The sequence below is a fragment of the Silurus meridionalis genome, chromosome 3, assembly GCF_014805685.1.
Source record: "Silurus meridionalis isolate SWU-2019-XX chromosome 3, ASM1480568v1, whole genome shotgun sequence".
Lineage (NCBI taxonomy): Eukaryota > Metazoa > Chordata > Actinopteri > Siluriformes > Siluridae > Silurus > Silurus meridionalis.
In genome coordinates this window covers 23,080,538-23,358,107 of record NC_060886.1, presented here as the reverse complement: position 1 = coordinate 23,358,107, position 277,570 = coordinate 23,080,538, and the positions used below count along the sequence as shown (strand labels likewise).

The window sequence follows — 277,570 nt, the reverse complement described above, 5'->3', positions numbered from 1 at the left end:
TGCGATTTTTTGGTGAGCGACGTTCGTATCCCGATATATTGTTCGTAACCAGGGGCAAAAATTTTGATGAACTGCGATTCGTAACCTGAATTATACGTATGCCGGGGCGTTCGTAACCCGAGGTTCCACTGTACTCAAAAATTATACTCTTAAAAATAAAAATAAAAGGTGGCACATTGTGAAAACTGTAAAAAAAAAAAAACGCAAACCCGTATTTTATTTACGCTAGAGTATAAAAAACATAATAAATGTTTAAACTGAGGACATATACCATTTTAAGGGGGGAAAAGGTAATTTTAATGGTAAAAAAGGCTGAAAAGGCAGGTGTTACTAAAACAAACAACTGGAGGAACATTCTGTAACTAATTAGGTTAATTAGAAACAAGTCAGTTATATGATTGGGTATAAAAAGTGTATCTTAAAGAGGAAGAGTCTCTCAAAAGTAAAGATTCACCAACCTGCAAAAACTGTGTCTACAAACTTCAGAATTTCAGAATAATGTTGCTCAACAAAATTGCAAAGACTTGGATTATCTCCTCTACAATACATAATATCATCAAAAAGATCCAGAGAATCTGGAGAATCTCTGTGGGCATAGGATAAGGGCAAAAATCAATGCTGGGCACCCATGATCAGGCAGCACTTTATTAAAAACTTTGGGCTCAGAAAAGCATCCAGAAATCACTGTCCATGACAGTTTGCCTTGTCATCCACAAAAAAAGTTAAAACATTATGATGCAAAGAAGAAGCCATATGTGAATATGATCCAGAAATGCTGCCATCTTCTCTGGGCCAAAGCTCATTTTAAATGGACTGAGGCAAAGTGGAAAACTGTTCTGTGACCAGACAAATCTAAATATTTATTTGAAATCAATTGACACTGCATCCTGCTGGCTAAAGACGAGGGGAAACATTTTGCTTGTTATCCATGCTCAGTTCAAAAGCCTGTATCTTCAATGGTGTGAGGGTGCAACTGTGAATATGGTATGAGTATCTTTCACAATTTGAAAGGCTCCATCAATGCTGAAAGGTATATACAGGTTTTAGAGCAGCACTTGCTTCCATTCAGATGAAGTCTTTTTTTAGGGAAGGATTATTTCAGCAAGATAATGCTAAATTGCTTACTGCATCTATTACAAGTGCTTGGCTTTGTAGTGAAAGAATCCTGATGCTGAATTAGCTTTTTTGCACTCCAGACTTTTCACCAATTAAATAACATTTGGTGTATCATGAAATGAAAAATATGACAAAGAAGACCCAAGACTGTTTAACAGCTGTATCAGTGTCAGGGTGCGAGCGAAACAGAAGGCGGAAGCCGGAGTACGGCTCGCTTGGGCTTTAATGCACGTGTGAGGGAGAGAGAGAGATACGAGCATACACACACACACAGACGCGCATACGCATACGCACACACACACACACAAGCACAAGCACATGGCAGTCCTACGGTTGAGAGAGATCAGGGCGATTTCGCGTCCAGGGCGGCGGTACGACGACCTTTTCGCGGCCTTGAGTGTGAGTTGAGTGCACTGGGAAGCTCCGGGGTGGAAAGGAGCTATCCTGGAGGTCCTGAAGCGAAACAGAGCTCGCCGGGAGACCTTGGCGTGGAACTGAGCTCGCTTGGAGATCTTGGAGCTGAGAGGTGCTCTCGGGGACATACTGGAGCTGAGAGGTGCTCTCAGGGACACATTGAGCGGAGCTGAGCCTCCTGGAGGTCCTGGGGCAGAGCTGCGCCTCGTGGTGGTCCTGGGGCAGAGCTGCGCCTCGTGGTGGTCCTGGGGCAGAGCTGAGCTCTCGTGGTGGTCCTGGGGCAGAGCTGCGCTCTCGTGGTGGTCCTGGGGCAGAGCTGTGCTTTCCTGGACGACCTGGAACGGAACTGAGCTCTCCTGGACGACCTGGAACGGAGCTGAGCTCTCCTGGAGGTCCTGGGGCGGAGCTACGCTCTCCTGGAGGTCCTGGGGCGGAGCTACGCTCTCCTGGAGGTCCTGGGGCGAAGCCTAGCTCTCGTGGAGGTCCTGGGACGAAGCCGAGCTCTCCTAGAGGTCCTGGGACGAAGCCGAGCTCTCTTCAGGACTCTGGGGCGGAACGGAGCTCTCTTCAGGACTCTGGAGCGGAACGGAGCTCTCTTCAGGACTCTGGAGTGGGAAAAAGTCCTCCTGGAAACCCTGGGGTGGAACCTGCTCAGAATCGAGAGGGTTGCACCACAGATACGCCGGATTCATCCCGAACATCCCCGTGAGAAGCTCAATGAAATGAGTACACGAACGGAAATCCCCTCCGAACGCGCTCCACAGCTTACTGGCAAGAGAGAGAGAGTCTCCAGACAAGAGGGAGATATGGAGCCTGATTTTAGCTGTTTCGGTGGTGTAAGAGGAGGGATAGAAGCTCATGTATTTATCCACGCTCCAAACAAAAACGCTCCACTCCGCCATATCGCCGGAAAAGCGAGCTGGGAATTCCATAAGACTCGCAGGGGGGCGTGGCGCGGCCGTGCTTGCACGTTCCCCAGCCGGCGGGGATGAATCGGCTGCGTGCTTCCGGGTGTTTCCAGAGGCGGAGCTTGACCGTCGCTTCATCGTGGCACAGCGAATCCTCCATCCGAGGTTTGGATCGCGCTGGGACCACCGCAGCAACCCGATCATTTTTATTTTTTTTTGGTAAATTATTTCCTTTTCAGGAGGTTCGTTATTCTTTCAGGGTGCGAGCGAAACAGAAGGCGGAAGCCGGAGTACAGCTCGCTTGGGCTTTAATGCATGTGTGAGGGAGAGAGAGAGATACGAGCATACACACACACACACAGACACGCATACGCGCACACACACACAAGCACAAGCACACGGCAGTCCTACGGTTGAGAGAGATAGTCCGAGTAGCGCATTGGGAGAAGCGTAGCTGACCCGAGATGCAAAGGGAGGGGAAGCGCAGCCGGTACGGGATTCTGTAGTCCGGATGAAACGGATGGGAGTCAAGTCCTGCATGAAAACCGGAACGCCAAAACATGTAGTACGGAAAGTCAAACATAAACAATAACGAACCGGGAGTGAATGTGAGTGAGGGGTTTATGTAGGAGTGGAGTGATGAGCTTCAGGTGTGCCTCGTTAAACCTGGAGCTTCAGAGAGAGTGGAGGCATGAGTGACGATGAGCTCCAGGTGTGCGTGGTTAGCCCTGGAGCTCTATGGAGAGTGGAGGCATAGAGAGCCACCAAAGGGGGCGTGGCAGGTGGATCCCTGACATTACCCCCACCCCGAATCGGAGCAAAACCCCTGGTGAAGATCGGAGCCAGGACGAAGGCCAGAGAAATGGTTCCAGCGGCGACCGGGGACGGAGAGCTGCCTGTAGCGGAGACCAGGGATGAAGGGACGTCTTCGGCGGAGCCAGGAGGCAGAGAGACAGCCCCAGCGTCGGATAGGGACCAAGCTGCGCCCTCAGCGGAGTCCCGAGGTTGAGCGACCTCCACAGCAGAGACCCGAGACCGAGTGATGCCATCGGCGGCGATCAGGGCCGGATAGATGCCCAATGGGGAGGTCTAGATCGGAGCTACGTGCGTAGCGGAGATCGGAGTACGAGTGACGCACCCGGTGGAGCCCAGAATCAGAAAAACGACCCCGGTGGTGTCCAGAGGCCGAGTGACGTCCAGGGTGGAGTTCAGAGGAGGGACGCCGCCATCGGAGGAGCCCGGAGGCGAGACGCCGCCATCGGAGGAGCCCGGAGGCGAGACGTCGCCATCGGAGGAGCCCGGAGGCGAGACGTCGCCATCGGAGGAGCCCGGAGGCGACGCCGCCATCGGAGGAGCCCGGAGGCGAGACGCCGCCATCGGAGGAGCCCGGAGGCGAGACGCCGCCATCGAGGAGCTCAGAGGCGTGACGTCGTCTTTGGAGGAGCTCAAAGGCGTGACGTCGCCCTCGGAGTCGCACGGAGGCAAGACATCGCCATCAGAGGAGCTCGGAGGCGGGACGTGCTCGAGCAGAGAGGGGCTCTCTGAGACTCTGTGGAGCGGAGAGGAGCTCTCGGAGACGCTGTGGAGCGGAGAGGAGCTCTCGGAGACGCTGTGGAGCGGAGAGGAGCTCTCGGAGACGCTGTGGAGCGGAGAGGAGCTCTCGGAGACGCTGTGGAGCGGAGAGGAGCTCTCGGAGACGCTGTGGAGCAGAGAGGAGCTCTTGGAGACGCTGTGGACCAGAGAGGAGCTCTCAGGGATGCTCTGGGGCAGAGAGAAGCTCTGCGACATGGCTTCACCGGGAGAGGAACCCAGTGACGTGGCCTCACCTCCAGAGGAACAGTGACGCCTTCTGGGTGACCGTGAAGCGAGCCGTTGCCCTCGGGGAGACCGTGAGGCGATCCGTCGCCTTCGGGGAGACCGTGAGGCGGGCTGCCGCCTGGGAGACCGTGAGGCGGGCCGTCGCCGGGGAGACCGTGAGGCGGGCCGTCGCCTTCGGGGAGACCGTGAGGCGGGCCGTCGCCTTCGGGGAGACCGTGAGGCGGGCCGTCGCCTTCAGGGAGACCGTGAGGCAGGCCGTCGCCTTCAGGGAGACCGTGAGGCAGGCCGTCGCCTTCGGGGAGACCGTGAGTCCTCTTCAGGACTCTGGAGCGGAACGGAGCTCTCTTCAGGACTCTGGAGCGGAACGGAGCTCTCTTCAGGACTCTGGAGCGGGAAAAAGTCCTCCTGGAAACCCTGGGGTGGAACCTGCTCAGAATCGAGAGGGTTGCACCACAGATACGCCGGATTCATCCCGAACATCCCCGTGAGAAGCTCAATGAAATGAGTACACGAACGGAAATCCCCTCCGAACGCGCTCCACAGCTTACTGGCAAGAGAGGGAGAGTCTCCAGACAAGAGGGAGATATGGAGCCTGATTTTAGCTGTTTCGGTGGTGTAAGAGGAGGGATAGAAGCTCATATATTTATCCACGCTCCAAACAAAAACGCTCCACGCCGCCATATCGCCGGAAAAGCGAGCCGGGAATTCCATAAGACTCGCAGGGGGGCGTGGCGCGGCCGTGCTTGCACGTTCCCGAGCCGGCGGGGATGAATCGGCTGCGTGCTTCCGGGTGTTTCCAGAGGCGGAGCTTAACCGTCGCTTCATCGTGGCACAGTGAATCCTCCATCCGAGGTTTGGATCGCGCTGGGACCACGGCAGCAACCCGATCATTTTTTTTTGTTTGTTTTTTTGTAAATTATATCCTTTTCAGGAGGTTCGTTATTCTGTCAGGGTGCGAGCGAAACAGAAGGCGGAAGCCGGAGTACAGCTCGCTTGGGCTTTAATGCACGTGTGAGGGAGAGAGAGAGATACGAGCATACACACACACAGACGCGCATACGCGCACACACACACAAGCACAAGCACACGGCAGTCCTATGGTTGAGAGAGATAGTCCGAGTAGCGCATTGGGAGAAGCGTAGCTGACCCGAGATGCACAGGAAGGGGAAGCGCAGCCGGTACGGGATTCTGTAGTCCGGATTAAACGGATGGGAGAAGTCCTGCATGAAAACCAGAACGCCAAAACATGTAGTACGGAAAGTCAAACATAAACAATAACGAACCGGGAGTGAATGTGAGTGAGGGGTTTATGTAGGAGTGGAGTGATGAGCTTCAGGTGTGCCTCGTTAAACGTGGAGCTTCAGAGAGAGTGGAGGCATGAGTGATGATGAGCTCCAGGTGTGCGTGGTTAACCCTGGAGCTCTATGGAGAGTGGAGGCATAGAGAGCCACCAAAGGGGGCGTGGCAGGTGGATCCCTGACAATCAGACATAAATGGGAGAATATTCCTCTCCCAAAACTCCAGCATCTAGTCCCCTTAGTTTATTCAGTCCCAACTTTTTTAAATGTGTTGAGGCCATACAACTCATCACTACTTCCATTTTTTATTTTAAGTTTTAAAAAAAAATGCAGCAACTCTGTATTTGAGTGAGCTTTTAATTAATTAAATTAATTTAAAAAAATCATTTTGGTGAAAGAATCAAAAGGTTTGAGTCACTGGAATGAATTAAAATGATCTCTGCTACTATATTTGTGCTTAAATCTTAGAGCATAGTTAATTTCACTAACGATTTTAACATATGCCTTATGAGTGTAATCAAAATCAAGGTAAACAACACTTTCACTTGCTGGTTTTCCAATGCATGCACATTCTGGCACATTCGAAATGCTTCAGCACAGTGAGAAGATGTTGATGTGGGAGTATTGTTATTAATTTCAGATAATTTAGCATAACATTTTACTGATTTTAGGTGACTATCTGCAGTGTGTGATAAACTGTACTTTTCAGGTACAGAGGCCTAGCTGGCTGACTTGGACTTAGATAGTGAGTGCTTAGACAAAAACATATTGTATGCATTTTAGTTGTGTAGTTTGTAAATATTTGTATAGATATTGAGTCCAAATTTTTAGAGTAAAAACATGCCACAAGGCACAATTACAGATTTCTAAAAGTGAAAATAATGGATAAAGTTTTATTTATGTTGTGTTTTGAATTTACTTTTGCTACCTGGAATACCACAACAGTAATGTCCCTTATTGCAAAAAGTGCCTTCCTATAAATGTCTTACAATATTGAGGTAATTATTTTCACCAGAACCATAGTAAATAAGAAAGAGTTTATTATCAGTGGTATAAGATTTGCTGTGTTTTCATGTATAATATGCCTAAACATGAAGTAAAATTGTTTACAACTAATAGTATCCAGGATTTGTTTGCACAATGGAACTAAAGGTACATTTTTATCACTGGCAGCTTCATACAAATCATGAAAAAAATGTGAACTGAATGTGAAATTAAGTTTGCAGGCTACTGTTCAATATCCCTAAAATTTCAGTTTCTTCAATTTACAGGTCATCATTTGCATAGCTTTTAACTGACAAAGCGAAAAGTCATGTGGCCCTGGCAGATCCATAGCTATACCCATACTGCCAGTTTCTTTTCTTCTAAACCAGGCACACAAAGAGCAACACATTGTTCATAGCTGCTTCTAGGTTACAGAGACCGAGGAGCACCCAGACAAAGAGGCATTTGGTGTGAATAGCAGGCAGTAGCTGACTAACTTGGCCTTCCAGTGTGGTGAGAGTCACCCAAGAGCCTCCCAAAACCACAAACTGGTGAATGAACATTTAATGCACTTTTTACTGCTCAACTCTTTCAGCCAAAATGCCTTTGTGCAAACTCAAGGACAGTTTAAAGACTGATTCCAATCATTTAAAAAAAAAAACAAAAAAAAAAAACAGATGAATTATATTGGGCAGCAGTAATTACCAGAAGCAGCAGACATGTCACTGGCCCACATCTACCGAAGAGTAGCCACATACTAAATTCTTTGTGCATTACCCTCTCCAAAGACCAAAATCTCTTTCATTTTTTTTCTCAACTCATTTTGTCCTCATTGTGCAGATTGTTATGTGGTCATGCTTAAATTCAGCACATTTCTTTTCAGGTCAGAAATCATAGCTGCCTGAAATAAGCATGTAACTGAGGTTTTTGATGTTTTTTCTTTTTGGTCAGCCAGCCTAAATTTCAAGTGATTTTTCTCAGCAAACACACACACGACTACACATGCATAAAAAAAAAGCAACTAAACTATTGTGCGATGAGGTGACTTACAAAATCAGAGCTGTTCTAATGTCATCTTCTCCTTGCTTTTCCTCATGTCTTTATACAAATGGGAAAAATCTGCCCTATTCTTTCCTTTAAAAACCGTCTCATTCTTTCCTAAAAGATGGTCAAGTAACATGCTCACTCTAGCTAAGTGAGCAGAGTGTGGTAAGTGGAACGTAAAAGTGGAACTTAATTCCTTATTTAGTCAGGAATGATTGAGAGAAGGCATTTCAGCCTCCAGTATTTATTTAACCACAGCCAACATAAATAGATTGTTTGTTTTGCCAGACTCTGAACTGCATGAAGGCTAACCAGAATAGATTCAAAGAACATGCTGGAAACAAATGAGTCAATGAGCCAGAGATCATAAGGTGAAAGCAATGTACCTTTGGCAAACCAAATAAATGGTACCAGCTATTTAACTTACACAATATAGACAACATTGTTATTATTTCAGACTTTTCCAGCAATATGTGGTTCTCAGTGGCGGGCCGTGCATTTGGTACCTGAGAGAGAGTCATTTCACATATGGAGGGTGAATACCATTTTACTAAAGCAAGAAACCCAGTTAAGACAACTCAACACTACCACCGCAAGTGTGCCACCTACATCATCTGTAGCAGTTCAAAATCAATATTTGTCTAATAACATGACAAAAACATTACAAATTTTAATAAAATCCAACCTACTCACCAGAGATGCAAACTCATAATTTGCACTGCTCCTCAGAGGCTGTAATTCAGTGGTAGAGGCTGTATTTACTGGTCTGGAAGCGGCAACTCTTTCACAGGCTGAGACAAGCTAGCTAGCTTCGGGGTTGGCCGACCTCTCCTCACGATCTCTAGCTTTTCTGGAAAATTTAGTTTTAAGTATGTCTCAGACCAAATCAATTTATCTTCCTTTGTAGGCATAAAAAAGTCTAACTATGACGTATTAATGTGTGCAGCGTGCTACAGACATGTTTTGCCAGTCAAACTTAGCTGTAACAGTTTCCCTCTGACTAACCAATCAAAGGACAGAAAAATGCTAATGCTTTTCTGAGTTAAAGAAACAGACCTGCTGCTAATATTCTCTATAGCCAAAGAGCCAGCAGTATTAACTTTGAAGGCCCTGGGCAGATTAGATTGGCATGACAGCACTTCCACATCCACAAACACATACTGGAAGCAGTGCAGCCAAGAGAAACCCTACAAAATGAAGAGAATAAAGTGTTAGAATTAAAAAATACAATTTCATGGAACAAATATTAGAATTTAGGTTGTAAATGTAGGTCAGTGCTTCTGATAGTGTTTAGGCCAGCAGAGAAGGCTTTGCATGCCCAGACTGGCCCGCAACTGGTGGTTCTTCTCTGACCTGTTGCAGAATGACAATGCCTCTAAGCACAAAGCCAGCTCCATGAACAAATGCTTTTAATCTGTTGGATTGGATTGAACAATCTTGAGTGGCCAGCTATTGACTTTAATCCCAACGCTATTGAACACCATTGGGATGAATTGGAATGCTGACTGCACCCCAGGCTGTTTCACATCGCCCACATCAGGACCTGACTTTATTAACACCCTCGTGGCTGAATATATACAACTTTATTGTCATTGCATAGTACAGGTACACACCAATGAAATGCAGTGTACCAGAAGTGCAAAACGTAGCAATTGTGCAAATAGACAAGTGCAAATAAATATGTAGTATATGCACAGCATGTAATGTATATATGTAAACATATGTACAATGAATAAATATAAAGGCTATAGCATATTAATGAGCAAAAATCTACACACACACACACACTAACACACACACACACTTCAAATTTTGATTTATCTGACCACAGAACAGTTTTCCATTTTGCCTCAATGAGCTTTGGCCCAGAAAAGATTGGTGTTTCCCTTTCACGAATTCAAGCTGTGTCAATAACGCTTTTTAGGAACACCACCACGTGTCCACACTCTGAATCACGTGTGAAATTTGTCCAACAGAAAGGCGCAGCGTGGGTGACGTCACAACCAGGAAACTATAAACACACACGTAGTGTGTGCTAGCTTCTGTTTGTTCAGGAAGCACTCTGTGTGTGTCTGTGTCTGCCGGCGAACTCAGGTAGTATCGGTAAGACTGTAAGTGAAAAATAAATAAATAAATAAATAAATAAATAAATAAATAAATAAATAAATAAATAAATAAATAAATATTTATATATGGAAGGCAAGCAGTCTTTCAGGATGTGTTTGTTTCTTCTTACCCCCACTTTATTACAGATGGAATGCACACAGCTTATGTAGAAGAGCGCTCTTGCTCTTCGCAGTTCTGGCCCCACTGTCGCTGAGGTGAATCAGCATAAATACAGTTGTCAACAGGTTTCAGAAGGTTTCAGCATTACCTTCCTCGCCGCTCCAATGAGCTCGCAGCCCCAGCCCAGCAGAAGCGTGCGTTGTGAAGCCCAGAAACAGAGTGTTGCCACTCAGATTCCCTCAGATAGGCGCTCTAGGCCAAAGCCCAAGGAGTTGATCAGGACCGTCATTCTCAATAAGAGGGCTTCGGCCCCGAGACCCTGACAACTCAAGAGTCTTCGTGGTGGGGCTGGGTGGGGGGATTGTATGCACCTCAGTATACGTTGCCCGTCCCTCCTCGGTGCCCTCAGGAGGTCGTTCTGGTAACCCTGCCACGTATGGTACTTCAGGGCACAGCGATCTTCAGCGAGTGTCTCCTTCAGCCTCCGCTCGGTACCGTAGCAGCTGGGGGGGGACTCGCTGCCTCTTAGGAGGTCCCTAGAATGGCTGCAGGGCACCACTCCAGCTTCTCTAGGCATACCAGATACCAGTCTCGAGAAAATGGCTCCCTTAAGAGACTATATGGCAGCCTGGAAATGCCTGTCAGACATGTCTCAGTGGGCCCTGCGCACTGTAGAGAAAGGCTACTTTTTTTAGTTCGAGTCTCGGATCTGCTTTTCAGTGTGCCCCACTCTGGTAGGTTCTGAACAGGCTCTGGTCTTGGAACAAGAAGTACACTCTCTTTTAAGAAAAGGAAGCCATCAAGATGGAAACAGAGATTCCAGGTGCTACAGCCAGTACTTCTTAGTGCCCAAGAAGGATAGGGATCATGCTAGATCTGTGTCAGTTGAACCTCACTATTGAGGCTCAGGATCAAGATGCTTACTCACAAGCAGGTCATGTCTCAAATCAGATCCGAAGACTGGTTTGTCAGGATAGATCTGAACGACAATTACTTCCACATATCCATAATTTCATCTTCCAGGAAGTTCCCAAGGTTCACTTTCAGGTAACCAAAGCTAACCTGGTAAGCCCTGGTCCCTCTGAGACTTGAGGGCATCTGCATCTTAAACTATATTGACGATTGGTTGATACTAGCTAAATATGAGCTTTTGGCTTCCCAGCATCGAGATGTAATTCTTGCCCACATGGGGTTAAGACTAAATGCCAAGAAGAGTGTGCTTTCTCCAGTACAGAGAACTGTCGTCTTTATGGCTGTCAGGATGGTCAGAGAATGACAGTCACTCTGTCAAGCATTTCCAGAGACTGCTGGGGTTAATGGCAGCAGCATCCATTGTGGTTCCACTTAGCCTCCTGCACATGAGACAGGGGTCCAGTGGTCGCTCAGAGTCCGAGGGTTTTCTCGGAGGGGCAATCAAGGTCATGCAGCAAATCCTACATGCCTTAGATGTGTGGAGAAATCCTGTGTTCCTCTCTCAGGCCCGTGCTGGGAGTTCCTGGTCGTTGCGTAATGCTTACGACATATGCAGCCCTCACAGGCTGAGGAACGGTCATGAATGGACGCTCCGCACAAGGTCTCTGTGGAAGGCCCCATCACACATGGCATATTAATCCATACAGACAACACGTCGGTGGTTAATACATTAACCACCAGGGGGTTATGCGATCTTGCCTCCTATACAAGCTGGCATGTCAGATCCTCCTGTGGGCCCAGGGGAAGCTGCTCTCCTTTAGGGCAACATATATCCTAGGCCACTTAAATAACGAAGCAGATGCCCTCTTGAGACAAGGGGAATGGCAACTCCACCCTAAGGTGGGGAAGCAAATTTGCGGGAGATTTTACAGAGCTCAGGTAAACCTGGCCCCAGCACCTCTAGGGCTGGACACCTTGGTACAGGCATGGCTTTCCCCCTGTCGTGCTGCTCCGGGAGTTCTGGAGAGAGTTTGCAAGGATGGAGTCTTGTTTCGGTGGACCCACGGTGGCCGGGCAGGCCATGTTTTGTGAACCTGGAAGCCCATTATGATCACCCTCCCTCAGAGATTCCTCTCAGGAGGGATCTTTTCTCTCAGGCAGGGGGCACAGTATGTCACCCCCGCCCAGACCTGTGAAAGCTTCAGGGGCCACAGCTCCTAGCCTCCAATCCAGAGCTCCTCCCATGAGGAGGTTGTATGCCACTAGATAGCGCCTGTTCAGTGTATGGTGCGATCAGCACCAATTGGATCCAGTTAACTGCCCGGTCGGTTCAGTGTTGGAATTCCTTCAAGAACAGTTTGCCAAAGGGTTGGCTTCATCCACCTGTTTTCTTCGCGGCTCTGGTGTGACCTAGAGTGCCTGCGTGGGACTTGGCTGTTATGTTGGAGGCTCTACCACCCCCCACCCCCCCTTTAAGCCATTGGTCGAGGCATTCTGGAGGTTCCTCATAGTCAAGACTGTGTTCCTCCTGGCCATTTCCTCTTTAAAAAGAAGCCCCCTCTCTGTGGCCCCCTCATTTCTGGAGTTCACTCCAGGTGTCCAGTGCCTAACTGTACCCTAGAACAGGGTACATCCCTAGGGTGCCCTTACAGGCTTGGTCCTCTGGAGTCCCCCTCCATAACACCTGGTACGCTGCAGGCTGGTCTACTCCACTGACCTTTGTCAGGTTTTATAACCTTGACTTAAGTGCCATTGCTTTTGCCTCTTTCCTTTAACCTAGCTGTGCTCTTACACTCTAGGCAGTGACTGGTAAGTCTGGCTGTATTGGCGCAGATCGAGTTCCTGAGAAGAAATGTTTCCATGTTATGTATAAAACCATGGTTCCCTGAGGGTACGAGATCCTGTGTCTCTAGGCCACACTGCCCGCATCCCAGCAGGGCTTCCTTCCCATTTCAGAAGCTAGTGCCGGCTTCACTCCATGTGATTTTATAGCTTCCTGGTCGTGACGTCACACCACCAGTAACGCCACATGTTCCATTGGACGGATTACACAGATGATTCAGAGCATGGACAACCCAAAGCGTTGTTGACACAGCATCTCCTTCCCTCAGGGAATCATGGTTACATATGTAACCTGGAGATGTTCTCATTTGTATAGTCCTGTCTTGCCACCATCGATGCTCGTAAGAACTTTATTTACAATCAATTTATTCTCAATCAATAAAAATGGTTTAAAAAACATGAACTTAAAAATACAATACTTGAAAACATGACTGTTTTAATCACTCAGGTCTTTGTGATAACCCATAGGCATTTTGCTCGTTCAGTTTTTGGGAATTAAAAGCAGCACCTTTTTACTGATAACAATTTAATGTCTTCCAACAGCCACCTTTTATGTGACAGGCTGCATGAATGAATACATCTGTAGGCGGCAACAGAAGGCTCCTAATACCAAAGCTGCCAGGTGCAGTTACAACTACTGTAACTGATAAGGAGGACATCAGTCATGGAGATATTTATACATGGCCATCACTAACCAACAAGTTAAAATCCAGCATACAATTATATTTCCTGTGTAATGTGTATATTTCAGGCATCTGCATCTACGTTTTGGTAAATAATAGAAATAAATACAGCCTTAAGAAATTCCAGTTTATTTTGTTTTTTTTCTAGTCCTATTACAAAATAAATTCAATAAGACATTTTAATAAGACAACACTTACATAAAATATACTATATGGACAAAAGTATTAGGACACCTGACTTTTCCAGCCATATATCTTATTTCCTTAAACTGTTACCACAGATTTAAAGGCACAATAGATTGTAGCAATAGATTGTCCCTTCGCTGGATTGACCCAAATCTGTTCCAGTATGACAATGCCCCTTTGCACAAAGCCAGCTCCATGAGGAGATGGTTTACATAGGTTGGAGTGACCTCCATTCTTTTTTCACAAGCATATCAAGTATTGCTGATGTCCTTTTACCAGGGTCCACAAAGACACACCCACAAGAAAATTATCATTATTTTGTGTCTACATTGTCATATTATGACAATATAGGAAAATGTAGACCTAAGCCCATTTTGTACAATGCTTTCTTTACATAAATAGAAAATTATTTTTTACGAATCCTTGTGAATCATTATTAAAGTGTCTTAAGGGCTGATTTGTTTTCATTGTCTCAAGCTGAGTTCACCTATAAGTCTTGTGCTATCATGGGCATGTTCCATCTTGAGGTGCACTATAGTCCTGAACCTGACATCCTCCTTCAAACATGAATAAGGTAGTCTGTGTGTCTGGGGGATACAAAATGTGGTGCAATGCAGATGAAAAATATTAGTATTTTAATGCAAATAAGCCAATTCTTCATCATATTCCTTGCCACTGTCATCTCTGGCATGTTTGTTAAGAGTCTAAATCCTAAAACCTGAGCCTTACTCATTCCAAAGTTCATGAAAGCTGCTTTGTAAAAGCATCTGTTGTTATCTGTGCCTTATCTGTGCATCTGTGCCTTTCCAGATGTGTAAGCTGCCCATGCCACACGGACTCATGCAAACCCATACCATCAGAGATGCAAGCTTCTGAACTGAGCGCTGATAACAACTTGGGTTGTCCGTGTCCTCTTTAGTCCGGAAGACATGGCGTCCCAGTTTTCCATAAAGAACTTCAAATTTTGATTCGTCTGACCACGGAACAGTTTTTCACTTTGCCACAGTCCATTTTAAATGAGCCTTGGCCCAGAGAAAATGCCTGCGCTTCTGGATCATGTTTAGATATGGCTTCTTTTTTGACCTATAGAGTTTTAGCCACCAACGGCGAATGGTATGGTGGATTGTGTTCACCGGCAATGTTTTCTGGAAGTATTCCTAAACATGTTGTGATTTCCATTACAGTAGCATTCCTGTATGTAATGCAGTTGCAAATTGGTCCTCCAGCTGTTCCTTATATGTACATTTAACTTTTCCGGCCTCTTATTGCTACCTGTCCCAACTTTTTTGGAATGTGTAGCTCTCACATGAGATTTCAAACATTATTTGGCATGGCATCACTTTTAACATTTGATATGTTATCTATATTCTACTGTAAATAAAATATAAGTTTATGAGATATGTAAATTATTGCATTCCTTTTTTATTCACAATTTGTACAGTGTCTCAACTTTTTTGGAATCAGGTTTATATATATATATATATATATATATATATATATACTGGCGATCAAAATTACAGAACAATTTATTAACAGTTGAACAATTCTGAAATAATGTCATCTTCACTGCTCAACAGTTGAAGGAGTTTTTGTCCTGTCTATACCATGCTACCAGAACACCTTTTCCACAAATTAACTAAGGCATTTAAAAAAAAAAACATTATTTTGCAGAAAACACACTGATCAAAATTAGAGAACAACAATGACTGTAGCATGGAAAAAGATTACAACTAAATTTTCTGAAGGTTACAACAGTCAGCAATTAGTAGGAAGTGTACAGGCCTCTTCTCTGAATGACTTCAGCACATCTGCGGCCACAGGACAGCACTGTCTCATCCACAGTTCGGTGACTGTAGTGGGTTTCTTGGCCATAACTTTGTCATCAAGAATTTTTCAGAGGTTCTCTATTGGGTTGAGATCAGGACTCTGGGCAGGCCATGACATTATTTCAGTGTTTTCAGTTTCAAGGAACTGCTTTACCCGTTTGGCTGTGTGACATGGAGCGTTGTCCTGCATGAACACTGCGGGCTGATTGGGTGATGAACGCATGGAAGGAACCATATGTTGTTATAGAAGGTTCTGATAAACATTTGCATTCACTTTGCCATGTAGCTGAAGAGGCCCAACTCCTGCTGCAAAAAACATGCCCCAAACCATAACACTTCCTCCTCCACTTTTCACTGACTTCTTTACACACTTTGGGTTCAGTCTTTCTTGATTTGGTCGCCGAACATAATGTTCCCCATCGGACCTAAATAAATTAAACTTGCTTTTACCACTGAAGTGAACTTTGCACCAGTTCTCCTCTGTCCACACAACATGCTCCCCAGCAAAGATTTGTCTAGCCTTTTGATTCTTTCTGCTAATGAGAGGTTTGGTCACTGCAGAGTTGGCTTTCAGTCCAAATGCTCTTAAACGTTGAGACACTGTATGACGAGACAGATTCTTACCCTGTTCAGCGCTGAACTGGTGAGCAATTCCAGCTGCAGTGTGGAAACGATTGCCCATTGAGATCCTCCGCAGTATCCTGTCCTCTCTTGTATTTGTCTTCCATGGACGACCAGCCTTCTTGGCGGACTTGAATGAGTTTGTGATGTTGTAAAGATTCAATATTCTTGAAATCACAGATTTGGAACGACCAACTTGTCTTTCTATGGCTAATAGGGTCATCCCTTTGGCCTTCATCTGGACAACCTGCTGGAGGCTTTCAGTCACTTTAGAACGGCCCACCATCTTGCAGAGTCAGTGAAACTGGAAGTTAGGCTGCCAGTTAAATAGGGGTTGACAGATAATCAAGGAAATTAGCATCAGGTACCAGATTAACACCAATAACTGGGAGGTATCTGAAAGTGTTCTCTAATTTTGATCAGTGTGTTTTCTGCAAAATAATGTTGTTTTTTTTTAATGGTGTTCTGGTAGCATGGTATAAACAGGACAAAAACTTTATATCTTATATAGTTTTCATTTTCAAGAAATTGTTCATCTGTAGTCTAAGGACAGAATGTGTTAAGAAGAAACTTTCCTTTGTTGCCAAACAGCTACTAAATTCTAGGGCCAACTGTCTTTTCCCCCAAAACAAGCATGCAATTGAACAAACAAAACATTGACACTAAACTATACATAAGGTTGGTTAAAGTTCAAATTCGAGGGGTATAAATTTAAGGTGGAAACACTGCATTAAGCAGAAGGTGGAACAGACAGCAACAAAGCTCTTGGTTATATCTGGTAAGATATACATTCATTTTAAAATGGCTATCATAATAATGCTAATAATTAATTTGTACTTGTGTAGAACTTTTAATAATAGTAATGTTATACTTTGCAAAATGTTACTTTGACTAATGAGAGAGGTGAATTTTCTCATGAAAACTTCTATTTTTCTTTTTTTTAGTGATAATAAAAATGAAGGTCATTGTCATTTGTCTGGTTGCTTTACTCTTCATCAATTACAGTAGGTTTTTAAAAACATATATTAATTTTATTTTTTAGTTCTATACTTTTGTAATATAAAGTGTTGAAATGCAGATGTCCTCCAGCTTCTCTTGTATTTGCTCTTTTTAGGTGAGGCTTTGTCATGCTTTGCATGTTTTGGAAAAAACTGTTCAGCTAGACGAGAGGAATGTGGCTCTCGTTTGTACAATCCTGTCTGTGCCACCGTCGATGCTCGTAAGAACTTTATTTACAAGCAATCTCAATTATTAAAAATGACTTAAATACATTAACTCATAAATATACATATCTCATTGTTTTAAACACTCAGGTCTTTGTGGTAACCTACTGTTTCACAAACCCTTCATAGGATCTATGAGCATTCTACTCATTCAGTTTTGGGAATTTTTTACTGATAACAGTTTTATCTGTCTTCCAACAGCCACCTTTTATGTGAAAGGCTGCATGAGTGAGTACATCTGTAGGCAGCAACAGCAGGCTCCAAATACAAAAGCTACCTGCTGCAGTTACAACTACTGCAACTGATAAGGAGGACATCAGTCATGAAGATCTCTCTACATGAAGCTAAAATCCAGCTCACAATTATATTTCCTGTGAAAAAAATACAATGTGTACGTTTCAGGCATCTGTAATAATTAATTTGTTTTGTTAAGCAATGGGAATTTGTATTTTTGTTAAATAAAACTTCCAGTTTATTTGTGTTTTTTTTTTTTTAGTCCTATTACAAAATAAATTTTATAAGACATAAAACATTTCATTGAGACATCACTAATATAAAATACACTATATTGACAAAAGTATTGGGACACCTGACTTTTCCAGCCATATGTTGTTCTTTTACCACAAATTCTTTTCATTTTTTATTGTTAAAAATGATAATAAAAATGCATTGTATAAAAATTGGTAACAAAAAAGCTGAATAGTCTAAAGTTAATCCGACATAAAATACTCTTTTCCTTCTGCCCATTTAGTACACAAGGGTACACTTTCATTTTCTGGCAGTGTCTCATAGTTATTTTGGTGTTGTATAATTAAGAGTCACTGAATGTATGAACTTCCCAGCCCAACCCAGATATCTGTAAAAGCCATACTAGCTTGTTTTGATGACATCATTAGTTCACATTTAGGCACCAAATTTAGGCAAACCTTTTGTTTTGTTTTTCACTGTTTACTTACAGGATAATTCAATGTGCCATATATAGCTTTGGTGTTTTTACCTATAATAATACCTGTTGGTGTTCTCTAAGGGAAGGCACTATTTGACATGCACATTTTTTAACGATTTGCACTTAATAAAGGACCTCCCGCTTTTTGTTTTAAAAACAAGGACAATATATTGAAGTATAAAATCATACAGTCCTGGGATAACAAACCAAAAATGAGCAAAAATGGCAAAATATTAGCTTTTAATGATCCTAAGAACATATCATTGGACAGAAAATTAAACAAATACACTTCTCGTGTGACCTCATTTGCTTGCTCGTTTTCGCTGCAGTGAACTGTTTGAGGGCGGCAACTAGAAAGAGGGAAAATCACTGATATAGTCTACCTGCACACAAAGGTAAAATCATGATACCGATTCATATGTTTTATCGGGTCCACTCCTGGTCCCTCTGTCCTTCAACCTAGCTGTGCTCTTACACAATAGGCAGGGACTGGTCAGTCTGGTGGTATTGTACTCTTGTTCCCAAAGAGTTGTTGACTCATCTTGGGTTCCTGAAAGGGAACTTTTATGTGAAAAGCTGCATGAATTAATACATCTGTAGGTAGCAACAGCAGGCTCCAAATACCAAAGCTACCAGGTGCAGTTACAGCTACTGCAACTGATAAGGAGGACATCAGTGATGGAGTTATCTCTACATGGCCATCACTAACCAAGAAGTTAAAATCCAGCATACAATTATATTTCCTGTGAATAAAATATAATGTGTACATTTCAGGCATCTGCAATAATTGATATGTTTCGGTAAAAAATAAATAAAGTCTTTGGAAATTCCAGTTTATCTGTTTTTTTTTCTAGGCTAATTAAAAAACAAATTCAATAAGATGTAAAACATTTTAATAAGATTTTAATAAAAAAATCACTTGTTTCGAATGTTTTTGGATGTAGTAGCAATAGATTGTCCCTTCACTTGATCTCAGAGACCCAAATCTGTTCCAGCATGGCAATGCCCCTTTGCACAAAGCCAGCTCCATTAAGAGATGGTTTATATGGGTTGGAGAAGAATATCTTGAGTGACCTGCTAAAGCGCTCTGACCTCAACTCGATTGAACACATTTTGGATGAATAAGAGTGCTGGCTGCACTTCCTTACCTACATCATTACCTGACTTTACCAACACCCTTCTGTTAGACACTCCAAAATCAAGTGGAATATCTTCCCAGAAGAGTGGAGGTTATACAATGGAGGTTTCAATATCTGATGATTTGGTTTCCAAGATAGTTTGTTTCTCCTCCAAATAATTAAACTAGCACAAAGTGTCATGTTAGTTATGTAGCCAGAATGGTAAGAACTTTTTGCATTCACTTTTTTTTTCAATTTTATTTGTAATACTTTTGTTACCCAATATGTTGTGCCTTATATTTTACAGATACTATTTCCATGTGGGAGAGGCTCAAACAGTCATTAGCTTATGTGATCGGTGTCCATTTGCCATTTTACGATGTTTTTAAGGTGTTTGGTTGAGAGGCGCTCTTATTGAGACAATGAACTAAAACCATGAGAAGGATCTCTGACCTTTTTAAAAGCATTGACCTTTACACATGATCACTTTACACAGATAATAGTTGTGTCCATTGCTAAGGACATTGTCTTCAACACAGAACTGAAAGCCATACAATGGCTTCCAATGGTGTTTGCCCTGTGGTACTCTGTGTGTGTGTTTGTGTGTTTGTGTGTTTGTGTGTTTGTGTGTGTGTGTGTGTGTGTGTGTGTGTGTGTGTGTGTGTGTGTGTGTCTTTGTGCGTGTGTGTGCATGTGTGTGTTTGTGTGACCAGAAACCATTTCTGACATCCATTCTATTTTCACAAGCATATCAAATATCGTTGATGTCCTTTAACCAGGACCCACAAAGACACACCCACAAGAAAAGTTATCATTATTTTGTGTCTACATTGTTATATTATGACAATATAGGACAATGTAGTCCTAAGCCTATTCTGTACAATGTTTTTTTTTTTTTTTTACATAAATAGCCAATTCCCTCTTACGAATCCTTGTGAATCATTACTAAAGTGTCTAAAGGGCTGATTTGATTTCATTGTCTCAAGCTGAGTTCACCTATAAGTCTTGTGCTATCATGGGCATGTTCCATCTTGAGGTGTACTATAGTCCTGAACCTGACATCCTCCTTCAAGCATGAATAAGGTAGTCTGTGTGTCTGGGGGATACAAAATTTGGTGCAGTGCAGACGAAAAATATTAGCACTTTAATGCAAATAAGCCAATTCTTCCACAGCCATCCTTCCTGCACACAGGAGGTTCCTGAGGTTGCTTTCGGGGCGAAGCTTACCAATATCTGTCATCTAGTTCAGCCTAGCACTCTCACCCCGTACCTTCACAAAGTGCGTGAACGCAGCACTGACCCCGCTGCGGCTTCAGGGCATCCGCATTTTGAATTAAATCGACGATTGGTTGATATTGGCTCATTCAGAGCACCAGGCAGGTCGGCATCAAGATGTCACGTCGTCTTTATGAACTGGGGTTCAGACTAAACGCCGGGTAGAGTGTACTTTCTCCAGCGCAGAGAACAACTTTTCTGGGCATGGTGTGGGACTCGGCCAGGTTGCGGGCACGGTTGTCTCCTGCCCGGATCGAAGTCATCCTCACTGCAGTCAGGAGGATAAGAGAAGGACAGCCACTCACTGTGAAGCAGTTCCAGAGGCTGCTGGGTCTCATGGTGGCAGCGTCCAGTGTAATCCCACTTGGCCTTCTCCACATGTAACCCTTCCAGTGGTGGCTCCGGGGCAGAGGGTTCTCCCCCAGAGGGAATCCGTATTGTACCATCAAGGTCTCGTGCCGTGCCCTTCGAGCCTTGGATGTGTGGAAGGACCCGACGTTTCTGTCTCAAGGCCCTGTCTTAGGGACTCCTTGTCGTCGTGTAACGCTTATGACAGATGCTTCCCTCATTGAGTGGGGAGCGGTCATGAGTGGCCACTCCGCCCAAGGTCTGTGGAGCGGCCTACGTCTCTCGTGGCACATAAATTGCCTTGAAAAGGTGGCATTGTTTTCGGGGTTAAAACACTTCATCCCAGACCTAAGGGGCCACCATGTGTTGGTCCGCACGGACAATACTGCAGTGGTCTCGTACATTAACCACCAGGTGGGCCTCAGGTCTCGCCCCTTGTACAAACTACCGCAAGAGGTTCTATTGTGGTGGAGGGACTCTCTCCACTCTGCTGGAGAGAGTTCGCTGGGAAAGAGTCCGTCTCCTCCTGGTAGCACCTCGATGACCAGGCAAGCCATGGTTTGCAGACCTGGTGTCCCTACTCGAGGGACCTCCATGGGAAATTCCTCCCAGGAGTGATCTCCTCTCGCAGGCAGGCGGAACCCTTGTTCACCCCCACCCGGAGTTGTGGAAGCTGTGGCTGTTGCCCTATGGGGGCACAGTTCATAGCAGCTGGTCTCTCTTCTGAGGTAGTAGAGTCCCTACTTCATTCCAGAGCTCCCTCCACGAGGAGGTTGTACGCCACACGGTGGCTCCAGTTCACATCATGTTGTGAGCACCATGGCTTCGTCCCAGTTAACTGCCTGATTGGTTCAGTTCTGGAGGAGGTCGTACGCCGCACGGTGGCTCTAGTTCACGTCATGGTGTGAGCACCATGGCTTCGTCCCAGTTAACTGCCTAATTGGTTCAGTTCTGGAGTTCTTACAGGAACAGTTTGCCACAGGGTTAACCCTTTAAACCCTGAAGGTTACGTGTCTGCCATCACGGCATATGTCACCCCGCCTGCAGGGCATTCACTGGGTAGGCACCCTCTGGTGAGGAGGCTGAGGCCCAGGACGCGACCCAGAGTGCCTGTCTGGGACTTGGCAGTCGTGGGCAGCTCTATCCGAGCCCCCCTTTCGAGCCCTTGGCCAAAGTGGCCCTTAGGTTCCTGTCGGTCAAGACCGCCTTCTCTTGGTGATTTCCTCCCTGAAGAGGGTCAGGAAGCTGCGGGCTCTGACCGTGGCCCCGTCCCACCTGGAATTGCTTCTGGCATGGCCAAAGTGTTTCTGTGTACGAAACCTGGGTACATACCTAAGGTCCTGTCATGTTGCGAGCACTGGACACTTGTCTTCACAGGATGAGTCCATGGAGGAAGTCGGAGCAGCTGTTCGTCTGCTGTGGCCCTAGTAGGAAGTTTCCTAGCCAATTAGCAGATGTTAAACAGGTGGGTAGTGGATGCCGCCCTTTCAGCTTACGAGTCCTCTGGTCTCCCCGCTCCGCTTGGGGTCAGGGCTCACTCCACTCAGAGTGTGGCGGCCTCTATGGCCTGGTCTGCTGGAGTATCACTCCTGGACATTTGCGACACTGCGGGCTGGTACACCCCGCTGACCTTGTTGGGTTTATGGCCTCAACCTAAGAGCCTTTCCGGGCTCCTGCGTGTAGCTGCCGAGGCCCTTACACATTGGCAGGGTCTGGTCAGTGTGGTGTGATTGGACACTCGTTCCCAAAAGCTTCTCTAGGTTACGTATGTAACCCTAGTTCCCCGAGGGAACGAGACGCTGCATCTCCATGCCACACTCCCTGCATCCCTGCTGCGCTTACCTTCTCTCTTTGCAGAAACTTATGTTGCTACCACCACATAGCCATCTTGTAGCTTCCTGGTTTACGAGACGTCGCCTGCCTATGACATCACATCTTGCCTATTGGCCAGATTTTACACGAGGTTTAAAGCGTGGACAACGCAGGGGCGTTCCCAAAGCATTTCGACACAGCATCTTGTTCCCTCGGGTTTGGTCCAAGAATAACAGCCCAAACCCAAAAGAGGGAACAGCAGATCTAGACAATATTATCAAGATTTTTTAGACCTGTAACTTCTTCTTTAAGAGGCTTCTCTGCCCTCCACTTCTTACCTGTATTAATGGCACCTGTTTGAACTTGTTATCAGTATAAAAGACACCTGTCCACAACTTCAAACAGTCAGACTCCAAACTCCACTATGGCCAAGACCAAAGAGCTGTTAAAGGACACCAGAAACTAAATTGTAGACCTGCACCAGGCTGTAAAGACTGAATCTGCAATAGGTAAGCAGCTTGGTGTGAAGAAATCAACTGTGGGAGCAATTATTAAAAAATGGAAGACATACAAGACCACTGATAATCTCCTTCAATCTGGGGCTCTGATAATCTCCTTCGATCTGGGGCTCCATGCAAGATCTCACACCGAAAATGATCACAAAACCAGTGAGCAAAAATCCCAGAACCTCACGGGGGGACCTAGTGAATGACCTGCAGAGAGCTGGGACCAAAATAAAAGTCATCAGTAACACACTACACCGACAGGGACTCAAATCCTGCAGTGCCAGATGTGTCCCCCTGCTTTGCTAGAGAGCATTTGGATGATCCAGAAGAGGACTGGGAGAATGTCATATGGTCAGATGAAACCAAAATAGAACTTTTTGGTAAAAACTCAACTTGTCGTGTTTAGAGGACAAAGAATGCTGAGTTGCATCCAAAGAACACCATACCTACTGTGAAGCATGTGGGGCTGTTTTTCTGCAAATGGACCAGGACGAGTGATCCGTGTAAAGGAAAGAATGAATGGAGCCATGTATCATGAGATTTTAAGTGAAAACCTTCTTCCATCAGCAAGGGCATTGAAGATGAAACGTGGCTGGGTCTTTCAGCATGACAATGATCCCAAACACACTGTCCGGGCAACAAGGGAGTGGCTTCGTAAGAAGCATTTCAAGATCTTGGAGTGGCTTATCCAGTCTCCAGATCTCAACCCCATAGAAAATCTTTGGAGGGAGTTGAAAATCCGTGTTGCCCAGCAACAAAACATCACTGCTCTACAGGAGATCTGCATGGAGGAATGGGCCAAACTACCAGCAGCAGTGTGTAAAAGCCTTGTGGAGACTTACAGAAAATGTTTGATCTCAACAAAGGGTCTATAACAAACTATTAAGATTAACTTTTGTTATTGACCAAAAGCTTATTTTCCACCATAATTTGCAAATAATTTTTTTTTTAATCAGACAATGTCATTTTCTGGGTTTTTTTTTTTCCTCATTCTGTCTCTCATATTTGAAGTGTACCTATGGTGAAAATTACAGGCCTCTCTCATCTTTTTAAGAACTTGCACAATATATATATATATATATATATATATATATATATATATATATATATATATATATATATATATATATATATATAATCTACACACACACAGACACAGACACACACACACACACACACACACACACACACATAAGGTTGGTTAAAGTTCAAATTCGAGGGGTATAAATTTAAGGTGGAAACACTGCATTAAGCAGAAAGTGGAACAGACAGCAACAAAGCTCTTGGTTATATCTGGTAAGATATACATTCATTTTAAAATGGCTATCATAATAATGCTAATAATTAATGTGTACTTGTGTAGAACTTTTAATAATAGTAATGTTATACTTTGCAAAATGTTACTTTGACTAATGAGAGAGGTGAATTTTCTCATGAACACTTCTATTTTTCTTTTTTTTAGTGATAATAAAAATGAAGGTCATTGTCATTTGTCTGGTTGCTTTACTCTTCATCAATTATCGTAGGTTTTAAAACCATAATAATGAATTTTATACTTTTGTAATATAAAGTGTTGAAATGCAGATGTCCTCCAGCTTCTCTTGTATTTGCTCTTTTTAGGTGAGGCTTTGTCATGCTTTGCATGTTTTGGAAAAAACTGTTCAGCTAGACGAGAGGAATGTGGCTCTCGTTTGTAGAATCCTGTCTGTGCCACCGTCGATGCTCGTAAGAACTTTATTTACAAGCAATCTCAATTATTAAAAATGACAAATACATTAACCTATCAATATACATATCTCACTGTTTTAAACACTCAGGTCTTTGTGGTAACCTACTGTTTCACAAACCCTTCATAGGATCTATGAGCATTCTACTCATTCAGTTTTGGGAATTTTTTACTGATAACAGTTTTATCTGTCTTCCAACAGCCACCTTTTATGTGAAAGGCTGCATGAGTGAGTACATCTGTAGGCAGCAACAGCAGGCTCCAAATACAAAAGCTACCTGCTGCAGTTACAACTACTGCAACTGATAAGGAGGACATCAGTCATGGAGATCTCTCTACATGAAGCTAAAATCCAGCTCACAATTATATTTCCTGTAAAACAAATACAATGTGTACATTTCAGGCAGCTGCAATAATTAATTTGTTTTGTTAAGCAATGGGAATTTGTATTTTTGTTAAATAAAACTTTTAGAAATTCCAGATTATTTGTGGGTTTTTTAGTCCTATTACAAAATACATTTCATAAGACATAAAACATTTCATTGAGACATCACTAATATAAAATACACTATATTGACAAAAGTATTGGGACACCTGATTTTTCCAGCCATATGTTGTTCTTTTACCACAAATTCTTTTCATTTTTTATTGTTAAAAATGATAATAAAAATGCATTGTATAAAAATTGGTAACAAAAAAGCTGTGTAAAGTTAAATCCGACATAAAATACTCTTTTCCTTCTGCCCATTTAGTACACAAGGGTACACTTTCATTTTCTGGCAGTGTCTCATAGTTATTTTGGTGTTGTATAATTAAGAGTCACTGAATGTATGAACTTCCCAGCCCAACCCAGATATCTGTAAAAGCCATACTAGCTTGTTTTGATGACATCATTAGTTCACATTTAGGCACCAAATTTTTTTCACTGTTTACTTACAGTATAATTCAATGTGCCATATATATCTTTGGTGTTTTTACCTATAAGGATATCTGTTGGTGTTCTCTAAGGGAAGGCACTAATTGACGCACATTATTTTAAGATTTGCATTTAATAAACAAATGGTAGTCAAAGGACCTCCCCCTTGAATTTTTGTTTTAGAAACAAGGACAATCTATTGAAGTATAAAATTATACACTCCTGGGAAAACAAAGCAAAAATGATAAAAAAAATATCAGGCTTTTAATGATCCTAACAACATATCATTTGAAAGAAAATTAAACAAATAAACTTTTCACTTCCCATGTGACCTCATTTGCTTGTTCGCTTTTGCTGCAGTGAACTGTTTGAGGGGGTCAGCTAGAAAGAGGGAAAATCACTGATATAGTCTACCTGCACACAAAGGTAAAATCATGATAACGATTCATATGTTTTTGGTTATCTGAGACACCTGATGCAGTCCATAAGGGTTTCGATATCAACCTCAAACATGTAACCAGGAAGTTCCTTTGAATATCCCAAACAATGCCAGGAAATTTGACACCGTAACCGAATTATGCTCCATAATAGGAGCCAGAATGATTGTTTCACCGGTTTCTGAACAGAATAATAAGCTTGAATAGATTATTATACCCAGGTATAAAGGAGAGATATAGGACAGATCAGACAGGCTATTTTACACAAAGTATTCTACACTGAGCAACAGGGGGAAGCTATTAAAGTTAATGCACATTTACACTGAATATAAAAATGTTTTCACATCCCTCTTAAATAGATTTTTGTTAAACTAGAAAAATCATAACCTGACAGATCCTTTTAAAATTGAAGGTGATCGAATTACCAGGATATTTAAATTAAACTTATTTAATTACTCTTTATGATTATGGTGAGCAGAAAAGCATTTGAGGCAGCTAAAATCAAACTGATTCTGATACTGATACTTGCCATTTTTTTACACACTTTGTTCTGTTCGAACTTGAAGTATATACAGTGGGGTGAAAAAGTGAAAGTGAAAAACATACTCACAGACAACACAGAAACAATAAGTAAAAAGTTCTAGTGCTTGTTGAATTACAACAATTGTGCATAGATGAGTGGACCAAAATACCTCCGCTGTAACAGACTCATTGCAAGTTATCGCAAACACTTGATAGCAGTTGTTGCTGCTAAGGGGGACCCAACCGGTTATTAGGTTTAGGGGCAAACACTTTTTCACACAGGGCCATGGAGTTTTGGATTTTGTTTTCCCTCAATAATAAAAACCTTCATTTATTAACTGCATGTTGTGTTCACTTGTGTTATCTTTTATCAATATTTAAATTAGTTTGATGATCTGAAACAATAAAGTGGGACAAACATGCAAAAAACAAGACATCAAAACATCAAAACAAGCACACCACTGTAGCTATGAAAACATTATGATTTATAATTCAACTAGCACTAGAACTTTTTACTTATTGTTTCTTCTTCATGTTGTCTGTATGTTGCTTTTAATGTATGGTACTGTATGTTATTGTCTAATGCTGGCATGTTCATTAGAGATCTAAAGCTACATCACAAGTTCTGTGACAGTCAATATACATTTATACTGTATACATTATATTTAATGTATTCAGTCATTATATTATTGTTATTATTATTATTATTATTATTATTATTATTATTATTATTATTATTATTATTATTATTGTTGTTGTTGTTGTTGCTGTTGCTGTTGTATTTCAGCCCATTTAGATAAATGTGAGACTTGGTCCAAGGCTCCAGATTAACATCCTAAACCTAAAACATGGCTTTAAAAATGAGGGAAAACAGATTTAGGATAAAGTTACAATGTGTTGTAAAAAAAAAATTTTGTTCCCAAACAGGTACCAGAATCCGGTCTCACAAACATACAAATTACTGGCTGCAGTAAGGATGGATATAGGTCAAACTGCAGGTATAAATTCAAAGAGAACCCAGAATTAAATAAAAGGTGGACCAGACAACAGGCAAAACACTTGGATAAATCTTGGTAAGATATTAATCCTAATAGATTAGAACCATTCATATTAGAATTGTTATATTATGTTAATTTTAAGATTAAAAAAAAGTGATCATAAAAATGAAGGCAATTGCCATTTGTTTGGTTGGCTTACTCTTCATCAGTTACAGTAGGTTTTTAACCCAAAATATATAGAACTTTATTCTACTTACATATATTTGTATTATGAGGTGCTGGATTGCAGATATCATGCAGCTGCTCCTGCATTTGCTCTGTTTAGGTGAGGCTTTGACATGTTATGCATGTTTTGGGAAAGGCTGTTCTGGTAGACAAGAGCTATGCGGCTCTCTTTTGCATAATCCTGTCTGCGCCATCATCGATGCCCGTAAGAGTTTATTCACATTTAATCTCATTCAGTAAAAAGTATAACTTGTAAAATATTAATGTTCTAAACACCCAGGGTCTTTGTATTAACCCTTGTTATGCATCTTCCAACAGCTACCTTTTATTTGAAAGGTTGCATTAATGGGGACATTTGTAGGCAGCAACAGCAGGCTCCAAATACCAAAGCTACCTGCTGTGGTTACGACTTCTGCAACCGTTAAGAGCGACATGATTCATGGAGATATTTTTCAAAAGATAAAATCTAGTACACAGTTTTTGGACGTATAATTTAGAATGTGTAGCATGCATTAGACATATTTGCATTGTTGATAGCAGATTTATTTTATTAAATTATTTTGAATTTGTCATTTAATTAAATAAAAGAATTAACTGCAAACTTTCAGATTTTCACGGGTTTTTTTCTAGCCCAAGACATTAATCAGGCATGTTTTCTGAAAAGGCTATAATAATGAGCATTGAGAAATTATTTTAATTAGATTTGATTTGATTTTTCAAGTATCTTGTTTTGTTTTAAAAGTAAAATACATTTTAAAGAATTTATTAAACCTGAAACTTGCCATGGAGACATTCGTTCCCATGCACAAGGTTTTTATTTCCCTCTTTTGTCTTTAAAAAAAATTACAAAATCAATTGTCTAAAGGAAAGTAAAATAATAAAATACTGTATAAAACTTTGCAATTTGATATAAATTTCTTTGCCAGGAAACCCTAGCTGGTCATGTACTCCATAATCAGAGTCTGTAAAGGGGTTTTCCCCTTTGTTGAACAGAAGAACAAGCTTGAAGATACACATAAAGTGTGGAACAGATAGGACATACCAAACAATGCTAAAGTATTTTAAATGCATATTTACGGTGGACAAAATATAGTGTACACAAAGAAGGAAAAAATAGGAATTTGGTGAAGTAAAAAAAAATATATATATATATATATATATATATATATATATATATATATATATATATATATATATATATATATATATATATCACTAATTGAATTGACCTTCTCTTTTAACGCTCTTTTTTCTGTTGTTTTAACATTTGCTGCATCACATCAACAGTGTAAAAAGATATGACATAATTTATTTTCAGAACTCCCGGCTTGGAAAATTGGCATGTTCTCATTTGGAAACGAACTATCAGCAAGTTGCGAATTATCTTAATTTGCAGGAATCCGGATCAGGACAAAATGTTCAGGAACGTTAGGAATAACATTTTAAACTATGTATTTGGTTAAATACTGTACACTATTATGTTTATAAAGTGATATAATGTCTAGATGAATACTTTGAATGCCGCGGGGGTGTATCTTAAATTTGCAGATTCTCGGAACTCCCGGGGTCTTAGAACGTAACCCCTGTGAGTTTGGGGGAACCAGCGTAATCAGGGTTTTTGTAGAACTTTTATAGCTACTATATGTCTCTTTTGTCTTAACAACAAACCTTAAAAACACTTAGTTCATGGAACTGTTTTACATTCTATTTTTGCCATCAGATTCAGTAAGTGCCAGAATGTATAAGAACTTTTCTGTCCCTGTAATGTGAATGCATTCATTTCCTGAAAAATCACTTTGAAAAAAACATATTTTAGCTCTAGCCAACATGTCACATTCGTGCTAGTACATATACAATAAAACCTCAATTCCAAAAAAGTTGGGAGACTGTGTAAATTGTAAATAAAAACAGAATAGAATGATTAGCAAATCTCACAAACCCATATTAAAACCTTTAAAAAACACCAAGGATGGTTTAAAGAATTGTTTTACATTTTGTTTTGCTATTAGTTTCAGCAAGTGCCAGAAATCGTTTGAGTCTGGTTCTTCTTAAAGCTTTTTCTTGCACATAATTTCATGAAGATTTTCCTTGCCACATTTTGCCACTGTTTTACTCATTAGGTATAAACTAATAGAAACTCATTTATACATTCTTAATTTATTATCTATTCGAAAAGCTGTATACAAATCAAATAAATATTACTCATTTACAGTGATCACACAAATTAGACTGTGTTTCTGTACTTTTATTTTCACTTTCTAGTTCCATTACTCTTTATCATAGCAAAACACATTACACAAAAAAAACAAATGAATTGTTGAATAAATAAAAACTGTGTCATATGAAATAATATACACACTACAGTTTTTACTGTAAAAGTCTAGCTTTTAGTCTTGTCTTAGCAAAGCAGGTTTACTGTACATTACTTACTGCACAAGTACTGTAAAGTGTAATAAGACATTAGACGGACCACATTTGTAATTGAAAATTAGTAAGTAAGTTATCTCTATATATCTAGTCTGAAACTGTGCTGCAAATCCCTGGCTCTAGGCTTGTATAGGTTAAATAATGGTAAATGTAGTAAATCAAATGGTTGTTACTCCTATACTTCTATAATAAGGGATAAAAGACTAAAATAAAGTTTCTCACTAGCAGCATTTAGTTAACCATAGCCGAAATAAACAGATCATCCATTTCAAATGACTGTATAGTGGGCAATTTTTTAGAAAAGTCAGTCAATTGGCCATATAAAATCCTATGTTGCAAATATTTCAACTTGGTATGAATATATTTAGCATATCAGTAAATCATGTGAACAAAACTTTTGCTTCTTATCTAATAATTTAACAATCACCATTTTTTTTATATCGAACCTGCACTTTTCTATGTTCAAGGTTAAACGTGTGTTGTTTATGTCTAAAAGGTTTATTTATAGCTAAAGAAACATCTCCAGGTCATGTATGTAACCATGTTTACCAGAGGAACGAGACACTGCATCAGAAATGCTTTGGGAAAGCCTTTGCATTGTCCACCCACTGAATCATGTATAATCAGCCCAATGGAAAGCGTGGCTTTACCGGTGGGGTGGCATTGCAACCAGTAAGCTTAAAAAGCACATGGAGTGAAACCAGTGCCAGCTTCTGAAAAGAGAAGGAAGCACTGCAGGAATGCATGAAACGTCTCGAACCATGGTTACATATGTAACCTGGAGATGTTCCCCTTTAGGAACACAAACTGCATCAGAAATGCTTTAGAAACGAAAGTCCAATCGAACCAGGCTGACCAATCCCTGCCTAGTGTGAATGGCTCAGCTAGGGCAAAGAACAGAGGGGCCAGAAGTGTCACAGAGGTCGAGGATATAGAACCTGACAAAGGTCAGCTGACTATCCCACAGTGTTGCAAATGTCCTGGAGGGAGACTCCAAAGGACAAGGCCTTAGAGGCAGCCACACTTCGAGTGGAGTGTGCTCTGACCCTGAAAAGGAGCAGGGAGACCAGAGGACTCATAAGAGGAAGAAATAGCATCCACAATCTGTCTGCTGAGCATCTGCTTATTCGCAGGGAGCCCTCTTCTCGGAGGGCCATAGCAAACAAACAGCTGCTCCAACATCCCCCACAGTTCTGTTCTGTGGACATATGCGAGCACTGGACACAGCCAGTAAAGCTTCTCCTGGTCTGGGGCCTGAAGGGAGGAGGAGAGAATGCTTAAAGTCTAATAGGTTGTGGGACAACCGAGGGTACTTTAGGAACATACCCTTATCTAGGGAAGAGGAAGGCTGCTGGCCTAGTCCTGGAGTAACTCCAGGAAAGTAGGGGCCACAGAAAAGAGCCTGAAGATCCCCTTATCTATTAAGGGAGGAGATGGCAAAGAGGAACACAGTTTTAAGAACCTCACTGTTACGTTCCCACCTTAGCTAGGCCTAGGGGAGTGTGGAACAATAACCAGTTAGATGTTACGGGCCGTTTGAACAAAAAGCAGGACCAGAGTTTAGAGTAGTTAGTGTTTAATGGTCACGTGCAGTAAGGTAAGAAACAAATCCCAAGCGTGCTTTACAGAGTCAAGAAGACTAGACTCACACTGGCAAAAGAACATGGACAGTGCCAAAGAAATGAACACAACAAAAGGGTCTACTCTAGGCTGTATTTTGGGAAGCTTAACCTAACTAACAGACAGGAACAGACTAGCTGACTACTCTAGGCTAAGCTACCAGAAAATACAGTGGGTGGCACCTGCCCTCTAACTAGGGTGTCTAAACAATAGCAAAAACCTACGTGGTGGAATGTAGGTGCGCGCACATTCTTGCCTGTTCCTAAACCAGGTGAGCTAGGATAACCAAAACAGCTAGCAAACAACACGCAAACGAAAGAACGTGATTGAAAGAACATGATTGAAAGAACGTGATTATGTGTCGGTGCCGCGGGTTCTGGAGACACTGGCTAGCTATCTCTTTACGAGTGTTGCATCATCCCTGAAGATCCCGACACTGCCCCCCAAGCCCCTATGTAACACGTCGGGACTGTAGGCTTATGCCTACTAAATTATATCAATGATTGGCACAACTAGAGCCGGAGCAACACCCTGGAGCAGCTCTAGGGGACTCCTAAGAGGCGGTAAACCCGTTGGAGCTGGCCGTGCCCTAAAGCACAGAGAGTTGCAGGGTTAACAAACCAGCTCCCTGAGGGCATCATGCCTGAAAGGGAATTGTTTTTTTGTTGCTTACACATCATATCACTGTACTACTAACTTTTAAAACTTAAAAATCTAGTTTTATCCTATTCATGCCAACAGAAAAACCCTGGTTAGTGATTTCATTACTCTTTTTTTGCCCTAAGGTCAAAAATGTCAGTAGCTTTTGTGAACAATGTCCATCTGCCATTTTACAATGTGTCTAGGTGGTGTGCTTAAGAGGCACTCCTTTTTTTAAACAATGAATTCAAAAGAAGAGAAGGACCTGTGAAGAATGCTATAACTTTTTTACTGGCCTTGACTTTCACACTTTGTTATGTGACACAGACAACAGATGTGTCCATTGCTAAGGACAATGACTTTGACAACTAAAGGCTACCAAATGAGGCAGATGCTTCTAACACCAGAAGAAAAAAAAATCTGCAAAAACATTCTGCAATTCTGTATTCTATATTCTGTATGCATTGTGGGACTGAGCCTGCTGAAATCTGTTTTGGGATATGTCAAGCTGCAGTTTTTCCCTTGTGAATTTTCCAGTTGCCTTCACATTCAGCTAAAAGAAAAAAAAAACAATGACAAATATATTGACATAAACTATTACTCAGCATTAAACCATACAAATTGCAACAAACTATTTTTTTATTTACATAAAAACAACAGTGTGACAGTTATTTCAATATCAAGAGAAACAAAGTATTTATTACAAAAAAAATATATAAGCTGTACTTTTTAGGTTTTTTTCTTGTACTATATTAGGAGCAAACCAAGCAATGTGAATACAATATACCTCTATATATATATATATATATATATATATATATATATATATATATATATATATATATACAAAGTCAAGAAAGAAAACTACTGAGACACACTTATATACTCACCATCCACTATATAAGGAACACCTGTACATCAATGCAATTATCTTGTTAGCCAATCAACTCATGACAGCACAGTGCATGGCTTTAATTGTAGCCTAAAGGTTGGTCCCAGATTGGTGATCACCTGGGATTTTCAAAGTTTGGTGCGAATAAACAAAAAACATCCTGTAGAGGATTCTGAAGCCTAAAACCCATTGCTGCTGAGAAATCAGAGGAGAATGAACAGACTGGTCTATTGTAATTTAAATTAGCATGCTTTACAACCTTTAACAAGAATATATCACTATCGTGGGTACAGAGTAAAAGAAAGTGGACAGCTGAAGATTGGAAAAAAATTACAATTTTGTTCATGATAATCTGAGATTGTTCTTTGCCTACAAGAATAAAAACCTATGCATTTTTGTTGTTGTTGTTGTTTGAGTTACTTTATCCACAAGAAGCTATCTGCCTGCCAGGAAGGCTTTTTTTTTACACCTGTTTGTGTGAAATTTGACGGAGCTCAGCAATTTCTAAAATACTCAAACCAGCCCATCTGGCACCAGCAACCATGCTGGCATAAAGCCCCTGAGATCAATTTTGAGCCCATCTCATTGTAGATGGGCTACAACAACAAAAGATCGCACTGGGTTCTATTCCTGTCAGCCAAGAACACGAATCTAAGTCAACATAGGACTCAAAAGTATCACCCAAAAGTTTATACTGTAGCTGATCTGACCTGCTTGTATGTACTTTATTTAAGGATGTACATTGTTGTGTCATGAATGAAAATATTTAAATATTTCAGCATTGTAACATGATTATTTATATAATTTATAAATATGCATTTAGCTGATACACTTGATACACTGATCAATACTTGTCCTTCTAAACTTGCAAAACTGAAGCATATTTTATATATATACACAATATTTAAGAATAGAATAGATGAATAAAATAAAATGTTCAATAAACTAAAATACAATATAATTTCAGTGAAAAGGAATTAAATAGAATTTACAGTTAAAATAGAAATGGAATTTTTAAAATAGAAACATACATAAGTAGCAGTGCTGATATTCTGGGGAGGCCGAAACTGCGTGTTTATTTATGAGTTAACCTAATAATGATCAGTGCAATTGAATTGAAGAATAAAGTATTATATTATATAATAATTTATTTTTGCATTAGATTATTGTCATTTTAGTTCAGTCCCTATCTAATACCACTTATTTAAATGGCCAAGAGATTTGTTTAAAAAATTCGGACTAATCCCACCAAAAAAAAGACTTTTGTAAAAATGTCCATGTTTAACTTAAAGCTTATGTTAAGATAAAATGTGTTTAGAAGAAATCAAACAGTTTATATTTATTATATTTAATAATAATAATAATAATAATAATAATAATAATAATAATAAAAATAATAATAATAATAATAATAATATATTATATTTATTATATTAAGAATCAGTTTATATTTTATCCAGATTGAAGGTGTTCAACATCATATTTAGATCTTTTCACTAAGAGTTCACATCCATAAATGATTATTCAAATATGTTCATTTAATACAATTGTATCTCCTCTGAGGTTTCATTTTGGAAATTATAGCAAAAAATGTTTTGAAGAATAGCCCATTAATTATGGGTCAAAGTTTCTGGGAAAAAAACTATCCAAAATGATGGCAGGTAATTTCATCCAGAGTGTGTCTAATACTCTATAGTAAGAGGGTGAAACATTGTTTTCTGTTTTGTTGGCAAGAATAATAAGCTTGAAAGCTTTATATTCAGGTATAATGGGGACAAGTGTAACAGATATAGGTTAGGTTAGATAATCTGAGCAGCAGAATGGGATGCTATAGTACCACATCATATCAGTTCCATCTTACAGTTTTTCTCAGTTGCTTTGGAGCATTTCTCGAGACATCCTTAATATTTGCAAATCAGTAAGTGCATTCTGAAAACAATGTGTACAAACAGCACAAAATATTGGATTTCTTACAAAAGCCTGTACTTTTCTCAAAATCCTTAGTTCATCTGTCAAAAGTAAATATTTGTGTCAATGAACAAATCATTCCTATCAAAATAAAAAGTTTTTTGTCATTGTTCACAAACAAGATCGGCAAATTTTAAGTCATGTTGTCAGGATGACGCTGCACAATTTCCTGATGTAAACTACGGTTTGGATCACAGGGACTGAAAATGCACAAGCCTTAATTTCTTCTGTACGGCATCTATGAATTTCAGCAGCACAAATGTATTTATTTGATTGCATATTTAATTTATATTGAGTGCAAGAGACCGGACAGGATTCACAGTTTTACTGTATGTTTCTTTGTTGTTCATCTATTTTCAGAAATTGTAATTCTGTGTTTTGCTTTGTTGCCAAATGAAGGTTTATAAGATTCACCTTTGACCTGTTTTCAGAGAACCAGTTGATCATTGGTTGATCTGATTCCGTTCACCCGCCTTCATTAGTGACATTTTAGATGAACTGATGCGAGATGTTTTGGGGGTTAAGACTATTTAGATGAAACTAGTATGGCATATTTTTATATTTTTATATTTTTATTAGAAATTAGTTTATTCGAGGCACAGCGCATGTAGGGCGTTTTGGAGACAATGTGAGGGAGGCGAGATTGAGATTGTTTGGACATGTGCAGAAGAGGGACATGGGGTAAATCAGTAGGAGAATGCTGTGGATGGAGCCACCAGGAAGGAGGAAAAGAGGAAGGCCAAGGAGTAGGTTTATGGATGTGGCGAGGGAAGACATGCAGGAAGTTGGTTTGAACGAGGCAGATGTAGAGGACAGGGGGGTATGGAGACGGATGATCCGCTGTGGCGACCCCTAATAGGAAAGTATAATATATTTTGATCAACATGACAAACAACTGATAATGTAGCAAACAGCAGACAATTGTACACAATTAATAAAATGAATGTACAAAAGCATTCACAATTGATCAAAGCAATTGTTTGACCATGTATAACCTAAAGTAGCAAAGGGATTCTTTTCAGCTGTGTAAATACAGGAATTGTTAAATACTTTTGTGTGTGATGTATCTTATGCTCTTTTTTTTGTTTCCCAGCCACCAATCAGACCTGTTTCTAGACCTTTGGAGCCCTAAAAAAACTCACTTGCCAGGAGATATTATTACAAAAGAATTATAATAATTTTGAAGATCCTTGCTTTCATATAGAGCCCACATATGTCTCTGAGAGAAAAAAATTATTAAAATGTGCTATTAAACAATATAACCAGGGTTGATTTTTTTATATAGTCTATTAGTGACAGTTATATCATCATTAAACAGATATGATTTCCATTTGGGCTAATATATAATACATATTCAGCAGTGAAACAGAAATTTAGTCATTTCCTCTTCCATCACCAATATCTGAAAGAATTACATTTTTTGATTAGCAAAACAACGTAACTTGGCTTTTCTCTCCATTTGACTGTTTAGTACAAATGGCTAAGAACTGCCCAGCTGTATTGAATTATCTGCTTGTGTCCAGAATCTGTCAAGCTTGAGTAAGTAAATATCTAATTATTTACTCTCTATTAAAGTGTTTTTCTCTTAATCATGTCTGGTATTCACAGGAAATGATGCATAGACCATGTGAATGCATAAAAATCTACTTTTATTCTATCTGATGAAAGCATTTCACTGCATATTGTAGTATGGTTGTGGATGTAACCAATATAATGTACATTTGAACCGTTTTTTTTTTTTATGCAATCAAGACCTTGTGATATTATTCTACAATGCAATCGGTCAACAAATTTTATTGTCGAGTAACTGATAAAGATTTGAGTTTTTCTGCCCAAATAAGACTTTAAATAGCATACTGTCTGTTAAAGGCTTTTTGGTATGAAGAAGGCGATGTAATTCATTATTATTATACCAGCAAACTGTAGTGGTACACAACTAAATTTAGCAAAAATAAACATTTCAATAAGACATTTAGACAAATCATCACCTTTACATGGAATTGATTAGAAAGAGGAATTTTAAAGAAATTGGAATTGGAATTTTAAAAAAGAGGCTTAATTACAATTACAAAACAAATGAACAACAAAAAAACAGCAAATTTAGAAGCATTCCTGGAAACAACAGACAATCAGAAAGTGCAATTGCAACAAGAAAAAAAACACTGACAAATTGGAATGCATAAAAATATTGTGAAACAATAGAAGGATATAAAAAATTTGAAAAGTGGAAGCTCAGTGGAGATGATGTTGGATTTCTCATTGGAAACTCATGAGTTTATATCTCAGAACTGCAACTGCTGGGCCCTTGAGCAAGGCCCTTAATCCTTAACTGCTCAGCTGTTCAAATAAGATGATTGTTAATTTGGTCTAGATTAGTGCATCTGCAAAATTCCATTATTGTACATTTTTAGTAGGCCCTGGTGTGGGATTGTGGAATGTATACTCAGACTACGAAGCAATACCTAATTACTGAAGCCAGTGCAATTGTGTGTGACATTACTGTTTGCATGACAACATTTAACAGTCATTTCAAGGTGATATTCATGATTTTGGTCACCTTCATTCAGTTATTTTAAATAAGCAGTTTATCCGATTTAGAGCATGTGATCTCATGTGTGAGACAGGAATACACAGTGAAATTGGATGGCCATCTAAGTGAGCACCATGCATACTTAAGCGTTACACGTTTGCACAATGATTCGCACCTTGGGCCTTTGGACATTTGTGACCAATCGGGTAACATTTTACCCAAAACCTCCCTAATATTCCTGGATGACCATGATAGGATGAAAGTCATTGTCTTGAACAGGAACAGGATAAAAATATAGCATATAATTGAATATAATGAAGAGTAGTATAACAGACCAATAAAATAAAGCAACAGTTGCCAGCTATATGTGAAGTGCATGTTTTTTTTAACACAATTTATTTAGTGTATTCATATTAGTTATATTTATATTAAGTGTGTAATCTTGTGTACTAGTGTAGATTTATTAATTGCTAAAGACTCAACGCACTTTTGTACGTCGCTCTGGATAAGGGCGTCTGCTAAATGCTGCAAATGTAAATGTAAATGTAAATATTACTATTGTGTTATTTTGCATAGCAACGCTAATTAAAAACTATTGCTTACTAATGTTTAGGGTTGTGATTTAATTAAAAACTACATTCTCCTCAGTGCACAGAGAGGCGAAAAGCTAAAAAGCAAAAAAAAAAAAAAGACATTATTTTTGTACAATATCAAAAAAAAACAGAAGAACTAATCAGGGATGAGAAAATTTTTATATTGCTCTTTACAAATTTAACAGTTGGTTTTTTTTTTTTTTTTTTTCATTTCCGAGACATGTTGCCATGACTGTGACTTAATGTGGTCTTCCATAAACATAGATATCATTTCTTTCATGCCCCAGTGGGTCCAAGACCATTATTATTGTACACTGTGTGTTACACTGAGTATGTTTTTACCTAAAAACAAGTCAAGTAAGTATGTTTTACCAAAAAGGGACAATGAGCACATACTGTAGATGTGGCTTTCGCATGGGGCCCCCTTGTGGTCTAAAAATTGGAAGATATCATCAGAACCAGCTTTCACATTTTAATGAGATCGTTTTGCAACCTCAGGAGAGCCTGCACACTCTAAATAGTTATATTCTGCCTCACATATAAATCCTTTTTATTGTTATATAGCACTGTGATGGTAAATCGACCTCTCCATATATTAACATTTGTTATTAAATCTATTTCACAAAACATTTTCATATACGTATACCACTCATAATTGCATGGGTTGTGGCATATACTTGTTAAATTTGGTAATGAATTGGTATTGTTTCTAGACAGTAATGGCAAAAAAAAATACAAAAAAGCAAAAATTAAAGAGTATATGCTATCTTCAGAAATACACATACTAAAAGGAAGTCTTTGTAACTGTATGGTAATATTTTTTGTGTGCAAAATAGATAAATATTCCAGATTTAAACATTTATTGTTATATGCACACTAAAACTAGTAGGTACACCAGGAAAGGTTTTTTTTAAGCAACACGTGCAATAACAGTAATTTAAAACCGTGCAATATTACCTATGTGCAATATGTTTGATAGCATTACTCTTTACTCGTGGTCTCTTTTTTCCTTATCTTACACTGTATAATGAATTTTTACCCTACCTTCCTTCTAATAAATCATTGATACTGCACCAGTAGAGTGATATAATGGTTAGGAAATACAATGTGTGACATTGCTGATTTCAATAAGTTTCTGTCTGCTGTTTGTATACAAATCTTGCACATTTAGAGCAACTGTAAGAGCTGATATAAATAAGTCACAGTGGTTTTGGAAGGTGCATGCAAAGATGCCTGCTGCAATGGGAGACAAAATATTTGCAGGAATGTTACATTTTTCCTCAGTGGTTTGGAAAGTGGTGTTTGATTATTGCCTTGTGTTAAAATGATCCCTCGGTTATATGGCTCTGACCTTTCATGATGATTCTTTAGTACATAAAAGATTTTAGCAATTTTGTGGGAAAAACTAGTAGCAGTTCGATGACTTCCAAGCAAATGTTTTTAAAGTCAGAGAAAAAAGATGGTGGCCACATGGAAAACTGTGTATCAAGAGCTAAATATAAACAAATGTATCTCATCATCAGCAGGGAAGTAGACTTTTTTGGGGTTTTGTTCGCATTGACTGTCAAGAATAATTTTTTAAATAAAAATAGCAATACTAAGGAATTTTCAGTAATTCGTGGATGTTGGTAAATCTCATATATAAAAAAGCTTCAAACACAAAACTTCCCCTTGCCCTATTCAGAATTTTACAAGCTGCATCGGGGTAAATTGTTATGACTTGGCAACTATGAAACCCTCCTGAAGACCCATTTAGAGATAGTTTGTGGAGTTGCTGGTGCAGCACAACTTGTAGAAGCACCCTTCCTCCAACCATCTGCTCTTCTGCTTGGGAAGCAGTTGATTGCTTGCCTCTCTGTCTCAATAGCAACACCCGTGTTTCCCAGTTCCATAATAATTAGAAGTGTGCTCAGTGTGGTCCATACTTTTTTAACTACTGAGGGGAACACATGGCAGTATGTATACTTGATAGAATAAGAGACTAGTGGATGGGCCGTTTGCACACCTTCTACTGGGAACAGAGTCATGTATAAGAGTTGAACTCTGCCCAACCCCCACTGCCTTGTACCCCTGCCCCCAAACACCCCCTCCCACTTACACACTAAACAAAACAAAGGTAGGAAACATACCTTTTGTCTGTTATGGCCTATAGGTAAAACAAGGCAGTGGGGATTATTTCAATAGCACATTCAAGTTATTTGTGGTAGTGTTTTAATCAGACATTTTAAAACATTTTGCAATAGAAATTAAATTAGAATTGCTGCAGTTAAATAGTTATATTATATATTATGAAATTGTATTAAAACAACAATTTGCAACAATTTGGTTATGACATTAGTTAATCACTGTTAATCACTGTAGCACATGGCATCTGTTGTTTAATTAATAAACTACCTGGACTCCAGAAAACTACTTAGTTTTTTTTGTTTCTTTCTGAGGTATCTGTATACAGCAGATGTTTTGAGAAGTAAAGTCTGTTTTCTTGTTGAAACCAGCATGAGCAGCAATAAACATACCACAAAACAGACCACACTATTTACTAGTTAGGTGTGTTTGTATGCCTCATCGTTCTTGTATAAACCTGAACAGGAACATTGAGCTAGGGAAAAGTGTTCTTACAAGGAGCCTCGTATTTTAGATTAAATTATTGTCGGTATGTAGTCAATAACCATTGGAACTTCATGCATGAAATATTAACACAAAGACTTGTTGTAAAGGGGTTGACAAGGAGATTGACTCAAGAATGTGTCAACACTATTGTGTTGGAGGAAAATCTCCTCCCCCGGAGTTCTAGTTATTTGTCAGCATGACATGCACTTTTCCTTACCTTTTATCCTTATAATATAAGTATAGGAAGAAATAGAAGAATATTGTATGACTTAAATCATAGACTCATTTCACTGTGATATATAATCAGAATACAGTATAATCATGTTCAGTCATAAAAATGAAGTTGGCTTAATGAAAATGTGTACCTGTCTTTGTTGTGAGTTAAATTTCCTGCCCAATCTCAAATACCTTCACTGTAATAACAAAAAGCAACAGATGAGCAGCTTTAGCATTTGCTTTATTTTCGCCTATCCATCCATAAAGACATACTAAACTAGCTATTCATAAAGACACTGCTCGAATCTATGAGTATTGTTAATGATATGCTCTGAACTTTTCCAAACTGCCCCAGGTAACAGATTGAGTACATTTAATGAAGCTCTACCAATGATATATAATATTAGGGTATTTTTCCTTAACTTTGTACTGTATAATGTAAAGCCAGGCCTGATATAATGATGTGTCAATATCTGTCTGAACTGGATAATTAGTGCACCAATTATCATGCTTTTAGAGGGTAAGGATTAGAGGAAGAGCTGTTTTTTTTTTTAAAAAAAAGCTTTTTTTTCTGTACCTAAAACACCACTACCACTAAGGCCACACGTTCACACGTTTTCTATTTAAGTGCAAATTATCATCAGTTGTTTCAGTGTAAATGAGCTGCTAAAAGACCATCATACAAACATCATGTGTATAAATATTCACTGATTTACCTCTGATGCATTTAATCCAGATCTAAGAAAAGATATGCACAATTTACAGTACAATAAATGTTTTTCATGATGCAATACCCTCATGAAATTGCACGACACTGAAAAATAACCCTGGAACCTGAAAAAAAGAGAAGGAAACCCCTCCCCCAGTCACTACATTCTCTGAAAAAGTGCTACTGAGGAAGGATCTCAAATATCAATGACTTCCGAACATGCTTTTCTACAGGAAGAAGGGAAGTTGTTAGAAACATTTGCAAATAGTGTGCACGTGCAACTAGTGTGTTGTAACAGCAGCCTATTGTCCGACAGCGCAGCTGAATTTTTTATTAATCTTAAGCTCTGGGCCAAAGCATTTAGCCAAAGTATTGCAGATCTTTGAGATTTAGGACCCATTTCACCTCCAAAACATATGCTCTTCACAGTCTGTTTATCAATGTAGGGAAGCCAGTAAAATTGAATGGGAAATAGTAGCTCTTTGCCTTATTGGTCAGAAGGTCAGTAATTCACATACCAGCACAGCAAAGCTGGCAGTCTTTAATTCCTTAACTGCTCAGTTAAATAAATGTAAATCACTCTGGATAAAGGTGTCTGCAAAATTCTGCAAATGTACAGTTTCATCAGGACCAACTATAATTATATAGATTATATTTAAAACCATTACAAAAATGATTGATTATAACTGATTTGTTGTGATAGAAAGTTCATCAGCCCCTCTCTACCACACAACACTGACACATGGTCATGTGAGATACCACCTCTCATTTTACGAGAAGGGCATACATCAGGACTCTTCTCTGTTCTGGCAACTAGGTTCTGAAATGAACCCTTTGATGTCCACTAAATGGCAGTCTTCCTAAAGTACATAAATAAGCACTTGTTTCGTCTTTGTTGTTTTATTACTATATTACCTCGCAAATGATTTTTTTAGTCTTCTTAGTTTTATTTGGTGACATAGTAAAGCAGTATAAGTGTATCTTTATTGATGGAGACTTTAAGGCATTATTGCACATCACTATGAATAAGGGGGACAAAGTGAGAGAGGCGAGATTGAGATGGTTTGGACATGTGCAGAGGAGGGACACGGGGTTATCGGTAGGAGAATGCTGAGGATGGAGTTGCCAGGAGCGAGGAAAAGCGGAAAGCCAAAGAGGAGGTTTATGGATGTGGTGAGGGAAGACATGCAGGTAGTTGGTGTGAAAGAGGCAGATGTAGAGGACAGAGTAGTATTGAGATGGATGATGGAGACCCCTAAAGGGAGCAGCTGAAAGAAGAAGGATAAGGGTGTCTATGAAATGCCATAAATGTAAATTGACACTGTCATCAATGAAGGACATTGATTTACTATGGAAGGATATTCCGGACAATATGCAAAAGGAATTGCCAAATTTCAAATGAAAACGCTAGGTCCATTTCCATGTCTTTCGAGTTATGACCATGTCATATTTAAATAGCAATATTACATACGTTTGTCGAGTGTGTAGCCTGCCAAAACTCAAATGGAATCGCAATTCATTTTGCATTAGAATTTTCTAATCCTTGCACTGAAAGCTGTTAATCAAGTATCAGGGGTGGGACTTTATTATTACGTCTGTTTTTATTGAACAGTGACGTCACTCACAGTCGAAAACGCCAGTAATAGACGATTTTGTGGAATGTTTTGAACAATGGAGATAGTCGGTGAAATTGTGGAGGACATTATGATGTCCGCGCGGCAAGTTGATGACAGTTCATATACTGCATGGTTTAAGGGAAATCCAGTTTTCATAAAATGTATAAGCAATTGTCTCTGTTGTACATAGCAACAGTAACTAAGGAGGGTGGGTGTTTACAATGGGTCAGCTGCTTATACGTTCATAAAAATGTTTATATGATGTTTATATTTATATATATACGTGTGACGTCATCGTGTGTCTATATATATGACGTCACAGTATAGTAGTAGAATATATATATAAAGCACCGACACTACATCACTCTGTTGACAAAGAAACGCAAATCCCTTTGCCTGAGTTTATAACCTGAAGGAAATAAAACCCAATAGGTGGAAAGTGAAGAAGAACAGGTGAGGGTTTTAGATTTTTTGGGACCCCAGAGGATGAAGGGATTGGCAGGATCGGGGAAGATAGAGAAAAGAGGGAGGAGGGAGGAGGAAGGAGGAGGAAAAGCAATTTGGGGCTCCTCTTTTGTCCGCGTTTATTTAGAGCCCCGTCGGAGCGGGGAGGAACAGCACATGGACCTAATCTGAGCGGTTTAACGAGGACTGGGCCATTCGGTTAGAAGTTGGAGGGGAAAATGTGGTAATCCTTCACACATTAGGCGAACAAAAAAACACAACGGAAAAGCGAGTGGAAGTGTTTTTGTGACGGTACGATGTCTTTACAGTCATACTGAATGGAGTCGGGTTGCTAGCTTAGCTTTGAGTCGTAGTGGCGTTGAACGAGTCCAAATCAGCAATCAGTACGATGCGTAAAAACGTCGGGGGGTTGTTTTTTTTCCCAGATCTAGAAGATGTGTGTAAGTAAAAAAGAATAATAAATAATGGAAGGATGTGCTGATAAATGTAGGTGGTTTGGAGGTGAGATTTTGCGCCAACCACGGAGACGCGCGTTCATTCTTAAGAAAGAACAATAGTGAACTCGGCGTTCAGGACGTTTGGACTTTTCTCCAAATCGCTTTCAAATTGTATCGATTTAATACCGTGTGAACTGAATGAACCCGATTTATCTAAATCGGATATGTTAAATATGTGGGGGAAGTTTAGTATTAAATGTTTGGGTATTGAGGCGTGAGGATGTGGATGAAGTGGGAGCTCAGGCGACACGTTGCACGCCACATTGATTTTGTCTCTAACGGAAGAAACGGAGTTTTTACGATTCGGTTCTTATTTCTGTGTTCATTTTCTTTCTATCGTCTCAAGAAGCCTTAAGAGACGCGGTTCTTAACACGTTTAACAAACGAAACATGGAAGTGCATCAGTAAACTGAACTTGCTTCATCTCGTCCTTGTGTTTGAGCTTCTTGTGCTTTACCTCTTTGTAAAATAATGATCTTCATGCTCCTTAGTTTTCCAGAAACTTCCAGGCTTTTCTGGGTGAGATCTTATATTGAGGACCCATGGAGGCATTTCCAAATATTTTGAGTGAATATTGAATTAAATATTTCATTTGTGCCATTTTTTTAATTGTTTTTGTTTGTTTTTGTTTGTTTTGTCACTCATGCTTGGGTTGAAGAACCCCAAGTGTCAGTCATTGTGGTTTGTTTATACAGAAGCAATTAAAACCGGATTGTGGTATGTGTGGTCTTTCGTAGACCAATTATGTCTTATAAATCCTGTTTTTTTGCTAATAAAACCGGTTTTTATAGGCTTGTGAAAGAGTGTCAAGACGTGATCTTGTGATCCACCAGGACTCGGCGGTTAAACCGGCATTTTGCTTTCGATACTTCGATGCTGTGGTTTTGGTGAAACACATCCAAATTGTGGAACCTGGTCCTCGAAGAGTTCAATCCTAAAGAGTCGTTTAGGACACAAATTCCTTGGACTTCACCTTGACTTGGTTAATATTTATTTTGATCATATAACAGTGTACAACATTTTTCATGCTACAGCAAGGGCAGTGGTCAACATTTAGTGTGTGTATATTCTTAATGCTTTACTTTAAGAAGAAAAAAAGAGAAACCCTTGTCGTCAAAGCAGGCCATTTTTGCATGTGAAAACTTTGGACTTGAAACTTAACCACTCTCCCAGATGTGTCTCACAATGCTGTCCTGTTCCTACGGTGCTCACGGACTGTAATGGCTGTCCTGCTTGGGTTCTGCAGGACTCCTGTGTGGAATGTTGGAATTGTGGATATTTGAAACAGCGCTGTGTTCATTCCCTTGAGGAATCTGGGGAATTTGGGTTTTAAAGAAAAGGCCTTGAATTCAGCTTTGTGCATATCAGTTACATGATTGAGAGCGATGGTAAAAATCTTTTTAGCTTGCGTTTTGGCTGCTGGCGAGTTGCTTCGCTTTTTCACTTAGCTCCTAAACGACGTACTTTTGGGCCTCCTGAAGATCTACCGTTTCAGCCGGGGAAGCTCTCGATCGCCACACCTCTGTAAAACACAAAAACAGCAGTGGAGGATTTTGACAAACAAAGGAGATGAATGGTATCAGAACGATGGTTCCTTATGTTTAACGCCTGTCTCCTGTTCCATGCCAGGAAATATTGTGTCCTCGTGAGTAGGGTGTAACACTGGAGAATAGAAGAAGAAACTGGTTCTGCCCTCAACAGAAATGTGGAATAACGTGGCACCAGCTGTTGGTTTTCACATGTTACAACCGGCTCATTGTGCAGTTACTGCCAAATAGATGCTCTCTGGCTCTACCATCTAGTTCAGCCTACAAATTGTTGTAATTTGCTGCCTGTGTGTGGTAGTGGTGATGGTGTTGGGCATGTGTAGTGTTACGGAGAACACTATGTGGACTACTTCTCATAAAACTTTCCATGATGCATGCTGTGCAAGTAGTAGTTCTCTAATTGCCAGCACACTGCCTGCAGTTATTGACTTTGCATTCAGGTATTTAAAATAAACACCCCGAGTTCCACATGTACACACGGACTCACACCTTTACCTGTATTTTACTGTGTGCTAAACAACCTTTAAGGCATTTTTTTTTTTTTTTGCCCAGGAGAGTAATTGGCCTGCATTGTTGTAAGTTAAGCCACGCAGTCTGTCCGACATCCACGGATTATTCTGACATGCTTTTACATGCCTTGGGAGATGAAGACATTCCGACTTCTAGAGTATTCTAAAGCCTGGCACGAGTTGAAAGCTTGCAAGTGAAGGAATACAGCTGAAGGGTATTTGCTGAAAAAAAAGGCTTAAGTATAGCTGTGTTTGTGGTGGGTGGAGAGGGTGGACTTGATGTCTGGTGTTAGTTACACAAGCAGTTCAAACAGCCCCAGTCAATGTTTGCTAAGGTTTTCAGTCGTCTAGGTCGTTCTGAATGTCGGGCACATCTTGGCTCCTGACCCCTGTGTTCTAATCTTAAAATGGTTCACCTTTTGAAAGCTTTTTGTTTGAGCTGGGAAACAGCTGGGGGAATTTGCCTTTCACATAGATTTGTTTACCAATTTCTCTCTTTGATGCTGCTGATGTATTCGCAGTTTCAGACTGGCTATTTTGGACTTGGTTTATTAAGTAGGTAATTCACACTGTTCAAAAGACACTAAAAGGGCTAATTCACACTATGGGTTTACTGTGTTTTTTTTATGTTTTACATTCAAACAATTAATGCTGGGTAAAACCTTTTAATTATATGAAAACTAAATATGAAATTATTTTCAGTTAAAAAAAAAAGGTCAGTCTGCTATCATCTTATTGCATCCCTTTTCACAGTATTGTGGTGGCTCCATCTAGTGGACTTTTATTGTCTATCATTTGATTTCATCCTTTGGCAAGTTTTGGTTCTGAAATATTAACTCACTAATAGTGCTGATTGTCAATTTCTGTTTGTTTAGCTGCTGATTGATTTAGATTTATTTTTGCAATGTTTTCAACTTTTTCTTAATGAACCAGCATCAGAATGTGTATTGATGGAGCAGTTTTGTAAGTCACGGTTATGTAATTTAATATAGTGATGAATTTTATTGTCATGTAAACTGTTTAGTGTCCCTGAAAACTGGTTTTGAAAAGAAAATGAAAAATCAGGCATCAGGTTTGTCTTTCCACCGCAATGAATGTGCCTTAATTTGTTTTTGTTTTTTCTGTATTTTTTTTTTTTTAACAGTACTGACCAGCGTACTATAGCAGCGGCATCATGAGTTGGAGTTTCTGACACGTCTTCTGGAGGAGATCTCCAACCACTCGACTTTTGTGGGCAAGCTATGGCTTACGCTGCTCATTGTGTTCCGGATTGTACTGACTGTAGTGGGTGGCGAGTCAATATACTATGATGAACAGAGTAAGTTTGTATGCAATACGCATCAACCTGGTTGTGAGAACGTGTGCTACGACGCATTTGCACCGCTCTCGCACGTAAGGTTTTGGGTTTTCCAGATCATCATGATCACCACCCCCACCATCATGTATCTTGGCTTTGCCATGCACAAGATTGCACGCATGGAGGATGATGATTACGGGTTACGGGGTCCGCGCAAGCGCATGCCTCTGGTTAATCGCGGCCCCAACCGTGACTACGAGGAGGCTGAGGACAATGGTGAGGAGGATCCCATGATCTCTGAGGTGATTGAAGTAGAAAAGGAGAAAGAAAAGGAGAAAGTTGCCAAGAAGAAGCACGACGGAAGGAGACGGATCAAGCGTGACGGCCTGATGAAGGTGTACGTGATTCAGCTTCTGTCACGTGTGGCTTTTGAGGTGTCGTTCCTGTTCGGCCAGTATGTGCTGTACGGGTTCGAGGTGGCGCCGTCATACGTGTGCACACGTAGCCCATGCCCACACACCGTGGATTGCTTTGTGTCACGTCCCACAGAAAAGACCATCTTCCTGCTCATCATGTATGCTGTCAGTGCCCTCTGTCTTCTACTCACTGTGCTGGAGATTTTGCACCTGGGATTCAGTGGCATCCGCGACGCATTCCAAAGGCGCGCACGACGCCAACATAATCATCGACTATCCATATCCAACCAGAGGACGCTGGTCTGCTCAACTCGCATTCCATCAGCACCCCCTGGCTACCACACAGCCCTGAAGAAGGATTCTGGCAAGGTCGGTACAAGAGGGGAATACAACCTCGGTGACTTGGGCCACGAGGCTCTGGGTGACGAGGCGTCCTCACGAGAGCTGGACCGCCTGCGGCGACACCTGAAGTTAGCGCAGCAGCACCTGGACCTGGCGTACCAGAGCGAGGACGGCAGTCCAGTGCGAAGCAACAGTCCCGAGTCCAACGGCACAGCCGCCGAGCAGAACCGCCTCAACTTTGAGAAACAGGAGAAGCAAGCCAGTTCCTGTGAGAAAGGTACACCTTAAAAAAAAAAAGTCAGTCAGTATCAATGTGTCCTTAAAGTAACAGTGATCTATAAAGTGAAAATGCAGCATTGGGGATAGTAGGTAAACCATCCTGTTTTTTTTTTTTTTTTTGGGTGGCTACATGTAAATGGCACTTTTTAAAAAGTATTCATGTCAACATATGTGGAAAAAAATATTCTATAAAAGAAAGTTGGCTTAATCGGGATTAGACATTAAAAACAATGAATTAAAAAAAGCTTACCATAGTTCACTCTCCATAATATTGACTGTATACAACTTTGCTGTAGACAAAAAAAACAGCATTGAAGTTATTTATCCTTAGTCTGGTATCCCATAGTTGAGCCATACATATACAATATAATGGATAATAGTTTTGTTTGTTTTGGTTGTGTGTTATTCCTCCTGTGCCATGGTCCTATTAGCTTAATTGCCAGCCCACCATCCTCCTTTCACAGCTGGATTTGGGACCATCCATGTACTTTATCCCCATTCCCACACCTGAGCACCTAATGGGGGTTAAGGGCCGTGAGATTGTACTTTGTAGTTGTAGGTATTTAAAATATAAAGTGTAAGGTTAGAATTATTGGTAAGGCACACACGTGGAGCTTACTCGCAAACCATCCCGAAATGCATCGTGTGTATACGCTTTAAAATAATCTTTTTTTAAATTCTGTCTTTTAGGGATCAGAGCCTGAGAACCGAGCCAACAGATTTCATCTGGTTTTTCCTTTTTCCTACCGAAACAACACGGAGGGAAGAGGCCATCAGGAAGTCGGACATCTTGAGTGTGTTTAGGATTTTTGTGAGACAACACGACACTGTGAGCATGCTGGTGAACAGTAAGAACAGCCTGTGCAGTATTATGGCAGGATGGAGCATCGGCCTCTGGGAATATCTCAGCAGCCACTGATACTTGAGGAGCAGCCTGCCTGGCATTCCAAAGTACCTACGGGCAAATAAAAGCGTTTTTTCTTTCCTTTCTGTAGCTGACTGAGCAGTGTTTGTGTTCTTCTGTCTGTACTAGAGAAAGATCTTTATGCTCAACACACTTCTTAAGAAGTGCCAATGGTTGCATCTCAAAAATGCCTTAATTTTCTTTTCCTTAAACTGGAGTTTACATATATTTCATTGTCATTCCAAAAAGCAATGGATGAGCCAGTGTTGAATCACATTATTCTTTTTGGATAGTTTAGGTACAACATGTAGAAAAAATTAGGTTTGGTGTTGAAGTAGTGATCTGTAATTTCTAATTGCATGTATATGTGAACCAGTGTCAGCAAGGGCTTGTTTATAGTAATAGGTAGAATTTTGTTACTCGCTTAGGTTTGTTTTTGTTAGAATATAGTTTATAGGACTTTTGTCAGATTTCCATTGAGGAAGATTGATTCTTCCTGTAGGACATACTTTAGGATATACCAAGGACCTGTTCCCCAGTGCGTTCTGGTCTTGGATCAGGTTTATAGATGCAACTTGATTTTGTTCGCTAAGGAAACACTAATTAGGCTTATATAAAGTACCTGTCAAAAGTTTTGACCCACCCAGTCCCAGAAGCATTCTTTTAACATTAAATAGTAAATATACCAAAACCGTTGGCTACCTCACATGGGAAAAAAGCAACAAAAAATAAAAGCAATGAACAAACCATATAAAGAACTTTTTCTATTTATTCAAAGTAGCCATTATAATAGCTTTGCTTAGCAGCTTCATTAGATAGCCACCTGTGCTGCCTTTTCTAAATGCTGAACAAACGAGGGGGGAAAAAGCAATGCTGGGGGAAACTCTTTCATATTAAGTTCTTTTAAGATTCATCCATGAGCATCAACATAATTATTTATATTTTATATACCAAACGCTTGATGATCATGTGAAATGGGTGTGTCCAAGCTTTTGACGGCTAATAAAGTGCATCCGGGAGATATCTAGACCATCTTCAGCCATAGAATCCAAGTGGTCTTCATCAATAGGAAATAACACTGACCTAAAGCCACAGCACTGTTCAGCTCCTGCTTTGTATTAGGCATTCAAGTGGCCTCAGTTTCCACTGCTTTAAATTCGAACATCTGTTCCATTCGTGTTTTACAAACGTGATCTTGCACAACAAACCCTGTTGCGAACTTGTTTGTTGGTTTGCGTATATGGGGCTCCACCTTCCAAATGAACTCAATATGTAGTCTGTGCTTTGACAATAATCTGTAGCAGGACACGGTGTCATCAGTGATGTGGATTTGTACATTTGGGGGAAAATGCCTCTCTGTTGCATGTTATAAACTGGAAGCCAGCGAACACCACGCTGAAATCCAGCTTTGGTGTTCGCATCTCTGCTTTGCGGTACTGGAACATTAAAGCCACATTTTGGTGCCTTTTTCTTTTAAATAAGTGATCAAAAAGATGAAAACCTGGAAAATGCTTGAATACGTGTGAACCATATTTTTTGACCTGCAAGGAAGCTTTAGATAGTTGTTTTTTCCACCTTGTGTGTGATGTGTATATGAGGATGTTACAGGATTCCTTTTTTGGATGGGGATGGCAAGGCTTCTCGGTGCCATACAAACAGTTCTGTATTATTATTATTATTATTTTTGGTCATGAATATTTTGCTTTTTGCTATTTACAATGTTTTTCAGGCCTTAAGTGGATCTATAAGGCCATTCTATGAGGTTTTTGTCTATGGTCTGAAATTTATGTTAGTAGTAAGACCTGATGCAAGTTTTTTTTATTATATATATATGATTTCTTTACATTTTTTGTGTTTTAAAACAATCACTTATGTTGCTTCCTGATATAAATAGAGTCAGACTGGTCAGAATAATGACCTGGTGCAAAAGTAAGAGCTAAGCCTGACCGGTGTTTATCTAGTTTATTTTCATGTGCTCAAACGTCACCAACTTTTTTTTTTCTTTTCGTTTTTTTTTTTTTAAACAAGCCGCCTGTTTTTTGGTAAGTTTTGTACGTCATCTCAAAGGTGTTTTTTGTACTCTCTTTTTATACCTTTTGTACCAATAGTATTTTTGTGCAAGTTAAATACTGAATAAAGCTTTTGAAATATTCAGCATCCGTGTCGGTTTATCATTGTTTAAACATACAACAGGGAATGTAGATCAGTGCTATTAAGCCTATATTTTGTTTAGGTTGAAGAGATCTTAGATTCCGGGAAAGAAAGAAACATATTTTCCATATTTATTTATTTATTTATATATATATATATATATATATATATATATATATATATATATATATATATATATATATATATATATATATATAACCACTACCACTCACTAGTAGTGATTTTTTTTTTTTTTTTTGTAATTGTATTGTATCTGAATGTTTCCAGATACAATACAAAAAAATGTGGTAATTGTATATGTATTGTATCTGGATGTGCTGAAGTTACAGTTGTAACTGCCATGATGTATGTTCTCTCAGCTGTTCAGCAGCCTTCAAGCACACATTAAGCTTTTAGTTGTGCTGTTCAGGATGTTTATCATTTAAAATGCAAACATTCTGTTTCTGATCACTTTTGACCTAATATAATAGTGTAAGTGGTACGATTGAGGTCACAAGATTGAGTGCTAGATTTGTGTTTGCGTCGTTGGATTTTGAATCCGTATGTTGTGACGTCTGAGCACCGCCAAGCTACTGCTATTGGGTGCATAACCCTTAGATTTTATAAAAGATCATCATTTAAGTCACTCTGGTTAGGGACGTCTGCCAAATTATATAAATGATGTTTACATACACCTTGTGTACTTAACTTCATTCAAGTTAATTGCTATAGCGCTTTTGGCAATGAACATTGACAAAGCAGCTTTAGAGAAAGTACAAATTATAGAACAAAATTACCTTATAGCCCTGTTTAGCATATTTAAGTCCAATAGTTTACACACATTTGATTCTTAATACTGTATGTTGTTACCTGGATGATTTTTCTTTTGTTACAGTTGATCCTGAGGTGCTTGTTTGTCCTGAGCATTTAAACTGTCCAAAATTTTTATTGTGCTGCATAATATTTTGGTTAGCCCTTTGTATATTTGAGCCCTTTGCACAATGTCTCTGATTTTAAAATTCGCACAGCTAATGCAAAAGGTGCAAACATTTCTTCATTGATTCTTAAGAAGGCCACACACTACATTAAGATCCAGGAGGGGTGTGAAACTTTGAGTGTTATTTTCTTTTCTGGAAAATGTTATGGTTATCTTTTGTAGCTTGTAAATGGCAATACTTAATAAATAAATACAAATATTCCATGACTGAATCATGCTGTCCTAGTTTAGGTAAATTGGCCAGTGACCCACTCATACATAAGTCATTTGTGAGAATATATATAGACATTTACCCTAAAAACTGATACGTACAGTACTTTGTGGACTGTAAGACCCCATACCAAAGCCTTGTTCATTAGTATAGAATACTTCCAGCTCTAACAGATTCCACTCTTCTGGGAAGGTTGTCGGAATTTGCTCATTCAGGCAAAATAGCTTTAGTGAGGTCAGGTCTATCATGTGAGGTGCAGTTGGTGTTCCAGTTGATCACAGAGGTGTCGAGGTCAAATTCTTTTACACTAACCTTGAAAAATGAGGGCACAGGGACATTGGAATGCTGAAACAGTTTTGCGCCTCATAGTCCCAGTGAAGTGAAATCATGATTTAATGAAGCCAAGAAAGGCAATGTTAAGTTCTACATCAATTTACCATTCAGTAAAAAATGACCTGTACATCTTATATTTGTGTTTGTATCAGTTCATACATGTGCTTATGTATTTGCAATTAGTTATTGATGGCACAGTTCCTCTCAATTCTTTATCAATTTTCACTTATCATTTATCAGATTATTATAATTGAACCACTGTGAGCAAAAGTCTCGGCACTCCTCCAAAAGCATTTAGCGATGAGCATTTAGCACTTGAGTCAGCATATCAGATGAAACTATGAACATAGTTCTTATCCCACTCTGTGCAAGGGGCACTCACTCAGATCATGTCTCATCATGCACATAAAATACAAGCACAAATCTTTAATCTTGTATCTTTCTTTGTTTTGATGAATTTGGGTTAAACAGGGCCTTGCACCTGATTTCCACATTCAGGAAGTTTTTTGGAAAACATTCTTATTGTTCATTGTTACTATTTTCCTTCCTATTAACATTATACAGACTGATGTATGTCAAATTCACTGTCATTTATAACATTTCGCAGGTGCCCTTATCCAGACTGACTTATAAATGTCTCATTGTTTTATTATTTAAAGGCCTCACTTAAGGGTCCAGCAGTGACAGCTTGGTTTTACTGGGATTTGATCACACAACCTTCCGATCCAAAGTCCTCTAAAGGTTGAAAGAATGTTTAAGAGGTTTATTCCCTGGAGTTGGTGTTTTATATTACAGTTAGGTAGTGTAAACTTTTCTGTTGTAAAATCTATTGGATGCAAATTACGTTCTAAAAGGAAAGATAACATTTGTGATCGGAAGTGCAAGCAGTGCTCTTGAAATGAACCTTACGTCCTACAGCTTCAGAAATTCATTAGTATCTAGATTTAACTTCATTTTCCTATTGTTCTTCCGACAAAAGCAGTTCACAATCATTTTAATAAGCTGTACATTTCCAACTAAAATGATTAGCCTTTAGTATAAACTGAGAATTTAAGTAGGAGTTTCATAAGCTTATAAATCCTTGGTCTAAAATAAAACTGGTTTTGAACTGTTTATTTTATTTTAATCTTTTTTTTTTTTTTTGCTTCACTTTTGCTTCACATTTTTACATTTCAGCTATTTCATACATTTTGTATTAAGCTTCTTTCTTGGTTACCCTTTATAACAGAGAACCTGATATCCTCTGTATAACTTAATAACCTTAGCTTTGTATCTTTATGGAGTAATATTTTAATTGAGATATATATTGCGTGAGCAAATAAAGTACTGTCTAATTAAAATGAGCACAATAAAATGTGATCAGGATTTATCTAAGTTCATAGTCTGCTTGCTGTTATCAATGCAGTAAACCGCAGTAAATCCTACCTATAATTTACTCCCCGTGCTGGGACGTGTGTATATAGGCATTTGAGACGATTTTGTTTTGAAACCATTCTGTGGTGAAGCTGAAGGACTTCACCATGAAGAGAAGTTTTCTCTTTCTTTGGCTGTTGACTTTCTATTGGAGCAGTAGTCATGAAGAACAGCTGCAGGACTTCGCGATTTTAGCAGGTCCTCTAACCAACCATTTCATAAAGGAGTTGAAAAGAAATCCTTCTGCCAGACAGATTTTGCCATCTGGAGCTTCAGGTGATGCAGATGATGTCTTTGACTGCAGAGATTATCTCCCAACACAATCCAGGGACTACTTTATGTACCTGGAGGAAAGAGGGGTGACACATTTTAAAGTTCCCCTTTCCTGGTTAAGCATCCTTCCTACTGGTGATCCCAACCAACCCCATGAAGATACAGTGACCTGCTACATGAGCCTCATGAAGCTACTGGATGAATCAGGCATCAAACCTGTGATTGAACTTCAACATTCTGTACTCCCTGAAGGTCTTAGGATCAGATATAGAGGCTGGGAGAACCCAGATGTGTGGCAACTCTTTAAGGACTATGCTGATTTTGTTTTCTCCAGGTTTGCAGATCTGGCTGACTCTTACATTACGTTTAGTCATGTACATGAGCTCAAAGAAGTGCAAATTCAACATGCTCTCCAAGTTCATTCAGATGTGTATACAATGTACCATAATATATATAAAGGTAAGTTAGAAAAATGATACCATGCATTTTCTGATGTCAGAATTGTTTTTATTCTGAAATTTCACCAATGATCGAATTACATTGAAACAGAATTATTGAAAGAAATTAAACAGGACAAAGAGCATTAAAGAATATTCCGGTTGGCTAGTATTTAATAAAAAAACGTTATTCACTTTGTGATTTAAATAATAATTTTTGTAATTAATAATCACTGGATGATAAACAGTGAAAGGCTTGATTTGCACTGTTTGCATTAAACTCCCTTAATGTAAAATATATTTTGAATTATGAATTGAAATTATAAATATGATAACAAACTATTTTCTTTCACAAAATACATCAGTTGGTTTTCAAATATTTTAAGGCAGAATTATCATAATGCTCGAACGTAACCTTTAATCTAAAAATGAGTTTGATCTCAATGTTATCTTTAGAACCCTGTACTGCGTTATCTGATAATGTGTGTAATAACAACAAGCCTAAGAGATAGATTAACCTTACTGCTTTCAGGAGTTCGTGTGTCCCTTGGAGTGAGAGAGAGTGATATCAGCAGACTTTACAGCGTAGCTCCTATGGAAATGGTAAGAATTTAAAATGTAATTTGTCAATAATCATTATGTTTAATGGATAAACATCCATCAGAACTGCATTTTTGTTTTCCATTTAGAAAAATATAGACTTCTTATCTGTGCACATGGACTTTAACTGCAAAACCACATCGAGTCTGAGAGAAGCATTAACACACATCCAGGTAAACAAATGTTTGCAAAAATTGTAAAAAGGAAAAAAAATGCTTTTTCGAATGAACAATATAGCATTACTATATTATTATATTAGGATGTAATTTTATTTTAATATATTACCAGTATCCTCTTAAAACCAGTTTAATAGCTGGTTTAGTTCATCACACTACCCCTTCTAACAAAGACTAGATGAAACACCTGATACCATCCTGTATTGAGATTTAAAACCTTCCACCAAATTCACGCAAAGACTTTGAAACGACTACTGCTGTGGATTTCACTGATCTGCAGCTCACAACTTATCCCATAAATGGACACCAGTTATGTCAAGGCTTTGCACTGAGCATCTCAAAGCTGCTGTGTCCGAACCCCTTCACTAACTGCACAGCAATGACTATAGTGAGATGACACACTCAGCTTATAGACTTAGACCTTGGCTATAAAAGCACTCAACAAGAAGCATATAAAGCTGATATGTCTCACTACATTCTATTTTCCTTCTAGGAAATGGCATTCCAATTTGAAGTTTAGCATTTTGACCTTTGACTGGTAATGAAGGTGTTTTCAAGATGCACGCACTGTACACTATTCTAGAACACCTGCAAAATGCTAATTTATGCAGTCTGTACAGTACTGTAATTAGCAAAATATGTGGCAGCACAATACATAAAGTCATGCAGAAATACTATAAGTCAATTATGCCATGGCATGGACATTTGCTACAAGATCGGCTAGTTTTAGTATTTCAGAGACAGCTGATCTAGGGTTTACACCCACAACAGTCACTACAGTTCATACAGAATGATGTGAAAAAAAGTCTTATCTATAGTCTTAATCTTATCAATGAGAGAGATTCCGTAGAGCTCAGGAGCAGTGTGGTTTTGACTAGGGCAATTGCCAGTTGCTCCTTTGTTGTTGTCTGAGAGACTTTATAATGCAATTGCATCTATACTGGCCATAAGCATCCTAGATAACCATCAAATGTGGTTATTGGATAACAATGTTTCATTGAGATGAAACCATACCTGCACTTGTGATCTGATCACCTAGGGTTTTGTGTGAACAGAGCCTGAGTCAGGTCACCTGGGAGTTCAGGATCACCAACTGAGGGGTAATCTAATCCTCAGAACTGTTATGTTTAAAGGAGAAAAGACATAGAGGAGGTTTCCTTGTTCATGAATCACCACTAGGTTTTGATGCCTAATCCCATATGTGATCTTTAAAGTTGTGCTGAGGAAATCAGTGCTGCTGTTGCCTGGTTGACTCCATAAACTTTTGTTTAGCATGAGCATGGTGGTCGTCTCTAAGCATCTTTCAGGGTCACCTGAATCTGAAATTACTTTGACAGTGTTGATATTTATGACAAAGGTGTTTCTTACTAATAACTTTATAATAACTAGTCCTAAATATGAGATATGTATTTACATTTTTGTCAAATAATTTTATAAATAATTGTTATATATGATTACCATAACTATTAAAACTTAAGTATTGTTCTGTTTTTTTTTCTGTTGTTAAATAAATGACTTTTTATGGTTCCAGGAAACCGTTGGTCGACAAAACATTCTCATATATCAGATGAACATAAAGCAATGTGCTGACAGCAGTTTTCAACCTCTCAGTAGTGTCCTTGAAGGTAATAGTCCCTGGATGTTTTATGTTATCAACATTCAAATGGCTGCCACAAGATGATTGTCCTACTTATAAATGTTTTGCGAATTATGAGGGATCAAATCACTTATCTAGCAGTTCTTTCAAGGGTCTAAGGCTTTACAACAATTATTATCTTTAATGAGGCTTGAAATAGGTGGTTTGCTGTATTATTCAAGATGATTTGCTAGCATGATATTAACATTTTATTCTTTTCCACAAATGTCAGACAACATTTCTGTAAATGTATGTGAGAGAGACCTTTGAAACAAATTTACCTTTTTCAGTTTTTAGATACCCAGAGATTCACATTGTTGGGTGTGACATTACTGACTTGTTTTTAGAGCACACTGCTATACATGCGAGGTAACTGTATACAATTTACTGTCATCTTGTCACTTTAAAACCATACAAAATGCAATGTGTATAACGAATAGTATATGTTTCTAACATGTTTTGTGTTGCTCTTATGTACCCTCAACTGTACAATTATTTTGGACAGTTTGCAGAGTGATGACCAAAAATCTGACAACAAGAAGAGAAGTAAATCTACATTTTCTTACCAAAAGGTGTGGGAGAAATTCAGAACAGAGACTACATCTGAGAGGGATCTTTTGCTGAATGACTCATTCCCAAAAGGATTCCAATGGGCAGTTTCCACTGAGTCATTCAAGGTAGAAGGTGGTTGGTCAAAAGATGGAAAAGGGAAGACTGTCTGGGACCGTTTTGGACATGATGGCCATGTCTTTAATAACCAGACTGCTGATATTGCATGTGACAGCTACCACAAGGTGGACTATGATGTGTACCTGCTTAGGGGCATGATGTTACCCAATTATCAGTTTTCTATTTCTTGGGCCCGAATTTTCCCCACTGGTCAAAAAGAAAGCTTATTAGAAAAAGGAGCCTTGTACTATGACAAGCTGATTGACACACTGCTAAATTCAGGTATAGAGCCTACAGTCACCTTACATCACTGGGACATGCCGCAATCCCTGCAGGACCAAGGGGGTTGGACAAATGAGTCAATTGTGGTGGCATTCAAAGACTTTGCTGATTTCTGCTTCTCCAGATATGGGGACCGTGTAAAGACATGGAACACTTTCAGCAGTCCCTGGGTAGTTAGCAACTTAGGGTATGGCACAGGTGAACATCCTCCATCAATCAAAGACCCAACTGTTGCTTCTTACCAGGTAGGTTTGACAATCGGTCACAACAAAAGCTGTTAAAGGAAGAGCAAGGAATATCAAGACCTGCTTGTTTTTCCTTTCAGGTGACGCACAACATGATAAAATCTCATGCAGAGGCCTGGCATGTCTACAATGATAAATACCGGATGAAACAGGGTGGAAGAGTAGGTATTGCTCTCAACTCAGATTGGGCTGAACCAAAAGATTCTGCCAGTCTTCAGGATGTAGAGGCTGCGGAGCGCTACCTGCACTTTATGCTAGGATGGTTTGCTCACCCTATCTTTGTAGACGGAGACTATTCAGCTTTGCTGAGGAATCAGATCAGTAAGAAAACAGTTGCTTGTGGTAATGAAGTGGCCAAACTCCCTGTCTTTACAGAAGCTGAGAAAACGAGAATCAAAGGTACGGCTGATTTTTTTGGGCTTAACCACCACACTTCCCGACTTGTCAGTGAAAGCAAAGGCAGTTGTCTCCCTGGACCAGATAATGTTGGGGATTTTCAGCCTCATATTGACCCGAATTGGCCTACCACAGCATCAAGCCAGATTCAGTCAGTGCCATGGGGTCTTCGCCGTTTGCTGAACTATATTGCGACCGAATACATAGCAATCACCAATGTACCTATTTACATCACTGGAAATGGAATGCCAACTGAGTACAACAAGGATTTGCTCAATGACACGCTACGTATAGACTTCCTTAAGTCATACATCAATGAGGCCTTAAAAGGTAATTATTAAGATCATTACAATACAATAATTAACAAGCATTAGTCAGAATTGAGGATTTTTTAAAATTATATAATTTTACCAAAACATTGGTCAATTTTGGTCAAATCTTTAAATATGTGAACTTGTTTTAAGCAACCTAAATTAATTTTTTGAATTTGTCATTACAGCTATCCACAATGACAGCATTGACGTGCAGAGGTTCACTGTACAGTCCCTAATAGATGGATTTGAGGGTCCTCAAGGTTATAGTCAAAGATTTGGTCTCCATTATGTTAACTTTGAGGATCCCAATAGACCCAGAACTCCAAAAGCTTCAGCTTACTATTTATCCCAGTTAATCAGAAGAAACGGGTTTATAGAAACTAGTGCAAAACCTTTTAGACAAATTACTGGTAAAGCAATTAAAAGTTCATTGCGTTCTAGCCTACCACCATCGGAAGTTCCATCCAAATCAAAAGTTGTCTGGGAGAAGTTCTCACAACAATCCAAATTTCAGAAGAATCTTTACCACTATGGGACATTTCCAGAAGGATTCCAATGGGGTGTTTCATCCTCAGCCTACCAAATTGAAGGCGCCTGGGATGCAGACTGGAAAGGGCCTAGTGTGTGGGATAATTTCACTCACCAACCTAATAACATTAAAAATAATGACAATGGTGATGTGGCTTGTGACAGCTATAATAAAATAGAGGAGGATCTGTACATGTTGAGAGCTCTGAAAGTAAAGACTTATAGATTCTCCTTATCTTGGCCTAGACTATTTCCCAGTGGTTTTAGAGATTCCTTAAACAAGATGGGAATTGACTATTACAACAAATTAATAAATGGTCTTATTGCAAATAATATCACACCGATGGTGACACTCCATCACTTTGATCTTCCACAAGCTCTTCAAGACATCAACGGCTGGGACAATGTCACTATGATTGACATATTCAATGACTTTTGTGACTTCTGTTTTGAAAGCTTTGGAGACAGAGTAAAGTTTTGGATGACCTTTAATCAACCCCATACAATTGCCTGGGTAGGCCATGGATTGGGAATTTTTCCCCCTGGTATCAAAAAACCTGCAGATGCCCCTTATAGGATAGCGCATAATCTTTTAAAAGCACATGCTAAAGCATACCACACATATGATGAGAAATACCGGAAAACACAACATGGTCAGGTGTCCATTAGTCTCAATGCTGACTGGATTGAACCTAAAGATGTAAATGTACCGCGAGAGGTGATGGCTGCTGATCGAGCCCTCCAGTTTCAGCTTGGATGGTTTGCTCATCCTATCTTCAAAAATGGAGACTATCCTGATTCCATGAAATGGCAAGTGGGTAACAAGAGTGAAATTCAAGGCTTAGCTGAATCCAGGTTGCCATCTTTCACTGACGAGGAGAAAGCGTATATTCAAGGCACCGCTGATGTCTTCTGCATTAATGCCTACACTACAAAAATGGCACATCATGTGACCGCTAAACTTTCCCCTAAATCCTATGAGTATGATCAGGACATTGCTATAGGCGATGTGTCAGACTCTCAAGTCACTGCAATGAAACAATTCAGAGCAGCAGCTTGGGGACTGAGAAGACTTCTAAACTGGATAAAGGAAGAGTATGGGGACCCAGAAATTTACATAACTGAGAATGGAGTGGCTACAGATACTGGGACAACAGTTGATGACACTGATAGAATATTTTTCCTCAAGACCTACATTGATGAAGCACTTAAAGGTGTGGTAATGCTGCAGTTTATATAATAAAGCATATTTATTACACATAATGAACATAATAGATATTCAACAAACAATTACTTTGGTTTTTAAAACCTGGCATGTTTTTGTTTATTAGCACAAAACTTGGATGGAGTCCGACTTAAAGGTTTTACAGTTTGGTCTGTAATGGATGCTTTTGAATGGCTTAATGGGTACAGTTTAGTCTTTGGACTTCACCATGTGGATTTCAAACACCCAGATAGACCAAGGACTCCAAAACGCAGTGCTCATTATTATTATCAAATAGTCAGAGACAATGGTTTTCCGCTACCGAATGAGGAAAAACCATTGTATGGTCATTTCCGTGAAGGATTTGCATGGAGTGTAGCTACTGCATCTTATCAGGTAAACTGATATCACACGGTTTTAAGATAGATAAGGCTATACTTAGTTTAAATTCAATATTTAATTTTATGTTATTAATTTTTAGATTGAGGGAGGCTGGAGAGCAGATGGAAAAGGTGTGAGTATCTGGGACACGTTTGCACATACACCTCTTAGGGTGGGAAATGATGACAATGGAGACATTGCCTGTGATAGCTACAATAAAATCACTGAGGACGTTGAAGCACTAAAAAGACTCAAGGTCAACCATTACCGTTTCTCCATATCATGGCCAAGAATTCTGCCTGACGGAACTACTAGAAAAATTAACCAGGCTGGCTTGGATTATTACCACCGACTGGTGGATGCACTTTTGGCAGTCAAAATAAAGCCTCAGGTGAATAAGACCTTAACCTATTTTTAGCTGTTGAATACTATTATTCCTGCTGTAATGTATGTATATTTGCATTTCTGGAGAAACATTAAACAAGGCATTATGGTACAAAAGATTTGCTTCACTAATTTTACATTTATCCATACCAACAGGTCACATTGTATCACTGGGACCTCCCTCAAGCTTTGCAGAATGTGGGTGGGTGGGAGAATGATACCATCGTTGAAAGGTTTAAGGATTATGCCAATGTTGTCTACAAAAGTTTAGGAGATAAAGTAAAATTTTGGATCACAATTAATGAACCCTATAATGTAGCAAATATTGGACATGGTTACGGCACTGCTGCACCAGGTATAGTATTGTTACATAGTTATATTATGAACTAAATCGAAAGCTGATTATACAAAATGTGTTTTCCACTGCTATATATATTTGCAAGTGACAATGGCAATTCTGATTTGACTGTAAGAAGAGATGCTTGTCCTATGTTTAGGTATAAGTTTTAGGCCTGGTACAGCGCCTTATATAGTGGCTCACAATCTCCTTAAGGCCCACGCTGAGGCTTGGCATCTGTACAATGACAACTACAAAGCCAAACAAGCTGGCATCGTTGGAATCACCATCAACTCTGACTGGGCAGAGCCTAGAAACCCATACAAAGAAGAGGATTATGATGCAGCCATTCGTGTTGTGGAGGTAATAACTGCAAATATTGAACTGTACTGCTAGCTTTCCACATTTATAAGCCATTTCTCATTCTTCTAATATAGTTCCAGATTGGCTGGTTTGCTCATCCTGTATTTAATGGCGATTACAGTGATGTGATGAAGAATAGAATTCGAGAGAGGAGTTTGGCCGCTGGACTACCCAAATCACGGTAAAACACATTTTAGCCAATATATATATATATATATATATATATATATATATATATATATATATATATATATATATATATATATATATATATATATATACACAGGAGTGCAGAATTATTAGGCAAGTTGTATTTTGAGGATTAATTTTATTTGAGGATTTAATTTGAACAACAACCATGTTCTCAATGAACACAAAAACTCATTAATATCAAAGCTGAATATTTTTGGAAGTAGTTTTAGTTTTAGCTATTTTAGGGGATATCTGTGTGCAGGTGACTATTACTGTGCATAATTATTAGGCAACTTAACAAAAACAAATTCATACCCATTTCAATTATTTATTTTACCAGTGAAACCAATATAACATCTCAACATTCACAAATATACATTTCTGACATTCAAAACCAAACAAAAACAAATCAGTGACCAATATAGCCACCTTTCTTTGCAAGGACACTCAAAAGCCTGCCATCCATGGATTCTGTCAGTGTTTTGATCTGTTCACCATCAACATTGCGTGCAGCAGCAACCACAGCCTCCCAGACACTGTTCAGAGAGGTGTACTGTTTTCCTCCTTGTAAATCGCACATTTGATGATGGACCACAGGTTCTCAATGGGGTTCAGATCAGGTGAACAAGGAGGCCATATCATTAGATTTTCTTCTTTTATACCCTTTCTTGCCAGCCACGCTGTGGAGTACTTGGACGTGTGTGATGGAGCATTGTCCTGCATGAAGGATGCAGACTTCTTCCTGTACCACTGCTTGAAGAAGGTGTCTTCCAGAAACTGGCAGTAGGACTGGGAGTTCAGCTTGACTCCATCCTCAACCCGAAAAGGCCCCACAAGCTCATCTTTGATGATACCAGCCCAAACCAGTACTCCACCTCCACCTTGCTGGCGTCTGAGTCGGACTGGAGCTCTCTGCCCTTTACCAATCCAGCCACGGGCCCATCCATCTGGCCCATCAAGACTCACTCTCATTTCATCAGTCCATAAAACCTTAGAAAAATCAGTCTTGAGATATTTCTTGGCCCAGTCTTGACGTTTCAGCTTGTGTGTCTTGTTCAGTGGTGGTCGACTTTCTGCCTTTCTTACCTTGGCCATGTCTCTGAGTATTGCACACCTTGTGCTTTTGGGCACCCAGTGATGTTGCAGCTCTGAAATATGGCCAAACTGGTGGCAAGTGGCATCTTGGCAGCTGCACGCTTGACTTTTCTCAGTTCACGGGCAGTTATTTTGCGCCTTGGTTTTTCCACACGCTTCTTGCGACCCTGTCGACTATTTTGAATGAAACGCTTGATTGTTCGATGATCACGCTCAGAAGCTTGGCTATTTTAAGACTGCTGCATCCCTCTGCAATATATCTCACTATTTTTGACTTTTCTGAGCCTGTCAAGTCCTTCTTTTGACCCATTTTGCCAAAGGAAAGGAAGTTGCCTAATAATTATGCACACCTGATATAGGGTGTTGATGTCATTAGACCACACCCTTCTCATTACAGAGATGCACATCACCTAATATGCTTAATTGGTAGTAGGCTTTCCAGCCTATACAGCTTGAGTAAGACAACATGCATAACGAGGATGATGTGGTCAAAATACTCATTTGCCTAATAATTCTGCACTCCTGTATATATATATATATATATATATATATATATATATATATATATATATATATATATATATATATATCACTTAACACATGATGTATCTTAACATGTTTTTATAAAGCCTTCCAGAATTTACCCCAGAAGAGGTGAAAAGGATAAAAGGCACTTATGATTACTTTGGGTTCAATCATTACACCACTGTGCTGGCTTTTAACCTGGATTACAAGAAACTTCAACACTATGATGCAGACAGGTAAGAGGACAATCATGTATGCGATTGTATGCAAATCATGTATGCGACATTATACATGGGCCTTTCCCCAAACTGTTGCTTTTTTTCTAAGAAAACTGTAAGGGACCTAATGTGTAATCACCAATAGCATGCACTTATTGGTTTTTATAAAGACAATTGACCAATTGTCAATAAAAACTTATTTCTAATAATAAAAATCTTTGCTTTACCATTTTTTCGCTTCTATTTTGACTTATTAAGGGGGGTGGGAACTATCCATGACCGTTCATGGCTGGATTCTGGATCTTCCTGGTTGAAAGTGACCCCCCCTGGATTCAGAACAATTTTGAACTTCATCAAGAAACAGTATGGAAACCCTCCTATTTACATTACTGAGAATGGAATTTCCGAAAGAGGAAACATGGACCTGAATGACATTCACCGAATCCACTACTATGAAAACTACATTAATCAGGCTCTAAAAGGTATAACTAATTATAAAAAGAATTTTGTGAATGAAAATTGTCAAATTGATGTTTATTAATTAGCTACATATTTGTTGTTTTTTATTGAACACTTTTAATCTGTTTGTATACAATGTTTTCTAAATAAATTAAGTATTTTAATATATATATATATATATATATATATATATATATATATATATATATATATATATATATATATATATATATATATATTTTTTTTATCTCTAGCTTATTTGTTGGATGGAGTAGATATACGTGGCTATACAGCCTGGACATTAATGGACAATCTGGAGTGGGCCACTGGTTTTGCTGAGAAATTTGGTTTATTTTATGTAAATCGTTCTGACCCGTCCCTACCACGTATAGCCAAGAAGTCTGCTGCACACTATGCAACCATTATCAATTGCAATGGCTTCCCAGATCCTTCAGAGGGACCACATGAATGTCAAAACCTTGAACCTGAAATTGGAGGTAATCACTAATAATGACAAAATGACCAAAAATTAACCAAAGGTTTACAGAATTCATTGAATATTTTAACATAATAACACTTTTCACTTTATTATCACAGGAACAAGCTCACCCCAAACACTTCCCCCCATTCCTGATGAGGAGGTGAGGGTGAGTTTTCTTGGTTTAAATGTATCACCCTCAGATGCTGAAGTGGCCCTGTATATCCTCCTCAGTCTAACCATTGCAGGTGTGATCACAGCTGCTCTCATGACCTACAGATTCATTAAGTCAAAAAAACACAGAAAAGACTCTATGCAGGAACACATAAACCTTGAGCAGAAATTGTGATAAAACTCTACTCTATTTCTGGGGTTGTTTCCATGGTAACTTTGGCTCAATTCCAAGTCTGGTAGAGATGGTTTATAAATGTGTATGTCCAGAACAAAAAAATGCATTGTTGGGATGTTTCTTGCCAAGTGATAAATTGTTGGATTTCTTAATATTAGAATTTTGCTGTGTTTTTATTTGTAATGTGCCTTGCTGATCTAAACTTATTTGCTTACACATAGTAAAAAAAAAACTGTTTGAAACTGTAAACTGTAGACATTTTATCATTTCTCTCTGCCTGTGGTTATTGATTTTTCTGCTTTTAGACTCATGTCATGAAGTAATAATATCGCTACTACTACTACATCTGCTATCATCATCATTCTTGAAAATGCATATTTTATTATTTTATTGTATTAATACACTAGAAGGTATGTCAGGGTTAAAGTGTAAGAAATCCCTTTTAAGCATCATGGCATTATTAGCTGTAAATGACCATCATTACTGCAACAAGATTAAAAAAATGTGTTCTTCAGAAGCAGCTCATATGCTGCCATGCTGATATTCATTCTAGGAATAAGGAAGAGGATCAAACCAGTGACCTGCTGCTTTCTCCTGCACTTACACACAAAGTTGTTCATTAAAGTTTGCTTGCAATTGTGCTTACTGTTCGATCAATGGATACTATATTTGGCTAATACATACATTAGCACTTTATCAAGAACAACCCGGTGCAACCCAGATAAGGATGGGTTCCCTCTTGAGTCTGGTTCCTCTCACGGTTTCTTCCTTATGCCATCTCGGGGAGTTTTTCCCTGCCACAGTCGCCACCGGCTCGCTCATCAGAGACAAACTTACACTTACAAAGAACATTAATTTTTTATCACCACATTATCTGTGTAAAACTGCTTTGAGACAATGTTCATCGTTAAAAGCGCTATACAAATAAAAATTTATTAAATTGAACACTATACTAATAATGCCTTTTTGGGGCATTCTGCTCACCAGAATTGTATAGAGTGGTTATCTGGGTTACTGTAGCCTTTCTATTAGCTCTGGCAGTGACTTCAGTGACCTCAGGAAGGCATTTCTGTCTGCAGAACAGAACAGTCAACTCTAGAGACTGTTGTGTGTGAGCCCATGCCTTTCTAACTTTTGAGCTGAACTGGAACACCGACTGTACCATTAAACTAGAGCCTGACCACAGTAATAATCGTTAAACTGATTGAGCAGAAAGTACATTTCCTAGTCATTAATAACAGAATATAATTAGGTATAATGCATTATGGCAGCTACTTCTCAGTACATAAATAATTAAGCATTGAAACATGTTTGTTTTTTAGTTTTATGCTTAAGACTGGATTAAAGAATAACTGCAGAATGTGAGCTTTAACTGAATGCAGTTTTGCAGCACACTGTATGTGCCTGGGTTTTGGCTGGGAATCAGATTTTATACTAATTAAAATGATCTTAATTAATTAAATTGTCATGTTTAGTACTTGGTAGAAATGTATTTGCTTGTTATGAGTAACTGAAGGTTATTGCTATGCAGGGACCTATTATGATGGAATGGCTCTGGACACGCAGGTGGGCTTGAGTTTTAAAAAGTCACTGGAAAGGAGACATACTATTTATACTCAAGATAGGAAAACCCACAGAGAAGTAATTGTAAATATTTAGAACAAGAATCAAAGCAACAAGCCTCTGGTAACTACAGACTGCTTGACTGAATGATAGACTTGATGCTCCTGTTTTAAATAATAAGAGGTAGGGGTGCCAACATTTTTAGGTTCTCTGAAGAAGCCAAGAACCAACACTTCAAATGACATATTCCAAAGCATGAGGCTGTAATGTTACGTTGATCTAAAAGTATTTTAATCCTAATCTATTCATCTTTTCTATTATTTTACCTTTGCATTTTTTTTTATTATACTTGATATTAAAGTAAGTAATCCTCTGGACAACATACATTTAGAGAGTGTGTGTGTGTGTGTGTGTGTGTGTGTGTGTGTGTGTGTGTGAGAGAGAGAGAGAGAGAGAGAGAGAGAGAGAGATTCAAAATTATATTAGTTTTTCAAATGCACAAAGTGGCATTGAGTAAAAGACAGGAGGTGAAGAGCTGAAGATGTTGAGGTTTTCGGTGGGAGTGAAGAGGATGGACAGGATTAGAAGAGAGTTTATTAAAGGGACAGCACATGTAGGACGTTTTGGAGACAAGGTGAGAAAGGCTCGACTGAGAAGGTTTGGACATGTGCAGAGGAGGGACATGGGGTATATCAGTAGGAGAATGCTGAGTATGGAGCCACCAGGAAGGAGGAAACGAAGAAGGCCAAAGAGGAGGTTTATGGATGTGGTGAAGGAAGACATGCACGTGGTTGGGGTGAAAGAAGAAGATGTACAGGACAGAGGAGTATGGAGAAGGATGATCCGCTGTGGCGACCCCTAATGGGAGACGCCAAAAGAAGAGGAAGAACTCATGGAAATCTTGTTGCTATTTATTAAATGTACACTAGGTGGCGAGATCATACCATTGTCCAGCACCTAAGACTGTCGCACTGAAAGGCAATAAATGCCACTGGTTGCTGAAGTATTGTGTGTAGCATCTAAACTGTCGGTGTTCCATGTACAAAGTGCACAAGTGGCTGCATTTTACCATGTAAAAGTACATATTTGACATCTTAATTCATTCCCAGGTTAAAATTGTAGAAAGGTATTTGTATTGCAAAGTGCAGGGACAGGAACTTGCCACAAGCCATGTGTACCGTTTAGAGGCTTTTAAAGAAATAAAATGTATTGTTTTAATTTGACAAGCTGAAAATAAGTAACTTGGAAATGTAGAAGATTTTAATATTAAAAAAAGAACCCGACTTTACCTTTCATTTTATTGCATTTAGCTAGTTTTCAAAACTTTATATTTATATTTTAAAATCAAACAACAGAAGCAACTGTCAGGTGCTTCCAAGTTTACAGTTCTCACAAATTATTATTAATTAAAACACCATTTAATTGTAATAAATTAAATTTCTTGTCATCTTGTGAATAATGTACAGTCAGTGCAGTGAGCCAAGTATGACTGGAGTAACATCTTTCAATCTACCTATGAAATCCACAAAAAAAAGGACTATTTAATGCACTTTATGTGACTGTACAGTTTATGTCTGTAATCTAAGGCATAAGATTATCTGAGTGTCTCTTTTTTCTTACAGAACCCTGGACATGATATTCACATTCATTTTACACATGTGGTTTAAATTTGCATGGATTGTAGTAATGGAGATTATTACCATACATACTCTTTTCATTTTTGTATTCAAGGCCAAGTTCTTGATTGATCACTGGCTGTTGGAAATGGACATTTCCAAGTGACGTGATAGTGACTGTTATTTTTAACTGTGACTTTTAACAAAATCTAGTCTTTCAATATTTATATCTTATACTTTGTTAATTATCTGAATCTAGCTGGTGGATGTAGCACCGATTCTGGGAACACTATGCGTGGGGAAGGAATGGCCATTGGATGGAATGATTTTATATGATTTATATCTTTATAAAAAAATGAGACCACTGGGTCAGAGCATCTTTAAAACCCCAGGTCTTGTGTAGTGTTTCCATATGTATGCAGTGGATAATACATACCAAATGTTTAGACCAGGGGTCACCAATTGGTGGACTCTGGTCCGAATCCTGACCGCTAGATGAGTCCAGCCGGACCGCAAAGCATTTTAACATAATTAAATAAATATATGCCAAATGTTATTTTCGAATAAAATCAAATTTATATAAGCACATCAAGGTCAACTCAGTAGGCCGTTTGGGTTCTACATGGCCACGGGTCTCTACAACAGTTACTATGCCCACTGTTGCTACGATCAGACGTGCGCGTGCAGTTGCGCGTGCAGTTGTGCGCGAGGTATGCGTTCATTACTTATGGTCTGTAATCTCAGTTTAGCAGAAACAAAAGCACTTTAGCTTTTTTTTTTAAGCCTTTTATTTATCTTTTATTTTTCCTTTTATTTATTCATTTATAATGTGGCCAATAAAAATATTGTCTACACTCATTTCTTTAGTGTAGCATCAATTCATGTTTTTAGGTAAATAACTGTCTGGACCTCAGCTGGAGATGAGGTTTATTTACTGGACCTTAAGCAATTTTAGTTGAAGACCCCTGGTTTAGTGCCAAACTCCAATGCCCTAATCATTGAGTCACCACCACCCTGGTGAACCAACTGGTGAAGCAGGTGCAAGATCATGAGCTTCTAATGCTCTTTGGTGTGCCTGGGAAGTAAAGGCTAAGCTGTCTGGTCTGATTCCACAGAGGAGCTACTGTAGCACAAATGACTGAAAAAGTGAATCTAGCAGACTAGAATAGAAAAGTGTTAAAACACACAGTGCATCATAGTTTGCTGTGTATGAAGCTGTGCAGCTGCAAAGTGGACAGAGTTCCCATGCTAAGCCCAGTCCACTGCATGAAACACCTACAATAGGCATGTAATCTTCACAACAGAAATGTCTCCTGGTTTGATGAATCACATTACATCATGTATGTATGTCATCATCCAGGAGAAGAGGTAGCTCAGTTGTAAGGATGTAGTTGGCACTTTCAGATCCTGAAACTTTAACTGCTCATTTGTATGACTGAGATCATTGTAAATAGCTTTGGACAAGGGTGCAAGCTGCTAACTGCCATAAAGGTACATGTAAAAAGATGGTGCACTATGGAAAGAAGGTAAGCTGGCAAGGGGAATGTGAAGCTCTGGCTATTGTTCTGCTGGGAAACTTTGGGTTTCTATCATTTTTGTGGATGTATGTTGATGCTACAGACCACCAACCTAAAAGTTATTGCAGACCAAGATATCAATGGTGTTCCCTAATGGCAGTGGCCTTGTTTCAGTAGTCTATGCCGCAATGGGGGAAAATGTTTGGGAACACATGGAGGACCTACGCAATATTGGGCAGGCGGTTTTTATGTTGTGGTTGATCATCTAAAAGTGGGCTTTATTACATGTCTAGAAAACCAGGATAAGCTTAATTAATATGTGTTGTGTTAAATGTACAGTACAACACAGCAATGGTACTGAATGTCACTGTTATTCTCTAATATTCTCACACCCTGCAATGAAGGCTGTTTGTTGCTGCTCCATCCAGCAGAGACATGCTCTTTTCTCCCTGTGAGCATGCAGTCTAAATTTAGACGATCGAAATCACATCATACTGAGCATCACGAGTATCATGAGGGACCATACAGACTGGCCCAGTAGGCTTCTGTGACGCCAATGCAGCCCTATGCTTTGCCCCATAAGAGCTGGTCAATGTATCTGGCGCATTTATAGCGCAGACTGAAACAGCACTTATGTTGCCTGGGCAGCTTTGACGTCATAGTAATCCCAACTCATATAAACAATCCCTGGGGACATTTTGTGTTTACGCTGGCTCGTGCTGTGATGCAGCTTTGGTTTAGTGTCTTATTGAAATGTCATGTACAGATGCATTACTGTGGTGCACAGTGTAGAGCATATTAGATGCATTTGAAATTTTTGAACATCTCTTCTCCTTACTATTACATGTAGTTATGGCTGGTTGTGATTTTAATTCAAAAGAATAAAATCTATTATCTATCAGTAGCCCAGCAATGAACAAGTAGGAGTGTCCAATGCATTATATCACTACATCAGTTCTGTTTCTGTAATCTGTTCTCCTTTCTTGTACAATATATGCTCAGTATTTGGGCATTTGCAAATATATCGGTAAAAAGTTATAGATATATCAGTAAAGAAAATGAAAACATAGCCAAAATGCATATAAAATGTAGTTAGTATTTTACTCTGCTAGTCACGTAGCATGACAGGGACTGAAAGAATACATGAATCTACAGTCTGGACTAAATAAAAGCTCCCAGTCTCATATCTGTGTGCCATTTAATTTATTTTTCTTATAACCATTTATGGTGCTGTTGTCTGATAGATACGCAAAAGTCCAAAATACTTGAATATGTACTTTATTTGTACAGCAAATATATTATTTAAATTAGATGAGTCAGCCAAACACAGTGAACAGGAAACTCCAAAATTAAAGTGTGTGCACAGTAATATCAAGACCAGGGGTGTCCAATCTTTTCCACAAAGGGTCGGTGTGGGTGCAGGTTTTCATCCCAACAAAGCAAGGACAGGTGGAATTTAGTGTTGAAAAATTGCATCCACATCAGCCATTTGTGGAAAAGATTGGACACCTCTGAACTAGGCAAAGAAGGAAGGTGGCTATTACAGTGGCAGTGGATTCAGATTCACACTGATTGATTTGCAAGAAAAAAATCAATACAGTCAAACACTCTCTATAACTAGACACCTACAGCTGTGTCCCAACTGAAAAGGTTACGCACGGATGATTTATATATGAAATGAACCAACGCTGAATTTGTAGTGTTTTCTCAAACATAGTCCTCCTACTTACGTCTTTTGATAGCATTTTCTTCTGGTGTTCAAAAGCACCTATGGTATGTATGGAAGCTGAATTGAAGCAACAGTAATGTTGCCTGGCAGTATCAGTAACTGATGCTTAGATGCTCAGCTTGTGGTATGTTTTCTCCATCGCTAAGAACTGGATATTTGACACACTACTTTTCCAGGAAAGAGCACAAGGTTTTCCCACTTGAAACACAAGAGCATAAAAACATTATTATGAAACAATGGTGTCTGGGGCGAGACATGGAACAAAAGCACTGAACTGGAGGGCGAAACGTTTTTAGTCCTGTAATATGAATATACTATAGAAAAATGTGAATGACTGAAGCCTAGTTGCAAAAGCAGCAAGTGGAGAGAATCTAATTTATGAATTCTGCTTCAAAACAATTTAGTTCGAACAAAAGTCAAGATGAAAAAGCTGTCTCAGTTTGTGTAGGACAGATATGGTATAACAAAAGATTATTGCATTGATGTGAAACAATCAGATTCAATCTGTACATTTGGTGCAAAAAGGTGTATTAGACCATGAAATTGCACCTTTATTGTACTTACAGTAAACACTTGTTAACAATGTGTTCAAATCCAATAATTATTCCCGTGAGAAAATGACGTCTAAAAAAGAAATCTGAAATTAAGTAACCTGTACAGTAGTATGCAAAGGTTTTGGCCTGGTATAAAGAAATACAAAATGTTTTTTTTAAATAATTGTTTGTATTTATCATTTTACAAAATGCAAAGTGAGAGAAAAGAAGAAAAATCTAAATCAAATAAATATTTGGTGTGACTACCAGCACCAATTCTTACACTTGCACACTTTGTATACTTGTACAAAGTCAGGGATATTTATAGGATCGAAGCAAAGTCAAGCGTATGATTAACCAGTTATACAAAGCTAGTGCTAAATATTATTAGTTTCATATGTAGGTTGAAACACAGCCATTAACTGAAACAGAAACAGCTGTGTAAGAGGCTTTAAAACTGGATTGTGGAAGATGTCACATACACTTTTACAAGACTGAGCACAGCAACAAAACACAAGGTAGTTATACTGCATCAGCAAGGTCTCTCCAATACAAAGATTTTAAAGCAGACTGGGATTTCAAGATATGCTGTTCAAGCTATTTTGAAGAAGTAAAAAAAATCTTGCCAGATCTGGCAAGAAGTGAAGCGACCAAAAACAATTGCCTCCGATGTGGAAACAAGGCTAAGTGACTCAGCTATGCATGAAAACATAGGAACTGCTATGCAGCAGGTGCTTTAGACTGATTAGTCAATATCTGAAATATTTGGCTGTAGAAGGAAGCAGTTTGTTTGTTGAAGGTACAATAATGAGTGTCTGCAGGCAACAGAGATGGATGGTGGAGGTTCTGTGCCAGTTTGGAGCTGCATTGCTGCAAATTGATTTTGATAGTTGGTTGGGATTAATGGTGTCTCAGTGGCAAGAAATACAGTCAAGGAGACGTCTGTGTGGCTTAAAATGTATTCAGCAGCAGGACAACGACCCCAAACATACAGCTAATGTCATTAAAAACTAACTTCAGCATAGCAAAGAACAAGGAGTCCTGGAAATAATAGTTCGGCCCCCACAAAGCCCTGATCTCATCATCAAGTCTGTCTAGGATTACATGAAGAGAGAGAAGGATTTGAGGCAGCTACATCCACAGAAGATCTGTTGTTAATTCTTCATGATGTTTGGAACATCCTATCTGTCCCATTTCTTCAAAAACTGTGTGCAAGTGTACCTATATAAATTGATGCTGTTTTGCAGGCAAAGGGTGGTCACACCAAATGTGGAGTACATTTTGTGCATTGGTAACAGTAAAGTATTAAACACAGCCATTAGGGTTGCACAAGCACCTTTAATGCTGGTCCCAAGCCCGGATAAATGTGGTATCCAGCATAAAACATGTACAAAATCAAATATGCGCATCACAAACCTAAATTTCATACCTGATTGGTCGGGGCCCAGTTACCAACGACTGTCACAGGTGTTGACAGGTTAACTGTTGGGCAAAGGAGGAGAAGGAGAGGAAGAAGACAGAGACAGTAGGGAAAGGAGAAGTGTAGGAAAGTGGACGTTATGGTGGGCATGTTAAATGTTGGTACTATGACTGTTAAAGGGAGAGGGGTAGCTGATATGATGGAGAGGAGAAAGGTAGATATGTTGTGTGTTCAGGAGACCAAGTGGAAAGGGAGTAAGGCAAGGAACAATGGGGTTTAAACTGTTCTATCATGGTGTGGATGGAAAAAAATGGTGTAGGGTGATCCTGAAGGAAAAGTACAGTAAGAGTGTAGTGAAGGTGGTGGAGAGGGTACTTAGGAAAGAAAGATTGGTGATTTGGGCAGACTTTAATGGCCATGTTGGTGAAGGGAACAGAGGTGATAAGGAGGTGATGGGTAGGTATGGCCTTAAAGAGAGGAATGTGGAAGGGCAGATGGTGGTAAATTTTGCTAGAGATGGTGGTAGAAAATTGGTTAGACCAGATGAAATACCAGTAGAAGCATGTATATGTTTAGGAGAGATGGCAGTGGAGTTTTTAACAAGATTTTGGAAGGTGAGAGGATGGCTGAGGAATGGAGAAGGAGTGTGCTGGTACCGGTTTTTAAGAAAAAGTGATGTGCAAACCTGCAGTAACTACAAGGGAATAAAGTTAAATAGTCACACCATGCAGTTATGGGAAAAAGTAGTGGAAGCCAGGTTGAGAGAAGAGGTGACTATCTGTGAGCAACAGTATGGTTTCATGAAGAGGAAGAGCACCACAGACGCATTATTTGCTTTGAGAATGTTGATGGAGAAGTATAGAGAAGGTCAGAAGGAGTTGCATTTGTATTTAAATTGTGCTTGTGTATTTAAAGAAAGCGTAAGACAGGGTGCAGAGAGAGGAGTTGTGGTACTGTATGAGGAAGTGAGGTGTGTCAGATAAGTATTTGAGGGTGGTGCAGGACATGTATGAGGACAGTGTGACAGCAGTGAAGTGTCCAGTAGGAACGACAGACTGGTATAAGGTGGGGTTGGACTGCATCAAGCATCAGCTCTGAGCCCTTTCCTGTTTGCGGTGCTGATGGACAGGTTGACGGACGAGGTCAGACAGGAGTCTCCATGGACTATGATGTTTGCGGATGATATTGTGATTTGTGGTGAGAGTAGGGAGCAGGTTGAGAAAAGCCTGGAATGTTGGCGGTATGCGCTGGAGAGAAGGGGAATGAAAATCAGTAGGAGTAAAACAGAGTACATGTGTGTGAATAAGTGGGAGGGAGGGCAGTGGAGTGGTGCGGTTGCAGGGAGAAGAGGTGGTGAAGGTGGAGGAGTTTAAGTACTTGGGTTAAACAGTGCAAAGTAATGAAGAGTGTGTTAGAGAAGTGAAGAAAAGAGTGCAGGCAGGGTGGAGTGGGTGAAGAAGAGTGGCAGGAGTGATTTGTCATAAAAGGGTATCTGCAAGAGTGAAAGGGAACGGTTATAGGACTGTGGTGAGACCTATTGAGATTAAGGCATGATTGAGATTGTTTGGACATGTGCAGAGGAAGGACATGGGGTAAATCAGTAGGAGAATGCTAAGTATGAAACCGCCAGAAAGGAGTAAAAGAGGAAGGCCAAAGAGGAGGTTTATGGATGTGGTGAGGAGAAGACATGCAGGTAGTTGGTTTGAAAGAGGCAGATGTGGAGGACAGGGGAGTATGTAGACAGATGATCTGCTCTGGTGACCCCTAATGGGAGAAGAAGAAGAAGAGGGTACAAATAAAGTATTAACACTCTTATTTTTTAAAGCATTCTAACTTTTTACACCTGCCTAAAACATTTTTTATAAATAATTTACATGTATAAATCATAAATGTGACGTTCATATATCTGTTCCTCAAGGCAAGTGTTTATGTCCATTGTTGTCACATATATAAATAACAAAAAAACAATTCTTATGAACATTTCTCACAATCTTGTTTCCTTTGTCTTTTTCATCATTAGCTGATTTGATCATCTCTTCGGCTGCCCCGAGAAGCTCAAACTCCATCATCACCCACGCCTCTTGCCATATTTGCCTTGAACACACCAACGTTCCAGATCACTATATGAATTATACATGATCTCTGATTACCACTACAACCACAACATCACTTATGCTGATTAACATTCCTGCGGGGAAAGTCTTCAGCGGCTCACTTGTGTGAATTTTAGATGGCACGCATCGCTCTTACGATCCATGCCCCTGGCCAGCGGAACCTCCCATTGATCAAGCACAAAGCTATTCACTGCAAGAACAAGACAATGGCTTGGTTTCAGAAAAAGAAAGACAGTTTGTATTCTTGGGTCATATCATTTTTATGTTTGCAGTATCATATGTTACTGAAGCTGAAAAGAAAAAAAGCCCATAAACCAAAAAAGAGGGAAATATTTGCCGTTAAATGTAATCTAATATTTGTTTTGGTCTAAAGCAGCTGGGAATATTTAGGCTTGTAAATGTTAGTTAGGGAGTTGTTGTGTCTAGTGCCCATAGCAACCACAGATGGAAGAATCTAGAATGAGGAACGTGGTGGTGTGTAAAGTTTTACAGTCTCATTAGTGGGGTGTGCTGGTAGCCTATGTTGAGGGAAAACTAGGGTTGCCCCTTTGCATACCATTAAATACAATCACCAGAGATGAATCAGCATTATGTAGTTCATGTTTTATCACCTACCACTTACACTGATGGCATTTAACCATCAGAAATAAATGTATCAAACATACTTTTGTTCCTCACTTTGATGATATCATTTTGGTGTATATCTATATCTTTAACATCCCTGCATCTATAAAGCTCTATTTTAAAGGCTAATTAAAGGTAAACCGTTTGCACAATCCCAACTAAAAAAATCCACACTAAAGATGTTAATACCCAGGCAAAAGAGAAATTTACAGTTTGGTATAATTTCTTAGCATGGTAGAAGGGATTATAATTAGATATTTTAAAGTTCTTTCAAAACTATATCGGTATAATAGCCAGGTAGCATACAATTCCTTACATATGATTTTGATATTGATTTAGAAACAATTTTACTATATTTTCTCAAGGGACGATACTATAGAAATGAAATAAATATTTTAGAGTAGACATTGTGCAGCTTGTACAGCAGTACAGATTTACTGTCCTCTAAAAAAAAACTTACGGCAATTAGTGTCAATAAAACTGCCAACGAAATTGAGTACACCCTAAGTGAACATGTCAAAACTGTGTTCAAAGTGTCAATATTTTGTGTGAGCACCATTGTTATGTAGCGCTGCCTTAATCCTCCTTGGCATGGAATTCATCAGAGCTGTACAGATTGTTGCTGGGATCCTCTTCCACTCCTCTATAATGACATCACGGAGCTGCTGGATGTTAAATACATGGTGCTTTTTTATCTTTCGCTTGAGTATCTCCCACAAATAGTACCATATTTCCCTTTACTTTTGGTCTTTGTACTTTTAAAATATATATCTTTTAACTTGGGAAAATATGGAAATGATTTAAGCTATATAAACGGATTGGTTTTTTTTTTTTTGGAATTTTTTTTTTTTACAGTAATGCTATACTACATGTACATCTTTATAGGTAATTAATACATAGACAGGTTAAATGTACTAAAGATCAGTGACAGACGGCTCTAAGACAAGGCTTTTTTATGGTATACTGTCACGCATGGACTCTGGAGCGGCGTCCCCAGCGAGGACTCAGTGGGGCTTGGAGACTGGGGATATATATCCTTGATAATCCTGAGACTATATCCTTAAGCTTGATTCATTCTACATTCGGAAAATTGTTCATAATTTAGAAGTATAAGACCATTCCTATTTCTCCCCAGGAGCTAGTAGACCACATTTTCTGAACCAACAATATATCTGCTTTCGGCAAGAAAACAGGAGGCAGGCTCTTTCTATGGTGGACGAATGTAGACACTCGAATTGCAATATTAAGTTCTCTGTGGTTTTTGCACCTACAGCATACATTCCATTGTTAATGCTAAGCTAGCACCCAAGTTACTCTACTCAGCTGAAAGCAGAACTCACATCCTGAAGCAGAAGACTTCAACCAGGCAAACCTCTGACCAGTTTATACAACATTTCCATTTTGTTATATTTCTCACAGGATCTGAAAACTTATTCCTGCTAGAGGATTAGAGAACTTAATTTTCACCATCTTGTTTTAGTTTTGATTCTCTACCGGTTGGCACTGGCATCAAATCCTGGCTACCCCGAGGTGTGGGTGTTTAGAAAATTGCTTGGGTGCAGCACAAAACTATTTATTAGGCTCCACATGCATAAAACAACAGCAATGATGTACATTTGGTTTCGTTCAGGATGACACATTTAGTGAGTGCATTCTAAATTACATACACATTTGTTTGTATCTAAATAAAACATGTTTAATCAGAATTAGCAAGACACCTTTTGTGACCTTTTCTTATGAAGTCCTATCTGCTATTTTTTATTTTTATTTTATTAGGACCTTTATTACTAAAATCACCCTAAAATCGTCATGAACACGTATTTATAATCACATGCAAGAATCATTTCTTTTATTCTTTAAAAACCCTGTACATAAATGTACTTTACTGATAAAACTCATTGCTTCTCGATAAATCCTGACTGATCCTGTGTTCTCAGAGAGAAAACAGCTATAACTCGTTGTATCCCAGTCACAAATAGTAGTGCACAATGTATTGATCGGACTCTCCAGGGGAACAATCCATTACTTACTGATACACAAGAATCTATTCACAGTAGCATTTGGGCTGATGCGGTTTGTGTCTGTGTACATAAATCAACTATTGTACTAGCTTTGATTTTGTGATTCTTTAATCAAAGTGAATTTATTGGGAACAAGAAACATTGAGCATGTTTATATATGGCTGGATATTTGCTGGAGGGGAGGAGGTTTAGGTGCGGTCGTTCTCTCGTGAGCTTCAGATGTTACATAACCACATTTATCTCGAATGCGGCAATTGCAGAGATAATGTGCAGAAATCACTACAGCCGCTCTCAGAGACTCGGTGGAACCATACAAATTGCTGATTGCGTCACCAATGTAAAATTGACACAGGCTGTGTTCCTGGTACACCACTATTAGACACTACTTCAATGAACTTCAGATGAATATAGTGCAGTACATACTGACATTCTGAGAGTTAAAAGTGCATCAGGAAAGATTAGACCTAATAAGACCTCTAGTGCATAGGTATATGATGTAAACACAACATAGGAACAATTCTTTTACTTGCCTGTACTCACCTCCCATTTTCACCTATGTACACAAAGCACACAACTAGGACCTGTGATTTTAAGTAAGATGGCTGCTGGTGGTAGCACTTTTTTCAATGTAAATTGCTTTTGTGCTCTCTGTGCTGCTGTAATATGTGAGTTTCCCCCTGGGAGGAATAACGGAAAGAAAGGTAAAAAAAAAAAATGTTGCTTATACTAAAAGTATCTGGCTGTTTACAGGACACTGTGTTTTCCAAATACTCAGACACCGGTGTGGAGTTAAGAGGTCTCTATACAATGATTATAAGAAGGTCTGTGTAACATAAGCAAGCACTCTGGCTAAAGGTTTTCCCAGCTTATTTTCTCAAACATGTAAGACAATTGTTCTGATAACATTGTTCAAAGAAATTAAATTGATGTTTACATTATTTTCGACGTTATTTATACTAATAGGAAATTGTAATAAGGGCTATTGTAAATAAAACCCCAACACATTTTATGTACGCATGTAACATTAAGGGCTTCCTCCTTTTTCATCTTCTTCTGTGTCATTACTATTAGGCCATAAAAGGAGATATAAGCAATTGTACATTTATGCAAAGCGACTTACAGCTGGGCCACGCAACTGTTTCCTCACATACACTGAAACCCAAACGTCTTAAAGCAGCATTAATAAACTATGCATGTAGTACATAAATAATTCAGCAAACACAAGTATACAATTAATTATAGATTGTTTATCCTTTTTCAGTATGATATACAGATTTATCTATCTATCTATCTATCTATCTATCTATCTATCTATCTATCTATCTATCTATCTATCTATCTATCTTTTTTCTAAGAAAAAGAATGTAATTTGAAATGTTATGAAATGTTATGAAATGCCACCTTATGTTATACAGGGCTTTAAATGTAATATAATTAGTATTCTCGTCTGTTTTGATGGCAGCAGCATGCTTTCTAAAACTGTACACTGACATTTATCAAATGTGATTATGAAAGTAGAAAAAGGCCATTGTATTTAGTAAGTGTCTGCAAAGCAAAAATCAAGTTTAAAAAATATGTAAAACAGTAAGTTTTTATTTGAGTTGTATGTACACAACACACACCGTTTATATATATCAAAATAAAAAAATACTAGAGAAAAAGACTATCAGCAGGAATTAGTGGCTCACCATGGGGCTGTGATCCGCTAATAAAACATGCGCGTATATATTTGGTGCATCAAACATTTTACGAAATGATAAATTGTAACTGGTATTTCCCTGTCATATCCCCGGCGTAAAAGTGGTTTGTTTCCTGGCACTATTCTTCCATTTATCATTATATTTTGCTGAAACTGCAGTAGGGTAAACATTAGGGTTTGTCTGTAATTGAGATTATTTGATTTACAGCAAATTGATTTTTTTTACCAGGGTGGGGAAATGGTCGAGTATCCGATTATTCCACTGAAGCTCTTGTTCAATTTTCCTGCTTTAATTTCTCACTGGAAACAAATGCAAGCAGGCAGTGGAAAAAAAGAAACTATTTATACACACCCTAGGCTTATGTTACAACATGAACATGTTTGCCTTGTTGCATTCAAATGACTGAAGCAATTAAAGGGGGAAAGTGCACATTAAGTGGGAGAAAAGCTCACTGCTGTGCACCCATTTACGCAGCTAGAGGAGACAGAACTGTGCGGCATCTTATTAATTTGCTTTGACTGTATGCTCTACTTGGTTTGAAATGATCCTTTTTTGAACAGCTTGTTTGTTTCGTTGCATTTGCTAACCTACCACCTACAGGGAAAGAGGAATATAATTAATGACAAAGTGACTTGCTGACAGTTTACATTTAATGAAGATGTGAACAATTTAAATTAAAGGGGCATTTGGCTTCACAGCCATGAACCTTTCTCAGCAGGCTTATTTCTGTATTTTCCTTCTAGCTGTCACTCAGCTTCTAGCCGGCTAACATATGATTTGTCCAATTGTGATTCTCTGACGACTGCCATGTGAACATCCACAGACACACAGCCCCGTTATCTTCTGCTGAATTGACATCCAGGTTTTCTGTCTGTCAGCACAACCTGCTGAGTTTATCTTGATTATGCACTTTACTTCAAAGCACTTAGGAAGATAAAAGTTTCTTTAGAGTGTCATTCTTGTGCAGATTTTTGATCCAAACCAGTCTTAAAAAGTTTGCAGATGGCATCAGTTAAAGCATAAAAGCATTGTTAAGTAAAGGAGTTGTGTTGTAAAAATTCTGTGCTACAATACTCAGTAGTATGTGGTATGGATTGTCCTGTACTCTTTCATTACACCTCCACCTCCTTTTCACAAATATTATAGCAATGTTTCTCAGATAAGCATATATCTATATCTATATCTATATCTATATATATCTATATATATATATATATATATATATATATATATACTGTATATGTTAAGTCTATCCATGCCTATGCAGTTAAATAGTAACTTCTGTTACTGATTCACTAAAACTGATATAAACTAATCCACTAGCAAACTGTCACTTTTATAGTAGGAGGCATTTCTCTATGGTCTTCATCATCATCATCTCAGGTTACTGTATGTCTGGCTGGAGTTTTGTACAGTTTCCCCATGTCCAATTTGGTTTCTTCTCTGATATTTAGTATCCTCTGTCCTTCATGTTTATGGGAGGATACTTGGCTATCTTAAATGGCCTCTACGTGTGAATGTGTGTGTGTGTGTGTGTGTGTGTGTGTGTGTGTGTGTGTGTGTGTGTGTGTGTGTGACAGTGTGGTGCTTTGCGACGGACTGGCATACCATCCAGGATGTATTCCGCCGTCTGCCCAGTGTTCCTGGCATAGGCTCTGAATCCACCACAACCCAGACCAGGATAAAGTGACTAGTGAAGATGGATGAATGAACTGAATTCATGAAATTACAAAACTGTTTCTGTATTAAATACATGATCGACTACAGCCTGTTATGTTTTACTGGATGTTAACAGTATGCTTTACTTTAAATATGGTAGCGTGTACACTTACATTGGCCACGCCAATATTTAGGTCTGTATGAAATTTAAAAAAGCGCTAAAGTAAATTTAAGCCAAAAAGTAATAGCTTCAGTCTTTTCCCATGGACGTAGTAAGCATCAGGTGTAAATTGGATTTAAGGTGCACTGTGGGTAATAATATAGAAAACGATCCAAGGAATACGATCTACTCAGAATTCAGACACCGTTACAAAACACTAAATAATTGGTGCTCGCAGTACATGGCTCTGACTATCCTGTGCTCTATTTCAACACAGTCTGTCTATATAAATCAAGAAACCTCTATGCAAGAAAGCGATCTTCTGTTTCTGTTATTTTGCATAAGCATGCATGAACATGGACTGTTTGTGTAAGTATATAAATGAACAGGAAATAGGTGTAGGGGATCAGCCAAGGATTACAGCACAGATTTTGGGAATAGTACACAAGAATCATGTTCAGTTAACAGTACATGTTTCTCTACCTGCAACAGGTTCTCGTAACTGACGTAAAAATAAAACGCTGAAGCATCCTAAAAGCTTGAAAAGTAATTTTTCCTGATGGTACAATATTCTTCTGAAGGTTGCGCCAGTGATCGCTAGGACCTACAGAGTGGTAAGATGAGCAGAGTGGTGAGATTGGAAGGAAACAGCCCACTCTATAGGAAATTTACCTGAAACGATGCCCGTAAAGTGCCGAAAAGGTCATCATGGAGAAGTGATCAAGAACACTTCCTCTTTTAGTTTCTTCCATTCAAATCCTGGCTCAACAAAACCTTCTCCAAACCATTAGAGTCTCAAACAATCAGTGATAGTGAGATTATTTGCAGAGCCACACTACTTTGCACATTGCACAGTATGTACACTATTCACGCATATTAATGTGCTGTATATTTAGTTTATTCTTGTATGCTGAAAGTTTTTTTATTCCTGCCCTGTGTATATTGTGTACATTTGCTTTTGTGTATTTTCTTCAGTAGATGTGTCACTCGGTGTCCAATTTAATAGAAACAGCACATTCATGTAATTAAACAGCCAATCATGTTGCAGCACTGACAATGCACATTGTTATCATGCAGATAATTCGAGATTGATACCAACAATAATACCATGGATAAAGTGAAACTGATCATTTGACAAAGTGACCTGTATCTGCATGATTTTATGCATTGTACTCCTGCCAGATGACTGATTGTTTGGATAACTGCATAAATGAGGAACGTTCCCGGACAGTCAATGTATGTCAGTCAGGGGGTTTTTTTTTTTTCGTTTTTCAAATTGTCAGCTGTTCCAATGGCAAATAAAAGTTTTTGGCTTTTCTGGAATGCATGACTGTAATATACTTTATTGCGATTTAGTTTTTTTGATCAACTATTCAATATTTGACAAATGTCCTTTGATTTCTACTGCAGATAAAACAGATTCTTAGAAATGTACTGTAATTGTAATTAAGCTTATGTAGCACATAATCGCTTTAGAATGTTTCATTTTACTATGACATTTAAAGGAAACAAGGTTTGGAAAGCTTTTATTTTTTTGGCTTTGACAATGGTGACTCACTGTGGTGCACGGTAAATTCCTCCCTTTATTCTTCCATTTGCATAGTGCTGCAGGAAGAAAGTGTATCTTTTCCGTATATGCCTAACGTCTGAGATCACTCAATGATTATCCCCTATTCAAATGATCGAAATTGCTAAAGTAAAATAGTCTTCACATTTGCTGTTATTGCAAATTTTTCTCATATATATTCTATTGACAGGAATCATATCTTTTTTTTTCAGTTTGCGCTGTTCGAGCAGTTGTTCTGTAGAGCGGTATCATCCGTAAAGACTGCATTTTACTTCAAAATGAAGGGATATATAGAATAGGCAATTGCAAAGCAACACCGCCTTATTATCTTGTATCTGCCAGCAAATTGGCTCTGGGAAGAAGCTATTACTGAGAGAAATTGCAAACTGTCCCTGGGAGTGGTGTTTATGGGAATCGGGGCAGAAAGACCCTATGTTTGGAATAACGTCTACTTATTGGACCTTGGAAGTAGAAAGAACTGCCTCTTTAATGTTTATTAGTTCTCAAAGAGGATAAATTTAGGATCAGGACATTTTGTATTTAGATGCTACTCTCCTGACTTCAAACATCAGAACCAGATACACTGTAAAAAATGTGGTTGTATTTTTTTTTCAAGCAAACCTGCCTCCGCTACCAAATCTTGCCTGAGGAACCTACTCGCTATTATTGTCCCTTAAAAAGGATATGATAGAAAATTTGTATACGATTTTATTTTGTCAACTAATATACTGTTTCTTTTCACACAGCGTGTGACTGCAGTTTGTTTGGATTCCAGTTTTTCCAATGGCACTGCACCTTTATATATTTCAACTGTGGTTCTGTTCTCACACAACCACTCATTTCGCTAAGTCGTCCACCACAACCAGCTCCCCAGTCACTGTCTTTTATGTCATATGAGGCACAATCAGCCTGACTTGCCATGCTGTAATTTAGCTGTCAGAGGAAATGTCAGCCCTCCTCCATGATTGTCACAATCCAAAAGAATCACATTTGTGTCGCTTCAAGTCAGTTTGAAGTGAAACCTTTTTTTGCTGTCCTGAGGTTCTGACAAGATTGAGTGATGAATATGTGCTGTCAGAAAAGGTAAACTGTCTTTAATTCTGCATGCATATTAAATAACCTGCTATCTTATCTTCATCTGAAGATCTCTAAAATAAGCCGATAAGCTGAAAGGCTGGTAAAATATGAAATATAAAAATGTTTAAAATCTGTTCTACTTATAGGTTTACACAAATAATTCATTACAAGCTGTACATAGGCATCATAGTTCAATCATTTATTCATTCATTCATTTCTGAAGATGCTTGCACTTGCAACATGTTGAGTAGGTCAGTCCAAATGTCTACAAACTCCAGTTCCTCCTGTGAGATATTTAAACATTCCCAAACAAATTCTTGGAAATGCCCCTGGGTCTTTGTCCTGAAAATTGAAAATTGTGCCTTATAAAGCCTCAGTAAATATCAGGGGACATCCTTGTGAGGTACAAAAGAACTTCACCTAAATGAAGGCTCAGAGACATTCCTATTTCTAAGCTCCTTGCCCTACCATGACAAACAAGCTAAGCAGCCCTATGCAAGAAGGTTATTTCTGTCACCCATACCTGTGACCTCCTTTTCAGAATTATCCGCATCTCAAAAACATGGGTCAGGATAGAAAAGTAGGCTGACTAACACTACAAACAGAGACAAGTGCACTGACTGAAACACTGCAGCCTCTGACCCATGATTATCACTCATGAGTAAAATCATGAGGCAAGTGTTTTCTGAAAAAAATTAGAATGTAGGTTCCACCCAGGTGGCTGATTCTCATCCCAACTGCTGCACATTCAGCAATGAAACATTCAAGTTCATGTCAGAGGTTCACATCTGCAACACCATCTGTAAGACAGTGATTTTAACTCTCATAACTCTCACTGCATTCATGTGTAGATCACATGAAGTGTACATACGCCATACTTCTATACCTCCCTCGACAAATTGCAAGGGACATTCAAAATGCATGAAGACCTGTTTAGGATGTTTCTACAGTCCCTCACAGAGATGAGGAGATATAAAATAAAAATAGTCAATTGTTCCACTCAACCCAGCTAAAGCCCTCTTAGCCTCTCTTGGACTGCTCTTCTAACCCAGGCATAGACTTTTCTTAGGAAGCTGAGGAGAAAATGATTCCACTATAATTGGAGCACACCCTTTGGTCCCAAAGGGACCACCATCTCAGTTTTCCAGTCCAAAGGCACTGCACCGTATTTCCATGCAACATTGGAAAGGCGTTTTAACCACACAAACTCGTGCTTGTCCAGTAGCTTCAACATCTTTGGCTGAATATTATCTACCACTGCAGTTTTACTGCCAAGGAGGTTTCTTACTGCTATGGCAACCACTATAACAGGCAGAAAGTTTGACTCTAAAGCATCAGAATTTTTTGTTATTGCCATTCGAAAGGAAGGCATGCACACAGATAAAGCAGTTCATCCACTGCTCAGGAATATCCTCAGACTTGTTTATTATAGTTTGTACAAGGTTTTGTCTCCCCCTCTCATGACAGCCATGACAGCCACAAACAGCCTTCCAGCTAAAGCTTCCTGCAGCTGCTGCTATGATTCATGACTTGAACATGGTCCATTCATGCTCAATATCCCCACCCTCACTTGGCACAAGGAATTGAAAGTTACATTCATTACTTTTAAAGCCTTTTCCAGACACTCCCAAGCAATACTCTCCAGAGTTTAACAGGTACATATGACTAAATCACTAACTGAGTCCCTAACCGTTTATATAACACCATCAGTGGTGCTGAGACCACACAATACTTCAGCATTGCCAGTTTGTGATGAGCCCAACCAAGTTACATATATAAGGTCATGTGGTCTGGTTTCAGTAGTCAGACAAAAGTACCTTTTATTGGGGTTTCTTTGTCTAGCCCATTTAATCTGTTCGCTGAGCCGTCACTATTTCAATGTCTTGATTAATAAAGGGATACATAAACACTTATTCTGTTGTGAACAGATATAAACTGCCATTAATAGTACTTTTGCTAATTTTTATGTCATGTTGTTATTAAAACATTGAGGTAAAAGTCACTGATTTTTGCTGTCATAATAGGGTCTTATTACATTATACAATTACAATAGCGTGACAACTGACTTAGCAGCTCATTTTACTTCTTCACTGCCAGATAATGGTGATGTGAAATGTGAGCTTGCTAAGGCATGTTAATTAGTACACTGAACATAAGTGTTTCAAAATCGTGCCCCCCAGTATCTCCTGAACACAGCACTTGCTGACAATGTAATCCTTAAATGATAAGCGTGACTTCAAGAATGTAACAACAACAAAGATGAGTAATGTGGTTATATAAAATTCTTACAATGACATTCTTCTACTACTTCATGGTGGTATTTGTGTAACATCCAATGGAAAAATTATGGTTAAAGGATTAATTATATTTACACTGTTCAGCACATTCTAAAGGTTTTTCTTTTTGCTTCATTGCTTCATGCATTTCTTGCCCTCGGTAGATTGATGAGTCATCCAGACTCCACACTGGGACCGAAGACACTGCTCTCATCTCTGATCCAACCTGCTCTGTACTTAAAGTGTACTTGTTTATTTCCACCATCCCTGATTCCCCCTGATGCTTTGGATTGAAAGGCAGAGCATGCACAGATGCCATGGTGGTGGATGTTAAGTAATTACATTTAACAACTGACTTCCTTCCACTGGATGCGGTTACTGGGGCTCACTGAGGAAGATTCCCACACTGCAGAGTAGCATTTTCAGGGGGGAAAAAAGATTTCTTTATTGCTCTCACAGATGCAATATTAATCCAGAACATATTGTTCTACTTGGTTGGCTGTTGGTGACCATCTTTCTTTTACAGGGCCTTAATCATATTTTATTCTCATCTGCTAAAGAGCATAAAATATATTATTTTATAAAAGTGGTCTGACTGCCAGCCACAATAAGGAAAGAAGAATTTATACATTTAATTTCAGTTCATTACAAATCTTACAGAACATTAGCACTATTAGTTTCGATTCGATTCAACTTTATTGTGCAAGGTACATGTACAGAGCCAATGTAATGCAGTTAGCATCTAACTAGAAGTGCATAAGTGGCTTATTTACAATAAATAAATAGCGGTGTAATAAATAAGGGTATGAGGTCAATATTTACTGGGGTGAGGGTGAATAACGTACAGTTGGTTGCAGTAGGTAATAATATATGTATATATAGTAATATACAATATTCTGTGCTCATGTGCTCAAACTATCCTTGTCCATATTGAGTTTGGGAAAGTGGGATGATTTTTAGAAATAGTGAATCCTAGTCTTAATTGGTACACCGGTCTTGTACAACCTTTCAGGATTCATTGGCTCAATGTGTTTATCCAGAAGAAAAGATTTCTTCATCAATTATCCTGTTTCTCTAAGCTTCTCAGTTTCTCTAAGGCTTTACAGGCCACTCTAACAGTGTATGCTTGTAAGTTAGCACTCTAAGTGTGTCACATAACTTAGATAAATGGCTGCAAAACTATACATTTTCATCTGTATATATTTTAATCTGTATAATCTATAATCTGTAATTTTTCATATATTGTACGTTCTTCAGGGCGCAACCAGTCAAAATGTAACTCATTGAGATCATATTTTCCCCAGACACATCCTCCTCCTCATATGATTTCACATTTTTCTTTGGTTGGATTCAGCCCGTGGCCATGCAAGGCACCCTTATCCCATTAAGATGCAAATGTAATTCGATGACTTAAAACAATGTTTTATATTAATATAGGAACATTTCAGTCCAGACAATATTAGATTTAAATGCATAGTGAATCCATTAGTATATGAGGGAATTTAGGGTGTACACTGTATATATTTCGAATTTATGCACCACACCAAGACTAATGATTCCAAAACTCTGCTTCCAGTTAAATCTGGAACTCTTCTGCAAGCTGATTCATTCTTTCTTCAGTAGCTTGTAAAAGCAAAATATTTTTGTAGCCTGGTGTAACTCAGGCATAACTGATGTGCATGCCATATAATATATCCCTACTATTTTGAAAGTGTTGTCTGTTGAAGACATTTGATTATTACCTCACAGTAGAAACTATTTCAGGTGGATATCAGTTTAGCCCTATTTGTTTTAGTGTAATATACAGTATATAATATAATGTCTTTACTATGATAAAACCCTTTCATCTGTAAAAGTCTGCAAAGCTGTCTGAAGAGAACATCTTTTTTTATTCTTTACTATTATTACTATGTATCTACTATTTGTTTATTAATAGGAGACAAGCACTAAAGGTGCATCGACATCCAATTGTTATTCTTTCTTTTTCTCCTCCTCCTCCTCCTTCTTCTTCTGTTAAAAAGTTGTGAAATTTGGCAGAAAGACCTTGGAGTTTGTGGCTTAACAATGACTTTGTTCACTGACACAAAAACTGGTAGACATCTTCAGAATGATTCATTTCTCCATATTTTGCCCAATTTCCATCAGATTTGGTTCACATCAACACCCTGCTGCCCATTTCTTCATCTACATCTTTTGTCCTACAGTCAGACACTCCATGATAAAAACCTTCACATCACTCTTGAATCCCTTTGCTTAAAGTTATGGCTCTGCTTTCATGGGATTGCTTACGGAACAGTTTTTAGTTTGTCTTTGAATGTGCTGCTCATACAGTCTGGGTGCATGGCTCATGAAAATGTTGCATGCAGCTTTAATAAGAAGAAGAAAAAGAAGAGTAAGAAGATGAAGAAGCCCTTTTATTATTATTATTATTATTATTATTATTATTATTATTATTATTATTATTATTGCATTTCATGCCATTTTTTGCAATCCCAGGCCATTGGAACAACTCTATTTCCCATAGTCACTCTCTTTAAACCCATATTCCACCTACAATTCTATCCATGTTCAGAAAGTTACTAATTTTCCTTAAATTACAAGCGGCACCCATAGACCTTGGAGCAGTCATGTAATTGTCTGTAATCCCCCCCTTGACCCTTATTGTGTTCTGAAAGAAATTATACGATTGAATAATTTAACTTCTCTTGGGATCACAAAGTGAATTCGGTGCAGTAATTATGCATGTCACCTTAACATTTCGCTTTTTTCCACTGTTTCCAGTTGCTCTAAGCGGTTAGAAGATTTCTCTGCCCTTGTTACATCCTTTTCACTCAAAATGAAGTCCTTGAAAAAAGTAAACACCATTTGCCTGATGTTATATATAGCCAAAAAGCTGCCCTCCTGAGAGGCCAAAAAAGAATTGTGCACCCACATTGAATATATATTTGATCTGTAGGTGGTTTGAATTTTATTTGCACCATGATGCTATAGAATAGAGAGAGAGAGAGAGAGAGAGAGAGAGAGAGAGAGAGAGAGAGAGAGAGAGAGAGAGAGAAGCAGAACACTGTGATCAAACATCTTTTGAATCAATGTTAACCTCTTTAACTGTCAGGTCCTGGCTTTCATTCATCACTGTGTAAGCTGTGTTGCTTTCCAATTAGTTTTACTGTAGTTACCAAATAGTAGAAATAACTGAAGAAACATGAAGGAGTTTAAAAAAGCAGGTATAAGAAGTGATGCATTGGGCCAGTTTCTATGATTACATTTGTATTCCTGTAAAGACACTGGCCTTCCATAGAGGTTTTCTGAACAGTAATGAGTTAAAATCTGAGACTCTTTTTGCATAATTTTTTTAATGAATATTCACAAACATCCCAATATTTTCCTCTCAAAAGTGGCATTAGCCTTGTTTGAGAAAGCCTTTGAATTATAGATAAGGAGTGTATGTTTTCTCCAGGTTATGACTGACTAAAATGTTTCAATGTTAGCATGTGTAGGAGGAGGGTGCTCGCATACTGAGAAGTGCTTCGCATGTGCACGACACAGCCGGCGTGGGCTGTGACTCATGGCTGAACAATCTAACTCTGATGAGAAAGCCAGTCTGTAATATTTCCAGGTGGAGCAATACAGCCCACACATTTTCCGTCAATCATCCAAGGTTATCCCTGACCCCACTGCTATTCCTCACCTCCTCCACATCCCCTCCACCATGTGGGCTTCTACTGTTACCACTGAGCAAGAAGTCACGAGCCACACAAGTTCTGAAAGCACTTGAACGCAACCTACTTATTGGCGGGAGAAAATTACACGTATCAACACAAAACGATACCACGGAACCAAGAAGCTACATAATACATACTGTCATTAATGAAGACCAGCAGATGGCAAAAGCTGGAAGAAACCCAGATAGGAGTCTAAAAAAAGGAACTGGTTCAGGCTAACAGTCACATTAATAGGACTTTGTTCTCTGTAATTTCCCTTGGAGCTTTGTTAAAGCTATGATGTGTTAATAAAAAAGAATTATTGAGTCAAGGGATAAGAAATACTTTATAATATCATCTTCTTGACCTAATGTGACTCACCTTGACAATCCCATAATAGTATTTCACAGTCAGGGTTGTTTCTAGGATCACTAAAGCTACTCTGAGGAGTACTGTTTGGACTAAAGTTTGTGGACACCTGACCATAAGATTTGTATGTGTTTTTTGAGCATCTCATTCCACATCATGTCTCTATTTACTGTTATAATATCCTCCAGTCTTCTGGGAAGATGTTCCACTAGATTTTGGAGTGTGCTTGTAGAGATTTGTGATCATTCAGCTACAAGGGCATTAGTAAAATCAGGTACTGATGTAGGGTGAGGAGGCCTGGGGTGCAGGCAGCGTTCCAAGGTTGACGTCAGAGCTCTATAGCATTCCACTCAAGATATTGTGCTCCAACCCATGTAAACCATATGTTCATAGAGCAGGCTTTGTGCACAGGGACATCATCATGCTGGAACAGGTTTGGTTCTACTAATCAAGTGAAAAGAAAATGTAATGGTTCAGCATCCAAAGTCATTATGTGCTTCAACTTTGTGCTAACAGTTAAGAGAAGAACCACCTGTGGCTGGTGTCCTAATACTTTTGTCCATACACTGCATATTACATTTCATCATACACAAAAAGTGTCACAAAAGTCTTCATCAGCACCATCAATTATCATAACTTCCTCCAAGAAGAGATTGATTCTAAGGTAGATTTTCCTTCATTTAAAAGAGATTGTAACTTCTATAAGAAAATGTTTCTCATAAATATATATTTTGCCTAAATTTGACTACGAAACACGTTATTGTTGTGTATTTCTGTTTTAGTTTTAGTGGATTTAGTGGATGGTTTATGTATTTCTGTTTCTGTTTTAGTGGATTATCGCTGTAATTAAATACTTTACTAAATTACCTCTGCAAGGGGAAATAACATCCATTCATCAATGTAAAAAAAAGATGGATAAATTGTTATTGGCCATGACTACACAATGTAGTTAGCTCTATAGCTATCTGTGTGCATTTACATGTGGATAAGACTGCAGTGGGAACCTTCCTCAGAAAAATGTCAATGCTATGCTAAAGTGAGCAAACACATATATAAACCGAGGAATCACTTTTGTCTTTCTAAAAGGTAACAACACTCTTTAAAAAAATGCATCTATTGTTAAGGTATATTTTGTTAATTTGCTAGTATTACATTTATGGCATTTGACAGACACCATTTACGACTTTTATAAACGAGCAGTTGAGGATTAAGGGCCTTACTCAAGGGCTCAGCCTTGGCAGCTTGGTTATGCTGGGATTTAAACTCCATCATCTTAACCACTAAGCTACCACTTCTATTAGCTGGCTACAATTAACTGAGTATCCAGTTATCTTTGCTAATGCTTGGTTGCAGGTTCTAATATCCAACATAATTGGCTACTCCACACTATACCAAATGGTAAGTGCTTTAAAAAATTTAATGAACTTCTAAAAAGTTTTAGATGAGTAATTAAACTTGCTTCTTAACCCTTACTGTGACATAAAATGAATTTTATCATTAAAAAACACTAACTTATTTCTGTTTCCGTTAGCTTGAGTAAATCTTTGGCTGGATATTTCCACTTAAATGGAGCTTTCTGACATAGGTCCATGCCTGTTCAAAATATCTGCTGAGATCAGCAGAACTATATTTAGTTACTCTTCAGCTGAGATTAAATAATAGCAGATTAAAAAAAGAAAAATGCTGCTCTTAATGTGACTAAAGGCTTCAAACGGATCAATTTAACATTAAGTTTATGTTTATCAGCTTTGAATTTTAGTGTAAAATAGTTATTTAAACCTTCACACCAACTTTTCACATTTCAATTCTTAGAAAATGTCATATGTTTATTAGCATTAATTATAGTGCATACATATTTAAATGCAATATTAATTTATATTTTATCTTCACACCAACTTTTCACAGTTTCAGTTATTTTTTTTTTCACCATTAGGAGAGTGAGAGAGTAAGAGTGTGAAAGTGTAAGCAACACAAATAGGAGAGAGGGAGTTGAAGTGTAAAATATGTTTGCCCTATGTTGTGCTAACACTCTCCAATTGATGCTTTGACAGGCTGGGGAACAAAATAATCATATTAAACAGAAGGAGAAAACAGATCTGGTAATGAAAGGGTACAGGAGTGACAGTTTAGTTATATATGTTGAATTTTAGATAGGAGGCTGAAGTTAGTGGGGTAGTTTATGCAGAAACATCTCCGATGCTGATAGACTTACCCAGCAGTAAACTGAGATTATACTGGAGCAACAAAGAGGCTCTGTTGGTTCACAAATGTGCACAAAAGGTTGTTTTATATTCTCAGAATGCTTCTGTTACAAGTAACAATCACAGAATTTAATTACACTATGTGGACAAAAGTACAGGGACACCTGACTTTTCCAGCCATAATGGCTATGGATGCGGTAATAAACATTTTTTTATTCATTTGAACTCGTGTCCCTGTTCACAAAACCAGCTCCATAAGGATATGGTTTACATGTTTTGAAGTAGAAGATCTTGAGTGGCCTTCTAACTGACTACACCCCATGCCTTCTCACCATACTTTACTAACACCCTTGTGGCTGAAAGAGCACATATCTCCAAAATCTAGTGGAACATCTTCCCACAACAGTGGAGCTGATTATAAAAGCAAATGTGGACTAATTTGGAACAGGATGTTTAAAAAGAGCATACAAATCTTATGGACAGGTATCCACAAAGAGAAGTGAACACTTGTGCTACGTTTCAAACTGCATAATTCTGTACTGTGCAAATAACCAATCAATTCAATTCAATTCAATTCAATTCATTTTTATTTGTATAGCGCTTTTAACAATGAACATTGTCTCAAAGCAGCTTTACACAGATAATGTGGTGATTAAACATAAATATGTTCTTTGTAAGTATGTTTGTCCCTGATGAGCAACTGTGGCAAGGAAAAACTCCCCGAGATGGCATAAGGAAGAAACCTTGAGAGGAACCAGACTCAAGAGGGAACCCATCCTCATCTGGGTTGCACCAAATGTCCATTTGAAGCAGATATACAATGTTGTGGGGTACAGTGATGATGATCAGAAGCAAACTGCACTCCCGAGTCAGTGCAGCAGACCGCCGACACCAACTACAGTCCAATCCGTCCTCAAAGCACCCGTTCTACTCCGGAATTAAGAGACCGTCCCGAGCTGCACAGAAGTGTGAAGATCCAAGGAGGGGAGAGGGGCAGGAACAGTGGTCACTGGAGCCTCAGGAGCATGTTTAACTCGACCGAGAGAGAGAGAGAGAGAGAGAGAGAGAGGGTGACGGGAAGAGAAGGATATGGATTATTAAGTGTAACTATTGGTGTATGAAAGTTAATGTCACTGTGCAGTTTGGACTCCGGCAAGACTCGCTATGGCAGCATAACTAAAAGGGAGAACCAGAAGGTAACACAGACATGAGGGATCTCTGGGATAAGAGACGACCCACCACACCACCGTCAACAAACCTGAGTGAACGTGTGAATGTGAGGGACGACAGCATACAAATATACCAGTTCACCAAACACTCTATATCCATGTTCCCTCCAGATCTGTGCCTTTACCTAAGAGAAATCTACTGATAAAAGGCTTGACTAAATAAATACGTTTTCAACCTCGACTTGAACACTGAGACTGTGTCTGAGTCCCGAACACTGATTGGAAGGCTGTTCCATAACTGTGGGGCTTTATAAGAGAAAGATCTGCCCCCTGCTGTAGTCTTCATTATTTGAGGAACCAACAGATAGCCAGCACCTTTTGATCTAAGTAGGCGTGGAGGATCATACTGGTACAGAAGTTCACTCAGATACTGCGGTGCGAGACCATTGAGTGCTTTATCGTCAGTAGTAATATTTTATAGTCAATGCGAGATTTGATTGGGAGCCAGTGTAGACTGATTAAAACAGGGGTGATGTGGTCATATTTCCTAGATCTAGTGAGGACCCTTGCTGCTGCATTCTGGACTAACTGAAGCTTATTGATGCACTTACTCGCACACCCAGACAGTAAAGCGTTACAGTAGTCTAATCTAGAAGTAACAAAAGCATGAACCAGTTTTTCTGCATCCTGTAACGACATCATATTTCTAATCTTAGCAATATTTCTAAGGTGAAAGAAGGCGATTCTGGTGATATTATTCACGTGAGACTCAAAGGAAAGACTCGGGTCAATAATCACACCAAGGTCTTTGACAGCCGACATGCTGAAACAGAAACACCATCCAGAGATGCTACGTAATCGGAAAGTTTACTTCTAGCTGCATGTGGTCCTAGTAAAAGTACTTCCGTCTTATCTGAGTTGAGCAGAAGAAAGTTATTAAGCATCCACTGTCTAATGTCCTTTACACACTTCTCAACATTGTTAAGCTGATCTCTCATCTGGCTTTGCTGAAATATACAGCTGTGTGTCATCAGCATAGCAATGGAAGCGAATCCCATGTTTATGAATAATTTCACCAAGAGGCAGCATATATAAAGAGAAAAGCAGTGGGCCTAAGACAGATCCTTGAGGAACACCAAACTTTACCTCATAGAGCGTGGAGAACTCACCATTTACATCCACAAACTGATAGCGATCAGTCAAATAAGACCTGAGCCAAGAGAGAGCTGTTCCTTTATTCCTACAACATTCTCAAGTCTAGCAAGCAGCATAGTGTGATCAATGGTGTCAAAAGCTGCACTAAGGTCGAGCAAAACAAGTAAGGAGACAAAACCCTGATCAGAGGCCAATAACAGGTCATTTACCACCTTAACTAGCGCCGTCTCTGTGCTATGATGAGGCCGAAATCCTGACTGATACATTTCAAAAATGTTATTCATAAGTGAGCATAACCGCTGTGCTACAACCTTTTCTAAAATTTTGGATATAAAGGGGAGATTTGATATCGGTCTGTAGTTGGACAACTGACATGGGTCAAGGTCAGGTTTCTTAATAAGGGGGTGGATAACTGCCAGTTTGAAGGATTTCGGTACATAACCAGTGCTAATGGAAGAGTTAATTATTTTTAAAACAGGTTTGATTACCTCTGGAGCTATCTGTTTAAAGAAACTAGTAGGCAAGGGATCGAGAATACAGGTTGATGATTTTGATGAGGAGATTAATGAAATTAAGTCACTCTCATGAATAGTAGTGAAGCTTTGTAATTGATTGTCTGTTATAATGACACTGCTGTCTACAGGGTTACTTGTAAAATCATTACTATTTAGGCATTCTAATGTGTTTTTGGACACAGCCATGAATTATCTGGAAGAATTTGCACTAGCAGCTGTGAAATAAATGTGTGTGGTGGGTAAGAAATCATGGCACAACCTAACCTTTATCAATAAAGCTGTTCATTTTAACTCTGGCAATTAAAATTAAGGATTAAAAAACATTTATTTTTCATTTAGTTCGAGTCTGTACAGAAACTACATGTTTACGTTTCCACACTCCACTTTTTAGTTGGAAATCAGTTAAGATTGAATAAAAATATAAAGTAGAAGTAGAGGTAGTAGTGGTGGTGGTAGTAGTTGGAGAAGGTGGTGGAGGAGTTGTTGCAGTAGTAGTAGTGGTAGTAGAATTGGTTGTGGCAGTAATAGTAGTAGAGGTAATACTGGTAGTAGTAGTAGTAGTAGTAGTAGTAGTAGTGGTAGTGGTAGTGGTAGTAGTAGTAGTAGTAGTGGTAGTAGTGGTAGTAGTAGTAGTAGTATTGGTAGTTGTGGTGGTGGTAGTAGTAGTAGTAGTAGTAATAGTAGTATTGGTGGTTGTGGTGGTAGTAGTAGTATTGGTGGTTGTGGTGGTGGTGGTAGTAGTAGTAGTAGTAGTATTAGTGATAGTAGTAGTGGTGGTAGTTGTGGTGGTGGTAGTAGTAGTAGTAGTAGTGGTAGTAGTAGTAGTGTTGGTTGTAGTAGTAGTAGTAGTAGTAGTAGTAGTAGTGGTGGTGGTAGTAGTAGTAGTATTGGTGGTTGTGGTGGTGGTGGTGGTAGTGGTAGTGGTGGTAGTGGTGGTGGTAGTAGTAGTGGTGGTGGTGGTGGTAGTAGTGGTGGTGGTGGTGGTAGTGGTAGTAGTAGTGGTGGTAGTAGTAGTGGTAATAGTGGTATTGGTGGTTGTGGTGGTGGTAGTGGTAGTGGTGGTGGTGGTAGTGGTAGTGGTGGTGGTGGTAGTAGTATTGGTGGTTGTGGTAGTAGTAGTGGTAGTAGTGGTAGTAGTAGTGGTAGTAGTAATAGTAGTATTGGTGGTTGTGGTGGTGGTGGTAGTAGTAGTGGTAATAGTAGTATTGGTAGTTGTGGTGGTAGTAGTAGTAGTAGTAGTAGTAGTAGTAGTGGTGGTAATAGTAGTATTGATAGTTGTGGTGGTAGTAGTAGTGGTGGTGGTGGTAGTAGTATTGGTGGTTGGTGGTGGTAGTGGTAGTGGTAGTGGTAGTGGTAGTGGTAGTAGTAGTAGTGGTGGTAGTAGTAGTATTGGTGGTTGTGGTGGTGGTAGTAGTAGTGGTGGTAATAGTGGTATTGGTGGTTGTGGTGGTAGTAGTAGTGGTAGTAGTAGTGGTGGTAGTGGTATTGGTGGTTGTGGTGGTAGTAGTAGTGGTGGTGGTGGTGGTAGTGGTATTGGTGGTTGTGGTGGTAGTGGTAGTGGTGGTAGTGGTAGTAGTGGTGGTAATAGTGGTATTGGTGGTTGTGGTGGTAGTAGTAGTAGTAGTAGTGGTGGTAATAGTGGTATTGATGGTTGTGGTGGTAGTAGTAGTGGTGGTGGTAGTGGTAGTAGTATTGGTGGTTGTGGTGGTAGTAGTAGTAGTAGTAGTAGTAGTAGTGGTAATAGTAGTATTGGTAGTTGTGGTGGTAGTAGTAGTAGTAGTAGTGGTAGTAGTAGTATTGGTAGTTGTGGTAGTAGTAGTGTTGGTTGTAGTAGTAGTAGTGGTAGTAGTAGTTGTGATAGTAGTAGTAGGAGGAGTTCTGGCAGTAACTGTAGTAGAGGTGAGCAGTAGTGGTATTAGTAGTAGAAGAAGAAGTGGTAGTAGTAGTAATAGTAGTAGTTGTGATGGTAGTGGTAGAAGTAGTAGTATTATAGTACTTTAAAAAATGCTAGGAACCGAAATGAGAGTTTGTAGTTTAGTTCACTTTAAAATGAATAAATATCTTTCAACTAAAAAAAATACCCTTCAGTTTTAACCTGCTATAACTTTTGATAAAAACTGATGTCTTTTGTAATTGCTATAATGTGTCCTCACCTCTAATAACATTTGGTTTTATAATTTTTTACTTTGATATGACCAAAGAATCTGTGGCATATTGTTTATTGCGCTACAACTTATTTAGAATGTTGCACGGAGGGATGTCTCTTTGCCCACATTACTTCATAACAGAGAAAGGTTAGAGGTGAGTTAAGTGCATCTATCCTGTGAGTTCATGGTTACACATTTGTTCAATCTGACCCTCCAAAGCATTCTTTTAAAACACATCCACTATACAAAATAAATTTTGTGTGTGTGTGTGTGTGTGTGTGTGTGTGTGTGTGTGTGATTTGCCCAAGGGGTGTAAACACACCAGAGTAATTATATAACACATGACAATCCACTGTTACTATGGAAACCATATCCTCAACTCACTTCATTTGTGCTGGCTGAAAGGTACATAATTTAAGATGTTTCCACACAAAAGCTGATCTCTCTTGTGTCAGTGGATTGTGGCAGCAATGTGGGTTTCGTCTCTCACTGCAACAGAACAACAACTGTATCTGTGCACCCATCCTTTTCATCGAAAGAACCTTAAGGAGAGGGAGTCTTGCGCTGAATACAAATTAACTATGAAGATGCAGTACCCATGTCCGTGGCACACATTAACTACACTGTTGCTCTTCTCTGATTTACTATGTAATTACAAGTGTGGGATATTTGTGGTACGTTAAAGTCTATTTCCAGAGATAAATATGAATGATGTGGAATTTTGTTATAACCTTATACTGTATGTTTCCCCTTCCGAAAACATGAGGCAGTTAAAGAGTTAAGTCTTCATGGAGTGATTTCCTCTCATGGCTGTTAAAAGTAGCATGACTAGTTGTAAGCACTGAGCACACAGAAGCAACATTGCAGCATAATAATAAATCTCTTGGTTTATTGCATTAGTGGCCAGAGGGTGTTTCATTATTGTTCTGGGTGACAAAAAGATGATCTTGTGGAGTGTTAGAGAAACAACACCACATTTGGTAGGGTCTGAGGGGGCAGTGGACAAACAGACCCACGATGAAAGCTTGACAGGTATGGGCCCTGGAACTGCCCTCAAGATCAGACTGCTACAGTGATAAATGACCCTGTGTCTGTTTGTTCGATGGAATAACAATGTGCTGTCTGACTTTAAGTAGGAAATGAAAGCAGGTTGGGGTTGTGAGTAATAATGAGTCACTGCATGGATTTTCAAAGTCAAGTAAGAAGAAGAGCCCCATGATTACTAAATATCATGACTATGCCATTGTGTAGTTAATCAAATTTACACAGTTAGACTTAAACCAAATGTAGCCAGGACATGTTTGGTGTCTGGATTTGCTTCTTTAGTTATACACTTTTGCTACGAAATGAATTTTATGATCAAAAGAGATTGTCTGTATTTTCAAGTTTGAGTTAACAACAGTGCATGTTTCCATCCCCACATGGGTTGCGTCCGGGTTCTCCAGTTTCATCCGACATCTCCAAAACATGTGGACAGGTGGATTGTCCATGTTAAATTTCTTCTAGGTGTGAATGTGAGTATGGTGCACTATGATAGACTTACAACCCATTTTCCTGGTTTATTAAGACTTAGCAACATTAGAAGCTCAAAATTTATGTCAGTATTTATGCTGGGAAATATTTTTGTTTGGCTTGATGTTTTTGAGTGGGTGTCTAAGATAGGGTCATTAGTTGAGCTGATAATATTTGCAATTAGGTCCAAAGAAACAGATCAACCATAACAGGGAGATAACACTAACCATTTCTGATGGTCACACACCCATTGTAAGTTCATTCAGTGGAGAACAGTGGTGGTTGAGATAAGCAATATCTTAAGATGTTTCTGATGTTCATGAACGTTATGAGGTCAGCTCGACTTTTTAGTTTTTGATGTTTTTGAGTCAGTCGCTATACCAGTCATTGTCACAAAGCTCCACCCATCTGCACAATCAAACACAAACAAGAAGTCTGGATGATAAGTCAGCATTCTATGTGGAATTTTGGAGCCACTTCTGCTAAAACCATGACTTATCATTAATATGTTTGACCAATTTTGCAGGTTATTTTTTACAAGAAAGAAATGTGAGCACTATACAATTAAATAATTAATCGTGTCAGATTTATGTGATTGATTTGCATTTTATGTGTGTTTAGAGCTCAAAACATGGAGTTCATGGTGGCATATGGTGCTCACATAAAAATGTGCCACTGAACTCACTGCTCCTGAAAAAAAAAAAACTTAAGTACAAGGTCAGGGTCACATATAACTGAAACATGCAAACTCTGGGAGACTCTACCCTTTGTTCGTATCTCATGCGCAACTGTCTAAATAGCGTGTGTGTCTGTAGTTACGTCTAAGGTCTATACAATTCCTTTATTTATTCCACATGACCTGTGCATAGGGCGACTCTGAATATAGCCCACTGTGTCCTAAATGGCCTCTTCAAGTCTGTATGGCATTACTGGATGTGGTTTGGAGCAGTTATTTACTTCCCATACTTGTTAGCCACATTAGCGTCATAGTTGCAGTTCCAAACGAAAGGAACGGATGCCAGACACCAAACATGCTTTGCTTTGGCTGACCTGCTATATTTGGGTTAAGTGGAAAATTGTTTAGAATTATATTTTTGCCGAACTGAGAAAAACTGAAATTTACTGAAATGATTCAAAGTCATGCTCCAGTCTGACAGAAATTGGATCTGCGAGTTTTGATTTATGATCTTCATCCATTTTAACCATAGTCAGTTTTTTATAGATTGACTGTTAAGGAGACTGGCAAAGGCTGAAGATGTGTTGAGAAAGAGAAAGAGTGCGAGACAGAAAGAAGTTCTTGAATTATAATGACTGGGGTTTGGAATTTCCGGAAAACCATCAATTCTGTCTCCTCCAGCCTACTAACACATCAAGACAGAGAAAGCACTCATATACTGTCCTCTTTCATCTAATGTAAGGATGTCTCTGTGTGGTTTTTTCCGCTAAGTGGCAGTATGAGGATGGCAGCTCTGCACGGCCAGCTGCACGTGGCAACACAGGTCCCAATTAAGTTCGCTTTCCCTGAGGTGAGCTGACACCTCAGCACTTCTGAGATTAAATGCAGGCAGAGGAACTTTTCTTCGCTCGTCTCCGTTTTTCTCTGTGTAGCAATAAAATGGAATAAGTTGAAATTAGATAAGATAATAGAGAAGCCAAGTTTCTTCATTATCTTATCTAATTACATGTAGAGTGTGCTTTCTTAGAAGCTATGTTTCAGTTGTTCCTTGTGTGCACAACATCACATGAGAGAAAGTCCACACTTTACGACTCTCCACTTCCCTTCCTTTGATTGCATTAGTCTCAATGTACAAATGTGCCAGAGTCTCCAGATAGCACTCATGTCTCAGGGGATGCTCTTTTTGTCAAATGTAAAAAAAAAATCACTCTTGTTGTGATAATAAGTAGCGAGTTATGGATCTGTCGTGAAAGCAATATTTCAGCCTGCACTTTTCAGCTTTTGCCCAGGCTGGTTTATTCTTCAGTATTCATTTATTTCAGAATTATAATTCATTTATGCACAGAATAAAACCCAGCATTATGTAATAATCAAGTCATTTGGTGGCTTCAAATATTATATAGACACTTCATTGTATCTGTATTCATAGGATTTCTATCAGGTACACATCCCATATAAATAGGCTTTCTAGGTATATTCTATCCTCTATCCTCTTCTATCCTCTTTACAGCACCGCTGAACAGATATTATTTGGGTGGATAATTTTCAGCAGTTACACTGATATTGTGACATCGTGTCACTAAGTACCACTGAAATAAGTGTATCAGGCACAGCAGTAAATTATGGGGCATGTAAATTATCGGCCATTATTGCCTATTATCTACCCTTCATCAGTGTCAGCTTCTGACTACAGCACCACTTTTGGCTGGAATGTTTTTTTTGGCTGGGGGTCTGTTTCTAAATCCAACAGAGCCACATTACATACACTGCTGTATTACTGTTATTTATATTTTGTGGTTATACACATGACACAAATTGGAGTTCTTGGCTTGTGTGTATTTTATTTTGGACCAATCTACAAATCTTTAACACTGCGTTGGTCAGGAAACAGGAAACACAGCAACAAACCAAGTTGAGCCATACTTGTCAAAATCAAGGGAAAGAGGCAGCCATGAAATAATACTGTATATGGATAGCACGGAGTAGATACCAAGAAATATGAAACATGTGATGACTGTTGACAAGACTTTGCAGGGAAAGAGAAAAATAACAGGGGGTAAATATCTGCTAATCCAAATCTAAACTCAGGACAGGTGAACACAATTAACTAGAATACCAACCATGGCAGGGATGGGGCCAAAACCAAACCAAAGCACATCATGAGAAACAAAACCACATGACGTGAATTAAAACCAAATGACACATCAAGCGAAGAAGTTCACCACACACTGAGAGGAGATATTAGTGACACGTTTGCCAGACGTCTTTACCCAGAAGTTATGTAGTCCTTCATCAGAAACATATTACAATTACGGCATGCACCCTTATACAGAGTGCCTTGAGTGTTAAGGTCTCGCTCAAGGCCTAGTAGTAGTGATAGCAGCTTGGTGGGGCTGGGTTAGGGTTAGGGTATGCATAGGCTTGTGAGCCAAAACCCAACAGCTTAACCATTGCCTTACCTCTTTTCTGTTCTAGTTAAATGGTTAGGGTTTAAGAATATCATCATGCTTAATCCTAGTTAGGAGGAGTCCATGTAAGTTAGTACAACAAAAGCTTTTTTGTGCTTAAGTGCTTGGTGAAGAGTGAGGTCTTTAGTCTTAATATGGAAACAGCCAGTGACTCAGCTCTTTGGACAGACAGGGGAAGGAGCTGGGTGCCAGTAGCAAAAAATATTTATGCATATATTTCTTGTTTTTGGGGTTTTGTTTTTCAGGGATGATGGAATTATGCTTTGTTTAGAGGAAACAGTGGCTTTTGGACAGCATTGTCCTATTATTCTTTAATATTAAATGACAGGATAAAAAAGTAGACATCAGATGAATAGTGCATAGCACCAGTTGGTCTACAGTGCATAACTGAATACTTATAAACTGCCCTATTATACATGTACTTGATGAAGTGTACATATAGGGTACACACATCTAGATTTTCAGTGAAGTATATAAGGTTAAAGCTGAGTCACTTAAAAAATACAACTTGTTCAAAGCAGTCTAGTTGCTATAGCAATCATTATAATTGTGCGATCGTTTATATGTTTTGATAATCCACCACCCAAATAACATCTGGCACATTCCACCATTCAGCGTGTCTTCTTCATTAAACTTACTATACAACATCCCAAATGTTGAAAGATGCTTGTTACTTTGGTGACACTTTAAGCCGCGAGCTGTTTCTTTTTCTTGTCAGACACTTGTTAGCTGTTGGAAGTTGTGGCCTGTTTGAATCCTGTTAGGACTTTCTCTGCTAATTGGCACCCTTATATAAGAAAAACCTGTGGGAGACATGGCTGATGCAATCACACGTGTGCAGCAAGCACAAACAGTGAAGCTAGCCACGGGCATTGTAGCGAATTGTCCGGCAGCGGTGGTTGTGGTGGTGGGAGTCCCTTAGGGGCTGTCAGCTGAGGTGACACAAGAACGATATGGATAGCATTGAGGGGATAAAAAAGAACTAAGGAACATCATATTCTACATCAAAAACTTAAATGCTGAATAACAATAAACTCTGAGTAATTGAATCAACCCTGAGGAGGGATTGTAAAATTATGTGTATGCAAGGATTTTAGAAAAACCTTTAAAAGTTAATGGGTATATAAAATTATATTTGGCACCTCAATTTAAATAAATACACCCAGGATTTATGGGGATATGATATAACTCCATCCAAATGAAGTAACGTGCAAGGTTTCTTTCTGTAAAGTATTTTTTAATTTTAAACGAACAAATAAGGTGCGATTTGTTGCCAGTCTATGTATTGTTTTGGGACGTGCAGGTTTCCCAGACTAGACAGTAAATCATTTGAATATTTCAATTTTAGGTTGCAAATGACCCACATGTGTAAATACGTTTAACCTACATGGATCATGTCATCAGACAACCGTCCAGACACCGAGGTTTCTTCCACCTTCAGCAATCTGGGCCGTTCACTAAGCATTCGATTTGTGATTGAGGATGGTTTAAATCATTTACATTTATGACGTTTGAAAGACACCCTTATCCAGATTGCTTACAAAGGTGCGTTGATATCTCTATCAATAAATATTGAGACTAAGAATACTACCAGTCTCAAACTCTGTTGAGAGAGAATATGTTTTGAAAGAGAAGCGTTCATTTGAGAGCCGCTGAAAGGTAGGTCTTTAGATGTTGTTTGAAGACTTCTTGGGACTGAGCCGTTCAGTCATTAAGTAGAAGTTCGTTCCACCACCTTGGTATCAAAACAGAGAAGAGTCTTAAAGCATGTCTTTCTTGTACCTTAAGAGATAGTGGGGCCAGTCGAGTAGCGCTTTGAGGATCAGAGAATATGTGGTGCAGTGCAGGGTGTGTTAAGAGCTATGAGGTAAAGGGGTACTGGTACATTTTTTGCTTTGAGGATGATCATCAGTTTTTTTTAAATCTGAAGGCAGCTACATAAAGCTAGTGGAGAAAAAATAGCAACATATTACATGTCCCAGGAGCATAGCTTTTTACGTAGTTACTCATTGCCTAGAAGAGTGAATTTTATACATTTCACTATTAAGCGTGCATCAATGTGTTAGAACAGAGCATAATCACATTACAACTCTTTCCTCACACCAAACCAACATTTTTTTTAACCAATCCTTTATCTACTTATCTAGTCATTCCATAATGTGCATGTTATTTTCCTTCTACCTTCCCTTTTTGACGTAAGGTTGAATGTGCTTTATCATCTGTAATAGCTCAATGTGTATTCTGACTTTCCCTGAGCTCAGAGATTCATCTACCTGCGGTGGTATTAGTAAAGCAGAGGCGTCTCAGGCATAGAGAACTCTCTGTGCTCTCTCACTGGAGAAAGCAGAGTCACTCTGCTTAATTACAGTGACAAATACCAGCCGGATCCTTAAAGCCCTGTGCACTCTTTGAAAAAAAAATGACAGGCTCATTTTTAGACTGTAAACAAATCCTACATTTAGCGTAATCTAATTAGCACCTGGAGCAGAGCGAAGACACAGAGCTCCTGCCCCCACCCACAATCTCCCTTATTCCCTGATCACATGCACTGTTTAGCTCTGTATTTCTATGTATATGTATGCATGTGTGCGTGTGTGTGTGTGTTTGTGTGTGTGTGTGTGTGTGTGTGTGTGTGTGTGTGTGTTTGTGTGTTTCTTTATCACCAATTAAAGATACAATCCTAGACAAAATGGGTTGGTGTATTTTTTAATGGAATCAAAATAAATGCTGCATACGAATTAGTTTTCTTTTTAGAATTTACTTTTACTGGCGTTCAGATTATGCTTACATGTAGCATGGATACCTGTAAACTTCATTAATGGTGTATTCAGTGAGTTTTAGGTTAAACTTCATTGTATCTTTCTATCGTTTTCTAATTATAGTTGATATTCTTCACATTCTAGACCACCGCCAATATATGTTTGTGGGACTCTCTGTCTCTCTTTTTCCATGTGTGTGGGGGGAAAAAAGAATGATAAAATGGGGTACTAATATCATGGCCCTAATGACCTATTAGGGCTCGGAGGTCTGTAAGTTCTTCTTCCTTCTGGATCTTCAGTTGTCAAATTCAAGCTGGTAAAAGCAATGCAGCTCTTATAGTATATTCAGATCACATGAAATTCTTGCAGTGAAAGTAGAGTGTGTGTACATAAAGGGTTTTATGGAATACTGGATATCTGGAATATGCATATGTTCCTTTTGCATATGTCTGTACAATAAAATAAAAAAATACTATATAATATAAAAATCATAGTTAATAACTTAATAGTATGTTATGATAAATAGATATTGTATTTAGATTTTGGTTATAGCACTGACTAATAACCAACCAGTCAAGAGAAAAGGCCTTTTTACTAGTCTGCATAAGCATGGAGGGTTTGTAGGCAGTTTAATATCTTGATATTTAAGATCCATTCATTCAGACATTGTCTGTTCATTTGGATCTAGTTTAAGCTTGTGATAGATGAGTCTTGGCAGGCATAGAGTACACCCTCAAGACACACACACACACACACACACACACACACACACACACACACACACACACACACACCTTGTGGTATTTTCAGAGTAGTCAAACCATCTATAGGCATGTTTTTGGAAATAGTTTAAGGAAAACCACATTGTATACAATGTAAATGTCTAGACAACTATCAACTGGAGCATAGGATTGAACCGTGTATATGCTGTCATGCATTTATTCTGTATGTTGGCTAGTTTTTAAATAACAAGCTCCTGAATCAAATCTTACAAATTGTATTGTATAAAATGGATATTAACATGCCTTTTAATTTAAGTGATTTGCATATGAGGTAGAATTCACGCCTAGCTGAGGTTTAATAGCTTTGTTTAAAAGTTTAACAGCGACCTCAAATTGTTCTGAGATTCAAACTCATAATCGCTGAGCAGATGACGCATATTATGCCAGCTCGGAACATATTGAACTGCACATCGAATAGTGGCATGTCTGTACACACTGGAGCATGTGTGTACACTGGTATAATGAATGAGATTGTGTGTGTATGTGTGTATGATTGTGAAGCATCAGCTGCTTTCTTCGGGCTGTGTGTGCCTGTATGTGTGCGTGTATGTGTGTGTGTGTGTGTGTGTGTGTGTGTGTGTGTGTGTGTGTGTGTGTGACATTTGCACAGCTTTACACAGCTGCAGTCATTTCCACTCGACCAGTGAAGTGTAGTTCACTTAGTCAGCTTTCACCCCCAGCGAGTCTAACTTTATCAGCAGGTGAGTGAATTTCTTTTATCAGCTCTCTGCAGTGTGTTCTCTCTTAGAGATAGGAATGACTGCGAAAAAGAACTCAACTCAAAGAATGTATTATTGTCTCACTACCTTCTAGAACACATTGTTTATGTTTTCAGTGAAAAGGTGTTGTTTTGTTTTTTGTTCAGAGAACCTGACGTTAGCTTGAGCGGCTCATTTATGATTTGTTGGAGCTTTCATGGAGAATAATTAAACCAATTAAATGTGCAAGAAAATGATCATTGTCACTTAGCCAGTGTGAAGGCTGCTTAATGGAAATGCCAGAGGAGAGAGAGAGAGAGAGAGAGAGAGAGAGAGAGAGAGAGAGAGAGCAGCACACACAAATGTATTACTATTAACCAACATTTGATCTTGTTTGCATTTTAACACTTCAGACACCTGGTTTAATATACTTAGCGCCAATTTTGTGTACAACCGATAATTTACTTTACTAAGCATTTTATTTTGGTCAGGAGTCACTATAGAGTCTAATACATATCCCGGAATATACGTCCTAAATGAGATGCCAGTCACCTTGTAAACACATTTGGTATTCACACCTAGGGCCAATTTATCATATCCAATCTACCACATTATTTTTTTTTTTCTGAAAAGACCCTGGAGGAATCACTCCATTAACCCAAGTTCAGGATCAAACTGAGCGAAGCACCAATGCTACCTGTTGTGCCACAGTGTGCTGCTTGAAATTTCACAAATAGGGAAGAAACCTTAACACACTACAGTCTTCTTATTGTGCTTCTTTAGAATATGATCTAAGCTTTTTTGCATATGCGGATTGAGGGTTCAACACAATGAAGATTTGCGTTGGTTCTATTTTGGGTGGGTCAGTCTTAAAGTAGCGATACTTGCAATACTAGTGTTGTATTGAGAGTATTGATTTTCACAGTTCAAATGTGTTTCATATTTATTTAACATGAAATAGAGTCAGCATTGTCTTACATAGCCTCACTAATGCTATACCTGTGGATGTAGAATGGTGTTCTGTTTAATTGTAGGCCACTCTGTGCAGCTGAGGATAGCGCCACATGAACAGCGTATAGATCCATAAAGTTACTGAGCAACTCAAGAACTATGAGGATTAAATTGAATTATTATAAATAGTCTTCTTCAATGGCTTAGGACTGCATTTAAGGACCCACCACTAAACTACAATGATGGAACTACAATGAGGGGACATTAGGTGCCACTCAAATGAGGATGGGTTTCCTCCTGAGTTCCTCTGAAGGTTTCTTCCTCTTAGCATCTCAGTGCTCGTTAATCAGGGATAAACTTGTCAGGGTTAAACTTCTAGGCTCTAACATATGAATAAACATTTTTATAACCTAATTATCTGTGTGAAGCTGCTTTAGGACAATGTACTTTGGTAAAAAAAGTGATACAAATGAAATTGAATTGAATTGAATATACATCTTGGGATTGCGGCATCATCTGTATCTTCAGAGAGAGTTTTTCAGAGTGAATTTTTTTTCACATTTTAACAGGAGTGATCTGTGATAGAAGGGTATCTGCAAGGAAAAGTTTATAGGACTTTGGTGAGACCTGCGATGTTGTATGGTTTAGAGACAGTGGCATTGAGTAAAAGACAGGAGGTGGAGCTGGAGGTAGCAGAGCTGAAGATGTTAAGGTTTTTGTTGGGAGTGACGAGGGTGGACAGGTTTAGAAATGAGTTTATTAGAGGGACAGCCCATGTAGGACTTTTCGGGGACAAAGTGAGGGAGTCGGGATTGAGATGGTTTGGACATGTGCAGAGGAGGGACATGAGTTATATTGGTAGAGGAATGCTGAGGATGGAGCCACCAGGATGGAGGAAAAGAGGAAGGCCAAGGAGGAGGTTTATGAATGTGGTGAGGGAAGACATGCAGGTAGTTGGTGTGAAAGAGGCAGATGTAGAGGACAGGGTGGTATGGAGACGGATGATCCGCTGTGGCGCCCCCTAATGGGAGCAGCCAAAAGAAGAAGAAGAAGAACTATATACAGTATAATACACAGCGAAACAAAACAACATTCTAACATAAAGTAACACAAGTTGACACAAAACTAAGTAGAACAAACAAACCCATAAACAGAAATACATAAATAGCATGTCCACAATGAAACAGTGCAGTGCAGACCAGTGCACAGAGCGAAATGTGTAAATAAAGTGGCCATATAATAATAAATACTGCATATGTAAACATACGGTAATGATTTAGCAGCATTTATTTGTTCAAAAAAATTAAAACAAAGGTGTTTGTGTGTGTGTGTGTGTGTGTGTGTGTGTGTGTGTGTGTGTGTGTCTGTGGGGGTTATTGAGGAGTCATGATGAAACTGGGAAAACACTGTTGTTAAACAACCTGCTGGCTGTAAGACCCTGAATATTTCATTAGCTTTTTTCACATGGCAGGAGGGTGAATAGTGTGTGTGAGGGACGTGTGTAGATCCACAGTGATGGTTGCGTTCGTGGATGCAGAGTGCTTTGTTTCGGTGATGGAAAAAAGAAGGAACAGGCTGAAGGGCTAAAATCTCAATAATCTATTAATCCTTCATGAAAAAGGGGAAGGAATATGGTTTGCTTAATAATAACAATAATTATTTTTTTTTAATATAAAAGTGAAATATTTTGTAGGGGTGATCCTAAATAGTTAAAGATTCAATGCTTGGATGGGATGATCTTTGCAGTGGTGTTATGTATGAAACAAGGATCATACCATATGGGTGTGCTCAATGTCTGATTTCACATAGAACTACTGGTTCTCTAATTTAATAAACATCCTATTATGGTAATGTGAATAAAAAAAAGCTTTTAACATATTTTTGTTGTGTGTGAATAAATCCAGCTACCCCATTACAGATTTAAGTTTCACTTTCCATGTTTCAGTCAATGTTACTTTATGTTGTTCTATGTTTGGTCCTGTATGTAATCCCAATCAAATTTTATTTCTATCAAGCTTTTTAAAAAAATTCTTATTTATGTCAAATTAAATTGTTATTGTTTTTCGGTGCATCCGATGTTGAGCTACACTTGGAGACAGATCAACACGCGCACACACACACACACACACACACACACACACACACACACACACACACACACACACGATTTGACTATCACCCAACTATAGGGAAGAATTGACAAATCTACTTCGCCTATGTAATCCTAGTAAATTGAGAACACCCGTAATATTAAAAAAAAAAAAAACACCTTTTCTATATTATATTTCTATTTTACTAATACAAATCTATTTAACATTAGTAATTGTGGGTTTCAAAACATATTGAGATTGGTCTCGATATCAATATCGACGATATTGGTATTGAAAGTATCGGATCGATAAGATAATACGTGGTATCGTCCAGTCCTGGTGTAAACTCTTATTCTAGAGCGCTCTCTCTCTCTCTCTCTCTCTCTCTCTCTCTCTCTCTCCCACTCCTGGGTGTGGAAGCCCCGCCCCCTCACACACAACCCGCCCTCCGGAGGAAACGCGCGGAGGCGTCACGTGATCATCTCAGCCAGAATCCAGTATGGCGGAATCTGTCCGCGGTTGAGGCTTTTCGCTCCGAAGGAAAATTTAAACGCGTCGCTTTGGAGGAAACCGGCTGTCCGCGGGGAGGAGACTAGGTGAGGTGCGAGTTCTACTCGAAGTCTGTCGTGCGGTGGAGAGCGCGGGTTGTGGTGGAAAACGAGCCCGTACTGTAGGTAGTTTTGGGCCGGCGCGAACGGAAACCATCATAACAACAATGTATGAGAGCGGCGACTGCGCGCGCGCGCGTGTGTGTTACTGCTCGGTGTCGGAGGCGCAGCCGTGAACTTGGAGCTGTCACAGTTCATCCTGCTGCAGCTTCTTCTCCTTTTTTTTTTCCTCCTTCTCCACCTGCGCTTTACTCTATCACAGCTCAACATCTAATCATCTGCACACACGCACTGTGGAATGCGGGAAATGTGTTTAGCACAACAATAGCGCGTGAAGTGAAGTGACTCGTGGGAAGTTTCAGTCAGGGAGTTTTACCACTTTAACCTAGTAATAATGATCTATCTATCTATCTATCTATCTATCTATCTATCTATCTATCTATCTATCTATCTATCTATCTATCTATTAATTTAGTCTTATCTATTATTCTAGTCTAATCTATCACTTAAACCTGTACAGGGGTTCAGTCCATAGTGACAATTCTACTCTAAAATAGATCAGATTTTTTCTATTTATAAAAATAAAAAAAGTTACATAAAACACTTTGGCATATTTGATCCATTTAATCCATTTAGCTTTGTGTGCGCTGCTGATTTTATAATATTTGCACTTTTTTTTTATGCGCCCTATTAGAATCCATGCATGTGAAAATGTATGAAAAAATCAGAATCAGCAGAAAAAAAAGTAATCAGTGTTTTGGAAAGTTTTCAGAAAATTTGTCGAATAAATAGCCAGCGCTTTTTATATATATATATATATATATATATATATATATATATATATATATATATATATATATATATATATATGTATATGTATATATATGTATATGTATGTATGTATGTTGCAGAATATGTGTGTGTGTATATACTGTATATATGTGTGTGTGTGTGTGTGTGTGTGTGTGTGTGTGTGTGTGTAATCTCAGTAATTCCATTTCGAAATCTACTACTGGGCAAAGAAAAAACAAACCATAGGCCACGATGTCAAAACAGTTAAAAACTTGTACTCAAACGTGTTTAAATCATCATAAATGATCGTTCCTGCACTAAACGTGCGATCGTTAAGTTGTGCACTTTTGCTGCCGTGAAGCGGGAATCCAGAAACACTTTGCGTGTTCACTGTCGTATTCTTCATGCAAAGTTCATGTCTGTGTGTGCAACTTTTTCCTACTAGTCATCGACTGCTTCTGTACTAACATGTGTATATTCTTGTTCATAATCATCGTGTCACTGATTAGGCAGGATTATGTAGCAGATTATATAATCCAATTATACAATCGGAACGCCAGACATGTGTAAAGAGAATAACACTATCCACCCTGGATAGACTTGTGCTGATTCCTCGGCTCACATGCTGTTGTGAAACCTGTTGAGGATTCTGATTTAGCAGCAGTTTAACCGGTGCTGCATTGCCTTCGCAAGCTGCAGGGCAGGAATCCGCTAGTAAATTGTATTTGAGGTATTTAAATGTCGCTCGTGTCCCCATGTTTTGCTGATATTTTTCGAAAGGTCATGAGCGAGCGTTTTATTCAGTCAAAAAAGACGAGGAGTTTTCAGTGCAGAAGTGCTGAGGCAGTAAAGGCTTGTTGTGCTGTCAGCGGCTCAAACAAATGCAGGTTACTCATTACATATGAGCTCAGGATATGTGACATGCGACACTTACCTTTGTTTTGTGTTTTTTGTTTTGGGGGGGATGTGAGCGTCATGGCGGTTTAGTTTGTTTTTGTGACATATGCGCTCGTACGAGTACACGTCTCGGAGTTCGGTCTTGTTTAGCGGTTCATGCATAAACCGGCTTGTCTTTGATGCAGGGAAATCACAGTTCGAAGCAATTTCGCCCATAAGCTGTTGTGAAACACAATGTTTTTTTAGGAAAGATTTAGCACAAATTGTGCCTGGGACTCGTAGTGCACATTTCTTACATTAGTACCTTTCTTCTAGTTGTTCCTTGTTTTGATGAATCTGAAAAAGGTTTTTGAGAAGTATTTTTCTTCCCCAGATATGCTGTTCTCTGTGAAGCATAACGTGACCGTCTGTGAAATGACAAAACGCTCAAAACAACTCTAAACTCTTTTAGATGTTTATTAATATCTTCTCCTTATTCTTTTTTGTTGTTGCTCTGGTTCAATTTTTAATTCCGACCTCAATAACTCAAGTAGGTCAGCTAAAACCTAATGTGGAAATTTCAGGCAAAAAAAAAGCTCTGCAGTATTATTGCACGTATTTACATAATGATCCTATGCATTTAAATAGTGAGTGAAGTGTATTTTATCGGTAATATAAAGTGGCTGCAAAACTTTTGCACACCCTCGATCTAAATATCTAAAGCCCGAGGATAAAAACTAGCACACGAGCGCAGAGCTGGACTTATCATTTATTTATATAGTTATTTTTATGAGGGGGAGGGGGGGGGTGAAAGAATGCAACCCTAGCTCAGCCCTTCTACTCTAAAATTCTTTTATGAAAGCAGGTATGGAGCAACAGGTTCATAAAGGCCGTGTGTAAACGGAGCCGGTCGGAAGCTGGCCCATCCACATTCCATTTCCCAAGGTCCGGCGCGCAGTCCTTGTAAATTCCAGGCCTCAGAGGAAGAAGGTCGAGGCAGATTTCTAAAAACTTGGCATACGGAAAGAGCAGCATGGATCGTGAGGAGCGACCCGGCCTTGTGCGCGTGACTTCCTATCAGCCTTCAGGCTCTTGCTTTTTATAGGCCCGAATAACAATTTACAACTGTTTCGAAGACCATGCTAATCAATTCTGCTCCTCGGGGCGCATAAAGATTCACGGCGCTTTGCCAAATTGTGCTCTCCGTTGTGCTTCAGAGAGAAGAAGCAGAGCTGCAGACGTGCAGCAGGAAAAGCCGGATACCTGTTAACACCATGAAAACCAGAAGTGGTGCAGGTGATGAACTGGGAGCAGTAAGGACCTAAAAGCATTTGATGCCTCTGCTCGAGGAAACGATTATTAATGTCTTTTTCTCATGCAGCTTGGCCGGAGCAGCCTGATAACGAATGACTGTGTGAAATGGGACAGATTCAGGAAGTGAACCTGTTACATGAAGTTTCGTCGTCTCATAGACATTTGGATGTGGCTCAGCGCGCGTGTTGTAAAACACGCAATTTCAGCGTGTCGTTGCACTCTCACAATTTGGCCCAGATATTATTATTGGCAACCAGCAGCAGACAGACACTTGCCTCGAACTGCAACAACGAAGGGCTTTGTTTGTTTGTGTATGGAATTAACAGTCAGTAGCTAATGTTCTGTGACCAGCATTTTGCCTGCCATGAAGGTGACGCGGCGCGGCGCAGTCTAGTCATTAACGCAGCTCTCTTCTGGGAGCAGTCGCCCTCGGTGCGTACATGTTCTTCTTAAAGCATGTTATTCAGTGACTACAATGACTTATTGAGTGACCAGTCTGATTGTATTCGGTTATGTAGTTTGTATGAGGTGAGGAATGTAAGGCTCTGCTGATGGCTCCCGATGGTTTCAAATGTCATCGATTATTCGCTTCCCCCCACACACGTTTTGTGCGGATTTTTATGTTTGTACTGCGGCCTTACCATTGCTCCTACCTGCACTTGCTAGTATGAATTAAATACTGTAGTTTATTACCCAGATCAAGTTTATTAGGATCCACTATTCAGAAATAAAGAGAGGTTCTTCCCGATTGGCCTTCGTGGTCGTTTTCGGATACAGAAAATCATTGAGCTGCTCAGGGGAATTGCCTGAACGCAGTCAGGGTTAATAAAAGACACAAGTCGCATCAATGCTGACCCGTGAATAGTAATAATGCAGCAACGAAAATACTTAAGGTTTCTGTCGCAACACGCTTTTTTCTACTGTCCTTCCTGGAGTTTTTTTCCCCTCTCCTGCCTCCTTTATACCTGCCAACTTACTACTTGAGAAGTCAGAAGGTAAAAAAAGTGATCAAGGGCGCTCCCCGCCTTTATAAAATGTAAAGCCTCAGGATCACTGCTGTCATAAAATAAAAAAAAAACACTAAATATAAAGATATTAAAGAATAATTTTTTTTTTTTTTTTGGAATCCTATCATTTTCTCTGTCACTTTAAACATCCAGCACATGCTGCCACTGAGCCAGACAACCAGTCTCTTCAAACTGCTGCTCGTGCTGCATCACATGGCAGTGTAACACACGGTTTTTGCATTCATGAGTTCACAGATACCTGGTTAGTGTTGCTGTGATTGACAGGGCAGACAGAGAGACTGAGCGAGAGAGAGAGAGACTGAGCGAGAGAGAGAGAGACTGAGCGAGAGAGAGAGAGAACTGTGAGGAGAGAGAGAGACTGAGCGAGAGACTGTGAGAAGAGCGAGAGACTGAGCGAGAGAGAGAGAGACTGAGCAAGAGACTGTGAGAAGAGAGAGAGACTGAGCGAGAGACTGAGCGAGAGACTGAGCGAGAGACTGAGCGAGAGACTGTGAGAAGAGAGAGAGACTGAGCGAGAGACTGAGCGAGACTGAGCGAGAGACTGAGCGAGAGACTGAGCGAGAGACTGTGAGAAGAGAGAGAGACTGAGCGAGAGACTGAGCGAGAGACTGAGCGAGACTGAGCGAGAGACTGAGAGACTGAGCGAGACTGAGCGAGACTGAGCGAGAGAGAGAGACTGAGCAGAGACTGTGAGAAGAGAGAGAGACTGAGCGAGAGACTGAGCGAGAGACTGAGCGAGACTGAGCGAGAGACTGTGAGAAGAGAGAGACTGAGCGAGAGACTGAGCGAGACTGAGCGAGAGACTGAGCGAGACTGAGCGAGAGACTGAGCGAGACTGAGCGAGACTGAGCGAGAGAGACTGGGCAGACAACATACTTTTCCTTAAATGTGCCAAAGACTTTACATTCATCAGTCATGTGTGCTGGTTGAATTCGGTGAAGCAAAAGTCACTTAACAGCTCCTCCTATGTGGCAGGAGGTGTAGGCAGTATTAGCTGTGAGCTTGTCCATGGTGACCATCTGGGTACCTTTAGGATATTCATCTCATTACATTACATGTGCAGATTTTTGTGAACATCTCACCATGAGATTTCGATGTGCTTTTTGAACATATCTCTTTCCACATGTTGTTCCTTGTTTGCAGTCATCATAACCTCTACCACTCTTCTGAAAAGAACACTTTGTGTGCTCTCAAGCTACATGTGTGTTAGTAAAGTCAGGTACTGATGTAGGATGGGTTGAGGAAAGAGCTCTATAGCAGGCCTCTCAAGATCTAACGCATGTAAAGTGTATGTTCATGGAGCTGGCTTTGTGCACAGAGGTCTTGTCATGCTGGAACAGGTTTGAGTCTCCTAGTTCAAGTGAAGAGGAAAGTAAATGCCCCAACATCCAAAGACACCCTATACAATTGTGTGCCTGCAAGTTTGGAGAAGAACCGCATATGGCTGGGAAAAGTCAGGTGTCCCAAAGCTTTTGTCCATCTAGTGTACTATGATTCATGACACAGATTCTAATCTCGGACACTATTTAGGACAGATAGTAGGTGAATTGGGACGCAGTTGTCCACACATTCATTCCAGTTATAGATTTGGTCATTTTGCAAGGAAGTGATCTTAATATCTTTTTTTTTTTTTTTTTTTTTTTTTTTTTGTTACATAAAAAAAGAGAAGTCTGTCCTTTATTCCTATTTTGTTTGGAATGAATTCAATAATGTATTCTTTAAAAAATGGAGCAGCACAGACATCATTCATTCATTCGCATATGAATATAGGTATATAGGTTATACCTGTATTATATAGGCAATACTTTTTTATTTATTTACCTTCTTCCTCATTCCATTCCCTTTATATTCCATTCTCTTTAATACTTGAATGCCGGACCACCATAAAAAGCATTTCACTGCATGTTGTATGTGTATGTGGCAAATAAATTTGATTTGATTTGAAAGTCGAGACAAAACTGTGGCGGGCGTTTTTAATGTTTTTTTGTTTTGAAATGAAACGACTGAGGTGAAATATTAAAGCTAATTCCAGAGTGTATTTGTCTATTGTATGACTAATAAACCTTCTCTCTTTAGAGCCTGATATTTTGAATATTTTACATTCTGAACTAATTGGGTTGTTTGGTAGAAGATATTTCAGTCTGGATATTCCATGTAACATAATCATTACTAATTGATGGTATAAATCCTTGTATCACTCGCTGATTTATGGGTTTGTCGTGACGATTACGGAGCGCGATAAGCAGTATTGATATGACTGACTGACTTTTTTCTTCTATCAGTACAGAGTCCTTTCAGGGTCCGTGGTTAACTTTCAGGCCAAGTCAAGAAGATTTCTCTCTTTTTTTTTTTTTCCCGGCTCTGTAATTATGTTGTCACTCTCTGTGAATGGTCGGACGGTTACGTCGGATGCAAAATAATAGCTCGGCAATTGTATTTGACATTTTCTTATACTTAGGGAACTATACATTATTAAAAAAAAATAGATGGAGAAATGCTTTTTTTTCTTTTTTTGTGTGCGTGTGAGAAATGGCAAAGTTTTAAATGTCATGATGAAGCAAGATACAAGTGAAAATCTTCGCTTTTAAAAATCGAGGAAAAAAAAAAAGGAATGACACACCCACACACAGTGTTTCTAAGAATATCAGGGCCTGATGACATAAGTCTGAAAGAAAGACAAATGACAGACAAAAAAAAAAAAAAAAAAAAGAGAAAGATGATTGTGCAACTCGGACCTGACAGCCAGGCGCAGTGCATGCTGGGTACTCACCTCATTTCCTGCTTGGTGTGTGTCTGAAAATAGCCTGCTCTGGTGGAAATGCATCCATGTGGGTTCTGTGTCTGCGGTAAGACACCCAGCAACTGTTTAATGGAGTTCTGCTTCACCGAGTGCAGCTTGACTCATTCTTACATGCACACACACACAGACAGAGACAACGCATGTTGTTTATTGCGTTCAGGCAAAATGTAAAAGTTTCTCGGCATGCCGTTTTTTTTTCGGCGTCAGCACTCATGTTGTTTAGTTGAGGTTGGTAGTTGTGGCTTCTTTAACAGAGCTGGAAAAAAAAAAAGCCTCCTGGAGTAACAGGATAAATGTCTCTACTCGGTGAGACTAACAGCAACCACAAAACGATGTCTTAAGTGTCGGCTGACCAGCGCACTGACATTCCACCATGAAAGGTTTTGGCTGCCACAGCTCGGGGAATTCACCACGCAAGTGGAAACATTTTCTGCAAAGAAAAAAAAAAAGAGCACCGACCGTGTTAGTTCTGGATGTAGAAAACTCTGACTGGAGGCCGCAGCGGATTCCACTGCAGCTCCGGTTCGCCTCTTGTGCAACTTTGTACTTTTTACGGAATGCGACACAAGGCGCTCGTAGCCGGGGCGAGGGAACACTTTGGAAAGGTCAGAGGACGATCCGAGTTCATCGAGTCATTCATCCATTCTCGAGGTTACACGGGCAACATTGATCGCTATAAAAAGAACAGTAACGCTCATTAAGCCTGATAGATCGCCGGGGTGGGAAATAATTCATTTTAATCGGCGTGGATAGATTCCGAGGGATTTAAAACCCGAAGTCGGTTATTTGTCTTGGGCGTCGTCAAGAGCAGATGTTGTTAAAAATGATAAATATGTCGATAACGGTGTTGGGAGGAAAAGGGGGCTTTTTCTGGCTTTAGAGCTTATCACAGACATTGAGATTGGGCCTCGCAGTGCCCTTTCCTCCCTCAGTACACAGCAGAGAAGGCCCCCCCCACCTAAACCACCACGTGACGATCTCTGAAAGTCGACAGTTGCCTGACCGACTTTCAACAGTTTAGTTTTCACATCATGTCCCCCTTTTTGGCACACGGTTTTCTCCGTGCAAGTTTGTTTTTAGCTGCTTAACCCCCTGATAGAACTATTTATAGGGAGTTAAGTGTTATGAGTTGGCTGAGATTTTCTTTGCTAGTGAAAAGGACAGGCAGGATTAGAAAGGAGTCTATTAGAGGGACAGCGCATGTAGGACGTTTTAGGGACAAATGAGAGAGGCCCGATCGAGATGGTGCAGAGGAGGGACATGGGGTATAATCGGTAAGAGAATGCTGAGGATGGAGCCACCAGGGAGGAGGAAAAGAGGAAGACCAAGGAGGAGGTTTATGCATGTGGGAGGTAGTTGGTTTGAAAGAGGCAGTTGTAGAGGACAGTTGTATCTGACTAGGCTAAACCTACTCACTCTCTCCAGTGTCGATCACAGTTGGAAAAAGGTGGACATCTGCGAGTCTGTGTATGCTGAAGAGAGCAGATCGCGCTTTCAGCCGAATGCATGGGATTGGATAGAGAAGTGATCGATAGAAAATAAGGAGGGTCCAAATGATTTTTGAGTAGTAATCAGAAGTGTATCCTCCATTCAGTGCAGAAACCAAAACGTCAGCCTTCAGACGATTCCAGGTGGCAGTTGTTATAAAGCAATGGGAATCAGGCACAGTGTAAACGTTGTTGGGTAAAGCTGAAGCCGAAGTGCTTCACATTTGAATAATGGCTTAGAAATCGTGGTTTTGTTCAAAAAACTTCTCTGTACACTTTCATGTTGGGAATAAGGTTTCAGTCGAGTCTGTATTTTAGTGTTCGGTTACACTGATATGGTTACATTTCTAACACATTCTGTAAATATCATTTATGATTTAGTAATTAAATGTTCTAAATGTACTTTATAGTACTATAAACACTAACTTTTTAAATTCAGCTACTGTTTTACATGATAGGCTTACTAATTAAGATTAGAAAGTATTATACAGTCTCTGATTCAGTAATTGAATGAATGGATGGATGTCTGTGTGTGTGTGTGTGTGTGTGTGTGTGTGTGTGTGTGTGTGTGTATGTATATATATATATATATACACACACACACACACACACAGTACAGTAGTTTCAGTAGTTTCTAAATCATACATACACATAAGTGTGTGTGTGTGTGTGTGTGTGTGTATATGTATGCATGATTTAGAAACTACTATAAATGATTCAGTAAATATTATATAGTCAGTAATTCAGTAACTACTGTAAATAATTCTCTGCCTATTTTGATGATTCTGTAACTACAATAAATGATGTAGTAATTATTATACAGTAAATGAATACATAATTACGTACGTACTACAAATAACTCCCTGACTATTATAGACGATTCAGTAACTACGATAAATAATTCACTAACTGCTATAAATGATTTACTAAAGGCAGCGAAGCTAATAGCAGAGGTGTGTAGTTACAAGAGTAAGGAATGTAAGTCTGGAGCTGGTGACATTTCCGAAGAGTTGAAGGGGTTAAAGGGCAAAAATCTGTTTGCAGTGTGTGTTTTTGTTACACACAAGGGGGTGTCTGCTGTGTGTACGCAGGAAGAGCTGCATGGCTGAAATAGCTGGAATGGTGAAGAAGTGTCGAGTGGTTGTATTTACAAGAGCTCTTGCGCTTACACATGGAGAGCTCTGATAGAACACAACGCTTTTACACTCCCGCCAGCTTCACAGTTTACGCTTGCGTTTGCGAGAGGTTTTATCATCGCCTCGATCCGATTTAGTTTAAATGCATGCGCAACAGTTACGAAAGGAACAGCGTTAGTAATATCGCAGTGTGTAGACTTTCATTTTCTCACAAGCTTCTTGTCATGGTATGTGTGAGGTCAGAAAGTCTGTTCGGGTCAAAAGAGCAACATGGTCATCTCTATCCCTCTGACGCACGTGCACACGCACGCACAGAAACACCCCGGGTTTGGTTTAGCTTAAAGCAAGATGAAACGCTGAGAAACTCAGTGCAAAACACTGCTTTAAACTCGTTATAGCCAAAAAAACAAAAAAAGCGAATTGTTTTTGAGGCAAAACTTTTTTGCAAATCTGCTCTATCAACAGAAACATGACGGCGTGATTTTAGTATAACAATGCGCTGAAAATCCGTTTTTCTTGGAGAACTTTAAAAGTGTCCTTGTGCAGCTCTTTTGCTATGACAACAGCACAAAGTATTGGCAGTATTCGTCATCCTAGCCATCCCTGAATAATTAGAATCCTTAACTTCCCAACATTTTCTGAGCACAAACAGGCGTTTTCTGGGGCCGAGCATGTCTAATAGTCGGACGCTCCGATCCAAACGCTGTTGTGTTGACGTCGAGCGACAACGCAGTAGGAGTAAGCTGACTCCAGCACATCTAATCCACACCACCTGGCCTCAGTGAACAGCCAGAGACGCTCTGGGCCCGAGACACTGTTCCCTCCATCTGCACCTCACCAGAGATGCTTTCCTCCAAACCCACAAGCTTAAATCTGCATTACCAAGTTATTGTATGTGGTCAAAAGTATTGACCATGTGTTGTTTTTTTCTTTTTACTTCTTCTCCAAACTGATATCGCGAATTTGGAGCCACGCATTTGTATATAGGATCACTTTGAATGCTGTTGCGTAACATTTTCCCCTTTCTGAGACCCAAACTTGTTCCAGCATGACAGCGTTGGTGTACACAAAGTCAGCTACATGATGATATGCTTTACATGGTTTGGAGTAGATGGTCTTCTGTGGCCTGCTATAGAGCTCTGACATCATCCGTACTGAACACCTTTGACCCCAGGCCTCAAGCACAAATCTTCCCAATTACAAAATCAGAAAACGGAGGTTATTTTAACAGCAATTAAATGTGGAGGTGGATGTTTTAAAAGCGCACGTGAATATTATTGTCACGTGTCCACAAACTAGAGGTGTTGCAGTACGCGTATTCGTACCGAAATGTTTCGGTACAGGGCATCGCGCACCGAACGCAACCTTTTTTGCATGCGGAACATGGTTCACATCCGAGTTTCCCGAGGAACGTTTTAAGTGGCGGACCGCGAGTTTGTTTGGTCTCCGGCTCGCAATTTGTTTTCAAATAAACTATTATTATTTTTTATAATGATCAAAAACAACAATGCCAGGGGTATAAAAAAGAAACTAGAGTTAGTCACCGTGGCTACTCACTCCGTACCGGAAATACGATTCGTTTCGCGCACACTTTACAATGCTAAAGAATCAATAGCGCTAGCGTTAGCCGCTAACCAGGAAAGATTTTTTTATTTGTCACAAACATGGTTATATTTAGAATACAACTTTCAGTAAAATGAAAAAAAAAAAAACCAAGCAAAAAAATTTTTTTTCCATTTATTTAATTTTATTTAATTGTTTTTATTTGTGCCAATTTAATTGATTGCTTAATTTAATCAATATAATATAAAAAGTTGATTGCATTCATTTGATTGATTCAATGTTCATAAAATATTATAAAATTTTACGTATTATTTAACCAAGCAGGCTTTTGATTTGAGTGTTTTTAAAAAATGCAAACCGTTCAAATGTTTATCACAAATATTAATCATAATAAACTGCGTTAATAAAAAACGACGAGCAATTCTATGTTTTGCATTTCTGCCCCCTAAATGTCGGGAAAACGAACCGGATCGTGACTTGAAATCCGAGGCACGTTCCGAAACGTACGTTTTGTGTACCGTTACACCCCTAGTCCATACAGTGCATTGTTTTTATGCCTCTCCAATCCTCTCGAACTCTTCGCTGCGCTGCGTGCGCTGAGCAGCATAATTTCAGTTGATCATACCTGGAGTGAAGCAAATTTACTTTGGAATAAAAAAGGAAACTGTTATGGTTCCTTTCCAGCCCTTTTTCCTGTGGTGAAACTTTTCCATCCCGGTGGGCGTGTTCTCTTCCAGAATGGTTCCGCCCTCATGGTTCACAACGAATGGTTTAGATGAGGATGAAAATGATCCTTTGGCTTTCACTCTCATAATATCTCAAGCCAGTTAAACAGATTTCTGGAGCGACGTGTAAAACAGCAGCCATTACCAACTTCGAGAATCTCTAGTACTGTTCTTGAGACTTCTCTTCTGGTAGCTTTTGGCAACTCAGCATCTTGCTAAAATCTTCAATGAACAGATAAGCCAAGAAATACAGTTTTAATAATGAGGTTTACTCAGAAATGAATGCGCATCTGCATCTGCATATGGAACTCTGAGCATCTTTCCAGCATCTCATTCACATTCTGTTCACTCGGTGCTGTTATGATAACCTGGGCGATGCTCCACTAGGTTTTTTTTTTTTTTTTTTGTAGTACGAGTGTGAAGATTTGTGTTCATTCAGCCTCAAGAATATTAGTAAGGAAGGGTTAGGTGAGGATTCCTACTGTGCAGTTGGCGTTCCTGTTGATCTCAGTGGTGTTCAGTAGGGTTGAGGTTGGAGCTCTGTGCAGGACAGTCAGGTTCGACCACTCCAACTCTGGCATACCATGTTTTAATTTAGCACATTGTCATGCTGGAACAGGTCCCTCTTGGTTCTAGTGAAATATTGTGCAATCGGATCAGCTTCAAAGAGGTAACATTTTTGGCCTTTTTATTTCTTTGATATGACTGAAATGAATTGTGAATTAAATGTTTTAATTGGGCAGTAAACAGAACCTATAGCTTTAAGTCAGCAGCCTGCATGCATTAGAGTGGGTGATTGCTTCCTCTCAGTGTACACACACACACACACACACACACACACACACACACACACACACACACGCTATACTGTTGAATGAGTCCTTAATAAGTGTTTGTTGAAGTATGGTGAAGCATACACCTCGTCAGTGTGAGGACCCAGAGCATGTAATTATTTCACTGGCAAATTCATACGTTCAAGGACCTACTGCTTACTGTGATATAATTAAATCCTACCTCTTATGTTCAGGTTTATAATGTGTTTGTGGGGAAGAAGCAGTAACTTGAAGCACGCTGGTTTTTTAGATATGATTCCTTCCATTCCGCTTGTTTCTTGGCAGCGTTTTTTTTCCCCACTTATAAATCTGTCCAAAGTCAGAATTGTTTATATTTTTTTACATTTCAGGTAAAACTGTAAAGATCTGCTCCATAGCTATAATTCAGCATGTATGTATGTATGTATATATATATATATATATATATATATATGTGTGTGTGTGTGTGTGTGTGTGTGTGTGTGTGTGTGTGTGTGTGTGTGTGTATCCATACATTATAAAAATGGGAAATTTTGGTCTTTAAATCTGATTGGCTGAGCCAATTTGGATTCAGTATCACAGGAAAGTATTGAAATCTGTATTTATGCTGCACATTTAAATAGTTTAGAGTTTATTTTAGATACTATTTAAAGACTTTTATTAAGTTGGATCTTTTACATTTATGTTATATGGCAGTTCTATATACAAGAATATAATATAGAATAAAACACAGTTTCGGCCTAATGTTTTGCTTGGTTTTGCTTTGCTGGTGAAAATGCACTATATGGACAAAAGTATGCGCTTTTTCAACATCCCGTTCCACGTTTAATACCCATTTGCTGTTAGAATAACCTCCACTCTTCAGGGAAGATGTTCCACTAGAATTTGGAGCATGCTTGTGGACATCTGTGATCATTCAGCCACAAGGGATTTAGTAAAGGCAGGTTGTAGGTGAGGAGACCGGGTGTGCAGTCGGGGTTCACATTTATCCCAAAGGTGTTCAGTAGGGCTGAGATCAGAGCTCTATAGCAGGCCACTCAAGATCTTCCACAGCAGCCCATGTAAAGCGTCTGGCTTTGTGTACAGGGGCATAGTCATGCCGAAACAGGTTTCATCCAAAGACATTCTATACAATTGTGTGCCTGTCCAAGTGGAGCAGTCTGCTGCTTCTAGCTTTAGAGTCAACTCTTCTGTCAACTCACTAAAAAAGAATGAAGTCTCCTTAGTCTTCTTGCAACCAATTCTGTTGCCCTGCTTTGTTTATAGCAACAACATTATTTTTATTAGATGCAAACCTTGATTGGTGGTCAGTGACTGATCGAGCTGTAGATTAAACTCTGTATTAGTAACTGTAGGATAAAACTACCTTTTTAAGACAAACTCCGAACTCAGTAGGTCAGTGATGTGGGTACGTCTGCCGAGGTACATGCGTGCATCATTTGCCAAAGTGTGAAACAGCCAGTTTCTCGACTCTCTTCCACTGCTCAATTTGTGTTTGTTGAGTTTGGCTGTTTAGCTCGGTGTTGCTGTTCAGCCTTCATTCATGTTGGAGCTGTGCTAGAGGAACTCCCCTTTCCCCGATGCTTTATCAGAAGGAAAGCTGAGTGTGTAAGTGTGGCGAATATCCCAGTGGCTCAGAGCACCCTCCTCCCTTCCCTTAGCAGCACATATTTCAGTTATGTAACACATCTAAACCCTGCCTGCCTGCCTGCCTGCCTGCCTTTCTGCCTGTATGCCTGTCTGTCTCTCTGTCTCTGTCTGCCTGTCTGCCTGTCTGCCTCTCTGTCTGTCTGTCTGCCTCTCTGTCTGTCTGTCTGTCTGTCTGTCTGCCTCTCTGTCTGTCTGTCTGCCTCTCTGTCTGTCTGTCTGCCTCTCTGTCTGCCTGTCTGCCTCTCTGCCTGTCTGCCTCTCTGCCTGTCTGCCTGCCTTTCTCCCTGTCTGTCTTTCTCCCTGCCTGTCTCTGCCTGCCTCTCTGCCTGTCTGTCTGCCTGCCTCTCTGCCGGTCTGTCTGTCTCTCTGCCTGTTAGCTTGCCTGCCTCTCTGTCTGTATGCCTGTCTGTCTGTCTGCCTGTCTGCCTGTCTGTCTGCGTGTGCTGTACTGGTGAGGTGGGTATTTATTACACATGGTTATGCTGTGAGACAGGCTTCAGTTTGTGGGTCTGCGATGTCCACTCTTCTGGATTTAATTCTGATCAAGTGCAAACATTACTCATGACACTACTTTAATCAGTTTGTCCTTTTTTCATGTGGCTGTTCTGTCTCAGAGTGCAGATAGAGAGATCTGTTTGTTGTCTCATTTTGCAATAAGACTTCTGTCTGTCTCTCTGTCTGTGTGTGGGAAAATGGGACGATCTGTCTGTCCCACTGTGCAAATGGGAGATCTGTCAGTGTAAATGAGTGATCTGTCGGTCTGTCTTTCTGCCTGTGTCACTGTCTGTCTGTCTGTGTGCAAGTGAGTGCAATTTGTCTCTGTCCCTCTCATTGTGCAAGTGAGAGATCTGTATGTATGTCTGGCTGTCTGTCTGGTTGTCTGCAAGTGAAAGATCTCTCTGTCTCAGTACACAAGTGAGAAGTCTCTCTGCTTGTCCCACTGTATAATAGAGCTGTCTGTCTGTCTGTCTGTCTGTCTGTCTGTCTGCCTGTCTCACTGAGACTTCTGTCTGTCTGTTCTACTGTCTGTCTACCTGTCCCACTGTACAACTGAGAGGTCTGTGTATATATCTGTCTGTCTGTGTTCTCACTGTACAAATGAGAGGTCTGTCTGTCTCAGTGTGAAAGTGAGAAATCTGTCTGTCTATCTGTGTCTGTATGCAAATAAGGGATCCTTTTTGTTTCAGCATGAAAATGAGTAGTGTTAATCTGCCTGTCTCTCTCCTCAAATGACACGGCTGTCTGTCGGTCTGTCTGTTGGTCGGTCTGTCTGTCTGTGTCAGTTTTCAAAATGATGCCTCTTTTTATGTATCAATCCACAAATGGCAGATTTGTCTGCTTGCTGATATGATTAAAATAGAGACCGCTGAAACCACTGAATCTGTCTCTCTGTTTTGACCTGTAAATAACATCTGTATGTCTTTCTTAATCTTACAGTCGAGAGGGCTTTGTTTTTCTCTTTCTCTCTCTTTCTCTTTCTCTCTCTCTCTCTCTCTCTCTCTCTCTCTCTCTCTCTCTCTCTCTCTTGCATTAAGCCAAATATTTTTTCCTGTATTTGTATGATTTGATTATTTGGAGACCAAGACAAATGATTGGATTGATCTGTCTGTCTGCACTAGACGTGTCTGCTTGCCGTTTAGGTTTTCTAACAGCAGATTTGTCTTTCTGTCTGTTTGGCAGGCAAATCTGCAGGTCAAACTATGGATCTGTCTTCTTTTTTGTATAAAAATTCTTTAGTATATAACTTGCTTTCATTCTTGCGTACATACTTGTCCATCCATCAATATCCATCAATCTATATTGTTTTGTGTTCAGTCTGATGTCTGTCTTAATAGTTTGCAGTCGATATGACTGCTATGACTCCTGGGTTATGATTGACATATGTCCATCTTAGTGAGCTATATTTACTGTAGGTTTTCTTTGCCGATTTAAAGGTAAAAGATAGATAGCACTAAAGATAGAAAGCACTTCAGCAGCGTTACATTTACGAAGGTGGCTGACTCCTGGTGTACTCTGTTGAAAATATGTTCTTCTGTAGTGGGTACAGGTCATGGGTGGGTAGGAAGAAGGGCATTTAGAGTGCACACATTATGTAGCACTATGTACCTTTACAGTTGTTGACATTTTTAATGTTTTTTTTCTTTTTCTTTCATTCTGTGCTCTAGGGAGTGAAGAGAAGCAGGACAACTGGTGGGACTGGATTTTAGCCCATCAGGGGGCGTTATGAGCACCTGAGAGCTCTGTCTCTCCACACCGCTCTCTCTTGTCCAGTGGGATCAGCAACCATTGGATGGTGTTCCCCTCAAAGGCATTTGGGGAGCAGTGAGGTCCCTCTCCACACCCTCATCTGCCAGGATACACTTCCTTTCTGACCCCTTCGTCTTCCTTTCCTGTTTCCACACACGCACACACACACACGTGCACACACAAACACAGGACAGCTGCAGAAATGAGTTCCCAAAGTCACTCAGGTAAGAGCTGCCGCCTTCTCTTCGTTCATTTGCGTGTGTACGTGTGAAACAAGTGCCTCAGTTCAGTTGATTTTTTTTCTGATATGGGCGAACACATTGAAAGTGAAATGTTTTCATTTGGCCAGTTCCCACTGTATCATGTGACTCCTACTAACCGGGGGAGGGTGAAGGGTAACACATGCTTCCTCCAAGATAATCACTTTTTTTCTAACTGCCGCTGTGACCAACAGGAAAATATGAGAAACTTTTGGTGGAAAGAGCTATTCGCCGCCTTCTGCATACATAAGCTTTGCAGATGCACATGATTGGCTCATGCCGAGAGAGAGAGAGAGAGAGAGAGAGAAAGAGAGAGAGAGAGAAAGAGAGAGAGAGAGAGAGAGAGAGAGAGAGAGAGAGAGAGAGAGAGAAAAGGCCTTTCCTAAGCAGAGAGCACAGCCAATTTTTTTCTCATGTATGCCATAAAAATGGCCGTCTTTTTTTATCAGGTTTAAATATACAATTTTACTGTGTTTTTATTTTTATTTTATTTATTTTTTTTTTGCACACCTGTAGATTATTCAAATAATCACATCAGTATCAGTTCACATGGCAAAAACCAGAGGATTCTTATTTTTTATTAATTTGTATATATATAACTATGCTTCTGGAAATACTAGGGAAAACCCCAGAGGTAGCAGCGTTGTCAGCATGTCATAAATATACACTGTAAACACTTCCCCTGCAATACATGACACTCGAAAGTCAAATGAAACAGATCTGCATAAAAAAACAAAAACATACAAAAAAAGGTGCACTGCAAGCACAATCTGTCATATGTGTTTGTATCCTTTCAGAACTTTGTCTATCTATCTATCCGTCTGTCCGTCTGTCCGTCCGTCCATCCATCCATCCATACATCCATCCATCCATCTATCCAATACGAATAACAGCTTTGTATTCAGTTAAATGCCTCTCACCTGCACCCACACATCCATCAGAACCAAAATACTAATAATAGTTGCAAAAACCGCAAGTAACACATCTGGCTGTTTTTTCTTTTTTTTTTCTCTCTCTACCCGCCTTTCTCACCCTGATAGTGATGAGCTGGCAGCTAATATCTACACTCTATCATCTCTGCAGTGAAGTCTTGTGCTAATGCCTCTTTATTTTATTGCTACCGTTTCTTTTTTTCATGCCGCACTTCGAAAACACTCGGGACACGTCCGTGCAACGCCGACGACACGCAGGTCGCATGGCGCGTACCGAGTGTTTTCGAAGTGCGCTGTGAAAAAAAAAAAAGAATCGTTGCGAGGCGAAAAAAGTCTTGACGTGCTCCGTTATTGTAATATCATCCCCCGAGCACAGAGGGCGCTCCACGCGAAGCAGCGCTTCATTTGCGCTCCAGATTTCTGTCCTAACAAACCGGTTCGCCTTGGCCGAGGACGCTCGCCTTTCTCAGCTACAGGAATGACGCATGACAGACCTTAAGGGGCTGCGAGTTGCAGTGCCAGAAAAGCCTTTTGATTTCCATTCAAATATCTGTGCCTGATCTGTCTGCGTGCCTCTGCCAGGGATGCCGTCAGCCAACTGTCATCTCTGAGAAAGAAGAAGGTTATTTTAGGACATCGCTGTAAGCAGTGATCTCTCTCTCCTGTCCTTTCTTCTTTTATGTCTTAGCTCAGCTCGAGAATAGTTTCGGCTTTTCTTCTAGTTGTTTGTGGGGACGGAGGCCCTGAATGTGGTTTGTCCCCGTTGCTCGCTGAATGGACGAGTGTATTGTGGACTTTCTTGAGTCATGCCTCTGCCACGTCGAGCTGCATGCACACATCTGCACGCGCAGCCTTTGAATCAGTAAATTGGGATGTCTGACTTTTCCATCCGTATTTGGTTTCTTCTCCAAACTCTTGGCCTGGAAGATCTTGACTGGCCTGCTATTGTCCTTTGGGATGAATTGGAGCACTGAGTGCACTCCAGACCTCCTCACCCTACATCAGTACCTGCCTTTCCTAGGTATGGGTCTGATAGTTCAAGTGATGAGCTAAAGCTTCCCAAGACATCTTCTACAATTGTGCTGCCAGCCTTGTGGCAACAGTTTGGGGAAGAACCATATATGGCTGGTTTTTAGGTGTCCCAATACTTTTATGCAATACTCCAGCATTCACAGATCCTCAGTCTAGACCAGAAATGTGAAACTCATTAGCAGGCCATTTCCTTTTCTGTCGATAGTGCGTGCGAGTCGTGCACGCTTCTGTGTTCAGAAGTGTGAATCCAGCACTGAGTTAATGATGTAATGGGTGGAGCACAGAAGTCTGTAAGAACTGAGGTTCACTCGCATCAGGCAGATCTCATGTTTCTTCTGATCATCTCCCTAGAATATTTTAAGATGTATATTATCTGGTGCATGGTATGCGTGAAGGCTACATAGATTTCCCACATTTTAGCTGCTATTAATGTTCCATATAGCGCAATAAAGTTTTTATTTTTTTTAGACAACCATTGACAAAAGAAGTGGTCTATAAGAACTTTTCAGAGGACGCAAACTTAAAATGGCGCCAGGAATAAGAACAAGGCAAGGTGCAATCGTTCTTGATTTAAAGGTCCAGATATGAATCCAGTTCTTTTTCTGTTTTTGAGGGCTAGCGTGTGATGCTCAGCATTTTGTGCTCACAGCGTGTAGGTTCGAAGTTGTTCTCACTGATCTCAGGTAACCCTCTTCGCCTTTATTTTCAGTGCCACACTGGGAAATGGAAATGACAGCAGGTAGCCTTGACCTCTCAGATAAGGCAAAAAGGTATTTGAGGAGATAGTTACTGTGGATTTTAAATAAACCCTGTCATCTTTTGTATTGGCATTGATCCATTTTGATTTTTTTTTCTATTTTGAAAAAACTCTTGAATCTTGTTTGCAGTAGTATTACGATATCGGAACTTTAGATATCTGTGGTTTACGCAGTGGCCATGAAGAAGCGCACACACCTGTTATTGTGGATACTCGACACTAGGCTTGACATGGGTAATGACAGCTTGTTGAATTTAAAACAAATTAGATGTTGGCGTGAGCAGGGCTGCAGCGTTTTCTTTCCCCAGCTTTTTTGTTTCATTGTTTCCACTGTTTTGTTAAATTTCTGTCAATAAACGACAGTGGCTGATCGTCAAGAGCTACTTACTGTATAAAAGTAAAATGTCTCTCCCAGTGTACTGAAGATGCTTTAGCTCAAGTTGCTTGTATCGTGGGAACATTGTGTAGTTCCTCCTCTTGATATTTTCGCAAAACATTAAGTCCAGATCGCTGAAGTTTCTGGGGCCAATTGATACCTCATACCAATATCCTGTGGTGTCTGGGTGTTTCTGCCAAGGCTTATCTTCAGCACTGTTGGGGTGAATATTTCAGTTTCAGAGTTACTCCACTGCCCAGAACATATTCATTGTGTACTGCTGGAGCAGCGGACTCTGGGGACACATGTACGTGTTAACCCCCTGCTGGAAAAAGTAAACAGGGCAGGAAACCTCAACAGCGATGCAGTTCTAGTCTTACACGAACGAACCGAGAAGAGATCACTGCCCGGACACATGGACAGTATGAAGGCTGAAAGGCCGAAACTAGAGCAGCCTTCTTAAGGGGCTTTTTTGTTTATGCACCTGTGGCTGATATTACATGCCTTTTGCTGTTATTTTACCCTTGACTGATGTTTTTTTCTTTTGGAATGTCTACGGTTTTGCAAACTCTTAAAGTGTGTGTGTGTGTGTGTGTGTGTGTGTGTGTGTGTGTGTGTGTGTGTGTGTGTGTGTAAAATACAGAAGAGAAATGAAGTATATTCTAAAGAATCCATATTGCTAGCATTAGCCGCTAGCCAATTCTATGTTAGCAGCTAACGCTAAAGACTCTTATTTCTGGGATGGAGAAGCCACAGTGACTGTGCGCTAACACTAGTTTCTTTTTTTATATCCCTGGCATTGCTGTGTACGTTTAATAATAATAACAATGATTTCAAAGTGCGTGGTGGAGACTAAATAACCTCGCGGTCCGCCACTTAATATGCTGTAATGCCCCTGTGCACAAAGTGAGCTCCTTAAAGATACTGGATAGTTTACATGCTTTGGAGAGGAATATCTTGATTGGTCTGCTATAGAGCTCTGATCCCTACTGAACACCTCCGGGATGAATTGGAACGCTGACTGCACCCCAGTTCTCCTCACCCTACATCAGTGCCTGCCTTTTGTAATACCCTTGTGCCTGATCAACACAAATATCCATAAGCACATTCCAAAAGTTAGTGGAACATCTTACCAGAAGAGTGGAGGGAATTATAAGAGCAAACTGGGAAATATAGTGTTGTTTTTGTGTATATGTGTATATAATATTTACACATTAATGCTGATTAGAAAGGTGCCTGGGAAAATTGTATCTCCTAAAGCACTGACACCTTTGGGGGTTTTGCAAAGCAGGTTTCTCATGATTTCCAAGAACTCGGGATCTCATCAGCCAATCATAGCCGCAGAGTTTAATAATACTATTATAATAACGTTTCAGAGCGCCACGTTTGTTAACAAGTAGACGATTATCTCTTCGGGGTGTTTTGTAAGGCTTGCTTGTAAACTGTTTCACCATTGTACGACTAAGTACGCAAACGTGCACTCACATCTCTAAGCTCACCCTGCATTCGCCTTTCATTGGAAGCGGCAGTTTACAGGACGGAGATGGGATTTCGGCCTTGGCCCGTAAGCCACACAAAGTGGGAAAATAAAAACACAGACGCCTCACTGTCTGTCCTTTGTATGCCACGAGCTACATAGCTATACGTGATGAGTGATGCATATTTTCTTCCTCAAACACCGAACTGTATAGTTTGTGTTGTAGACGTAACAAGCAGATATGCCGGGATGTTGAGTGATCTAAAGCAAATATGACCTGTTTAAAGGTTAAAAGTGCAACTTTGTTTACTCCTAATGCCGAACGCAGCCATGTCGGGAAAAGAACACAGTTAAGAAAACGAGTAGGATTTTTTAAAATCCTTTTTCCTTCTCCTGGGAATTACTAGATGAGACGTGCACTGCTTCTACCGTATACTGTTTATTCAAACTCACTATGATCGCAGCCATGTTATAATTTTCAGGCCAGTTTGAACAATCGCGTATCATAAACCGTGAATCGGTAACGAGGTGATCTCAGCGGTATCAGAGCGAATCATGTGCCACGATTTACTGCCGTTTATCAACCAGAGGCAGAAATCCGAGTGCGAACGCTGCCGAGACTTTTGTCGAAAAGCCACTAATTGGAGGCACCGCATAGCAGATTACTCGAAACTGAAAATGAAATGTTTGTTCGAGCAAGCGCCCATTTAACATTTAGCGTCATTTATACAACCCGTCTTTCATCCATCCATCATACACCGAGTTGCAAAGCTGTTGGGTAGGAAGAAATCTCCGTATTATCTCTCCTTCATAAAATCCCATTATCAGCAGAACGCAGTAATGCTCATACAGGAAGATCCGACACGGAGAGCACATCACAGCTCAGTCTTTTATGCAGTTTTTATTGGAATCCCGTCATATTAAAAGAGCACTGAAATCGCACGGCGCTAGAAGATCTTCCCCGCCTCTCCTATGGGTGTTGCGTTTCTGCGATGTGGCGCCATTTCTTCACACGTTCATCTTTGCAATCTCTACAGTCTCTCCACCCAGTCTGCAAACAGTCACACTCAGGCTCATGCTCCGGGGTTCTCGCCACTGCTTGTTGTTCGAGCCCTCATTCTGTTTCCACACATTTTAGATGTTCAGCTGTTTTTTTTTTCCCCCACCGAGTTTATGCTCGCTGAAGACCTTGCATTTACACATCGGCGGTTTCTGCTTTTCCTCACGAGGGTTCTGCCTTGATTTTTAGCCTCCACCTGGAGTTGCCCAGTGGAGAGCAGATGCAAACCTTTCAACAGTGACTGCTTTGCCAGTTCAAGGAGGCAATTATCGGTCCCAGTTTGCGGGGGCTGCCTAGCTGGAACAGTCTGGTTGACGTCGGTGCCACTAATCTACAGGCTTTACTGCCCCCAAAAAAGCTTGGCACTAATGATGCATGACTGAGCTAGTGACCCAGCGACTCTGCATTAGGAATGTTAACAGAGATTTCAGAGCAGCAGGACTGCACAGGGTCGGTTAGTTGAGGCGACACTGCAGGCAACGCCTTATTTCATAGACACTTGGTTGAAAAAAAAACATCTATTGGTAGTGTCTTTATTCCGCTACAGGTCTGTACCCTAAAGATCATTCTCACTCGGATGGGTTGGGTCTCGTTTCGTGTTTAGGTACCCTTCGAGTCTCGGAGAGATTCCTACTGCAACAGTGACCTCCGGATTTCTGCAAAACTGCTTTGTTACAATTGTTGCATTTGACTAAACGCAGATGCATTTTAGACGTTGACAGATATATTCGAATTGTCCACTAGTCGAACAGTTCTGACTTTTTTTTGTTTACATTTTTCTGCTACAGTTTTCTTTTTGTTTCTTATAATCTGTTTTAGGGTTCTCAGTTCCAGTCTTAAGAATATTCTCAGAACAGCAGCATTGTGGTGAGGAAAAAGTCCTGGAATATATTATCAGTATTTTTTTTTTTTTTTTTTTTTTTTTAGGGCATCATCTTTTTCATTTTCTGTCTTTTTCTGGTCGGAAGGTTTTTCAGTTCAAAAGTTAACCAGGTTTCCATTTATTACTAATGGGCTCATGTTCTAATTAGGACAGTGTTCACGCATAAAGCGTTCTACTATTGTTTTGATCGGGATTGGAAAACAGGAGGGGAGGATATTATACGATTATGATACTCATTGAAAAATGAGATCTGTTTATAGGGTGAACGGGTTTGAACCGCGGAAACATCCAGTCTGTCCCCTATAAATACAATTCACGCTGCTTTAACTCAGAATATCTGTGTCTCTCTCTTTTTTTTTTGGGTTGTAATCATAATGTAATAATAGTACTCCGCTATCTGATCTTTCGGCTGTTTTGGAGTCTGCAGTGTGGATTGGACGCACGCCTTGTACGTCCTTAGGAATTTGAATCATGCGATTTTGGCTGGAAATGTGTGTGCTTCGGTTTCCATGGTATAGGTTTTGCCCACATTTGTTTAGCCCTGAATTTTATAGCCCAATTATTTATTGGGTGGCTCCACTTGTACAACCATGCAATAGATGATCCCGGGCACTTTGCCATCCTGCGAGCCAAAAAAGCCACATTGTACTGGAACAATCTTTTAATCACTTTCATTTTTAGCCATTATTTTTCATCTCTCATTAAGTCATTATGTGTTTTTGCCCTCTCCCTGGTAGTCTGGAGAGCAAGATACAATGTCATACTCCACCCTAAAAAAACAACAGAGTAATTTGAAAAGCATGAGGACGTCTTAGTCCTTTTCACGGTTTTCCATGCAGCTCGGATATTAGAGATAGCACTGACGTCCTCTCGGTCACTGATCTGCTCTCCACGAGTTTCTGTTGCTAAGTTATGGGGAAGCAACAGAAGCAGGCTTTAGTGTTAAGTACTCGATCCGATATGAATCCGAAGTCTGATACGACGCCAATTCAGGGTTCCAGTCTAAAAAGCAGTAATCAGGACAAGACCCACTGGGAAGAGGACATCTGGTGCTCAAATATGAGACATGAGCAGAGGGTACACGGGACAATCTGTTTGTAAAAGGGTATCCAATATGTAGATGGTAGAAGGGTACAGGAAACAAGTTGGAGGTAAACGGGTATACAGTATAAGTGGAGGGTTAAAGGGTCTACACCATGAGTTGATCAGTATGGCTTATTGAAAGTCCAGAAGGTTTTATAATTTTTTTGTGCAGTTGCATGCAGATACTTAAAAACATATAAATAGATAAAGCACCACATTGGATCATGGGTGTTTTCAGGTGGTGGGAGGCCACTGCAGGGTATTAACCCGAGCTCATGATGGACCTGAGGACTCTGGATCTGTAGGAGAAGCAGCTGCTTGATTATCAGTGTCCGCTCTCAACCATCAGCACTCTCGTTATTAGCATTAAATCAAATTCCTATGGACAATCCTTCAGTGCGAAGCCTTCAGCAATGGGAAGTCGAGCAGGAAGCCCAGCAGGACGCATTACTCACTGGTGTCCAGGGTGAGTTTATATAGCAGTTAATGTTGGAATGAGATTTCAGATTGCCTCACATGTGGACAGCTGCCCCGACAGCCGAACAGACATGATTTAAAACGCAAACATTACTTTAGACATTTCCTTTTTTCAAAAGCCTTCGATTGTAGGGCGAGGTACTTTTCTTTTCACGAATAAACCCGTGGTTTTGTTCAGGATTGCAGCATCGGTGAGATTGCGGGCAGGCCCGTCCTGTCGGGTGGTGATCCTGCCTCGAGAGAACATGTGTTGCACTGATTTTGCAAGGTTTCATGCCTGGCTTAAGCTTTGTCGAGCTTACGCTCTTTTTCTCAGGCCTTTGCCTGAACAAGCCCCTCTCCCGCCGTGATTAATTGCTGGCAGGCACAACCGAGGGGATCTTGCGTCAATAAATCGTCATGAAGGCAACTCCCCTGCTTCGAACATAAACACAGAGACAGGCTGTGCAGCGACTGAAGCCAGGCCAGAGCTAGTTAGAGCTCCACAGGCCCTCTGAGCTCCACGGTGTCGTTTATTTAACACCCAGATTTTATTAGAGGAGATCTGGCCATGGACCTCTCTGGGCTGTTTAATCTGCCATGAACCAAGGCCTGGTTTTCAGGATGGTCATGGTCTGGGCAAATACTTAAGATTATGTCAGACTCAAGCAAGTGCCAATTGAGCAACATGCTTTGTTTGATTAAACCTCACGAAGGGCCTTTGGTCAGCGGGTGAGTGGGTGGCTGAGTGTCCCTGTGAATCCCTGGCTACATGCTACATGAAGTATTGTCTTAGCTGGTTACAGTTCTTTATAACTACCTGGAACATGCAGAGAGTTTAGTTCTGTAAAACATGAACAGTAAGGCCGAAACCCGAGCGAGAGGGAATTGAGGCCTCAGGACGACAGGAGCACAAAGACTCCGAGTCTCCCCAAATCCCCTTTTTCAGCTCTAGTTGGGTAGCAGATGGTTTTGAATAATTCATGAAAAGTTTGTGGGTAGTGTTCGGCATCACATTTATCTCGGAGGCTATTAGATTTCAGAGCAAGAAACCGATACGGAATGTTCAGCGAGCACTCATCTTCAGAAAATTCACTCAGCGGTTTGATTCCTTTCTTTTCTTTTTTTTTCCTCTCTCTCATTTATTTTTTTTTTTGCAGCTTCAAGAAATGAGATTTAATGCCTTGATTAATCACTTCAGTTAGTTGATACGGTTGTTGATTCTATTTAAATTGAATCGTAAAACAAGCTGCTGACGCGCAAAAAAGTAACACGTTTCTATGTAAAGCGCTAAGGCGCACGGATTTGAATGGAAAGTCTGCATTTGCAAAATTTGCTTTCACATTACGTATTAGGCTGAAGTGAAATTTGATCTCGAGATATCCGAAGGACGGTAATACGACTGGAATAAATCATGTACACGTCGCGAGGGTTATTGCTTTGCTCTACAAATAAGTCATTACCGACTCTCAGTCTTTTGAAGGAAATGGTATTTACTATATACTTGCTATCCACTTCAGTAGGAACACATGCACCTTGACGTTTATGCAGCCATTCGATCAGCCAGTCATGTAGCAGAAGCGCAGTGATCAAACATCCCAATACGGGGGAAAGTGTCGACACTGGTCAGAGTATTTAAATAACTTCTGAACTTTAAACAAACAACAGTTCTAGAATTTACACCGAATGTTGTGGAAAAACAAACAGTGACGATGACGTGAGGTCACAGGATAATAACCAGGTGGGTTCGAGCCTGCAGGGTAACTCAAATACCCACACAGACATGGTGTGCTTCAAAGCATCTCTGATTGTTAAAAAGCTTGGATGATGATTGTGTTCTGTCAGTGCCCACTGTATTCTTAGATTCCTGTTCTTGTTTGATAAGAGTAGATCCCGATATGGTGTTCTGCTGTTAGAGCCCTTTTTTTTGTTTTTTGAATGGTTACTGATTCTTGACCTGATTTTAAAATTTTGAAATGCATCATGAATACTGAGTTTATCTCATTATTGATTTATTATGATTTTTTTTTTTTTAATGATTATTTTCCTTCTTGTACATGACTGAATTAGGTCATGACTGAGAGCCACTCTCCCATCGTAGGAGTCACTGCCTCTCTAATGACCAGTTGTGTTTGTTTTGTAACAAAGGTGCCAACATGGGATTATATAAAATGGCCAGTCTGTGAAACTAAAGGTTGGTAAATAAAGCCTGACCATCCGCAAGATAAGCAATAGAATTCTAGTGCACCCCTCACATTTCAGCAACTATTTCATTAGATCTTCTCAAGGGACAATACGATAGATATTTGGGTATATTTTAGTCACTGTGCAGTTTGTACAGCAGTACAGATTTACTGTCCTCTAAAAATAACTCAACATACAGCCATTATTGTCTAAATAACAGACGTGAGTACACCCTAAGTGAATATCAAAACTGTGTCCAAAGTGTCAATATTTAGTGTGGGCACCATTGTTATGTAGCGCTGCATTAATCCTCCTGGGTGAGGAATTCACCAGAGCTGCACAGGTTGTTGCTGGGATCCTCTTCCACTCCTCTATAATGACATCACGGAGCTGCTGGATGTTCGACACAAGCCGCTTCTCCACCTTCCGCTTGAAGATGCCCCACAGGTGCTCAATAGGGTTCAGGTCTGGAGACATACTTGGCCACTCCATCATCTTCAGCTTCAGCATCAAAGTTCCTGTTCTGCTTCAGAATGTCACAGTACATGTTGAAACCCATGTTTTTTTAATGAACTGCTGCTCTCCAGTACCAGCAGCACTCATGCAGCCCCAGACCATAATGCTGCCACCACCATGCTTTACTGGAGGCAAGAGACGATTTTTTTGTGCTCCTCACCAGGGCGTCGCCAAACAAGTTTATCTTAGTCTCATCAGAACACAGGACATGGTTCCAGTAATCCATGCTCTTGGACAGGTTGTCTTCAGCAAACTGTTTGCAGGCTTTCTTCTTCTTCCAGCTTCAGAAGAGGCTTCCTTCTAGAACGATGTCCGGTGAGCATTGAAAGGTGGACCTTCTGTTTCTGCGATCTTTAAAGCAATGCTGCAGCACTCATGAGTCTGTTTTCTGAAGCCAGTTTCTGCAGCTGATGCACAGCACGAGGACTCAACTTTTTTTAATGGACCCTTGTGAGGTCTGTTCCGAGTGGAAAAAAAACCTCTGTATGACCCTGGCTACTGTACTGTACCTCAGTTTCAGGGTGTTCCTGATCTTCTTAAAGCCTTGGCATCTTTGTGAAGACAATATTAATTCTCAAATCCTCAGGGAGTTCTTTACCATGTTGAACATCCAGTGGTCAGTATGAGAGAAATGTGTTAAAAGTACCAAATTTTAACTGCTCTAATACAAGAAACACACATTTATATGGTCCTAAAAAGCAGACAAAAACATGAACCTGATGAATAAGATATGACAATAATATCTGTATGTTGAGTTATTTTTAGAGGACAGTGAATCTGTAAATTTAAAAGTAAAATCTGCTATTCAAGCTGCACATTGACTAAAATATCTCCACGTTTCATTATTATAGTATCGTCCTTTGATAAGATCTAATAAGATGCGTACAGATACGTGTGTATATTTGTGTCGTTATTTCATTTAAACTAAGGGACTTGAGGGGAAACCACTGTATTAACATTTATTTTTAGGTCTTTACTCTGTGATGTTCAAAGTAACGATTTCTGTAAGGTCACAAAAATATCAGTGCTGTTGTTCACTGACTGCTCTGGAAAATTCTTCTCAATGGAAACAGATTTGTAGGCGGAAAGCGAGAGGGACGAACCTAAACAAAGCTTCAGAGCATAATGGAAATTCCGTCAGGGTAATTTCTATGCTGATTTGTATGATGCCTTTGTCTCGCTCGTGGATTATTATTTTTTTTTTTCGTTTAGTTTTTTTTTTTTGTTGGTAATATCTAATTTGACTAATCTCATCCGAGTCACACTCGCGCCGTTTGAGCTGAGCTTTTGGCAACCCGGAACATGGGGTGCATTCCAAATACGATACATTTTAATAAGCCGAAAGGTTGCTTTTCACGGACAGTCGCGTCGCTCGTCTGTAAGGGGTCTGGAGAGAAATTCGCAGGCGAACTCGCAGCCAGGGCCACAAAACCTCAAGCAGCGGAAAACGCCGCTAATTACAAAGTTAACAGCATTTCAACTTTGTCTCCCAATGGCTGTGGACACGGCAGTAAAGAGGCTGTTTTATAGCTGTGGCTAACACACATCAAGAGGTCTGCCCGCGTTTGAGCTTCTCCGAGGAGCTGAAGCAGAGCAGCACGGTGGCTCCTGATGAGGCACACTGCAGCATTATGGGAACACACAAGAGCAGGCCACGTCAGGCAGCCACACATTTAACCAGCATGCAGGAAAGGGCTCGAGCTTCAAAGATTCCTGTAGCCAGATGTAACATGGTACTCTTTTAACAGTCCTCAATATACCCCCTGTAAGCAGAACCACTATTTAGACCACCACTGTTTGTTTCCATTGCTTCCATCCTAATAAACTGTCGTTAGTGCTTGGCATGTTTTCAGGAGATGTCATGTACCTGCACGTGTGTATGGGTGTGAGCTTTGTAATTGGCATGAAGAAAACGCAAACGGTGCACCGCCAGTGCCAGTGCTTACAAAGCAATTTAAGCGAAGGGCGCACTGTCTGTGCTCCGTACGATCCTGTCGCTTTCAAACGGACCAATCACTTGCGGAATATATCAGGTTTTTCCTGGATGCGCTACCTGGAGAAAAAAACAAACAAGGGCCGGGTTTGTAAGGTGATTACTAGTACCTCATCCCAAAATCTCCTTGAGGGAGAACAACTTTTTCTTATACCAAACAAAGAGATAAATGCACTTCCCACATTTGAGGATTTGCATCGTTTCAGAGATTCATTATAGATGTTTGTTAGGTCCCAATATTTCATGGTGCTTTATTACTGTGTTGTTTGGTGATATTTATTACACACACACACACACACACACTGGAAATATGTTGCACTTGGTAACAAAGTATGTTCACAAGCAGCTGGGAAAAAGGTTGTAGATAAACCATAATGGAGATTTGTGCTCATTCAGCCACAAGGGTGTTTAGTAAAGGCAGGTACTGATGTAGGGTGAGGAGGTCTGGGGTGCAGTCAGTGTTCACATTCATCCCAAAGGTGTTAAAAGGGTTGAGGTCTAAACTCTATTGCAGATCACCTTGTAAACAGTTGTACCAACTTTGTGTAACAGTTTGGGGAAGAACCACATATGGCTGGAACAGTCAGGTGTCCCAATACTTTTGTCCATGGCTCATAGCCTCAACCAGTAATATACGTAACGGGTCGAGAACCCTGCTGTACGGATACACGATAGTTAAACCTGTCAGTAGTTTTATTTTAAGATCGTGTGAATGGAAAAAGTTTGTGCTGCTAGTTGACACCACGCTACTCGCCAACCCACAGGTTTCTTGGAAAATATGGCGTTTGTTACTGGTTTTTTTTTTTCTTTTCTTTTCTTTTTTTTTTTTTTTTAAACACAATCGGATGACGTTTTTGATGCAACTTTGAAAGATGTTTGCCGAATTCAAACAGCAGCACCGCTTCACCCAGTGACATTTAGGCCGGGCATGAATGAGCCATGACACAGGGAGCAGGAATGTTACAGATAGATCACGTCTGCATTCTTAATATTGTATTGTAGCGAATACAAGTAGGGAGATCAACAGGTGACATTTGCATGGCGATAGAAATCAGCAGGAGGCCTGCGTAGGCTGTTCCCGTCACTGCCGGAAGCGGCTGAGATTTCTTTCTTTCTTTATGTTTGCGTATCCGCCAGCTCGTTTGTGTGTATTTAAGCGGACAGTCAGTGGCCCCCCAAGCCCCCCACCACCACCACGAGTCGCGATGCTCGTGACCTTTCCCAATAATCAGCCCCACGGCCAAATCAACAAGATGAAAGTGTTCCCTCAACCTTTGCCGAGCTGCGCAGACAGATCGCTCCAATAATATTGCTTTAATTCGATCAATTAGAGCCACGTTGCTTTTAAAACATCAAAAAGGACGGCATCAACGGGACGTCTTTGTTTCTGTTTGGAAGAAGAACACGTGCGCCTGCAAGATAACACTCACACGAGTGGTTTCTATACACCGCGCACACACTCCGCTGAAGATGCCTTTTAAACCCCGGCCTCGAGAGCTTTTGCTCACCTGCAGCTTGCGTGCACTTTCTCGACCAGCACAGGCAACAGCCCTTTCTAGATCCTTCTCATCTTTCCTGCACGGTTTCTTGCAAGTTAGCAGTTCTCACGTAAACACGTTTTTACCGTCACTGACCTACATAAGTCACCGTTCTAACATTTACATTTACATTTGCGGCATTTAGCAGACGCCCTTATCCAGAGCGACGTACAAAAGTGCTTTGAATCTCTAGTAATGAACTAACAAGTTTAAAGGGGGGGGAAAAACAACCAAAACAACAAAACGCTGGTGCCGTTATGCCGTGGCGGTCATTTCACTGACGCAGTTTGTTCCCTGGAATAGAGACGAATCACTGCCTATCATTTGGAACTTTCCTGCTTCGTGGGCGTCGTCTGTTCCAGGCGGACTCCGCCCACATTCACGGAAGTAAGGACTTGCCGAACAACGTGACGAGTATGAAAAACAATACATCATAGGCTTCTCACCCAACGGCAGATTTTTGAGTGCTATATTAAGCCAGCTACTGTAATTATCATTCATTCTCCAGAGAATTCAGGAGCATTGAAGTTATTCTGGTGGCTCTTATTGGCAAAACACCTTGCAGGTAAAAAAAAAAAAACAACGATCACCTTGCAGGCGGGAGAAAGTCCATAACTTCGCCGTGTGTAAATGTACAGACACACGAATGCCCGCTGCGTAACGCACCAAACGTCACAAACGTATTCATACAGTAAAGCAGGCACGCAAGAACATTTTTTCGCGACTTGAAATCAGCCCATTCCACCAGCTTTTTAGATTAGTAAAGCTGCTTCAACTCTTCTCTTCACCTATCTGACCTCGCCAGGTTTTTTTTTGCTTTTGTTTCAGGGGCAGAGGGCACTTATCTGCGACCTGATAGCGCACCGGGCCTCTTGGTGTTCATCTTCCTGCTGGAGATAAGAGCAGGGGCCTACGCAATCTCCCGTGCTTATCTGTTTAAAGCTGTACAGTGCAGAGCACAGGCCGGTTTCACAGCTCTGCAGCCGAACATCAATCAGTCTGATGGTGGAGACTAAAATAGCTCAGGATACCCGAACGCAGGAGAATTCTTCAGAGAGGGTTGATCCGCCTGACGGCAATAACGCACGGATCGTTATTAGAAGTGGCGCGATTATATAATTAGTCATACGGCAGGTAAGTGCGATCCTGCGTTAGTAGGGAGCGCTTTAACATTACGTGATGGTGCTTAGAGGAAGGTGAGAAGAGAAAAAAAATAAAAGGATAAGAAAACCAAGCGACGCGGCGGAATAGCAAAAGGGCTTTTGGTGTCGTCCTGCTGTGATAAAGCCATTTCCTGCTGTCGCATAGATGACAGCACAGCTGGCACAATACAGACTTTATTACCGCTGCACCACTGCACCGGCTCTACAAGTCGCTCTCTTTCGTCTGTCCGCATGTCGGCTGCTTTCTCTCTTCAGCTCGTTTATATCCGTGTAACCCGAGCACGCCGTGAGTCTCAATTCCAGATGTTTTACATTTTTCTCAGGATCGATTGAAGCGCCACAGCGTCCGAACGAATGCAAATAAATTGCTAGGAAACCCGACTAACGACTCGTTACGCACGTCTGGGGATAATTGATTTGACGGACCGGTTATCAAAGCGTTGGTTCCCTTCTTTAGCGGCGCAGCGTGTCTAGACAGCGCTTTATCACCTGTTATGGAAGTTTGCGTGTCATCATCCGAAACCTGTGCGGCTTGGAGATGTCCAAAGAACTTTGTGTAAGCGATCTCGTTTAAAGTTTCTCTTACATTTGTTTTCGCTCATTGCCTGATTTCAGAGCCAAACTGGGACATGTTTATACAACTCTCTCTCTCTCTCTCTCTCTCTCTCTCTCTCTCTCTCTCTCTCTTTCCTTTTCTTTGAAGAAGCCATTTCTGTTCTCTGTCGTTTTGCAGTTTTGTTAGTGCATGACAGCTGAGATAAAAGCAGAATGTTCAAAGTTAGCAACTCTGTTATCAGTTATTGACCCGCTGGCGGAAGTTCGTCATTACTCTATATGGCTTAGTTTGGGAATGCGCTTTCTGCTTTCGGACACTAATTCCGTTCAGAGTATTGTCTCGGAATAACCGGCCCGTGTTAAAAAAATAAAAAAATAAAATGGAGGTCACGAATGTCAGTGTGTAATGGTGTAACTAGGTTTGTGAATAAGTGTGGGTGGTTGGATCCAGCTTGGCCTTTTATGTGTGCGTGTGTTGTGTGCGAGCTCTCAAATGACGGTATCATGACTGCATCTTATCCTCCTCCGTGCTTCATAAGCCCTGAGGCATTCGCTCCGTTTCTCTGTCTTTCCCGCTTTCTGTTTTGGAGAACAGCTGTGGGCCGTATGGCAGAGTGACACCCCCGCGTTCCTCCTCCTCCTCCGAGCATGTTTTCATTTTGGGCTGACGGATTCATTGGGCTTTTTCGTCCCCAGGAGGCCCCTTAGCAGTGGACCGCTGTTGTCTTTACCCAGAGAGCTTTCTGTCTCTCCGTGGCAGTGCTGGCCTTTCTTCAAATTCCTGCCTCTCGCCGCTCCAAAGCGCGATGTTTTTGTGAGCCCGGTGGGTACACGGGGCTGTGCTTTGGCTTGGCTGCTAATGCGACCTTTACAGCAATTCACGTGTTTAACTTGAAGACTTTCTTTTTTTTTTCCATCTCATTTCCAGCAGAGTTTGAAGTTCCGTACCGACCCGGTGGTCTGTAAAGAAACTTTCATTACGAAACATGTTCAAATTTCGGGTGTTTCAACATAGAAGGCATGCAGTATGTTTTTAAATGTTTTTTTTTTTTTTTTACTGGTGGGGAAAGAAAAACATCTGGCTCTGTTGATTTATTGTACCTGCTTCCTTTAGATGGACGAGTCACTGCGAGTGAAGGGGGATGACTCCTCCACCCACCTGCAGGGTATCAGAGTGACTCAAGTGGCTTTTTGCTGAACCAGGCTTGTCCTCCTTCGTATTTGTCCCACCAGACTACAGGTTATACGTCTGCTATAGATATAAAGCATGCCATTTATTTTAGCTGCCATGGTCCAGCTCAACTTTTCCCTTCAGACCAGAGTTGCCGAATGCAAAGAACAGAATCCTACAGTTCACTTATCCACTTGCATTAAGCTGCCATGAGGTTAAAGTTGTCCTTCTACTGCCAGCTATCTGAGCTTTGCCTCGGAGTGTAAAGTGTTAGTGTGTTAACAAGCCTAAAGCTGCTAAGCTCTTCATCATGCAGGAGAGGTGCGCCACCACCGCCACCACCATCTTATGCGACGCTAAAACCCTTCTTCGCTTTGCTATTAAAGCATTCCGTCTCCAACGGCTGCGGGTGTCTGCTCCCCTGAACGATAGCAGCACCCTGTTTGTGGTGAAGGTGGAGATGTGGGTGGAGGAGCGTTTCACGCATCATAATAGTGCCTTTTCTAGGTCAGCGAGTGACTCAGTGACTTTGACGCCTCCTAGTCAGCGAGCTCCGGTTAGCATAATCGTGGGAGGAATATTTCCCCGTGGGAGAAACAAATTATCAAACGTTCAACCGACCTTCAGCATACCTGAGATTTAATCGTCATAACGATCGATGTCCGCTTTAAGCTTTTGATGCACTTAACAGCCACCCTTCTGGTGTAAGACGCACAGTTTTTAGGAGCCTGCTAAAAGTATCACATGGTCACCCCAACGATCCCCCCCCTCCCAGATCACTAGCTCAGGCCTGTGGTTTAGCGTGTTCCGAGTTTCCGAAGCTTTCCCAGCCACACTGACACCGTGACACTTTCGGAAAGGAAGCACTTTGGCCACACACTTAGCCCTGTGGCCCACGCAGAGCCAAACAAAGAACCACTCACACGTTTTCTGACATTTCTCCTGCAGTTTTGTAGAACAGGCAGGAGCCACTGTAAGGAGCAATGATGGTGATGGAGTGACCTCAACGCAAGATTGGAGGACAAGGGGAAAAAAACAAAAAAGAACGTAATCGATGTGGTTTTTGGTTCAATGATGAACAAAGAAGTTTTCCAGGACGGAGCGAGCGGCCATCTGTGGACAGATTTGTCATTCTTTCACAACACCTTTTCCCCTCCGATGCCAGCACAGGCTGCTAGCGTGGGCTGCCTCGCCCTAATAGGAAATGGGAGTTACAGCCGGGAAAATATTTACATTTACACTGGTGCGGATGGTTTTAGCTGTGCGAGAAACAGAGCCGACGAGTGCTAGGCAAGATGGCACACGTTTGGCAGACGTGACAGCTACTCCGACACCCGAGTCAGCTTTCACGTCCTGGATCTTGTTTGTTTTCAAATTTCTTCTATCACATAGTATTTTTGATGCTCTCAACTGTATCAACATCACATCTGTATGTGTTCAGGACCACTTTCTCTACATTTCATTCAGATCGTTACGATTTCTAACAAGTTTTAATGTGCTTGTAGAGCGCCGCGCGCCTGTAATTGATGACGAGGCGTTCTGCCGTTCCACTTCGCCCTTTTGGAGTTACGTGGACGTTTCCAAAGGGCGCCGTTGAGCAAGAATAGCTTTCACGCATTTGTCGTATTCCTGAAACACTTCATTTGCTTCAACGCTGAATCATTTCAAGAAGTGTTTCTAAGAACAGATTTATTTCCCTCACCCCGAAGGGAGCAGTAGGTCAGTGGTTAATGCTTTGGGCTGCTAAGCTTCCGATGCTGAATCCCTAAGCGAAACCCTCAATTTTCATCCTCTCGGTTATATCCTGTCTCAGACTTTAGTTTATGGTGGATAAAAGAGTCAGCCAAATCTGAAGCCATGAACAGGTCCTGGACGTAGCCCGATCGGATTTGTTAAGGAGTCGACGTGTCTGGATTTCATTATACGCTGACGTTATTTTTTTTTCTTTGTTGGTACTTGCATCAAAAGGCTTCTGTTTTAACACGAGTGCCTCGTTCCGTGTTCAAAGGGGGGGGTTGTTGATGCCAATATAATGTCTTCTTCCACTATTTATATAATAATGCGCCCAGGGCATTTCAGATCGCGTTAATATTTTTCTCGGCTGCGCGGAATGTGTTCGATTCCGCAATATTGACTCGAGAATAGCTTCAAACAGTTCAGCGAGGCTGTGATCTCAGGGCTCTGATGCTTCGTCGAGCAGCCTTAATTACCGCTAGATCCCCCAATGTTTCAGAAGTGGCAATGTTAATGAACTTTCCTGTCAGGATGGATCGCAAGTACACTCCGTTGTCACGTTTCGACCCAACAGGTCTCATTAGATGTCCTGATAACTGGACTGCCTGAGGAGCTTCCCTGGAGGGCTAGAACTTAATACATTTAGGCTTTTCACAGATTTCAGGTGATACCGCTTTTTTATTTTATTGAGCAAAAGCACCAGTTTTCCACAAGATTTGGTTTATTGGCCAGCTCTACGCGTTATAATAGAAAGAAAGAGTTAATGTGTTACGGAATTAAGCAGTTGCATGGATGTTTGCACAAGAGCTAGTTTTTTTGTGGCTCTTGTTTATGTTCTCTGGGCATAAATCTATTTTATTTTGATGTCATGAACATTACTGACCTCGAGGTAGCATTTGCCTCAGATTTAATGATGATGGTTGTAGTCAGTGAGCTTGCTATAAAGGAGCCGATGTCCATCGGTGTTTCGGTAAATTCTCAACTAAAATCAACATTTTTTTTTTTGCCTAAAACACTGCACATTATTGTGAATGCTTCTATTTGCTAGATCAGACTCCCTCCTACATGATATGGTTTACTGCCCAGACTTCCCTCTTCTCCTTCCTGTAATATGAAAAGATTGGAATGGGGAGGGAAATCTTGTTTTTTTTTCTTTTTCCCCCTGAAGGTTTACAGCCCTGGTTACATCAATCTAATAAAATAATGCTGTAATGAGAAACTGATGAGAACAGGACCAATGTGTAGCCTCAGCCCAGATTAGATTGTTTCTAGTGTATTTGCACCACTCATTAATGCCTTCTGAGCAAATCCAGCCTGGGCACGGGTTGATCACAAGGTCAGAAATGGTGAAAAGATTTCACAACGTCTCATCAAAGTCGAAAAAAAAAAAAAAATCAATCAGATAATCGTCGTCTTTGGAGTCAGTTTTATTTCTAAGTAGCGAAAGAACCTTTCCAAATGTCTGGGTTTACATGATACTAATACCAGGTGGATTATAAACACACTGGGCTGGAACCAATCACTCTAAAGCAAGGGGTCTCGACCATTTTGTGCACAGTTTTGTTTGGAAAATATTCTCATTGGCTGGCGTGTAAGGGAGCAGTAATATCTATTGACATTTTATTCCCGGAGCGTTCTTGCGATTCGTATGCCTGGTCTGGTATAGGGATGCACCGAATATTCGGCCACCGAAAATTTTCGGCCGAAAATGGCCCAAAAGTGCATTTTCGATTTTCGGCCAAAAGACTTTGATCACCGAAAAAACACGGCCGAAACAGTTTGTTGTGATGACGCAAACAGAAACCGCGGCCCGCACGTGCATGTCTAAAACAACATGTCTGCAGTGTGGACGTATTTCAGTATTTCTGAGAAAGACCCATGGATAGCGATTTACAAAACATGTAATGCCGAAATTTCGTCGGCGAAGACTTCCTCCACTTCAGGGTTTAATTTATCACCAGAAATCCAAACATCCGATCGCTATGCTGAATATCAGAGGAATGCAAATGCAGAAAAAGCAAAACCCTTCCGAGCACACGCACTCCGTCTGTGGCGGACGTTTTTGAAAAGGCAGGAAGTTTCCCAGTGATAGTGTTGTATTGTATCTTTAAGCAGTTGCACTTGTTCTGAATGCACTTTGTTTTTATGAAAGAACATATTTAATTGTACAACCTTTCAGCAGGCCAGAGGGCCTGTACATTATTATTTAATGTACACACGAGTGCATGAAAGTTAAACATTTAAGACTAAATTTTAATTTATTTTATCCTGTGCATTGTTGCAATGTGCTATAAATAAATATTTTCATAATTTGTAATTGATTAATTCTTTGAGACTTTAATAATAATTTATGCAATTGAAATGCCTTGATTTTAGTAAGGTTAGTACACAGTCATAGCCATAAATGCAATGCTAATAATAATTGCCATAATTTCTTTCGGTTTTTCGGTTTTCGGCCTTGCTTTCCTCCTTTTTCGGTTTTCGGTTTCGGCCAAGAATTTTCATTTCGGTGCATCCCCAGCCTGGTAGTTTCAATCCAACCAGTTTATAGCTTATAGTCAGCGCCAAGGCCATGTCGCTTTGATAATGTCACAAGCTCTCCCCCAAAACATGCACACACAAAAAAATAGCACTCGTTAGTTGGAAATAAAGGTGCATCATGCGGACAGGAACCCTACATGCACTGTTCACGCACTGTGAGTGTTATGCTTGCCTTGCTAACATTTAGTCGCACTTCCACGTCTATTAAATGTAGATTGTAGGTCGCACGTGTACACAGCGTGTCCATCTTGGCTGATTTTTGAGACGGAACGGAAGATGATCTTATCGCGAGATTACGATAAACAAGCATTCCTCAAGATTATCCCGAGTAAACAAATAGATAGTCATTAGCGTGTTTTGTTTACCGCTGACTCGACAGTATTTGTAGCCGTCCGGTTTTTTTTTTTTTCGCGTCATCCTACGCCGTCCTTCTTTCACCGCCAGACCATTACACTTACAAACAAAATATTTCATGATGTGTGCTGTTTGTCTGCGACAACAAAACGGGACAAAAGATCATGCAGTGCAAAGGCAGGTCACAATGGATTTCTCACCAAGTTGCTCGTATTGGATTACACAGTACAAAGCCGGTCAGGCTTTATTGTGTCTGCGCTTTTTGTTGTGTCTGGCTACATATCTTGATCAGCAAGGCAAAATAAATTTTTTACAAATTTGAGAGGGTAAGCAGGTGTTTTGCCTACAGAATGAGAACAAGATCCAGCCTTGGGAGATCTTTGAACATTATAGAATCTGTGGTTTTACAAGGTCTTGAGCTTTTGGGTACCTCATGCGCTGCTAGAAACCAACCAGCTCATAATGCGAAGGGTAACTTGTTGGACGCACGTGCCTCCGTTTTTCCCTCTTTAAAACTCTGGTTTTAAAGAGAAAGGGACTGTGCTTGCAGGGAGACCTGGGGTGAGCTGCAGAAAGAAAGAAAAGCTGACAAGCTGCCTGATGTGTCCTCTCCAGTCCGCTATATAAAGCAACCCTTTTGAAAATTGCTATTATACACGTGCCATGTCACTTCAAGGCTTTTTACTTCGCTCATGCAAAGTGTTATGCTCCGTAATACAGGGTTATGAGGACACAGCAGAAACATGGCTATCTTCCTGTCATCGCGCGCACAATAATAAGCTTTTAGCTCATGTTTTCTCCCGGTTTTTGTCTGCGTGGTAAGTCGAGGTGCCTACATTGACCTCTCCATTGAAACCCTGCTCGTGAACGTTCCATACCTATTCCGCTCCTCTCACGAAGTTGTCATGTCAAGAACCGACACTATAATTACACCACCATTTCCTCTTGTAAATCGCGAGTAGACTGGACGGGTTCTTTCCACTGTCCTTGTAGTCACTCGTTACAGTAATTCACATCCTCACAAAGACTTGGGGAGAGTTTTTTTGTTTTATTATTATTTTTTTATATTGTGTTATATGATGTTCTTGTCATTTTGAATCGTAGAAAATAGACAAAAGAGTTTTGCTTTCCTGTGTCTCCTGTGGCTGGAGGTATATCTGGTCCTGATTGCCATTTCTTTATTGTTTCTCTCAGCGTTCTGGTAGACAGAAACCATGACAGAGTGCTGCTGCTATCGATTTATTTTAGCAATCGAGTATTCCACCGATTATTCCATTCGATCAGTCGACTAATCGGAGAAGTCGCCCTTTTTCTTTATTAAAGAGCGATAGAGCCTTTCTCCTCGCCCCTTTCTCCATGTTTTTTTATTTTGCAGCATCTTCCACATTCACCTGTCCAGAGCACTCTGGAGTTTTAGCGGGTGGTGCGTCAGTAATAATGGTCCGTGGGGTAACGCAGTGCTTTGTGAGCAGTTAAAATGGACTAAACGAAGCATCGAGTCAAAATGACGTGACTTGACGAATTTCTGTAATCGAATTACCCGAGTTACTCAAGGAATCGTTACCGCCCTCAAGTGTTCCCAAGATATAACAACTAATAGTAACCGCCATTCTTCTGGGAAGATGTTCCACCAGATTCGAGATTTGTGCTCATTCAGCCAGCTGTCCAGCAGGGTTGAGGACACAGGTCTATAAAGATCTTTAACTCTAACCCATTAAACCATATCTTTATGGAGCTGTCTTTGTGCATCATCATCATCATCATTAAACAGATTTGGGTCTCTTAGTTCAAGTGAAGGGAAACTTTCATGTTACCGCATCCAAATACATTCCATCCAATCGTGTTTCCCCAGCATTGCGGGAGTCACAGCACATGACCTGCAATGTTGGGTGTCCCCATATTGTGTATGCACCGCTAACCAAAACACGTTACGGATATGTGTTAATTACGTGGAAGCTGTGTTTACAAGCCTTCTGATTTGGTCGAAAGTGTGGACATGATTTGATTTGGCAAAACAATTTAAATTGCAAGCTGTGCAAACGATGTGTAATGGCAACGTGCAAAAAAACAAAAACAGAAGCGATCCTTGTTCTCGTTTAAGAACTAGCCACCCCAGTGAACAGGGAGAGTATTTAAAAAAGGCAAAGCTTTTGCTCCATCAAAAGCGACAGCCAACATTGCTGTCCTTAAACCATGCATTTTGTTTGCATTCGTGCAAGTTTTCTGGAAGCTTTGGGGGGAAAAAATCCCAAATCCTGCAATACCGTCAGACTTCTTTCTACAGCATGGGTACAAGCCGTGTTAGTTCTGTTCGTTCGAGGATTTGTAGCAGCACGCCGAGTTTAAATTTAATTACAGTGAGAATCTCGAGTCATGCCAGGACAATGACCCGAAGTTCCCTTTTTTTCTTTTTGTTTTCATGGACAATGTGTGCACTGGCGGGAAAAAAAAACTTTGACGGGCCAAAAAGAATTCATTATGACCGTAATATTCTTTATGATCTCTTTATTTGAGGTTGAGAATATTTATGTGGAAGGCATTTGGAGTTCAAAACTGTCGGGCGTTTTCCTCGAGACCTCAGGCTCACGGATATTAAGCAAAAAATCCATTTCTTGGAAAGAGCTGTGCTGTACAATTTATGAGGTGGACCTGCATGCAGTTCCTGCAGCTCTCCAATCAGGCAATCGTCTGGCAGCAGCACGATGCATAGAATCATGCAGACACACGTTAAGAGCTTTAGATCATTTGCAAGTCAGACGACAGAACGAAAAAAACGCAGTGATCTTGGCGAACGTAAGCGACGCCTGACTGGTTTGAGTGTTTCGGAACTTGCTGATCTCTGTAGGTCTGAGGGTATTGCACAGAATCATGGACCATCAGTGTGTTCATGTGGGGTTCCAGAGGGGAAACTGAAGGCTATGATAACTCATATAAGCATATAGCATTTCAGACCCTAATGAAATGAACAGTGAGCGTAACAGTATTTTCATTCATGGTGCCTCCAGGGAGCCTGGAAAAACTATATCTACTATATTTACAGTCATTATCAAATCACTCTCTGGGATTCAGGGTGCAACGGAAAAGAACGAAAAAATGTCAAAATATAGGAGCGGCAAAGTTTGCGCCGATCTTCAGCCGTAATCTCGGTTTAAAATAAGAGCCGTGATCCCGTAATTACATGTGCGACTCTTTTCATACCAGTTACCCCCTGGGTCCAGCATACTAGTACCTGTCAGCCATTGGCTTCTTAATTAGCGGTTTGTGATCTACATCAACATGAAGAGGCCCCATCTCTGAAACCTTACTTATAATTAAAGCATCTCTCCAATGAAAGTAATGGGTCTCTCCTGCTTGTCATATCGCCCATTGCGACTGCGCTATTATTATCGCATTTCCCTCTTTAGTCGGGGAACAAGATCGCGAAGGCGCAAAGCCGCTACTTAATGCAGTTTGACTGCTTCCTTTTAACGCGATGTGCATTTCAGTCTGCCTTTCTTCTCCACGTTCGGCTCTTCCCCGACTGTTTGCCATGTCCTAGTGTGCAGGTTAGTGAGTGGAAAAGGGGGAGTGTGATGGACTGGAGTAATTGAAAGCACAAACCTTCCAGCATCACAGCACATTTTCAGTCCATCGCTGGAACAAAACATAGATTTATCATGTGTAATAAAAAAGAATCTCCAGTGTGCTGAACAGTTCCCTGGTTTTTGGTACCTGAAATGCTTAATTACTAGACTGAACGATGAACGTAATGCAGAGGAAGTAAAGCTAGTTTGTCACACTAATGCAGAGGAGAAATTTATATTATTATTATTATTATTATTATTATTATTATTTTCTGTTTCGGATATCGGATTCAAACTGAAATTATTCGCAATTTTTTTTGTCATTATTTGTTTCACATGACGCAATATGACCAACATGAACTAATGCTCTTGGGTGAATGAGCAAAAAAAAAAAACCTTCAGCTTTGAGGGGACTAAGGATCAGGTTTGAAATGGGATTTGAAGCAAAGACAGGTGTCCAAACACTTTTGGCTCTAAAAAAAAAAAAAAATAAGGTTGAATGAATCCACCTCGTTCATGGCTTCTTGTATGGTGTGTGTGTGTGTGTGTGTGTGTGTGTGTGTGTGTGTGTGTGTGAGTGTGTGGGGCAGCAGGAGACTGGGCTATGATTAAATATACACACAAAACTTTGTTTGGCCAAAGTCAATATGGAGTAGAGAATAAGGTTGCGAGCCTGGCAACTATGAATAAACAAAGATTAACACAGCCATGAAATCTGCTTATCTCATGCTAGTGATTTGCCGCTCCTGCATTTGCGCTGACGTCAGGTGGGATCCAGCAGTGCAGTTATCTGAATGCATTTCTTGCACCCGAGCCAACGGAATGAGAACGGCGAATTTTCAAAAAAGCTTTTACCGTGGAATGGGGAAGATCTCCTACTCTCGCTGGTTTCTCCCCTGAATCTCATTACTCAGAAGTGAGGAAATAAAAGAGGCTTGTATTGTTTCAGAGAACAGTCCCAGAAAAAGAATGCCACCCTTTTTTTTTTTTTTTATGACAGGAAGCAAGAGTGGTAGTGTGTGTTGTGCAGCAGACGAGGGTGCCACAGCGCTGAGTTGAGCCCTCAGGAAGTACCTCAGGAAAGAGGCAGGCTGGTCATGTCGCCCTCTGTCCTCAATTGCTTCTGTTGTTTTACAGCCCTCATCGTCAGTACAGCTTGCTCTTAGAGCTGGGAAAGGAAATGGCCAGGCTGTTAAACAAGCCGTATATGTTGGTGGTGTAAGTCAGGGTCATCCTTCCTGCTGGTGGGGAAGATAGCCTGGATAAACCCTGCTGCACACAGGGGTGGGTGATGTGCTCATATTTCGGTTAACTCTTGACTGTTGTCCGTGGGCACGAGTTCGGTCGGGTTCTGAAACCTCGTCCAGGATGACCTGATTTCGGTAAGAAGTTTGTTTTTGTTTCTTCTCGTGACTCGAGACTTGTGCGCGCGCTGAAATCCTGCCAGCGTGTGGATTAGCTGTTACTGAAATGCCTGTTGACATCAGATGGGAGCTTACAGACCTGCTAAAACCCTGTAAGATCCTCGTTCTGTACGAGTACGGAGATACGAAACCGACCGCTGAAAGCTGGGATTCCGGCTGAAATCCTCCTCCAGGCTGATTCATCGTCAACAAACAGCAAGGCAGAAATGTTCCGTGTAATTAAAAGAAAACAGCGGAGATGCTTACGAGTTAAAGCAGAAGGTTTATTGCGCGATGAATCAGTTCAAATAGTCCCACGGACTCGGGGTCAGGTAAGAAAGAAAAAAAAAAAAGGTCAGATGTAGTGGGTAAAAAAGCTTGCATCCCATTCCAGATTTTGGAGCGTGCCTGTGAGGATTTCTACTCATTCAGCCACAAGAGCTTTAGTGAGGTCAGGTGCTGATGTTCAGCAAGAAGGTCTGGGGTGCAGACGGTATACAATTCATTCAGCATAAAGGTGTATAGTGGGGTTGGGTTTCTGTGAAGGGCACTCAAGTTTTTTCTTTTCTTTTTCACTCTTCAACCTTAAATTAATCGTTGCTTTATGGAGATCGTTTTGCGCACAAGAGCTCCCGGCCGGCATGCTGAAACGTGTCCTCTCGCTCCAGTGAAGGGAAACTGTAATTCTGCAGCACACAAATACATTCAATGCAATTACGCGCTTTCACCATTGTGGCAGTTCGGAGAAGCACAACATACGGTGTCCACATACTTTTGGCCATACCGCAATAAGTCTCACCAGCCAAAAGTGTTGTGTGTGTGTGTCTATATATATATATATATATATATATATATATATATATATATATATATATATATATATAAAATATATAAAACCCTACAGAGTAAAGCGAGAGACTACACTGTGATTCAGGTTTAACATCAGATCAACGACTTCCATAAAGCGTGGCATAATTATGCCTTACTGGTGTAATATGACTGGAAGCCGGAATGAGTCTGAACACGCCAAAAATAGTGCTTTCATTACTCGAAGTGCGTGAGGCACCGAATCCTGGTCAGGACTTTGGGGTATGACTACGCTGTAAAATTTTCCACCGATTGAGACCGACACCAACCTTCTAATCAGGTGGAAAATATAAAGAAAACACAAAGAGGAGAGAGAGAGTGTGTGTGTGTGTGTGTGTGTGTGTGTGATGGGAGGCTCCACCCCCTCTATAGCAGTAATCCAATGACCTGTAGAGGCTGCCAGAATAAAGGGTTTATGTAAAAGAGCAAAAGGAATGGAGAGTCTAGGAAGGTACAATCTTGACGTCAGAGAGAGAGAGACCCACATGTGAGGGATTCTTGACTAATTGAAAGGAATGTGCAGGCTTATTGTACAAACGGTTCAGGGCGACCGACGTTCCAAGCACGTCTCCGTGTCGTCGGCAAGCTTCAGGAAAGGGGGAGATTGTGGTTTTAAGAGAAGGAACCCATGCCCCAATATTTTTCCCTGTAAATGACTGATTTTGCAGGATCATTTAAACGATTAGTTCATTTTAATGGCGGCTAGAAGAACAGGACAGGACATGCCAGTGTAGGAAAACTTTCAGCAACCGGGTTGTGAGATTATATTTTTTGGTCTGAGTGTTTCATCGCAGCAGCTGTTTGTTTATTTATTTATAATAAAGCATACATTTCTGCCATGTATAGTTACGTTTCTTCTTATGGAATGTCCAACAAACAAAGAAACAAGTTCCTTCCTGTTATCAGTTCTAACATTCTAACAGCAACAGCCATTTCTTCACTCGTCTCTCTTCTTTCTGTTTCTTGAAGCACTGGTTACAAGCCCACTCATCCCTTCTGAGGAATTCTGTCATAGAAAACTTCATATTACAGCTGCTAGCACCGGAGACTCCTTTCATCAGTAAAACAATAAAATTCTTAAAAGCGTATTTTCCTCCTGCATCCCTCTCACATACTTTCAGATCATTTCCCTTTGCAGGTAATCCTGTTATCAAGCACACGACTTCAATCTCAGCATCAATAATAAATGCGCTTTCTGTCCACCAGTTCATATATTCCCTCGTTCACTAATAATCATTACTTTTCCAGCTCGCGATGTCAGAAAGCCTAATGGTCCCTAGCACTCGTTTTATCACTTTTGTGTTACTCTAGGTATAGGAACGTAATTCAGATTCGAACGAACACCCTCGGAGCATCAGCTCCGTGCTGCGCCTGATTGAAATTACCAGTTGGAGAATGTTAATAGATTTTAAAGAGTTCGAGAAGCGGAACTGGGACACGCTGTGTTTCAGAATTCATTTTCAGAGTGGAGTTTAGTGTAAATGGGATACCAAAACAAAATTGTGTTCATTATTTTTTTTTTATATTTTATATATATATATATATATATATATATATATATATATATATATATATATATATATATATATATATATATATATATATATATATATATATATATATATATATATATATATATATATATATATATATTAGTATTTAGAATTGTAACCTTTTATTATGGTATATATAGTAATAATAATATACAGGTAGTCGTCGACTTACGACCACGATTGGGACCGACAGACCGGTCGTAACACAATTTGGTCGTAAGTAGAGTAGGCTATATGTACAGTACTGTGAAAGGATGCCGGAAGCTGGTAAAAAAAAAAATAACGTACGCCGCAGCTAGCGATTGTGGTCGTAAAGTCGAAGGGTCTTAAGTTGACGACTACCTGTAATACAATATATAGTCCATTCTTTTTTTTTTTTTTTTCTTCTTTTCTCTTTCCATATTCTTTTTATTGATAGATCTTTAATGATGGGTACTTTTTTAATTTTTAATTTTTATTTATTTATTTTTTTAACCAGGCTTAAAAAAACACTTAATAGTATTTACTAGTATAAAAACTCACAGTAATAAATGAGTAATAAATGAGTGCATGTGGGACTGTGATCCATTGCATCCCTTGGAATTTATGTACATTTTACAAAAAAATAAAAATAAATCAATCACATTACATTCAAAATTAACAAATGTTCCTAATGAAAAAGGCCATGTGAGATATGTATAAATATATATATATATATACAAACACACACGTATATGTATGTCAAATCAAATATGTATATATAGATGGATGGATAGATAGATGGATATAATACCCACGCTGTCAGGATGAAACCTCCAATCAGTGAATCTTCAACTTGGCCATGCTCCAGGATTTTATACACCCTTCATACATGGCTTTTTGAAATACCCTGAGCGGGTTTAGCTTGCTACATTGATTAGCTGTTTAGTATGATTTGTTGGCAGCGACAGACATCTCCAACTCTGCGCTTAGTCGTCGCTCCGCCGGCTATAATGAGACCCGGACAGCTTGTTTGTGTGTTTTTCTAAAATGTTACTTAGTGGGAAATTCCCAGAGCACTTGGGGATTTGAGTTCTCAAAGGAGTCGGCCGTGTGGGTAGCCTGAGACCAGGCTTTCGGACCCCCACTCTCTTTTTCAAATCCAAGTCTGTGCACATACGCACACTTGTAGAGCTGTGGTGTGCCAGTGCTCTCTGGAATTCTGTTGATGCTCTCATCCTATAATTAAAGCTGCTGTGCCCAGGACATTAAGCAATTAGTAGAGCGCAGGTTGTTTGCCCACACGTTCTACTGACATCATCTGGAGCAATGGGGCTTTTCATTGTGGCACATATCATTTGTTATCTGAATGTGCATTACACCATTTCGCTTACATTAGGAGCTTTCCAGGCTTCTATCGATTGCTAAGATCTAATGGGTTTCATCGCTCATCAGCAGGGGTAGGGCACTGGTAATTAGGGACTGCAAGGTTGCGAGTTCAGATCCCTGCATCGCTATAAAGATCACAAAATCGTGCCGTTTATGCGTTTTCGATTCCATTTCTGCTGTGGTTCCCCTTCCTTCTGCTAGTTCTTTCCCCCGTTCCATGACATGCGAGAGAGAGAGCTGGGAAATGCTTCCTCTGAAACAAATGAAGCCACATCTGATGACCAGTGGATGGAGCTTCTGCTAAGATGATAGTGTCTGGATTGCACAAGGCTAATTAAGTTAAACCAGTACCAGATTGAGAAGAGATTTCTCAATATGCTCGAGTCTTTTCCCTCCCGTCTGTGAAGTTTCAGAAGTTCCATCACATCGGACAAAGGAGGACTCGTTTCAGAATGAGCAAAGCGTCAACATCAACCGCGTTTATTCCTCCGAGCGCCTTTGCCTGATGTGGCGATGACTAAAACGCCTTGGCCTCGTTAATATGCTGCGCCCGAATGTTCCTCAGGCAAACAACTTCCTCTCCATTCAAAAAGCCTGTGAATGAATCTGCGGTGAATCAGAGCCGACGCGCGCACTCGCCGAGAGCTTCATAGGTGGCGGCTGTTTTTCTGAAAGCCGAACAGCGCGCGAGAGGAAGCGACTCTGACTCATCCATCCTGTTTGTCACCGCACTGAAATCATGACACCGCTTGCCTACTCTCTCACAGATGTGCATTTATGCCCCCACGCCGTCTTAATTACCCAGTTAACCCCTCCCACACCCATGTGAGTGAAACGCATGGATTTGCTTCCAGTAGCACTGAATTTCTGGTCTGCTGATGCTTCGTGGTCTGATGACGTGCCCACACATCCTGTAATACTCCAAAGTGAAAGCTTTTCCTCTTTGAATAGGTGGAATGTTATCTAACACACGGCACAAATGTTTAGCGGTATAATGAAGTATCCTAAAATTGCAACGAGGAACCAAATTTGCTGATCGATGTAAAGTTCCTTCTGCGGGTTTCTGCTCAGTAACCAGGCAGCAACTGCTTGATCAACCACTCGATAAAGATCTTGTATCTGTAAGCTTGATCTTCAGGATTCGACCAATGTTTTGAATGCTGCTTTGCGGATACATACGAGAGCTGCGAGTCACACCAAGTCACCAATCATATCAATTTCATGATGTATTATCAAACCTTCTGTTCGTTTAGTCCCAATGGGGTATAGGGCATTTAGCTGGGCTGCTCCTTATCCTTTATCTCGAAATCTGTTCCTCAACTTATATGAGAACGTGACCGTTTGACCACTTTTTAAATCTGATCATCACTCTATTGGACGGTGTTCTTGGGTGTCTTCCAATGCACCTTTAAACCAAATGTGGTGGTGGTGTTCATTATTTTTATATTCTACATCCTTGCTGTTTTGAATGAGCAGGTGATTTGAATATTGCACGTCAGTTCATGCAATTTGTCTCGCTGATAGTTTTTCTTCCTGTGGGTACATTTCTGAGAAGAAACAGGTGACCCATTTCTTGCTTGAGCTCAAGAGGTACGGTAAAGGCATCAAAGGCAGTTCAAGGTCTTCTGTGGAAGCTCTTTGAAGTAAGGTTTTGAGGCATGCCTTTTTTTTTTTCTTCTTTATTCTTTAAAGGGAGCTTGATTTCCTGAGTTCTGATGACATGCTGACTCAGATCTCCGGCGAGATGATGAGAGTTTAGCTGAGAGTGTCATTGATGGTGCACCGTGATAGCTGGTTCGGGTAGGGTTCCTCCTGCTGGATGGATGGAACCGATTTTGTTCAGCTGTTAAAAGCTCATTTCGAAGGTGACTAAGCAAAAAGCCTCTGTGGACAGAGCAGCTGCAGGGGTAGAGGGGTTTCTTTTGCACTGTTGCAATGCCAGGAGGCTATGTCATCACTCTCTCTCCTCACTGGGACTTCTCGAACAAAACAAGCCAGTCCCTCAGGACATACAGCTGCAGCTCCGCCTCTTTGAGAAGGCGGAACAGGGCGCTATCCAGTCGGCGGCACATGTGGCTCCGGAGGTGCCGAGGCAGTGTTTACGTCTTCTTTCGCTAAACGAGAAACAGGACATGTCCTCGTTACAGGCCGCCACGCTGTGCAGCAGAAACAGTGAAACCCGAGCCAGCTCTTAGCACGCTTTCTAACAGCTACATCAATGCCCATTGTTCCTGGAGAGATTTTGTCATTTTAAACTGATATACACCTATATGCACTCGTCTCTTTAATTCAGGTTGAGAACATTGGTGGATTTAGTAGTGGGAATGTGTTTTTGGGTGCTTTTATGGTCTGTTTGCTGTTTATTTAATTGAGGTTTACACTTATATGCGGTTCTGTCGAGAGTAAGAACAAATAAGGGATAGAACTTTGGAATCCTAAAGTCATGAATGACTGATAGAAATTTTTTTATTTTTATTTTTATTCTATGTTCATCAAGCTGTGTGAGATTCTCAGGTATAATATTCGCAGAACGAGTGCTTGAATGTTTGTAGGATTTCTATGGAATATTACCATTGTAACCAGAAGAACTGATCAGATTTTGGAACCGGTCCAAACGACGGGGTCTTAAATTGTTTTGCCTTCATTTGCTGCATTCCTGCTTAAGTATAATTGAAAGCTATTTTCGGCATACAAATTATTGACGGGGGGGAGACTTGTTGGCGACATTTACCAGTTTATATATATATATTTTTTTTTATTATTCTCCCTGGATTTTCATTTTCTGTTTTTTTGTCCATTTATGCTACGCTCTATCCATGTATGGGATTTGATTGAAGTAATTTTTGTTTTAAATCCTATTATCACTGGACCACCCTAGAGATCCAGACTGCATACAAAACAATCTGGTAACACCACTGATTGCTAGAATCCTAAACTTGCCGCTATGTTTTTCCAGCTGTCCCCTTATCTGAGAAATGTGGCATTAGAAAAGCAAAACCAACAAGAAAAACTTTAAAGCTTAAATGCAGACTCATCGGTATTTACACTCATTACAGCCATTGGTGGAGGAATCAGCCGGTTGGCTAGCGATGGGTCGTTCATGAACGATTCAATCTTTCTAAACAAGTCATTAATGTGACTCAGAGGAACGAGTCGCCTTAAAGAGTGATTCTTTGTTTTTGGTTTTTTTCTGTGTTTTTTACTGCTAGAGCAAAGCATCGCAAAATCAGAATCGAGTAGCTCATCTCCGACTCTTCTACTGTGAGTTGTTTGTTCTTTTGTCACTTGACCCTCACGGAGGATAAGCAGTTATATATACATATGTAAATTATTAGATCTATAGTAAAGATTTGTGTATGTAGGCTTGTTGGGGGATCTGCATATTAAAAATGAAATTTTGTTTTAAATTCCTGGTCAAAGGAACGCAATGAACTAAATGATTCAAAGATTCGTTTATTTCGATGAACACGATTCAAAGAGCCAAGTCACTAAAATGTTCCGATCTTCCCATTCCTGCTGTTGCCATGTTATTAGAGAACCTATGTGCAATCCTGTTGATATATATTGCCCCCTGCAGGTGTGGGGTTAATAGATATTGCCCCCTGCAGGCATGGGGGAGATTAAAAATCAGCAAGTTACATTTTTTAAATGTGCGACCGTTTTTTCACGGTGGCTCCAGATTAGTGTGTGACTCATCTCACACGAAATGTAAACGAGATCGACAAAAAGACAGACTTTTATACAACATGCTGGGGGTAACGACCAGAACCGCCAGGAGGAGACGGCTCTTATCGCGGCCCAGCGCCTAGTCTCAGCTGTTGCGCAACAAAAAAGCGCATCATTTCAGGACTAATTGTTTCTCATCAGAGAGAAAGCAGATGCCATAAATGCTTTGCAGTGTCGCTAATGGCTGCCATTTGAGATCCCAGTTATCCTGGTCTTTCACAAGCACACCCCTCGTTTTAAATCTTCTTCACTAAAGCCAATCGCTATATAAACCTCCTGCGTAGCCAGCGATGTTATGACTTGATGTGGGTTTATGCTCATTAGGACTCTGGGAATATATTCCGAAAGAAATGTTGCCTAATGGCATTCAGTACCATTCTCAGGTGGTGCTTGAGAGGATATTATACTAAGTTAGAAATAGAAGGTTCCCAAGTCGTGATGGCAAATCTAGTCCGTTTACTTGGTAGATAATCTCTGGAGTTCTTCAGAAACCAAGATCGTTTAGCTTTGTTTCATGTTCTTCTCACATTAGTGGCGTAGAAATGGCCAGTGTTCATCTGGTGGTGCTGTGAGTGATGTTGTTAACAGTGGAAGTGTTCCCTGGTGGATGACCAACTGGATGAAGCAGAACATGGAAGAGAAGGATAATAGGCAGAACCCAAGTGCTGACAGCAGTTCTCCACTCGTTGTGGTATCCGTGGAGTGACTGCTAAGTAGCCTGTAAACACGTGAGGAACATATACAGGCGCTGTTCTGACAACCCGCTGAAAGCCATAATAGGGAAGTGATGAAGGGCCATGAGTGGCCACAGCCTAGGTTTCCACAGAGGAGTTCTCAGATCTGATGTTCATACACTGTCAGAATAAAAGAGGACTGAATTGTGCATTTCCATGTGGCTGGAATGGTGTCTTTATCTTTTCACGCTTTAACATGGATCTGGCTCATGATGCGGGATAATGAGAAGTGGCAGCAATGGAATGGTTTTTAAATAGATTATAACATCTCAGCCTTCGGCAGGCGTCCTCATCCAGAGCGACTAGTTGTCTCGCAACCTTCCTTTAACCACTTGGGACTTTACATTTTTTCCTTCACTTATTAAACTGGGTGCCCAAACCTGTTCCGGCATGACAATGCCCCTGTGCACAAAGCCAGCTCTATATATAGATATATGGTTTTCATGTGTTGGAGTGGAAGATCTTGAGTGGCCTGCTATAGAGCTCTGACCTCATCCATACAGAAGAGTGGCGTTTATTATTACAGTAACGGGTAGTTAATGGGGATGTTAATTAGATCAATCTCATTTCATCTTAATGTACGTATAAAAATATAATCTCAAAGTTTCTTTGCTCCAGAATTATTGTGCTACAGATCCAGATTGTGATTCGTTCACTGTCTCTTGGCTCTTCGGTGTCTCTCTTGTCCCTGTGTAGGATTTGTTCTGGGAAAAGCCTAACAAGTGCTACAGAGATCATTTAGCATTGTATTCCTTGGTGTGTGACTCGCAAAGGAGGTAATAAAAAAGTAACCGATGTTCTGGCTATTAATTATAGACAATGAGCTTGTTTTTCTCTTTCGCATACGTGACTCAGACGAGAGGCACGACCTTCATCAGTGTGTGCGTGTGTGTGAATGCTGAGGATTGCTATACCAGAGAGTTGAGTATATACCAGTGGGAACCAGAGCCCTGTTGTGTGTGTGTGTGTGTGTGTGTGTGTGTGTGTGTGTGTGTGTGTGTGTGTTTGGTTGGAATCTCTATGTTCTCAATGGGGCTGCAGAGAAATGACCATCCCTCGCTACACATCCAACTGCCACACTTCCTGCCAGACACTTGGTTCCTGCCGGCACCGTGCACTTGGCACAAAGGCACTGGCAGAGGCAGGTAGATGGCGAGCGCATGGTGCTCGTCAGTCAACCTCCTCTGTCATAGCGGATGGTCCGACAGTGAGTGGGCATCCATCACCGTATCTGTTAGCCATCATTCACCATCTCATTGTTTTCACTACAGCGTTCCTGTCATGAGATCTGGCTTTTATACATTTGAATCCGCCGTATGAGCTCAATGCAGTGGGAAGAAGTGGAGCTAGAACAAACAAAACAAATAGGTAACACTTTATTTTAGGGATCAGAAATTAGCCAGTAATGAATGACTGATAACTGCTTTTGTTAATAGTTATGGATGTGTATGTTATTACAACCTATTTATAAAACCACTTTTGGTTATTCTCTTATTTTTGTCTTATAGCCCCATTACACTTGATTCTGTCATAACGATGACCTTGTTAGCTAGGAAAAAAAGGTACGAAAAAAAGGTTATGAAAACTCAATTATAAATACCATAATTTCTGGACTATTAAGAGCACCCAAATATAAGCCCCACCCACTGAATTTTACAAAGATTTTTATTTTAAATATAAATAAGACGCACCTGTCTATAAGCCACAGGTGTCTATAGGTAAAATATGTTGTGGCTCCTTTAAGAGCAGAGCGGAATTTTGGGAATAGCCTGCAGTCACATTTTTCCGGTATTACTGCATGTGTGCAAAACCGAGGAATATGTCCTTATTATTTTCCGATGCTCATTTCTAAGTTTCTTTGACTAACCCATAACGCTGTTGCCAAGAAAAATGAAAAGCACGAGTTTTGGAAACCGGTCTGTGCTTATATGATTTCTGTTGCAACTGGAGTTAGCGAGCTCTCCCATGACCCAGACTCAACGCGTTACAACAGCTTGTATCTAAACAGTAGCCTACCAAAAAAGTAATTGTTCACTGTCTTCCTCCTTCCTTTCACAATTATTTCTCTCGGGAGTTTATCTTTTGGCATTGTCGTGCGTTTAAAAATCACCACCGGTGGAAGTTTTTCTCCCGATGCCGTGCAGCTCAGAACACAGGTAAGGTGCGTTTTTTCGTTTCCGTTCGGAAATTTAATTGGTCTAATGTTATGGGGTTGTTTTTTGGCATGAAGTTTGTGAAACCAGGAAAAGCCCAGGAAAAATCCATAATTTAGTCGCTTCGTTGTTTAAGCCGCGGGGTTCAAAACGTAGGAAAAAAAGTAGCGGCTTATAGTCCGAAAAATACGCTAGTTATAAATATGATTATATAGAGACAACACAGAATGTACATAGTAGAGCAATACTGCATGACAGTGAGAGCAGAAATGCATCAGTGAAACATCCGTGTTCTGGTGTTATAGTGTAGAGTTTAGTAGGGTAATGGTTATAGGGAAAAAAAACTGTCCCTGAACCTGCTGGTTCGATTGTGAAGGTCCCTGTATCTCCTCCTGGATAAAAGGGGGTTGCACAGTTTGGGACTGGATGGGAGGAGGTCCTATTGTTAGTGGGCTCTGTGTAGACATTTACGGTGGTGAAAAACGCTTGGCCTGGTCGTTTTCTTTTGACAATTAACCAAATTAATACTATAAATGCATTCACAATTTATAAATTCATGTTTCATTCATACAAATATTTTTTTTCTGTGCCTTATTTACAATTATTTACAGCCTTTAAATAACGTCATCAGAAGGGAGAGTTGATGTAGACGACCAGAACAGAAGCATGGCTGTTTTACAGAGCGCTGTATTGCCATGCGATTCATAAGCAGTTCTCGAGCCGGGCCTCTTTCTTCCCTGCCGCTTCTCAGAGAATCGAGGCAAGGTGACCTCAGGCAGACCTGTCATCAGCAGTTCATGCTCTATTTATAGCAACTTCCCTTCACTCCTCTGTGATGCTTGATGCCCCCTGTGCATAAAGCACATCCGAGCAGTGGAGTAAATAAACGATCCAGGAGGATCTTCTTTCGTCTGCCCATTAGGGGTCGCCACAGCGGATCATCCGTCTCCATACCCCCCTGTCCCCTACATCTGCCTCTTTTAAACCAACTACCTGCATGTCTTTCCTTACCTCCCTTTCCCTTCCACTCTTGCAGATACCCTTCAATCACATATCACTTCTGCCACTCTTCTCCACCCACTCCACCCTGCCTGCACTCTTTTCTTCACTTCTCTAACACACTGTCCATTACTTTGCACTGTTGACCCCAGGTACTTCAAATTCTCCACCTTCTCCACCTCTTCTTCCTGCAACCGCACCACTCCACTGCCCTCCCTCTCATTCACACACATGTATTCTGTCTTACTCCTACTGACTTTTATTCCTACAGCGTGTACCTCCATCTTTCCAGGCTCTTTTCAACCTGCTCCCTACTCTCGCCACAAACAAGACTCCTGTCTGACCTCCTCCGTCAACCTGTCCATAACCACTGCAAACAGAAAAGGGCTCAGAGCTGATCCTTGATGCAGCCCAACCTCCACCTTGTACCAGTCTGTCGTTCCTACTGCACGGTAGTTCCCCTGTAGTTACTGCAGGTCTGCACATCTCCCTTATTCTTAAAGATCGATACCAGCACACTCCTTCTCCATTCCTCGGCATCCTCTCACCTTCCAAAATCTTGTTGAACAGCCCGGTTAAAAACTACACTGCCATCTCTCTTAAACATCTCTATGCTTCTACCTGTATGTCATCTGGTCCTACCGACTTTCCACTCTTAATCCTCTTAATCACTGCTCTCACTTCCTCTGTACTTCTTCCTATCCACTTCCTGCTTCACCATCTCCATACCATCCAACCTTTTCTCTCTATTTTCCTCTTTTATCAGCTTCTCAAAATACTCCCTCCAGTAGCCCAATTTCCACCGGTATGCTGTTGGCTAACGATACCGGTGGCGGTCGTTGGTAACCCGGGATATGACAAATCTGGTATGAAATTCAGGTTCATGATCCACATATTTGATTTGGCACATTTTACGCTGGATCCCCTTTCGAAAGCAACCCTCCCCATTTATCCTGGCTTGGGACCGGCACTAAGAGTGCACTGGCTTGTGCAACCTTAACGGCTGGGTTGACGATCCAGGAGACTGAAGGACGCAAATGAAAGGGCCACCAGCTTGTCAGTTTTCGGCATTTCCTGTTTCTTCTCTACCAGAGATATAGACGATTAGTCTTGCTTTCCTGTCTAACAGCTCTGATGTCATTTCCCACGTCCTCTGGGATGTGTGCGGCCGAAATGGCGCAGAATCGCATGTTTTTGGAAAAGGAGCTTTGGGTGGCTGATAAAGTCTCCGACTTCAAAGCTTCAACCGCACTGTAAACATGTTCCGGTTCACTGCCATCACGAACAGCTATTTTTATGAACGCACCAAAACAACTGGATTGTTGCCTGTGTGTGTCGTTAAAGGTGACTGTAGGGCTTTGTGGTGACTGATTTGAACGATTTGTAATTAATCTCCTGTTTCTCTTTGTGCCGACCTTTGGGCCCCACGTCCAAGTCTTTATTCCTAGCATTTCTTTAACATAACCAACCTGTCCATCCTTCTGTTTTAGTGTCGGATCGTAAGGACAAATAGGTAATGTGTTGTTCACTCATGCGCGTGTGTGTGTTGTGTATTTATTTCTCAGATTCCATATTCAGTTTCAGTGCAGTTTGTTAAACCTAGTGTACGTCGCTGCACACAGATTGCATCCAGAGAAGGAACTCTGGCTTGTGCATACAATTAACCCTGACAGAATGCTGTCTTCAGTAAAGTACACAAAGCTGGCTGCCCTAAGCACTTTACTCTTGCGAGCACTGAGCACTAAGACACACACACTTCTGGTTGTCACGGCCTACACTTTTCTCACAAATGCAGCTCACGGCATTTTTAATGCTCACTCACGCCACTCCGCTCGTTGCTCTTAACAGCAGTGCAAACAGAGCTGAACAAAACATTCCATAATACTATTGCCCCAAATTGTTATTATGTATTGACGAGTATCAAGAAACGTGTGCCCGGTCTGAAATCACCGCTTCAATTCCTCCCTATATCTAAACTTTATTAGATTTTTTTTCAATTTCTGCACCAGTGCTTTAATTGCTAAAGTTGAAGCTGGATGGGTATTTGGCTAGTTCAGGTAGCAATTTCACTTAATTGTCACGGCAACTGAGAGCTTGTTTTGTCTTTGTTTTTTTTGTGATTTTTATTTAATAACTAGTAGATCACATAAATTCTGCAGAAACGCACCAGTCTGATTTGCAGCAAGTACCATTTGAGGTGAACTGCAGGATTTTGGTTTTGTAGAGTTGCTCAAGAATAATTGGATCATCTTGACCGTTTTTCTTTCTTTCTTTCTTTTTTTAAATTGGAGTCGTCTTTCACAATCCATCATGCGTCATTTTGTCTGCTTCTAAACATATCAAGAAGTCCTAAAAATATCAAAAGCGCCTTGACGGAGCTGACTGTAATTGCACAATGATGGGTGACGGTGTATTCACCTGTGCGCTCAGTAACTGCGTACTACATGTTGATTGTTTGGGATTGGCTGTGAATGTGTTCCAGTGTGTAACCGTGGTTCTGATGCCACACAGACAGAAGGACTTCTCCTTATCCAGCCCATCAGGCTCTGGTGTCATCTTTCTGCCATCTGCCACCGGCTGCCCGTCTGCCCGGCTCCCATCTCAGTGACACACACACACACAGACACACACACACACACACACACACACACACACACACACACACAAAACACAGTTGAGTCCTCTGGTGTATTTATTCATCAGCATTCTATTTTTTAAAGGGTGTGTTGCAGCTCTAATGAAAAACAGCGTGATTTTATTTCCATAAACACACCAAAACACGTGCTGAAGATCAGCTCTGATAACGTCGCAGCAATTCTTCGGAAAACGCATCAGGACTGATTTAGTTTATGGGTGTATGTAGAATCAGATAGGAGGGGGATCTCGCATGTGGACAGTGTAGATTTGAATTTTTTTGTCTGCTGTCTATAGTTTCATGTCTGCAAGGTTGGAAAAGCAAATTTGTTACTTAAATACGGTCTTGTGGGAAATCCCGGATGTTGTTTCTATAAAAGAATGGGCTGCCAGAGATCCACTGGAGAATGGCTGATTGTTTGCTAAGTGAGTGTGGAACCTGTTAGAGACTCGGGGTAGTGGGTGTGGGTGGTGGGGGTTTAATCATTTGCATTAAATATCACTTTCACATTCCATGAGAAATGTGCATGTTGCCCCCCCCATTTCATTCTTAAATGTTCTGATTCTGTAGCATTTATTTACCTTTAATAAAATATGTATGAAACGACATTTTGTACTCGGTAGTTGACGTGTCAGATTTGAGCGAGTTTGACAAATTGTGACGCCTAGACGACTGGGTCAGAGCAGCTCCAGAACTGCAGCTCTTGTGGGATGTTCCCAGTCTGCAGCGGTCAGTATCTGTCAGAGGTGCTCCATGGAAGGAACAGTAGTGCATCGGCGACAGGGTCCTGGGCGGCCGTGGGCTCATTGATGCACGTGGGGAGAGAAGGCTGGCCTGTGTGGTCCGATCAAACAGACGAGCTTCTGTAGCTCAAACTGCTGAAGAAGTTCATGCTGTTGATGCTCAGGACTGTTTTGACGGCCAAAGGAGGACAAACACAATCTTAGGCATGTGGTCATAATGTTTGACTAACAGTGTATGCATTTATGTCATTTGGTATACGTCCATATCCAGAGCTACTTACGGTTATCTCATGTATACAACTGAGGAGTTGAAGATGTGTAGGGGTCCTATGCTTAAGGGCCCAGCAGTGGCATCTTTATCTTGAGTAGGCTAAGAAGGTAAGTACTGGCCTCCCAAATTCTTAATAGATATTCATGTTTTTTTTTGAGTTTGAGTTTTTTCACCAGAAATGCAGTACCACAGACTACAAAGTCTGTATATCTAAAGTGGCTCCAGTGTAACGCTGCTTCTGTATGATCACTGAACATTGTTTTTTTACTGATATTATAGTTGCAGGCTTTCACTGAGTGATGCATGACGGATCTTCTGGCATGGTGGGCTAATTAAAATGCTATTATGGTTCGAGGAGTCTTCATCCAGAAATAGATCAAGGAGTGAGACAAGCCTGAGAACAAGGCCCTGCTCCACAAACCTAACTAACCAGCTTCCATCGTGCACCCCCCCCATCTGCTCTTCTTTTCATTTCTCCCTCTGTCAGAGCAAAATTAGGCCTGCCTGTGGAGCATGGAGGCATCTTTCTTTAGTAACCCATTCCACTGGGGTGGGGGTTGCTCACTTTTGAATTTTTCATTCCTCTTGTGTTCCGTCATGTATTAATCATGCCTGCAGTCTGGCTTTGCTGGAAAAAGGCAGAAAGAGAAACGGAAAGTAGTTGTGCCTCTAGTCGTGCCGCTTTATACTTTGAGCTGACTCTTCCTGTGATGCACGACTCTACTTGTGCCTTTAGTGGTTCCAACAGGGTTCCTTAATCCAGGAACTTTCTTGTGGTTCTCCTGCATTTTCTCCATTGGGATTCCTCTTTTGTGCTGGTTCTCCTGCATTTTCTCCACTGGGATTCCTCTTTTGCTGGGGTTCTTCATTATCTCCACTGGGATTCCTCTTTTGCTGGGTTTGTCCATTATCTCCACTGGGATTCCCCTTTTGCTGGGTTTGTCCATTATCTCCACTGGGATTCCTCTTTTGCTGGGGTTCTTCATTATCTTCACTGGGATTCCTCTTTTGCTGGGGTTCTTCATTATCTTCACTGGGATTCCACTTTTGCTGGGGTTCTTTAATATCTCCACTGGGATTCCACTTTTGCTGGGGTTCTTCATTGTCTCCTCTGGGATTCCTCTTTTGCTGGGGTTCTTCATTATCTTCACTGGGATTCCACTTTTGCTGGGGTTCTTCATTGTCTCCTCTGGGATTTCTCTTTTGCTGGGATTCTTCGTTATCTTGTTACTTGTATCCCTCTTTTGAACACCTCATTACAATCTGTTATTAAGGAAGATTGTTATACCAGAGCATTGTTGAATTCTCAGTTCTGATTGGCCAGTCAGTGTTGATTTAACTTTTTATAATATCAGTTCTGACAGTAGTGCTGGCTATAGGAGTGATGGGTTTATCTTGATTGATCCACTCTTGAACTTGATAAATTTTATGCTGACATCTTACACAAGGACCTGTATTGTGGACTGTAATAAACAGATGAGAAAGTGCTGTTATTTGACAACAGTTTGATGACATTTTGATGAGGTGTACTGCATTGGGCTGCATCACATTGATCCTTGTTTATTTTAGAAGCACACCCCAAAGCTTCTTATTTCTTTGCTAGATAGCAGGTGTGTGCATGACCACTTGGTGTCTTCTTTTCTATGGTTGTACACTAATAAAATCATCATGGGGTTCTGTAGATTGCAGAGCTGCAGCTATCGATTATTGTAGTGATCGAGTATTCTACCGATTATTCGATTAGTCGAGTAATCAGATTAAAATTCCTCTTTTTTTTTTTTTTTTTAAAGATCAATACTAAATATACAAGAGGAAAAAAGGAATCATTAAACACGTAATTTGTTTTCTTTTTTGAAAAATTTACATTTCATTGCTGAAATTGCATACAAGAATATATGTGAAAACTAAACCCATTTAGTGCATTTAATTGCCATATTACATTAAAATGCAAACATAAAAATACAAAATAAAGAAATAAACGCACTGTACAGTGTTTTCTTAGTTTTATTTTGAAATGATCCCAAACTTCGGAAACTTTATTGTTATTTTCTTTGGCCTGAATCTACGGAAGCCTGTCTCTGACCTTTTTCCCCCCTCGCAATTCTGACTTTTTTTCTTGTAAACATCCAAAATTTCTGGTGCATCCACCGGTAACCATGTTGTGGGCCTGAAGTTTGAAGCCGTTGGTGTATGAACGAGGCTCCTCTGCTCATCTGTCTCGTTTCGTCTCCGCCGGAGCTGATTGTTGGACAGGGTTCTCTCCAGGGATCGGAGGCTCAGTTTGATACCATGCGATTCTATTGATTGTAGCCCATTTCATTTTCACTGTATAAAGCTTTCTGGCTCTACAGAGGGGGTCACGCTGCACGACTGGCTTAAAGAAAAATGGCGGAGACGGGCTTCCATATGAATCTTCTCCTCACCCCCGCTGTTTACTCATTCTGCAGCGTGTGTTCCCCTGTCCAGAGCTCTCCAGAGTTTAGCGGGCGGTGCGTCAGTAATAATGGTCCGTGGGGAAACACGGTGCTCTGTGTGTAGTTAAATGGACTAGGCAAAGTTTTTTTTTGTACTCGAGTTCTGTTCCAGAGGATTGTACAAAATAATTTGTCATGCATTATTTTGTTAGAATAATAAGACATTTTATTCTGTACATAAAATATAAGTGTCTATCATGTGCAATATGCAAATGCAGGCTCTCACTACCAGTAAACCGTTCGAAGTGGGGAGTGTGTAGTGTTAGAGGCATTTCTAATTTGCATATTCATGGAATTTGTTTTGTGGTTTTTTCTTCTCCTTCACAAGGACATGTGTGGGTGCTTGTTCTGCCCTGCTTTGTGGAACTGCCATGTCAAACCATGTATGAATGGATATAGAGGCAAAAAAAAAAATGGTTTGGAACCAGTTTCGTTTTCACTCGTGTGACTAGAAGCCAGATGTGTCTGTAAGGTTTAGCAGCTCAGACCACTTGGAGGTTTGAGCTTGAGCGATGAAGCGCCCTTTTATTTATTTATTTTTTATTTACTAAATGAATCATTTTGCTTTAATGCTTCTGGGTCTCCTTTACAACCCAATGCTCAATACACAATATGGACCAAAGTATTGGGTTCTTCCCCAAACCATTCCAGAAAGTCGAAATGACACAATCATGCAGGAGCATTAAAGTTTTCCCTTCACTTGAACCAGGTTCCAGCGTGACGATGCTCCTGTGCACGACATTAGCTCCATGAAGATATGGTTTCGAAGGTTGGAGTGGAAGATCTTGAGTGGCCTGCTATAGAGCTCTGACCTCAACCCTTTTAAGATCTTTGGGATGAATGTGAACTCTGACTGCACCCCAGATCTCTTCACCCTACATCAGTACCTGCCTTTACTAAACACCCGTGTGGCTCAATGAGCACAAATCTCCACACAAATTTATCATCAGATGTCCACAAACTTCTGTCCGTATCGTTTATATCCAGGATTACATGAAGGAACTGAATACATGAATGGCCATGTTTTTTCCCAACATGTGGAGGTGAACCAATTGTGTAGGAGACTCAGGGTGGAAGGTATTTCCTCCTTCTCAGAGCTTCTGCCTGTAGAGCCGCCTCTGTGGCCCTGTGCCTGGAACGGCTGCCGACTGGAGAACGAGCACTTTTGCCCTCTTACAACCTGCTGATGTTCTAGATGCGCACATACCCCCCACTCTGTGTGAACTATAATTGATGCTCCTTTCAGGCTTTCTGCTGAAGTCAAACACCTGCCTGGCTTTGGAAAGCTTCTGCTCCAGGCTCCGATCTCTCAGCGTGTAGGTGTGAGGGGCAGCCACATCACTGTGTCAGGGTTCCTACCTATTTGTTTGTTTATTTATTTATTTCGAGTTGCTCACACTATTGTGAAAGCAGTGTTTGAAGAGTGGGGTTGTGTTTCTATGCTTGTATGGGTTCTTTCCCCCCCCCATCTGTTTGCTCCAGTTCTGATTGGTGCTGATTCAGCATGACTCTGAGCGGTTCACGGTGCCAGACAAATCAGACTTCGATTCTACGATGCTGATATTTCTGTAGTTGGCATATGCGAGTTTAGTGTTGAGTTTCCATTGTCTCTCAGTGCTTTCTAACAAGAAAAGCTGGAATTTGTTTTGATCATCTTTTGTTTGCGTGTTTCTCATTATCATGACCAAATGAATTAAAAGTAAAGAGAGAGAGCATGAAGTTATAGCTGTTATAATGTCAGTGAAAAACACAACTCGAAATAAATAGTGTGTGTGTGTGTGTGTGTGTGTGTGTGTGTGTGTATATATAAATATATACACACCATCGTTTGGTGATTTTTAGTTTTCATTATTCAGATTGGAAAATTGTGACTCGAGCCCAAATAGAAATAATCCACCTGACGAAGGCGTTCATTCTTTTGTTTAGGTTGTTTGTTTGTTTATTGTTTATTCATTTGTATTCTTGCATGGATATTGACTATCAGGACTCTTAGCGAGAGCTCTATATTTGTTCACGTGCATGTTGGTATTCCCCTGTGTGTTATAGTATTAGTGTTGTGAACAAAAATGCTCATTCTTTTTCAAACAGGCTATTTTTTTTTTTCTTTTCTCCTCCATAATGCCGTTTCTCTCACTTATTATTTACCCCGGCTTTTTCTTCTTTCAAGTGTATGTGTCTTTAATGCCCTCCCTGGGTGTTTCTCCTGGTGTGATGCTTCACACAGCTGTACTCTGGTTGATCCTTTCTGAACGCACGCCTTCTCTCTGTCTCCTGCAGATAGCTTCCCCAGTAAAGAGCAGCCTCTGGAGCTTCTCAAGCCGTCCGGACTCAACCACATTCCCTCAGGTAGGACCTTTTTTTTCCTTTTTTTTTTCTTTTCAAAACGTGTGTTCTTATGCATGTTATCGGAGTTCGATTCAGATTGGTGTGTCCTAAATTCTAATGTCTTATCGATTTCTATATTGTGCTGTTTATATTCATGGAGATACAAAACTATGCTGTTGGACATGGTTCAGGTTTCTATCATTTGTTCAAATTTAATGAATAAAAAAAAAGAAAGGAAAAAGGATTTTGGCAGCACACGTTAAATGCTCTGCAGCAGCTGGAGAAAATTCTTTGTTTTTATATTGATGATTATGATGATACTGATCATTTTGATTATTGTTATTATTTTTTATTCAAAACAAGCAACAAAGGCTGCCGACAATTTGACATGAACTGCTTTTTTTCCACTCTCTGCTGGAGAATACTGGGTGTTACTGGCTTGCCACACAAAAGTGCTTGGTCCTAAAGGTTTTTTATTTCTTTTTTCTCTCTTTCCTACTCTCTCACCTGCACATTGTGCTTGGATGAGCAGGGAGCAACATACTGGTAGCTTCCGTTATGAGGAAATGAGTACATGAGTGCTATGTTGTAATAGTGTCATAATGTAATAATCCTTCCTTCACACATTATGGCACATACTGTAATATATATATTTGTGTGTGTGTGAGATGTATATATGTAGGTATATATAGGGTATTGAATGGGTTTGGTATGGGTTTAGAATGGCTAAAGACTGGGTTCAATATAAGTTTGGACTGAGTTAAAATGGGTTTATTTGGGGTTTTTTTTGGGGGGGGTAGTATGGGTTTTAATATGGCTTTATTATGCATTTGTTTATAGTTTAGAATGAGTTTAGTATGGGTGTAGTTTGGGTTTAGTATGGGTTGTGTATAGTTTGGTATGGGTTTAAGTATGGGTTTGTGTATGGGTTTAGTATAGGTTTGTGTATAGTTTAGTATGGATTTAGAATGGGTTTGTGTATAGTTTAGTATGGGTTTGTGTATAGTTTAGTATGGGTTTGTGTATAGTTTAGTATGGGTTTAGAATGGGTTTGTGTATAGTTTAGTATGGGTTTGTGTATAGTTTAGTATGGATTTAGAATGGGTTTGTATAGTTTAGTATGGATTTAGAATGGGTTTGTGTATAGTTTAGTATGGATTTAGGATGGGTTTGTGTATAGTTTAGTATGGATTTAGAATGGGTTTGTGTATAGTTTAGTATGGGTTTAGAATGGGTTTGTGTATAGTTTAGTATGGGTTTAGTATGGGTTTGTGTATAGTTTAGTATGGGTTTGTGTATAGTTTAGTATGGGTTTAGAATGGGTTTGTGTATAGTTTAGTATGGGTTTAGAATGGGTTTGTGTATAGTTTAGTATGGGTTTGTGTATAGTTTAGTATGGGTTTAGAATGGGTTTGTGTATAGTTTAGTATGGCCTGTGTATAGTTTAGTATGGGTTTGTGCATAGTTTAGTATCTGTTTAGAATGGGTTTAGAATGGGTTAGTGTATAGTTTAGTATGGGTTGTGTATAGTTTAGCATGGATTTAGAATGGGTTTGTGCATAGTTTAGTATGGGTTTGTATAGTTTAGTATGGCCTGTGCATAGTTTAGTATGGATTTAGTATGGGTTTGTGTATAGTTTACTATGGGTTTAGTATGGGTTTGTGCATAGTTTAGCATGGATTTAGAATGGGTTTGTGCATAGTTTAGTATGGATTTAGAATGGGTTGTGTATAGTTTAGTATGGGTTTAGTATGGCCTGTGCATAGTTTAGTATGGATTTAGAATGGGTTTGTGCATAGTTTAGTATGGGTTTGTGTATAGTTTAGTATGGTTTTAGAATGGGTTTGTGTATAGTTTAGTATGGATTTAGAATGGGTTTGTGTATAGTTTAGTATGGGTTTGTGCATAGTTTAGTATGGATTTAGAATGGGTTTGTGTATAGTTTAGAATGGATTTAGAATGGGTTTGTATAGTTTAGTATGGGTTTGTGTATAGTTTAGTATGGGTTTAGAATGGGTTTGTGTATAGTTTATTATGGGTTTGTGTATAGTTTAGTATGGGTTTAGTATGGGTTTAGAATGGTTTAGTATGGGTTTGTGTATAGTTTAGTATGCTTGTGTATAGTTTAGTATGGGTTCAGAATGCTTTAGTACGGGTTTAGTATGGATTTAGTACAGGTTTAGAATGGGTGTAGTTTGGGTTTAGTATGGGTTTATTATGGGTTTGTGTATAGATTAGTATGGGTTTAGAATGGTTTAGTATGGGTTTAGAATGGTTTATTATGGGTTTAGTATAGGTTTATTATGGGTTTAGTATGGGTGTAGTATGGGTTTATTATGGGTTTGTGTATAGTTTAGCATGGGTTTAGAATGGTTTAGTATGGATGTAGTATGGGTTTATTACGGGTTTGTGTATAGTTCACAATGGGTTTAGAATGGTTTAGTATTGGTGTAGTATGAATGTAGTATGGGTTTATTATGGGTTTGTGTATAGTTCAGAATGGGTTTTGGGCGTGCCCTGAACTGCATTTTCTTTAGACCATGACAGACTCACAAGTAGGAAACAGATGGTGCTGAAGGGTGATTTTGGCTGTGTGATCTCCTCGCCTGGAGGCAAGCCCGCTACCAGCGGCCCCTTTATGTCTCCTTCCATTCCCTCCATTTCCTCTGTCTCTGTCTCCCTGTCTGTCTCCACTGTTTGTGCTCCGTTTCTCTGGTTCCTCACTCGGCCAAATCATGCAGAGCTCGTTCATGCTCTTGTCCCTCAGCAGTAATCAGAACATTCAATACCACAGCACAATATCAAACCACCGTATCCAGCGTCATCTATTATTCATTCTGGTTGAAGCATGTAGCCATTTGATATCAATCTCAATAGGCTAGTCTTTACTGATTGTGAAAATAGTGTCCAGTACAGTGTAGTGCTGTGTGCATGTGTGTGTGTGTGCGTGTTAAGGATACTTGTAAGTGGCTTATGTGAGGCACTTCTGTTGAGTACAGCAATAAAGCATCTCTCTCTCTCTCTCTCTCTCTCTCTCTCTCTCTCTCTCTCTCTCTGTGAGTGCTGATGTCATTGGGCTATACTTGGCTTGCTGTATGTCTTATTAATCAAAGGCAGGTTTATCCCGGCTCCCTCGGTTTGTTAATGTGCGTTTGAATGCAAGTTTACTGTACATATTTGGGTACACTCGGGTTCATTTAAACGTGTGTGTGTGTTTTGTTTTCCTATTGTCTCTCCCAGTAAATCATCTGACCACTCGCAGGTACTACTAGGATCCCTTACACAATGCACGTCATACATATGAGCGACTCGCTGAAGACCGGGGCGTGACTACCATTTCTGTGCTGTCATTGTGTGGGGGGCGCCATTAAATATTCACAAGATCACTTGGCATAACGCTGAGCGAGGTGAGCCGCTCTACTGTTACCAAAACAAACACAACCCCCTAAACAATGGAGAGACCACGCCAGTGGTGATCAGCGAGGATAAAAGGTACGACAGTGTGACGGACTTGTTTGTGGGGTGAAATAACACCATGTGAAATAGACTTGGAATTTCAGTGCTAAAAGCGCATGCTATCACTGTAAATATTTCAGGAGCGATACTAATGAAACCACTGCAGAAGTCTCTGCGTGCCGGTTCCCATGGAGTAATGTAGACACACAATAGTGCATCATTACAGGACCTGAACATGACTGCTGTTGTGATGATGGCTATAGTTTCTACACTTACTCAGTCATGCCAGGTTGAATGCTGCGAGTCTGCCTCAGCAGCTGTGAGCCTCGTATCAAGAGAAAGAGTTCACAAATACAATCCCTCAGACACGATCTTTAATTGCCGATTTCGGTCAAGAGTTTCGAACCTTTGACAGAACTATTAAATGCCATTTTTTTATTTTCTTTGTATTGTTCGGTCCGGTCAGAAAACCTGCGTGTGATTCGACAGCCAAGAGCAGTCGAAAAAAAAAATACAAATGCTGTGAGCCAAGTTTGCTCAGTGGTAATAGTTGTTGGGTTTCTTTTCTGCCTTAAATACAGCTTGCACTGAGCCACAAAACAAACACACACACACACACACACACACACACACACACACACACACACACACACACACACACACACACACACACACAAGGCAGCGAGAGGTTGAGGGTTAAAGCAGCTGTTTTCATTATTTTGCACTGGTAGTAGTATTACAAATACAAATAAAGTGGAAAATGGAAATGCATTTTATATCATTTTTTATTTAAATTTTTTATTATTATTATTATTATAATTTTTTTTTTACTGTTTTGGAAATTTAACCCCAAACCACCATTATTAAAACCTTTTAACATTTTTTTTTATTAAGGAGTTCTTATGCTTCGTAGTGCATTTGACTGCACGCTCGCTTCCAATGGGTTTAATCCAAACCTAAAAAAATTGTTCCAAATAATACTTTTAATAATAATAACAATAATGATAATCATAAGAAAAATAACCATCGATTATATAATACCATTTTATAATAATAATAAAAATTCGATGCAAGTAAAATAAATGGGTCCTAAAAGGCTCTTTAAAAATAATAGCCGTGTTATTATTGAATCTTCGTGAAACCCGCTTTATACCTTTGCCCACATCTTGTTATTCTGTTTGCCGGTGTTCCGCCTTTTATTACCGTTCAAACTCGGACCCTTCTGAGAACAGCGTCATATTGACGTGAAGGTCGAGACCCCGGCCACCCGGCCAGAATATCTGCATGCGAATTTAGACGACTGGGCATTTTCAATATCGTGATGTAACCCTGCTCGTCTGTGGTCAGGCCAATTGGCTGGGGCCAGCTCTCATTTGCATTCGTCTCTCGGCTCATTTGCATGAGTGCTGCTCGATTGATTGTTGACGACGTCCGTGTTTTTTTTTTTTTGTGCTCGCCTCCGATTGGCTCGAGGCCTGTCTTGTTTTTTTTTCCTGTTCTCGGCAGCGTAGAGGAGCGCAGAGTCAGCGTTGCTTCCTGGTATGAGAGGAAACGAAAATGAAGTGGATATAAAGACGGGCGCTTGTTAAACGCCCACGTGGAGCTGCTGGAAAGACGGCCCACTCCGCATCAGCATGGCAGTAATGTACCTGTTGCCTGATAAACGCTTCTTACCAGTTCCCTAATAACAGGTTAACATGGGTGTAAAAGATTAGTTGAAATAGCTTTGTGTGTGTGTGTGTGTGTGTGTGTGTGATGCTTGTGGAGTGTTTGCCCTTTGAAGAGGAGGCTCTGACACCCCTGATGAAGGCGATGAAGACAGATTCGCCTGCATGTTAACTAGGCTGAGTGCGAGCCCGGTTTATTCATTCAGAAGCACGCTATTCAAACTGCCAATGCCGCAGAGTCGTGCGCTTACACCACGGGCCCGGGTGCGTGGGTGGCTGCAGTACACCAGTTACATCTCAATCTAACACTCCCTCTGTTTCAGTGTCTGCCAAGACATGAGTCTCTTAAAGGTTTTCCTGCCTACACACACACACACACACACACACACACACACACGCCTCGTGGCAATAAGCCTGAGGAAGGCATTTGGTTATTTCAGAGGTTCATCAATGACCTGTAAAGGCAGCGCTCATCTTTAACTGCCTACTGCATTTAGCTAACGTGAATTATTCCTGTTTTTAATTGTCACTATAATAATCATCCACGTGGTGGTGGCGCAGAGCTGCAGCGTATACACCTGCCTTCGTTTTGAACATCGCGTTCCACATGGTGTTCCACAGACCCCATGTTTACCCCACTCTTCTGGGAAGACCCAAAGGTATTAAGTAGGGTTGAGGCTACAGCTCTACTGAAGGAAAATCATGATCTTACACTCGCCTACAAACAATACCCCAGAATGACAATGTGAAAGAAGTTTGTTTGAAATTTTTGCTAATTTATTACAAATAAAAACGTGAAATCACATGTACACCAGTATTCAGTCTTTCTCAACACTTTGAAGAAGCCCCTTTGGCATCAATTACAGCCTAAGTCTTTTTTAGCAGTTTCTCCCTTCCTTCTATGCAGAACCTCTCAAGCTCCATCAGGTTGGATGGGGAGCGTCGGTGCATTTTCAGATCTCTGGCTGGACCACTAAAGGACATTCACAGAGTCCAGAGGTCCAGGTTTTCATCAAGGACATTGCTGCACTCATCTTTCTCTCGATCCTGACTAGTCTCCCAGTTCCTGCTGCTGAAAAACATCCCCACTGCATGATGCTGCCACCACCATGCTTCTGAGGTCTGATAGTCTTTCAGGTGCCGTTTGGCAAACTTTAGGCAGCCTGTCATGAGGCTTATAGTGGGGAGTGGCTTCCATCTGGCCACTCTACCTGATTGGTGGAGTGCTGCAGAGATGATTGTTCTTCTGGATGGTTCTCCTTTCTCCACATAGAAATGCTGAAGATCTTTTAAAGTGACTATCAAGTTCTTGGTCACCTTCCTGACTAAGGCCCTGCTCTGCCAATCGCTCAGTTTGGCTGGACGGCTCTAGGAAGAGTTCTGGTTCTTTCCCAACTTCTCTTGTTAACAGATGATGGAGGCCACAGTGATCATTGGGACTTTCAATGCTGCAGAAATGTTTCTGCTCCCTTCCCCAGATCTGTGCCCCGATACAATCGTGTCTCAGAGGTCTACAGATAATTCCTTAGACTTCATGGCCTGGTGCTCTCACATGCACTGTTACCTGTGGGACCTTCTTTAGACAGGTGTGTGTCTTTTCAAATCATGTCCAATCAACAGGATGCACCTGAGTTCAGCTTTGAGTGTCACTGCAAATGCTGTGAATACTGTACTTATTAAACTCATCGGGCGGCACCGTGGTGTAAAAATGAATTCCTAAAATGTTGGTCAAAGGTGATGACATCCAGAGCTCCTGCTGTATGTCGAATCTGACAGCAAATGTGTTCGTTCACGTGTCGTTTTTCGTTGTGGGTTTATTCAGTAATTCTTAATTAATGAGACGAGCAATCGAATTATGCAGGTTTCGTTTATTTCACTCGGCGAAAACGCAGGCTTCCGGAACCCTCTCCATGCGTCGTCTCTTCTCCTTTCATCTCTCCTCATCACTCATTATGTCTCAGAGCAGTACTCATGCCGGTCCTCGCCTCTGGACATGCACAAACACGTGTCCGTCTTTCATGCACGGACTGTTCCCAGGAACAATCTGTATGGAGTGGTTGTTTCTTTTCTTTTTTTTTTCCTTTCCAAATAAAGCAAACAGCGCCCTAATCACTTCCAGCCAACTTTGGTCGTGAAAGGCCGTGTGTTTGCCTATGAACTTATGGACTTGCCATACAATAATGAATATTGTCCGCCTCGAGAAAGAGCGCCGGATGAGTTCGCTGGAGGGTGTAGAACCGCTCTTAAGGGAGAAACATAAAGCAGATTGATTTGGAAGCAGTACTCGGAGCTCCCGGTGGGGAAAAAAACAACCAGTTTTGACAGGCAGAGAAACGACTTGGGTCTCACTTTACACGCTCTCACCGAGGGGTTTTGCTTGTGCGAGGTCTTGACCCGCGCTAATTTTATGCACGTCTCTTAGAGGAAAATATACGCTTATTGAACCGTTATGACAGGCTCGTGCGTTGACCTCGGGTGTACAGGAAATTCGGAAGGGATCCCTTTTCCGGGTAGTCACACGGAAGCTGCTATTGTTAATGAGTTGGGAATTAGGCTTGGGCTTGTTGCTGGATTTATGGTTGAAAAATTCAGTTGTTGTGAACACTGATGGTAAAACGTGTGTGTGTGTGTGTGTGTGTGTGTGTGTGTGTGTGTGTGTGGAGAGCCATGCTGTGTTTCTGGGCAGTACTTCATGTTTAGTGCTAGGTGGCATGCTGGTCTCTGTCTTACTGAGAGACACTGAGAGCTGTCAAGGGTCACCTTGCATACTCAATAGGGGATGCAGTGGGTGTGTTGAGGATGTAACAGTCAGGCACTATGCCCTTGTTTCACTTCTGCCATGCAACTGCCCGATCTCTCTCTCTCTCTTTCTCTCTCTCTCTCTGGATAGACTGTAATTCCTGGACATTGGCCAACACAGTGCAGCAGCTCGTGCCTCCCAGCCAAAGCAGCGCGGTTCATCTCTTTTATCCCGACACCGTATTTAAAATAAAGCGCAGCTTTTATCGCTCACATAAAAAAAAATATTTTTTCATAGGCGCCTGTTTAGAAGAAGCCGTGCAGCAGTCCACAGCGGGAGAACACTTCATTAAAAGCGCTATTTAATATCAGTGAAAATTCAAGTGAAGTAAAGTTCAACACAATCGAGATGACTTTGGATGGTTCATCATGCTGAGGGCTGTTCAGTTTCCCCTCCACGATTACAAACAGCGTTCACCTCGGAGTAGGTCGTTTTGTTTTGAAGAGCGAATATCAAACGTTTTGTCGTTTTTCTCCGCCAGCCCTTTCAGTCGGCGGAAGTTGTACACGGTTTACACGGGACGGAGTGGACAAATCTCCACAAGCACACTCGAACATCTAGTGGAACGTCTTTCCAGAAGAGTGGAGGTTATTGTATTGCATTAATATATAATGTGACTTTTGTCTTTGTAACCGGAGCCGCTATCAGCTCAGCTGTAACACAAAACGAATCCTGTGCACTGATTTGAGAATTGATGGGCCCTGTGATTTTATATATTACCATTTGTTGCCTTTTATTTATTTATTAATTTTTTTGGGTAATGAGAAGTCACCCGAATACTGTACATGTGTTTTTGGGAGACGGTTGCTGGCTGCCACTGAAGCCAGTCCTCACAGATGGTCTCTGAGCATCCTGTATTGGCCACTGAAAGTGGCGCCCTGTCCGCCGCCTTGGCACCCGCGCTCAGCCTGGTGCTGCCAAGTGGTGAAGGCAGGAGCTGTGAGACAGCTGCCTCGGTTCTTTTGGACCAGAACATGTCTCTTTCTCTCTTTTTTTTTTTTTTTTTTCCCCCTCCTCTCCTGCTCTCTACACACACCCCCCCACACACAGCTCTCTCTCTATCTGTCTGACTTTATCTCTGTTTCATCTCTGACTCACTCACATGCACATATATACAGGAAATAAGTCCAAACGTGAACCCTTGACCTCAAGTCATCTTCGGAACATTTGGAGTCGTTTCAGAGACTTGTGTTGCATGACCTTTCAAACTAATTAGCATGCGTAGTACGAAGGGAAAGTTTCTCCATAACACCAGCACAGAGGTGTTCGTGCCAAGAGAAACGAACGTCCCCTTTTATGTAGCTGCTCATCACAGTGGGACACAAAATGTGACACATTTTGCACTTTTGTACCCTGTGTTACACACACAATATGTAGGCCAGTAAGGAGAAACTTTGGTGTGTTAAAAAATGTTTTTTTTTTTTTTTTTTTTAGATATTTGATGATTTTGTTATTATTGGTCATTCTTTAAGCGCTTGTTAATGAAATGTAAAATGAAATGACGAAGTGTCATGTTTTTGATGCCAGCGTTGAGGGGGGGTTCCTTTTTAAAGGACCAGATTTGGGCTTGTCAATGCGATGTGACCACTGTCCGTGTCCCCGTGATCTTTCTTTACATGCTAATCTCGAGATCTGCACGATCTGCTTCGGCGCGTGTTTAACTCCTCGTAACAGCGAAAGATGACTGTATTAGATCACTGTCAGGTATCAGTTACTGCACAGAAGTCTGATATCATAATCCCCCCCACCCCCACACCAAACGACACGATCGCGTGGACGCAACCCCTCGAGTATGTGACCGAGCCATAATTTGATTAACTGGGTGATTGATTAATTAATTGATCAGTCGCTCGATTTGTAGCAGCCATATTGCCTCGGTGTGGCGGCTTTCTGGTAGCGCTGCCAATCCGATTTAGCCGTGAAAGCTCTGAGGCCAGCGATGCATAATGCACTCCAATTGCATTTTATTACATGATTGAGTCTAATCACTGAAGACAGGCCTGCGATTTCTGCCGTAATGGTGCTGAGAGGCAGCCGGGCACAAGCCCCAGTCCTGCATGATCGATACGAAGCCGTGCCGTTTCAGTGCCGCGCTGTGTTACCACGCTCACACACACACTCCGCTCTCTGTGTGTGTGTGTGTGTGTGTGTGTGTGTGTGTGTGTGTGTGTGTGTGTGTGTGGTTTCAGGGCTGTCATTCCATCCGAGATATGGCTTAGACTCTATGGATATCTGAACCATGTGTGTGTAGTGAGCGGTATTGTTGTAATGTGATGTGTGTGTGTGTTTGTGTAACAGGTTTATTACCTGGTGATGCTTCATTAAATCCGGGCATCGGATCCGACGCCGTGTCTGATCTCAGTGCGAGAAATATCATTATCAAGAGCAGAAAGTTTGCCACTTCGAGTCAGAGGTGAAACCTGTATGCACACTACAATATGCTTTGACGTTATAAAAGTCAGAAATGGATTTTGAACAGGATACAGGATTTTTATCAACGTCCAATTTCATCTTTAGTCCCCAAGCTCAAGATTTTGGAGCGTGCTTGTGGAAATGTGTGCTTATCCATCCACAAAGGTTTGATTAACACCAGGTATTTTATGATGAGGAGCCCTGGGGTGCAGTCAGCTTTCCAATTCAGAGGTCAGACCTGTATAGCAGCACTCTTAAGATCTTCCACACAAAACCATGTAGAGCATATGTTTATGAAGCTCAGGGGTATTTGTCATGCTGGAACAGGTTTGGGTCTCCTAGTTCAAGTAAAAGGTTATTAGTAGCTCATCCAAAGACATTCGATAAAATTGTGGGCCTCGAACTTTGGCTGGGAAAAGTCAGGCGTCCCAATACTTTTGCTCATATTGCTTCGATTCTGTAGTTGTAGTTTTGTGAACGGAGATGCATATCATTTAGCTAGTCTCAGTTTTTAAAGATGGTCAAATCTGTAACTGAACCCAGATTGATGAGAGGAAGAGCAAAAAACAGCTACTCTTTTTTTTTTTTTTTTGGTGTATGTTTTCCCCCCTCTTGCTTTTCTACAAACCTCACACGTCACTTTCGTCCATAATGTGGCTTTCAATCACAGGACACACCCAGCCCATGTGACCTACTGCAGAGTGATGGTCTGGTTTTGTTTATGATTTTCTTTTGTCTATTTTATTCTCTTTATTTCTTTTCTTTTTAACGATTCAAATCATTCCTCTGTGAGTCAGTCTTGCTTTTTGTCTTCCAGCTGGGCGCCGAGCGTTTTAATCTACTTCGGCTACTTTGCCGAGGCTCGCTGGGCGCAATTCCTCCTCTCCTTTTTATAGCCTGCTGAAATTTGAATGTGAGTAAGCCTCTTCTGCTTGGAGGAGGGTTAAAGGAAAAGGCCATGACCCCTTTTATCTTCGTCACACTCTCCGGAGTGGGAGAGGCTTCGAACATTGCTCCTTATTTCTGAACTTTATTTCCTGCTAGCGGTGAAACGAGTCCGCACTAAGAATAGACGGATCATTTTTGTTGGCCGTCACTCAGCGAAATCAAAGGGTGTTAAAGGTCAAAACGCTGGACACGCGAAGCTTTCGAGAAAGCGTGTTCTTTTTCTTAAAAAGAAAGCCATCCAGATCCATCCGTGTCCTCCTCACATGCATTATTGATGCGGCCTACAGGGACGCAAGCTAATATGACCGCTCTGTGGTGTTTCAGTGGGCGGAGCTAGCGTTCAGTAGGTCAGAGCAGGGATGGCTGTGCCACACTCCACTGAATGCACAATCCACCGGTCTAATGGACCGGAGCCACAATGTGCTGAGAGAGAAGCTGAGGAAGAGTGTGATGGATTTAGTAACATGAGCTGACTGGCATAAATACATTACAGTAAGCACATGCAGGATTGCAACAAAGGTAGCATACAGGTTTGACGCTGTTGAGCTTGAGTTGGAGGAACACATCGTTATTCATCATCTCTCCGTAACTCGTAATGTTTATTAGACGTTTGTGGACACCAGACTATTAGATTTGCATGTGCTTTTTTTTTTTGGACCATCCCGTTCCACATTTAGTCTCTGTTTATAATAACCTCCACTCTTCTGGGTAGATGTTCCACTAGATCAGGGAGATTTGTGCTCATTCAGCTTGCAAGAGTGAGGAGACCTTCGGGTGCACTCCGCGTTTCACTTCATCCCAAAGGTCTTTAATAGGGTTGAGGTCAGAGCTCTAAAGCAGACCACTCAAGAGCTTTCACTGCAAACCATGTAAAGCATCTTCATGTGCACAGGCGTATTCCCACGCTGGAAAAGCATCCAAAGTCATCCTATACACCAGTTTAGGGAAGAACCTCATACGGCTGGAAAAGCCAGGCGCCGTCCCAATACTTTTGAAAATAGTGCAGATTAGTCGTGTTTTTCGTTCTTTGCAGCCGACTACTAATTTGAGACGTTTGACATAAAAATACTTCATAAAAAAAAAAAAAATCCAACTGTGATTTTCTTCACACATCATCTCTATTTGTTCGCCTGCATGTGCAAATGAAGTGTGAATTTCGGAGTTATATTTTTATCTGCTGTGAATTTGAATTAATTTGTTTATTTATTTATTTTTTTGATTGTGCAGTCTGTTGTTAAATAATATGCTAAGCAATGGCTCATTAGTAACCGGAAAAAAAAACACCACCACAGATTTGGGTTTATTCATTGTTTCAGGGTCATGTTTTTACTGAGTTCCTGTAGTGAGCCTTTAACACAGTTGTATTTATAGGCATTCGTTTTAAAAGCCTGCGGTTTAAGACGCTGCATGCAAATACTTCGCATTCATGTGATCGCCATTCGTTTTCACCGGGGAGTAACCAAAAAAAAAAACAACAACAACCGTGCTCTAGGATAGTGAGCAGTGAGAAGTTTGGTTCATGCAAATGACATGCGGTATCCATGTAACCGTTCGCGCCGATGTTGCACTGTGGACGTTTATTCCGTCTGCCTGCATGCCACATTTATGCGTTTCTTTTTTCTTTTTTTTTTTTATCTATTGTACTTTGCAGCTATTTGTGAGTGGAGCATATGTGTTTTTCTTTTTAGATTCATACTTTTTTTTTTTTTTTTTATATACATTTCTTGACACTGCATGCTGCACTTGATCGACAGAGGAATAACAATGCGTCAGGATTCAAAAACGGAAATTTGCAGTTGAAAACATGGAAATCAGCAAGCAGTGAAATTTCATTGCAGACAGAGTTAAAAAAAAAAGAGGGAGAGCACTCTGGTAACATGACGCATTCTTTTGTGGAGGGCTTGTGCCATTACTGGGAATCATCCTCACTAGCAAATGGTAGGATATATGATTGTGCAACTAGTAGCTTTAAAAGACATCATTGACCATTGGAGGCTGCGACATACCGTGTCTGAGAAAGTTGTTGTTGAGCGCGGTCATTTTAGCCGACTTTGGAGCTCTACCCTGCAGTTTATCTCAGGTGCTGCTCAAAACTTTGTTTGATTCTTCGAGAAGCGAATGGAAAAGGGAAATAGTCACGCCACAGTGAACAATTGTTTTCATATTGTACATCCTTCTATATACATTACGTACAGCTTTATTTTCAGCGTCAGTGCAGCACAGTTTAGGCAAAAAAAATCTAGTTTTATTTAGTTTGCGGGCAACCAGGGTGTGTAGCTCCTCTGTGCATTTGGTGCGTACGAGAAAATTTAAGAACATTATAATGGCAGCAAAAATACCAATCCAGAAGGAGGCGGTTGTGAAATCCAGCGTATGTATTACAGAGCGTGGTGCAGCCCAGACACGAGGCGTGAGAAGTTCCTGATCAAGGGAACCTGACCGGGTACAATAATAAAGCGGAAGCCGATAATGCATTGTGAGTAACCGTGATATCACAACAACCCCCGAGCGTATGAGCGCCCCGTGCGGTTTCGGACCGAAGCGCACTCTCATGACGCATCTGGTGTGAATAGAGATTATTTCGGAGAAAAGTCCGGAGTATTTGTTTAAGCCTCATATCTCTGAAACATTCCACAGTAACAGCAGCCTGGTGGAGGACGAGGTAGCCGAGTGTTTGGGGTGATACAATTAGACAGCCCTGTTAAAGGAGCAGTCTTATTTAATGGAGAAAAGCTGCTTTTGAATGTCGTTTTTCTTTCCTCCACAAATGTGATAATTGCGGCTCCTGGGGGGGTGTCGAGTCTGGAGCTCGGCCCAAATCCCCGAAGTCGGTTCGAAAGCTGAAATCGTTCGCTTACTCGCCTCATGATTCTCCCCATGCATTCGATCAGAGATCTCTTCATTCTTTCTTTCATTCTTTTATATTGTATGCAGCTGAATGATTTCACATTGAAGAATTCTTCAGGTCAGACAGGGACTTTATTCCACACCCAGATTTCCACCAGCGCTCAACAGGCCGTAGAGGAAAAACACTCCATCACGTCCAGAATGAAAAGCCCACTACATCCGTCCGAGGCGCACAACTGCAGCAGCCGCTCTCATATTCAGGAAGACAGAACTCGAGAGCTCGAGAGACGACAGAAATCCATCAAAAGCAATAATTAATAATGAACGACACGGCAGTTCTCACGTCGGCGTTCAGCCGTGTCCCGAGGGAGAACGTTTCTGAAGGTAGCAGCATATCTATCATTCCGTTTCTTCATTCTGCTGGGATGTCATCTTTCATTTCTCCGGGCACCGACTCTCCCTTTCCTTGACTCGAAGTGTAGATCGTCGTCCATTTCCTTCTTTTCTTTTTTTTTTTTTTATTTTATTTTAGCTTTGAATAGCTTTTCATAAATTCTCCTGTTACAGGTATACTCCAGTGCCCGTGGCAAGTTTGCATGGGGGAAAAAAAAAAGGGAACATTTTTTTTTTCCCCTTCAAGTCGTCATCACAGGAGAGTTTTATAAAACGGGAGTTCCGATTACACCATCGCATTTACATGCGCATCTCTTTGCACGGCGCTAGAGGGAAAATGCTGGCCGGCTACAGAAAACTCCTGTTCTGATGGACTGAAATTTTGACAATCAGAGTGTGTGTGTGTGTGTGTGTGTGTGTGTGTGTGTGTGTGTGTGTGTGTGTGTGCGCGCTGGCGCGTTTTTACGCATGCAAGAGCGTTATCGGGGCGATCTCTGGGTGTGTGCGTGCACAAGGATGTTATCAGCAGCATAGCTGTGTGTGTAGCGTCAGTAGAAACGTTGTTTTTTTTTTTTTAAACTGTCAGTTGTAGGCCATGCAGCTGGCTTCAGTGTGTATAAAAAAAACAAAACAAAGCTGCCTGAAAGTTCAGCACGGTTGAAGAGCAGAGAAGCTTCTGTGTTTAGCTGCTGACCTGTTGTGCATTGCTGGTAATATTTGAAGTTAAGTTGGATTAAAAGTGCTCTGATGTGCCTGTTTGAGGTCAGAACCGGACACGGCGTTGTGTATTTCGCATGTCCACCTTTACTTTAGTGTCCTGCTCAGCATGGAGGATAAATCACTGCCCAAAACTCCTGCTATTAAATTAACAGGGATGAGATTTGAATGATTTCAGAGACTTACGGACAAAAAGGATTTCCAGCCATACGCGCTTCTTCCACACAATTCTACACGGTGCCTTCGGCTGTGGTAGCATGAACATGTTCCCTTCACTCGACCTAGGAGGCCCCAACCTGTTCCAGCGTGACTATACCTCTTTGCACAACGCCAGCTCCATTAACAAATGCTTTCCATTGGCTTTAGTGGAAGATCTTGAGCTTAAAACCTATTGAACACCTGTGGGATGAATTGGCTTTACTGAAAGCCTTGCCCACTCCAAAAATCTAGTGGAACATCTTCCCAGAGGAGTGGAGATTATGATTATAGGAGTAAATGTGGAAAAGCACATAACCAAACTAATGGTGGGGTGTCTGCTCGAAGATGTGTTTGTCTGCGATTATAAAGCTAGTGCTCACATTTCATAGGTTGCTACATAAAATCAAATGCGCTTCTTTTACTCTGCCTGGCAACCTGGGGAAACCCTTCACAAGCTGATTGACATTTTCAACTAAATATAGGCTGCAAACTGCCGGCTTTCCTCAAGTGAAGTAGAGCAGCTTCAGAACGTCACTGTGTGGGAGATTTAAAAAGAAAAAAAAAATAAATTAAAAAAAAAAAATAAATAAATAATATATATATATATATATATATATATATATATATATATATATATATATATATATATATATATATACATACACACACAAGCATCATGTAGTAACTATGAGACCTGTAGATGATTGGTTGAAACTTTTCAGATCCAGATGACTTCGCCACGAAGCCACGTGAAAATCGCGTGTGACATTAAACACACAGGTTAACGTTCACTCTCAAATGAGACAGGAGTCATTTGGTCAGAAAATAAATAAATGTGTAGGAAGTTTGAACAAAAGTTTGTGGACACCTGACTACATAGATTAGCGTATGTGCTTTTCAACATCCCATTCCACATGTAGGTCCCCATTTGCAGTTAGAATAAGCTCCGCTCTTCTGGAAGGATGTTTCACTAGATTTTGGAGTGTAGGTGTGCTCATGCAGACACAAGGGTGTGAGTAAAGTCAGGTACTGATGTGGGTGAGGCGAGGAGGCCTGGGGTGCAGTCAGCGTTCACGTTCACGTTTCTCCAACTTTGTGGTAACATTTTGGGGAAGAACCACATACTGTATGGCTGAGGAATTCGGGTGTCCCAATACTTTTGTGTGTAGTGAAGTGTTTTGTTTTTTTGTTTTTTGCTCTTTAGTCGACATTTGTCCGTTAATTAGATGTAAATTCTAACAAGGCTCTTATGACTGGTAGCTGTGATTCCTGCACTGTGAATGTTTTAGGACAGTTTGTGTATCCATATTGTACAGACGCCAGTGCTGTCCAGAGAAAAGTGTCCGGGTGTTGCGGATCATCTCTGCGTGAAAGCGATCCGTGCGATATTTATTTCAACGTACTATCGCCTCTCTCCCTGCTCCCGCGTAGCCAAACACACTGGCTATTGATTATCTGTGCTGGAGTAAATGTGCCATCGATCTGCCGCCCGGGTTACTGCTGCCTCCAGCGCCGTGTCCCTACTTTCTTTCCTTTTGTCCTCCCTCAGTGCCACTCCCAGGAGACGGGACCCAAGCCATTTAGCTTTACTTCTTTCCCCCTTACGGCTTTACTCCCTTCTCCGTATACAGCAGCTGTTTCTGTTTTTTTAAGCGCATAAGGATGAACGCAGAGCACGTGGACACTCGTATCGCTTCTCGGGTTCCCAGCGGTTCTGCTGGCGTCATCCATCTTTAGTCTAATCACCTCATTTCTAATGCTGTTAAAATGTCTTCCCCAACCCCAACTCATTTCATCATGCACATTATTCACAGCGACAGCCTTAATCACTGTTTTCCTTCCTATTCTGATATAATTTCGAGTCTTTCTCTCTCTCTCTCTCTCTCTCTCTCTCTCTCTCTCTCTCTCTCTCTCTCTCTCTCTCTCTCTCTCTCTCTCTCTCTCTCTGTCTTATTGTCCCAGTCCACAGAACAGTACATTTGAAAGCACCTCAGGCAGCCCATAAATTAATGGAAGAAGTTTGAGGTGATGTCAGAGCAGAATTTGTTAACTTTTTTAATGGTAGAACGAGGGTCTGTGGGCTTGATGCGATGGCATGAGCAGCAGCATGTCGGGCTTGAGATGGCAGGAATGGAACCTTGTGGGTTTCCGTGTTGCACTGTGAGGAGCACGTGGGTTTTAGGAAAAAACACTAGGTTGCTGTGGCATGATCTTAGTGGTGTGCCTTTGGATGGCATGTCAGAACATTGGTTTTTTTTTATTTTATTTAACCTTTATTTTTACAGGCAAGTCATTAAGAACAGGTTCTTATTTACAATGGCGGCCTGACAAGTGGAATAACCACTTAGGGAAAGGGAAGTAGGGCTAAAATAAATACAAAACATTAAAAAATACATACAAAATTAACAATTACATAAATACATTATGTATTTATGGAGCAGAACATTGTTAGAGTCAGGTGAAAAGGAGCAGAACATTTGTAGAGTCAGGTGGAAAGGAGCAGAACATTGCTCACTAAAAGCAAGGATCAGGATAATGAAAGAAAATTTTGTGATGTTTAAGGTAGCAAGAGCAGATCTTCATGGTGCTTAGGTTGGTGGGAGCAGAACATTGGTACTCTCAGGTGGAAATTAGCGGAACATTAGTACTCAGGTGGAAAGGAGCAGAACATTAGTACTCTTAGGTGGAAAGGAGCAGAACATTGGTAGAGTCAGATCGAAAAGAGCAGAATATTGGTAGAGTCAGGTGGAAAGGAGCAGAACATTGGTACTCTCAGGTGGAAAGGAGCAGAACATTTGTAGAGTCAGGTCGAAAGTAGCAAAACATTAGTACTTTCAGTTCAAAAGGAGCAGAACATTAGTAGTCAGGTTGAAAAGAGCAGAACATTGGTAGAATCAGGTGGAAAGGAGCAGAACATTGGTAGTGTCAGGTGGAAAGGAGCAGAACATTGGTAGTGTCAGGTGGAAAGGAGCAGAACATTGGTAGTGTCAGGTGGAAAGGAGCAGAACATTGGTAGAGTCAGGTGGAAAGGAGCAGAACTAAAAGCACTTTAAAAGCAAGGCTCAGGATAACAAGAGCGAAATTTTGTGATGTTTAGGGTAGCAAGAGCAGATCTTCGTGGTGCTCAGGTTGGTGGGAGAAGAACTCAGCAGCAGAATGTTTCTGGCTGGCAGGCAGATGAAATTGAAGGCCTTGGGGGGTGCAGGAAAAATAAAAGCCTGTGAAACTCACTCCTACAATCAATCTATGGATCAGTCTGTATGATTATGTAAGATGATGTGAATGGTGTTTTAAGATGCCAGTCATAATTTGGGTTGTTATGGTTCTTTAAACATTGAGTTTTAAGCCCAAGACATGATGACATGACCGTTTCACTGCCTTTTGTAAATCTTTTGTAATGCGTCTCCTATTTTTGGGTGCTTCTCAAGAGGCCCTACTGCAGCGTGTACACCCATTAGTAATGAGAGAGAGAGAGGCGGTTGGACCTTCTGTGAATTTGGCGTGCGTTCCAGGAAACCAACAGCGGCACGCATAAACACTCGCCATGCTTGCAACGGCTCTCTGATGTCACCAGCTGAGCGAGCGAGGGAGAGCAAGCGAGAGAGAGAGAGAGTGTGGGAGGAGGAGACGGAGGCAGCTAGAGACAGTGCCTGAGGGAGAGCAGAGCGTGTTCATTGAGAGACAGCGAGGAGAAGAAACACGCGAGAGAGTTATTCGTCTTTTCCGCGGACCGCGCGTTCGAGCGTCCCGGCCGTGTGACTGTTCTCGCTCGTAAAACAGCCGCTTCTTCACTCGGATCTGAGGAACTAATGGGTAAGAGCTTCGGTGCATCGTCGTTTCGGATAGCGCGCGTGTTTTTTCCCTCTATGAATGAGCGAGTGGGTGGACACGCCGTGCTGCGCGTTTATTGAACGGTGCTGATGTACGGGAAGAGCCGTGTGTTTCACGAACCCGGCTGCATACACTGGAGACTTTACACTCTGTCCTTTTACAAGAGCGGCGTAACGCGTTTAGAGGTGTGTGTGTGTGTGTGTGTGTGTGTGTGTGTGTGTGTGTGTGAGTGAGAGGGAGGAAGAGAAGTATGCGGGCTGTGCACCGCAGTGTGTGCAATGTTGTCGAGATGTTCTGCTTGATTGGTTCAGTCATGCGGGAGCTCCATCCTTCATTCACTGAGAGAAAGAGACAGGAGGGAAACGAGGCAATACATTAATATAAAACAAAAGGACAGAAACGTTATTAGAAACTGTGCCTGCGTGTAGATTAGAGACCGGCTGCGTCCAGGACATGCCAGAAAACGAGCGAGACTTCATTTTTTTCTTTTTTTTTTACGACGAGTTAGAGTTTCCTCCCTGCGCGCGCCAGTGTTTACAGTCTGCACGTTATTTCGGGTCTGTTTAGCGCACGAGACGTAGGGAACGCACCGTTACAGAAATACAATCGATGACGATCGAGCGCTTTTCTATCACATACCGAAGCGTTTCATTCCTCTCGTACTACAGCAGTCAGCTGTCCATCCTGTTTATCTGGTGCTTCATGCTATTTATCGCTTCGTCACGTGTCTTCAAAACAGTCTCCAGTTCTCGCTTATGTTGTTGTAGCTGTAAACGGCCATACAGCCGGCTTTACTTTTTTCAACAAATATAAAGATGGAAGTTACTTATAAAACAATCTGTTCATCCGGAGCATTCTCCGAACACATCCTTCAGAAATACAAGATTACGCCACTTAGGAAACTATAGTCGGAGCCGACCAATCAGATTTGAGAATGCGACAGGGCGCAAAAACTAATGATTTTCAAAGCACTTTTACAACATCCTGCATGGACTATACAATTGATTAGCTTATTAAATTATACATTCATGATAGAACATGTTGGCCAACATTTTATTAGTTAATTAGATGAGCGTTAATTAGCCGTTAATCAGCATTAATTTAGTTTTTAGTGCGTCCTTTCAAAGGAATTTCGAAGCAAAATTTTGGGCAAAACTTGGACAAAAAAGGAGGAAATGGTTAAAAAATTGTGAGCGTGGGTCTTTAAAATACTTAATGATGCTGGTATTAGAGCCTGCAAACACACACACACACACAAACACACACACACAAACACACACACACTCTCTCGTTCTCTCTTCCAACAGCCTGCAGTGTCCTACCTCAGTGGCATTCACATCTCACTGCACATTGATCACTCTCTCTCTCTCTCTCTCTCTCTCTCTCTCTCTCCACGCCTCTCTGTTTTCATGTTTTGCCTAGCAGCAGCAGCAGCAGTTACGTTCGCCGCCCCCCAAAAAAACAGCAGTCCAACACAAATAAATCCCACTTTCATTCTGCGCTGTGGAAAATATTAAGTCTGCTCTACAGTTTTAATGGGTGAACCGTTCATTCGTGCCATCTGCTTGCTCCACCACTCCTCCGGTGTCTCTCTCTCTCTCACACACACACGCGCACACGATGCGAGTCGTAAATGGCACTTTACTGCAAATGGGACTTCAACTAAGAGGGAAGAAAGCATGAGTGGGTGTGTGCACACACGAGCATAAGTGTGTGTATTGACAGCTGGGTGATGTCTAGTCTGTTAAGTGAGCTCTGTAAACGATGCGTTCGGTGCCGGACGTCAATTCTGTTTATAGGCGAGAGATAAGCAGCGTCCTTCGATGCCGCGCGACCGGTTCGCGTCTCTATGGCTCTTTCGCTGTTCTCAGCCAGCATCCGGCTCGGCGCAATCTCAGTGCCGTAAACTCCGAGTGAGACGATCCTGCTGTTGCTCCGGGGCTGCAGCGATACAAAATCTGCTGCTGTGCCGCTCTACACTGCAGCCCAGGAAACCCAGACTATAAATAGCCGCAGCAGTCAGCATGGCTCATACGCTGTATATACCATCGACTAGCGGTCAAAGCCGATCAATATCTCCTATTGCAGTGAGAAAATCGATCCTGGCAGGAGATTTCAATGATGTATTAACCTGATACAGTCTTAATAATACATGCTCTGTACTCTACGTTCTCTATATTACAAACGATACAAAAAAGAAACGAATGTGTAGCAGTGCAGCCATCGCAATAGTTTATCTTCTATTAAGAGGTCGATTCATATTCGTGCATACAAAGACTAAATAATGAGTGTCGTTGCGCAGAAGCAGCGAATTCATTCACACCTGAGGTCCAATTCCGCTACATCCCCAAGCGACATCTAGCGCGGGTGTGTGTGTGTGTAGTGTTAAAATTGTGTATTATGATGTGCACTGATAATCCTGTAATAGTTTGTGTCAGGTCAGAACTTATAGGTATAAGAGAAGTCTAATTACCTGGTGACTGGCAGGAGACGGCAACCAATCAGAGGAGAGAGTGATAATAAGCAAGCGTTTTTCATTACACCATTGATTATGGTCATTAGTATTTAGACTTGTTTTTATTTTTTGTGCATTGTGCAATTTGGGACTCTGTGTGTTGAGTGCAGAAGGAGAGCAGCAACTCGTGACGTAGAACGTTCCGCAATTCCGTTTTTCTACTCAAGCACGTGGAATTCCCAAATCCTAATCCTGTAGGATTTAGGTGCCATGAGAAGTGCTGGAGATGTCATAGTCTTTTTTTCTCTCCTTTTTCCTTTCACGAAATCTAATACTGAGATCTTCTTGGAAACGAAGAGTTCGTCTATAACCTTCACATACGACATCTGTTATTATGACCGTATCAGGTACATTGAGATATGTGTTAAAGCAGGTAAAGAACGTCGGATCAGTATCAGTCACATTATTATTACTCGGTATTCAGTTGATAGTGAGGCTTGAAGGAGCGAACAGTAAACACAGCTTTCTAGTTTACGCAAGAAAACATTTTGAAACAAAAAAATCTATGATGAACGAGTGTGTTTGTGTGCACGTGTAGTAGTTGTATGCCAGTGGTATATGTAATGTGTTTTTTTTTTTTTTAAAGGTTTTTTTTTATTTTTTTTTTTTCCCGAGGTCACCTCACTTGAACTTAACCACTGAAGCATGTTGCTTCAGCCTGAATGCTGGCAGGAGATTTTTGGGCAGCTGAACTGCACTACAGGATACCTGCACGGTGTACAGATACACTGGATGGACAAAAGTTTGAGTGCTTTTTGAACATTCCATTCCACATTAAATCTGTTGTTCTCACTGGATTCTGGAGTGTGTGTGTGGAGATTTGCGCTCGTTGAATATCTTCTATTTAAACCCATGCAAGATCTTCAAGTCAGGTGTCCCGATAGTTTTGTCCATATAACGTCTGACACTCGGGTACGTTTTCTTTTCCAGCGTCTGCCCATTAGAGTGTCTAATTGCTGACGGCGGTATTCGTGAAATCGGCCTACCATTCGACTTTGTTGACTGTAAACATGCCACGCTTAATTATAATTGAGCTTTTGTGTACTCAGCTCGGCCCCTGTCTATAGACCTGTGTACGTGAAAGTCGGTGCGCGAGTGCATGCGTGCGCGTAACAGGAGAGACACCATGTGCTCACTGTGTTTCTCTGTTTGTTTTGGCTGCCTCATGGTTGAAGTGATTGCTGTGGCTTGTCTCGCTTGGCAGCGTGTGATGCAGCCGAGGACGATTAAGGCTGTGGCTGTATGCATGAGCACATCTATGCGTACAGCGGCGAATCTGAGGGTTCTACACAGAGAGAGAGAGAGAGAGAGAGAGAGAGAGAGAGAGAGAGAGAGAGAAAGCTCTTTCCTGTGTTCTAGTGCATCTGCCAGGGCACACATACTGTAGACCACCGCTGGCAGGCGCACGGTTTTTCACAGCATTTACCTTTGCTTCTAAACGCCTCATGGATCCGGTCCAGGGTTTGGAGTAAACCTGGCCTCCATTGATCACCGGATTGAACTGCGCCGAATTAATGGAATGCATTCGGTGGGTTTGAAATGCTCGGTGCAGGCAGGTGAACGACCGGCAAGAGACGTGGAGGAGCTTTTAACCCGCACTCAGTGCTAGTGGTTTCAGCAATGTGTTTTTTTTTTATGTTGTTGTTGTTGTTTTTTTGTCAGTTATTTTCCGGTATTTTATTGAAGAGATAGTTAGCTGGACGTGCTGCTCAAAAGCCTACGTGAGCTTAAGTGTAGATGAATAACTGTGGTATTGATTGATGTGGAGTTACATAAGACTGCTAAAAGCAAAATGTGCTTGTTTTTTTTTTCTTTATATTCATAACCATGACATCTGTTTCTACAGAGGAGTTTTCTCTAAACCAGGCCAACTCCTCTCCAGGCTATGATGAGTATAAATGCGTAACACATGCAAGTATAGAAAACGGAGCGATCGTTTGCACACCACTTGTGTCCTCATGCCAACAACATGCCCCCCCACCCCCCACACACACAGGCACCGACATGACCCGTTTTTGTTCCCTGCATCATTTTTAGACCCGGTGCCTGAAGGCGCTGACGGGCCGATGATGCCAGGTCTGGCTGCAGCTCGGTGGAATAACTGAATGTTCCCATGCTCCTGCTGTTACAGTGCAGCTGGGGCTAAAAGGAGGCTTTTGAGCAGCGCTGCCTGGCTGACGTAAGGAGTCAAGCACGCCGGCTCTGCACGGTAAGACCGTGTGTGTTCCTGCAGCCAGCTGTTTACACACACCGCCGTGCCACAGCAACTCTGCTGAGGTCATTCTGACCTCATCACCGCGCGTTCAGCCTCTTCATTAATTCGTTTTATAGGACACAGAGGGCAACGGGGGTTGTTTAGGGCTCCTCCGGCAGACTCAGGCTAACGTGCACCCGGTGGTTCCCAAGACCGGACTTTTCTCAGGAGCAAAGCCCCGCTGAACCACATGACCCCTTTCCTGCTGTCGCAATGAATCTCCCATGTTTGCATGTACACCGCCATGTACACTAACAGAGATGCACAAAGGATGTCTTTCCTTTTTTTTTTTTTTATTATTTATTTTAATTCAGTATCGATGCGTAACTGTGCTGCGCAGCAATACGCAGTGGTGTGTGCGAACCAGTCACTAGGTTTTGATGTATTTTCCAGAACAGCAACAGCTGCTGTACAAATCAAAGGGTTATTATATTATTATTACGCGGTCCTTCTGATTTGTCGTCGTTACTATGGGAAACAACTCTACATTTACTCGAAACGTACGTCTACTTATTAAATCAATCCATTTTTATTTGTATAGCGCTCTCAACAACGGACAGTGCCCCAAAGCCCATTTATAGCGAATAAGAACGCACAGGTTCGTTCCTTACCAATGGAAGTTCGTCCTTAATGAGATGGCATGAGGAAGAAACCTTCGAGAGGAACCAGACTCAAAAGGAAAACCATCCTTCATCCGGGTGGCACCGAACGTCCATTCGTTACAGTTCATCGTCGTTAAGGTGTGCAGGTGATTAAATGCAACCTGTGCTCCTGAGCCATTGTAGCAGACTGTTGACATTAACTCCAGTTCAATCCATCTTCACCGTCTTGCTCCGTTATCTCGTGGATCCCCGGGCTGTTGATGCGAAACCATCCCCAGCTGCACAGAGTGGCCCAAACTATTAATAATTCACATTGCTATGGAGAAGCTTCTGGAGATATAGATCTGTGGAAGGAGTCTACAGTGCCAAAATAGAGATTTAGGTTTTCCACTATTGGAAGATCTTCAGTCTTTCTTGCTAATATCACATGCTGCATTATAAATAACTTGCATGACGTTAATATTCAACTCCAAACCAATAACAAGTATGTCAATCTTTTGTGTGTCCACTTGGTAATCTTGTGAAAGAGGAATAGAAACAGTGCATTTAGCTCCTAAACTCTGGAATAGTCTTCCTGACAGTGTTCGGTGCTCAGACACACTCTCCCAGTTTAAGTGCAGATTAAAAACTTATCTTTCTAGCGAGTCCTACACATAACACACATCACATCATAACCTTGTGCTCCATTACATCTGGTCACATGCACATTATCAACTTGTGCTGTTAATATCATGAACTTTCTCTCCACTGCACCCGAGGCATCCTGAGGTTGCTCCAGCTTCAGTCACGTTCCTCCTCATGAAGATTGTGGACCTTTAAAGTAGTAGATGCCGAACTCTCAAACTTCCCGTACCACCCAGAGACGTACCAGTGCCAATTGGATTCCACTTCATGTGGAGTTTTGACATTAGACTTCTTTGAGTGTTTAAAGGCTCTGGCATTTAGAAGCTGGTGTTGGATCTGTGATGATCGCAGATGTTGAGCTATTTTATGAGTTGCTCAGTAGCTCCTAGTTTTATAACCACAATGACATGTGAAAGACTGTAGAAAGAACATTACTTATAATCTTATACTTCAGTGCTCATGCTAGTTCTCACTCTCCAGTGTTCTGTATTGTTGAAAGATTTATGATCACACTCTTGATATCACCAAAATGAGGATGGGTTCCCCTTTTGAGTCTGGTTCCTCTCAAGGTTTCTTGCTCATAACATCTAAGCGAGTTTTTCCTTGCCACATTCATCAGGGATAAATACACATTGTTCACCTAACTGTTGATTTCTTTCAAGCTGCTTTGAGACAATGTCTGTTGTGAAAAGCGCTATGGAAATACACTTGACTTGCAACCAGGAACCAAAATGGATTATATTTATATTATAATTTCCTCAAATGTCTACAAACAATTCAGTACAACGGTCTACAGACAATTCTTTAGACTTCATGGCCTGATGTGTGCTGACCTGCACCGTGGATCTCATATAGACAGTTGTGTGTCTTTCCAAATCGTGTCCAATCAGCTGAATTTACCACAGGTGGACTCCAATCAAGTTGTAGAAACATCTCAAGGATGATCAGTGGAAACAGGAGGCACCTGAGCTCAATTTTGAGTGTCATGGCAAAGGCTGTGATTACTTATGTACATGTGAATGGGTTTTTTTTCATTATGGGATAATGTTTGATTGGCAAACAGCTTTCTTCAGGATGCTGCCAGCAACTTCATCTCTTTGCCCATTGTCGATTTGTCTCCTGTGTAACAGCAGTGCATTGTTGCTCAGTGCCAAACAGCAGATTGGATCAGACATGCTTAGATATTGTTACACTCCTTCATAGCAACAGCATTCCCTAATTGCAGTAGCTTCTTTCAGCAAAATAATGCGTCCTGCCCCACTGCACAAACAGTTCAAAATGGGTTCGAGGAACCAGAGTTGTTTGACTCCAGATCTCAATCCAATCGAGTGGCTGTGGGATGTGCCGGACAAACAAGTCTGGTCTGTGAATGGGAGCTTCTGGGAAGCAAAGGATTTATTGCTGACAGTTTCCACAGCACACCTTTACTGAGGTCTTGTGGAGTCCAGGCCTTTATAGATCAGAGCTGTCGGTGGTACAAGGGGGACCTGCATGATATTAGGCAGGTGCTTTTAATAGTCTAGATGATCAGGGTGTGTATATAATGCACAGTGATTGGCGTGTCTAAGTAGTAAGGGAAGGTTTACTCTGAATAAGTCCTCTGATTGGTTATTAGCTCCTGTCTGTTTATCTAGAACTCTATCTACAGTATCTCACAAACTATAGAAATGAAACTAGGATATATTTTAGTCAATGTGCATCTTGTATAGCAGTGCAGATTTACTGTCCTCTAAAAATACCTCAACATACAGCCTTTATTGTCTAAATAACTGGCAACAAAAGTGAGTACACCCTAATTGATAACATGTCGTTTATGTCGTAAAACCCATGCAAAACCACATGTCCTGTTCATCATGTTCATGTTTTTGTCTGCTTTTTAGGACCATATAAATGTGTGTTTCTTGTATTAGAGCAGTTAAAATTTGGTACTTTGAGTACATTTCTCTCATACTGACCACTGGATGTTCAACATGGTAAAGAACTCCCTGAGGATTTGAGAATTTTAATTGTTGCTCTCCACAAAGATGCCAAGGCTTTTAGAAGATCAGGAACACCCTGAAACTGAGGTACAGAACAGTGGCCAGGGTCATACAGAGGTTTTTTGAGACGGGTTCCACTCGGAACAGACCTCACAAGGGTCCATTAAAGAAGTTGAGTCCTCGTGCTGTGCATCAGCTGCAGAAACTGGCTTCAGAAAACAGACTCATGAGTGCTGCAGCATTGCTTTAGAGTTTGCAGAAGGTCCATCTGTCAATGCTCACCGAGGCTTCAAAAGCCTCTTCTGAAGCTGGAAGAAGAAAGCCCGCAAACAGTTTGCTGAAGACGACCTGTCCAAAGCATGATTACTGGAACCATGTCCTGTGGTCTTATGAGACTAAGATAAACTTGTTTGGCGACGCCCTGGTGAGGAGCACAAAAAAATCGTCTCTTGCCTCCAGTAAAGCATGGTGGTGGCAGCATTATGGTCTGGGGCTGCATGAGTGCTGCTGGTACTGGAGAGCAGCGGTTCATTATGAAGCAGAACATGATGCCTTTACTTCAGAAACTGGTTGGAACGGCAGTTTTCCAACATGAAACTGACCCCAGACACACCGGCAAGATGACAACTGCCTTGCTGAGGAAGCTAAAGATGATGGAGTGGCCAAGTATGTCTCCAGACCTGAACCCTATTGAGCACCTGTGGGGCATCTTCAAGCGGAAGGTGGAGAAGCGGCTTGTGTCGAACATCCAGCAGCTCCGTGATGTCATTATAGAGGAGTGGAAGAGGATCCCAGCAACAACCTGTGCAGCTCTGGTGAATTCCTCACCCAGGAGGATTAATGCAGCGCTACATAACAATGGTGCCCACACTAAATATTGACACTTTGGACACATTTTTGATATTCACTTAGGTTGTACTCACGTCTGTTATTTAGACAATAATGGCTGTATGTTGAGTTATTTTTAGAGGACAGTAAATCTGTACTGCTGTACAAACTGCACAGTGACTAAAATATACCCAAATATCTATCGTATTGTCCCTTGAGAAGATCTAATAAAATAGTTGCTGAAATGTGAGGGGTTTACTCACAGATAATGCATAAACAGACAGATATATACAGTATTTAATTTTAAATTTTTATTTTTTTTTTTTTACTTTTTGGTACAGTGCTGCACTGTGCATGAAATGTGAGCGTAAGATGCATTAATGCTGGTGTAGTTCTAAGAACTGTTGGTATCGATGTGTGTGTGTGTGTGTGTGTGTGTGTGTGTGTGTGTGTGTGTGTGTGTGGATGCAGCGAGGTCTTTGGGGAAACATAAAAGCTAGTCAATGTTTATGAGTAAAAAGCTTCACCGAAGGTTATTTTTAGCTCCATCTCTTTGGTAGGGTTAAACTTGTAGTCACGTGTGTGTGCTCTCTTTCTCTCACTTCCTGTAGGAGTAGATTGTGTGTGTGTGTGTGTGTGTGTGTGTGTGTGTGTGTGTGTGTGTGTGTGTAGGCTTGTAAAGACTTTTCAGCATAATGATACTGCAGACACGTAGAGCCTGCAGTCTGGACTTGCTGTTCACTTTGTGTGTGTGTGTGTGTGTCATGACAAGGCCATTGTTTGTGCTGTAGAACAGACATGTTTCTGTTATCTCGAGCATGACTTTAGAAGAAACAGGGCTTTGCTAACGTCACAGTCACACAGCTCTGCTGACTCTCTGAGCCTGCCTGGGGGTCACTGGGTCATGGAACTGTGCAATGGGGGTGGGGTCGGGGCAGTTCCAGAGTCAGCCACGGGGAAGAGCACAGGAAGTCTCATAGCAGCGAGCAGCACCGAGAGCTGTACGCTGAGCAAAATGCGACAGAGGACAAAGAGAAACCAGATTTACATGATCGTGGTCTGTACTGAGGAACCTACCAGCTCGCCTTAACTGTGATGGATCACTGACCCACACCGTCAGGCGCTTTCCCTCTTCTGCTCCCATGATGCATCATTCCGCTAAGGTACATACCATGACTGATACCTGCACCGCCCTGGTCAATAATCAATCTTTATCAGTGTGTAGCATGTGTTTGTTTTTTTATATATACACGTTAGATACAGTGTTGCTTATGTCAGCAAATCTCTTTTTGCTGAACTTTGCTGCTTTGTGTGATGCTTTTTCTTTTCTGCACCATGTTGCATCACTAAGCAGTGTAGAGCTGCAGACGTTCTGGAACTGGAACATTATTCATATTATCTCAACATTCTTCATTCTGAAGGTACAGGGAGAGATGGATTGCTTTTTATTTACATTTTAAAAGTTTTTTTCTGTGTAGTGTTGTTGGTGCTGTAGACTTTGGCAGGGTGATTATGACTGGGAGGATGATATTGGGATAAATGATGTTAATAACATTTTTTTTAGATATACAGATATTCATTGTATCTTTGGAATTGCAAACAGACTGAAAACTGATGTCAAGTTAAAAATGCCAGTATGAAATCAGTTTCAGCAGACAGTCATTTAGAATCAGTTCTATATAATATAGAATTTGATTAACGCTTATCGGTTGAGTGCAAAATCCGATATGTTTCCAGACGTGTGTGTGTGTATGTATGTATGTATGTATGTATATATATATATATATATATATATATATATATATATATATATATATATATATATATATATATAAATATATTCTTAGGTATACTGTAAAATTATGATCTAATCACAATGGAGGGGGAAAAAAACTTTTTGAACGTATATGTAACATGCAGTGCAGTGTGTTTTGGAGAGAGTGGGAGGTGTGGCCTGTACAGAAAGCTGTTGGGAAAATCCATCAACAGGCTTCGACATGCTCTGTTCATGACTTCCTGGTTCACATAGGAAATACATCATCATACGGCTTTGAGGTGTGTCTTTGAATGATTCATAGGTGCTGCAACCCCGAGCAAAATATCATTGCCATGCGCAGAGATAAAATGTTTTTTGACAGTGAATATTACCTGGCAGATTTTCACCCCCCCGACCACGCATTGTTTCGAAACTCAGATTACTCAGATATTCGCATTAAGTTATTTAATTAGAGGTTTCTGTCAGGCCGTTTGTGCCATGGGGCGCTAACTGGCACCTTAATTAGTGTTAATAGTTGTTTGTTTTGGTTTGCTTGCTCGGCTTTGTCGGAGTTCGAGCTCGAGCTGCAAGCAAAGCATTCTGCCCATTTCACGTCTGTATAAGAGCAAAAACATAACAGCACTTATTCAAAGCGTATCCGAGGGAAGTCGTTCATTTTCGGCTTCCTGTGCAGCCAGAGTGCGGTCGACTTCTTCCAGGCCCCGTGACTCAATGAACCCTTTGTGAGGCCGCTTTTGCGTCACGAACACGGTTTTATTAAGTCATAGGGAATGAATGGATCATTTTCTCCTTTCGCTGTTCCCAAAATCAGCAAAAAGAGGGCTGTGACCCTGATCCTGCCATGGCTTCGGGGTCTCTGGTCATTTTTTTGGGTTTTTTTTTAAGTGGCTGTAGTGCTGAGTGACGCAGAGGCCTGGGTGCCCAAATTATTCAGATCTGTTTTCAATGCCATTTCACTGCTATTAGTGGTGCCAGGGGAATTTCATCTCTGTATCTAAAGAGAGGGATGCAGCAGCACTTTAGTCCTTTTGGCAGATGCCTTTATCCAGAGTGACTTACAATTATTTATAGAACTGAGCAGTTGAGAGCTCAGGGCCTTTCTCAGGGGCCCAACCGTTGCCAACCTTACAAATACTCCAAAAGATTGTGGACACCTGGTTGATTTTTGAACATCCCAGTTCCCATTTAGTCCCCGTTGTGGGTGTGAAGATTTGTGCTCATTCAGCTACAAGGGATTTATTAAAGTCCTGGAGTGCAGTCAGCGTTCACTTTCATCCCAAAGGTGTTAAGTCGGGTTGAGGTCCAGGCTTTAAAGCAGGGCATTCAAGATCTTCCACTCCAGCCCATGTAAACCATATGTTTATGGAGCTGGCTTTTTAGATGCTGGAACATGGTTTGGATCTCCTGGTTGAGTTCTACAACATCGAAAGACATCGTTTGCATCCGTGCGCCTTTACCTTTGTGGTAACATTTCGGGGAAGAACCACACATGACTGGAAAAAAAACAGGTGTCCCGATACTTTCGTCCACATAATGAAGGTGTCGGTACAAGTGTGTGTCATTTCCGCGCGTTTTATCGACGCCTTCGAATGTTTCCCTGCACTTCTTTGATAACGAGCGTTCAAAAGCACCGACGTATCGGTGCATGATTGCCGATTGAATTCTGTTTGATGAATTACGCTTTTAGTTCGGCCCCCAGGGGATGTAAATCTGTGATTGCTTTTTAATTCAGGTCAGGGTTGGTCCTGTGGGCTTCAGTACGCCGTACATAACATGAATAATGCATTTACTTAAGCAGAATCCTTTCCTTTTTCATGTAAATCGCATTTACGTTAAATAAATTTGCAAACCTTCGCCTACCTAACTTCTGTTTCACAGCGCTGGAAAGGGGTCTATAATGTCTCTGTATATTTGTAAAGAACCTTCGCTTATTTTCTCAGGAACTGGTTGAATGTTTCAGACAGAGTACATCAGATTTTTTTTAGCATAATACAAAAGTAATAAAAAAATAAATAATAATAAATAAAAAAGCAGATAGTTGTTGTTTGTTTACGTAATCATGTCATGCATGTGAAATTCATTTCAGCTCCAGTTTGTTGCACTGTAGTATATGGAAAAATGAAAAGGGGGCGGGGTTTGAATACTTATGCAAAGTATGTTTCTTCTCTTGCTGTTTCTTCTGGAAGCCGTAGGAGCACTCTCCATCAGGCATGGTTATTAAAATATCAGGCCACGCCCACCGGATCAATATATGTATTGTTTTTCCCCTCTGGAAAGGTATTCATTACGCTATATTGTGTGTGTGCAGTTGATGTGAGTGCGGTGTTGCCCGTTCCCGTTCCCCCTGCTGCCATCCCGATGGATCTGCGTGTGGATCAGCAGCACCTGCCCGTGTCCGGGGAGCAGCAGCTGCAGCAGGAGCTCCTGGCGCTCAAACAGAAGCAGCAGATCCAGAGGCAGCTGCTCATCGCCGAGTTCCAGCGGCAGCACGAGCAGCTCTCACGCCAGCACGAAGTCCAGCTACAGGAGCACATCAAGGTGAGAACGTGAGACCCGAGGAACCGCAAATTCATCCGAGTTGTATTTGTACTCCAGTGTACTCTGTTTTTTTTTTTAATTCAAAGATTTTAAGAAAACCACATAAAATTGAGGAACTTGCAGAATAGGCTCTTTCTAGGAAACGTGTGTGTATGGATGCAGTGTGTGTGTGTGTGTTTGTATGTGTGAGGTTTGGGTTTGTGTATAGTCTGTGTTCTTGTGTGTGTATTTCTGCAGCAATAGATGTGTGCGGCTGTCATGTGTTTGTTTTTAATAACCATAGTGCACGAGATCTGCTGCTGCTTCTGGGGTGTGTGTGTGTGCGTGTGTGTGCATGTGTGTATGCGTGTCTATGCATCTACATGTGTTTGCAAACGTGTTTGGGGATTTCTGTATAGCTATTAGATGAGATGAGGTGTGTGTGTAGGTTTAGAGGCTTTTATAAATATTTTATTGCAAGTATGACTGCAGTGAGAGGTGTGTGTTTGTGTGAGAGAGAGAGAGAGAGAGAGAGACTAAAGAGAGTGAGACTGTGGTTTCCTGAATCTGTGCTGCTGTCAGTGATTTGCTGTGTGAGGCCTCAGTATAAAGCTCTTGATTACAGACTGGAATGTGCTCAGCAGAAGGCCAGTGTGCTGTGGGAAAGGTGTGTGTGTGTGAGAGAGGGATTTGGGCCTAATGGCAGTGTTGTGTGGAAAGGGAAGTGTGTCGAGGAGTGCAGTGTGGTGAAGGGAGAGAAGAGAGGAGGTCTGCTGCTGTGGTAACCCTGTCCTTGGGAAACTCCAGCTCAGCACATCATCGGCTTTGCTGCGTCGCCACACTGACGATCAGCCCAGTTGTAGTTATAGCTGGACTATAAATAACCCCAGCAGTGGACAGAGAAAGGATGAAGGGGTGGTGAGTGATGGAGTGGCTGCACTTTTTGTGGTGACGCCGTGTCGATGAGTACGAGAGGAAAGTTTATCAGCCTCGTCTCACTGCACGGAGCTGCTGAGCTTCGCACACACATCTGAACTGCTGTCGAGCATTGCATTCCACATTCAGTCCCAATTTTGCTCTTCTGGGAGTTCCACTCGATTCAGGAGATTTGTGCTCATTCAGATATAAGGGTGTTAGTGAAGTCAGGTACTGGTGTCGGGTGAGGAGGCCTGGGCTTCACTCAGTGTTCAGATTCATCATGTTCAACAGGGTTGAGGTCAGAACTTTATAGCAGGAGATCTTCCACTTAAACCCATGCAAAGCAGATCTTCACGGAGCAGGATTTGTGTACATGGGGCTTTGTCATGCTGGAACGGGTTTGGGGTCTCCTAGATCAAGTGAAGGGAACATTTCATGCTACTGCTTCCAAAGACATCCTATGCGACTGTGTGCAGCTTTGCGCTAACAGTTTGGGGAAGAACCACCTATGGCTGGGAATTTATTATTATTATTATTATTATTATTATTATTATTATTATTATTATTATAGAGTTTTATGTTTCATGTCCATCTTCAAGAATGTATCTTAAAAGGAGAAAATCCTGACAATTCCACGTATCGAGGGAGTGAATGAAGGATGGAAGGAATAAATATTTGCTAAAGTATGCTGAAATAAGCAGAACATTTTGATCGTAAAATTATATAATTTTGTGTATGTATGTGTATATATATAAATGATCAAAAATGTTATTAACAATAAACAGCATTAATAATAATAATAATAATAATAATAATAATAATAATAATAATAAACAGTTTTGCATTTCTTCCCCCAAATAGTACTGAAATCGAACAGACCCGTGACGTATAAACCGAGGGATGTATTTTGTGTGCTGTCACACTCCTGCTATATAGTGTATGTAGTACTTAGTGCATTCATAACCCTCCATTTACAAGTGACTAACATGTCCATTTGCACCAAACAGCACAGGATCAGTCTAAAGCCAATCATATGTAATATTACTCATTTGTGATGTTCGGCGTATCGGAGCATTCGGTTTGAAAGTCGGAAAAAAGAACACCATGTTTTAAATGTGGCATTCAGTACTAAATTAATCCAACAAAAAAGTCAGACCGGGAAAAAAAACCGACCTGAAAAGCTCCATAAGAACGAAGTCAAAGATCTGTTACGAGAATCTCAGTCTCTACCAGCGACCTGAAAAAGGCAGCGTGTGACATCTGGCAGAGTTCTAAAGAGAAGAAATGTAGAAGAGTAGAGCCGGACTTTTTGAGACGACCCGAGAGCTGTTCACAGGATCTGAAAACACGGTTCGAGGGAAATTCTGCGATTCAGCTTTTGTATGATCAGATCCCTTTAAAATTGTAGAATTGAAAACTAAACCAAATATTTGGACTCATTCAGCGAAAAGAGTAATAAAATCTGAACGCCCCCTTTTTTTTGCTGCTATAATGACCCCCAACTCTTCTGGGAGGATGTTCCCAAAATCAGGGATTCAAGGCACCAGTACACTGTGTTCTACAGATTTGGGTCGTTCTCTTGAACTGGTTAAAACGTCAGTGTACCAGCGTAAACATGGGTTCCAGATTTCCTATGATCTATTTGCGAGCGTACGCTCCCCAGAGACTTCAACGATCTCTGCTACTAGTTTCCGAGCCTTTGCTCCTTCTAATGCCTCGATATGAGCAGTGGCATCATGGTTATGTTTTTCTTTCATTAATTAGTCCACTCGCGCAGAACAGGAATCCCGGTTAGTCAGATGTAGTAGGACAAGTTTCAGGTGAGTTTGTCAAATCCATTCGATTCTGCACAGCGACGAGTAAAAGGAAGCGCAGTAGATCCCAGAGTTATCCCACTATGGGATTGAATAAATATGTGAGAGAGATGTGAAGACCAGGCATCCTCTGTGACTTAAACTGAGAGAGAGAGAGAGAGAGAGAGAGATTATGTTGTGTCGAACGTTACCAAGCATCCCTCACAAGTCCGTGCTTGTCCAGAGGCCCTCTCTCCTTCAGCGCACCTCTGAAGCTATTTATAGCTCTAAACCACGTCTCAGGAGGACGGCGAGCCGAGCGCTGAGCTCAGGTCTGCCCGTAAAAGGCAACGTCACGAGCTCATACGTATAGCTGCATGTCGACAAAGCAGGTGCGCCATTCCGCCACGTCGCGACTTCTCCCCGAACGCCGGCGTTCAGGCCTCACGAGGCCGTGTTAGTCGTATTGCGATGTGCTTAGTGTTACTGACAGCGTGTGTCGTCTGTCTCAGCATCAGCAGGAGCTGCTGGCGATGAAGCATCAGCAGGAGCTGCTGGAGCACCAGAGGAAGCTGGAGCAGCATCGTCGCGAGCAGGAGCTGGAGAAACAGCAGCGCGAGCAGAAACTGCAGCTGCTCAAAAACAAGGAGCGTGGCCAGGAGAGTAAGTGTACACACACACACACACACACACACACACACACACACACACACACACACACACACAGAGTTTTGTTTAATCAGATTTTTGTGTCTTTCACTGCTACGACTCATTATATTTGTGCAAAGCTGCATTATAACTGTAATTATAATGTAACTTGATTAGGATCACCCTGTTTATTCAAGCACAGCGCACAAAACCACGCCAGACTGGATTCTGATGTCGGATATCCTGAGAACAAGCTTATAATATGCAGTGCGATCCAAAATGAAGTATATCGATGAGGAAAGTCAGAGGTGAAAAGGTTATATAGGGTCATACTGGTAAATGGCTGGTAACTCACATAACCACTCTTTACAAACGACACATGCTCAAGAAAAGTGAGAGAAATTTTCTGTCGTTTCCAGTAAAATAGTGTCAGGGTTTAAAATGCATCATACACAAGGTTTCTTTGAGTCTTCCAGTCCAGTGCTTGGTATGTTTCAACAAAACTTTCACACATCAAGCAGAAGTACAGATACTTATGTATTAAAAGACGCGGGTAAAAGTTAAAGTTCTGACGACACTTTTTTACTCGAGTTAAAGTCAAGAAGTTTGGGCTCTGCCATGAACTAAAGTAAAAAGTAGCCCTGACTTCTACCTGTTTCAGTGCCACGCTGGAAACTCGACCTCACATCATATTAATATATTAATCCAAAAGAATTTAAAGTTTTGTTGTATGTATCCAGGCTGAACATCCACCATATAGAACACAAGCAGAGAAAAGATGATGATGATGATCAGGAATGTCTCTGTTCTCAGTCATGTTTACATCACTGACTCCCTCTGTCTCATCCACGTTAACCCCAGACTTCTTACTGCCTTCTGCCCTGCTCAATTTTTGCTTCGTAAACTAGTCTACATCTGTGGTGTGTGAGAGCCAGGAAATGCTCCACCAGCGGTAGATTGGAAAAGCCGCGCAATGACAGGAAGGAGGTCGATGGGCTGAAAACGCAGTGAGAAGAAAAAATATCGATCACGTCACCGAATAGATTAAAACTGAAGTAACTGTTTCGAAGTAGAAAAAAAAATACAGATATTTGTGTAAAAAATTGGCATGATTGAAAGTAAAAAGTTGAAGTAAAGTACTGATACATGGGAAGTCCACTTAAGTGGTCGAAACCTTTTGATACCACCTCGTATATGACGCTTTTCAAGAGCTAGCCCTATTCGCAAGGCTCCTACCGCAGTATCGGCTCTCAATGTAACGTATAGTCAGAGAGCCGAGTGTGTTCGCGTCTTTGTTTTCGCCGATAAACGAGATCGCAGCCGCCCTCCTGTTTGTGTTCCGGTTTCTATTTTCTCGCTTCAGCACCCGTCCTCGTCACGGCCGCAGCGCGAACCCGGGAATCCTCTGAGCTGCATGTCAGCGAAAGTGTTAGCCGGTGTTAGCCCGCAGGTCCCAGTGAGACCCCGAGATAAGAAAGCACACTCCTCCTCACTACTCCTACTGCTGATCACTCGCTTTCTTATCCGCCACCTGAGATTTCGCTCACCTGTTGCTGGCCGCGAGTGTGTGTGTTGCCTGGTGCCGGAAGTCTGTGGGTGTGTGAAGCTGCCAGAGGTCTCTGAAGGCTTGTTTACGGCTGATGGGAAAGGTGGAAATTGTAGCGAGAGCTCTGAGAAAACATGCTCGCTTTAGAGAGAGAGAGAGAAATAAACACCATCTCTACGGGATTGTTCTATGCATTCGCTCTGTTTTGGAGAAACATTAAAGAGAAGACACCGTCCCCAAAATCCGCTGCAGAGGGAGGCGCTGGTGCCGTCAGTAATCTTTTGATCATTACGGCTTATTTGTATTTTGTAAAACGGAAAGAAACCGTATAGAAGATACGCATGCGACTTAAAACCGATATCCAGGGTTATACCCAGAAGACGACTTTTGAGTCTGGTTCCTCTCAAGCGTTCCTCATCTCAGGGAATTGACCGTGCAGCTGTGTTCTGACACTGTTCAGACAAATAAAAACGAAATGGAAAAAGCTGCCTTCGCTCATCTCTGGTCTGCAACGTTCTGTATATGTTGGTGTTCACTGACCCCTAAAGGTCTTTGAGTGGTGGCCATGACAAATCACAGCACATCAGAACGTCTGAACAGAACAAAGCCATGTGCAATAAAAAGAAACAAAATGTTATTCCACAACTCGGGTGAAATCCCGGATCTGAGAATGTGGATTCATCTCTTGGAAAAAAAAAACAGTTCTAATAGTAGATCCTGCTGAAAGCTTTAATATTAATGCAGTTTTTCTAATATGGTGTTGCTTCTAGATTAACAGCCAAAGTCTGTAGACATGCGACTGTAATATTTATTGTTCCTTTAAGAATCACGATACAAATTGCCACGCGACAAGATTTAATTATTAACAAGTATTACGTTTCTTTAGTGGACGAGGTGAGAGAAGACCAAACGATGGAGATAATGGAGGGAGAGAATATAATATTACTCTGGGTTATTATATATATATATATATATATATAAAACAGGAACAGTCCTACTGTAGCAGTTACTCGTGTGATCGTGGCATCATCAACAGCCCTCTGAAACGATGCATTTTTCATGAATCTAACTTTTGATTAAAATATGAAAGCTTGTTTGACAAGAACTGAAGCCAATTTTACCGGAAGCACCTTTAATGGGAAAGTATAAATCAATACGAGCGAGCTGATGCACTATAAAAACGAGTGCGGTTTCTCCTGGATCTATTTCCACTAGAGGAGCCATATTGTGTCTGAAATAGCCCTCATTCGGCACTCATTTCTTGTTTATAGTTTATTATTTATTTATTTATTTATTTATATATTAATTTATTTATTTATCTATCTTCAGTTTAGCCGTCGATAAGGGTTTGCTGTAAAGGTCTTTGTAACAGTCGAAGGCGAATGGTTTTTCTGACACAGGAAAGAGGTAGTAGCACTGTAGAAGCTGATTTCATTCATATCGTAGAGCAGTCAACCTTCAATCGTGTTCGAATTGAAAATGTGTCGCCAGTCAGCACAGCGAGTATTTCAGCGAGTAACGGAGGTTCTAATGGCGTTGTGTTCCATCCCCTCCCACCAGCAGGTTTATTACGGGGCCAGACTTCATCATTAATATCACCAGGCGAGCGGCACAGGGTTTTAGTATGAAACGAAGTATAGAGTTTTCCACGAGTGCTACATGCAAACACAATGGCTCCGGCACTGCACCAAATCCGAAGCCGTTCGGTTATTATTACTGGCGGAAGTCAAACAGTGTCAGGGCACGCACGAAATCCAGGTGAAGTCGTTATACTGCGGAAACTGAGATCGGCGTGTTTTTTTACCCTGAGCGTTATTTCAGGCTGCTGAATTCCCTGGCAGTCGCCGTTGGTTAGAACGTCAGCCAGTTATGGAAGTTATGTGAGATATTTAGCACGGACTACAGACTATAAGCACTTTGAAGACGGGCGTATATGCAGACGCATTCACAGTAAAGATGCACCAGGGCTGGAAATGTTGTTGTTTCATGTGTCACTATGCACATTTGCTTGCACTTATAATACAATACAAATAAATAAATACAAATAATTAGGTTTTAAACAGTGGCTGTGAAAATATCCTGAGACCAACTCCTGTATCTTCCTATTCCAAAAGCGATCTATACTATATACCATCCCAGCACAAGGGTCTTGATGCTGGTGGTGGGTCCGAAATCCAAGTTCCTATGTACGTTTCTGAGCACTGCTTTGTGATTGGCAGGTGCGGTGGCGAGCACAGAGGTAAAGATGCGTCTTCAGGAGTTCGTGCTGAATAAGAAGAAAGCCCTGGCCCAGAGGAGCCTCAACCACTGCATGCCTAATGACCCACGCTACTCATACTGGTAAGTGGAGGGAAAGAAAAACGAGAAAAAAATAAAGTTAGTCAAGACATTTCCACACCTCGACTCAGAAATCACACGTACTGTAAGCCTAGTAAAATGGGAATATTTTCGAAGGGAGCGAGAGCCAGAAAACCAGCGTGATTTACAGGAATAAGACCCGGGATGTAGGTAAACAGAGACCTGACTGAAGTTTCTGTCTACTTACTGACTTCTTTTTTTTTTTTTAATCAGTCGAACCTCAGAGATTATATGAAAAGGGGGAGAGAAAGTATTGCTGAATTTTTTTATTACTGAAAAAAAAAAGCATCCCAATTCACATTCGTTATCTCTCCGGTTCAGATAAAGTGTGTGTGTGTCTGTGTGTGTGTGTGTGTGCGTGCGCGAGCGCGCTCTTTTATTTTTATATTTTATTTATTTATTTATTTATTTATTTATTATTATTATTATTTTTTTTTTTTATGAACATGCATCTGGGAAAGGGAAGATAAATTCCCTACACACAGTCTGAACAAGATGGAGTTGCCCTTTTTACGCCACTCCACTCAAGGCCATGGTGGCGCCGTAGTGCAATTTCACACGTTCTTCACGTCACGTTCTCGGATCGGCTTTCATCGTAATAAATAAAACATCGTTTGCTGTCTCACCTGTGCAGCTAGATCAACAGCGACGGCTTTACAAAGAGAGCCCACTGCGAAAAAAAAAAAAAAAAAGCCCACTGTCTTATTGACCCAAACCGCTTCATTCTCACTTGTTTAAAAAAAAAATTCAAAACGGGTCTTTTTTTTTTTTCTTTTTTTCTTCTTAAATGCAGCAGGTTCCAGAAGCTCATCACTCACACCGCTAAAACACAGCTTTATTTCTTTCTTTTTTTTCTTCATGTGATGGGAAAGCAGGCAGTGTGAGTAGGTTGGGTTGGGTGTGTGCCAGATTGCCTGCTTTGGCACTGAAAACAGCCGTTTTGTGAACGTTGTAGCCGAGGTTTTTGTTGCAGTTTCGGTGTGAAAACAGTGTACATTTTAAAAAAATTAAAAGAATAGTTTTTGCTAATCAGTACATCTCCGTAGTGCACCGTGGTCACATGACCGTATTCAGAATATACCGCTGCTTCCTAACGTTTTGTTGAGTGGGGATGTGTTATTCTGAAATAACTCTATATATATAATTTTTTTTGTTTGTTTTGTTTTGTTTTGTTTTGTTTGTTTTGTTTTTCTAGTGGACTGAAATAACAAAAAAAGATATAAAAATAGATATATAAAAATAAATGAATAAAAAAAAATCACAATGCTTATAAAAAATGTTTTATATAAAGTATATATATTTTTTGATAAGCATTGTGATTTTTATTTATTAATTTATTTTTATATATATCTGTTTTTTATCAGCAATGTGCTTTGTGATTTTCTTGTATTTATTTATTTATTTATTTTTTACATTTTTATATATATGATTTCTTTTTTATTAGCATTGTGATTTTTTTTAAATTAATTATTTATTTCTTTATTTATTTATTAGTAGTATTTGTTTTCAGGTGCGGATGCCATTAATGTCCCCACTTTACTATTTCAGCTTTGCTGTTTGTGCTGCATTGTGCAGGACACCGCGCTTTCAAGTGGTGTTTCAGACCCTTAGCGGAGAAGTGTTTATTTGTCGTACTCCCTCATTACGTTTGATACGGTCACTTATTCCGAACTGCTCATCCAATATACTTTACAGAAAAAGTGAAATGTCGAGCTGCCGCTACTCCAACCGTTATACCGAGCACGTCGGTGGGAAAAAAATTCAAAATAATAAGCCCCAAATAACCAAAACGCATTTTGAAGCTTAGATACATTTACAGGATTTGGATTTGTTTTCTGTATTATGGATGAAATAATATTATTTTGAGAAAGGTTATGGGATTTTGGAATGGATTTGCGACGCTCGGCGGGATTCGGGGGGGGAACAAACACAAACAAACAAAAAGACGTTCAGTGGCGAATTTGAAATAACCCTAAATACGCATGTTTGTTTTGTCTCTAGGAAAACCCAGCACAGTTCACTGGATCAAAGTTCTCCTCCGCAGACAGGGATGTCCACTTACAACCACCCAGTGCTGGGACTGTACGATTCCAAAAACGACTTTCCACTCCGCAAGACAGGTAACACAACTTCCTGCTCCATGATTAATGACCAACATAGACTCCTCTAATACACTCCTGGCTGACTAATGTTTATTTCTCCATGTTCTCATTCGGATTTGGAAGCAGACATTTAAAAACAACTTGATCTATGTGTCACTTCCCACACACTGATCCTCGCAACTGATAACCTTCAACTGTCAGTGTGAAGTTTACTGCTAGTAGATGAATATTCTCACTTCTTTTTTTTTTTTGGTCGAAATTTCACAGCATGAAGCGTTCGGTCTCGGGCAGCATGTACGCGTAAATCCAAGCGAAATGAAGTAATGATGCAAAGCGTGTGTAAGGAGGCTTGTGGTCGGGCGCTGGACTCGGCCTGTGAAAAGTCTTTATGTCTTTATCCTAGCTGTCTGGTAGCAACACACAAATAGCAACGATGACAGGCACCGCCATCAATCCCAGAAGGCTGAGCGACCCTTTTCATCACAAGTTTAAATCAAGGAGGCAAAAAGCCAGCAGCAAACACACAGGCCTGATAGGAATGCTCTCTGTCTCTCTCTCTCTCTCTCTCTCTCGGCTCAGCCTGTTATCAACCTTTCAGAATTAGTATCTTTTCCTTCAACTGATGACAGGAAAGAAAAAGGGAACACTAGAGAGATGGCTCTTTTATTTGCCTTGCCTATCGGCAGCAACTGGACTACATAGATCTCTCGCATCGCAACTCGCATAATTGATATACAGTAATACAGTAATATACAGCGGATACCTCATGCTCTGGTAAAAGAGCAGCGATCACCCAAAAAACAGCTGTAAATACAGGTGTGAACCAGGTCACCTTCTGCATCCTCTGACCCGAGCACTCAAACCACAGGCGGAAGTAGTCGAAAACGCACATTGCAGTGTGAACAGCAGCGTTCCCTCGAAAGGGCCTGGTGTTGCCAGATCTGCAGTTTTCATTGTTTATAAATTTTTTTTTTCTTTTTTTTTCTTTCTTAGCTAATAAAGTGAACACATATCAGCTTATTTCTTTTAGACTAGTGATGCTTCTAGTCACATATTTGTTCCTACCCGGGCACAACTATCTCCGGGCGGTGGGTGCACATTACGATTCCCGACCAGGTTCATTCAGCAAGCTTTTAAACAGTTTTTATCCGCTCATAAATAATAAGAAATAGAAGGTGTGCAATAGAATGTTTCTGTGACCAATGACTGTGGCTTTTACCCTGTTCTTCTGCATTACGCTCAGAGGAAGCAGCTACGGTAGGCACTGCAGCGCGATGTCTGCCAGCTGCTGAGCATTGTTACGAGCGAGTCGGTGGGCAGATCGGTGTTCTACACAAAGCCCTGTGAGAGAGTGCAGCAGGAGCCTGAGGTCCTGAGTTGCTCCCATCAGCAGGAGAGCTGCACTTAAGGGCCTTCCCTTTGCACACCCACCTTAGGCTGCCTGAGATTAGGCCACTGCTCTCATTAATCATGCTGGAAATGGACCTGTCAGAGTACTGCAGCCAGGCCGGGCCTCCCTGCACACTCGCTGCCCCCCTGAGACACCAGAGAAATTACAGCAAGGCAGGAAAGGGGATGTTACAGCTGCAATATGCCCATCACCGGACGAGAGAGAGAGCGCAGCATATTGCGGGGCAGAGTTTCACTGAACCTGAACACTGAAGTCCATATGTGCATTCATTTAGATGTGAACATGTTTGTACGTTTAACGCGCGACACCCGATCATAAGATTTCCTCCCCATTTGCTCTCATAACCTCCTCCAGTAAGGCATACATTCATGGAGTTTGCTTTGTGCACAGGGGCACGGCCATGCCGGAACTGGTTTGGGTCTCCTAGTCGAAGTGAAGGGAAAATTGAATCATTCAGAGGCATCTTATACAATTATACGCCTCCAATTTTGTGGTAACAGTTTAAGGAAAAAGCGTCCCACTACTTTTGTCTGTATTTGTCTGTACTTTTATTTTTCACAATGGAGCAATATGTTAGTTCATGAATTTTGAATTGCGTAGGATCCAGAGCGTATCAGGGGAATACTGAGGATGAGATAGGAATACACACACACACGCACACACACACACACATACACTGAATTGGACAGCAGTTTATTACAGAGCAGCATACACACGCTCATTCACACCTAAGACTGCCAATTCACCATGGTTTTCTGGGAGTTAGGAGCAAAGCCATAAGAAAACCCACGTGGGACCATTCCACTAAGCTCAGGATCGTACAGATTCCTGAAGCCGCGAATCAGGAAGTCCGCTACGTAGCTTGCACCATCACGCTGCCTGCAAAACGAAACTTTTCAAACCGATTCTCGTTATTTGCACTTTTCCTGGAGCGTTTTCAGAACGGCTCTAAAAGGACCAATTGTCCAGAGCTTCGTTTTCCACAAAAATCCATGAAAGCGATCCAAACGGGTTCGACCACTCTAACGAACTTCCGTTGCGCATGAGAATTAGTGAACTGGTTTTCCGTTTATCTTATAAGGCAGGTGTCGAATTTCTATGACGTAATCATAAACTATACGCTTATTAGATCAAGATTCGGTTTATTCTAGGGTATTATTTAACTTGGTTTATTTTTATTACCTAAATGATTTAATAAGGTGTGGGCCATGCTTTCAGGAAGGTGTGTGTATATGTGTGTGCATATATATATATATATATATATATATATATATATATATATATATATATATATATATATATATATATATATAATTTTATTTTTTTTTTGAGGGGAAAGAATCTAAACCCTCAAGTCAAGCGTTCCTTTGTATGGTCACAGTTCTTCACTTTGTGGCGAGGCACGTCTGAGTGTTGATTCCAGCTCTCCCGCTGTAGATAAACCTCAGTTTGCTCTGGCCACTGCGGTGCATTCCTGGGGCTGGGTAGAGCGCTCCGTCTCCTGTCACAGAAGCTCCATATCCTCCTCGTTTCTCATCAGAAAGCATAAAAATTTTTCCCCTCCTTCAGTTTTATGCAAGTCTTTCACCTCTGTGATTGGCGATAGAGCAGAGAATCTGTGTCCTTCTCTGTTCTAATTCATGGTTCGGCTTTTTGTTGTCGTCCCCCCTTTTCTCTCATGACGCACGAGGGGTGAATGAGGGTGGAAAGGAGTTGTGCTCTTGTGTTTTCGTCCATTCATTCGTTCGTGCACGCGGAGCCGTGCATAGGCCACTCTTATTCAGAACGAGAGAACACAGCCTTTGTGTTGGAGCTGACACGCGGGTCACAGATTTGATATTTCCATTGGCCGGGTCCTTTTTTTTTTTTTTTTTTTTGCCCTCGTTTAAACGACAAAGTTCGAACTGTATGAGATCAATTCAAGTCCAGCTTTTCCCACAGGAAGTAAAACGAGACGTTGGATGGAACAAAGTGTCACTTGGGAGAATTGTGCTTGACTTCTGGATTAATGTTTATCTCTGGTTTTGGATTAGCATGAAATTACAGCAAATTATTTTAAAAAAGAAAAGAAAAAAAAAAAGCATTTATTTGTGAAATGTCTGTTGCATCAGAGTCAAGCATACAGCTCAAGGTCCTAATCTTGCCTTAAATACCATATACAGTTAGAAACATCTGAGCCGTAAAATAATTAAGATTATTTCACCAAAGGATTTAATGCGAGGCGATGAGCACTTACAAAATGTGGTAATAAAAGGTAAATGTTCATTAGAAAGCTAAAATGTTCTAATATGACTATATAAATTAAGACATTTGAAGAGAGTTGTGTACTGTTTTGCAGTCCAGCCTGCTTGACATTGGACTAAGTGTAACGTAGCCCGTTACCTATAACGAGTTTGACACCCCAGGTCTATAGTAATATCTGAGATCCTTTGTCAGGCTCACAGTGGGAATCCGTTATTATTTCGGGCAGCCTGCATCCCAGTTGTCCTCCGCATGAGCCACCTGCCTGTTATAACGAGCACCATTCACATTTATGTCGACATGGTGATTTCCATTCGGAGCAGACCAACTAGCATCAAGCAAAAACTGCAGCAATCTGGAAGAAATCAGGCCGAGGCACCAAAGCGCTCGGTCCCCACAGCCCCGAGGCTGCAGTTTGGGCTTTAATGTTCACTAAACACGGCGCAGCGGGGGACGGACCCGCTGGAGCCGTACCACATGGCTCTGATGTGTCAGAGATGCAGAACAGGAAACCATCCAGTACCTGCTTTAACTACACGGCATATCCCCCGTTTCCTTCGTTCAATCGGCAGAGTTCACTCCCTTAGAAGCAGCCTGATGAATCAGCGAACGCAGAGTCTATCCATGTTTATTCCCCTCACAGATCAGCCTCGGCACGAACACACACACACACACACACACACACCCCTCCTCTGAGTCATAATAAACCTTCCACGTTATATTTTTATTCAATCTTCGATCCTGGTTGAAATTTTTTCGCTCTTTGCCAAGTCTCTTGTTTCGGGTAATACCCTCATGCATCCGAGCTTTATTGCCAACCTGTGCACAGCTAGACTCGTATTTGTGCTTCACTAACTCTGACTCATAGAAATATTAAACCAAACCACTATCATATAAACATTGAGGAAAAAAACTTCCCGTCATACCGCAGCGGTGCCGAAGTCTCGATTCTGATCAGTCAGAATGTATTCGTTAAGATCCTCTAACCGTAGCTCAAGAAAATCACAGGTTCGTACACGTTGCCATTTTTATAGTAACATAACGAGCGGGTGATTGCTATAATCTATGTCCGGTTTTAAATTGTGCTGGCAACCAAATCGAATGTATAATCAATAAGGCGATGTTTTGTCTGAGAAGAGATGTTTCTTAAATATTGATAGTTTTTACACTTTGTGTCTCCAGAATTTATATTTAAAAAAAAATAATTTTGGGTGGGGGGGTACACAAAATCTACATGTGCTGGATGCTGGAGATGCATGCAGCAGTATGTTTTCTGCATCTAATCAGCGATTTTCCTTTTGGCAAAATGATATTTTTTTTTGAATAGGCGAAAGCATACACAAATACAAAACCGTACACGAATATTAAATCGCGCCGTGTCTGCTTTCAATCAGCCTTAATCAGAACCCGATGAACTCTTCGTCAGCCGCATCTCTGCGTCCTCACGAGAAGTCTGCGTCTCGGCGCTTCCAAGTATTTGTTTAGCAAAGCGGCGGTCCCTCGAGAGCGCGCCATTACGGAGCCCTCTGCGCCGCTGAGGACAGTGCTCATTCCTCACACGGTACATTGTGTGCTCTCCTCCTCCCCTATTAGACCACGAACAGCTCTCGGAGCTCGTTCACCTGATTCGAACTCTTTCAAACAGCGCTAAGCGCTTATTAAATGGATCTCAGCAGACGACTTGTGTATCATTTCCTGCTCGTTCTGCTGCACTCGGCTGGTGACTTGCCATAGTTGGCACAGTCACCGCGTGTCCTTGATGGCACTTAAACTCCCTTGCAGAGCTTTCTCATCAGCCTTCATCAAGCTTTATAGTGCAGGGGGGAATGGCTTTCCTCGCCTCTCCTTCTGCTCGCTTCCATTTTACCTCCTCGTCTCTCGCCGGTTGCGTTCCTCAGCCGTGTCAGGTGCAGACGCGGAATGGCGCTCCCTTTCCACCCACGTGCCAAGGCGCCCTCGTTACGCCCGAACAGAGACGAGAAGACCCCCAGAAGAATTGGTTTTCTCAAGGAACTAGTTACTCAAGTTATTAATAAGCATGCCAGCACTGTGGATTTAATGAGTGTCTAAACTAGGAGATCGATTAGTGCTTGTGAGGGGGTCCGAGTCATCTCCGCATCTCGTTCAGCTAAAAACCGGACCGTATCCCGAAACGTTGATTGACAGTTCAGCATCACTTCCCTAATCACACCAAGAGTTGTGTTCGGTACATTCGTGCTTTATGGCCCTTCGAAGAACCCAATCCACTGCACTCTGCACTCAGCTGCTCCAACTCATTTCAGCCGTGCACATGCAAGTCTTCAATCTGGTTTCACCAACGAGCCGCCCAGCAACGAGGCAACTTGCAGCTATTTCCCCAGTAACGTTTTTGCAATTGCCTTCTCGGAATCCACGTGTCTACCCAGGGTGCACGCAGATAACCATCTCTCATGCGACCGGGATCTATTTAGTATCTGATTAATAACCCGTTTTATGCGTTCTAATCAGCGCACTTACGCGAGGTCGTGCCGAGCTGCACTTCTCCGTTTTCTATTGTTGTTACTGCGGGAGGTCAAAATAAGCCTGGCTTTGAAACACTTTTAATTTCTATATCCTGCTTTTCTCCCGCACAATATTGGCAAGAAAGTAGACGCGGGGAGCCCAGATGGTGTGTGTTTGAGGCGTGCTCCCATGCGGGCTTCACTTTGTCTTTTTTTAATGCGAGAACGTTATAGGCTTAATCCATACAAGAGCCCATTTCATGTAACAAAAGCGTCCCCGTGTAGAAACGCCAGCACGAGGCGAGGTAAGGTCTACAGCTGTAAATCCTTACTTATTACTGTTTAGGATCCGATGCTGGCTGAACAGCCCGCGGTGTCCTCGCTGGCTTTAATATTCGCCAATTCCTGAGCAATTTTCTCGTTTTTCGCCGCAGGTAATAACACGCCTTGGATATCCGCTGTATTCTAATCCGAAGTGCGCAAAAAAAAAAAAAAACAATACGATAAATATGAATGCGGCACATAAAATGACAATTCCTGGAAAACAGTGGCATTACAAAATGTCCGGGACTATTTTTAGTTAGTATATCGTGTGTTTAGAAACAAGGAGAAGAGGTGTGTGATTGCATTTGTTTTTTTGTTTTTTTTCTTTCAGCTTTTAGAATCCATCCATATTGAGCTAATGATGTTACTGCATTGAATTTTTATTATTCTGAACCGAGCCCAGGATAATTCTAAGGTGTCCCACTTTAATAAACTGAACCACAAAGCTGTGTTGTTTCATTCTTACCAAGGCCTTGCAATGGTTTCACCCTGAAAACTCGACGTACGCTGCCCAAGCCTAGTGGTTCTCTTAGGAAATTGTGTTTTGAGTAGTGTATAATACCGTATTTTTTGGACTATAAGCCGCTACTTTTTTCCCACGGCTTAAACAACGAAGCGGCTAATATATGTATTTTATATGTATATATTGGGTTTTTCCCGGTTTTACAAACTTCAAGCCAAAAAAACTAATTATTCATCACGCTGAAAACAACCAAGCATGAAATAACACACTTCACCTGTGCTCTGAGCTGCACGGCATCGGGAGAAAATCTTCCACTAATAGTGATTTTTAAACACACGACGATGCCAAAAGAAAAACTCCCGAGAGAAATAGTTGTGAAAGGAAGGAGGAAGACAGTGAGCAATGACTTTCTTGGTCGGCTACTGTTTAGATACAAGCCGTTGTAGCGCGTTGAGTCTGGGTCATGGGATAGCTCGCTAACTCCAGTTGCAACAGAAATCATATAAACACAGACAGGTTTCCAAAACTCATGCTTTTTTATTTTTCTTGGCAACAGCGTTATGGGTTAGTCAAAGAAACTTAGAAATGAGCATCAGAAAATAATAAGGACATATTCCTCGGTCTTGCACACATGCAGTAATACCGGAAAAAATGTGGCGGCAGGCTATTCCCAAAATGCTGCTTTGCTCTTAAAGGAGCCACAACATATTTCACCCGTTACACCGTGTAACAGTCACTGTCTTTCGTTAAAGCCTGTGTAAAGTTCATTAGTTTCAGTGTAGACATGTGTAGGCTTATAGACAGGTGCGGCTTATTTATGTTTAAAATAAAAATCTTTGTTAAATTTAGTGGGTGCGGCTTATATATGGGTGCGCTTAATAGTCCGGAAATTACGGTAATATACTTGCTTTAGCAAATCCACCAAGACATTTTTTATCTGGTGGCTTTCCTGTTGGGAGATCTCAAAGTCCAAATTCCGGAGATCTCCATAAAGTTCTAGAGTAATTGTCCTTGTTTCTGGATGGGGCACATGGTGTTACCTTTCCCTCGTCAATCCGAGCTACACTACACGGTGTAATCTCCTGTATGTGGAAGAGTTTTATGATCACTTGGTTATGCAGCCCTGTGATACAGCAGTTGGTCGTTGGCTTCAGGCTGTTTGGAGGACATGTGTGCTAGTCTTCACTCTCTCAGTGTAATCTCTCTCAGCTGTAGAACTGGCTAGTGGGTGGGGATCAGCAAATGACCAAATCAAACAAAACTGGAATGAGAAATAAACTAAAAATCAAAAACCCACTAACTCAAACTGCACTGTATATGAATACAAAACGTTTAGATACACTAGTCTCTATAGAACGACCCTGAAGATTTTGGTGGGCAGTCGGGTACATTTTGAAGCATTTTGTTCCAATACCCTGAAGTCAGTGAGTACAAGGGTGACCAAGGGTATCCATTTCCACTGCTGATCTCCAAGCTTCACTTCTGCCACATCAGCACTTTTCCACAGTGAGGGGGGGGCGGGTTCTGTCCCCAGGTCCTTGGCCTCATGGTAGCCCTCATTCATTCCACTTACAGCAGGCGATGCCCTGCTGCTGGCTGCCAGCCATGGATTTACACTAGCCCACTCTATTACAATTAATATTCCACCGCCCGAGAAAAGTACGACAGCCGCTCGGGACTCGATTATTCCAAATATGTTTTTTTTTTTTTCCTTTTTAACGTTTGCATTTCGTTGTTTATTACCGAGTTTATTACAGTGCATACTTTCCGCTACAGGGTACTTTATGTGTCCTGTGCAGATTTTCAAAAACAATGATCCTCAGGGTACATTTCCAAACTTCAGTCATCATCAAAGATTCCGCTGGTGCGACCTTAACATCTCGTTTTGCTTGGGTTAGAAAGGCTAGTTTCTTGCCATTAGTGTGTTAGCCTTCAATTATGAGAAGGCAAAAGGGCAAACCTTAATTCAGTCTTTGGCAGCCGTACTCTTCGTCCTTGACTAATGCACGGTCTTAATGGAAGGATGCACTACATTCTTTAACAAAGATGTCTGGGAAGGGTCCCGCCTCTTACAAGAAGTGCCACCCTTACATTCACCTAGTTTGCTAATCGCAACCACAAGACCAGCGATTTAATACAGAGTGCTCTTCGGAAAGTGCTTCAAGTTATGGAACCTGGACGTTTTAGATAAGTGCATTACGACAGGTTCATCTATGGTCTTACTTAGTGTTTCTAAATGGGTGTGAACGATGAGAAGATGGTGCTTATGGTCATTTTCTCAGTGGCTACTGACCGCACTTAATATTGACCAAAACCCAGTGGGGTTTGAACAACATTAATGATCTCTGGATGCACTCATCATTGGCCACTGGATATCTGACACATGGTCACATGCTAATCATTGGTCATTAGGACTGGCTCGCTAAATGAAGGAAGCAGAGACAGCGGAACTAGCGGTTGAAACGCCAGTGGTCAAGTGGACCGTGTGTGGGGAAAACTCTCGCTTCCGGGATTGTTGCTCGACCCAAAGTTACTTGCTCAAGCTAGCATGGGCCAGTGCACTGCGAAAAACACAGCATTGCAGACTGAAGTCTACACATTTAATGAAGAATCTTTAAAACTACTGCTGGTTACATTGTGGTTTTTCTTGACTCGATTGGGTTGATTCGTTTTGGCGCTAGGCTGGAATCCTTTTTCTGTTTTTTTTCTCTCCAGTGTTTCTGCCTTTTTGTCTTTCAATGCTTTTTATGGTTTTGTTCAATTTAACACAGGTGTCAAAATGTTGCTCTGTTCAGAAGTTTGTGCGCTTTTGATTTCATATTAGCTCATTAACGCGATATCTTTATAAGACCAGGCTAGCAGATTAGTATCGGATTATGTGTGGGAAAGAAGCATGGATCTGAGCGTGATATGACAGGCTGCAATGTGAGCACAGCGTGTGTTTGGACTCCCCACAGCGTCTGAGCCGAATCTGAAGCTGCGCTCCAGGCTGAAGCAGAAGGTGACGGAGCGGCGAAGCAGCCCGTTGCTGCGGAGGAGGGACGGCCCCGTAACTTCGGCCAAGAAGCGCTCTCTGGACGTGACAGGTGAGGGATAACAAAAACCCTACAACTCTCTTCTAAAGCAACCTGTTGGAGGTACCCACAGCAGGTATGCCGCTATGTGCTTTAGTCCAATTCAAATATTTCACATTCTTTTGTTTTTAGAATCAGCTTGTAACAGTGCACCAGGCTCTGGCCCCAGCTCACCCAACAACAGCTCCAACAACATCACTAATGAGAACGGCATCACAAGCTCAATCTGCAACAGTCCAGTGGAGGTGCAGGTCACATTTCACATTACACTTCAGCCTCAGCTCAGAATCAGTAGATGCTTTTTCTTTATTTTTTTTCCTTCAGGTTAAACTATGACATATTATTCCTGTCCAGAGTTGCAGTCATTTTTCACCAACATCTTTTATTGATGATGGGAGAGTCAAAGTCTTCTCCAGCACATCCCAAAGATTTTTAATGGGGTTAAGGTCTGAACTCTGTGGCGGCCAATCCACGTGTAAAAATTATCTCATGTTTCCTGAAACACACTTTCACAATTTGAGCCAGATGAATCCTGGAATTGTCATCTTGGAATATACCCGTGCCATCAGGGGAAAAAAATCTATTAATGGAATAACCTGGTCATTCAGTATATTCAGGTAGTCAGCTGACCTCATTCTTTGGACACACAACAATGCTGAACCTGGACCTGACCAACTGCAGTGACCCCAGATCATAGCACTGCCCCCACAGGCTTGTACAGGCACTAGGCATGATGGGAGCATTAGTTCACTGGCCTCTCTTCTTACCCTAAGACCCCTCACTCTGGAACAGTTTAAATCTGGACTCATCAGACCACATAAATCTCTTCCATTGCTACAGAGTTCAATCTTTATGCTCCTTAGCAAGTTAAAGTTTTTTTCAGATTAGCCTCACTGATAAGTGGTTTTCTTAAGGCTACACAGCTGTTTAGTCCCAATCTTTTGAGGTTATCACGATTTTATATATATATATATATTCTTTGCATGCTCTATTGGTATATTTATGCATTCACCAGATATGTGTTTCTGTTCATATAAGCACAAGCTGTTTAATAAGGAGAAGTATTTGCTTTAAGTTATACATCAGAAGGGTTTGTAAATTGTACTATGAAGAAAAATTTCTCCTAAATAAGTGTGACAGAATAAACCTAGACATTATCCAGCAGACATTTTGATGATTTTCATAGAGCTAGAGTGCTGAGATTGTGCTGTGGATATACTCTGTGTGTGTGTGTGTGTGTGTGTGTGTGTGTGTGTGTGTGTGTGTGTGTGTGTGTGTGTGTTTGTCTTTACACCGCCACACAGAGCGTTTATTTATTTGTGTGTGTGTGTGTTGCTCTTTTCCAGCCTTCCCTGGCACATCGTCTTGCCAGCAGAGAGGGTCCTGTTAGCCAGCTGTCTCTGTACACATCCCCCTCCCTCCCAAACATCACTCTGGGCTTGCCAGCCACCGGCTCCACCACTGTGAGTGGCTCCATCTCACTTTCACACTCTCTTCCTCCCGCTCACTCTCTCTCTTCCTACTCACTCGCATATCTTTCTCATGCCTGCCTATCTTTAGCTCAATGCCTTGTCTATATTGCGTCTTATGCTCTCTCTTTCTCCGCCCTCTCCGTCTCTCTGACGTATTTTTCCTCTATTCTCTGCCACCGGGTTTGCCCCTGACTGGCCATTGAGCTGAAGAGTCCACATAGAGGGCTCCTGTCTAGACCGTCAGCGTGCTGTATGCGGCTTTTCAGCGCAACTACCATTTCAGAAAGGAGCCATTGAGACACAATGACCGAACGCCGCTCGCTGACGCAAACGCCGACCCCCCCCAAAATACAGATCTAACTCTCGCATTGATTCTGTACTGCCGAGAAACACGGTCTCTCTTACTTGACCTTTTGGGTTTTCCATTCACTTCCTTGTGTTCACATTTCACACACTGGTTGCTCATGTGTTTTTTTGCTGCTGTTTTTCACCAGGTGGCATCCGGCCAGCAGGAGGGTGAGCGACTGGCGATAGCAGGCCTGCAGCCCGGATTATCCATAACCACTCCGTTCATCACTGGAGCCCATCTTCCTTCCTATCTGGCTGCCACGGCCTTGGAGCGAGAGGGAGGCTCCGCCCACAACCCGCTGCTGCAACACATGGCCCTCCTGGAGCAGTCGCAGAACCCTCTGGTTTCAGGTCCGTATTGTACTTAAATTCGGCCGTCATGTCAGTTACGCACCCATGATGTTGGTGCGACGTGCGATCACGAGGTTCAGTAGCTTTCTAACAGGTTTCCTTGAATTTCCTCAAGACGGCTTGGATTTGAAAAGCCAAAACTCACATAGCCTTCATTTTGCAAGTTCATGACATGCGGATTGGCAGAAAAAAGTTATTTCCGGGTCTGAAAATGGAGTGTATTCTGTACAGACAGAGTGTAAACTAACAACACAATTTTTTCCAAAAACAAATAAAATTATATATATATATATATATATATATATATATATATATATATATATATATATATATACACACACACAACAAATACTTTTGGGATAGTTTTTATTTTTTATTTTTTGCACTGAAACTCAAAGCAACTTTCAATCAACATTTTCTTATTCATATTGCTTAAATTGGATCACAGATTGAAAAAGATAAACCGAGCCTTGTGTGTATACACGGCAGCTGTTACTTGTCGACAGACAGCCTATACATAGCAGATGTTATATAAAGTGCATCATTAATATTACACTTTGATCTGCTGGTTTCTCTTCGGGAAGGCTTTTGACGATATAAAACATCGGGCTATTCTCCGTGGTTAAGCAGCTCGATTCAGGAAACGGGGGGTTACTGCGTCTTCGCTCTAAACGCTACTTTATGAACTTCATCCCTTTTAAATTGCCATCAATTTGTGCTGATTGGCTCGAAGGAAGCTTTATTTTTAATGAATTTAGTCATAGACAATGTTAATTAGCCTCCCACTGAGCTCAGCACGACAGCAGCAGGATGGTCGATACTTCTGCCCAGCCGACACAGAGAGATTTCGGTGAGGTAGCTGAGACACTGTATCGCAGCCGAGCTCTTCTCCTCCACTTCATCTCATCTGTTCAAGAGATTTTTGAAATCATGACGCATTAAGGACAGGACAGAGAGGGTGAACATTGTTGATTGTGATTTTAGACCTTAGTTCTATCTGATAGGATTATGTCGTCACTTTGTTCATTTCTTAAACGATTATCAAACTAAATCAATCTCCCAAGATGAGAACATGTTCCTCTTTTTGAACCTGGTTTCTCTGGTCGAATCGCGGAGTTGTTTTCACATCTGGCTCGCTCATCAACCTGTAAAGCTTCTCCGTGACAATGTCTGTGGTTAAACACTCCACGCATTTAAGATGGAACGGAATCGAATTGAATTAGCGAACGATTCTGAGATCCTTGAATAAAGGATGGCACATAATCTGGAGCTCCTCTAAGCGTTTGCCTCACAATTCTGGTCCTGACGCTTCCAGAGGGAGCGTGATTGCATGTTGCACACAAACTGTTCAGACATGACACAAAAAAAAAATCACTGCCAGTAAATCGGGCCTCCTATAGCTTTACAATATGTTTAGCTGTTATTCATTGTTATAGTTTCCTTTTCTGACAACAGAGAGCCGATCGCCCTGCTATCTAGAAATCACGAGTGCAAAACGAGCTGTTCTGTCTGCGTGGGAGGGGCTATTCGATTTTATTCTGTCAATCAGGGCGACGCCAGCCAATCGCAGTCTCCTGTAAGGGCAGGCATGTGGATGAGGGCGAATAGATTTTTACCTTTGAGTTTTTCAATGGAATGGGGTCAATCCTAAAAGGGGAACCCATACTGATCTGATGAGTTGACTACCAAAAGCTCAGCTCTCTCTTCCTGTTTTATTTGGCCCAGCAGTGTGATACATGTCAGCCCACTCAGGATTATTGCATTTCAATGCATTTTTATTCAACTAATTAACAGTGCTGTTTATTTATCGTTGATTGACGTTACTGGTGTTCTGCACTTACCTGTCCAGACCTACAGCTGCTGTACTGATGCGTTCTGTGCATTTGAACCTTGCACTTTTGCATCCATATTGTTCTAGCCTTTATTAATTATTTATATATATATATATATATATATATATATATATATATATATATATATATATATATATATATATATATATATATATATATATCTCAACATAATGGAATCGGCCATTTATGACTTGTATAACTCGCGTTGAAACTTTATTAAATTACATTTCCGTACACCGTGATAGAGATGTGTCAGAGGGAATAAATGAATGAAAGGTTCGAATTATAATAACGTTCTGTGTGTGTGTGTGTGTGTGTGTGTGTTTAGGTCTAAGTGGTCTGCCCCTACAGTCACCTTCCATCCATAAGCTGCGTCCTCACCGGCCACTGGGTCGAACCCAGTCAGCGCCTCTGCCCCAGAACACACAGGCCCTGCAGCAGCTCGTGGTCCAGCAGCAGCACCAGCAGTTCCTGGTCAAACAGAAGCAGCACTTTCAACAGCAGCAGCTCCACATCAGCAAGGTACACACCCACCATCTCTCCATCCCTTCCATCTGTTCTCTTACTTTCTCTCTCTCTCTCGTTCCTTTCCCTTGCCCACTTTCTGTTCTGTCTCTTGTCACTATGGCAACCAGGAGGATGCACATCCCTTATTTGGGCACACCGGAAGCTTATTGAATGTACGTGTGTATTTTAGAGTGTGTGAGTGTGTGTGAGAGAGCCGCACTCTAAATGCAGTGTCATGAGATGAGTGTGGGCGTAGAGAATTACTCCAGTGAATGAATGATCCCCCCCTTATTCATTCTCTCTTTCTCTCTTTTCCTTTCTTTGTCACTCTGTCTTGTCTCTTGTCCTCTCTCCTGGTTGTTTCCCTTTTCCTGCTTCCTCTTTTACCATTATTTATCCTCTCACTCTGCCTCAGCCCCCCCTCTCCTTCTCTCCATTCTTGTTTCCGCAACTCTCTTCCCCTTTTCCATTCTTCTTCTCTTTTTATCTCTCTCTCTCTCTCTCTCTCTGCCAAACTGTGAGCACTGTGAGCTTTATGTTTGTCTGTTTCCCCCCCACAACACACATTTTTTTCTTCTCTCCACGTCTCTCTCTTTTTCTCCCTTTTTTTTTCCCTCCCATGCTGATGTTTTGCCCTATCTTCTCTATCTTTTTCTCTGCAGTGCTCACGCTCCCCCTCTGTCTCTCTCTCTCTCTCTCTCGCTTGCATTTTAGATAACAACTGTTGCCAGAACATTAGACTAAAGGGGGGAAAAATAATAGTCTCCTCCTCCCTGTTTTGTGTGTGTCGTATGTCTGACGCAGTGTATGATCTGGAGATCTGGATGATGTTTAGCCTCAGGATCTGCGCCCACACACACACACACACACACACACACACAACGCACGCACGCACACAGGGGCTAAAAGGTGGCTTTCGTAAGCAGGCCGATCTCCCAGGATGACAACCTTCAGTGAACAGCGCTCTTCCTGGACGTGGTGTCGTTTGTCGCTCGCTCTGCAGACACTAGAGGAATGTAATACCTCTGTGGCATTTCCCCTGTTTACGTGCACAGTTAGGAACTGCTGCAGGAAAGATATGTGCACCACATGAGCATGTGAAGTGCTTTCAGCCAGCAAGACTTTCCCTCTCATACGGCTGCATTTTTCTACACGTGGATCCGGTGTGCGTTCAGTGTGGGCGCTTCTTTATATCCAAACATAAATCTGGCGTTTCTGTATTTCTGCAGAATTCTGTGTCTGCATTAGCTAATGGAAACAAAAAAAAAGAACTTTACTCCTCATTCTGAGACGTGTTTAATCTTTTATTTAATCTCTTCAGCGTTTTTTTTTTTTTTGCTGCCTTTCTGCTTTTCGTTCACAAAGAGCAGCGTAATCAGCGCTTACACAGCCACTCAGGCACAGTGAATTTCCACTTTAAATGAGTAAGAATGTGAAAAGAGCAACAAAAGGGGAGGTCGGGGGCGCGGAAAGAAAGAAAATTGAAAAAAAGCAAAGTTTGTTTGGAGAACTGAGGACAGGGATGCGGCATTGCCAAGTGCTCTGACGTCAAAGATGTTCCCTTGGCTCGGAGCCACAGTGTTGTGTTGTTGCCAGAGTTGGCTCCCGCTCCCGTGTGTGTGTGTGTGTGTGTGTGTGTGTGTGTGTGTGTGTGTGTGTGATCCCACTCAGGCGATAGGGCAGGAGGTAGTTTTTCAAGAAAGCAGGCAGATTCGAGGGTGGAGTGTCAGCAGCCGTAAAAGAACAAACGCCCTGCGTATCTCCTGTCCTCCCCTGTTCTCTCTCACTCTGCACTCTGTGTTACGACATGCCCTCGTTTCGGTTTCCCGTGTGTTATTGTGAGATCGTATTGCCAGCCTGTGTGTGTGTGTGTGTGTGTGTGTGTGTGTGTGTGTGTGTGTGTGTGTGTGTGTGTGTGTGTGTGTGTGTGTGTAAGCCGGTTTTCATGGTGTAGGGTCTAAAGAGTTCCCGTGGTGATTTCCGTCCTTTTTTCCTCTCTCGAGCATTGACGACTCTTACGGCCTGCTGACTCGTCAGTCCTCGGCACCGGCGGTGCTCCTCTGTAGTTCATTCTCTGTAATTGCTGCTCAGTAAATAGCGCCGGTGAGCGTTAGCGATGCCGACAAATCCAACGGAAACGGAGACAGTTCATGGAAAGCCGGTTTCGACTGAGCAGAAGGAAAGCTTTCTGCAATCAGACTTGTACTAGCACTCGGTCGCTCGAAGCCTCTGGGTTACTGATCAGAAGGTCGGGGTTTCAAGCCACATTGAGCAAGGTCCCTAACCCTCTCCTCCACGGGCTCGGTATCATGGCTGACCCTGAGCACTGACCCTGAAATGCTGCAGTATGTGAAGAGAACATTTCACTGTGATGATGTGTAAACAGCGGCGGACGAAGTACACGAAGCATGTAGTTGAGTCTGCCTTCACATGTATCCAAAGTACTCTGATTTATTATGGCTATCAGGTTTCTTCAGCCATTTTTGTCACAAGACTCTTTGCTTCATCAACTGAGTTTGTTTGTAAAGACTCCTTGTAAAGTTCCTCGTAGCACAGCGTTTTATTAACACTGATCGATATCTATTATAAAGATCATGAGCCCAAAACCTTCTTTTCGGGTTTAGGTTCGAGGCAGGAGTTCCTCCCGTCGTTTAGTAATAGTGTTCAGACGGCCCGTGTCGTCTCGTAGAAAGCGCGGACGAAAATGTCGTCTCGAGGCTTTCGGTTGCTTTAGCAAATCGGACGTATGCAGGAAAAGCACAGAACCGAAATGTAGTAAAGCAGCTGGACGCTTTGTCGAGAGGAAATTGGGAAAGGCGACGTTACTCTGCGGCTGCACTCTTCTCTGAACCGGTTCTATTGTGACATGGTGGAGAAGATTTCCTAATATCAGGTCCGTTAATATTTGGACACTGACTAAGCTGTATATTGGGGTTGATTAGAGGTAATAATACGTATAATAACCACTGAGTATAAAAAGCTGATTTTGATCTTTGATTTTTATATATATATATATATATATATATATATATATATATATATATATAAAATCAGGAAACCAAAAGTAATTGGACTGTCTTTTACTCTGTCGTCCCTCCACACTTCACCTACAATTAAGCAAAAAATGATAGGATGTGATGTGGCTGCTGACAAAAGCAGCAGGATGGATTTCTGAAGGGGAATAGGGTTATGATCTGCCCACATTCAAGCCAAGTGCTTCTACAGCCCAGGTGGACAATAACACGAGACACACTTCGAAAGCAAGAAGTGGAATGTACTGCAATGGCCAAGTCACCTGACCTCAACTTACTTCAGCATGCATTTCAGTTTCTAAAGCCAAAATGCCCTAAGAACAAACAGAAACTAAAGACAGATGTTGTAAAGGCCTGTCAGTGTATCACCAGAGACAATATCTAGTGGATGGTGATATCCGGCGGTCCCAGATTTTAGGCAGGAGCAGAATCACTTCTGATTGAGCAGAAGTACCCTTTTCATCTTCATCAAAACATCCTCGTATGAGCACAAATAGGTCAGGGCTTCTGAATACCATCAAGCTGAAACACTGTAGAATTTCTAAGCACAGTAACAAAATACGACATTACAGGACCGAATCTTCATTTGTAGACAGTCAGATATTCAGGCAGCCACTGGAAGTCAAGGCCTGGACAAGGACTGAAAATATAACTTTTTTCACTCATGCTGTATATGTTTCACTTTGTAGATCATGGCCACTAAACCGAATGAGCCAGGCAGGCAGCACGAGAGTCACCCGGAGGAGACGGAGGAGGAGCTGAGGGAGCATCAGGCTCAGAGCGACCCTGCCGAAGGCCTGATGCGTGGAATCACCATCAAACAGGAGCCTCCTGATCAACTGGAGGAGGAGCTGCAGCAGCGAGAGAGACAGGCAGAGCACGAGCTGATCTTCAGACAGGTCAGGCACTTGGGAATTATGCAGGTGAAATTAAAAACATGAAACCACCAAAAACCTGTGAGGAAAAAAACAAACACAAAAAAAAAGCTGCCCTGTGTATTATGTGAGGTATAGAGAGATATTCATGATTACATTTCGTCTCAGTCTGCTCTTGGCACTTGAAATGTGCGCTGCACTGTACATCAGTTTTTGGCTCGGACTTAAAAATAACTCAGACACCCACACAGTCACGAACGAACCTACAGACGCGCATGCACACACCACCGTGTCTCAGCACGCCCCCGCTCTACTGAGGCCACTCGCTTTATCTGTGTTTCACTCAGCAGGAGCGAGCTGAGGTTTAGGAACCATGAAGTGTGTGTCTCTGCAGTATCCATCGCTCTGCAGCTCCATCGCACACACACACACACACAGTGATTTAAACAGCCTATGAATTTAGTGACAGCAGAGGGAGGCTTTCTGTGCAATAAAGCCTCTGTATTCCAAAATAGGCCTCCTTTATTCGGGCTAAATGTGCAGGTCTGAAAAGTTTTCAGGTTTTTACCTTTCTATAGGTTAGATCTTTTCCGCACTGAGACATTTATAAGGCATTTTTGGTTCCTCCCTTTTTTTTCCGTTTCTTTACAATACAAAAATGTCAAAGCCGAACCATAGATCAGTAAATCCATTAGGCCTCGAGACTAAAAGTTCACCATTGCAAAAGGGGGGTTTTGCCTGTATTTATATAATACTTTGAATAATATTTGGTAAAAAAAAAAAATTATAAAAAAAAGGACATTTGGTTGACTTTTTTTGGCTCCTTTATTCTATTGTTGTGTAAATGCCTCCACCTCGTGGCAGTGTCTTGTAACTGCAGGACTATTTACAATTTATCATGAAACGCCCGTGGCTTTGCTTTGCCTTGTTCTGAAGTCTGCGTGTATGGCTGTATTTCCTCTCTGTCTCCGAGCAGCAGGCTTTGCTTTTGGAACAGCAGAGGATCCATCAGCTAAGAAACTACCAGGCATCGATGGAGGCCGCCGGTTTGTCTGTCACTTTACCAGGCCACCGCCCACTGTCCAGAGCTCAGTCCTCTCCAGCTTCTGCTTCATTCCCCATTGTGGTGCAGGAGCCCCCGACTAAGCCGCGTTTCACCACTGGTCAGTACCTCCAGCACATTCACCCTCTTATTAAAAAAGAATCCAGTGAACCACCAGGCACCAAAATATATTGTTTTTATTGTGCCATGTTTAATGTTGTAAATATACACACACAATTAGAATATATATACAATTAGACACCGCTACAGTACATAAAACCTGCTAAAAGGACATACATTTAAAACAAACTAAAAACTGTCGGTCCCTTTTGAAAGCAGTGTGAGAGAGAGAGCGTGTGTCACAATGCTCGTGTGTGTGTGTGTGTGTGTGTGTATTTTCAGGGCTGGTGTATGACACTCTCATGCAGAAGCACCAGTGTATGTGTGGCAACACAAACACCCACCCAGAGCATGCGGGCCGAATCCAGAGTATCTGGTCCAGACTGCAGGAGACCGGACTGCGCAGCAAGTGTGAGGTAGCGAACTCAGGACACACTTTATAAATCAACAGAGTAGCCCCCTGAAATGGCGTTTTCACATGTCTTCCTTATGTCCATGTGACTTGTATCCCATCTTTACTGATCAGGGTGCTTTTTAGTGGTACAGTGTGCTCTCAGGATAGTCTCTCAGGATGGGTGCACTGAGTGCAGTGCATCTTATTTGTCTCTAGAGGGTGCTATACAGCCACAATTACGCCTCAAACCCTGGTCAGTCTTTCAGTGCGTTTCAGTATTCATTCTCAAGTGCTGAGACTTTGAAAGTGTGACACATGATTACAGTGGTTTGATCGAACATCAGGTCAGGGATCGCTATTAGGTCTACCAGGGAAAAAGGCTCCTGTTGTGAAATCACAACAAGCACAAAGCCATGCATCGAATGGAGTGGTGTAAAGCATGCAGTGGAAAACGTGCACTGTGGAGTGGCGAATCATGCTTCTATGTTTGGTGGTCTGATGGGCGAGTCTGGGTTTGGTGGATGGCAGGAGAACGCTGCCTAATCAGCTGCATTGTGCCAGCTGTAAACTTTGATGGAGGATGAATTGTGGTATGGAGTTTTTCATGAGGTTGGGTCACAGCCCTTTACTTCCAGTGAAGATGAATCTTAATGCTTTAGCTTGATTGGCCTGCACTAAACCCTAAACTAACACAACCAAACACCTTTGGTGGTGAACTGAAATGGAGGTTGTGAGCCGGGCCTTTTTTTTTTCTGTAGAGAACCAAGTGTTTCCCTCCAGCAGAGCCTCTACTGGGGAAATGGGCAAAATAAATTCCCCCTGGAAGAAGTTGCGGAAATCCTTCCCATTGCAGTCCCTGTCGATGTAATAGTCAGGTGTCCCATTACTTTTGTCCATATTATAATGCCGTCACACAAAATGATTTGAGTTTGTAAAGAAGTTTTATAGATTCAGTAGTAAATTCCTGCAGTATTTCCAAAAACTGTATTGTAACATTATCACAATATCAATATTTTATTATCTTATTGCCCAACCCTAATATGATTATTGTTTAGGTAGGGGGAGGAACCACCAGAGGAAGCGATTTATTATTCACCAAAGCCAAATTACGCAGTCTATTTGGATATTTTAATCGCCTCAGATGGATTAGTTTTCTCTCCACAGTCGAGCGTAAATTCTACACTCGTGAAAAGGCAGAAAAACCCCTAAACAAACACTGTCGCTTCTGAGTGCTTTTATAGCATTGGGTCCGGCATGGCGATACTCTTATACTCAGCAAAGACACCTGCAGTGCTTAATTCCTTCCTCCTAGCATCATGAAGACGGCTGACGTGCGGTGACTAAGCCCGAACCCGAAGTTAATAGCTCTAACTGGATCTAATCTCTCCCACCAAGCTCTTCTTCTCTGTGCTCCATTGCGTCACGGCTATTAGAGCCAGTCGCATAGTTGCCGTCTCTGTTTTTCTACAAACAAACAAGTAAACAAGCTCTCTCTCTCTCTCTCTCTCTTACCCTGTCTCTATTTCTCTCCCTGTCTGTGTCTATCTGCATGGTATGGGAAGTGGGTGTAGCTAGCTCTTCTGTGAGATTGTTTATTGTTCTGGGAGATGGGAACACAGAATTGGGCTTCAATTAAAGTCAGTTATGACTCTAATACCCCCTAATCTACAGCAGCCGGAGGGCCCCCACTCCCCTTTTTTTTTAACTGCATGTGCAGTTAAACCCTAACCCACCTTCCGCTGCTGCAGGTGTCACCATCGCTTACACACGCTCTCGCAGGTGAGCGGCTCTGGATCGCTCCGACTCCTCAGAGAACCCCCTCACGGTCTGGCCGAATGCCACAGCTCACTTTATTGCCGAGCCGCAGCTTTCCTGCTCCAGAGCTTTGTTCTGGTGCCGAGCACATCCAGACTGAAACCCGTTGCTGTGTTTATGCACCTAGTGCAAACTTCAGCACAGACCATAAGTACACGCTTTAGATATCACGATAATGTGAGCAGCCTTCATGCGTATATGAGCACACACACACACACACACACACACACACACACACACACATCAGAGGTCTTTTTGTCACCTTGTGTTTTGTGCAAAAGTGAATGAGAACTGATTGCAGGTACAAGCTAAAGGTGTGAGTGAAGAAGGTTGAAAATCTGAGAAACCGTTTGAGCCAATGGTTTGGTTCTGTCACATGGCTAGTATTATAGGCATGCGGCGTGCATCACTCGTGCAGAACCCGAAAAAAAATGTCAGTTCCAATGTTGCCTGCTCTTCAAATGTGCCGTGTCCGTGCATAGAACATGAGCGCTCACCTGCTGCTCTGTGGAAACTTTGGGGTTAGGGTCTTGCTGAAAATCACTTCCTGTGATTTTCCTCTATCATTTACACAAAGCTGGTACATATGTTTAACTGTCTGAAAGGTGCAGTTTGCCCCAAGTTGTTCCTAGACTTGTAGAAATCATATGCAGGTCTGTGACAGAAACGTTGATTCGCAGAATTGTGTGTTTGAATTCAAAGCTTTCGAGGGATTTAGAGGAAGGGACCATGCACAGGGCTCTGCAAGCTACAACCAGCTGTTTTAAATAAATAATTGTTGTCAGATACTTCAAACTAATGCAAATTGTGTGGTTTGTTTGTTTGTGTACTTGCAGTGTATCCGGGGCAGGAAGGCCACACTTGAGGAGCTGCAAACAGTCCATTCTGAACCTCATGTACTGCTCTACGGGACCAACCCACTAAGACAGAAATTAGACAGTAAGGCCAATACACACACAGATTTTTTTATCCGTATGTTTATTTATATTAGGGCAAAAGCGCAAATTCATTTTAACGGCCCTCATTTTTATTAATTAATTTAATAATTCACGCCCCCTTTCTTTACTCGGATATAAAAAATAAGAAACATCCACCGAAAAATCATTCGTAATCATTAAACATTTGTTTTACTGATGCGCCAACTCTCAAACGCAGCACCAACATCCGGCAAATTCGCAATTAAAACCGTCCGTGTGGAAACATAGCAAAAGTTCCGTTTGGTGTCCTGATGATTAACGTCATTTGAAACACCATAATCACTTTAAAAAGTGTACAAGATTGTATATATATTTATGCTTTATGCAAATGTATGTTTATTATATATATATATATATATATATATATATATATATATATATATATATATATGTATGTATGTATATATATATATATATATATATATATATATATATATATATATATATATATATATATATAAATAAATGTCCTGACCTGGGTAAATAAGAAGGAGCTGTTTTAGTGATTCGCTCTCTGTGAGTGTGTGATCAATCAGCTTTCCCCCAAAACACTGCAGCCTCTGTAGTATTAGGCTTGTTTTCAGCACTTCACACTAGACCCAGTTCCTCCCCAAAGCTTATTTTCACAAACAGCACCGTTTCCCCTTTTTGGCTTTCATCAGATCTGAACGTGCCCCAGAGCTGTCCGTCAGTGCTCCCAGAGCCTCACACAGTTTTCCATGACTTCAACCGCTCCCATGCTTTCCGTTCAGTTGATCAAACGACGTTCGCCAATTAAACACGCCTCCCACGCGGTTTATCATTACGTCCCGTGCTACACTCGATCACACACGCAAGCACAAACACACACATACACAGATCTAATCTCGCCTCCTCCCCACACCCTCCACGCCGCATGAGCTCAGGCGACGGCCAGAACGTTCTCATACAACCAGTTTCTACCCGTCAATCTCATTTTTCACCAAATCAGACAGACAGCTGGGGGCAACACTCACATTACCAAACTTGATGAAATCTCTGCTTTAGAAGGCCTCGGGGGGTCCTAAAAGGTGATCATCACCTCTTTCTTACTTTCTTTTCTTCTCTGCAGGCTCTGTGACACCCATGTTTGTGAGGTTGCCCTGCGGGGGCATCGGGGTAAGTTTTTCTCTCTGCTTCTCTTATTCGCGTGTGTAAATAATGGGACTGTTTGTTCCCCAGCGAGTCCCCCATCCCTCCTCCCCCAACCCCAACCTCTAGCAGCAACAAAAACTGTTGCTGTGCTTACCGCCGAGCGGGTAATTGTGTCCAGATGTTTTCTATAAACAAGCTGTGTGTGTGAGGAGGTGAATGCAGTGGAGAGAGGGCTAATCTTTTATATTATGAAATACCATGTGTGTGCTGAGACTAGGTGTGTATCTGTGTTGCAGTGTGCTTCACGGTCTGTGTGTGTGTGTGTGTGTGTGTGTGTGTGTGTGTGTGTGTGTGTGCGCGCTTTTGGATGAATGGATGGCCGCTTCTCCAGTGCTGAGTGAGCAGAGCTGTGTCTATTCTGCAGCGTCGTTTTGATGGCTGTTTTCTACCATGTCTAAATGAACCGCCAGCTTTTAATCCCCCCCTCCCTCCAATCCACCACATCTCCAGTGTTTATGAATGACCAGGCACAAGCATTTCAGCACCTACTCAGAAACATTCAAACCGCGTGATGTTTGTTTATTGATTTTGTTTGTTTGGTTGCGTTCGTGTGTTACGGGTTTCGGTAAACAGAAGTACGTTTGGCGTTTCTTTGGAAGGAGTTTCCAGCGCCAATGCATTAACCCTTCGGACTTATTAGGATTCTATTGCCGTAATATGACGAGCTGTATTATTGTATGATTTACTCCAAGAATCAAATTAGAGGCTGGTGGACTGAGCAGCCGGTTATAGCTGCTATTACTAAAGCGCTAACAGGGAAATGACCCGTTTTGCGGAACCGTAGTTGTGTTTCTGATTTTGTTTAGTACGTTTTTTTTTTCTTTTCGATTGTGCTGTTATTAGAACATCTCCCCCTTTTTCCCCACTGCATGATGAAATGAAAATACAGCATATGGACCAAAGTATCAGGACACCATTTTTCAAGGCATGTGCCATGTGTGCTTCTTCCCCTAATTGTTCCCACAAAGTCAAAAGCACACTATTGTATAGGATGTATAGCATTCACTCAATGAAGATATGATTTGCATGGGCTGGAGTGAAAAGATCTTGAGCATCCTGCTATAGAGTAAAATCAACATAAGCATAAGTCACTAAGACTGCTGTGTATCAGTGCTTATGATGAGCGTCCTGTACAAATTACCCATATTACCCTGATTATTATTCCTTGTGCCATCTTTAATGTTATGCAAAGCATTTTTTGTGGCAATAGATAGAGATTAACTTGAAAAAGGTTCCTCATTGTCCGTCCTGGAAGAAAAAAAAAAAAAAAGAACGTGCATGTGTAGTATTTATTAATGAGTTGTGGTTGTGGGATGTGAGTGCTGGCGTAATGAAGGTGTGTATGTGATGTGGCTGAGGTGGGGGGTGTAGGTTGACCCCCATCAGCGCTGTTAGCCGGGTGATGAATAGCAGGCAGGCCTGGCAGGCTGCTGCAGTAGAACCGGTGCAGCTTGGTGAGAAACAGAAGGTCTCTGGACTCTTTTATGGAAATGGAACAAAATTGTTGTCTTCCTGCATCTCCACAGCTAGCCTCCGCTCTGAAAATTAGCCTGTCAGAGTCGGGAGAGACTGCCTTTCTTCATTCCAACGCCATCACCCCCCCCTTCTCTTCCTCCTCCACCGTACTCCAAATCTCCACAAATGTCCATTAAGAGTTTTTTTTCCCCTCAGCCTCTTTTTTTTTTTTCTTTCCCTCTCACACACTATTTAGTTGCCTGTGTTTGCTCAGGCATGCACATAATACACATCTCTCAGCTTTCAAGCCCGTGTAATCCGTCACTATACACTCCAGTGTCCAGTTTTTATTTTTCACCTCGTGCCTTCTCAAATATCTATTCCGCTTTTTATACATCCACACTGTCTTTCCCTTGACCTCGCACTCTGTTTCTGTTCTTGTACTTAATTTTTTTTTATAACTGTAAATTCACCACAGGCTTGTAATTCGTGACAGAGTCATTCTTGGCCAAGCTTGAAAGGGGTACTGTTTTTTTTTTTTCTTTTCTTTTCTTTTCTCTCTCTCTTTTTTTTAAAGACTGCCCTTGAGCACTCATGCCATTGCAATAAAATTCATAAATTGCCAGCGAATATATATGCACAAACGAAGCCCCCTTGGGATTTACCCCACGAGCCCTCAGCCTCTCGGTTCACGGTTTGTTCCCCCCCCCCCCCCCCTTTCTGAGATTCCAGCCTCCCCTGTGTGCACACAACACGAGGAAAACATTGTTCTCTGTACACGCCGAAATAAGTGTATTCTCCCGAGCTGCGAGACCTTAAAGCCGAAAAAAGCAGCTGATGTAATGGAAGGTTGTCTTTGGCGGCGCTCGGTTGTAACGTTGCCGTGCGTCGAGGACACCTGTTCATGAGCTGACTCCAAATGTACACGAACGAGTCCCTGGGCTTTTAAGTTGGCGCTGGATTTTGTATGTGCACGTGTGTGATGTATTTTTTGTGTGTGTGTGTTGGGGGGGGGTTCATGGTCCAGGTCCAGGCTGGAGTAATTGCATGCTGTAGGACAGGCGTGTGTTGGAATAATGAATACCGAACTGATGAATGAGTGTTTTCTGTGTCCATACTTGGATGACACACGCGTATACACACACACAGTCCTCCTGCCAGGTTTTTTTTTTTTCTTCTCCCGCTAACGTTTACTCTTCATGGCACCGAATAAATGCTCCTCTCACCTGCAATCTTCACTTGTATCCCAATTCCGAACTCGCGGGAGAACCGATTTCACACAATTCAAACCCACGACATTTTCACATTTGTTGCGCTTGTAAGCAGTTATTTAGCACGATACACACATTCCTGTTTGCCACACAGGATAACTCTGCGTCTATTTGGAGTTGGAATGTATTTCTCAGAAACGTTACACTGCAGTCTCGCTTCCACTAAGTCTGTTGCAGGTTAGCACATGAATCACATTTCTTATATTTCATTATTTTTTTTTTCTTTCATTTTTTTAATATATATAAATATAGCCCTTGTAGCTGCTACATGTATCTGCTAAGGTTTCAAAACAGGGATTTCTTTTCTGTGGTGTCAGACAGGTCGGCTTAAATATTTCAAAATATATCCCACAGGTTTTGAAATTTGGGGTGAATTTGATACACGCACATTGTTTATGATTCAGAAATAGAAAAAGTGTATTTTTTTTTTTTTTTTACAGAATTATTTGTGAAAACCTCCAAGCCACTATCGTTAATCGAATCAAATGGTGATGAGTTTCTCCTTACACTCACATTTTTCAGAAACTATTGCTTTCCTGGCACTTTCATGCACTCATATAGTAATTCTGCACAACCACGGTAAACAGAAAAGCAGAATGTGAGCAAACCCTGAGCCAGGATGTTGAGGCAGATAGCAGGAATCTGTTTCTTTAGTAGGGCAGATGCCTCAGCATGCTTTCTGAGCACTAAAGGCGTCTAGCAAGTGTTGGAGTAATAACGCCGGTGTTTACACATTGCAGTGTGTAAGCAAGGCCTGACTTTTTTCTGTTGGGTGTGAAGATTAGTGTTTACTGTGGCATCAGCCCAAGCAAATATCACACCACGGTTCACTGTGTCGTAGAATCGAATGTGTTTTTTGTCCCTGTCTTGGATTGTTCATGCATCTGTTAGCAAAAAACACCTACAATCACATTATTATTGTTTTCTTTTTTCAAAGCCACTGTAGTGTGTTGATGTTTATGCACCCTTGGTTGTGTGTGTGCAGGTGGACAGCGACACTATCTGGAACGAGGTACACTCTTCCAGCGCGGCTCGTCTGGCCGTCGGCTCTGTGGTGGAGCTGGTTTTTAAAGTGGCGTCTGGAGAACTGAAGGTAACACCATCCTCATCTTCACATATACACTGTGTCTGTCACTGTGTTTCATTTTCCCCCAAAACAATTCATCCAGAGGGGGAACAAAAAATGAAGCTATAAGTTCATTCAGCCAAAAACTTTCATATGAAGTAAAAAGTAGAAGTGAAGATGTTAAATATTATGTGAGGTTTTTCCTGCATAACAGTGTATTAGTCTAATATAGGGCCAGTGTGAACAGTGCAGCAGGTGGGAAGATTCAGCACGAGCAGTCTGGAACGCATGACACCCCCATGCATGTTAACATTTTTATTTAGTTTTTTTATTATTCGACATAAACTAAAGGTTTTAGAACTTCGAAATGTAGAACACAAAGAAAGGAATGCGCATTTTCGGCACTATTCCTGTTCCCGACATCAAACGTTTTACACGACAGGTCAGAGTTTCTAAGTTTAATCTCTTCTACTGAAGAGCTGTACTACAACTTTAATTGCAATAGGATTTTTTCTCTCCCTTCTTTGTTGAGTCTACTTATTTGTCTTCCGCTGATCTACTAATATGCAAATTCTGAAACAGGGAAAGGTGAAAAACAGTGAAAAACAGAAACACAGGAACATTTTATAAACAAAACAATTAGTGGCTTTTTTATTTTTATTCATTTATTTATTTATTTATTACTCAAATGCATCTTGCAGAGGTATTCAGACCCCTGACTAATTATACCTTATTACCGAATTATTCCATTCTGTTCAATATAATTTAAAACACTTGAACTCAAAAACTGCTTGGATGGTCACTTTGGAAATATAAAAAAAAAAAATGTGTGTGTATATATATATATATATATATATATATATATATATATATATATATATATATATATATATATATATATATATATATATATTTAAAACCCCATGCTTGCTTACGTTTTCATCCTCACATGTTAACATTTGGTCTTTTGGACTTACCAGCTTTGATTTTGTCCACTTCTTCTCTGGAGATATGCTTTAGGTTGTTCAGGTTGTTCGGGTGATGCTTGTGCCACTGTAGGACATTTCATCTGTTTGTTCAGTAACATGAGTTAATTAATTAGTGGTATGAATACGTTTGCAAGGCACTGTACCTACATTCCATTCAATTCGCTTTGATTTGTATAGTGCTTTTCACAATGGACATTGTCCCAAAGCAGCTTTACAGAGATGACTAGGTAATAAAATATGAATTTACATGTGTAGCACCGATCCCTTCATATTTATCAAGCGGATTAACTGGTATGTCTGTTACCTTTTGGGGAAAGTGAGTGAAGGAGTTCATCTGTGTGTGAGATCAGCTGATATCTGGGCATCCGTTCAACGGGAAGCAACCGAATCTCAACCGAATGCAAACACTTCTGTGTGTAACCACATCATTAGTGAGAGTGCAGATCTCAGCACACACACACATGCTCACACACTCGCAGCATAACATCCTGTCTGCCAGTCATCCCACACTAAAATAGAATTGCAACACCTCAGCCGCAGCCCAGCCCAGCCCAGCACTCTCGAAGCACACCGCTGAGAACCATCATTACACCGGCTAGGCCCCTCTCTGGAGCGAAAAAGAAAAACACTACAGCACAGCTGCTTCACCGTCATTAGGATAAGAAGTCCCTGTGCTCAGAGAGTTTTCCACACTCATCTGAGTGCAGTGACTCGCTTGTCAGCACCTCTACCGTTACTTTAAATACTCTGCCGCATGATCCTCCGCTGACCCGTTTAGTCCGAATGGAAAACGAAACTCAGGACCTCACCAGGATTTAGAGTAACAGAATATCACGCTGCGAGTGTGAATCGGCCCGTTAGGGTGTGTGCGAGCCCGTGCGGTGGTACAGCTGATGCAGCTGTGTGTGTTGGTGTGTGTTTACAGAACGGTTTTGCTGTGGTGCGGCCTCCAGGACACCATGCCGAAGAGAGCACCCCCATGTGAGTACCACTCCCCTCACTGCAGAAACCACTTCACCATACTGCTATACAAACACCGGTTCACTTCTCAGCTCAATCAGCTTCACTGCATGAGTCCGTTTATCCATTACTAGTAACAGCAATCCTGGAACTTATTTTCTACCAAATCAGACTATGGATAATTTTTATAGCCTGCAATATAAATATATATGTACACATATATATATTTTACCATCCAGAATATTGGATTGTTTGGATCATGAAATGATACTGGGATATACATTATATATTTAAATACTGATATATACATATAGTCTTACCCGTTCGACCTGAGGTTCTAGTTTCCACAAGATTTGTACATCCCATTCCACCATTTAATCCCCATTTGCTACTATAGTATCCTCCACTCTTCTGAGAAGATGTTCCACTACATTTTGGAGTGTGGGTGTGGAGATTAATGCCCATTCAGATACTGAAGGAGGGTGAGCAGGCCTGGGGTGCAGTCAGCATTCAAATTCATCCCAGAGATGTTCAGTAGGGTTGAGGTCAGAGCTTCTGTATAAAAGGCCACTCAAGATCTTTCACTCTATCCCATGTTAAACCCCTTTCTTTAAGGCTTTGGGTCTCTTGGGAAGGGAAAATTGAGCCGGTTCTGTCTGTGTGTGGCTGTATGTGTTTTTCTGTACGTTTGTTTCTGTGTGTACGTCCCTGTCTGTCTGTCTGTCTGTCTGTCTATGCATCGCTGTCTCACTGTTTTGGTGTTGGTGTGTGCGTGTTTTAAATACCGGTGCAGAAAGTGATCCGCATTACTACTTCCTTCTTTGTTTTACAGAAAAGCCTTTTTACTAAACCGGCCTCATTACATAAAGGTTAAGTGAAATGATTGTTCCACTGAGGCTTTGAGAAAAGGTTAAATCAGATGGCGGTTGCAAATGTTGTGGTGAGTGTGTCAGGCTTAGTAGAGGCTGTGTGTGTGTTCGTGTGTATCACAGCGTATAGGCTGTAGGCCAGGCCAAAGCACTGTTCTCTCCACTCTGAAGTGTAGCCAGAACTCTATGGGTGAATTGTCATTAGTGAAACGGGAGAATCCACTCGACCAGGGGGTCGACTTTACACAGGATTACACACTACACTGCTCTCCTGTTCTCGCTGCTCTCCCTTACTCATCTATCTCTCTCTCTCTCCACTTTTTCTCTCTTTCCAATAACAGGGGATTCTGTTATTTTAACTCGGTGGCCATCGCAGCCAAACTCCTCCAGCAGCGACTGAATGTCAGCAAGATTTTGATAGTGGACTGGGTGAGTGTACTTTTCTATTCTAAATTCTGATTGGTCAGAAGCTGTATTCCCAATTCTATTTATTAATATGGCAGGTTGCATATATCATTTACTTCAGAACAGAGCGAAAAAAAGAGAATTATAAAAATAATTACTGCTGCTATAATATGTGATAACATGAACCAATAATTTACTTTGAGTAAATTATTGGTAAATTACTGTAATATAAAAAAAATAGATAAAAAGCACAGACTATAATTTGAAACACTGGTTACACTGAGGGAAGTGGAAACTCAGAGGATAAGATGTGGGACATCTGAACTGAAGGTCATAAGCACCACCAAGCTGCTGCTATTGGGCCCTTGAGCAAGGCCCTTAAATGCTTAAATGCACAGTAGTATAAATGAAGTCGCTGTGCATAAGGGCGTCTGCAAAATATCATTAAAAGCAAGTATAAAGCCACATCTTGTCAAAACCTGAAACTGTTTTCACAAAGCATTTCATATCATCACTGACAGGTTAATATACGTATGTAGGTCAGTTAGAGTCCCTCTGAGGACTCCAGAGGCATGATCTGGTCCTCTGTGTGCAGTAATCCTGCTGGCCCGGCCCGACCCGACAGAGATCATTAAGGTCTCAAGATGCCTTTGAAACGCCGCTCATTTCCTCCTGTCTGTCACGCAGCACTTCTGCTGGATCACTACACGCAATCACACAATGACAGCATCTCACTTCAAAAGGCACAGGATGAGACGCACAACCCTATTAAACATTATTACAGTCAGCTCAGAATAGAATGTTTATACTTTTTTTTATTATTATTATTTTAATGTTACGAAGAATGTGTCACACAATGTCTTTTCCAGCATAGCATCTGATTTTGACATTGTGTTAGACGACTAAAATTTTTCGTGTTCATATGATGCACCGTGTGTGTTTTATCATTTTTTTTTTCTACCACGTATGGTTTTGGTTTTGGTTATGGTTTTCATAAAAAAATACTAACACCACTCTCGTCTTTTAGGACGTTCACCATGGCAATGGCACCCAGCAGGCTTTCTACAGTGACCCGAATGTGCTGTATCTGTCCCTGCATCGCTATGACGACGGGAACTTCTTTCCTGGCAGCGGCGCTCCTGATGAGGTCAGAACCACAGACGCAGCTGAGACACCAACTCATCATGTCTCATAGGCTAAGAAAACAGAATAACACTACGTTTTTTTATTTTCCTACACAGACACACACAGGTTGTAAGCGATATATATATATAATACCAGGATATATCAACGTTGTGTACTGATGTTTGATTGATTGTCTAAAGGGTTTGGGACTCAGAAAAGTATCGAATCTCAAGTTAAGACAGGTTCTAGGGCCTAGAAACTATTATGGGGGCCTAGTTCTTATAAAGTATGTACTGAAAATCTGTTGTTGTCATTAACAAGTATATTTGTATTATAATTGATGCTTTATGGAGTTCCACTGCTTTAACATAAACCGTGTGTGTGTGTGTGTACCAGGTGGGCTCAGGGCCTGGTATGGGCTTCAACGTGAACATGGCCTTCACAGGCGGTTTGGAGCCTCCCATGGGTGATGTGGAATATCTGGCTGCCTTCAGGTAACCACAAGTGTATCTTCAGCTAGTTTGCAATGTTGCTTTGGTTAATGCATTTATCGTTTAGTACTTTAATAATAATTTGACTCATTGAAGTTCTGGAAGCAAAAACTGAGTACCATTTTGAGTTGCTACATTGAAATTTGACTGATCTGCCTCCTTGCTAAATTTACAAGATACTCCCTTGGATGTTATTTCTTCTTCTTCTTCTTTCGGCTGCTCCCATTAGGGGTCGCCACAGCGGATCATCCGTCTCCATACCACCCTGTCCTCTACATCTGCCTCTTTTACACCAACTACCTGCATGTCTTCCCTCACCACATCCATGAACCTCCTTTTGGCCTTCCTCTTTTCCTCCTACCTGGTGGGTCCATCCTCAGCATGCTTCTACCAATATAATTTATGTCCCTCCTCTGCACATGTCCAAACCATCTCAATCTCGCCTCCCTCACCTTGTCACCAAAACATCCTACATCGCTGTCCCTCTAATAAACTCATTTCTAATCTTATCCATCCTCGTCACTCCCAACGAAAACCTCAACATCTTTAGCTCTGCTACCTCCAGCTCCACCTCCTGTCTTTTACTCAATGCCACTGTCTCTAAACCATACAACATCGCAGGTCTCACCACAGTCCTATAAACTTTCCCTTTCAATTTTGCAGATACCCTACTATCACAAATCACTCCTGTCACTCTTCTCCACCCACTCCACCCTGCCTGCACTCTTTTCTTCACTTCTCTAACACACTCTCCATTACTTTGCACTGTTGAACCCAGGTACCTGAATTCCTCCACCTTCTGAAGCTCTTCTCCTGCAACCGCACCACTCCACTGCCCTCCCTCTCATTCACACACATGTACTCTGTCTTACTCCTACTGAGTTTCATTCCCCTTCTCTCCAGTGCATATCTCCACCTCTCCAGGCTCTTCTCAACCTGCTCCCTACTCTCACAACAAATCACAATATCATCCGCAAACATCATAGTCCAGGAGACTCCTGTCTGACCTCGTCCGTCAACCTGTCCATCACCACTGCAAACAGGAAAGGGCTCAGGGCCGATCCTTGATGCAGTCCAACCTTCACTCTAAACCAGTCTGTCGTACCTGCTGCACACTTCACTGCCGTCACACTGTCCTCATACATGTCCTGCACCACCCTTACATACTTCTCCGACACACCTGACTTCCTCATACAGTACCACAACTCCTCTCTTGGCACCCTGTCGTCGCCTTCTCTAAATCCACAAATACACAATGCAATTCCTTCTGTCCTTCTCTATACTTCTCCATCAACATTCTCAAAGCAAATATGGCATCTGTGGTGCTCTTCCTCGGCATGAAACCATACTGTTGCTCACAGATGGTCACCTCTTCTCTCAGCCTGGCTTCCACTACTCTTTCCCATAACTTCATGGTGTGACTGATCAACTTAATACCCCTGTAGTTACTGCAGGTCTGCACATCTCCTTTATGCTTAAAGATCGGTACCAGCACACTCTTTCTCCATTCCTCAGGCATCTTCTCACCTTCCAAAATCCTGTTAAACAATCTGGTCAAAAACCCCACTGCCATCTCTCCTAAACATCTCCACGCTTCCACCGGTATGTCATCTGGTCCAACCGACTTTCCACTCTTCATCCTCTTAATCGCTGCTCTCACTTCCTCCTTACTAATCTTATCTACATCCTGCTTCACCATCTCCACATCATCCAACCTTCTCTCTCTCTGATTTTCCTCATTCATCAGCTGCTCAAAATACTCCCTCCACCTTCTCAACACACTCTCCTCACTAGTCAACACATTTCCCTCTCCATCCTTTACTGCTCTAACTTGCAGTACATCCTTTCCAGCTCGGTCCCTCTGCCTGGCCAATCGGTACAAATCCTTTTCTCCTTCCTTAGTGTCCAACCTCTCATACAGCTCCTCATATGCCTTTTCCTTGGCTTTCGCCACATCCTCTTAACCTGCTGCCGCATCTCCTTGTACTCCTGCCTACTTTTCTCATCACTCTGTCTATCCCACTTCTGTTTTGCCAACCTCTTTCTCCTTATGCTCTCCTGCACTTCCTCATTCCACCACCACGTCTCCTTGTCTTCCTTTCTATTTCCAGATGTCACACCAAGTACTTTTCTAGCTGCCTCCTCATCACTCCTGCAGTAGTTGCCCAATCATCCAACACCTCCTTAACACCACTGAGCCTCTCTCTGACCTCTTCCCTGAACCTCACACTACACTCTTCCTCCTTCAGTTTCCACCATCTTATTCTTCTTTCAGTCCTCACTCTCCTCCTCTTCATCCTCGCCTCCAAAACCATCCTACAGACCACCATCCTATGCTGTCTAGCTACACTGTCCCCTGCCAACACCTTACAGTCGCCAATCTCCTTCAGGTTGCATCTCCTGCATAGCACATAGTCCACCTGTGTGCACCTTCCTCCACTCTTATCGTCACCCTATGATCCTCCTTCTTTTAAAATAAGTGTTCACCACTGCCATTTCCATCCTTTTAGCAAAATCTACCACCATCTGCCCTTCCACATTCCTCTCCTTAAAACCATACCTACCCATCACCTCCTCATCACCTCTGTTCCCTTCACCCACATGCCCATTAAAGTCCGCCCCAATCACTAACCGTTCTTTCCTAGGTACACCATCTACCACTTCATCTAATTCACTCCAGAATCTTTCCTTCTCATCCATCTCACAGCCAACTTGTGGAGCATAGGCACTGATGACATTTATCATCATCCTTCAACTTCCACCTTCACGATCATCACCCTATCAGAAACTCTCTTCACCTCCACTACACTCTTACTGTACTCTTCCTTCAGAATCACCCCTACACCATTTCTCTTTCCATCCACACCATGATAAAACAGTTTAAACCCACCTCCAATGTTCCTGGCCTTACTCCCTTTCCACTTGGTCTCCTGAACACACAACATATCTACCTTTCTCCTCTCCATCATATCAGCTACCTCTCTCCCTTTACCCGTCATAGTACCAACATTTAAAGTACCAACCCGAACCTCCACTCTCCTACACTGCTCCTTTCCCTGCCGTCTCTGTAGACGTCTTCCTCCTCTCCTTCTCCTCCTTCGTTATTTATTACTACTAATTTCACATTTTGTTTTCAATTCCATTTCATACAAGCCGTGATAACCTTGATAGCAAGCCATTTCTCTGTGACTAAGAAGTGTGACATTTTTCAATATTTTGATTAGCATTTGTTTTTCTTTCGAGCCTGGTGCAGGTTTAGAGTTTCCTGCTGAGAAATGGCAAGTCCTTGTATAAGGTCCCTTGCCTTCTACTTCCACGCCCACAGAATACTGAAAGTGTCTGAAACGTAGTGAGCACCTCACTGTGTGCCTGAATCTTAAGCAAGGTCAGATGAATAATCTGTTGCACTGCTGCATGTAAATGAAGCTGCTGCACTGATTTCATCCTGAAGAAGCAGCTGAGGAAAGTGTGCACACTGCCTACGACTTTCACACGATTTCACACACACACGCGATCTTTTTGCATCCAAGGGAGAGTAAAGGAAAGTTGGAGAAGCAAGCTTTCAAAACAATGTCTTGTAACAATTAGTTTAAGCTCCGCCCCTCTTTTGGCCAGTCTCTTTTATCTGTGTACGGTGGCTGATGCGAGTCTTTGAGGATGTGCCAGTAGGTCTGAGCCCCATTAGCTCCGGTGTCTGGGACTATTAATAACCCTCTCCCCCCACGAACGCCAGCACACGGCCTATTTCAGACCTTTTCTTTGAAGAGGTCAATCCACAACAAACACGTTCACTCTGATCCTGCAGGTAGACAAGCGGCGTGACAAACAGCCCACAGCACGGCTGCAGTAAACCTGCATGATCCGTGCTCATCCCTTTCTTCACCTCCCGCTCAGCCCTTATGGTCCTGTGTTCCAGTCTCTCGGGCACTGTAAATCTCCCTGCAGCGCATCACTGATAAACAGCACAGTTTTGCTCCGGCCTAAGCTCCGCACGCAGTGTCTAAGTGGTGCCAGCTGCTTCACACAACGCATCACTCGATGCTTTCTTCACCGCAGCCAAACACGTATCTTCCCACAACACACTTCTTACACCGAGCCGTCTGACACACACATTATATTCAGTCTGTTTATATCGTGTCCTGCTGGCATCTATCTAACTTTTGCTTTGCACAGCAGAAATGCCCCAGAAATTCATTCTGTTAGTGTTAAAAATGTCGGATCTGCATTTTGTTACTTTTAATGCTTTTTATTAGACTTTTAGCAATTTATATTTTGCACATGTGGCTGTTTCATTGATCTTTGCATTGACACAAATGGGTAAGCATAGTGCATATATATATATATATATATATATATATATATATATATATATATATATATATATATATATATATATATATATAAATATTAATTAAAGGATAGGTTCCCTTTTTATATTGATTTCTCTTAAGATTTCATCATTCTTTTAAATCAGTGACATGTTTTCTTGCCATCGTCACCACTAGTGCTAAAATTTAGATTGACAACACTGTATTTATTTCTGTAAAGATGTTTTGGGACAATGTCCATTAAAGCACTAAACAAATAATATATTCTGTACAATCCTCTATTCGAATGATCTATTATTGCGTTTTTGTCGTAATTGTTACGATGGAGACGTTTATTTCGAAGGTTCAATCTCTAGTATCAGCATTCTAACAGTCAAGTCTCCACAGATGTTCCGTTGCAATAAGTATAACTATAAATGGATCAAAAGAATGATGTCATTCTTTTATAAGTAAATATATTATAAGCATTTGATAGAGTAATGTGGAAACAATCAAGCATTAAAAAAAGTAAAAGGTGGAAAAATTTTTTAAGTAGTACATTTTGTGTGTATATATATATATATATATATATATATATATATATATATATATATATATATATATATATATATATATATATATATATATATACACACACACAATTAATATAATAATTAATGAATTATTATAATTATAATAACTACTAATTGGGGTGTTACAGTACACAAAATTCACGGTTCAGCTCATTTTCGGTATGGTTTGGGAGGGGAAAAAGTAAAACATAAAAGAAAACACTTTTAAATAACATGCATGCTTGGTTAAGTAATATATAAAATAATATTTTATGATATTTTATAAAAAATTCAATTGAATAAATCTAATTAATGCAAACCAGTTTTCTATTATATTTATTCAATTGAGTAATCAATTAAATTGCCCCAAATTACATAAAATAAAATAATTGACAAAAATTAAATTTAATTGTTTACATTTCTAAGACCCCATTTGGGTAAAACAGATTTGTATGTAAGTGTGTGTGTGTGTGTTACAATTAATATAAACATTTCTAAAGATATGATCTACTTAACTGTTCTACTTATTTCAGCATACGTTAACAAATGTCTTCATTTCTTCCATCCTTTATTCATTTCACTCCCTTGATATATAGAATTGTCAGAATTTTCTCCATGGATTATTTATGCATAATACTGTAAATCTTATTTCTGGTACAGAGCAAGTAGCCACAGTGACATTGCGTAAACTCTAGTTTATTTTTTATTTTTTGCATTTATTTTTAATTTTTTAATTTTTATATCCCTGGCATTACTGTGTATGTTTTCAAGTTAATAATAGTAATTAAAAAAATTCACTCTTAGTGCAAGGCAGAGACTAAACAAACTTGCGTTCTGCCACTTAATAGGTTCCTGAGGAATCACAGATTGTATCTATGTTCCGCGCGTGAAAAGGAACCGAAAGCCCTGTACCGAAACATTTCAGTACGAACATGTTCAGTTTGTTTCAGTACGAATATGTATACCGCTACACCACTAATATATAATTATAATAATAAACTAATAATTTTCCCCCCCCGAAATTAAAATCCGCACTGGCTAATTGAGCACCCGCTTCCTGCAACTTTTATCCACATGTCCCACTGGAGTCTGCACAGCTGTACACTGAGGAGCTGAACAGCTGATTTGGAGTGTGTGCAGCTTGCAGCATTATGCTATAACCCCTAGGGAATACTAAGTGTCATTGGCTGAGAAATATGAGGGGTAATGTGTTGAAGTGTGACTCAGGGTTGGTCACAGGAGCCCCAGTCTGCTGGTGCAGAAGTGTGTGGTACTGTGGTGTATGACTCTCAGAAGCATACTTTGCTGAATGATGATTCAGTCTGACTCTTTCCTGCCAGTCGCCACTCTGAACTTGGCACCCAGCCCTATACAGTCAGCTCATTGGTGTTGATCATGGTACCCACAGCACTGCAACCTGGCCTGCTCTGCTCTGCTCTGCTCTGCTCTGCTCTTTGTCTCATTCTCTCTTCTCTGCTCCTCTGCTTTCTATTACACTCTGTCTCCTGTCGTTTCACCATGCAATTACACAATGAAAAACATTAGCGTTGTTGAACATCCCATTCCGAACTTAGTTTTCCAGGAAGCCTTTCACTAGATTTTAGAGTGTGGATATGGGGATTTTGTGAGGTCGAGCAGATTTCGCTGATGATGAGGAAGCCTGAGGTTCAATCAGTGTTTCAGTTCATCCCGAAGGTGTTCAGTAAGGATGAGCTCAGGACTCTGTGCAGGCCATTAGATAGAGAAATAAGAGAATAAATAGAGCCAAATAGAGAATAAGGCAACAGAAGAATTTACATAATTATCTAATAATGATAGCAGAATAAAATAGAATTCACGGTGTAATAAAATATAATAGTTATAATAATTAGAATATGGGCGCGAATATAACTATGAATGAAATGCACAGTATATACAAATACGTAGAAACTTTGCACCCATGGAGGCAGATATGGTGCGCTTTCCAACAGTTTTGTTTCGCTAGCAACAGTTTGGGGGAAAGAACACTTATGTGGGTGGTGGTCAGATGTCTGTCCACAGACTTTTGGCTGTCGAGTGTGCATGTGTGTTCCAGTTATGTAATTGTAAGTATGTCCAATTTTGCAGGAGCTAGGCAAATCAATATTCACTTATTTTCCCCACAACGCCATCAATGTATATTTTTTTCCAACATTGTCGATGTCGCATGAGTCATGAGTTTAGTAATGGAAAGCTCAGGAGTAGTAGAGCAGCATCCTGTTGGAAAAGAAAGTGTGCTCGTGCACTGACTCACTGACTCTTCCTCCTTTTTGGCCCTTGCTAACAATCTGATGTTCTTCTTAATCATGGTATAGGTGTAAGACTTTTCCTAAATACATGCAAGTTAAAAAAATGCTGACTGCAGTCTTGGACATGCACCCATGAAACAGAATGAATCAGAGGATAATAGTTGATGATTGTTGGAAAAGATGGTGCAGGCCAAGTATCAGGCAGAACATAGGATCATGTTGCGTCACTTTCCTTGAGGTTGGACATTGAAGCACTTCTGTGAGCAGATGCATTTGTACAACGGTGCATTCGAACTTCTCCTTGTGCCAAAACACGCAGGGTAAAAAAAAAAAAAAAAGAAATAAAATAAAACGAATCAAAAGTAATATAAGTTTTTATAGCTGAGCTAAGCATCTTCATGAAGATTTACTTTATTTATACCCCAAGCTTCAAAAAAGAAGCTTCTCCAGCCCACAACTAAGGCTTATCTTCAGTCAGAAATCGTAAGCCAATATGTGCAACTAGCATAACTCTAGGTTTCCCATCCAGGGTGTATTCCTGTCTCATGCCCAGTGATCCCAGCATAAAGCAGTCACAGAAAATGAATGAAATGAAAAAGTGTTTACAGTTAACAGCACAAAAACCGCTCTGTCTGTCCAAGACCGGGGAGTTTAAAAGAAACTCTTCGTTTTTGGGGTTTTTTTTATACCGCTCGACTTGATGATCTCCTTTTTGCTAATGCACTCAATTCCCCACATGAAGAGCTTGGCGATTATCTGATGCATTAAATCCATGTTCATGTTCAAATCCAATTTTTGAGGTCCAACCCATTGGAAGGAACCATCCCTCTGCCAAACTCTTCCTTACGTGCTCTCTCTCTCTCTCTCTCTCTCTCTCTCTCTCTCTCTCTCTCGTTTTTCTCACCACCCTCTGAACGCTGATTTATATCTCCCTTAAGACCAGAGAGGGAGAACCCAGCAGTCTATATATCTTTCCTTTTTGTCTTTTCTCTTCCTGTTTTCTTGCATTGTTCTTCCCTGCTCTCTCTCTCTCTCTCTCTCTCTCTCTCTCTCTCTCTCTCTCTCTCTCTTTTCGTCTTTCTGCTTGGTTAATAATGCGTTATTGCAGCAATGATAAAGACTGAACAGAAAAATGCATATCCCACCAAGCAGATGAGGCTGCTCTGGTGTAAACAACCACCATCTTCCTGTCTTTCTGCCTCCCTCCCACTGTCTCGCTTTCTCCAGCGTTTTCCTTCTTTCCTCTCAGCTCGGTTTCGTGGGCCGTGTGAGACAATGCGTGCCTTGCGGCGGGCTCACCTTCTTATTTAGCCTACACTCAGTGCCACGTTGCATTTACAGGGGATCAAGCTCGAGATGAAGAAAGAGGGAGAAAAAAGATAAGAAAATTGGCTCTAATGAAAACCAGAAGCCAATGCATTCTCGCCATGAACTTGGAAAAGGAGAGGAGAACTGAAGTTAATTCAAACCAGCTCTCCGCAACGCCAGATGACGAGGCTTTGAAGTGTTTTCCCCCTTCTTTTCCTTTTAGGTCTTTCTTGACTTTTTTCGTACAGGGGGAAAGATTGGAAAAGCCTTTGAGCCTGACAGATAGCCCTGGATAGCATTAACCCTTCGTTGGTCCTGGTGGTTTTACAAGTGGGCCCCATTGTTTCCTCTAACCACTACTGGCCTCCCTTTTTTTTTTTTTTTTTTTTTTTTATTGGGGTGGGGTGCTGGGTATTAGACATAATTGTAAGGATGAATTATTTTTTGACAGCATGTGGTCCCCCTGTCTCACTTCCACTTCTCGCAATTTGTCTCGGTGCACTGCAGGAGAATCCGCAGAGGCATTTGCTAATTAGCGATCATAAATCTTCGCCAACCATCTCTCACGAGGTCTTCTGCAGTGGATCAGCTGCTGCTTGGCCTCTCCATTGCGAGCATTTTCCTCTGCACAACCTTTAGCGATGATAATCTGAGGTGGATTGCAAGCTTTTTTTTGTTTTTGGCGGAGCGGATGAGCGCTTAATGAGAAGGGACCTTGGCGTGTTTCTTGTCAGCGCCATGTGAAGACGACGGCGACGACCTTCTCCGATGCACGTTTCCAAAGAGCGTCTGTTTGGATCATTAACAAATTGGCCTGATCTCTGTAGCATCATCATATCCTGTAGATACAAAAACCTTCTGTTGTCTTCTAACAAGTGGCTTCTGCCAAGCCATGCTCCAGTTCTACACAGTAGACGCCTCTGACTCGGGCTCTTTCAAATGCACTGCCACTATCCATTAAAAAAAAAAAGTAGATCGACCGTTTTACTCTCCAATGGATATTTTGCTTAAGGCAGTTTTTACATGGAGTTGATTGATGAGGATATTCTAGCGTTCAAACAGGTCTCAGCCATCCATGCCTAGAAACTGGTCCCAAACATAAGAATTCAAAGGTTTCCTCGATGTTTTAAGCCCTGGCTTTTTTTTTTTTTTTTTTTTTCCATAGGCCAATAATTAGTGCACGTGGACCTATAGCTCTTTATGTGGGTTTCTACTTTAGATTTTCTTTTCTCATCATTGAATATAGAACCAAAACTCTCTAGAAATGGTCTTGACTCGAAATCAGAAAATGGCAGAGTTATCAGACTAGGTACTGTAGCTGGTCATTTCCCAAGAATATCTTCGAAGGAGGAAGGCATTAGACCCCGAGGAGTTTGGGGAAACCGAAGGAAAAATTTCACATGAATTTAAGGATGAAATGTTGGGAAAGAGTATTGATGGCGATTGTTTTATGACTAAGATGGGTTTGTGTCATCCTTAGAGTAAAGGGCTTTGAGGCTTCCTGATAATCTCTTGGGAAAGAGCGGAAAGCCCGAATGCATGTAAATGCATGTTCCTCTGGCCCTGGGAAAGCCACTAAGAGCAGCACAGTGTGTTCTTTCAGCACTGCTGTCAGGGTACTGGCCTGCAATAACCACTAAACACAGTGGGATACTGACAGTTGCCATTAATCCAGGCTCAGAAATGAGCTAGACAAAGTCCAAAGAGAATTTTAGTTTTGGGTTCACACCTCTCAGCTTTAGAAACATGTGCTTTCTGCATTAAAACCATAAGGCTGATGAAGGAATAGAGAGTCTCGCAACTTTCTATCCTTAAGTAGTCTTTTTCTAGTGCTGAATTCTGTATTAAACATGTTTAAAGCAGCACTTTGCCCACCAGTTTTTGGTGGGGAACATTATATTCACCTTTTATGATTAAGCGAGGACCCTGGTTGTGTGGTAGGAAGGATGAAGGAGCGTGTTCCAGACTGATCAGGAGGTCTGGGTGAACGCTGATTCCTCACTCCTAAGTTCAGACAGACTTTAGGAAGCTCGGTAGTTTTGGTAGAAATGATCTCTGGACGTATTCCACCAGGGTTTCAGACAAGGCTGCGTTCTTGCTACTGTGGAAAATCCCACAAAGGTCTGAAAGACAATGCCAAAGCATGGAGAAGAGGGGTTTAAAAGGTGTTGGGACCCATGAGGTGTGAGAGCCACATGGGTTCTATGAGGGTCACAGCCTGCTTTGATTTACTATTGCAGTTCTGTGCGCTTCATGCGATAAGTCCTCTCCTTTCTGTGCACGTAATTTCGCTTAGGTTCAGGATTGAAGCAACAAGTCTGCCGACGGTTAGCACAGACTCAAGGCTCTCGCTCCGTAGGTCATAAATCTCTATATTCCCAATATAATTAGCGGAGCTCTTTTCTTCTTCCCAGATCAGACCGTGCATGATTCATCCGTGCTCTTTAATGCCGAATTTCCACGCTCGTCACCAAGACATCGTGGCCGTGGCTAATGGCGGTGTACCGCAAGCTCCGGTGGGGGGTCCATGGCAGGAATGTGATGATGTGAACACTTTTGACGGTTGCACGGCGTTAGCACGTCTCGTCGAGAACATCAAAGCGGGGCACCAGGCACGGTACCCACCCCGCTGCTGGCACTCGGCGTCTCAACTACATGTTTGCGGCAGCCATCGGCATGCCTGTGGCCTGCATGTGAAGCATCAAAGCTTTTGTGCACCGTGCTCCAGACACAGGAGAACACGCAGCCCGTCTTTGCTGCAGCCGCACTAGGTGAAGCCAAGCGTAACGTCCGCGAGTGTCACCTACGGCAGGAAGTCTGCCTGCGGCTGCAAAGAGTTGAAGACAGAAACTTCTTTCCTGCTGATGAATATGTTTTTCTTGTTTTCATTTTAGCGCTGTATAAAATATTGACCTAAGACCATCAGTGGCTGGTCAACCCTTTTTTTTTCCTTCCCAAACGGCTGTTGAGACACTTTTTGTTTTATTTTATGTGTAGCCACAAAAAAACAAGCCAAAACCTACAATGACCAGAGTCACTGTTTACTGTGTAAATATGAAGTATTTTCAGCTTAAAGAACTGTGATGTTCTGACTAACACTTCTGAAAAAAACACTAGGCTCACTATATTTATTAATAAACCCATCCACTCTTATGTTCTCTTTTTCATCAGTCCATTTTAGTGTCATTAATATGCAAAACCTGTATATATCCTGTGACAGCCACAACAGAAGCGTCTCTAACTCCAGGATCACTCAATTTTAGTTGGAGATTAAAAAAAAAACATTAGGTTGTGTGCTTCAGTTAAAAAAAAAAAACTTTGCTAAGTGCAAACAGGGATCTAAAGCATTAGGCTTCGAATGGAGCCATTTCAGGAGCCAGATCTCAGAAACATGACCCATGCATCGAAGCACCATGTTCCTTAAGCCCGCAAGGTCCAACTCCCCACAGCTGCTCCAAAATATATGTAATGTTATCCATTGCTGCTAAGACATCGCATTCACATTTACATCTGACACATGGCTGTGGCTACAGCAGCCAAGCTACTTGAACCAAATCAAATAAACTACCTACATGACATGACCCCTAGCTGCATCAACAAGACCTGCATTACATGTACTTAAACATCTTTGACAGTTATGGACCGGGATTGTGTTCCCCAAAAGAAAAAATAAAGCCAAGATTTGACGTCAACGCATAGCCAAATCAGAATGAGGTAGTTGCCGGATACGTAATGTTTTTTACGAATACACTGAAGACCACGAGCCGTATTTACAGGCCGAATTCTTCAGCTGCGGTACTTGCGGACAAGTTTCAGCTGTGCGAGAGCGACCCACATCTAAAGACAAGAAAACACAAAGCCAGCCTATAATCTGCCTACACCTACACTGCAGCGGCGAGCTGTGCTCCATCCAGATCCTCAGAGAGCGCTCTGACTGCAGCCCAACCAAACCCCAGGCCGATCCAGTTCCTCTCCAGCTGCAGTTCGCCCAGTGAAATGCAGCATTGCTATGGCGCTAATATAGCCTCACAGCTGGCTGTGCTTCAGGGACACTGGAACCGGCCAGCCAGAGGTTATAGTCATAAGCTCACTCATAATATCCTCCTGCCTAGGTGATATACTCATGTCATGCTGGCGTGAGCGCTGAGATTCCTTACCCAGTGATAACATTCATTATGCTGCATGGCATGACACTCAGACAGAGCATACGTTTTCTTACTAAAGTCCTAGAGTGAGAGAGGACCGACGGGAGTGTTTTAACTCCACAAGCGGCGCTCGGTCATGCTGTCATCTGGTCGGTACTGCATGCTGTGCGAGTCGAACCGTAGAGCTGTGTGCGTTGCAGTGGAATCACAACCTCACCACAAAATGGACCATTAAAACCCCAGTCTCTTTATGTATCACACATTGCTGTTGAACATATAACCTGAAATCAATGGAAGTCGGTCATTCATTCTTTCTGACTTTGAATGCGCTGCATGCCAGAAATACAGATATCCGCCAGAGATTTGTAAGCTAATAGAGTGAATGGCAGATATTAGAAGCTGGTATAAATTAGTAAGTGGGCTGAAGTGTTTTCATGGTTGATATAAACTACATGGTTCAATACTTTATTGCAGTTGTATGATTTTCATCAAAGAAAAGTCAAAAAGGTCGGGTTTTTGGGGGCAGTGGTGGTGCAACGGTTAGGTGTCTGATCAGAAGGTCAGAGCTTCAAGCCCCAGCACTACCAGGCTCCACTGCTCCAGGGGCCAATTCTGCACTCTGACGCCAACTTCCTAATAAGCTGGGAAATGCAAAGAGAAGAATGTAATTCTGCTCTAGTGTATATGGGACCAAGGCTGTTTGTTTCTTTAAATCATCATTTTAGGGTTGAATGGACTTTAAGAGCTTCTGTCTTGTACTGCAGGATGGTCGACATGTTGCCTGTTTTTACCATTAATCATTTATTTATTTATTTATTTATTTATTTATATTGTACATTTTGGTTACAGTTATCAGGTATAACCTTTGCATCTATATCTAGAGTGTATACTATAGTCTTATATTTATAGCATAGTATACTGTATTTCTGACGTAGTGTTCAGACTTTTGTGTAAAAGCTGTGGTGGATTGTAGAAAGCTCATGTATCTCTGTGCCTTTCTTTTGCAGGACAATAGTGATGCCTATTGCTAATGAGTTTGCACCCGACGTGGTCCTGGTTTCGTCAGGGTTCGATGCCGTGGAGGGCCACCCGCCTCCTCTGGGGGGATACAAACTCACAGCCAAGTGTAAGTAGTAAAGAACCGTACCCTCAGACACATTAGTACTGCAGTAACACTTCAGCACGCAGTCTTTGCTGTCCTCCCACACACCAGGCTTTTACACGACATTGCAAAACAATGAGTCACTCATATAGGAGTCTCTTTGTCTCTCTCTGTCATTTTCTTTTTCTTCTTTTTTTTTCCCCTCACTGTCCATGTCACCACCTCTCTTTTGTGTGGCCTGAGAACGCTAGAGCAAAATCACAAGATTTATTCTCTCATTCCAGTTCATGTAGAGGTTATGATGGCACACAAATAAAGGAGACCAAGTTCCACTTGGACATGCAGAAATATGTAATACATCCATCGTTCTCACTCACACATGCAAACCTTAGCTAAGTATTTTCGTCAGTATGTTCAACTCATTCCTCAGTCCAGCTTAAATAAAGGAAAGAAACATGTAAGCTACCAAGTTTCAACATTTATTTTTATTTCAAATCTGCCCTTATAAACATAAGATTGTAGATACCTGCCCCTAAGATGCGTAAATGCTTTTTGATATCCCTTTCCACTTTTCCTCTTCTAATAACCTCCACTCTTCTGGGAAGATGTGCCACAAAATTCAAGATTTGCAGTCTCCTAGTTCAAGTGTAGGGGAAATGTAATGTAAAGTCCCAGTACTTTTGTCCGTATAGTGTAATGTTCAAGCCTGCTTTGTAGATTACATCTAACTCCAGAAGTGACCTCGTGTCAGTCCTTGTGCGTTTGCTTTAATGCATGCGTAGTAAAGAATAAACACTGGTTTGTTGTTGAGTGGAACATTTGTTCACTTTTCAGCCTGCGTTTGCACCAACATTGCTGATAAAGTCCACTTTCCATCTGATTGTGATACAGAATGGTCTCATATCAGACAAATAGCCTGTGACAAGACCCATTTTCCTACACACACACACACACACTTATCTTGATCTCTATAAAGCCATACACACTCACACACGTGCTTATCTGGACCTTACTGCAACTGTACACACTCCTGTTTATCAAGGTATCTGGTGAACAAGAAAACATGCATGTTCCTGTATGCACACACGTGTACTTAGCCATACATGCGTCGAGCCTCAACTGTGCACAACGATGGACATTTTGTGGCTCTACATGATAAATAAATCGAATTTATTTTGTGTCTCAGAGAATGTACTATATAATGTGAACGTACAAACTGATCCCAATTCATTGGATTGTATATTGTGTCCAGGCCTATTGCACAACTGTACATTCCCTTTTTTATCACACTCTCTCTGTTTCTTTCCCAAGTGCTGCAAGGGAATGTATCTGCCCTAAACAGGCTTCTTCGAGAAGTCTGAATCGGTTAGAGCAGGATGCATATCGTCAAACAAAGATCAAAAGCAGCCTGGAGCTCGAAATCCTGAGCCACATTTATTAAAATCAAACCTGCCTTTCATTATAAGGTTGGGCCCACTAAATCCTGGGTGCCTTCTTTTACAAAAGAAAAAATATGATGTAATACCCTTCTTTTCCTCCCTCTCTTTCTTTCTGTCTGTGCTACGTCCTTGACTCCTTTAATGGAGGGCCAAGTGGCAAAGCTCTCGGGTGAGCTCTAAACACCACTCACACTTCCTTTCTCATTCTCTGCAGGTTTCGGCTACCTGACCAAGCAGCTGATGGGCCTGGCCGGGGGCCGCCTGGTGCTCGCCCTCGAGGGGGGTCACGACCTCACTGCCATCTGCGATGCGTCTGAAGCATGTGTTTCTGCTTTGCTAGGAAACGAGGTAAGAACATACTGTAAAGCTGCACAATCTACGGTCAGGGAGTATAGCTGGTCTTTCGGTATGACTGAGGATATGGAGTTGAGCAGTTACAGTTCTCCATTCTGAGCATATTGTCAGGAACAATATGTCTGCCAGTTTTTGCAACCACAGGGGAGCCTGGCAAAAGAGACACTGTAGTCTCATTTCAATAGAAAGAGTCGCATCACAAGTGCTCCGCGGGTGGCAATGTGGCGTCCTGACCAAATCACACGATTTTGACCGTTACAATACAACTCCTTCAGGGAGATATTTTAGTATATCTCCTCTATTCATTTACTGCTTATACAGTACAGTGTTACTCTATTTCAATATATATATATATATATATATATATATATATATATATATATATATATATATATATGAATAGAAAAGCTGTTAGTCATTTGCTTTAGCCTACAAAGGGGAGAAATCTGAAATTATCCCAGGTCAAACTCCTGGACTCAAGTTAGCTGTTGTTAGAAGAACAGAACGAGGTAATTCTAGCACTTTTCTCAGTCCGGTTAGATGATGCTCTTGTTGGAGAAATAAACAGGACAAGTACTTACTTATAAATTATGCATCCCAGCATAGAGATCAGCATCTCAAGCAATGCAACAACAGTGCATGGGTCTGCAGGTGAGAGGTAACAAGGAGCAGGTGAAGAAAGCCAGGAAGTGGAAGACAGATAATGGAAAAAGCAGGCAGGAGTAAAAAAATAAAAAAAGTGGGAGTGTTGTAGGTCTATTTTTATCCACTGATCCGAAAAGCATCACTGCTGCTCTGCGGATATGTTTCAGACGCCTACAGTGAACACTCACCTTGGGAGTGTGATGGGTGTAGAATGTCGGATCTTTAAGCATAGTTACAGACATACCCCTGATTCCCGCTCGCTCGCTCGCTCGCTCTGCAGCGTTCCCTGTTCCACATCTGCAAGCTGTTAAACTCACACTTTATGCAGATGGGGTCACTACGAGAGAACGAGATACAGAGATGCAGTAATCAAAGCAAATTAGGGAATCATTCAAAGTCTAACACGTCATAAAACGTATTAAAAGTTATCGAGAGATCTTCCTGTGCGAGATCTTCCGCGGTCCCCAAGCAATCTTCTCTCACCTAGAACCCCACATACCTCCAAACACTAAAGCACTGCTGTGATATTAATAACACTAACCTGCACAACCCTTCAGTCGAGCTCAGCTCATCTCGGCTCATTAGTCGAGTCCGACCGCTTTGCCGCCATGCAAAATAACTCCACGAATCGCGTGCCAATTTCAGGCACACATGATTAATAAGTAACAGTGGTGTTTGTTGTGGCATGTGTTCATCAAAAACCTGGCAGGGCTTTTCATGTGATGACCCGAGCAACAACTGACTCGGGGTTGAAATCCCCAAACTCGATAACAGATCAAATAACCAGAGAGTAAAGCCCTGTAATCAGAATTTCAGGAAGCAAGTGTTTTATCACGGCCTTTACAAAGGCTTCAGTGTAACAGATTTGGAATGCTGGCCACTGATTCGTGATGAGGCAGATAGAACAAGAGAGGGAGTGTGTATATGTGTGGGTATATGCACGCTCTGGAGTACGTTGAATACTCATATGGGAGCGCAGCTGCTTCAGCTAGCCTGAGCCCTTAAATTAACCCATCATACTCATACAGTTTCAAGCCCACACATTTTGATTACTCCTGATGAAGTCAGATTTACGGAACCCTCTTCTTGCGATCACCTCATGTTTCATGCCGTTCTCTATAGAGAAGGAAGGAGCAGATCGTTTTCCACCACTGCCTTCTCCTGTGTGACTGGTCATTATATCATGGGTTTTTACTGGCTGCTCCAGTGTGAGAGAGATTCTGTTTTATTGGAAGGTAAAGTAGTAAAGATGAGGCTCTGCTATAATGAGGATTGTGTTTCCTCCTCTAAAAAGGCAGTAAGCCTTGTCGCCACTGACCTGTATCTCATTTTATTTCCCCCTCCTTCTCCCGCTTCAGCTTTTCACTGACTAATCTGAAGCCTTTTCACATTAAATACCTCATGAATGATGCATGAGTTCTGATGTTAGTCAACTCTGACCTCATGACTAATTGTTGAACGCGCACTAACAGATGTTGCTCTCCAACCTGTGGTTCCTAGTAATTATTTGATAAACAACAACCTAATAGGCTAATTGTTACCAGTCTCCGATGAGGTTATCTATGTGTTTACCTAGCAGTTACTGTAAACATGCGCGTTTTTGCCTCCCGAGTCCCAGCTCTACGTTGTGCCCTTTGGAAATGCACGCCCAGTTCGCAAATAATTTGATACAAGGTCAGTTTGCGAACTTAACATAATACACAGTAATTAGTTCAGGAATGTTTCTAATAACCCCCCTAAGAAGCAATACCATGAACTGTACATAATCTATGTGATGTTCTCAAGTAATATATCATACATTCTCTGGAAGCAGCACATGATGTTTCCTTGGAGCTTTTGGTTTGGACATTATCTTCTTCCCGGGTTGGCCTTTTGCTAGCACTTTTGATATCAGTGCCATGGGTTTAGATTGCTCTTGACAAGAGGATAGATTTGAATCTGTGCAAAAGTGATTCCTTATCTCTAAACCTGTATGGGTCCTCTCGCTTGGCTTGGTGAGTCGGAGGAACTCTAATAACCCCTGTATCTTGGGGACTGCCTCGCATTCCATACCTGCCGAGCCGCTTGGAGAGTGCTGACAAGACCCATTAAAGTTTATAGCAACGCACCGTGGTCGTCTTTCAAAGTGATGGACAGACTGGCCCCATGGTCTGTGCCAGAGCAGGTGAGGGTTTGACTCTCAGCAGGGTCTGGAGGTGGGACAGGGCAATAGGGAGGAGCAGGTTGGGGTTAGTGGGTCGAGGCAGTGGTGAGGTGCATTGAGAGATTTCTGTCAGAATGTGAAGAGATTGACTGAGACGGCAAGTGAGCTACAGGGAAGCTTCACAACAGGGCACCATGAGTAGATGACCACCTGGCTGTACAAACACAGAGATGACTGATTACCTTCCCACATGGGACTATGCATATGGGCAAAAGCCTTGCCTGTCTGAGTGAAAGCAGAAACTTCTCCACACTGAAATGTCTGGTTATGGTGCACCCTTTTGAGCACAGGTGCCAAACGTGAGAGCAGGGTTGGGCACTCTTCTCATAAAGCTTGCCATACTTCCAGTCTGCTTAATGCCAGTGGCTCAACACTGTGCTCTATTGTCTGGCATGGGTGTTCTGTCGGCCAGCCACAGCCCTTGGGCTCCACTTCAGCCACATATTTAACTCTGGCTTTCCTCGTATGCAGTTGCAAGGTACTGAATGTGCATGGCAGACATCCACAAGTCAAGCACGAACACTTCTCCATTTAGTTCTTCTCCATTCATAGATTATTATTTGAGAAGGAGAAACAGTGCTGTATTTGTACAGGAACAAATCTTACTGTAATTCTCATTCTCACACCGTATATGGAGCAGAGTGTTCCTGATCTCCGCTTTCTTGGTACCCTATTTCGTAAGTCTGCAAAGGAAAGGGCATATCACACTGTAAGATTTAGATTGTTTTTACATTGGTGTCCTTTTTCTTTTCTCCTCACTCCTGTCTTTACATTTTTACCTAAAAGGTTTTGGCCATTACAGCTTCCAAGGTGTGAAAATGAATTGTTCTTCAGATAGTTTATTGTCTCCCTGCCATTTGCTTTGGACTCTGGTCACACTTGGCTAAGACTAAACTTAATGCAGTATAGTATTGTGGGCTGTCGTGTGTGGTGAGCCTGGTTGATTATGAACTGTGCTAAGTAAGTGCTAAGTGCTAAGTACATCTGTAGGTCTTAACTGGGACATGCTTAAACCCCACATTATTTTGTAGCCATTTAACTTACTGCCAGCTTACCATCAGCACTACAACAGCACTTCAGACAACCCTGTCACACAGACAGAAGTCTTGCTGATAACCATGCCAAAAAAACACCCGTTCTCCAACTGTCCTTGCTAGATACTTGTCATGTAAATACCCCAGTTTTGCAGGTAACGCTTTTAAACTGACACCAGGCCTGTGGATAAGTCTTGTCAAATAGACGCCAGACTTGTGGATAGTTCTTGCCAAACGGACAATAGTCCCGCAGATAGCCCAAACATCAAAATTGCTGCTTCTGGGTGGTTAATTGTTAGCACTATCCAGTAGCCTATGACACCATATTTCATGATTGGCTGGGAAAGAGCTCTCAGTTGTCTGGTAGTGCTGTATCCTATTTGTGAGTGTGTGATAACGTATGTGTTCGGGAAAATTGCCAGTGAACATTCTCTTCCAAAACAGGTTTACCACACTTTGCATGATGAGCAGTTTGGGGAAAAAATTCCTGAGATGCATAAAACCAGCAACCAGACTGCATGCATGTAAAGTAGTGAAGTGGTGTAGAGCCATGGAAACTCTGTGTGACATGATGTTCTGAACTCTTTTCTCTAGTTGGAACCACTACCCGAGAAGATTATTCAGCAAAGGCCCAATCTCAATGCTGTGCGCTCCATGGAAAAAGTTGTGGAAGCCCATAGTAAGTGGACACCTTGCACTTATGTCGAATACCAACCCGAATGATCGAACATACCATTTCTTAAAAGAACGATTTCTGTGAAGCTAATCATTGTTCTTTGATCCGTGTGTTGAAGGTAAATACTGGCACTGCCTGCAGCGCAGTGTTTCGACGATGGGTTACTCCCTGATTGAGGCTCAGAAGTGCGAGACAGATGAGGCTGAGACTGTAACCGCCATGGCCTCATTGTCTGTAGCTACCAAGAACATCGGGAAAAGGTGGGCTCTATTTGTTCAACTGCATTGGCTTCACGTGTAAGTGGTGTAGTCCGTGACAAATAACGGGTTTGTTTATGTGTCGCAGGTCTGAAGAAGAGCCAATGGAGGAAGAACCAACACTGTAGATGACAGGTGACCAACTTGACTGGGTGACCTCCTTTGGCTCGCAGCCTCTCCATGGTGTGCGACCTCACTCTGCTCTCTCCACATGTTTCATTTTGGCCGCTCCAGGCTCCACGGCACCGCTGCCTCCGTGTGCCTTTTCAGCACCGAAAGCAAAACAGACCGAAGATGTCTCCAGAAAATATCCAAGCACACCAGTGTGGAAAACCTCCGCAGTTGTAGTCTGTCTCTGTCTAGAGCAGGGTGTCCAGGCCTTTGCTCTGTCCGCACAGACGCCCGCCTTTCAAACAGGATGTGGACTTGCGACTCACTGCTAGAAGCGAGAGCTGGTGCTTTCAAAAAAACAAACTCTTCTTTTCATGGCCACTAACGTCCGCATGGTTTCAACTGTGGACATTGTCATGGCTATGTCCTCGTCTGGTTTTATTTCTTGTCTCTTTGGTTGTTTTATTTGGTTTGTCTTTTCTTGAGGATGGAAAAGTGACTGGTGCTGTTTCATTCCGAATTGGGGGGAAAAAAAAAAAAACATTTCTGAAAGTTACTTCTGGATGCTTTTTTGAAATGGTTGAGTGGAGAGGCCGGAGACATGGGCAGGGTGGGAGAGAGGTTGAAAAATGTAGAGGATGTATGGAGGAAGGCTGACAAAGCAGCTTGTCTGAAACCCCTCTAACACACACAAGAGAGACACTGAGAGCTTGTGCCTTTTTTTTACAGAGCCGGTGGATTTAATGATGATTTGAGAAGAACATTGCCTTAAACTAGTTCCATAAGGGGAAGGCCATCGGGTCCCTCCGCCCCCTCCTCCATTTTTTTTCCAGGAGCGGAATGGCTGGAGGCCCGAAGGACAGAAATCCCTTTGCATGTTTACCAGGAATGTCCTGCAGACTTGTGCGTGTCTCACACACATTATCATCATTTTATTGGCAATTTATTTTCCTCTGCATTTTTTCGATACTTGCTTTGGACTTAACTTTGAAATAACCAAGAAGGTAGTTGCCAGCCATATCCAGGCAAACATTGTTGGAGCGGTTTTCAATTGATTTCTTTAGATACTTTTGAGAGCAAGTGCAGCCCAATGTAGCGACTTGTTCGAACTCTATGACCAAAACTATACATCCGTCTCCGTTGACTCGCATGCACTGTTACTGAACACCATTCCCAGTAGACCAGTAGAGGAACGCAAACTAAAAGCATGAGATCTAACCAGTAGTTCGGTGCCACTAAACCGCAGGCGTACATGATAGGACTGTTAACATGTTTATCTTCTTCTACAACTTTGTGGTTTATGAGAAAATGTCGAATGATTGAACTATTTATACTTTTCCTGTCTTTCTCACTGCAGATATAAGACTTTTTCTTTTTTCTTTTTTTTTTTTATAGGTATGAATGTCACAGTGTTCATTTTCGTTTCAACGAATAGTGCTAGCTAATCACCGATGATAACCTTCTGTCCAGATGGCCAGTTTTCATTGGCATCTTTCGAATATGAGCATAAGGGCTGGAAAAACCATTTTAAAATATACCGTTGAGCCTTCAGATGTTCCAGCAGGTAGATTCAGTGCTGGTGCCCAGCGTGATGTTTTCTTGCAATCCTAACAGCACTGCAGTGGACGTCCATACAGCTTTCACTACAGGCAGGTGCTACTGTCTGGATGGGTGTGATTATGTATAAGGGAGAGACAGAAAGCGTGCACACGTGTTACACAATCCAGGAAGTAATCAGACCACCAGCCTTCACTCTGATAAGGACTCTAAAACCATGGAGACGGCTGTGACACTCCTCGCATGCTGAGTGCATACTGTAGGTATGGAGCACCTGCATGGCAGCATATGTATGCATTTAATGATCCATTTACCTTTGTGTGTGTGTGTGTGTGTGTGTGTGTGTGTGTGTGTGTATATATATATATATATATATATATATATATATATATATATATATATATATATATATATATATATATATATATATATGATAAATATACAAGCATGCTCGCTAACAACTCCTTTCACTTTGACACTGATTGAACACATATCACACTGTGGACTGATAAAGACGGGCTGATTTGTTTGAAAACCCCAACTCATGTTCAGCCTCTTGGCAACTACCTTAGTCATTGTACAAACTCGCGTTTCTTTTTTTTTTTACTTTGTATATTTTCATACGCAAGCTGGGAGAAGGGCATATTAACGAAGGACGACATGATTTGCAGTGGCAATTGTTTTAAAAGTCTTATTGGTATACCGCATGACTACTCCATTCAGCCAGTTATGTTTCTCCTATTTGGTTTTTTTTTATACTCATTTTGTTTGTTTGTTTTTTTGTTGTTTGTTTTTGATTATCCCTGTTACACTCTGTACAGTTGACAATGTTGTTTTACATGCTTAGAGATCATAGTTCTTCTCTTAGACAGCAGCCTTTTACACACATGCTGGGGTTCTGGTTTTCTTTTTTGGGAGGGTGAAATTGAGATTTTTACTTTGTATAATGATTCCAACAATTGTGTATTTACTATATGTTCTGTTTATAGTAGATTTATATATGAAAAAAAAATGTTCTATAGATATATATTATAAAAAAAAAAAAACAAACAAAAAAAAACAATTACAATCATGTTTGGAAAAAAAAACAATTGGAAGTGAAAGGTGATATGCTCATATATCTGCTCAGTGTACACTCTCTTCTCTCCTCCTGGCTGCCGTCGGTTTAGCGCTGCACTGGTTCTACCTTTACAGTCTCATGGCACTTCATAACACAGCGACCTTCTCGATGCGTAATATCTACTGAAAAAACAAAAAAAATACCAAGCTCCAGCCTTGCTCTATGAATGTTCTGACAAGTTCGTCGGCGTAGACCAAACGAGATTTTCTCTTTGATGCATCCGATTTCCTTGCGCAGCTGATTGCGTATTACGCAGCTGCTCGAGTAAGCACTTGAAGTAAGATTTACTTGTTATTGTTCTACTGTAGCATGATCACTTAAAAAAAAAAAAAAGAAAGAAAAAAAAGCTGCAGTTCCTTTCTTAGTTTTTCACGCCTCAGTTCTTTTACTGAACGATTCACACAAATAAAAAAAAGTCACGGATGGAGAGTTTCACCGGAGCTTTAATCAGTGTTCTTAATGAAGTAGTGGCTCAGATGGCTCACTTGACCAGAACTCACACATCGCTTTGTAACAACAGTCTGAACGATGGCAGCCATTTTTTTATTTTGATTTCTCCTCAAACAGGATCTTTGTATATTTGGTTTCTCTACCCAGCATTCAGATAAACGACAAAAGAAAACCCACATTCCATTTATTTTGTTTTCCATTTATTTGACCATTTTGTCATTCCTGCTTATTTGCCATTAAATCTGGGCCTAGCTTGTTTATCTTCGGGCCCGGGTACATTTCTGTATCGTTCTCTTTGCTCCACCTCTGCATGGTTTATGTGTCGGCATGCCCGTCTGTCCTTGTAACATATTTGCACAACCGATGAGCACTGTAGGACGAGACATTTTTCTAGCATCGGAGAACGGCTTGGGACACGACCGCTTACTCGTCTGTTCTGTGGTCAGGAAGCAGAAAGAACGATGCTACTCGTGTCCGACATGTGCTTTTTACTTGTTTAAAAAAAAAAAAAAAAAAAAAAGAATAGAGAAAGCTAAACAATTTCACATTTGAATATTTTACAAAAAAACAAAACTATCTAGCACTTGTGACATACAGACAACAGATTTTATTGTATTTATGTAGAACTTTGTTTTAGGTGAACTACACACTACATATTATGCCTGTGTGATTATATATATATATAATATATATAATCTATATTTCTCCCCCCACCTCCTTTGGATGTATTTTTGGGTTGAGCGGAGAGCATCTGGAGTCATCAAAGGGCTTTTTCCAGATGTTTGACAGGTATGTCATCCTCAGCCTGTACTTCCCTTTATAGCCAGTAATATATCTATGACCACTGTGGCTCGAGAGCAGTTCTAGGTTTACAGACGTAAGAAATGCATATTATTTTTATCACTTTGTTTTGATTTTCTTTCCATTGTTACAGAAGACATTTTCTTGGGACCTTTGCTCTAACATTTGTCTTTGACATCAACTATAAAGTATCTTGTTTTGGAAAACCACAATGTCTTGGTTTTTTTTTTAGTTGTTTTTTGTTTTTTTTTTATTACACAACCACATTTGGTCGAGAATCATTTCTCGGGAAAGAAAAAAAAAGTTATATATATTGCATTTGTGCAGTTATTCAATCAGCAGCAACACGCCGTATAGAACTTCAAGTTCATGTAAACATCAAATGAGAGATTTGATCTCTGGGATTTTGATGGTGGCTTGGTACCTGTGGACTGATTTGAGTATTTTAGAATGATCTGATCTCCTGGGAATTTCACACACAATCTCTTGATACACAGAACGGTGTGAAAAAGTGGACGTTCTACCGTTGAGAGAGATGACGTGAGAATGACCAGGCTGGCCTGAGCTGACCGTGTGTAGTAACACAAAAAAAGCAGTCCTTACAGCCATAAGGAGCAAAAATAACAGAATGCACCGCACATCAAAACTATTGCTACCACCACAGAAGGCTATCAGGCTTCACTCGTGTCAGCCAAGATCAAGAATCTGATGCGCAGACCCACTGGAGACTTCTAGTCTTTTCCAGTTTCTACCTTTTGGTTGAGTCTGTGCCCATTATAATCTCAGATTCTTGTTCTTGTCCCAATGAGGTCTTCTGCTATTGTCGATCATCTCCCTTTCGGTTTGATGTCTTGTGCATGCTGCACTGCTTTTCCGCTCACCACTGCTGTAAAGCGTGATTGAGTTACTATTAACTTGCTTGCAGCTCGACCCAATCTTTCCATTTATCTCCCACGGAACCGTCACTCATCCTGTGTGAAATTGTCTGGAAAACTAAAACCGCAGCCGATTTGGTCCCACCAGTCATGCTGCAGTTAAACTGAAAGATCAGACCTTGTCTTCAGGTTGATGACTGATGGTCTGCGTGGTTTTTACGCACTGTGCTGCCGATACGTGATTGGTCGATCGGGGAGCTGCGTCAATGTACAGGGGATTGGGAAGTGTATAATGTGCTGGACATTTTTTTTTAGAAAATCTACATGCGTTGTTTTTTTGTGAATTGGGCAAAACCCTGCATGATGACAACAAACCAACTATTAATAATAAAAAAAAGACAAAGCAGAAGATTAATGAGAGTGAAACGTGTTTAAATTTGCACAAATGAATTATGAAAAATATTGATCTTTTATATTCAAGCAAGAAAATGATACTGTATATTTTTTTGTTCCATAAAGAGTTCCTGGTCAAGTTTTCTAGCCTTCTCTGATTTCTACATTCATCAATAATGAAGTGTACGTGGTGCCTGCACCGCTCCTTTACTGCTTCCATTCATTCATCTTCAGAAGCAGCTTTATCCTGATGAGGACATTGAGATAAACCCTAAATTCAAATATTACAATGCTAACCATGAGATGGTGGGATTACTCAAAATTCCCGAACACACACACATATTCGAGTGTGTATTTGAACCTTCCTGCTAATGTAGCGGTCATATACACCATTACATTAGCGATTCAGGGTAGATAGTACCGCTCATTTCTTTCCACACATATTCAACCCAAATATTTTTGTAAACAAATTTGGGTTTCATGTTGCCTTTTTGAGAGCGGTGGGTATTTTTCATTGCAAAAAAAAAAAAACTAGGACCAATTTTACCGCAATCACCAACACAAATGTCAGATGAAGACCACTCCATTTCCGCTGTGGTAGATGAAAAAGCCATGCAGCGTGAAACCCGGTGTTTCTCAATCCCAGGCCTGAAGTCTCTCTCTGACCTTCATGCTTCTGTGTTTCCTCTGATTTAACTCGGTTACTTTCCCTTCATGATCAGCTACAGGTGTTTCCCAGGTCTGGGATCGACAGCTGTGTTATCTCACATTCTTCTTTAATGATATCTGGTATTTCATCTAAATATACTGATAGTTTTATACAAAATATTTTACACATTCATTCTATACACTTACACACACCACCAGCTGAAAACTAGAACACAACTGATAATGTTTTTTTCTGTAGTCTTAGTTATAATAAAGTAATAGACATGAAGGAGACTCTTTATAAGCAGGTGTGTACAACTATTTGGTTGCTAGTGTTTATACAGTAGATCACCCACGTGTATTTTTTCAGGCTGTGACCATTCAGCTCCGAGCTCAAGCTGCTTATTATTCTTTTATAATGTGTGTAGTAATAACCCTACCTTCTTCTCTCTCTCTCTCTCTCTCTCTCTCTCTCTCTCTCTCTCTCTCTCCTTCTCCTTCTCTCTTGCCTCTCTCTCTCTCTCTCTCTCTCTCTCTCTCTCTCTCTCTCTCTCTTTCTCTCTCTCTCTCTCTCCTCACACACACACACACACACATTCATTGTCCGATTTTCCCACTAATTTCTCTTTCTTACACACACTCACACACAAACACACACTCCTCGTCAGATTCTCTCTCTCTCTCTCTTACACACAAAATCCTCGTCCAATTCTCTCTCTAATTGAATTTTCTCTTTTCTCTCTCTCTCACACACATTCATTGTCCGATTTTCCCACTAATTTCATCTCTCTCTCTCTCTCTCTCTCTCCTCTCTCTCTCTCTCTCACACTCACACACACACACCTCATCCAATTCTCTCTAATTTAATTCCCTCTCTCTCTCTCTCTCACACACATTCTCGTCCAATTCTCTCTCTCTCTCTCTCTCTCTCTCTCTCTCTCTCTCTCTCTATTGCCTTCTTTCTCTCTCTCGCTCTCCTTCTCTCTCTCTCTCTCTCTCTCTCTCACACACACACACACATTCATTGTCCGATTTTCCCACTAATTTCGTTTCTCTCTCTTTCTCTCTTTCTTACACACACTCACACACACAAACACACACCTCGTCAGATTCTCTTTTCTCTCTTACACACAAAATCCTCATCCAATTCTCTCTCTAATTGAATTTTCTCTTTTCTCTCTCTCTCTCTCTCACACACATTCATTGTCCGATTTTCCCACTAATTTCATCTCTCTCTCTCTCTCTCTCACACACTCACACACACACCTCATCCAATTCTCTCTAATTTCATTCCCCCTCTCTCTCTCTCTCTCTCACACACACATTTCTCGTCCAGTTCTCTCTCTCTCTCTCTCTCTCTCTCTCTCTCTCGCTTGACTTTAACCAATAATAAAACTAAAGAAATAATTCCAATATACTTTTTTTTCTATTTACGTAATGACAATTATTGTAACATTATTGAGGAATGTAAAACCGTAAACATCAAATCAGGACATTTAAATGATTTCATATTATTTTTATTATTATAATAACATAGGTATAAAATAGGTATTTTTCTTTTTTGTTTACTATGTTCAGTTTTGGTGTGAGTATACAGTGAGGATATGGGGGTCAGTGGTATATATAGCAGAAGCGTAAAGAAAATCTACAGTATAAACTTTATTTTTTTTGGCCA

The 277,570-nt window shown here is 41.2% G+C and overlaps 3 protein-coding genes and 2 long non-coding RNA genes across 10 annotated transcripts; all 5 read left to right on the top strand.

Annotated features, from left to right (window-relative positions):
• The first annotated feature begins 24,361 nt into the window (after positions 1-24,361).
• On the top strand, positions 24,362-25,283 carry LOC124383342. Its single transcript, XR_006925262.1, has 4 exons — positions 24,362-24,402; positions 24,569-24,628; positions 24,727-24,831; positions 25,035-25,283. It is a non-coding gene; the product is annotated as an uncharacterized LOC124383342 (long non-coding RNA).
• A 2,412-nt stretch (positions 25,284-27,695) lies between these two features.
• On the top strand, positions 27,696-28,446 carry LOC124380180. Its single transcript, XR_006924620.1, has 3 exons — positions 27,696-27,780; positions 28,031-28,135; positions 28,249-28,446. It is a non-coding gene; the product is annotated as an uncharacterized LOC124380180 (long non-coding RNA).
• A 2,526-nt stretch (positions 28,447-30,972) lies between these two features.
• gjc4b (gap junction protein gamma 4b) lies at positions 30,973-50,096 on the top strand. The gene is made up of 3 exons (XM_046844930.1): positions 30,973-31,029; positions 47,933-49,100; positions 49,793-50,096. The coding sequence occupies exons 1-3, from the start codon at positions 30,973-30,975 to the stop codon at positions 49,804-49,806; spliced, it is 1,239 nt and encodes a 412-aa protein (XP_046700886.1). The 3' UTR covers positions 49,807-50,096.
• A 5,083-nt stretch (positions 50,097-55,179) lies between these two features.
• Positions 55,180-66,901, top strand: LOC124380192 (lactase-phlorizin hydrolase). 2 transcript variants are annotated; one of them, XM_046841048.1, is made up of 17 exons: positions 55,181-55,843; positions 56,354-56,424; positions 56,511-56,594; positions 58,129-58,222; positions 58,524-58,602; positions 58,739-59,429; positions 59,510-60,155; positions 60,325-61,881; positions 61,999-62,267; positions 62,353-62,643; positions 62,793-62,991; positions 63,134-63,336; positions 63,411-63,517; positions 65,253-65,384; positions 65,625-65,848; positions 66,080-66,322; positions 66,423-66,901. In XM_046841048.1, exons 1-17 carry the CDS (start codon positions 55,219-55,221, stop codon positions 66,650-66,652), a joined length of 5,745 nt encoding a protein of 1,914 aa, XP_046697004.1. In that variant the 5' UTR covers positions 55,181-55,218; the 3' UTR covers positions 66,653-66,901. The 2 variants fall into 2 exon arrangements, with proteins under 2 accessions (XP_046697011.1, XP_046697004.1); XM_046841055.1 differs by lacking the exons at positions 65,625-65,848; positions 66,080-66,322; positions 66,423-66,901 and having other exon boundaries at positions 55,180-55,843; positions 63,411-63,550; positions 65,213-65,384.
• A 41,460-nt stretch (positions 66,902-108,361) lies between these two features.
• On the top strand, positions 108,362-274,185 carry hdac4 (histone deacetylase 4). Of its 5 annotated transcripts, none has more exons than XM_046839337.1 (27): positions 108,362-108,383; positions 128,378-128,683; positions 175,270-175,338; positions 207,475-207,704; positions 210,907-211,057; positions 214,808-214,928; positions 216,948-217,066; positions 226,925-227,053; positions 227,174-227,286; positions 228,388-228,504; positions 229,008-229,212; positions 231,394-231,587; positions 235,294-235,503; positions 236,456-236,642; positions 236,924-237,057; positions 239,687-239,789; positions 240,918-240,964; positions 244,712-244,819; positions 246,707-246,762; positions 247,952-248,039; positions 249,043-249,162; positions 249,537-249,634; positions 263,238-263,356; positions 264,986-265,119; positions 269,602-269,686; positions 269,802-269,943; positions 270,029-274,185. In XM_046839337.1, the coding sequence occupies exons 2-27, from the start codon at positions 128,662-128,664 to the stop codon at positions 270,066-270,068; spliced, it is 3,141 nt and encodes a 1,046-aa protein (XP_046695293.1). In that variant the 5' UTR covers positions 108,362-108,383; positions 128,378-128,661; the 3' UTR covers positions 270,069-274,185. The 5 variants fall into 5 exon arrangements, with proteins under 5 accessions (XP_046695293.1, XP_046695276.1, XP_046695310.1 ...); XM_046839320.1 differs by lacking the exon at positions 108,362-108,383 and adding an exon at positions 111,880-112,017; XM_046839328.1 differs by lacking the exon at positions 108,362-108,383 and adding an exon at positions 111,897-112,022.
• The last annotated feature ends 3,385 nt before the right edge of the window (positions 274,186-277,570 follow it).

What these genes read in the sequence shown, in the direction of transcription:
- gjc4b (XM_046844930.1), top strand. Translation starts at nt 30,973, where the DNA reads ATGTATAATCAGCCCAATGGAAAGCGTGGCTTTACCGGTGGGGTGGCA. An exon ending in GTGGGGTGGCATTGCAACCA is followed by an intron (nt 31,030 to 47,932) that starts GTAAGCTTAAAA and finishes AGCGTACTATAG; the next exon opens with CAGCGGCATCATGAGTTGGA.
- LOC124380192 (XM_046841048.1), top strand. Translation starts at nt 55,219, where the DNA reads ATGAAGAGAAGTTTTCTCTTTCTTTGGCTGTTGACTTTCTATTGGAGC. An exon ending in CAACTGTTGCTTCTTACCAG is followed by an intron (nt 59,430 to 59,509) that starts GTAGGTTTGACA and finishes TTTTCCTTTCAG; the next exon opens with GTGACGCACAACATGATAAA. An exon ending in GCTGGACTACCCAAATCACG is followed by an intron (nt 63,518 to 65,252) that starts GTAAAACACATT and finishes GTTTTTATAAAG; the next exon opens with CCTTCCAGAATTTACCCCAG.
- hdac4 (XM_046839337.1), top strand. Translation starts at nt 128,662, where the DNA reads ATGAGTTCCCAAAGTCACTCAG. An exon ending in ACGAGCTGATCTTCAGACAG is followed by an intron (nt 235,504 to 236,455) that starts GTCAGGCACTTG and finishes GTCTCCGAGCAG; the next exon opens with CAGGCTTTGCTTTTGGAACA. An exon ending in ATACAAACTCACAGCCAAGT is followed by an intron (nt 263,357 to 264,985) that starts GTAAGTAGTAAA and finishes CATTCTCTGCAG; the next exon opens with GTTTCGGCTACCTGACCAAG.